The following is a 288,358-nucleotide window of genomic DNA, read 5'->3' as shown; positions in this document are numbered from 1 at the left end:
GTGTAGTTCTGCCAAACAGGTTTTGTAACAATAGATTAATATGCACTCTGTGGGAAGGTGACTAATTTTGGACTTTAGCATGCTATATGTTATGGAATGTAGTCAGAAATCCACTGACGTCTGTTTTACCAAGCAGTCAATGGTCTTATTACGCTGAAAAAAATAATAAAACTATTATAACAGACATTACCTTAAGGTGTGACCTATACATCGTTAATATTGATCTTCTAAGACGTCTGTTCTACAAGTTGGATCAAGGACACCAGTTTCTGAAATAGGAGATATCCTACATTTGACACATTTTCTATAGGGAAATAATGGATACTTCAATCAAAGAAAGAAAAGGGGGCACACAAAAGTGTTTTGGCAATACTCTGCTCTCATATATAGGATATGCTCTCAACCCACCACATTTGAGTCACAAATCTCAAAATAAATGCAGACCGCATACAAGACCTTCTTAACAAATGGTGCTCTGTAAACAGAGTGGGGTCTGGTGTAAATGTATCGGTAGTATCTGGTTGAATTATCAATACAGCTGAAAAAGTGAAGAAGTATATAAAGTTGTGAGCTTAAAACCCATGCTATCACATAAAATGAATACCTTAAGACGGTTGGACCTGACCTCAACATTTTTGGTTGACCATTAAACTGATTTCAAACTCAGTAAGTTTTTTTTTTTGCATATTTTGTAAATTATATTACAGCTATTTAAGTTTTAGTTTGTTTCATCCAATTTGCATAGCAAGAAATAGTGACATACTTTTAATTTGTGTCTGAGTCACTATCTAATAGCTGCTATAAATAAATGAATCCAGTCCTATTATTATATCCTCGTCGTCATTATAGAAGTATGCTTGTATTCCGTTGTTGATTTTGCCTGTATATTCTAAGCATGAGTAATATAATTCCATATTTTAATATTCAATGAACATATGCCCTATAATACCTTGCTTTGTTTGCATCCTGGGCTTAATACAGGAATGACTACAATTACTTAGAAACAGGTGTAGCAATAGGTGGTGCAAAGGTACAAGGTATCAAGGTAATTTAGTGACACTGGGAGGGGACGGTTTACTCTTCCACAGAGTCCGAGTTACCGAGGCGTACCTTACAGGGAACCTGTCACCAGATTTAGGATGGCAAAACCATGGGTAGAATGAATCAGAGCCTGGCTACGTGCTTGCAGCCAGGTATATTTTTCTCTGAACTGACCTGGCATTTCAAAGAAGATCTACTTCAAAGATCCAGTTAGGGACCATAGCTGAAAATGACTCGTCCAGCCCCAACTCCTTCCGACATCTCTTTGAACCACGTTAGTTGATTGACAAGTCTCTTCCATAGCGAGAGACCAGCCAATCACCTTTGCCACCAGAATAGTCTTGTCTCCGACTATGGCCCCTGGTAAGATCACTATTCTCTCTAAAGTGCTTGATTGTTTCAGAGAAAAATATACCTAGCAGCAGTAATGCAGCCAGGCTCTGATTCATGCTGCCCATGGTTTTGGCAGCCTGAGTCAAGGGACAGGTTCCCTTTAAATTGTCCCATTGACTTCAGAGACTTCAGATGTGTGGCATGCTATAGTGAGGAGGGATTGGATTCAATTTAGGCTTGGTAGAAAATATTGACCAACATGAAGCAGGAGGCTTTATACTCTGTGGCCTGTGATGTGCCTTGGACAGTTGTTTCTGGGACACCTACATGAAAGGTAAATTAATGGAGTCAGTCTTGCTAGAGATAGCAAAACCATAAATCTTATGAATGAATGAGGTGGAGTCTACCTTTAATTTCCTGCCTGTTGTCTACACGGTTCTGAGACCTTGCTTATGGGGTAGAACTGTACAGGTAGTTGGGGTGGTGTTATGTCCACCCTCAAAGGTCCTCATTCTCTTACAAGGTTTGCAAGACCTTCATATCTGTAGAAAGCAAATATACCAGTTATATTATGCTGCGCAAGAGATAGGCAATAAGGTAAGGTTACCAGGTGATGCCAAGTTGAACCTCTAAGCTGGTGGGTGATTGCCTCACTCTCTCTGTGCACCAAACAGTAAAACAAGGAGTTATGTATGGCTCAACTGTTTCCCAGCTGTAATGCTAACATTGGACACCCCATATATATGTTCAGGAAACATGAAACAATTATAGAAATCCATATTTAAAAAAAATACAGTTGTGCCTTACAAGAGTAGTATTGCAATAATACTCATATGCTACAGTAGCTGTAGGTGATCACAAAAGGGGGTCATATGCAAAACCACCTTACTAGAAAGAATCAACAAAGCAAAAGGTAGATATGGTGTATACTGGATTCATATATTTCTTTATAGTATACAAATAAAAACAGGATTTTTCTGAAATAGATTGGTGTTCTTGTCGCAGGCGGGGAAGGACGCCGCTGTGCTGCGCTCACTAACGCTCGGGTCCGGCGCTGCTGCGACGAATGCTCGGTGGCTCGAGCGGTGGGCCGGATCCGGGAACTCGAGCGGCGCTCCTCGCCCGTGAGTGAAAGGGGGTACTTTGGTTTGGGGATTTGGTCCGTGACGCCACCCACGGGTTGTGGTGAGGTTGGGCACCACCGCTGCTGGTGACGGGGATCCCGGGACCGATGGCAGGGAGCAGCTGGGATGTTGTTTTCCCCCTCCGTGGGTAGGGGTTGGTGGTCCCGGGGCCCGGTGATATGACGGGGAGGCAGGGTCGGGAAGGTGCAGGGTCGCTTGGACTGCGCAGCGCGGTGCCGGACGGCACGGTAGTACTCAGTCAGCTACAAATGTACGCAAAGTCTCTGGTAACCAAACGGCTGGATGGACGGGTCCCGCAGCCGGCTGCTGTGGCTTCTCCTGGACGGTTAGTGGTGGCTGCCTTTCCCTGCACCTTTGTGTATGTTCAATTCCGATGGATTCCCACCGGTAGCCCGCTCCCCAGCGTGTATATGTGCCGGAGGAGCCCTTTTGCCCGCAGGCTCTGGCCCTTGGAACTCTAGCTGTGGCGGTAGCTGTATTTCCTTTTGCTGGTCGGACGGTTGCCTTCAATCAGGTCTTGGCTGTTAGGAAACCCCTGGGGTTCCGGTCACTGACGGATTTGACCTCTAATGGCGACTCCAAGCCTGGTCGGGGTCCGTAGGCCCTGCCTGTGTGTGCTGGCTTCACTTCGCTCCCCGGTTCGGTACCGGCGGGCCACCGCCCGTCCCCGGTCCTACGGTTCCGCATTTATCTGCCTCTCCTGCAAACGGCCACCACCGTCTGCCAACCTTGCTCTTGGTGCCCGGGCCACACACCCGGACACGGTCAGTCTGCTCCTCTACTGCTACTTCACTCCTTCACTTCCCTAACTGATCTGCTATCTTTTTCCCGCCTCCAGGACTGTGAACTCCTCAGTGGGTGGGGCCAACCGCCCGGCTCCACCCCTCCTGGTGTGGACATCAGCCCCTGGAGGGAGGCAACAAGGATTTTGTGTCTGGCTGATGTGCCTGTCTCAGGGTGAGGGTGTATGTTGTAGTACCTGTGACGACCTGGCTAGTCCAGGGCGCCACATTCTGCCTCCCCCAAGCCACTCTACCGCTTAGCTAGTGATGTCACACTCAAACCCGGGAATATGAGAGTGGTTACCAGGAATGTCACCGGCTGGGGCTTGCTGGTTCACTACCGCAGTGCACGCAGGTAAATGTTCTTCTTTTTGTGGACTGACCCTAATAGCCTTCTCCCAGCAATGCTTCACTCACTTTAAGGCCTCTTTCACACGTTTGTGTCTCCGGTACGTGTTTGGTCCTTTTCCTCACGTACCGGAGACACGGGCATTAAAATCAATGGGTCTGCGCTCACGTGCGTGTTCTGCCATGGACCGTGTGTACGTGTGGCGCATACGTGTGTACGTGTGCTCCACACGTCAACGTGTCCGTTTTTCTCCGGCATCACGGGTGTCACACGGAACGCAAACTGTCCATACGGAGGTGTTCCGTGTGACACGCGCCGGAGAAAACACACGTGTTTGAGAAAAAAAAAACCTTTCCTCACCTTCTCCAGCCCTCCTGTCTCTGCCGCTGCTGTCACTTGCTACCGACCGCCGCTCATTATGCTCATTGAATATTTACTTCACTGCGGTCGGAAGCTGCAGCAGCGGGGAGTCGGCAGGACCGGAGACCGAAGATCAGCACCACAGACAGCGACGCCAGAGACAGGTGAGCACAAAGTTCCCGTCCTCCATATGTTATCATGGATAACACACGGAAAACACACGTGTGCCATAAACACGGCTCACGCAGGGCAATACGCACCTTTGACACGTCCGTGAAAAACGTGCGTGATTTTCACAAACGTGTGAGAGGCCTAAGCTAGTGCCTCCTTTACCTTCACTCACTGGATACCTGCTACAACAAAAGTCACATTTACTTGCAGTGTTCTTCAGTATAGCAGTTACATCTTCTGCAATCGTAAAGGCACACACCTGATCATAAGAACAGAAATAGAGGTTACTTTTACTGGATGGATTGTTTTCTCCTCCCTTAAGGCTACATCTGGATGACCGCTTGTTGTTCAGACACATCTATTTCAGGGCTCACGCTTGGGATTTTGGTAGGCTGCTGGTATGGAAGGCCCTATCCCCTTCGTTGCGCTAGTGCCTGATTCTGGAGCTAGTCCATAAAAGCTCCGTTCTCTGCAGGTTAATTGCCGGGTTGCCTGAAGTTTCTCCCTGACCTAGGGTCCGTATACCCCGCCGTGCCTTTGGTCCCAGACTGGTGATAGGACCAGGCTGCTGACCATCCTCTTTGACAGGTCCAGGCACCTAGCCTCAATCCCCTGCGACGGGGATCTGACTCCTCTAGGTCCAGACCAAAGTCTGCAACCTAGATAGCTTCTCCTGGGAGCCACTATTCCTAGCCTCCTCTGAGCTCCTCTCAGCTCAAGGCTACTACTATTCTGCTCTTACACCTTCCACCTCCCTGCCTGACCCCTAGGTGGGCGACCCTATTCTGCTCAAGCCGCCAACCTTTGTGCCTGGTGGGTGTGGTGCAGGGTGTATCTAGGCATTGATTTGCTGTTGAAGGCAGCACTGTAAGATGGGGATCTAGAACCATGAGGGATTTGAATACCGCACTAAAGAGAAAGAGCATACAGTACCCTGTGATGACCTGAATAGTCCAGGGGCGTCACATTCCCTCTTGGTTTAACGTAGCTCGTACTCGAGCTACAGAACATCCAGAGGTTTATTTTGTAACTAGGAAGAAAGCAAAAAGAAAGAACATTTTTATAAACAATTTCACATCCCTCACAGGGGAGGCATTATCACTGAAATGTTGCGTTAACTCTTAGAGTTCATCTTTATTAAATAACGATGGAACACTATCGGTTTCATTGATAGCGGAGGCTCAACCTGCTCTGTTGCAGCCTCTTCCTGTGACAGTCCACTCCCAACGTCCCTGTTCCCGTTAACCCACCACCCAAACAACCTGAACCCCACTGGTTCCTAATTTGTATAATTTGGTTTAAAAAGGACGACTCTGGTAGGCACAGGAGGTGCAACTTATTTACAATGAGCACAAGTCCATGCTGGCCGCAACCAGTGCCGCAGCCATGGTCCATTTTTTCTATTAAAGAAATAAAAAGGAAGACGGAGTCTATGCACCAGGTGCAAACATCATATCAACTTTCTTAATCAGGTAAAGTACTCTGTTGATTAAAACCCGTAATCATCATTTTGAATATAAACACCACTTATCATTGCTCAAGAAAATTAACAAACTATGGAATATAATAAAGGAAAACACAGATTTCTAACATTTTTAACTTTAGATAGCCTGGCACCACTACCATTACTCTAGATACCCGGGTTCCGCTACCACGACTCCTTGTGGTCACGTACCATGGAGGCTGGCATTGATTTCATCAATCATCACATGCTTTGTTACATCTAGGGCATACCGGCCCCGCTCTCCACAATGCCGGTTATAAGAGACCATATCTCCCGGCTCCAGATTCCCCCTGGGGAGGTGCTGTGCCACATCTCGCCGGGACACAAACACCCCAGCCGAGAGGCCCGCTTCTCGGATAAACCCCCAACCCTTGTCGGGGTCGAAGCACTTCACATGGCCCTGGTACCGCAGCCCTCTGACACGGAAGGTGGCTTTTCTCAAATGCTCCTTCTCTCTTTGGGTATGGGCAGCAATCTCCCGTCGTCGTTGTTCTTGGGTTGTCATCTCCAGGTATAATTCTCGTTGTTGTCGTTTCCAGTAGGGGGCATCAGCGTCCGGCCTCGCCTCCCTTACTGGCATGCGTTGTAGGTATACTTCTGCGGCCCCAGCAGTCGCTGGGATGTCGCGCGGCGGCGGAATTGGTAGCTCTTCAGGTTCCGCTTCCGCCATGATGGGAAAGGTGCTGACTGCTCCGCAGCCGGGGTTGCAGAGTCTGGGCGCTCCGTATCAGGATACGGGCCCGATGATGCAGCTGGGTCTGGTTGGGCCGGTTCTGGGGTAGCCGCTGTCATGGCCTGGTCGGGTGGTTGGGTCAGAAACTCTGCAACTTGCTCTTCACAGACAGGGATTAGAGGTTCCGCTGCCGGCGTTGGAATTGGCAGCTCGGCATCCGTCGAGGATGGGGGTGACAGTGGTGGAGCACTTGCAGCGGGGGGTGGGGGGGCAGACAGGACCCCGGAGCCGTATAGGCCGGTTCAGCCGAGGTTGGGTAGCTGCTTACCCGCTCCTCGCTTGGGACTTCAATCTTGTGGGCTCGCACCATCATTGCCAGGCTTCTCATCTCTTCCCTCCAATGGTCCAGGATAAAGAGGAATTGCGTCCACATCCTCCTGCAAAGCTGTTCAGTGTCCTGCTCGATCCAGGTCGCGCTCCCAGGAGCTGAGTGATCGGGTGACCAGTCCCTTGATGCCACCATCTTGCCTCTGCAGTGCCCAGGAACGTTATCGCAGAGTCCTGGCGTCCCTGCTTCACTTCCGTTGTTACATGCCGTCATGCCCCCTCGGTTTTCGCCAGCCACTCACTGCTGCACTTCCAGGCAAACTCTTAGGACGAAGGGTGGGGCTTCTGTTTCGCTTGCTTTTGGTCTGCAAGATGGCGTTTTGGTGCCAAAGATGTGGAAAATGGCGGAAAACGGAGGGAACGGGACTTTTGACATGCAGCGTTCAGGTTTTAAGGTGCACGTCACCCTGGTAAGTGGGTCCTGTCCGAATCCTGTTTGTGACGCCAAGTTTTTAGAGGGTGTGCTGCCCCAGCAGCGGATCGAACCGCTCGGATCCAGGCGTAGTGTCCATTCATGGCCCGAGGGTCTCCAGACTCGGGAGCTTAGGGGCCACACTCTAAAGTAAAAATGGGATATTTACAGGGGAGTTGTAGTTCGTGACGCCACCCGTGGTGTGCGGTAAATGGGAGTACTGCCGCTGCCGTTGGGAGTACCCGGGGTGATGGAGTGGGGCACCAAGGTGTCGTTGCCCTCCACGGGTAGGGGTAAGCCCCGGGACTCTGGATGATGCTACTGGGTTCTGTGAAGGGGAAATCACTCAGGTACTTACTCAGCCAATAAGTAGACGCTGACAACCAGGTAAACCAAGTCTCTGGGTGCCGCAGCTTCTCAAAGGGGAGCTCGTCTGGGTCTCGTCCCCTGCAGTGCTGCCTGGTGATCCATGACCTGCCTCCTGGCACAAAGTTTAAGTTCACTGTAGTGGCCTGGTGGTCTAGAACTTGCCGGGCCCCTCTCCCCACTGTGGCTAAGTGTGGGAGCCGGCTCTCAGGGCTCACGCTTGGGATTTTGGTGGGCTGCTTGTATGGAAGGCCCTATCTCCTTCGTTATGCTAGTGCCCCGATTCTGGAGCTAGTGGGAACAGTCCATAAAGGCTACGTTCTCTGCAGGTTAATTGCCGGGTTGCCTGAAGCTTCTCCCCGATCTGGGGTCCATGTACCCAGCCGTGCCTTCGGTCCCGGACCGGTGATAGGACCAGGCTGCTGACCGTCCTCTTTGACAGGTCCAGGCACCTAGCCTCAATCCCCTGCGACCGTGGGTCCAACTCCTCTAGGTCCAGACCACCGTCTGCAACCTAGATAGCATCTCCTGGGAGCCACTATTCCCAGCCTCCTCTGAGCTCCTCTCCCCTAGAGGGCTACCACTGTTCTGCTTTAACACCTTCCACCTCCCTGCCTGACCCCTAGGTGGGCGACCCTATTCCGCTCAAGCCACCCACTGGTGTGCCTGGTGGGTGTGGTACAGAGTGTATCTAGGATTTGTTTTGCTGTTGAAGGCAGCACTGTAAGATGGGGACCCAGAACCATGAGGGATTTGAATACCGCACTAAAGAGAAAGAGCGTGCAGTACCCTGTGGCGACCTGAATAGTCCAGGGGCGTCACATTGTCTACACCTATATGAGAAAATTGCTCCACAGGTTCTAAGGGTGTGTTCAGATTGAGTGGAGACTCTCCAAAGTCCTACTCCTAAACTCGAGACTTCCCAAAAATGTGTACTTTGTGCTCAGAGTATGTGAAAATGGTTTCTTTTTCAGGTGGAATACACCTGAAAAAGTGGCGTAAAAGCATTTCAGAAAATGAACATAATGCACAACAATGTTAACACGATATCACTGTGTACATGTTCTGTCTTATGTTATTTCTTTTAACTGATTCAAGGTTTGGAAACCCTGAAGTGGTTAAAAGAAGTGACATGCTCATTGTTAACAGTATAGAGTGAAAGCCATTGGGCAAATAACCGCTGTCATATTCTTGAAGCGACTTTGCCTGTAAAAAGTTGGCAGCTGTGCTGGCATCTAAATGGTGATGTGTGCAAATACCCAGATTTCATTCCAAAAACTCATCAAAAAGACTGTAAAGGGGGCTTTACACGCAGCGATATCGCTAGCGATATCGCTGGTGAAAGCACCCGCCCCTGTTGTTTGTGTGTCACGGGCAAATCGCTGCCCGTGGTGCACAATATCGTCTGGAGCCATCACACAGGACTTACCTGCCTAGCGACGTCGCTGTGGCTGGCGAACCGCCTCCTTTCTAAGGGACCGGTTCGTTTGGCGACACAGCGGCGTCACTAAGCGGCTGCCCAATAGAAGCGGAGGGGCGGAGATGAGCGGGCGTAACATCCCGCCCACCTCCTTCCTTCCTCATTGGGGGCGGACGCAGGTACGAGGTTGTTCCTCGTTCCTGCGGTGTCAAACGTAGCGATGTGTGCTGCCGCAGGAACGACGAACAACCAGCGTCCTGCAACGATTTTATGAAAATGAACGACGTATCAACGATTAGGTGAGTATTTTTGATCGCTAACACTATGCAGCATTTAATGTATGGACCTTGCAGGTGTCACACCACTCTTTGGCCCTCCATACTTTTTCTTTCATGCCCGGTCCCCTGATGAGTTACTTCATTGTGACGAAACGCGTAGGGAGGCATGTGGGGCAGTTGTGCACAAGGACTTAGGTTCAGATGTGGACCGTCCTTGTAAGGACGGGAGTCAAGGGGGCATAGGGCAAGTTACATCGAGCCCGGACTTCAAGCCCCGCTGTGACCCCTCCAATGTGGAAATGCTGTGCAAAATTTAGGAAGATCATCTAAATGGGTGAGACCCTTCCAATTTTGTTACTATCTGTGTGTTTAATAACATAAAAGAGGTATAAGGCAATTTTCTGTGGCCAGTAACTGTGGGATTTGATGCTTTATATATTTATACTGTATGCTAGTAGCAGGACCACTGTCCATCACCCCTGTATTACTGTGCAATATAAGAGTCTTACCATTACCGTAAACACAGTGTATTGTTATCCCCTAATGGTGTTTGTCCATTGATATCCCGGCTCAGTGTAAGAATACGGGCTTTGGCTACCCGCAGGGTGATCCAAATTTGAATGTATTTTAATATATTACACAATTTTAATGAATAAGATTAAAGGTTAAGTTTTAGAATTATTTCTCACTGGTGCTGTCTACCTAAATTGTTTGTGAGTATTGTCCCTGCAGAGTCACCAACTGGTGAATCTATTTGCTTAAAAAACCGGTTCGTTTGGCGACACAGCGGCGTCACTAAGCGGCTGCCCAATAGAAGCGGAGGGGCGGAGATGAGCGGGCGTAACATCCCGCCCACCTCCTTCCTTCCTCATTGGGGGCGGACGCAGGTACGAGGTTGTTCCTCGTTCCTGCGGTGTCAAACGTAGCGATGTGTGCTGCTGCAGGAACGACGAACAACCAGCGTCCTGCAACGATTTTATGAAAATGAACGACGTATCAATGATTAGGTGAGTATTTTTGATCGCTAACACTAGCTCGGAGCTGATTCACACAACAACATCGCTAACGGCGCCGGATGTGCATCACGGAATCCGTGACCTCGGCGATATATCGCTAGATACGTCGTTATGTGTAATGGGGCATTAAGGCTTTGTGCACATGGAGGTTTTTTGACGCAGTAAAAAATTATGTTATTTATCAGAATCCGCATCAGGAAACACTCCTTGGGTTATTTGCACATGGAGTCTTTTTGCACAGTGTTTTCAGAGGAAACTGAGGAGAACCTCCAAATCTTCAAGGTGTTTTACATTTTTGAAGTAGATTTGAAGTTTTGGCAGTTTCTGAACAATTTCTGCTCCACAAATCTCTTTGAAATACTTTGTGTGCACATAACCTTTGGGGAGTTTTGTTGATTTTGGGGGTTTTTTTGGGTGTGGGGGGGAGTCTTTTATTTACAGTTGTGGGTTTGAGGTGTTTTGGAAGACTTTTTCCCTTGAAGTGTTTTTTGCAGCTTTTTGATTGTATAGTATCTAGTTTAGAGCAGATTCTATCAGGAGCCACTTTAAAAAGTCACATGCAGTATCTTTTTTCCCACCAGGCATTTTTCAAAACCTGAAGCAGAAGAAAACACATGAAAGACTGAGTATATTGAACAGCAATGTAATTTTACAATAGAAATGAATAGCAAGTCTTTCAAGTATTTTTTAAGTGATTTTTCAGGTGTTTTTTTAAGCAGATTCGATCCAAACAAAATTCTCAAAAACTATGTTTGCACATACCCTAAGGCCAGTGGCATGCCACTCATATTGGCAGACAGATGGGGCATTTGAGGTTTGTTCCTGTCAGTTGGGTGACCCAGTGTCGAATGGCACAGTTGCTCCCTTCCCCTAATCAGCATCTGGATTTCTATGATATTTGCATCCTCAGAATAATATTGGGGAAAAGAAAACTTCCAGCTCTCTCTCCAAATGTAGCCTGTGCATCTCAATCAGACTCTCAAGTGTGAGTTTGTCACTAAACCACGCTGTGTGGAACTGCAGACCTCACAGTGTGCAGAGTGGAGCAGCACATCATGGGAGTAGGGCTAGGTATAGTATTTTTTTGGCATCCCATCATACTATGTGTGTTTTTGTGTGGAATGGGTATATTGTGGGGGACATAATACTATGTATGGTGGCTGGGAGGGCCATTTTACTATGTGTTGATCATAGTATTGTGTGTGGGGGACATGGTGGTTATGATACTGTATGAAACTGTGAGTAGAATTATGCATTAGGGGATTATATTATATTTCATTTTCCAAATATACTTTTATTACCTGCTTTGCACTTCTAAGGGTGGCTTTACACGCTACGAGATCGCTAGCCAATGCTAGCGATGGCGAGCGTGATAGCACCCGCCCCTATCGTTATGCCGATATTTGAAGATCGCTGCCGTAGCGACCATTATCGCTACGGCAGCGTCACACGTACTTACCTGCTCGGCGACGTCGCTGTTAAGGGGGCGGTTCGCTCGGCGTCACAGCGACGTCACTAAGCGGCCGCCCAATCACAGCGGGGGGGCGGAGCTGAGTGGGACAAACATCCCGCCCACCTTCTTCCTTCCTCATTGCTGGCGTGTGGCAGGTAAGGAGAGGTTCCTCGTTCCTGCGGCGTCACACGTAGCGATTTGTGCTGCCGTAGGGACGAGGAACAACTTCGCCCAAGCGACAGCAGCGATAATTGGGAGAGGACCCCCATGTCAACGAGGAGCGATTTTGGACGTTTTTGCAACAATCCAAAATTGCTCCTAGGAGTCACACACAACGAGATTGCTACAGCAGCCGGATGTGTGTCACAAAATCCGTGACCCCAACGAGATCGCTGTAGCGATCTCGTAGCGTGTAAAGCCCACTTAAGCCTTTGTCTGTATTGCTGTTTTATTACTCTGGTGTATTTCAGTTATTGCTACTTCAGATCTGAAAAACTGAACAGGCCACATCATTTGGTGGGGGCGAGGCTGCCTCTCAGTGAGTAACAGCAGTCTGAGTACACATGCTCAGATCAGACCTCATTCTCCTCTCTGCCTCCATCCTGCCCTTGCTTTTTAGCGCTATCCGTGACAAGCGTTGCGATGTGCTCTTCTGCTTGTTATTAGAAAGCGTATAACAGAGCTTGTCAGCAGAAGGCACGGCAGTTCAAAGCTTCAGTATGATCGTGAAGCTGGGAACACTATTCCAGCTGAGGGTCACTGGCTTCTCTACTTCATTCAATGTGTGTGCTTCTGATGGGGAGTTAGACACTTATAATGATGTCCAATGTTGTTTCCACTTCACTGCTGATCCCCGTAGACGTAGAGAGTTACACAATTCATACACAAGTCTCTTTGTGAAAACACTCAGGAGCAGGTTTATTTTGGTTCACCACGTCTTCATTGTCTCGGACAGACAGGCCCTCTCGTTCTGCCGCCGCTTCCTCCAGGGGTTTTCTACCTTGCTGACACTCGCTCTGGGCTATCATCTTCCAGCAGCCGAGTCCAATACGTGCTTCCTACCCGTAACCTTTTCTAGCGGCTTCCATGTCTCACTCGGGCCCTCGGATGACGTACCAGCTCCCGACCAGTTCAGGGCCCCACTGGCGGTCTCTATACCCCGCCATCCCACCGATGTCAGGACGCTCTACAGCCCGTCTGCAGGGTGAGGGCTTGACACATGGGAGGCCCTCACTTCTGGCCTTGTCACTCCTACCTCCTTGTCTCTGTCTCCCTGGTTAACACTTGGCTATTTACAATCACAGTTCCTGTCCTATCCTAACAAACTCACGAACTACCACTGACACCCCACTCCTGCACACTTGGTCCCTAGTTACACTACACTAAAACATCCTATCTATAACCCTTATCTACAGTACTGCTGGCTCTTTACACTATGTCTCCCGCCTGACACAGCACGAGGGGCCAGCTTCTTACATTATACATTACTTGCAATAAAACATACGAAACTCGGGGTCGCTAGTTGGTGTCGACTGCCACGCCCGTCCAGCTCTGCTACTTCGCTTACACAACAGCACACTTATAAGAACATCTTACACTAAATACAATACACTCATATACATTATATTTACAATACAATCACAATTCTCCCGTAGGAGTGGACGTAGCTCGCCCACCTCCTACAATCGAGGGAGACGAGGATGAAGCCTGCTCTGAGCTCAGTCATGCAATGGGCAGACTGATGAAGCTTTGAAGTGCTGTCCCTTCTGCTGACAAGCCCTGTGATATACTTTCATATAAAACGGAGCACATCGCAGTGCTTGTCAGCTGAAGGGATTCAAAGCATAGGCAGAGTGGAAGCAGAGAAGAGTGAAGTCTAGTCTGAGCATGCGTGTTCAGACTACAGTCACTCACTGAGAGGTAGGCCTGTCCTCTCAGCAATGATGTGCACTGTTTCAGTGCGTCCGATTCCGGTCCCCAGATCGGATGTAGCATTAACTGAATTCCGACACAGTAATGAAACAGCCACACTGACATAGACGTACAGGAGCAAAGCAGGTAATAGAAGTATATTAGGAAAATAATTATTATGAAGAGTTAGGTCATATGAAAAGGGATTAAATTACTAATGGAAAAACGTCTTTAAAAAGTGTTCACCTACTAGTACTTTCTACTGGGATGTCTGAGTAGAAAGGGGGATTTCCTACAAGCTAACTTAAGAGGGTAGGGAGTGGGACCACCTATGTATAGAAAATGCAATTAATAAACTGGGTGACCAGCATCTTAACACAGAATTATAAACCTATTATGGAAACACAGCTTGGAGGAACACCTTACTGGGGTATCACAATCGTAGGAAAGAGTTATTCAATTCAGTAGTAGCACTTTGAATGACACAGGGAGTAGACCCACTTCATTCCTGAATACACTTGAAGTCACTTGAGGAACCAGTTCCACAGTTTTCATCTAATGTCCTTTTCTAAACTGAACAAACAAAATTGTGAAGACTATACACATCATCAAGATACAGTGAGGGTCAGTTGTTATGACAACATTATTAGTTGTATTTTTGATCTATCTTTCGTTTGCCTATAAAAAGCCAAAACAACCATCTCATACAATAATAATACTTGATAAGTAAAGGCCTGTGTTTGCAGTGTACACTTCCATTGCTCTTCACAGCCATCCAAAACATCAAATGAACCTCACACTATGCACATGTGTTTGATTTCTATAGGAAAATAATCAAAAGGAAAAAATCTCAGTAGGAAACAATGGTTGCCCCTACTGCAGAGACCCTCTCTTCATAAGAGGACATGGCCTAACAAAAAAGAGCATGCTTGGCAAAAAGGTGGTGTGGCTTAAAGGGAATCTGCCAGGTGTTTTTGTAGTACAATACTAATGTTATATTTAAATAGAGCTTAATGAGACCTTTCAAGATGAGTAAGTTTTATTGGCCTACCTTATCCTATTATCTTGCTGTAAGCTCCATAGAATTGAGTGTTTCCTCCACACTTAAGTGTGCATATTTGCATATTCACTGTTCCCCTCACCTACCTCCCAGTGCATTGATTATCACTACTGAGATGTGAGAGGGAGTATTGGTGGAAGCAGCATTGAAATTTCAGTTCAGATTTACTATCAGTGATGCCAGCACTGAGAGGTGGAAGGGGGGACCAGTGAATATGCAGTTTGTATTTACATACTAGTTACTATGTCACACTGAATTCTAGCTTACAACAAGATAACAAGATAATGTTGAACAATAAAACTTACTGATCCTGAAAGGTCTGCTTAAGCCCTATTTAAACATAACATTCCTCTTGTACTGGAAAATCACCTAAGGCTAGGGCCTCACTTTGCGTTCATCTACTTGCAGTTCTAAACGCACATTTTGGGCTTAATTGATTTGACCAAAGTTGCCTTTTTCAGAAATTTAGCGCTGAAAACGCATGCATATTTACCGCGTTTTAGATGCGTTTTCAGCGCTTTTCCACCTGCGTTTTGCTAGATGCGTTTTGAACATCATGACACTGCTAAATAAAGTTTAAATAGTCAAACTCAATGGAAAAATTGGAAAAAAAGAAACAAATCTATATTTTTGTGAAAAATATTGAAAATAGATTAATTTAATGAAATTATAGCGGTAATATGATATTTAATGGAAAAATAGCAATAATTTATTAAAATTCTTATTTTTAATTGTCGGACTATGTGTGTGTGTAAAGGGACATATGAAATCATTATTTTGATTTCTAAAAAGCATGCGTTTTTGAAGTCCAAAACGCATGTTTTCTGCACTGGAAAAGCAGGTAAAATGCAGGAATTTGCTGGAAACTTGTTTTTTGCCATTTCTCATAGACTTCAATGTTAGCAAAACGCACCCAAAATGGCAAAAACAATTGACATGTTGCTTCTTTGAACGCATGGTTTTTGCCACAAAATATGCAAATTAAACGCAGCGTTTTAAAACGCAAAGTGAGGTCTAGAAATCCCCATTTTCCATAGACTTTGCTGGGAAATCAAAATGCATGCCTTTTGGCATGAAAAAGGTGCTTCTCAAAACGGACCTAAAATGCACCAAAAACGCAGGTGGAAACACAAAGTGGGGCCCTAGCCTAACAGGTTTGTTAGCAAAAATTGCACCAAGGTAAGTCAACTAACAGGTGTTAAAGTTTTACAAACATTTGGTTGGTGATTGAGTTGCACTTTGTGTGGTAGATGTCCATTTCATGTGCTAATTTTTGCACATAGATATCCACCATGGTTCCTCATGCAAATCCACATGTTTTATATCCTGAGAGTTGCAAACTGATTTTAGATGCACTATTTAGGTTAATGGAGAAATTTCACAAGGAATCAAATCAGAAGTCACAAGAAAAATGAGCATGCTGGGAGCCTTTTTTCCCCCCGGTGTGACAAAATACCAGTGCAGCTTTTTTCTGTAGTGTGTGAATGGCGATACATAATCTCTATATAATTAAATTAAAGGCAAAGTGGCTGTCTATTACCAAACCGACAACATACAAACTGCAGCCATACAAAATGATTACAAATACCTTGCATTGACTTTTGAAAATTTTTATCATTATCATATTGTTATATGGTATTATATATTATTCTATGCAGCTAGGGGTAGCTGAACCATGGGTTTATGCACAACTGAAAGCCTCTGGAGGATCCTACACCTTGAGGTTCGTAGGACTTCCTTGGCTTCAGCAGCTTGAAATACCTTATAGCTGCTTTGTAATGGTATTTTAGCAGCTGCTTTCTTAGGCCTAAAACACACTTCCGCAAAAAAACGTACGTGTCTTACGGTCCGTTTTTCAGGTCCTTGTTCCGTTTTTTAGGGGCGTTTCTCCGTTACGTATGGCATCCGTGTGATGGCGTATGCGAGCCATGTGTGCGTGTGGAATGTCCGTATTGACATAAAATACGTACGTGTGCTGTCCGTGTGCTGTCCGTTTTTAAAAGCCCGCATTCTTACCCAATTAACGATTTTAATCATTCATCATGAGATCCTGGTGTTGTTGTTTGCTTTCAATTGACCTGATAGATTGGAAACAAGTGTTGCAGATTTTGTGATGAAAAACGGACACTGACGATACGTGGTGAACACGGACATACTCCGTGTGCGGTCCATGCAGGCACGGACCCATAGACTAAAGCAGGTCCGTGCCTGCGTGCTGCCGGCCAAAAACGGACATGTCGTCCGTGTAGAAAAGCGCACACACGTACTTACCACACGGACACACGTTCCGTGTGATTTTACGTGTGTGTGCCATCTACCATTGAATAACATGGGTCTCCGTGTCTACGTGTCTCCGGTACGTGCAAATACGTACCGCACACGTACAAAAAAAAAAGATGAGTGTTGCAGGTCTTAGGCTGGGTTCCCAAGATCAGGATTAGCAGCATTTTGGATGCAGCGTATTTCCGCCGCGTCCAAAACACTGCATTGTACAGTAGAAGCACAGTGGATGAGATGTATAGAAATTCCATGCTGACATTGTTTCCTTTTTCCGCAGAGTAAACTGACATGTGTTGCGGCTTCCCAAACTGCAGCAATTTTTGCTTGCGACACGAGTGTTCTCAGCGGGAAGTACACATCGAAAGTCCACAGCGCCCAGAACCCTTATTGTGGGCATGGACGCTGTGTTATCCCGCGGAGAACATTCATGTCTCCACAGGAGAGATGACACTGTGTGTCATCCGGATTGTGGGAATGTACCCTTAATCTGATAAATTTGTATGACAGCAACCTTCCTCGTTATGCCTTTATTTGCACGAGTCTGCCTGTGCTGTGTATCATTCTTAAGTTTTGGTGAAATATCTAATCCTTATTCAAGGCATTGAACTGTTTGATGCTTTTCGTCAGCAGAGAGATCTTTTTTCTTTCTCATATTGCTTAAAACATGTGCCTGCTCAATAATGTTTAAAGTCCTCCTTCAGGAGTTTTTCTTTTATTTCGCTCACCTAGCAAACTAATTATCACAGGTATTTGAAATTGATTTCAGTGATCCAAAGAGGCCTGAGATACAATACAATCCATGACTTTGTTTGAAAAACAAAAAATGTCATCTTTATGGCACTTAAATCCAATTTGCATAATAATTTGGAACACTGTAAATGAAGAAATTTCACATGTATAAAACGCACATGCGTTTTATGGTATGTGCGCACACTGCAGTTTTGTTTCTCCTGTGAAAAATGCACTCTCTGGCAGAAAAACGCACCTTTGGCCAAAAAACATATAAAGAATACACATCCGTTTTTGCTGCGTTTTTGGTGTGTTTTTGCCATGCTTTGGTGCGTTTTTGCCTGCGTTTTTGCCTCTGCATTTTTTTTTAACATTGTCAATAGCAAAACGCAGGGAAAAACACAGAAAAGAAGTGACATGCTGCTTTTTTTTTCTGCAACCAAAACTACAGGCAAAAAAGAAGCAACGTGCGCACAGTCTTTTTGATTTCTCATAGGCTTTGCTGGGGAAGGTCATACATGCAGTTTAGGACAATAAACTGCACCCAAAACTGCACTAAAAAAACAGCAAAAATGCTGCAAAAAAATCAGCGTGCACACATTGCTTTTTTTGCCTGCAGATTTTGTTGCAGAAAAGGAAGAAGCATGTCACTTCTTTTCTGCATTTTTCTCTGTGTTTTGCCATTGGCAATGTTAAAAAAAGGAAGGGGCAAAACGCACTGAAAACACAGCAAAAACACATGCGTTTTTTTCTGCCTTTATCTGCCAGAGGGTGCATTTTTTGCTGGAGAAACAAAACTGCAGTGTGCGCACATACCCTAGTGTGTTCATGCTGCAGGTACACATCAAAATGTATTTAATCCACACATAGGTATATCAATAAAATTTTGTCAACACCAAATATCAGGAAGTATCAAAAACAAAGCAGATTTAGATTTGTTTAATCTCTTCACGCCATGGCCATTTTCCATTTTTGCGCTTCTGTTTTTTCCTCCCGTTCTGCCAAGAGCCATAACTTTTTTTATTTTTCTGTTAATATAACCAGATGATGGCTTGTTTTTGGACTTTTGAAAGAAACCATTCATTTTACCATGTTGTGTACTGGAAAACACCAAAACTTTACAAGTGCATTAAAATTGCAAATAAAGTGCAATTCCACAATTGTTTTTGGGATTTTTCATTTACCATGTTTACTATATGGTAAAACTGACCTGCCAGTATGATTCTCCAATTCAGTACTAGTATGTAGATACCAAATATGTATAGTTCTTTAGTTGGTGAAAAAAAATCTGAAATTTGTAAAAAAAAATGTTGAGTGCTCAAATCAAGCAGGTCAGATGCTTGGATGGGCTCAACTTGAGTACCGAGTATAATAGAAGTTGATTGGAAATTCGAGCATTTTTCTGGAAGATCCTAACAGGAGGAAAGGCAGGAAAATTGCTGGAATGGATGGAGACTGTGCCAAAATAGAATGGGAAGAGCATGGTGAAGACGCCTGGTCACATCTCTGACTCCCAGGTGGCTGGTGGGAACAATATTGTCATTACTCCACTTTTACGATCTGACACTAAAACATACAAAACCGAAAATAAAATGGATTTCACAGGAAAAAATGTTAGGAAACATTCTTTCCTCTATAATGACTTGTATATAAGGCAAAATTTAAAAAGAGAGAGAGAAAAAAAATGCCTTTTCCACCTTTTAATAACCGAGCCATCTCTCACTGTACATGGTGGGCAATAAGTATGGATACACCCTGGGTGGGCCATTAGTATGGATATGTGAAGCCCTAGCAAAACCAGGTAGTCACAAAAGTTGTCCACCCTCCTTGTCACCAACAAAAACCCATACCCAGGTACAACACACATCCATTAAAGCCTAGCCACCCCCTCATGATAATAAGGACAAACCAGTGGGTGGGATCAGGCGGATGAGAACGCCCACCTAGGGGTCTTGAGGTGTCAGAGGCGGGAACAGAACAGTGTAGAGAACACGTCATATCAGTAGAGAGTGTGTAGTGAAGTGGAAGTGAAGTACAGTTGGAGTGTGGAGTTCATGTCTGACAGCAGTGGAATCAGGGGTAGGGGCCCTTGGACTGCCCGGCTAGGTGGCAGACAGTGAACAGGGCCACAGGCGACCGACATCTGGTCGCGGGAAACCTTAAGAGGACCGGGGCAGGGTCGGAGCCCGCCGGTGCCGACAGCGGGAATCCAATCCGGAGGCCGTGCACAGACGGGGTGCCTGGAACCTAGGACGAGGAAGGTTGCATGCCCCTTGTTAATTAACCAGCAGAGGACGAGGTTTGAGGCCTTGTTCTCCCGAAGCCCAGAGAGCGAAACAGAAACCCAACGCGGGGCATAGGGTGTCCGTCAGAACCCACAGAGATCCTAAGGGTCAGATTTCGTGGGCCACATCTCCCAAATACACACAGACCCGGGAGTGGACTTCTCCGTTCCGTGCAAAGTCGTCCAACAGGAGAGACAAACACAGCGTGCAGGAGGAAGGGACACCTGTTCACTACCTTGAGTGTGGGACCCGAATAAACCCTCCAATGGCAACCGGTCACTGGTAACTTGGTTTACCACTGGACTTGTGTGAAATTACTGAACTGTGAGTACACCATCGACCCCCGGTCCAACCCGGCGCGCCACCTCCAGCAGCCATCACTCCCGTGTTCAGACCGCGGACCCCGGGACTACTCCTCCCCTACCCGTGGAGGGGATCCCATCTTGCTGCCCCACTCCATCAGCCACGGGTGCCCCATCATCAGGCAGCAGCGGTGTCACCATCCCTCACCGCAACCCATGGGTGGCGTCACCGACACAACAAATCCCCCTGTAAATATTCCCGTTTACGATGGTTGTGAGGACGGACGGCCGTGCGAGCCCAGGTCTGGTCACCACTCAAGCCGCAGCAGCGAACCCCGGATCCGAGCGGGCCTAGAGAAGTGGCAGCGGCCCCCGTCCGCAACAGATACACCCTGATAAAATATTAGTACATGGGAGGGGCAAAACATTTGAGGCCAGGTGACGCTCATGGCGGCCATCTGCAAAGCCGCCATTTTGAATTCAACTTTACGTTTTATCAATACTTATGGCCCACCCAGAGTATATCCATACTTATGGCCCACCCTGTATTTCTCTATCGCCTATGACTACACTAGATGACATAGTAGAAGGGAAAATTAAACTACACCACCAAATAGTAGCCAGCCCATCTTCCACAACTTTTCCCTCCTTGTCAGATGTGCATCAGGTACTGGGTGATGGAGAGGATCTAATGAAACTGTCCTAGACCTTTTATAGTGTTCCCCTGCCTCTGTTAGACCTGGTGTGTGTCTCCCTCATCTTTACTTCTTGGTTGACCTTTGTCGTCAGTGTTGTCAGATAGAAATTTCTGTACTAATTGTTCAACTAGGGCCTTCTGGTATTGCACCATTTTACTAGCTCTCTCTGCCACAAGATGGAGAGATGGAAACTTCTCCTTGTAGCATGGGTAGAGAAGGGTGAATAACCAGTAATCAGTTTTGCCCAAAATGCATTATGACAAAATGCCTATAACGCAAGGGTCATAGGAAAGACAGTGGGACATAAAGTCAACCATGTGTGTCAGACTCCTAACAGGCAAGACAGCTCTGTCCACACCAACAGGGCAACTCTCCATCTCCTCCTCACCCTCCCTTAGCTACTCCTCCTTTTCAGCCCATCCATGCTGAAGAGATGGGTGAATTTGGTGTAGGTAGTAGCCTCTGTAGTGCAAGTAACTATATTCTGTTCCTCCTCCTTCTCCTCAGCCTCCTTCTCCTCATTATCACCAAATCCACACTGAGAAGATGAGATGAGGCTGGGTTACGTAGTATCACCCTGTGTACTTTCTTACTCCATCTTCACCTGGTCCAAATGCAAAGCTTCCTTTTTTAATTGTGAGCAGCGAGCGTTAGAATAAACACAGAAGAGAGATGGTTATGCTGATTATGGCGTAATCATTGCTCACCATCTTTGATCGTTGATTTCTCAAAGTTTTGGAGAATCTCACAGATGTCAGACATCCATGCCCACTTGTTAGTTCCTATGTCTGGAGGCTATCCAGAATACCGACGAGCATGTTGTAGCTGGTATTCAACTGCTGTCTTTGGCTTCTCCCAAAGCCTTGCCAACATGTGTAATGTGGAGTTCCAGTGCATGGTTATATCGCACACCAGTTAGCTGGCATTTGCAAGAGCTGTTGCAGCAGTGCCAAACTGGTGACAGTTGTAGGTGACACACGGTGTACCTTCACAAATAACTCAGGCAAATCTGCGTAGGTTTTCAGAAACCGTTGAACCAATAAGATGAGCATGTGGGCTTATGGTACGTGTGTTAATTTGCCAAATTTCAGAGCCGCCACCAGATTACGGCCATTATCAAATATGACCATGCCTGGTTGTAGGTTCAGCGGCGAGAGCCAAAGATCTGTCTGGTCTCTTACAGCTTTCTACAACTCTGCAGCAGTGTGCTGTTTGTCACCTAAACAAATTAGTTTCAGCAAAGCCTGTTGTCGCTTCACCGAGTTAGTGCTTCCAACTTACCACTGATATGGACGATGTGCTCCTAGATGACCATTTGGAGACAGAGGCTGCAAGAACTGATGTAGGAGGTAGAGGAAACCCTGATGGAACTAGGGCTTGCAATTGTTGCCGCGTGCTGTATCAGGTCCAACTCTGTCATGACCTCCACAAGATTCACCCAGTATGCCGTCAGAAAAATGTAATGTCCCTAGCCACGAGCATTTGTCCATGTGTTGGTCGTTAAGTGGATCTTCCCAGTAACTTCGTTGGTCACGGCATGGGTGATGTTACAGTTCACATTCTGGTGTAAGGAGGGGATGGCAAACTGGGAACGATAGTGGTGACTGGGGACCGAGTACTGAGGGACAGCCATTACCATGATGTTGCGGAAAGCCTCATTGTCCACAAGCTTAAATGCAACATTTCCAGGGCAAACAGTCTGGAAATATACTTGTTTGATGTTTGGTCCTGTGGGTGGGTAGCTGGGTATTTACATGCCCCGGGGTAGGGACAGCTAAACGCTGGGACAAAGAATCATACGTGGTTGTTGATGGTGCTTGCAAATGTGCAACAACAATTGCGGGGTGTGAGGCATTCACTGGGGATTTTCAAGCACATAGCACTGGCAAAGAGGCAGTGGTGTCACCTGCAGACCCCCGCAGGTTGTGCACCCAGGTGTTTGACCCACCTAGTTGGGTGATTTGATGACATGTGCCTGAGCATGCTGGTGGTATATAAGGTTGGTAGTAGTAAGGCCCCTGCTGATCTTGGTAAGGAATTGATTTGCAAATGGTTTTCTTTTATCTGCTGCACTTTCTTTAAAAAACGCCAGACTGGGAAGTTTCAAATCCTTAGCCTGGGAACTTAAGCCTGCTTTACACGAGTCGACCGATCGTGCGATTTCACGATCGATCTTACCCGCCCCCGTCGTTTGTGCGTCACGGGCAAATCGCTGCCCGTGTCGCACAAAGTCGTGAAACCCCCGTCCCACGTACTTACCTGCTGAGCGACGTCGCTGTGGTGGCGAACATCCTCTTCCTGAAGGGGGAGGGACGTTCGGCGTCACAGCGACGTCACACAGCCGCCGGTCAATAGAAGCGGAGGGGCGGAGATGAGCGGGACGTAAACATTCCGCCCACGTCCTTCCTTCCGCATTGTCGGCGGGTGCCGCGGGACGCAGGTAACCTGAATTCATCATTCCCGGAGTGTCACACGGAGTGATTTGTATTGAATTGATGATGCCCTACAATTTTTTAATTCACTTTTTTTTTTCTATCTTGCTCCGTTTTCGAGATAAAAATGCTACCTCCGTTGTTTTCCACCAGGTGGTGCAATAGGTGGTTTCATTGTGTAGTGCATGGCTACTTTACTATACCTAGACACCACTTCTATGCTTATAGCTGCCGCCATTCTCAAGTTAATGGTGGTGGACAGGATATGGGTGGACACACTGTATAAGACCCAATGATGTGATGCAGCCAGCCAATCACAGTAATGTCAGTAGCCAATGTGGTTTCGGCATTACTGTGTATGGCAGGCAATCCTCGCAGGTTGATTGGCTGTGTACCAGTCACAAAACATGGGGCAGAGACTCGAGCATGGCGCTTGAGCACCCGTGACACTTGATCAAGTAACGAACCCCGATGTTTTATCAAGTATAGAGCAGTGTCGAGCACACTAGATCATCACTACTGGTTAAAAGCCGCGGTAGATAGGAATTGCGCCTGCGGCTGTTAAAGGCACATTATGGCTGATCAGATCTTCATGTGCAAGGAAAGAAGCGAGCCTGCATCAAAGGCAGGGACATAGCATATGACTTAAATATATATCATATATCGTGAAGGGGTTAAAACATGACATACCAACAAGAGACAAAAAAACCCACTGTCTCAAAAATGCAATACAAATGCATGTAAATAAGTACAAGTAACCTAATTTATTGTACCGTATCACTATCTAAATGCATCCTTCTCATATGATCAAAGAGCATACAGTAGTATGAAGCATACCACCTGGCTTGTATGTCAAATTGCAGAAATTCAATGTGAGGAATGGAAGCTCTCCTTGGAAAGTGACATGTAGTCAGTGTTTCCGATACATCCAGAAAAACCAGCCATGATCTTAAGGATTAGCAGGTAATTTCTACTGAAAAATAATTATTGAAAAGAAGTATGTTGTTTGTACATCGCTATGTTAGAAGACGAACAACTTTTCAAAGTCTTTGATGTCAATCAGACAATATAATTTTCTTCAATTTGCACACAGATAAGTACTGTATATAATCGCTTTATCTGAACTGCAATAGTAGAAACATTAGGGGTGCTTCACACACAGCGAGCTCGCTGCCGAGATCGCTGCTGAGTCACGCTTTTTGTGACGCAGCAGTGACCTCATTAGCGATCTCGCTGTGTGTGACACTGAGCAGCGATCTGGCCCATGCTGCGAGATCGCTGCTCGTTACACACAGCCCTGGTTCGTTTTCTTCAAAGGCGCTCTCCCGCTGATAAGCACACATCGCTGTGTGTGACAGCGAGAGAGCGACGAATGAAGCGAGCAGAGAGCAGGAGCCGGCATCTGGCAGCTGCGGTAAGCTGTAACCAAGATAAACATCGGGTAACCAAGGTGGTTACCCGATATTTACCTTAGTTACCAGCCTCCGCCACTCTCACGCTGCCTGTGCTGCCGGCTCCGGCTCTCTGCACATGTAGCTGCTGTACACATCGGGTTAATTAACCCGATGTGTACTGTAGCTAGGAGAGCAAGGAGCCAGCGCTCAGTGTGCGCGGCTCCCTGCTCCCTGCACACACAGCTAAGCGGTGTGCGCTGGTAACTAATGTAAACATCGGGTAACCATACCCGATGTTTACCTTAGTTACCAGTGTCCGCAGCTTCCAGATGCCGGCTCCGTGCAAGCGCAGCGTCGCTTGCACGTCGCTGCTGGCTGGGGGCTGGTCACTGGTCGCTGGTGAGATCTGCCTGTTTGACAGCTCACCAGCGACCATGTAGCGATGCAGCAGCGATCCTGACCAGGTCAGATCACTGGTCGGATCACTGCTGTGTTGCGGGCGGAGGAGGGGACGCCGCGCTCTCCCACTGCTGCTCGGGTCCGGCTGCCGCGGCTGCTGCGGCCTGCTGCTGCTCGGTGGCTCGAGCGATGAGCCGGATCCCGGGGACTCTAGCGGCGCTCCTCGCCCGTGAGTGAAAGGGGGGTTGTTGGGTGTGGGGATGGTTTATTGTCCGTGACGCCACCCACGGTTGTGGTGATTTATTGGCACCACCGCTGCTCTGTATGGGGATCCCGGGAAGGGTGGTATGGAGCAGCCAGTTGTTGTGTTGCCCCTCCATGGGTAGGGGTTGGTGATCCCGGGGCCCAGTGATGAGTTGGGAGATGCAGGGCTTGGTGGGCGCAGGGACGCGGGGGCAGCGCTGTGCCTTGCGGCACTGTGGTCTCACTCAGCCTGAGACGTTGACACAGTTTTTCGGTAAACCACACGGCTGGAAAGACGGTTCCCATGGACGGCTGCACTTGCTCTCCCAGTAGGTAACGGTGATGTCCCTTTGACCTGCACCTAGTGTTTCTGTGTTGGTAGCGATGGGTTCCCACCGGTAACCCGCTCCCCGGCTTGGATATGGGCCGGAGGAGCCCTGCTTTGCCCGCAGACGCTGGCCCCGAGGAACTGGTGCCCTGGCGGTGGTGGTGTTCCTCCTTAATGGTTGGACTTTTTCCTTCAGTCGGGACTTGGTTGTTTGGAGACAGACGTCCCCTTCACTGATGGATTTGGCAAATTATGGCGACTCCTAGCCTTGCCGGGGTCCGAGAGGCCCCTGCCCTGGTGCTGACTGTCCTTCGTATACTGCTCCAGACCGCCGGGCCACTACCCGTCCGCGGTCCTTCCAGCAACCTCCGAGCAGTCCCCCTCCAGACAAATCACCGCTGTTGCTGACCTTGCTGACACTTTCCTGCACTTAGCCGGACCAACTTCAGGGCTTTCTACGCTCACTTTTACTCTTTTCTTCTTTGCTCCACTACCACTTCACTTTCACTTCACTTAGCTCCTCTACCACTTCACTGTTTTCTCCTTCACTTCCCTAACTGTTCTTTCCACTTCTCCCTCCAAACTCTAACTTTGCTCCACACTCAAGCTCTCCCTGAGCTAAACTGCCTGGTTCCTCCCGCCTCCAGGGCTGTGTACTCCTTGGTGGGCGGAGCCAACCGCCTGGACCACCCCCTGGTGTGAACATCAGCCCCTGGAGGAAGGCAACAAGGATTTTAGTAGCTTTGGTGTTCCTAACTGGGATGTAGGGTGTGGTGGTGTGATGACCTGTGACCCCTGGCTTGCCCAGGGCGTCACAGCTGCATCGCTAAAGTGTGAAGGTACCCTTAAGGCCCCGTCACACTAAGCAACATCGCTAGCAACATCGCTGGTAACGAACAACTTTTGTGACGTTGCTAGCGATGTTGCTGTGTGTGACATCCAGCAACAACCTGGCCCCTGCTGTGAGGTCGTTGGTTGTTGCTGAATGTCCTGGGCCATTTTTTAGTTGTTGCTGTCCTGCTGTGAAGCACAGATCGCTGTGTGTGACAGCGAGACAGCAACAACTAAATGTGCAGGCAGCAGGAGCCGGCTTCTGCAGAGGCTGGTAACCAATGTAAACATCGGGTAACCAAGAAGCCCTGTCCTTGGTTACCCGATATTTACCTTTGATACAGCCTCCTCCACTCTCACTGTCAGTGCCGGCTCCTGCTCTGTGCACATTTAGCTGCAGCACACATCGGGTTAATTAACCCGATGTGTGCTGTAACTAGGAGAGCAGGGAGCCAGCGCTAAGCATTGTGCACTGCTCCCTGCTCTGTGCACATTTAGCTGCAGCACACATCGGGTTAATTAACCCGATGTGTGCTGTAACTAGGAGAGCAAGGAGCCAGCGCTAAGCATTGTGCACTGCTCCCTGCTCTGTGCACATTTAGCTGCAGCACACATCGGGTTAATTAACCCGATGTGTGCTGTAACTAGGAGAGCAAGGAGCCAGCGCTAAGCATTGTGCGCTGCTCCCTGCTCTGTGCACATTTAGCTGCAGCACACATCGGGTTAATTAACCCGATGTGTGCTGTAACTAGGAGAGCAAGGAGCCAGCGCTAAGCATTGTGCGCTGCTCCCTGCTCTGTGCACATTTAGCTGCAGCACACATCGGGTTAATTAACCCGATGTGTGCTGTAACTAGGAGAGCAAGGAGACAGCGCTAAGCATTGTGCGCTGCTCCCTGCTCTGTGCACATTTAGCTGCAGCACACATCGGGTTAATTAACCCGATGTGTGCTGTAACTAGGAGAGCAGGGAGCCAGCGCTAAGCATTGTGCGCTGCTCCCTGCTGTGTGCACATTTAGCTGCAGCACACATCGGGTTAATTAACCCGATGTGTGCTGTAACTAGGAGAGCAGGGAGCCAGCGCTCAGTGTGCGCTGCTCCCTGCTCTCTGCACGTGTAGCTCCGTGCGGTGGTAACCAAGGTAAATATCGGGTTGGTTACCCGATATTTACCTTAGTTACCAAGCGCAGCATCTTCCACGTGGCGCTGGGGGCTGGTCACTGGTTGCTGGTGAGCTCACCAGCAACTTGTGTAGCGACGCTCCAGCGATCCCTGCCAGGTCAGGTTGCTGGTGGGATCGCTGGAGCGTCGCAGTGTGACATCTCACCAGCAACCTCCTAGCAACTTACCAGCGATCCCTATCGTTGTTGGGATCGCTGGTAAGTTGCTTAGTGTGACGGTACCTTTAAGGTCCAGTCACACTAAGCAACTTACCAGCGATCCCAACAACGATAGGGATCGCTGGTAAGTTGCTAGGAGGTTGCTGGTGAGCTGTCACACTGCGACGCTCCAGCGATCCCACCAGCAACCTGACCTGGCAGGGATCGCTGGAGCGTGGCTACACGAGTTGCTGGTGAGCTCACCAGCAACCAGTGACAAGCCCCCAGTCTCCTAGTTACAGCACACATCAGGTTAATTAACCCGATGTGTGCTGCAGCTAAATGTGCACAGAGCAGGGAGCAGCGCACAATGCTTAGCGCTGGCTCCTTGCTCTCCTAGTTACAGCACACATCGGGTTAATTACCTGATGTGTGCTGCAGCTAAATGTGCACAGAGCAGGGAGCAGCGCACAATGCTTAGTGCTGGCTCCTTGCTCTCCTAGTTACAGCACACATCGGGTTAATTACCTGATGTGTGCTGCAGCTACATGTGCACAGAGCAGGAGCCGGCACTGACAGTGAGAGCGGAGGAGGCTGGTATCAAAGGTAAATATCGGGTAACCAAGGACAGGGCTTCTTGGTTACATGATGTTTACATTGGTTACCAGCCTCAGCAGAAGCCGGCTCCTGCTGCCTGCACATTAGTTGTTGCTGTCTCGCTGTCACACACAGCGATCTGTGCTTCACAGCAGGACAGCAACAACTAAAAAATGGCCCAGGACATTCAGCAACAACCAACAACCTCACAGCAGGGGCCAGGTTGTTGCTGGATGTCACACACAGCAACATCGCTAGCAACGTCACAAAAGTTGTTCGTTACCAGCGATGTTGCTAGCGATGTTGCTTAGTGTGACGGGGCCTTTAGGCTGTAATGCTGCATTTTAGGTTTAAGATAACATTTACTTTGAGACAAAATGTGTTCAGTTTTGTGATTGCAATCTGAATACTAATGGAGAAAATCAAAGGATATGCTAAGCATGTCTGATAAAAGTCCCTATATACAATGGACGAAGGGTTTCCAACCTTTCTTAAAGGGAACCTGTCATGAGAAATGTCCCCTAAAACCTCACAGATTCCCCCTCTGCAGCTCCTGGGCTGCATTCTATAAAGGTCCCTGTTATGATTGTGGCCACTTTCTGACCTAAAAAAAGTGTTTATAAAGTTGTACCTTTTTTGCTTCTGATTCTGTAAATCCGTCACGGGGGCGGGCTGCCTGATGGCCGTTATTCTGCCCCCTGGTCCTGTATGCCGCCCCCATCGCTGATTACAATACTTCTGGATGCCGCCCCCTGCTCCATCCATCGCCGCGCATGCCCAGTGCCCATCTCTCGGGGATGAGCACTGTGCCTAGCGTCACCGCTGGTGACGTGCACGCAGGGTTAAGATTATGGGCGGTGCTGTGATGTTTATTCCTAAGCAACCGCCCATAATCGCGGGGCCGCGCTTTCACTACACAGAACACAATGTGTGAATGTTTGTTTGTGTTTTTTTTTTACTGTATTCGCCGGTAATCTGATCTCCGCGTCTCCTCCTGATCGGTGTAGTCACTGCTCCGCGCTCCTCCCATCTATTTCCTGCCTCGGGGCAAGATGGGAAGGAGGTGACGTGGGGGTCAGCAGCAGCGCGCTTGCGCAGAACGAAGCAGGCCGAGGGGGAAAGCGCGGCCCCCGCGATTATGGGCGGTTGCTTAGGAATAAACATCACAGCACCGCCCATAATCTTAACCCTGCGTGCACGTCACCAGCGGTGACGCTAGGCACAGTGCTCATCCACGAGAGATGAGCACTGGGCATGCGCGGGGATGGCTTTAGCAGTGGGCGGCGTCCAGAAGTATTGTAATCAGCGATGGGGGCGGCATACAGGACCAGGGGGCAGAATAACGGCCATCAGGCAGCCCGCCCCCGTGACGGATTTACAGAATCAGAAGCAAAAAAGGTACAACTTTATAAACACTTTTTTTAGGTCAGAAAGTGGCCACAATCATAACAGGGACCTTTATAGAATGCAGCCCAGGAGCTGCAGAGGGGGAATCTGTGAGGTTTTAGGGGACATTTCTCATGACAGGTTCCCTTTAACTTGAGTGTCAAAAGATGATCAAAAGATGGTCACAAACCACAGTTGATAAAATCATTGAAGCTGCCCATCTGCATCTTTAAAGCTTATAATTCCCTGAGTGCGTCCTATTAAAGTAAAAATACTTCACATACACCTTTATAAAGGTAAAAATGCCCCAAGTGCACTCTTATAAAGAAATTATGGCGCATGTGCACCTTATAAAGTACTTGTACCCTGAATGTCCCTTTAGTGACACTTATAAGGTAATCATATTCCTTCAGTGCCTCTTAAAATGTAACAATGCTCGAGTGCTCACAGAACATGTACAAATACCCCTGGTACAGTTGAGATTGGCACTTGAGCAGACAGTTGAGAGCCACACCTTGACTCTTGAATTAGTTTAAATTGATCCGATTCTGCCGATATTAGCGTGATCGGCCCCCAATCTAATGTGTATGCAGACCTCAACAACTCTACCCTAACAGATGACGTTAGGGAAGAGAAGGACCTAGCCAGCTGTATTTCTATTCTCTATGGAGATAGGGGATTCAGGTAGGGCCTCTCATAGAGAACACAAGAGCAGTTGGCTGTTTGTGCACCTGTACATGGGGGTGTTGGGAAAGATAACTGTTTGATAAATGATTGGCTATCAGCTATGTAATGTGTATGGAGCTTTAAGATATGTGGAGGTCCCAGAGACATTTTTGGCATATCATATGGCTATGTTATAAAGGTATGACATGAAAATACCTCTTCTCTGGCAAACCAATAGTTTTCTACCCCTAGGTTGTGACACTGTTGTCTATCTACAATGGGGATACACAACCTGCAGCAATTTATTAATTTTAGTCTATGTGAGAGGGGAAACACTCGACTGCTTCCGATTCTGGTATATACTACAATGGAGAGATCTGAATGCATAAACTTCTCCTCTCTGGACTGCAAACCATTGAAAAGGATTCCTGTATCTTCCTGATAAGTGGGAGCACTAAAATGGAGTTGATCGCAGTTCCTCTTTAAAGCCCGCTCATCATTTATCCTGAGGAGTTTATTTAATTCCATTTGGTTCTGAAGGGGATAATGTTTCTTTTCTATCCTGCTGTGATTGGCATGTAGTTGTTAATTCCAGCTGCAGGCACTCCCTTACACTATCTATTCCACTCCTTACTCTCTCCTATGCCGGCCATAGTTCTCTCTATACTGACCTAGGAATTAGTTGTCTCTGGAGAAAGCTGTGGTTACCTTTCCAGTGGGTGCGGTGAAGTCTCTTTCTCAAGAAGAATTGGAGTTCTTTTATTGAATCTGTCTCCCTTGTTTGTCTCCTCTTCCTTATGTTGTCTTTATATTAGTAGTAAGACTAGGGTCTTGTTTGGCCTGCTCACTAATCAGGGCTAGTCCATGGTCAGTGATTGTTCATGGGGAGAAGGACCCATCCAGGGATGTTAGGGAGCTAACCACAGGTGAGTTAGGTGGTAACCCCTCTTCTTATCTTCAGAGCATACCTTTACATATTCCCTGGTGTAGCCCTCATCTTGCTCCATATGCAATAATACTATAGTAAAATTGTGGTCTTCGGGGGTTTGTTTGATCTAACAATGTCACTCTTGGACCCAAAATGTTTGTGCATCCCTGTCCTACAGTATTTAGGGTTTAACGTGGGTATTTTAAAGACACAGATTTTAAGGCTGAAAAAAACCCACAAGTCTAACTAGTTCACAAATATTTCATTTGTTAATGTGATTCACAACTCATACCACATCCTATTTTCCCCATGAGTGAGTTCTCGAACATATGTAAATAAAACTACATCATTCACGAACTTCCTTGCTCAATTAAATCTAGCTATTTAATTTGCTTTGAATAACATAACATATGCAAAGGTGGTGCATTTACATAAGCCAAATAAACCAAAGAATTGAGCGATAGATGATAAGATTCTCTGAAGCATATGCTATAGTATATAGGTCAGAAACTCTTCCTCTGTCACACTGTGTTAACAGGAAGTCATACTAGGAATCTATCCACACCTATGGTATTTATGAATGTTTGCAAAAGTATGTGAACTGAATGTGGTTTTTGCTTTTAACCTTTCCTATTGTACCAGTTTTCATATGCAGGTGTCAGATTTGAGAGCCTGGGGTCCACAGGGAGAATTGATTCTCAGGGCCCAGATTACATGTTCATATTTAGGCCAAACGCATATGTACAATTTCAGCACACAATACAGTGTGCAAAGCCGTACCATACTCTTAAAAGTGAATTCTCCCTTAAACAATGAAAACATGGGAAGACAGAAAATTCATTCTCATTTTTTGATGCATTTCTATGATAAAACTATTTAGATTACCTCAAGGTGCCAAGGCCATCTGAGCAATTAAACAGCCAGGATTATAGATGTCTCTGATCCTAGCTATCAGAATGGGATGTCGGCTGTATAAAACAGCAAGCAGCAGCAAGTGATGGTGCAGATACAGCTGTACTGACTGAACCGTCACTGTAATACAATTTTGCAATAAGGTAATTGTTGCGCCCCTGAGGCTTCAGTCGCTATGGGGTCTGCACCTCGGCTGAGGTGCGGTATTCATCCTGGGTACGGAAGAGGTCATTGCCAGTAACCACCACAATCCACACAATCCACAGTTAGTCGCCCTCCCACTGGGACTGGGCTAGGGTAGGGTGCTGGGATGGCCACCACAAGGTATGCCCACTAGTTCAGCAACCTGGGGGGGTGGAGCTAGACAATTGTGGAGTAAGGCCACACACACACAAACACACACACACACACACACACACACACAGTCAGTGACAGGGAACAAGTGAGGAGTGGATAGAAGACGGTCACTGGGTAGAGAGCTACGCCATAGCTCCCTCAGGACCGAGCGCATAGAACAGGGTGCGGAACCCTAGGCTGGGTGGGTACTGCAAGTCCCACCAGCAGAGTACGCCGGGCAGAAGATTGCAAGTCTTCTGGCCCACATAAAGTGCCCGGGGCACCGCAGCATACTACAGCCAGGAGCCGTGACTAAAAGAGTGGCACCAGCAAAGGTCTCGCGCTGCCTGCCATATGGGACAGGAACGGATCCAATACAAGGACTCGGGTCTCAGCGTAGCTTCAAGCGTCAGGGACTCACACATCGCAGTGCAAATAGGAAGGACTCACAGGGGGAAGCACCGGCCCTGACCTTCGAACTATCCGGGATCGGCCGTAGCCCATGACAGCGAATCTCCTCAGTCCAAAGGCGGTGACATCTCAGTGAGTAAAGAACCTTGACTGCAACCTCTGTGTCGTCCAATCCTTCCCGCACCCTACCTGCGCCTTAGCTGCATGGAAGCAGGGGACTATTACTCCCAACCTCTCTAGGGCCTGAGCTCTGCCTGTGTAGAGCTGCACCAACCGAGCTGCGCTACCATCTGCCCCAGAGGACTCCTCTCACAGTGGCATCTCCTATATTAGCACAAACCACAGGTGGCATCACAAATAGAAACTCTGCTCCCCTGTAAATAACCCCTCCATCTTTATTGATATTGCCGGGGTCACGGAATCGGGCCTGGCCGCTGACATCCCACCTTCTACACCGGCCCGGTGACGAGTAACCCCCCCAGACCCCGTGGGCACGTCATATACATACGTCCCAACTTCTGAAGAACAGAAAAATTGACAAATCATGCACATGGGAGCCGCTCCATGGCAAATTTTGAACATACCTAGCCACAGTCCAAACCAATCTCATTTGGTACTGAGGCACATTCAGAAGATGCCCAGGACTGTTCATCAGTGGCATAACTACAGTCTGATGGGCCCTGATGCAGAGTTGGAGCCTTGGCCCCCCATCCTGGGCCATTTCCTGGTAAACATGTCCCCCATCCTGGTAAATATGTCCAAATCATGGCCCCATCTTGGTGTATGACCCCATCATGGCTATATCTTGGTATATATGGTCCCATCCTGGTATAAATGTAAACTATCATGGCCCGATATAGGTATATATATCCCCATCATGGTATATCTCCCCATCATGAACCCATCCTGGTGTATGACCCCCATCAAGCCTAAATCCTGGTATATATGGTACCATCCTGGTATACAGTGCTGGCCAAAAGTATTGCCACCCCTGCAATTCTGTCAGATAATACTCAGTTTATTCTTGAAAATTATTGCAATCACAAATTCTTTGGTATCAATAACTTCATTTATTTTGCTTGCAATGAAAAAACACAAAAGAGAATGAAACACAAATCAAATCATTGATCATTTCACACAAAACTCCCAAAATGGGCCAGACAAAAGTATTGGCACCCTTAGCCTAATACTTGGTTGCACAACTTTTAGCCAAAATAACTGCGAACAACAGCTTCCGGTAACCATCAATTAGTTTCTTAAAATGCTCTGCTGGAATTTTAGACCATTCTTCTTTGGCAAACTGCTCCAGGTCCCTGAGATTTGAAGGGTGCCTTCTCCAAACTGCCATTTTGAGATCTCTCCACAGGTGTTCTATGGGATTCAGGTCTGGACTCAGTGCTGGCCACTTTTGTAGTCTCCAGTGCTTTCTCTCAAACCATTTTCTAGTGCTTTTTGAAGTGTGTTTTGGGTCATTGTCCTGCTGGAAGACCCATGACCTCTGAGGATGACCCAGCTTTCTCACACTGGGCCCTACATTATGCTTCAAAATTTGTTGGTAGTTTTCAGACTTCATAATGCCATGCACATGGTCAAGCATTCCAGTGCCAGAGGCAGCAAAGCAACCCCAAAACATCAGGGAACCCCCGCCATGTTTGACTGTAGGGACAGTGTTCTTTTCTTTGAATGCCTCTTTTTTTTCCTGTAAACTCTATGTTGATGGCTTTTCCCAAAAAGCTCTACTTTTGTATCTTCTGACCAGAGAACATTCTTCCAAAATGTTTTAGGCTTTCTCAGATAAATTTTGGCAAACTCCAGCCTGGCTTTTTTATGTCTCGGGGTAAGAAGTAGGGTCTTCCTGGGTATCCTACCATACAGTCCCTTTTCAGTCAGACGCCGACGGATAGTACAGGTTGACACTGTTGTACTCTCGGACTGCAGGGCAGCTTGAACTTGTTTGGATGTTAGTCGAAGTTTTATATCCCCCATCTGCACAATCTTGTGTTGAAATCTCTTGTCAATTTTTCTATTCCTTCCACATCTAGGGAGGTTAGCCACAGTGCCATGGGCTTTAAACTTCTTGATGACACTGCGCACTGTAGACACAGGAACTTTCAGGTCTTTGGAGATGGACTTGCAGCCTTGAGATTGCTCATGCTTCCTCACAATTTGGATTCTCAAGTCCTCAGACAGTTCTTTGGTCTTCTTTCTTTTCTCCATGCTTAATGTGGTACACACAAGGACACAGGACAGAGGTTGAGTCAACTTTAATCCATGTCAACTGGCTGCAAGTGTGATTTAGTTATTGCCAACACCTGTTAGGTGCCACAGGTAAGTTACAGGTGCTGTTAATTACACAAATTAGAGAAGCATCACATGATTTTTCAAACAGTGCCAATACTTTTATCCACCCCTTTTTTATGTTTGGTGTGGAATTATATCCAATTTGGCTTTATGACAATTTTTTTTTTCATTGAAGACAAATTAAATGAAGATAATAATACCAAAGAATTTGTGATTGCAATCATTTTCAAGAAGAAACTGAGTATTATCTGACAGAATTGCAGGGGTGCCAATACTTTTGGCCAGCACTGTATGTCCCCATCCTGATGTATAACCCCGATCATGGATATAGCCTGGTATATATGGCCCCACCCTGGTATATATGTCCCCAACATTGCTCATCCTGTTATGTATGACCCCATCATGGCCCATCTTGGTATATATGGCCCCATCATGGCCCCATCCTGATATATAGCCCTTCATCCTGGTACATAGCCCTCCATTGTGGTATATAGCCCACCATCCTGGTATATAGCCACCTATCCTGGTAAATAGCCCCCTCATCTTGGTATATAACCCCCATCATGCTATATAGTCCACTCATTAGAATCAAGAAATCCATCAATCCCATTTTACAAAATCAAGGGAAAAACCCATGTAATATGCAAATGTCCACCATAGCAACATGTAAAAAATGGAGAAAAGGGGTGGACTTAGGAAAATAAAAATGATACATTTTACTGGTAACAAGTTTAAAAGGTAAACATGATTATGACACAATAAAAAGCAAAGGGAAATGGACTGACTATGCAAACATACAAAACAGACAAATATCAAAAATACAGAGTAATGGCAAAATCCTAATAGATTACATACAGTATATATAAGAAAAATAGCCCAATCCTGTTGTATTACAATATATATGTAAAGAAGCAATACAAATAAATGGCAAAATCCTAATGAATCACATATATATGTAGAGGCTAAGTTGTTTGTTTAAGGTTGGCAGCTTAGGAGCCATATAGGGAGAGCAGCAGTCGGCCCCCTGCAGGGCAAAGTAGAAATGCTGGCTAATGCATAAATCTAAAGACAATAAGAACGTTCCGTGATCAAGTTAAATATCATACAAACCGGCTCAAAGGCGTAAACCTGCAGGGGGGACTAGCGGAAGCCACGCAACGTGCGTTTCACGTGTCTTAGTGCTCACTTTATCAAGGGGGATAAACAGACAGTATACACAGACAGACAGTATACGCAGACAGTATAGACAGATAGTATATGTGACGCCCTGGGCAAGCCAGAGGTCACAGGTCATAACACCACCACACCCTACACCCCAGTTCGGAAAACCAAGGCTAACCTAAAATCCTTGTTGCCTTCCTCCAGGGGCTGATGTTCACACCAGGGGGTGGGCCAGGCGGTTGGCTCCGTCCACCGAGGAGTACACAGCCCTGGAGGCGGGAAGAACCAGGCAGATAAGTTTAGGAAGTGAAAGTAGAAGGAAGTTAAGCTAGGGAAGTGAAGGAGTAAACAGGGGAGTAGAGACAGAGAAAAAGGAACAGTTAAGCAAGCCTGAAGTTGGTCCGGGTGTGTGCCCCGGACAGTGACAGCAAGGTCAGCAGACGACGGTGACAGTCTGCAGGGGGACTGCTCGGAGGTTGCTGGAAGAACCGTGGACTGGTGGTGACCCGGCGGTCTGGAGCAGTATACGAAGAACAGTCAGCACCAGGGCAGGGGCCTTTCGGATCCCGCAAGGCTAGGAGTCGCCATAATTTGCCAAATCCGTCAGTGAAGGGGACGTATGTCTCCTAACAACCAAGTCCCGATTGAAGGCAACAGTCCAACCGTAACGGAGAGACACCGCCACCGCCAGGGCACCAGTTTCTCAGGGCCAGCGCCTGCGGGCAAAGCAGGGCTCCTCCGGCCCCTATCCAAGCCGGGGAGCGGGTTACCGGTGGGAACCCATCGCAACCATCATCATCTTAGGTGCAGGAAAAAGGGACCGTCACCTACTGGGGAAAGCAAGTGCAGCCGTCCGTGGGAACCGTCTTTCCAGCCGTGTGTTTTATCAAGAACTGTGTCATCGGTGTGGTGGTGTTATGACCTGTGACCTCTGGCTTGCCCAGGGCGTCACATATACAAAGACAGACAGACAGTATACACAGACAGACAGATTGTATGCACAGACAGATAGTATAGACAGATAGTATACACAAACAGACAGTATACACAGACAGAAAGACAGATAGTATAGACAGACAGTATACACAGGGAGACAGTATTGACAGACAGACAGTATTGACAGACAGTATACACAGACAGACAGAACACAGACAGTCAGACAGACAGTATTAACAGACAGTTAGACAGTATACACAGACATTATAGAAAGACGGACAGTATACACAGACAGACAGCTACATATTTCACACTATACAGGACAAACATATCTTATACATAACACATACAGACAGCACACAATACATGATTCACATTATACTCACCTCCTTCTTGGCCTCCTGGAGTTCAGAGGGTCTTTACAAGCAGCTTCTCTGGCTGCAGCAGTGCAGGCGCCCACCCCCCTCTCTCTGAGATGAATAGGGGAGCATACAGGACACAGAAGAGGGGAGGGCGCCCTGTGCTGGAGCCTGTACACTGCAGGAGCAGCAAATGACAGTGAACTGCTGCTCCCTGTGGCACCCCATCTGCTGTCTGCCGGAAGGGGCCCTGAGCGACTGATGGCCATGGTACTCACCTACCCTTCGCTCCCCCGGCGTCCTCCTGCGACTCTGGGCACTGACCAGCGTGTAAGCGGCACAGCACATAACGTCAGTGGCACATGTGGCCACTTAAGGCAGCATCAGCTATGAACATATTCTTTGCTCCCCATGCCCAGAATTGTGTATGTGGTGAGCAATATTCATGGCATTAACCGGTGGCCGGCACATCACAGTACAGGGAACCAACGGATCTCTGTGCTGCGATGTATTTCAGCTGGATGTGCAGCCTCTGACACACATCTATCTGAATCAGGGGCTGGGGCCTGCAGGCCCCCTGCACCCCCGGGCCTGGTCGCCAATCTCTGCAACTGTGGTAGTTACGCCCCTGAGCACATAACATATTGCTACAGGGACTATCATCATGATAACATCATTCATGGATTGAAAAAAAGACTAAATCACAGAAGAATTTTTTTTGAGCTACTGGTGCTCCTAAAAACTACTGGCTCTTCTCTTGACTAATTTTTGGACGCTGGTTGAAAGGTAACTTATTTTGATTTTATAATGATAATGTAGATGTGATACTGTTAATGATGATACCTTATGTAGAAGTGAGGGTCCAATACATAAGTCTTATTGATTGATTTTGCAGGTTCTGCTGAACCCTGTTTTACAAAGATGGTTTCCGATTTGTACTGCACCTTGTTTGCTTCTTGTTCAACTGCACAATTTGTGGTTTGCAATGTTCTCTATTTCACAACTTGTGGTGAACGCAATACAGAATTAAATAACATAACATCTGTAGACATGATTTGTTGGGTGAAGCACATCCTCTTTTAAATTGTCTAAAGAAGAGCGGTAATTAAACTATATTGCCATAACATGGCCCAAACATTATTGGTCAGATTAGCTGATAGGAGCAATCATAGAATGCACCAGGTAAATTTTAGCCATGAGAAGGTTGTCCTCTCCATCTTATTCTGCCACTTATACACCAGAATCATAAACTTTGGGGCAGATTCACTAATATTGTTCTCCGTTTAGGCTGTGTAAACTTAGACAAGCAGCTTAAAGATGCACCAAAATTGATCACTGGAGCTGTATGATACATTTTATGCATTTTGCTCTTCCATCAAACTTTATACCACCTTTTGGTCATCTTACTTTGCACCAAAAAATTTAACCAAAATGTTTGTGTAAATACAGTCCACATAGTCGCAAGTTAGAGGGGTATTCCCATCTCAAAGATCCTGATCCAGTATCTAGTAGGTGTAATATTAATAATAATAATAATAATAATAATAATAATAATAAATCAACCAAAAGAACACCTCAAAATGTGTGCATGACACTAGGAAAATTCTGATTCAACAACAAAAAATTGTCCCAAAATCAAGACAATAAAAAGCGATTCATGTTAAAATGTATATACTTTATTAATTACACATTTTTGCATGACTTAGGAAAGTCTGACTGTCGGCCCTATCTTACCGTATTGACCCAAACTAGTTATCCACCTTTTACTGCTTCTCAACCAAAATAAGACACAGACTGCGTGACATTGGATGTAAAAGGCCACAGCAGCCTCGTTTATTAATCACCAAAATAATCAATAACATTTTATTCATAAATACAGTAATAACTCCATAAAACATAACCACCAGTAAAGGAGGGGGGTAAGTGAAGAGTCCCGTTGTACATGATTGCAACACCAGCTCCACCATGTGCCCTCAGCCGCTCCACACCGGCTCGAGGACACCCAGCCGAGTGTTGCTCCACCGTGTGCCCTCAGCCGCACCACACCGGCTCGAGGACACCCAGCACATTAATATGCCCTGCTGTGACCCAGCACAGCAGGGTCCCACGTTAACATGTCCCGCTGTGACCGAGCACAGCAGGGACCCACCAACTATACCATTGCACCACCAGGGGTAACCCGCTCCTGCACTGGGTTCCCCCCCGCTCTTTGTGCCAACTTCAAATACCCCCCTCCTTTCCGCCGACTGCTGCGACAAGGTCAATCCTCTTCGTCTCTCCATGTCGATCTCCAGAATTCTTGAAAATGGGCGAGTGGGCGGGACAATTCCGGACGTCTTCCAGGTAGTGAATGACCTCCCACCTCATATCTTGCCCTATATATACTCCCTTACCAATGACAACACGCTGACCAATTACATGGCCCCACAGCCCTTATAACTCCACCTCCCATTTTTCCCGCACACAAATGCCCTACACCTTAACCCCTTGCTAACCCTCCGGCCTAGCATCCCTCCTCAGTCATGTTGCCCTCCCTTGAGCCCCTTCAGGGCAGGCGTCCGGGCTTTTCTTGACTTAGGAAAGTCTGACTGTCGGCCCTATCTTACTGTATTGACCCAAACCAGTTATCCACCTTTTACCGCTTCTCAACCAAAATAAGACACAGACTGCGTGACATTGGATGTAAAAGGCCACAGCAGCCTCGTTTATTATCACCAAAATAATCAATAACATTTTATTCATAAATATAGTAATAACTCCATAAAACATAACCACCAGCAAAGGAGGGGGGTAAGTGAAGAGTCCCGTTGTACATGATTGCAACACCAGCTCCACCATGTGCCCTCAGCCGCACCACACCGGCTCGAGGACATCCAGCCGAGTGTTGCTCCACCATGTGCCCTCAGCCGCACCACACCAGCTCGAGGACACCCAGCACATTAACATGCCCTGCTGTGACCCAGCACAGCAGGGTCCCACGTTAACATGTCCCGCTGTGACCGAGCACAGCAGGGACCCACCAACTATACCATTACACCACCAGGGGTAACCCGCTCCTGCACTGGGTTCCCCCCCGCTCTTTGTGCAATCCACCGACTTCAAATACCCCCCTCCTTTCCGCCACAGTGAGCACGTATGACACCTTGTACGTGCGAGCCCCACCACCAAAACCCGACCCGAGCCGACTCCTTGGCTCGAGTAACCAATGCTTCTGGACCAATGCCCTTCGAGCAAAATGACCCCCAGTAGACCTCACAATACCAACCTGCACCAAACCACCATTACAACAAGGTCAGCCGCACCCAACTGCAACTAGCCGACCACATCGTCCAATCCTATGCGCCGCCTGCGCGACCAGTCCCCAACGAGCCACCTGAGCCGCCGCCCCCATCTCCATGGAATAGGGGGCAAACTCTGGCTCGTTGAGACCGCAACATTGCAGGCGCCTCCGAAAATTACACATCAACTGATAATTAAGCAAAGCCAACCATCACTGGTGTAACAAAAGAACCTCCACTATTTCCCCAACCTCGAACAGATTCCTTAAAACATACCCAGGAACAAACTCACTAGGCGGTCACGCCCCACTGAACAACAACACGAGCACGCACCCAGGCAGGAAGAAATGGCCCAAGGCAGTCAGGCCCGATGTCACGGATCAAGCACCCCGGATGCCCCAGCGACCAAGTCTCCTCCACCCACGCGCAGCACCAAAACTGCTGTTGTTCCCGTGAACCGTGTGTGATAGCTCCAATCCTGAAATTTCCACCTAGCCTAATAGCCAAAACCAATCCGCCCCGAAATCACAGCAACACTGAACCAAAGACAGTCAAGCCGATCGCCGGCCTGAAAAGACCTTAACTATATACCAATGTATCACGATACTCCCGCCACCAGAGGCCTTCCCAACCTAAGTCAGAATACACCCTTCTGACCACCACATATTGCTCAATGCCCAGTAAAAGGGGGCACATGACCACAGTTAATTGTTGGTGTCCCCGGGCACTTTGAACGCGAAATCACAACACTGCTGTTGCCACATTCTTACCAAGACTTACTGTACTCCACGCCCAATCCCCGCTGAACTGCAGACTCGACACTACTCACAAAATGAGAGAACAGTGACTCCCACACGACCCGAAGTCCAGGAAAACTCAGACACCACATTTCTCCGGTTTTCTTTCAAAACAGCACACCAATCAGGTGCCCAGTGGCCACTACATGTCCACCCCTCAGCCTGAAAACGCTGCCAGCAACATAAGACCCTATGAACCTAAAATGTTGCCTACCCTGTTATAACCCCCAGATCAGCCTGAGGCCACTTCCCCAATCTTGGAGGTCCACTACTGGATGGAGGAGGGGCCAACACCGATGCTGCCTTGAACAAACCAATATCAAGCAGTCACCCCGCGACAAAATAACTCCTCCGGCGCCCCAAACGGGGCCCAGCCCCCCATCAATTACCGGATGCCTGTGCCCCGCTCAGCCAACAAACTTGCAGCGCGCAGTGCCTAAAGTCCAGTTCCATGGCCTATCACCCGCCGCCTGTCGGCTGCTCACACGTGACTGCCAACTGTGCCTCTCCCAGGCTGCGCAGTGAACAGTTATGTTCTCACAATCCCGTGCAGGACATACAAATACGTGGGAACAGTTGGCCCTCAAGGCTTTATGGTGCCACAGGGGCCACCATCATGTAAAGCCAAAACGCGTACAACTAGACACCCCGCACACTCTAAATAACAGTCCCAACAAATGGAACCTGCCTTATAATCCGCATTGGTCAGTCAGGCAACGACCATACACCAACAGCAGCAGCCCCCCGGTTCCAATTGTCAACAAAGGGCCGTGTACCCCAAACTGTCTCCCCATTCCTCAACCGCCACGTACCTCGGGCCCCGGCCATCCTGGAGGCCAAAAGAGGATACCCAGCTAACCAAACCTGCCGATATAAACAAGGCCAATATAACCTCTTGGGAAGTAGGACAAGCTGCCCCCCCAAAACCCTCTGTCTGCCGTGACCGCAGAACCACCTCCACTTCATACTAACCTCCTGCAAAGCCCAAGACTCACTGCCAGGAACGAATACCACCCAATACCGCCCTTCGATTGCACTGACTGCAACCATACTAAATGCCGTGGAGGGAACATACCCATCCCCGCGTGCAAACCATTGAAAATACCCTTGTGTAGGTACTACCCCGCAGCCTCTAGTAAGCCCCCCAAGAGCTGCGCATCCAACAGCTTGATTTAGCAAGTGCCACAAGCAACATATGACCCCAGATCGATCAACCAATACCGATCAACCACCTGGACCACTAAAACACCCACTAAAGCACCCGTCTGATATAATGCTGAAATCTAATATTTACCTGTAACCGTACCCAGACATCGGGCCCCCCAGATGATTCAGGGCCGTCGGACTGTCAAAACACACACACCCGGGCCACCAAACACCCTGAACATCAATAAAACCTCTAGCACCCTTCACTGGCCCATGTACTGGAAACTAAGCACGAGACCACTCCAGTTACCGAACTGTTGATCGCCTCCTAATAGTACCACAAACGGCCACCCAAACGACCACAAACAGTCAACCAAAAACCACCCCCACAATGGAGCGACTACAAAGTGGCAAGCCCCACAGGCTGCACATGCGCACCCGACAAATTGTCATGAAACTGTAATCTCCAGCTACGGAAAGAATGGCCCTCAATCTCCAACAAAGGAACTACCGTACCACCTTGAAAACCACTAACAATGTCCCTCTTAAGAAAACCAACCCGGACCCTAAATCCAGGTAAATGGCCTCATCCAAGGCTCAAAAGGAGGTATCCTCTCACTGCAATGAAGGAAGGATACCACAAACCTGCTGTCCAAACCAGCTCGACCTCGTCTGACCTCAACAACCACACCGTACCTGCCAAGCGGACCTAAAACTCCTCAGGAAACACACATTACTCCTGGAGCCCCCTTTATGGAAGCTTCTGCCGTGGACATAGGTATAAAATTCTCACCCTCATGAAACAACAGCAACAATCACGCTTAAGCTGACCCAATGCACCCACAAAACGGATCGTCATGTCACTGAACTACCATCGAAAAACCTTATCCAATCCAAGGAAGCCGTGGAAACCCCCAAAACCACCAAAACAAAACACAAAACTCCGGGTTCACGGCTATCCTCCGCCTCTCCGCCAATGTCCCTCACCTCGCCTCAGGCTCCGCACCGCCGCCAACGTCCACCTGATCGACTCACGATTCACCGTTAACACCACCACCAAGCATACATAGTGCTCTAAAGAGCCTGAGCAACAAGACGCTGACCAAAACAACTCGTGCCCTTTATATATGCACCAGCATGAAAAACTAAACACCCATGAAACGCATATCGCGCAAAACAATAGTACCTGCAATCCTGTCTGGACTCCCTGCCAGCCGCCCAAAATGCCGCTAAATTCTAACGTCCGCCACAGGGCCACCACCCTCCTGTCCAGCCAGACACCGGTCCCATACCACCTTAACCCACCCAAAAGCCATACATAATAACAACCCTACCAGCCCCTATAACCAAAGTATTACATGAGGTGTAAGTGAACCTTTATCTTACTAGGCTGACTCCGAGGTGTCCCACGGAACAGCCGCCATGTGTCCTCCGCGACGAGCACTGCCATCTTCTATGTGAAACGACCCAGGCTGCAGTCCTCCTGGGCCATAGAGTAGTCACCCCAGGCCCACCGGTCAGCCTGGGATGCTACCCGCGATGATCACTGACCCGGAGCCACCACTGGGGGGGGAGGGGGGTTTGCACTCCGGTCGCACCGCCGCACACAGGAATCCGCACATGGCGCCGAGGGCAGGTGAACACAGTGCCAGACCCTGTGACCGCGCCGTGGGTCACGCGGCCGCACCACCTATGTCGTCACGCCAACCCCACGCGCCGCTATTCAACCGAGGCAGGGATGATTCACGTCGCCTGGTCCTGCGCCTGCGCAGGCCGCACTGTCTGGCAGATGTAGCCGCTCAGCTGACCGCACCGCTGGGTCAGGTGACCGTGACGCCGGGGGCGCGTAATTCCAATGCCGGACCCCATAACCGCGCCTCAGGCCACAGGGCCGCACCGCCCACGTTGTTACGCTGACCCCCGCGCCGCACTGGATGAAGGAGAAGGGGCGTAGATGTCACTCACCCCCACCGTAGTGCTGGTCGACTGCTGCAATGCCATCCGTTGCCCAGGCCCTGCATGGATACGCAGGCCGCTCCTCCCGATTACTGCAGGACGGTCACGTGCCCGTGACGCCGGACCATGCGCCCGCACCCCGGGTCACGTGGCCGCGCCGCCCTCACCCCTATCCGATACTGTCCGCCACTACCCGGGATCCCGTTCAGGCCCTGCACTGTTGTGCAGGCCGCATTTCCGGTTTCGGCGCCCGGTCACATGACCGCACTGTAGGGCCATGTGACCGTGACGTCAGGACGCTGGGGCCATGTGACCGCGACGCCGGACCACGTGACCGCGCCCCAGGTCACGCGGTCGCGCCGCCCCCGCGCCACAACACCACAGAATAGGAGGCCGATGACGTCACTCACCGCCCCGCCGCCGCTGCAATCCTCTTGTCTTCCACCGACGTCCTAGGATGCCGCTGCCAGCGCTGGAGGGGTCCTGGGGCCCATCCGGATCCAGCTCCTGCGAGGGCCTTGTCCTCCTCCCCCTCCCGGAGGCACCAGGAGCTCGCCACCTCCATCCGATCGTCCACTGTCCACCACTGCTGCAGCACCCGGAGCCAGCGCTCCACATCTCTCCACCATAGTCGACATCCTTCGGGACAGGGACCTCCTCTTCGGACCGTCCTGGACACCTCGACAATTCCGGACGTCTTCCAGGTAGTGAATGACCTCCCACCTCATATCTTGCCCTATATATACTCCCTTACCACTGACAACACGCTGACCAATTACATGGCCCCACAGCCCTTATAACTCCACCTCCCATTTTTCCCACACAAAAATGTCCTACACCTTAACCCCTTGCTAACCCTCCGGCCTAGCATCCCTCCTCAGTCATGTTGCCCTCCCTTGAGCCCCTTCAGGGCAGGCGTCCGGGCTTTTCTTTTAATAAAATAGAGAAATTTGCTCCTGAGAGGGACCACAGAAATTACCCAGATATGAATGTGTATACTGAAACTGAGGGAAATAAATAATGGAATTGGCAACAAATAATGTGCAAAAAATATCATACAATATATAATATAGGACATAAAATAGTTTTGGAATGCTGATTTATATAAAATAATCAAATACTATACAGAGGATATATATTATAAATATTGCACAAACCCAATCAATCTACCATCCATATATTGCTGACAAATTGCACATGCAATGTATGTAAACATGTAAAGATGTAAACACTCCACTCGTGCTGCTATTAAATAAACTATACAGACACAAAGAACTAGAGGCAACAAAAATAGCTGCCAGGGAAGATATAAAGTGCACAAGAGCTGCCAATTTACATAAGAGTAAAACTCTCCCTTTATACAAATAACCCAAGGTTATATTAATTACCTAAATAGGTGACCATACAAAGCCTGGGTCTGGGTGAACAGGTTCCAGAGGTGGAGGGACCTGTTCACCCAGACTCAGGCTTTGTACGGTTATACAGCATGGTTGCCAGCTGTGAGTGTGGATAGAGCCGCAGCGATCAGAATAAACTAGAGTGAACCCCTGTCATCACAGCTACGGGTCCGCAGTACGGCGGGTGTTGCAGCAATGACGTCATGGCCGGGTTCACTGCGGTTCAGGCCGCTACTGAAGTGAGCCGCGTGATCGGCGGTGCCATCACTCACATGAGTCCTCCAGCTGCGGCTCACAGGTGGAGGACTAGAGCTGTGACAGCCAACACCTGAGTGACAGCACCGCTGATCGTGCTTGCTCACTTCAGTCACTTGGGTGGTTTGCTGTGACAGCTGTACGATGTAGACACGCCCACCGACGGCTTTGATTGGTTGCAGTCAGGCAGCTGTCACTCAGCATGGGGGCTCGTGTGACTGCAACCAATCACAGATGGGGGAGGACTCAATATGTATAAGGCTAATGAGCGGGTCGGGAAGAAGATGAGAGGCGGGGGAGCAGTGTGACAGCCGGTGATCGGTGAGTATGTACTGCTTGGTGAGAACGAGAGAGAGCGCAAGAGAGACAGAGACACCGACACCGACATGGGCACCGACACTGACACGGCACCGACACTCACAGACACGGGCATGGGCACCACACCGACACTTACACGGCACCAACACGGGCACGACACTGACACGACACACGGACCCCGGCATGTCAAAATCACTCCAGCATTGATTTTGTAACTAAGTTGGTGAGCTGCGCTTTTGTTGACAAAATCGCAGGTAAAACGCATGCAAAATGCATGCCAAACGCACCAATTTGATAGCATGCATTTTTCCTTGCGTTTTTGATGCCCTCATTGATTTCAATGGGTGACAAATGTTGACAAAAGCGCAAGTAAGAATGAACATGCTGCATCTTTTTTGTCACAAACTTTTGACAAAAAAAACGCTGACAAATAAACTGCAGTGTGCGCATGACAAATCTGACTTCTCATAGACTTTGCTGGGAAGTCAAATGTCAGAAAGTTCTGACAACAAAACTGCACCAAAAAACGCGGCAAAAACGCAACAAAAAACGCAGCATGCGCATGTAGCCTTAGTGTCACATGAAGGCACTAAAGGGTGCAAGTGTACAATATACAATGTACTGCAATAGCAATTAAACACACTGCCTGCTCTAAACTAACCTCTTCATGCTAGATCAACTCTCCCTTAATTGATTCTAGACGAGAGTGTGCAGAGCATCACGCCCCCAGGTCTCGTATAAGACCCGATGCTGCAAAGCAGATTGCCAATCATAGTAATTCCAGTAGCCAACATGGCTATAGCATTACCATGTATGTCAGGCAATCTCCGCATGTTTAATGGCTGTATAACAGCCATAAAACATGCCAGCACCAGTGATACGAGTAATGAATGTGTTCGAGCACCCCAAAGCTCGAGCAGTGGCGAGCACACTAGCTTATCACTACAGATCATACATCATTATTCTCTAATCAAAGGCCACAAACCAGACCTGTAAATAAATACAGGTCTCAGATCAAACTATCAGAAACATCTGATGACTCCAATCACTTACATTCTTTACATTTCAGAAATACAGAATATAGATTCTTACAGACCAGCAGATGCTCCACAATATTGAAATTGCAGCACCAAGAAGGAAAGGTCATGGAATTATGGAAATCACAGGATTGATAGAAATGTTAATTATAGTCAAATGATGTAAAAATGGAAACAAAATTTTCAAAATATCTTGATTTATTGAGTATGTGAGTATGAGTGCCACATGCAGAAATACACACAACTTGGCATGTTATTGATAAGGTTATTAATAGTTTTCTGAGGCATGTTCTGTCAAACTCAATGCACTTGGGAACTCAAATTATCAAGATCCACTACTGGCTCCCTTTGCAATTGTCGACCAAGAACTTCTTAAATTTGCTTGATGTGAGATGTCGCGGGTGGAGGAGGGGATGCAGCGCTCTCCCTACTGCTCGGGTCCGGCCGCCGCTGCTACTGCAGCCGGCTGCTGCTCGGTGGCTCGATCGATGGGCCGGATCCCGGGGACTCGAGCGGCGCTCCTCGCACGTGAGTGAAAGGGGATTGGTTTTTGGGATTGTTTATTGTCCGTGACGCCACCCACGGTTGTGGTGATTGTGTGGACACCACCGCTGCTCTGTATGGGGATCCCGGGAGCGGTGACAGGGAGCAGCAAAGTTGTTAGTTCTCCCCTCCGTGGGTAGGGGATGGTTGTCCCGGGGCCCAGTGATGAGGTGGGGGATGAGGGATGGCAGGGCCGGTGCAGGGCCTGGTGAGGTGCAGGGTCGCGGGGGCAGCACTGTGCCTCACGGCACGGTGGTACTCACTCAGCCTGAGACGGTGACACAGTTCTCGGTAAAACACACGGCTGGAAAGACGGTTCCCACGGACGGCTGCTGTTGCTTTTCCCCGGTAGTTGATGGTGACGGTCTCTGTCCCTGCACCTAGTGAAATGTTGGTAGCAATGGGTTCCCACCGGTAACCTGCTCCCCAGCTTGGATATGGGCCGGAGGAGCCCCTCTTTGCCCGCAGGCGCTGGCCCTGAGAAACTGGTGCCTTGGCGGTGGCGGTGTTTCTCTCCTACGGTTGGACTGTTGCCTTCAATCGGGACTTAGTTGTTGGGAGACCCAGGAGGCCCCCTTCGCTGACGGATTTGGCAAATTCACGGCGACTCCTAGCCTTGCCGGGATCCGAAAGGCCACTGCCAATGGTGCTGGCTTCTCTTCGTATACCGTTCCGGTACCGCCGGGCCACCACCCGTCCACGGTCCTTTCGGCAACCTCCGATCAGCCTGAACTGCCTGGTTTTCCCGCCTCCAGGACTGTGAACTCCTCGGTGAGCGGAGCCAACCGCCTGGCCCACCCCCTGGTGTGAACATCAGCCCCTGGAGGAAGGCAACAAGGATTTTTGGTGTAGCTTCGGTGTACCTATCCGGGGTGTAGGGTGTGGTGGTGTCATGACCTGTGACCCCTGGCTTGCCCAGGGCGTCACATTCCCCCTTAGCAAAATGCAGACCGTCCGCGGGCTGCCCGTCCAACACCGGTTTTATTTTTCTGGAAAAAAAGGCAAAAACATAAACAAGTATAATAACTTCATCCCACAGCGGGAGGTACTGTACTTAAACGTTACGGTAACATTTAAACGGTTGCTGCTGCCGCTCTCTCCCACCCAAGTAACCTGGCCCTGATGCTGCCTCTAAGAAACAGGCAGCACCCCTTGACCCCAGTCCTGAACCAAGTTACCCGAGCGGGATCTGTCCTTCCCCTCCAGAGGGTAGCCACCGGTTCCGGTGGTGGCTGGGCCCCAGCCTGCTCCACTGCGAGCCCTCCCTCCAACTTGCCTCTCCGGAGGCGGTAACGGTAGCTGCAACAAACATATTCTATTTACATGCCACTTAACGTTTGTGGTTGCCCTGCAAGTTCTCGGGCCTGTTCATAGAGAGTTCCCTATGCAAAACACTGTGGATGGTCCCCACGGGGACAACAATGCCGGCAACGGCCGGTCCCAATCACGGTTCAAATCAGGTGACTTTTTACGGTTTCATTTCTTTTCATTTTTTAAACTTTTCAAACTTTTAAACACACACACACTGGTGGTCCCAACGGGGACTGTGCAGCGGTACTCCGCTGCCATTACTGTGCACTTTCGTCTTCCCCACCCTGCTCCGGGTAGAAGAACACGGGCATCAGCCCCTCCAGTGCATAGCAAGCACGGCGAGGAAGGGCCGCCCCATACCCGTCATTTCCACTCCGGGGGATACATGTGGCCTCCATGCCATGCAGAGCAGTGACTCCTTCATCTTCTTCTGAAACGGGCTCGGTGTCAGGCCCGGAATCACTATCGTCTGCCCCTGAGCCAGGCGGATTGCCGCCAGCTGCCGCAGCTTCCAGGCCTACCACTCTATCGGCCATGGTCGCGAAGGGGTGTACGCCCGACGGGCCAGGCGCAGTGCGGTGCACGGGCAAGAAGAACGGAGGCGGCATGGGGGCCAGGGGTAGACCGGGTCCCTCAGCTGCAACGGCCGGTCCCTCGGGGACACAGGGGCGTGGGTCACTCACCAGCTCCTCCATCATGGCCTCCATTCCATACACTCGTGCAACGGCAGCTACCGCCTCCACCTCCGCGGTCCACTGCTCCATCAACCCACAGATCTGGCTCCGGTAGTGTCGGCAGATCCCTGCCACTCGGGCCCTCAGCCATGCCGCTGTCCCAGGCACCGGTTCGGTAGCCTCCTCATAGCTAGGGGGAGCGGACATTCTTTGCAGGGCTCGGCGGATCGTGGGGTCCCAGCGTCCCTATCTGTATAGCCGCGGCTACATGCGACCAGTCGCCATTTCGTCCCCCTTAGCCTCTTTTCGGCCCCTCCTCTATCGGGGCGGGGTTTTGGCCTTCGCACCTCCACTACTCGAGAAGACGGTCGAGCGGGAACTTTTCGCGCCAACGATGGCGGCTTCTGAAATTTTCTGGCCGGATACCTCCGGCGGTAACAAGGCGCACCTCTACCCAACGGCAGAGCGGTAAGATCCTGTTCGTGACGCCAAGTTGTCGCGGGCAGAGGAGGGGACGCAGTGCTCTCCCTACTGCTCGGGTCCGGCCGCCGCTGCTACTGCGGCCTGCTGCTGCTCGGTGGCTCGAGCGATGGGCCGGATCCCGGGGACTCGAGCAGCGCTCCTCGCCCGTGAGTGAAAGGGGATTGGTTTTTGGGATTGTTTATTGTCCGTGACGCCACCCATGGTTGTGGTGATTGTGTGGACACCACCGCTGCTCTGTATGGGGATCCCGGGAGCGGTGACAGGGAGCAGCAAAGTTGTTAGTTCTCCCCTCCGTGGGTAGGGGATGGTTGTCCCGGGGCCCAGTGATGAGGTGGGGGATGAGGGATGGCAGGGCCGGTGCAGGGCCTGGTGAGGTGCAGGGTCACGAGGGCAGCGCGGTGCCTCACGGCACGGTGGTACTCACTCAGCCTGAGACGGTGACACAGTTCTCAGTAAAACACACGGCTGGAAAGACGGTTCCCACGGACGGCTGCTGTTGCTTTTCCCCGGTAGTTGACGGTGACGGTCTCTGTCCCTGCACCTAGTGAAATGTTGGTAGCGATGGGTTCCCACCGGTAACCCGCTCCCCGGCTTGGATATGGGTCGGAGGAGCCCCTCTTTGCCCGCAGGCGCTGGCCCTGAGAAACTGGTGCCTTGGCGGTGGCGGTGTCTCTCTCCTACGGTTGGACTGTTGCCTTCAATCGGGACTTAGTTGTTGGGAGACCCAGGAGGCCCCCTTCACTGACGGATTTGGCAAATTCACGGCGACTCCTAGCCTTGCCAGGATCCGAAAGGCCCCTGCCAATGGTGCTGGCTTCTCTTCGTATACCGTTCCGCCGGTACCGCCGGGCCACCACCCGTCCACGGTCCTTTCGGCAACCTCCGATCAACCTCTCCTGCAGACGGTCACCGCCGTCTGCTGACCTTGCTGTCTCAGTCCGGGGCACACACCCGGACCAACTTCAGGCTTCTTCAACTGTGACTTTCTCTTCCACTTTTACTCCTCTCACTTGCTCCTCTACCACTTCCTTCTCCAACTCTCACTAAACTCTCCACTCAACTCCAAACTGAACTGCCTGGTTTTCCCACCTCCAGGACTGTGAACTCCTCGGTGGGCGGAGCCAACCGCCTGGCCCACCCCCTGGTGTGAACATCAGCCCCTGGAGGAAGGCAACAAGGATTTTTGGTGTAGCTTCGGTGTACCTATCCGGGGTGTTGTTAGGGCCAGGTGGACGGGCAGACCCAGGAGGTGGATCCACTGGGCCGAACTCCTTGATGATGGTAAAGGGTCCGGCAGCCGGAGCACTACAGGTAGCAGGACAGTCCGTGCACAAGAGTATAATGGAGAAGTCCCTGGGACCACGGAGTCACTGATGGTAGTCCGGGTGACGAAGCTCAGGTTCGGAAGCCGAGATGATGTCAGGCGGAGCGAGATGACGGGTCACCGCAGGGATCAGAGATGGTACGGACTGTCAGGATGGCAGATAGACAGCGTTCGGGGTTCGGGATTCGGCAGGACCGGATGGCAAGGCAGGATCGGCTCTAGAAGAGAGAGAGGTGAGTATCTCACAGAAACACAAGGAGACCTGACTCCTAGCTTGGGAAACACGAAGAACAGGCCCCGCCCACTTGGACACTAAACCCCTTTATACCCTGTACCTGTGTGCTTCATTTCCTGTCAGTGGACGCTGGCCCTTTAAGAAAGGGTCAATGACCGCGCGCGCGCCCTAATGCGCATGCGCGAGTCCCGGGTGCCAGAGGCCAGAGCAGGAAGCGGTGAGGAGGAAGCAGCAGAGCCGTGCTGGGGCTGAGAAACCGACGGGCGCCAGGAGCGGGGACCAGGACGCCTGGGAAGCGCAGGCAATGGGGGCTGGAGACCGGGGAGCGGCGGAGACCGGACAGAAGAACCGGGGAGCGACGCAGGGAAGCCGGGGAGCGTGGCAGGTGAGCCGGGGAGCGTGGCAGGGGACCCGGGGAGCGTGACAGTACCCCTCTCCCCACTCCCCCCTCCCCGCAATCGGGACAGGAAGGCACGGATCAGAGGAGTGCCCACATTTTCCCGGGGCTCCCAGGACCTATCCTCAGGACCATACCCTGCCCAGTCCACCAGGAAGAACTGTCGACCCCGTACGGTTTTCATGGCCACGATATCCCTTACCGCATAGATGTCGTCATCGGCAATAGGATGAGGAGCCGAACAGGCAGCAGCGGAGAAGGGACCAAGGACAACCGGCTTGAGCAGGGAGACGTGGAAGGAGTTGGGTATCCTCATCGTGGCCGGGAGCTGTAGCTTGTAGGAGACCTCATTGATCTTGCTGAGGACTTTAAACGGCCCGATGTAGCGAGGTCCCAGCTTGTAGGATGGTAGCTTTAGTCGGACGTACTTGGAAGCAAGCCATACGAGATCTCCAGGAGAGAAACACGGAGGGTCCAGACGTCTCTTGTCTGCGTGACTCTTCATCCGCAGGGAGGCACGTGCAAGGGACGCCTTAACTGAGTCCCAAATGGTTGTAAAGTCACGGGCTACAGCATCAGCAGCAGGGACATCCGAGGAAGCGGATACAGGCAGTGGGATAGAAGGCTGAAGTCCGTAAACGACATGGAAGGGAGAGCTGGAGGAAGACTCACTGACGTGGTGGTTATGGGAGAATTCAGCCCAAGGAAGAAGCGTGGACCAGTCGTCATGATGGGCGTTGACGTAGTGACGTAAGAAGGAGGTCAAGATCTGATTGACCCGTTCCACTTGGCCGTTCGACTGAGGATGGTAGGCTGAAGAAAAGTTCAGAGTCACTCCCAGATGTTTGCAGAGAGCCCTCCAGAAGCGGGAGGTGAACTGAGTTCCTCTGTCGGACACAATGTGTGATGGAAAGCCATGCAAGCGGAAGATGTGTTGTATATAGGCGTCAGCGAGTTCCTGGGCAGAGGGCAATCCAGCCATAGGGACGAAATGAGCCATTTTAGAGAACCGATCCACCACGACCCATATGACTGTGTGTCCGGAGGATAATGGCAAGTTCGTAATAAAGTCCATCGCAATGTGTTGCCAAGGAACTGAGGGTATAGGCAGTGGCAGAAGACGGCCATATGGCAGGTGTTTGGGTGTCTTGTTCCTGGCACAAGAGGAGCAGGCAGAGACAAAAGAAGCGACGTCCGTGCGAAGGGATGGCCACCAGTAATGACGTACAATCGCACTCCATGTTCTCTTCTGACCATATATGCAATCAAATACATCCAGTATATCATAAACATGTTTCTTACATATGGAAACTCCAAAAGATATGAGAACTCAAAAAAAGCGGAGTCAAAATCCAAAATTTATATTAAAAAAGGTATAAGTTTATTAGATACAAAATTCATACAAATACTGCACAGTAAAAACTGGGGGAATGAGGTACAAGGAACAGCTATACTACCACAGTGAGGGTAATAGGTGAGCATAACAAAATTCAAATGGCATATAGTGCAGCCCACATCTGGTGCAGTTAATAACAGTACAACAGTGCCGCAATCTGGTTTAGCCAATATTTACAACACCCTCTATTACCATCAGTAACTCTAGGGAACCACCTCCCACCATATACTATAGGCCTGTAACAATGTGGTGAGTATTAGTAATATGGTTAAAGAGGCAGAGATCCCAATGGTCACATAAGATTATATCTCAGGTGTAAAGTAGAAGACAGGCATCCAGAGCTCAGCACATATAATGCAGCCAATTACATCAGATGTGTAGCAGAGCTGCACAGCAGCCAAAGTAGAGTGACAGTTTTAAATGAGATTGTAAATGCTCACCCATGGTGTAAAAAGTGGTAGGACTGTCAAGGGGGCCCCGACGCTGCGTTTCGCGTAGGGCTTCCTCGGGGGGCCATGCCATGATTATGTGTGTCGGACTCTTTAAAGCCCTCCGTAACTGTGAAACTACCGCCACATGCGGCACATGCGCAGCGCGAGCGGGCAGCACGGCCGCATCACTTCCGGCCTCAGAGTGACGTCGCGGGTCAGGGAATACCCTGGTGACGTCACAAAGTCCCGCCCACATCACTCGGAGAGACCTTCCAGGATGCGCCTAAGCCGCCGGCTCCCGGCGCGCATGCGCACAAGCAATAACACAGACAGAGGGCAAACAAAGAATCATAGAGCACGTAATCTAGGAGGAGAGATCAAACATAGGGAATGTACCCAAAATGTTACACATATATACAATACATAAGGCAGAGCAACAGTTATTCATAGCAGTGTACACCATAAAGAGTTTGTTGCTCCAGATGATATCAATGGTAGAGAAAGAATGGATCCCATCAGCCTAAATAAGAAATGAATAAAAAACACAAATAAGAATAATTAAAAGAAACACACATTAAAAACTAAGGATCGAAGAAGTGAGCTCAGCATAATTTACAAAAATGGAGCAAAGCTCTGTTGCTCATTAAGACCACCTGGTCTAAGCGTACCTAGAATATGGATCCAACGACATTCCCGTTGTGCCAGGAGGCGCTTCATATCGCCCCCCCTCGCACCTATCTTAACCTGTTCAATGCCCCGGACCCGAAAACCACTAGGATCACAATTATGATGGGCGAAAAAGTGCCTCGGTATAGGCTTGAGGAGGGACGGCTCCTCAGCGGTGCGTGCTGCCACAATATCTCTTACGTGCTCGCGTGTGCGAACACGCAATTCGGTTCGCACACTGGAGGAATTAGCAAGTGAGTCCACCTCTGATACACCAGATATGTTCCCCCGCTCTATTCTCCCCAGATCTACCACATTCCCCTCATTGTCCATTTGTCCCCAGGTTGAGATCTTTACACAGTTGGTGGCCAATGATCTGAAACAGATTAATAATAAAAAGAAAAAAGATAACCTTACTTCAGATCAAAGATTGGCCCTATATGAGTTAAAATCCTGGGATGACGTACTTTTTAAACCTGCGGACAAGGGGGGGAATGTGGTTATTTGGCCTGTGGAGAAATACGAGCGTGAGGTGTTTAGGCAGCTCCGTAACAAGGAGGTTTATACCATTTTGACCCATAATCCTATGGGAAGCTTTTCCTCCATCTTATTGAAGATTTTGGAGCGGGCACTAGATGCGGGTACTATTACTAAAAAAGTTTTTGATGGTCTTATGGTGAAAAATCCCATCATTCCTACATTTTATCTGTTGCCAAAAATTCATAAAGACCCCCTGAATCCACCTGGACGTCCAATTGTTTCTGGCATAGGAGGGCTATGTGATCCAATTTGTAAATTCATCGAACACTATTTGCACCCTCTAGTGGAAACACTGCCCTCCTATGTCAGGGACACTATGGACGTCCTTCAACGTCTGGATGGTATGACCCTGGAGCCAGATATGTTCCTGGTGGTTGCGGATGTCGAAAGCCTCTACACAAGTATTAAACATATTGATGGTTTAGAGGCATCACAATTTTTTCTGACTATGAGTAATCTTGATAGGGATTTGGTTGGTCTGGTGTTGGAGTTGTTGCGGTTCATACTTACACATAATTTTTTTATTTTTAAGGACAGGTATTTTTTACAGCAACAGGGTACAGCAATGGGAGCGGCGTGTGCCCCGTCGTATGCCAACCTCTTCCTGGGTCTCTGGGAGAGGGGCATTTTCGGCGGGGCAGACGTTGCTCCCCAGGTACAAGGATGGTATAGATACATCGATGATGTACTGTTCATCTGGCAGGGTTCACTTTTTGATTTAGATACATTTATGAAAGGATTGAACTGCAACGACTCCAACATCAGACTCACCTATAAGGCTGACAAACGGGAGATTGACTTCCTGGACATAAAAATCTTGGTACAGACTGATGGTACTGTACATACTGACCTGTATAGAAAGGAAACCTCTGTTAATGCCCTCCTGCACGCCTCCTCGGCCCACACACCTTCTACCATCAGGGCAATTCCGACAGGCCAGTTCCTCAGAGCTAGAAGGATTTGCTCTACGGGCACGCTTTTTGAGGAACAGGCCAATGATCTGAGAGACAGGTTCACTGAGAGGGGCTACAGTAGGAGGAGCATTAAGAGAGGTTACCTCAGGGCCAAATCAAGCAAGAGGGATGACCTTTTAACACCCACTCCCAGACAGTCATCTCCGGGTGCCATCCGATTCATTTCCACCTACAACCACCGATGGGAACGGATGCGTGAAATCCTACAGAAACATTGGTCCATTCTGCTCACTGAGCCAACATTGGCTGATGTGTTACCTTCATCTCCCCTGATGACAGCGAGGAGGAGCATGAACTTGAAGGACCATTTGGTCAAAAGCCACTATGTGGCAAAGGTGAATAGTCCCTGGGCTGTGGGTGTGAGAAGGGTCGGCTTTTATCCTTGCGGTGAATGCCGTGCGTGTTCCAATATGGTGAGATCTACAGTATTCTCTTCGGCAGACGGATCGAGAGAATTCAAAATATTGGACTTTATATCATGCAATAGTTCCTATGTGGTGTACTATGCAACATGCACCTGTAATTTAATTTACGTGGGTCTCACCTCTAGGGAATTGCGTGTTCGCACACGCGAGCACGTAAGAGATATTGTGGCAGCACGCACCGCTGAGGAGCCGTCCCTCCTCAAGCCTATACCGAGGCACTTTTTCGCCCATCATAATTGTGATCCTAGTGGTTTTCGGGTCCGGGGCATTGAACAGGTTAAGATAGGTGCGAGGGGGGGCGATATGAAGCGCCTCCTGGCACAACGGGAATGTCGTTGGATCCATATTCTAGGTACGCTTAGACCAGGTGGTCTTAATGAGCAACAGAGCTTTGCTCCATTTTTGTAAATTATGCTGAGCTCACTTCTTCGATCCTTAGTTTTTAATGTGTGTTTCTTTTAATTATTCTTATTTGTGTTTTTTATTCATTTCTTATTTAGGCTGATGGGATCCATTCTTTCTCTACCATTGATATCATCTGGAGCAACAAACTCTTTATGGTGTACACTGCTATGAATAACTGTTGCTCTGCCTTATGTATTGTATATATGTGTAACATTTTGGGTAAATTCCCTATGTTTGATCTCTCCTCCTAGATTACGTGCTCTATGATTCTTTGTTTGCCCTCTGTCTGTGTTATTGCTTGTGCGCATGCGCGCCGGGAGCCGGCGGCTTAGGCGCATCCTGGAAGGTCTCTCCGAGTGATGTGGGCGGGACTTTGTGACGTCACCAGGGTATTCCCTGACCCGCGACGTCACTCTGAGGCCAGAAGTGATGCGGCCGTGCTGCCCGCTCGCGCTGCGCATGCGCCGCATGTGGCGGTAGTTTCACAGTTACGGAGGGCTTTAAAGAGTCTGACACACATAATCATGGCATGGCCCCCCGAGGAAGCCCTACGCGAAACGCAGCGTCGGGGCCCCCTGGACAGTCCTACCACTTTTTACACCATGGGTGAGCATTTACAATCTCATTTAAAACTGTCACTCTACTTTGGCTGCTGTGCAGCTCTGCTACACATCTGATGTAATTGGCTGCATTATATGTGCTGAGCTCTGGATGCCTGTCTTCTACTTTACACCTGAGATATAATCTTATGTGACCATTGGGATCTCTGCCTCTTTAACCATATTACTAATACTCACCACATTGTTACAGGCCTATAGTATATGGTGGGAGGTGGTTCCCTAGAGTTACTGATGGTAATAGAGGGTGTTGTAAATATTGGCTAAACCAGATTGCGGCACTGTTGTACTGTTATTAACTGTTATTAACTGTTATTAGATGTGGGCTGCACTATATGCCATTTGAATTTTGTTATGCTCACCTATTACCCTCACTGTGGTAGTATAGCTGTTCCTTGTACCTCATTCCCCCAGTTTTTACTGTGCAGTATTTGTATGAATTTTGTATCTAATAAACTTATACCTTTTTAATATAAATTTTGGATTATGACTCCGCTTTTTTTGAGTTCTCTCTCTCTTCTGACCAGCATGACCGGCTGTTTTCGAGGCATGGCCCCAGTGTAACACTTTTTGCCTGTCAGTCTCAGAGACATAGGTCTTCCCGGGCGGTATCTGGGCCAGGGTGACAGGGGCCACCGGAATGATTTTACTAGGACAGATGATGGGTTGGGATGTCTCCTCCTCCTGCTCCATGGGCATGAAAGACCTGGACAAGGCATCAGCGCGTACATTCTTGTCCGCGGGTCGGAAATGGAGCTGGAAATCGAATCTGGCAAAGAACAAGGACCACCTGGCTTGCCGTGGGTTCAGTCGCTGAGCAGACCGCAGGTATTCCAGGTTCTTGTGGTCCGTGTAAATAACAACGGGGTACACTGCTCCTTCCAGAAGGTAGCGCCATTCCTCCAGAGCTAGTTTGACTGCCAATAGCTCTCGGTCACTGATGGTGTAGTTGCGTTCAGGCGCTGAGAAGCTCTTGGAGAAGAAACCGCAAGTCACCATCTTCCCGGAGGAGGACTTCTGCATGAGCACTGCTCCGGCTCCCGAGGAGGAGGCATCCACCTCCAAGGTGAACTGTCGGTTTATCTCCGGACGATGGAGTACAGGAGAGGAGGCAAATGCCCGCTTCAGAGAGCCAAACGCGGCGTCGGCCGCAGGTGACCAGTCCTTTGGATTAGCCCCCTTCTTGGTCAAGGCGGAGAGAGGAGCAGTCAGAGCAGAGAAGTGAGGGATGAACTGGCGGTAATAGTTGGCGAATCCCAGAAAGCGTTGGATTGCCTTCAGTCCAGAAGGAGGAGGCCAGTTGAGAATGGAAGAGACCTTCTTTGGATCCATCTGCAGTCCGGTATCGGAGATGATGTAACCCAGGAAGGGGAGTGAAGACTGCTCAAAGACACACTTCTCGTACTTGGCGTACAGACGATTCTCTCTCAGTCTTTGTAGAACCAGCTGCACGTTCTCTCTGTGGGTCTGGAGGTCCGGAGAGAAGACAAGGATATCATCCAGATACACCACCACACAGACGTAGAGAAGGTCCCGGAAAACGTCGTTCACCAATTCTTGAAAGACTGCTGGTGCGTTACACAGGCCGAAGGGCATCACACAGTATTCATAGTGCCCATCGCGAGTATTGAATGCGGTCTTCCATTCGTCCCCAGAGCGGATGCGGACCAGGTTGTAGGCACCCCGAAGATCCAACTTGGTGAACACACGAGCTCCTCTAAGCCGATCAAACAATTCGGGGATGAGCGGCAGGGGGTACTTGTTTTTCACGGTGATTTGGTTCAATCCCCGGTAGTCTATGCATGGGCGTAAGTCGCCTTCTTTCTTCTTAACGAAGAAGAAGCCTGCTCCAGCAGGAGAGGAGGATCTCCGAATGAATCCCTTAGCCAGGCTCTCTGTGATATAAGTAGACATGGCCCTTGTTTCGGCTGGAGACAGTGGATATATCCGTCCTCGAGGTGGTGTAGTTCCCGGGAGCAGGTCGATGGCACAATCGTAAGGACGATGTGGCGGAAGTACCTCTGACTCTTTTTTATCAAAGACGTCCGCGAAGGACCAATAGGCCGAGGGCAGTCCCGGTAGGGACTCTGGAACCGGAGGTCGACGGATGGGTTGTATGGTCTTCAAACAGTTCTCATGGCAAGAAGAGCCCCATCGGGTGATTTCACCCGTGCCCCAGCTGACTGATGGTTCGTGTGTCCGTAACCAGGGAAGTCCCAGCAGGATTTGATGGGACATGTGTGGAAGGACGTAGAGAGCGATATCCTCGGTGTGCAGGGCACCGATACGCAGTTCGACCGGCCTGGTGATCCAGGAGATGGTATCAGAGAGGGGTCTCCCATCCACAGAGGCAATCACGAGGGGTTTGTCGAGTGGAGTAACAGGCACCTGGTACTTGTCCACCGTGGCCTGCTGGATGAAATTGCCTGCAGCCCCAGAATCGAGGTACGCCTCAACCGTGAACCGCGTCTCTCCCGTTGTCACTTGCACAGTCCACGTAACCGGGTCTGAGAGAATCCCAGCACCTAGGGTGGCCTCTCCTACCAACCCTAGGCTTTGGAGTTTCCCGGCCTCTCTGGACAGGCACGTAGAAGGTGTGTGCCCTCTCCGCAGTAAAAGCAGAGGCCCTTGGCGAGCCGCTCTGCTCGGCGTTGTTCAGACTGCCGAACACGATCAATTTGCATGGGCTCGTGGACGGAGACACCAGATGCCGTTGACTGAAGTACGGCGGGCTTCTGTGGAGGAGAGGAATGCCGTACCGGACGTCTCTCACGGGACACTTCTTTGGATCGCTCCTGAAAGCGAATGTCCACTCGAGTCGCTAGGGTAATCAGGGCATCCAGGGTGGACGGTACGTCACGACCAGCCAGCTCATCTTTAATTCGGCTCGAGAGTCCTTCCCAGAAGGCGGCGGTTAGAGCCTCGTTGTTCCACCCGAGTTCCGAAGCCAAGGTGCGAAAACGGATGGCGTATTGACCCACCGTCAGAGTCCCCTGACGTAACCGGAGAAGAGATGAGGCAGACGCGGAGGCGCGTCCGGGCTCGTCAAAGGTGCCACGAAATGCCTGCAGGAACTCCTGGATGTTCTTGGTCATAGGGTCCTCCTTCTCCCACAAGGGGTTCATCCATGCCAGTGCCTCGCCCTCTAGATGAGACATTATGAAGGCGACCTTGGCTTGGTCGGAGGCAAACAAATGCGGCAGCTGCGTGAAATGGAGGGAGCATTGGTTTATGAATCCCCTGCAGGTCTTGGGATCTCCGGCGTACCGGATTGGTGAGGCCAAACGAAGCCTGGAAGCATCCGAGGAGGCTGCCACGGGAGCTGGAGCCGTGGATTGTCTAGTGGAAGCCCGAGATGCTGAAGATGTAACCGACGCTTGTAGCGTGTTCAAGCGGGCGTCCACGGAAGTCATAAAGTTTAGCATGCGGGTCTGGGTCTCACGCTGGCGTTGGAGTTCCTCATGCAAGGCCGCTAGTGCTTCGGCGGGATCCATGGCCTGTTCTTACTGTTAGGGCCAGGTGGACGGGCAGACCCAGGAGGTGGATCCACTGGGCCGAACTCCTTGATGATGGTAAAGGGTCCGGCAGCCGGAGCACTACAGGTAGCAGGACAGTCCGTGCACAAGAGTATAATGGAGAAGTCCCTGGGACCACGGAGTCACTGATGGTAGTCCGGGTGACGAAGCTCAGGTTCGGAAGCCGAGATGATGTCAGGCGGAGTCCGGAACCGTTGGAGCGAGATGACGGGTCACCGCAGGGATCAGAGATGGTACGGACTGTCAGGATGGCAGATAGACAGCGTTCGGGGTTCGGGATTCGGCAGGACCGGATGGCAAGGCAGGATCGGCTCTAGAAGAGAGAGAGGTGAGTATCTCACAGAAACACAAGTAGACCTGACTCCTAGCTTGGGAAACACGAAGAACAGGCCCTGCCCACTTGGACACTAAACCCCTTTATACCCTGTACCTGTGTGCTTCATTTCCTGTCAGTGGACGCTGGCCCTTTAAGAAAGGGTCAATGACCGCGCGCGCCCTAATGCGCATGCGCGAGTCCCGGGTGCCAGAGGCCAGAGCAGGAAGCGGTGAGGAGGAAGCAGCAGAGCCGTGCTGGGGCTGAGAAACCGACGGGCGCCGGGAGCGGGGACCAGGACGCCTGGGAAGCGCAGGCAATGGGGGCTGGAGACCGGGGAGCGGCGGAGACCGGACAGAAGAACCAGGGAGCGACGCAGGGAAGCCGGGGAGCGTGGCAGGTGAGCCGAGGAGCGTGGCAGGGGACCCGGGGAGCGTGACAGGTGTAGGGTGTGGTGGTGTCATTACCTGTGACCCCTGGCTTGCCCAGGGCGTCACATGAGACAAGTCTGGAGAGTCTAGGCAGACAAAGCCTATGTTGCCCTTCCCCAATAAACGTTAAGATCCCAAGTGATCCTATGCGATATATGCGATATATGTACCTTTAGCGTCTCCTGTGATGTATATACAGCGTTTGTTATGTGATGTATATGATTTACCAATCTTATTATCACAAAGAGTTGACTATGCTCCAGACGGAGACAAACCTGAAAAAACCAGTTGCGAGAAGAAACATGATTAGTATCACCGAACATCACAGCCGCACCAAAGAGAAGCCGCTCCGGTCATCATAGTAAGGGTGAGTTAATTAATTGTTTCCCCAAATATAGCAGGGTCATTTAAACATTGATAATTTTGTGCGGCCCCCGAAGGTTGGTAGAAATGTCCAAATGGCCCCTGGCTGGAAAAAGGTTCCCCACCCCTGCTGTAGCTCATTGAGTGCCATGCACTTTATCCAGACCTGAGTCCGGTAGAAAATCTATGGGATCATCTGAATCCCCATGTAGAGGCTCATAACGATGTACTCCAGAGTTTCAATGACGTGAGGGCCACCCTTCAAGAAGAGTCTGATACCATGCCTCAGCAGACAATAACTTGACTTCTGAATAGCATGAGACGTCATTGTCAAGTACACATGACAAGTTATTGAGTACCCACCACTGTTGTTGAGTTTTGTTTCAATAAATTGTTTGAGATGAGGAAATCACCTTTGCATGCTTCTACTTAAATGCCCTACTTTCCTGATAACACATCACTGTGGCATGAACTGTTTACATTTTACATAAATCTTACCTGAAAGCCAAATATCCCTAACTTTTTGTGAGCAACATATATATGTAACGTGTATATATATATATATATATATATATATATATATATATATATATATATATACACAGATACAATGGATAAAAATGATAAATGGCTGTCACTTAAATCAGTTGTTGCCAATGTATTGCCCTACCTTTATATGCATCATAAGGCTACCAGTTGGACCACTGTCTATAACCTAAACCTTACCTTATAAAGGCAACTGAAAAAGTGACTCCACAATAATTGGCATTTAAACACTACTGTAGAATGTGTTTGACGCTGCCTTTACTTATTCTTAAACTAATGTAACAGTATCATTTTCTGTTCCTGTACTTCACAGCCTCACGACATTGTATCTGTTGTATCTTGTTACCAGGAGGATAAATCTTGCTACAATAATGTTTATGGACCATTGATCTGGGAAAATGAATGCTGGCTGGAAATGGTTTATAATGTACTTTTACTATAGATAAATCTTCTGATGGTCAAGTCAGTAATAAGCTTGCCCTTTAGTAATGTTAGTAACACTTTTGTATATATTCAACTAGAAAGTTGGCAATATTTTTTCAAATACGAAAAACCAACTCTTAAAACAAGCCTCCATGTGGTGCACACGGGCAAAACTGTTGCTACCCTTTTGTTAAACAGAAAACCCAAGAGTGGTCACTGAAATAATTTGAAAAGGGTAAGAGTAATTTTCAGTTTACATTAACTGATTACACTGGGGACAGTTCTAAATGGAGCCTATAATGTGAGCTTTTACTCAATGGAAACAAATATGGATCAACCCCAATAAGATCACTCAACTAAAATAACTAAAGAGCAATACACAAATACTCTGGCCCTACAGAAAATATGATACCACGATCAGCAAAGGACAATCTATGTTTATCTAAAATTGGTTAATATTGTCCTAGGACAGCAGATACACCAAGTATACCTCTTCTTTCTGTCTATGGGATAGTAGATCAAAAAATGAGCACTTAATGAGAAAACTGTAGCCTCTGAGAAGACATTGTAGTAGGAGAAAAGAATGTAATTACAGAACATTGGTTGACAAGAATAAGATCACTTTAGCACCACTGCGCATTTAATAAAGCAGATTGTAAAGTTACTAAAAAATGAGTGAAGATGCTTTGACCATATCTGCAGAAAATTTTTTGCGTTGACAATGGAGAAGATAAAAACGGGAATTTTTGATGGTCCTCAAATTTGAGTATTCTGAAAATATCCACACTTCAAAGATTCATTGAACGATGCTGAGGCAGATGCATGGTATCCTTCCACTATGGTTATACAGAATTTTGTTGGGCAATCTAAATTAGTTACATGAAACTAGTAGAGAGAATACTATCTTGTTTCTATCACCTTGGCTGTACAATGAGTATCAAGGTGCATTATTTCCATAGCCACTTGGATTGTTTCCCAGAAAACCTTGGTAAAGTGAAGAGCAATGTAAATGGTTCCTCCAAACTTTAAGAACTGTAGAAGAAATATACCAACAACACTGAGATACCCACATGATGTTAGATTACTGCTTGTATTTTCAAAGTGATTGCCCTGGCACAACTCAGTGCAAGAAAAAGAGCCGCTTTTCCTAAGTATCTTAGTAAATGAACAATGTCTCAATGACAACTTTTTATGGATGTCTAATTCTTATTCTGTGATGTACATTCTTCATAAATAAAATAAATCTACATGTATGAATTTGTTTTAATAACCAGAGAGGCAAAAATAAAAATGTTTAGTAGACAGCAGCCCTAGTTTTTTGATTGGTCGTATGCATATACATATAAAACCATAAGTTTACATACACTATCTAAACAGACACATATGCATGTTTTTCTCAGTATCTGACATGAGATCAGAATATACCTTTCCCATTTTAGGTCAATTAGGAACCAAAATTATTTGTATTTGTCAAATGCCAGAATAATTAGAGAGAGAATGTTTTAAGGCACTTTCAGCAAAGTCAAAAGTTCACATACATTTCATTAGCATTTTTTACCATTGCCCTTAACTGTACATACTGAACATACGGTATATCACATCTCATTAACTAGAGCTGATTTTTCACTGGTATCAATTCTCAGGTAATGTAAACCCTAAAAATATTACCACGACTGCCACCGCAACAGGGCAATTGAGAAGAAAAAGGCAAAGCGCCAGAATTGGCACATTTGATGGATGCACCACTTTTGGGGCAGCTGCGGGCTAATATTTTTAGGCTGGGAAGGGACAAATACCCATAGGGCTTCCCGGCCTGATAATAGCAGCCCCCAGCTCTCTGCTTTACCTTTTCTAGTTATCAAAAATACATGTAATCCTACGTCAATTTTATTTAATTACTTAATTTGTTCCAAGCAGCATCCAGGCATCTTCCCCATGCCGAACGTTTGTTGATTGGCTGGTTGCAGCCTTTTAACAAACTTTATTCAGCTTCCGAACTTCGACCATGGCCACGGACTTCCATGAGAAGTCTGTGTTCAAGTTCGAGCCCCGGGCACTCGGTTTTTGACTGTGTTACTACAATAGGATGACAAAGTTGTAACAAGTTAGTTTATGATATTTCTTTTCTCCTTCCTAATCCACAATCAAATATGAGTGAAATAATAGAAAAGTAGAATAATTTGGGCACCACAGCAGCTCTGCTATGAAATGGAAGTTAGAGATCGGGGGTCGGGGATGCTAAATGTTGAGCTGCAAAGTGTGCAAAAGACACAAACAATTTGCTTACTCAATCGCTACAGAGCTGCAAACCTCCTCTTACTTTAAAGGGGCTGTAAGAAACTTTTACCTTTGATGGCCTATTCTTATGATAGGTCATAAATATTGGATCAGTTGGGGTGGGACATTTGGCCTCCCCTCTGTTCAGCTGTAACGAGAGCTGGGAGTGGCTAGAAATGCTCAGTTGTGGAGCTGTATGGTATATATGACATGATATAGTGTCTGTGGCACACTTGATTCCTATTGATTTCAATAGGGCATGGTTGGGTGAGTTTGGTGTGGAAGAACTTGACTGGCCACACAGAGCCCTGACCTCAATCTCATCAAATAATGTTGAGATGAAATAAAACAAAGATTTTGAACCAGGCTTTTTTTGTCCAACTTCAGTATCTGATCTTCTTAATGCTCTTCTGGATGAATAGTGAAAAATTTCAACAGAAACACTCTAAAATATTGTATAAAAACTTACCAAAAAAAGGTACCTGTTTTATTTGCAAAGGGGGACCAACTCCGTATTAATCACTATAAATTTGGAATGAAATGTCATAAATGTTATTTTAGGTATAATGTATAGGCATCCCTATACCTTTGCTCACATAGTGTACAATCCTATACAATGATTAATGTGTGACATAACCGCCGGGGTACGTTATTGCCTATTTATATTTGTCCATTCGGCACTTTATTTTTGTGTGTAAGTGTGGTTGCACAATAGAAGAGTGAAGCCTGTGCCAATTTTAACAAACAAAAATTCCTAAAATATACAATGTTTATTGGATATACTTTAAAAACACAATACGTGGATGTACAGTTAGGTCCAGAAATATTTGGACAGTGACACAATTTTCGCGAGTTGGGCTCTGCATGCCACCACATTGGATTTGAAATGAAATCTCTACAACAGAATTCAAGTGCAGATTGTAACGTTTAATTTGAAGGTTTGAACAAAAATATCTGATAGAAATTGTAGGAATTGTACACATTTCTTAACAAACACTCCACATTTTAGGAGGTCAAAAGTAATTGGACAAATAAACCAAACCCAAACAAAATATTTTTATTTTCAATATTTTGTTGCGAATCCTTTAGAGGCAATCACTGCCTTAAGTCTGCAACCCATGGACATCACCAAACGCTGGGTTTCCTCCTTCTTAATGCTTTGCCAGGCCTTTACAGCCGCAGCCTTCAGGTCTTGCTTGTTTGTGGGTCTTTCCGTCTTAAGTCTGGATTTGAGCAAGTGAAATGCATGCTCAATTGGGTTAAGATCTGGTGATTGACTTGGCCATTGCAGAATGTTCCACTTTTTTGCACTCATGAACTCTTGGGTAGCTTTGGCTGTATGCTTGGGGTCATTGTCCATCTGTACTATGAAGCGCCGTCCGATCAACTTTGCGGCATTTGGCTGAATCTGGGCTGAAAGTATATCCCGGTACACTTCAGAATTCATCCGGCTACTCTTGTCTGCTGTTATGTCATCAATAAACACAAGTGACCCAGTGCCATTGAAAGCCATGCATGCCCATGCCATCACGTTGCCTCCACCATGTTTTACAGAGGATGTGGTGTGCCTTGGATCATGTGCCGTTCCCTTTCTTCTCCAAACTTTTTTCTTCCCATCATTCTGGTACTGGTTGATCTTTGTCTCATCTGTCCATAGAATACTTTTCCAGAGCTGAGCTGGCTTCATGAAGTGTTTTTCAGCAAATTTAACTCTGGCCTGTCTATTTTTGGAATTGATGAATGGTTTGCATCTAGATGTGAACCCTTTGTATTTACTTTCATGGAGTCTTCTCTTTACTGTTGACTTAGAGACAGATACTCCTACTTCACTGAGAGTGTTCTGGACTTCAGTTGATGTTGTGAACGGGTTCTTCTTCACCAAAGAAAGTATGCGGCGATCATCCACCACTGTTGTCATCCGTGGACGCCCAGGCCTTTTTGAGTTCCCAAGCTCACCAGTCAATTCCTTTTTTCTCAGAATGTACCCGACTGTTGATTTTGCTACTCCAAGCATGTCTGCTATCTCTCTGATGGATTTTTTTTCTTTTTTTTTCAGCCTCAGGATGTTCTGCTTCACCTCAATTGAGAGTTTCTTAGACCGCATGTTGTCTGGTCACAGCAACAGCTTCCAAATGCAAAACCACACACCTGTAATCAACCCCAGACCTTTTAACTACTTCATTGATTACAGGTTAATGAGGGAGACGTCTTCAGAGTTAATTGCAGCCCTTAGAGTCCCTTGTCCAATTACTTTTGGTCCCTTGAAAAAGAGGAGGCTATGCATTACAGAGCTATGATTCCTAAACCCTTTCTCCGATTTGGATGTGAAAACTCTCATATTGCAGCTGGGAGTGTGCACTTTCAGCCCATATTATATATATAATTGTATTTCTGAACATGTTTTTGTAAACAGCTAAAATAGCAAAACTTGTGTCACTGTCCAAATATTTCTGGCTCTGACTGTATGTAAGAAAAACACTACAAATATAGTAACCGGAGGACCAATACAGGTGAGGGTGCCCTATTGTTGCCCCTAAGATCTCACCCTACCTTGCTGCGGAGGTTGGCACCCTGCTAAAACGCAAATGGCGCCCCCCGCTCACCTAAGACCCACCCTTGGAGACCCCAATTAGTCCCTAAACTAAAGTCCTACCAATGACAATGTGATCGACAAATTCCAAGTCTGACCAGAAGGGTTAAATAACCAAGATCAAAAATTAATGACAACCGTATCCACTGACAACATATCATGCTGTGTCCTAATAAATCCAGCATGAAAAAAACAGTTCAAACTGCCAGGGTGGCTGGTGTGCAGTACAGTACCCAGCAAAAATGAAATTGGGATAAAAAAATCAAAAGACAGAGCTAATGGTCAGACTGTATACAAAGAGAAAAGCCATAAAAAAACTTTAACCCTTTTAGATGTGATCATTCAGAAAACGTCCTCAACGCATTTCTTCTGTGTTTCAGGTTGATGCGGAGGCCTGGCTGGGGTATAGATGTCCCTAGATGGTGTAGATACCTATCCTATTCCTATCCACACCATCTAGGGCAGGGGTCCCCAACTCCAGTCCTCAAGGGCCACCAACAGTCCATGTTTTCAGGATTTCCTTAATATTGCACAGGTGTTGGAATTGTCAACTGTGCAATCCAAAGAAATACTGAAAGAAATCCTGAAAACATGGACTTTTGGTGGCCCTTGAGGACTGGAGTTGGGGACCCCTGATCTAGGGACATCTATACCCCAGCCATGCCTCCTGATGTACATGAAACACAGGAGAAACGCTTTCCATTTGCGTTTTATCAGGGCGCCGACCTCCGCAGCAAGGTAGGGTGAGATCTTAGGGGCAACAATAGGGCCTTTTAGGTTCATCATATATGTTTGCTGAACTCACCTGTATCGGTCCTCCGGTTACTATTTTTGGAGTGTTTTCCTTACATACATCCACTTATTGTGTTAAAGTACTGTATATCCAATAAACGTTGTATATTTTAGGATTTTTTATTTGTTAAGATTAGTTTTGGAATCCTTCCTTATCCCATATCATGTTAGCCTGAAGCCTGTGCCAACGCCAAATTACTGCGCACAAGCAAAGAGACCACTGATCTGCATATGTGTACGATTTACTGTCTAGTGCCTTACTTTAGAGCCAAAGTCATCTAGTAAGCAATAGAAAGAGGTGTTATACGTTTTAATAACGAAGGAGGCCAGGGGGTGTGTCCCCCACCCCGCTGCCAGTCACCGTCAGAGATGTAGCAGGACAACACAAAACGCTTTATTTGACTTTAAATCTTCTAGCCAGACATGGCCATACAATCCTGTTCTACTGCCGCTGTTCTGTTGAGTACCTTTTCTGTCTAGCCCTCGCCCTGGGTATTAGCCTTCCAGCAGCCTAGTCTAAATTTCTGCATTCCCATGTTTCTTGGCTTCCCATGTCCTTTCATCACCTCTGATGGTATCAAAGTTGTCCAACACAAGGGGAGTCGTAAGCTTCGGACGATATGGAGGATAACTCCCTGTTCCCTAACGAACCCTAGTGTCGCTGGCGGAGGGGACGCGCTCGCCACGCTCGGGTCCGGGGCTTCTGCTGCTGCTCGGTGGCTCGAGCGGTGGGCCGGACCCGGGGACTCGAGATGAGCTCCTCGTCCACGAGTGAAAAGGGGGGTGGTTTGTTTAGGGAGATAGTTTGTGACGCCACCCATGGGTCGTGGTGATTATTAGCACCACCGCTGCTGATGACGGGGATCCCGGGAAGGATGGTAGGGAGCAGCTAGGATGTTGTCCCCTCTGTGGGTAGGGTTTGGTGGTCCTGGGGCCTGGTGGTGTAACGGGGAGGCTGGATGGCTGGGGAGCAGGGTTGCAGGGACAGTGCACCGCGGTGCCGGATAGCACTGGTGTACTCACTCAGACAGTCAATGACAGAGTCTCTGGTAAACCAAATGGCTGGATGGACGGGTCCTGCAGCCGGCTGCAGTGTTGTGCTCTCCCCGGACGGCTGATGGTGGCTGTCTTTCCCTGCACCTGTTAGAATGTTCTGACTCCTGTGGTTGCCCACCGGTAGTCCGCTCCCCGGCGTATAGGTGCCGTAGGAGCCCTTTTTGCCCGCCGGCGCTGGCCCTTGGATCTCTAGCCTATGGCGGTGGCTGTATATCCTCTCGGTGTGGCCTGTTGCCTTCTGTCGGGTCTTGGTTGTTGGGAAACCCCTGGTGTTCCTGTCACACTCGGATTTGACTATCGTCGATGGCTCCAAGCCTGGTCGGGGTCCGATGGCCCTGCCTGTGTGCTTAGCTTCACTCCGCTCCGCTTCGGTACCAGCGGGCCAACGCCCGACCCCGGTCCTACGGCTCTGCAGAGATTCACTAACTCCTGCAGACGGCCAACCTTGCTGTTTGTGTCTGGGCCCCTACCCAGACACCGACAGTTTCGTGTCCTCTCACTTTCACTGTCTACACGAATCTCTCTGTTTTCCCGCCTCCAGACCTGTGAACTCCTCGGTGGGTGGTGCCAACCGCCTGGCTCCGCTCCACCTGGTGTGGACATCAGACCCTGGAGGGAGGCAACAAGGGTTTTTGTTTGACTGGTGTAACTGTCTAGGGAAGGGGGTATGTATGGTGTTATATCTGACTACCTGGCTAGTCCAGGGCATCACATTCCCCCTTGGTAAAATGCAGACCGTCCATGGGCTGCCCGTCCATCACCGGTTTTATTTTTCTGTAAAATATAAATTAACATATAAAACATTTAACACAAGCATACTTTTCAGTTCTTACCTTACGGGAGGCATGGCACTTTAAACGTTTCAAACATTAATAAACATTTTTATTATTAACGGACAGGTTCATGGTCATCCGCTCCCCCACCCAAGCAACCTAAACCTTGATGCTGCCCCTAAGAAATGGGCAGCACCCCTTTACCCCAGTCCTGGTCCAGCGGGAACGGGTACGGTATCTCGCACCCGGCTGTCACTTCAGGGGATCCCACGTCAATGGGGACCCCTGACCCCTGGAGGATGGCCACCGGTCCTGGTGGTGGCCGGGCCTGAGCCTACTCTGCTGCTGGCCCTTCTTCCAATCTGCCTCTCTGGAGGCGGCACGGAACGGAAAACGGCCCACAAACTATTTACAAGCTCACAAGTTCGTGGGTGGCCTGCAAGTTCTCGGCCATGTTCATGAGTAGTTCCTCATGTGGGTGGTGAAAACACACAGAGTCCCCATGGGGACAACTTGCCGGCAACGGCTGGGATAATCAACTGGTTGATGATCAGGTGATAAACTCAGGTGATTGTGTAAATAGCTGAATAAATGAACACCAATCAACATACTGCACCTCTAGATGGTAGTTTCCCTATACCTAAGCGGGGGCCTACCTAGGTTGGGGCGTGTGGACCTTCGGAGGACAGTGTCGCTAGTAGCGGGCAAGGGGATAGAGGAGACAACCGTTTCCTCTTCCCGTCCGCCAGATATGGTAAGTGGAGACCCAAGGGGAGGGGGTATAGGTGCATCCCTGGGCGCTTGTTCGAGTGGCTCACTGGCGGGCGTCTCCATCTCCATTTCTTCCACGTGTTGTGGGAACATTATCACCGGAACAATCACTGCACCGTTTTGTATAGGCCAGTCTCCTGGAAAATCACCCATCACTGTGTGGATCACTTCCTTCTCCTTTTCCCCGCTCGGCGTGGGAACTGGAATCTCATTTGTCACTTTCAAGGGGTGAGGGTATTTCTTCAGGTGGTACCTGGAAACCGTAGTGGTGGTCCTCCCCTGGTCGCGACTGATCAGATAAGCCTTTTCATTCTCCCATTCAGTGGGCTGTATGACATACCTGGTCTTTTCCCACTGGTCATCAAACTTATGGGTCCTTCTCTTCCATTTCAGCACTACATCCCCCGGCTCAAAGGGGACGGCTGACGCTCGTTTGTTGAAGCGTCGTGCTTGTTTCTCTCGACTCTGACAGAGATTCTTCTCCACATACTCCTGGACCTGTCGGTATTGGATTTGCCGCCGGGTATCCCAGTCGGCAGTTGAAGGAAGGGCCTCTGGAGCCTCCAAGTCCATTTCCAGGTCCACCGGCAGCCGGCCCGGTCGGGCTCTCATCAGATACGCCGGGGTGCATTTGGTAGAACTACAGGGGATGTTATTGTACATGTCTACCAGGTCAGGCAGCCGTTCTGGCCACAGGTTCCGCTCTTCCAACGGTATCACCTTGAGGAGATCCAGGACCAGGTGGTTCATCTTCTCACACATCCCATTAGTCTGGGCATGGTATGGCGTAGTACTGATTTTCTTACAACCGTACAATTGGCAGAACTCTTGAAACACCTCTGCTTCAAAGGCTGAACCCTGGTCTGTAAGCACTCTTTCCGGGTACCCGTGCGGTTGACAGAAGTAGACCTGGAATGCCCTAGCTGCGGTACGGCCGGTCAAATCTTTGACTGGAACAACCACCATGAATCTGGAGAAGTGGTCCACGATGGTCAGGGCATAGGTATATCCATTCTGGCTGGGTGTGAGCTTGACGTGGTCCAAGGCAACCAACTCCAGCGGTTGATGGGTGACGATCGGCTGTAGAGGGGCTCTTTGGCTGACTTCATCCTTCCTTCCCAGCGCACAGGGGCCTTACTCTCGGCACCAGGCCTCCACAGATTCTCGCATCCCACTCCAATAAAACCGCTCTCTCAGCAACATCTCCAGCTTTTTCCAGCCGAAATGCCCGGCACCATCGTGATATGCCCGTAGGACTTTGGGCACACTGGCCTGAGGGACCACCAGCTGACGAACCTTCTCGTGAGTCTTCGGGTTGATCAGCCCTCGATACAGCTTCCCTTCGTGCAGGTACAGCCGGGCTCGTTCCTTCCACAGCCGCTGGGCCTCAGAGGGAGCTGCAGGATCCATTCCGGAGGAGCCCTGCTCAATCATAGTCTTGACCAGCTGGATGGCAGGCGCTTGGTCTTGGGCTTCTTGCCATCCCTGACTGGCTAGTGGGTCCAGGTTTGCCTGTTGTTGTTTGACATATAGTTTTTCGCCCGGTGGCCGATGGAACGCGGGCAACTCAATTTCTTCGAGGTCATCGTCTTCCGACCCCCCATCCGGCAGGTGGGGCATCCGGGATAACGTGTCCGCGTTGTTGTTCTTGCGACCGGCTCTGTATTTGATAGTGAAGTCATAATTAGACAGACTGGCCACCCACCGCTGTTCCAGAGCGCCTAGCTTGGCTGTGTCCAGATGGGTCAACGGATTATTGTCCGTGTAGGCAGTGAATTTTGCCGCTGCGAGGTAATGTCGGAACCTCTCGGTGATTGCCCACACCAGGGCCAGGAACTCAAGCTTGAAGGAGCTGTAGTTTTCGGGGTTCCTTTCCGTGGGCCGGAGTTTTCTGCGGCACAGGCGATCACCTTTTCCCTCCCGTCCTGGACCTGGGACAGGACTGCTCCCAAGCCCACATTGCTGGTGTCGGTGTAGAGGACAAACGGGAGGCTGTAGTCGGGGTACGCCAGGACTTCTTCTCCTGTCAAGGCCGTCTTTAGCTGGTGAAAGGACTCTTCATGCTTCTCCTCCCACACAAACGGGGGCCCAGGGGCCCTGCCACCCTTGGTCTGTCCCACGAGGAGGTCTTGCATAGGTGCAGCCATCTTCGTATACCCCTTGATGAAGCGGCGATAATAGCCCACCAGGCCCAGGAACTGTCTCACCTCTCTCACTGTGGTCGGTCTCGGCCAGCCCTGGATAGCAGTGATCTTTTCGGGATCTGGGGCGACACCTTCTGCGCTCACCACGTGTCCGAGGTACTGTACCCTAGGCTTCAGTAGGTGGCACTTGGAGGGCTTCAGCTTCATCTCATACTTGGCTAGGGACGCGAACACTTCAGCCAGGTGTTCCAAGTGGGTCTTGTACGTCTGGGAGTATACGATCACATCATCTAGATACAGCAGGACAGTTTCAAAATTGAGATGTCCCAGGCAACACTCCATGAGCCGTTGGAAGGTTCCAGGGGCATTGCACAGCCCGAACGGCATGCTGTTGAACTCGCAGAGTCCCATGGGAGTGGCGAATGCAGTCTTCTTACGGTCCTCTGGTGCGACCGCCACCTGCCAGTATCCGCTGGTAAGGTCAAGGGTAGAGAAGAAGTTAGCAGTTCTCAGCGCAGCTAGCGACTCTTCGATACGGGGGAGAGGATAGGCATCTTTATGCGTTATCTGGTTGATCTTCCGGTAATCCACACACATTCTCATGGTGCCATCCTTCTTCTTCACCAGCACCAGTGGGGCTGCCCAGGGACTACAACTATCCCAAATGACCCCTGCCTTCTTCATGTTCCTCAACATGTCTGTGGCGCATTGATAATGTGCTGGCAGGATGGGCCTTTACCTTTCTTTGATGGGTGGATGTATGCCTGTAGGGATATGGTGTTGAACCCCTTTGATCCTCCCGAAATCTAATGGGTGCTTGCTGAAAACCTGTTCATACTCCTGTACTACCCTGTATACCCCCTTTTTGTGATGCGTGGGTGTGGCTTCAGTGCCTGCATGTAGTTCCTGGCACCACTCCTCTAACTGTTCGGGGGGTATGTGGTTACTGGCAGGGGATGCTGAGGTAGGAGGGGCGGCTTCGTGAATGGTGTGAGGGTCTAGGGTAAGCAGCTTGGCAAGGGTAGCGTAACGGGGAAGCCTAACTTCCTCCTCTCCACAATTCAGCACTCTCACAGGCACTCTCCCCTTTTTGACGTCAACCACCCCTCTGGCCGCCATCACTGTGGGCCAGTGTCCGGAAGGCGTGGGTTCCACCATCGCCGGGTAGTCTCGCCCCTGGGGGCCTACTGCTGCCCTGCACCAAATCATCATCCATCTCGCTTCTGGGTGGCACTACCAAGGGGGCCACATCCATCACCCTCACTCCACCAATCTCTCCACCCGTCGAATTCACTTGTTGCCAATATAGGAGGGCCCGGATCTCACGCTGCACAGCCCTCTGTCGCCTTCCTCCTGCTATGGCGGCCAGCTGCTGCAACAGACTAATCCTCACTCATACAATGCTCCAACACATTGGTCCCTAGGATTACTTTTGGGTTATGGTCACTGGGTTCATTCATCACCACAATCATTCCTTGGTGCTTTAGCTCCGCACGTCCCACGGTCAGGGTCCCTTGTTTGTATCCCACTTGGGTTAGAGGGAGTCCATTAGCCGCGACAAGGGTCAGGCTATCATCAGAGGGGGCAAGTTTGACAGTATCCCAATACTGCTGGTACAGTGTATATAGTATAGTGGTTACCTGTGATCCTGTGTCCAATAGGGCCATGAGCGGGATGCCGTCCACTGCCAGAGGGATGATGGGGCGAGCTCCGACGTACCGGTCTCGCCAGTCAGGGGGGCCATTGGTGTCTACTCCTGATGATTGGCCCTTGGCCCCAGGGGTTGCTCGTTTAACGGGCATCGCCTAGAGTAGTAGCCAGGCTTGCTGCACCTGTAACAAATAGGAGGCCCATACCGCGAGTCATTGGTCCTTCTCCGCTGCATCCAGGTGACGTCCTAGGGGCTGTCGGCGAGATGGATCCTCCCTGGGGGCTTGACTCTCGTCGGAAGCTGGAGTGCAGCGAGGATCTTGGCTAGGTCTCCATCCATGCGGAGGACCTGGGCAGCTAGCTCCTCCATCATCCCGACGGGCGCTGCAGGGGCCGGGAGAGCCGGGAGAGGAGGTGCCACCGAGATGGGAGCAGTTTCTGCCGGCCATGGGGCCGCCTCAGGAGTGTCTGGCATTGGGGTTTGCAGGGCCTTGATGGCCCGCTCCTTCAATACTGCGAAGTCCAGATTGGGGTGTTCCAGGGCCCAGAGCCGTAGCTGCTTGCGGTCTTCCGCAGACCCCAGCCCTTGCAAGAATTGTTCCACTAGCATCTTATTGCTGTCCGCATCGTTAATAGTGTCCACCCGCTTCAGCGTACGGAGGGCTGTTTGCAGGCGCAGGGCATAGTCTCTTATATTATCCGCAGGCCGCTGTCGACACTGATAAAACTGCATCCGCAATTCTGCTTCCTTGTGGGTCTCAAAAGCGATTTGGAGTTTCTCAAAAATGGTAGTCACTGAGGCCCGGTCCGCGTCGGTCCAGGTCTCCATCTCCTGCTCAGCCGTGCCGGTTAGCTGCCCTAGCACTACCGCTGCCCGTTGCCTGTCAGTTAAGGGATATAAATCGAGGACCGGGCTAATCTTTTTCCGGGACACCTGCAAAGCATCAGGCTTCCCATCGTACTGCAGCAGCCAGGTAGCACCGGGCACAGAGCAGGGAGAACTGCATTACCTGGGCGACCGCTGGACCCGCGGCCTCCCCCGCTCTTGCGGCCGGAGCACGGGCTACCCCATTTCCATCTGCGGGCGCCGCTGCGGCTGCGACCGCCACTCCTTCAACAGCTCCGTCGGGCGCAGACATCTTTTTCAAGTCCCCCCTTGGTTTTTTCTAGCACTTCCTCTTTGGGGGTGGGGCTTCACTTTCGCACCTTCCCTGCTCGGGGAAGACGCTCGAGCGGGAAATCTTTTCTGCCGGACGCCGCCGGCGGGCACTGCAAGGCGCACTTCTACCGGTAGGTAGATTGGTTCTATCCTGTTCGCAGACGCCAAGTTGTCGCGGGCGGAGGGGATGTGCTCGCCACCCTCGGGTCCGGGGCTTCTGCTGCTTCTCGGTGGCTCGAGCGGTGGGCCGGACCCGAGGACTCGAGCAGCGCTCCTCGTCCACGAGTGAAAAGGGGGTGGTTTGTTTAGGGAGATAGTTCATGACGCCACCCACGGGTCGGGGTGATTATTAGCACCACTGCTGCTGGTGACGGGGATCCCGGGAAGGATGGTAGGGAGCAGCTAGGATGTTGTCCCCTCCGTGGGTAGGGGTTGGTGATCCCGGGGCCCGGTGGTGATACGGGGAGGCTGGTTGGTTGGGGGTGCAGGGTTGCAGGGACAGCGTGGCGCGATGCCGGATGGCACTGGTGTACTCACTCAGACAGTCAATGACAGAGTCTCTGGTAAACCAAACGGCTGGATGGACGGGTCCTGCAGCCGGCTGCAGTGTTGTGCTCTCCCCGGACGGCTGATGGTGGCTGTCTTTCCCTGCACCTGTTAGAATGTTCTGACTCCTGTGGTTGCCCACCGGTAGTCCGCTCCCCGGCGTATAGGTGCCGTAGGAGCCCGTTTTGCCCGCAGGCGCTGGCCCTTGGATCTCTAGCCTATGGCGGTGGCTGTATATCCTCTCGGTGTGGCCTGTTGCCTTCTGTCGGGTCTTGGTTGTTGGGAAACCCCTGGGGTTCCTGTCACACTCGGATTTGACTATTGTCGGCGGCTCCAAGCCAGGTCGGGGTCCGATGGCCCTGCCTGTGTGCTTAGCTTCACTCTGCTCCCCAGTTCTGTACCGGCGGGCCAACGCCCGACCCCGGTCCTACGGCTCTGCAGAGATTCACTAACTCCTGCAGACGGCCACCACCGTCTGCCAACCTTGCTGTTTGTGTCTGGGCCCCTACCCAGACACTGACAGTTTCGTGTGCTCTCACTTTCACTGTCTACACGAATCTCTCTGTTTTCCCACCTCCAGACCTGTGAACTCCTCGGTGGGTGGGGCCAACCGCCTGGCTCCACCCCACCTGGTGTGGACATCAGACCCTGGAGGGAGGCAACAAGGGTTTTTGTTTGACTGGTGTAACTGTCTAGGGAAGGGGGTGTGTATGGTGTTATGTCTGTGACTACCTGGCTAGTCCAGGGCGTCACACTAGCACAGAGCTCATCCTCACACCAGGAATCTCTCTGCAGAAACACCCCCTTCCTGGCCTGTCTAACGAACTCTCTGTCACTCCTTACACCTTAGGCCAGTGTCACACTTGCGAGAGCCTCGTATGTATCTCTTGCGAGTCTCGCGTTGCATCATCTGGCACAGACTCACACCCTCCTCACAGGAGTGGATCGGTTGCATGCATCTCTATGCAGCTGAGATGCTCCTGTAAGGAGAGTGTGAGCCCATGCTGGTTGATGCAACGCAAGACTTGTGCGAGATACACGTGAGGCACTCGCAAGTGTGACGCGGCCTTATTCTAAGTTTCCTCTGTTACCAAACGTATCTAACTCTATGGCTACTAGTACTTGCATATCACTCTTCCTGTTACTAACAAACTCTGTCTATCTTATAATATTTCCTACTTAGCATTCTTATCTTACTCTCTTCACTATCAACACATTGCTAGCATACTAAAATACATTAAAATCAACATTATGCAGTGATATAAAAAAACATACATTTACCTTATTAGGTCTCAATGCTAGGTGGTGGCAGAGTAGATGCTACACACAGTCGGTTATGCTATATTGGGGAACATATTCTCCTGCAGCAGCGCCGCTCAGAACAAATATAACACACTCATCATAAAAGTCAGTAGTACAGTACAATACTCAGTAGGGATGGGGGCAACTCAACCACCTCATACACTTATTTCATTGGTTTTATGCTAATAAAGGTTGCTTTTTACAGTACCAGCAAAACCATTTAGATTCCAGTAATATCATGCACACAGACACACACCTGCTTTCTATCAGACACCCCAATTACTAACCCAGTAAGTGTAAAGAAAGAAAACACACACAAGAAAAAAAAAGTTTATTTGAATAAAGACTTCCTCACCCTCCCTCGTTGACCAATTTATTAATTTAAAAACATCCTCCAAGTTTCAACATAATCTAATGGTGTACTGTCCCTCGATGTCCATCAAATCCTATGGAGCCTCATTCTTAGAACGAGGCTTCATAGGTCACTCACGATCAGCGGCAGGCACATAAGTTTTTGTGAGAAAGTCCGTACCTGCCGCTGATCGCTATTCACCTATGAAGCCTCATTCTGAAAATGAGGCACCATAGGACTAAAATGGACATCATGGGACATTACACCATTGGATTATATCAGAACTTCAAGGATTTTTTAAAATTAATAAATTGGTGACAGAGGGAATGTGGCGGAGTGCTTATTCAAATAAACTTTTTTCCTGTGTCTGTGTTTTTTACTTTTCACTTACTGGGTTAGTAATGGCGATGTCTTATAGACGCCTACCCATTACTAACCCTTGAGCTTGATGCCAGCTGTCAATTCACAGCTGACATGAACCCCAAAAATATTACCCCTATTGTCCCTGCACCAGGCCAATTAGGAAGAGCCTTGTAAAGTGCCATAATTAGTGCATTTAATGGATGCGCCCTTTTACGGGGTGGCTATCGGTATTTTAGACTGGGGAGGGCTCAATAACCATGGGTCTTTCAAGCCTGATAATATCAGCCCACAGCTGTCTGCTTTGCCTTGACTAGTTGTCAAAAATAGGGGGACCCCATATTGTTTTTAAAATTATTTATTTTTTCCCTATCAATATCTGTTTGCAGGTAAAATTATCCTGCTCTTACCCCCATATTGCTTAGTTTTGTATCCCCCCAGCCCTTACTACGATCATATTACAGCCCAAAGGTTTTGGTGCCCATTGACTTACATAGGGTTTGGGGTCAGAGGTCAAGTCCGGGTACCGAACTTAACTTTTAAGTAAAGTTTGGCTGAACCCGGTGAACCCAAACATCTATGGGTCCACTCATCCATAGTCATAATTAATTTCTACAATTCCAAACTGTGTGCTCTTCCAGGCTGCCACTAGAGGCAGTTTTTCCTCTGCTGAATGGAAGAAGAGCATGGGCACTGAGGTTGGTCAAATTCAATGAGTGCAGAATAAGCAAGGTGTAAATCATACAGCGTGTGCTCTTCACCTAGATACCCGTCCACTCAAAGACTGTCTTCTCATGCACCATTTTTGCCATGTTTTTTCTGCAGCCCAAAAGCATAGCCTTTCATTGCTTTCCATGCGTGAAAAAACGCTGATAGAACTGGCATGCTGCAAATTTTAAAAAAACGCTGCAGTTCTTAAATTCAATCAGAAATTGTGTGTGTGCATGAGATTTCTGAAATCTCATATCTTGTATTGGTAGCTTTTAATTAGCATAAAAAAACAGAGGAAAAAAACAATGTTGCAAAAACGTTGCATGTGAACATAGCCTAAAGCGGGCTTTAAACGCTACAACATCGCTAATGCAATGTCGTTGGGGTCACAGAATTTGTGACGCACATCCGGCTGCATTAGCGATGCCGTTGCGTGTGACACCTATGAGCGATTTTGCATCGTCGCAAAAACGTGCAAAATCGCTCATCGGTGATATGGGGGTCCATTCTCAAATATCGTTACTGCAGCAGTAACGAAGTTGTTCCTCGTTCCTGCGGCAGCACACATCGCTCCGTGTGACACCGCAGGAACGAGGAAGCTCTCCTTACCTGCCTCCCGGCCACAATGTGGAAGGAAGAAGGTGGGCGGGATGTTACGTCCCGCTCATCTCCGCCCCTCCGCTTCTATTGGGCGGCGGTTCAGTGACACTGCTGTGACTTCGCTGTGATGCTCAACGAACCGCCCCCTTAGAAAGAAGGCGGCTCGCCAGTCACAGCGACGTCGCTAGGCAGGTAAGTATGTGTGACAGGTCTGGGCGATGTTGTGTGACACGGGCAGCGATTTGCCCGTGTTGCACAACCGATGGGGGCGGGAACGCACGCTAGGTATATCGGTACCGATATCGCAGCGTGTAAAGCGGCCTTAAGGCTGCAGAAGTGGCCTAACCTGTTTAACTCCTAAGTGATGACCAGGATACATTTTACAATTCTGACTAGATTCATTTTATGACGATATAACTCTGGAACGCTTGAATGGATTCCAATAATTCTGAGATTATTTTTCATGACATATTGTACTTCATGAGAGTGGTAAATTTAGGACAATATTTTTTGTGTTTATTTCTGAAAAAAAAAATAGAAATCAGGCAAGACTTTTTGAAACTGTCACATTTTTCAAATTTTAGTTTAAGGACATAAAAATTCAGAGATATATGTCAAATAAAATAATTTATAATTGTGGTCAGAAACCTCTGTTTGGACAAATGGGAGGGCCCGGAACAGAAGGAGCAATATTTGAATTTTGGTACACAAATTTGGCTGAAAGAGATTGCCGGCACCATGTAACATTTACAGGGCCTCTAACGTACCTAAACCACAGAAACCCCCCACAAGTGACCCCATTTTGGAAATTAGACCTCTCAAGGATTTTATCTAGGGGTATTGAGAGTATTTTGAACCCACAGGTACATTACAGGATTTGATAACATTTGTTGTCAAATTTAAATTTTTCAATTTTTAAAAAATAATTAAAAAAATGTAGTTTTAGCACAAACTTTCTCAGTTTTCCAAGAGGAAACACCAAAAAATGGACCCCACAGTTTACCCACTTTCTTATGGGTGCAGCGATACCCCACATGTAGTCAAAACGTTCTCTTTGGACAATCGGGAGGGCTCTCAACAGAAGGAGCAATATTTCAACTTTGGAAAAGCTGAAATAAATTGCGAGCACCATGTTGCATTTGCAGGACCCCTAAGGTACCTACATAGCAGAAACTCCCCACAAATGACCCCAGTTTGGAAACTAGACCCCTCAAGGATTTTATCCAGCAGTATAGTGAACATTTTGAATCCACAGGTACATCAAAGAATTTAATAAAGGAGGCTTTACACGCAACGACATTGCTAACGAGATGTTGTTGGGGTCACGGAATTCGTGACACACATCCGGCCTTGTTAGCGACGTCATTGCGTGTGAAACGCAGTTAACGATCAAAAATACTCACCTAATTGTTGACACGTCGTTCTAATCCCAAATATCGTTGCTGTTGCAGGACGCAGGTTGTTCGTTGTTCCTGCGGCAGCACACATCGCTATCTGTGACACCGCAGGAACGAGGAATAACATCGTACCTACAGCCGCCGGCAATGAGGAAGGAAGGAGGTGGGCGGGTTGCTATGGCCACTCATCTCCACCCCTCCGCTTCTATTGGCCGGCCGCTTAGTGACACCACTGTGACGCCGCACGAACCGCCACCTTAGAAAGGAGGCGGTTCGTTGGCCACAGCGATGTCGCTAGGCAGGTAAGTGTGTGTGACGGGTGTTAGCGATGTTGTGCGCCACGGGCATCGATTTGCCCGTGACACACAACCGACGGGAGCGGGTGCTTTTACCAGCGACATCGCGAGCAATGTCGCTGCGTGTAAAGCAGCCTTAACACTAGGTCGTCATATTGAAAATTTTCTTTTTTTTTTCTTCACAAAAATGTTGCTTTAGCACCAAATTTCACTTTGTTAGGCTGGACTCACACGAACGTATGGAAAAATGGTCCCATTCTCTTCCAGGAAAGTCAGACAAGTGGTATCCGTGTGTACTGTGAGTGCTATGAGAGTGGGTGATTTTTCTCTCACTTCTCATCTGTGTATTGTCAGTGTGCTGTCCATGTGCTGTCAGTGTGCAATCCGTTTTTTTCTCAGAAGTTATTAGTCATTTACAGGACCGTTTACAGTGTTCTGTGCTACAGGAAAGAAATGTATCCATAAAAATGGGCGTCATTAGCATGGTCCGTGTGCCGTCCATGTGGCGTCCGTTTTTTTCTCGCACCCAGTGACCTGTATTGGCGAGTCTTGGACATTTTCAGGATACAATCGCAGCATGTTGTTACTTTTCTCTCATCCAGAATCTGAATGAGAGAAAAGCTGACCAACTGCCTCATTGCCTAACATTGGTCCGAATGCAATGAGAGATTTTCTCGCATTGCACTCGTTGGCTTCATATGCTAGTGTGAGCGAGCCCTTAGAGTTCATTCACATCTGCATATAAAATCTGAGAGTGCAATGTGAGAAAACATCTTCAATATTAACCAATAGGGCAGAGCATATGTGATGCCCCTGGACTATCAGGTCGTCACAGGGTACCCTCTTGGTTCTGGGTCCCTAACTAAATGGTGTTGCCTCCAACAGCAAATCAAATCCTAGATACACCCCACACGGCACCCACCAGACACACCAGTGGACGACTTGAGTGGAATAGAGTCGCCCACCTGGGGGGTCAGGGAGGGGAGGTGATGAGTGTAGTCAGTGTAGAGGACAGAGATGAGTTTGAGAGTTGAAGGAGGGAGGTTGGGGAGTAGCTTCAGGCAACCCGACAATTCACCTGAGGAGAACGGAGCCTTTATGATCTGTTCCCACCCGCTCCAGAATAGGGGCATTAGCGCAACGAGGGGGATAGGACTTTCCAATCCAAAACGGTCCAGAAAATCCCAAGCGTGAGCCCTGAGAGCAAGCTCCCATACTTAGCCATAGTAGGGAGCAGGGCCCGGCTAGTTCCATGCTACTGGGCCACCAAGTTGAAGTCAAACTAAGTGCCAGGAGGCAGGTCACAGATCACCAGGCAGCACCATTCGGGACGGGACCTGGACGAGCTCTCCTCAGCGGCAGCGGTACCCAGAGACTTGGTTTACCCGGTTGTCAGTGTCTGCTTATGAACTGAATGAGTATGAGAGTGACCGCTGCACCCCACGGCACCCGCTCATCGAGTCCCGGGGCACCCCCCTACCCGTGGAGGGTTACAACAACTTGCTGCCCCACTTCTTCACCCCGGGTACTCCCAGCGGCAGCGGCGGTACTCTCCAACTTACCGTACACCACGGGTGGCATCACGAACTACATATCAACTCCCCTGTTAATATCCCCCTTACATTTGAGTGGCTGCACAACCCCCGGGTCCGGAGACCCTCGAGCCACAGCAAAGCCGGATACGAGCAGCTCGGCTGCTTCCACGGGGGCGGCACACCTCAAATTCCTGGAGTAACAAAAAGGATACGAGCAGGACCCACTTACCTGGGTAACGTGGCCCTTGAAAATCCAAACCGTGAGTCAAGAGTCCTGTTTCCTGCCATTTCCGCCATCTCCCGCCATTTTTTGGTGCCAAAACGCCATCTTCTTGACCAAAAGCGTGCAAAGCCAAAGCCCCACCCTTCGTCCTGAGAGTTAGCCCGGAACTGGAAGTTCCCAGAGGGCCACAGCACAGCAGTCAGTGGTGGGTGAAAACCGAGGGGGCGTGACGGCATGTAGCAGCGGAAGAGAAGCAGGGACGCCAGGACTCTGCCATTACGTTCCTGGACACCGCAGCGGCAAGATGTCGGGAAGACGTGAATGCTCCGCCGAGGATGCTGCTCCAGGTACAGCTGCCTGGATCGAGATGCAGAGGGCGGCCGCAGCAGTGCGGGCCCGGGAAAGAGAGGCCATGCGTGCGGGACAGGCAAGCAGAAACGCAGCTTCGGTTGACTCGGCCAATGCGGCCAAGGAGTCCGGTCTGCCCCCGACGAACTCCACCATCGCTCTGCCGCCTCTGCCTCTGGCAATAGCTGACCCCGAGACGCTGCCACCAAAACACCGGTGGCGGGCTCCTCAGTTCCCGCTGAAGAGGACCAAATCGCGCCTCCTGATCAGATCATCCTGGTTACAGTGGAATCGGAACCGGAGATGATGTAGGGAAGCAATTCAGGTTCCAGCACTCCAGAGGCTGCATGGGTACCTCGTTTTGGGGGAAACGGCTATCGGATGTCCCTATCATCGCGTGCAATACATGAGTTAGAGATGATGAAGGTTCTAGCGGAGTCCACATCGGATGAAGAGAATCCAGCTGAGACCATTGATGTAGTGGTGCCCATATGCCGATGCTGTGGCTTACCAGGGCACTTTGCAAGAGTGTGCCCAGGAGGTGCTCGACGTTAAAGGGACTGGAACCAGTAAGTTTAAAAGTTTGGTGTGGACTGTCACCTTTGTTGAACGTTCTCCAGTGTTCCAAATGGAGGAGGCTGTTGGGGGATCGGCTGAAGGGTCCCTGATGGAAGGTGACAGGAAAGTTATGCTACAAATAGACTGCACCCTCCTTGTTGAACCTTTTTCCACCCTTTGTTTCAGGGAAAAGGCCATCAGGGCCTTGGATGGTGCACTGCTGGTAGATGGCACCAGGAGGCCCCGGTGGGGGTCGGCGCAAAATGGCAATGGCTACCAGGTTGCTCACTACTTCTACCAGAGTTGTCCTTGCAACACCCAGGACCTTAACCTGGTCACGGACCCACGGATAGGAATGCAGCAGGTCAGGTTGTTTGGGTGGCGGGTTGATGGGATCCAGGACGTTGGGACTGGACTGTCGCAGGAAGAGGCTGCAACAGAGTAGGTTGAGCCTCCGCTACTAACATAACCGGTAGCGTTCCATAGCTGAAATGATGAACTCTGACTAATAAGTAATGTTTAAAAAATGTGCCTCCCTAATGTGGGATGAAAATCTTGTAAATAAAATGTTACCCTTTTTCTTGCAGTTATGAAAATAAACCTCTGGATGCACTGTAGCTCGGCGACAAGCTACGTTTAACCAAGGGGGAATGTGACGCCCCTGGACTATCAGGTCGTCACAGGGTACTGCACAAGCTTCCCTTCCGTGCAGTATTTCACCTCCCTCTTGGTTCTGGGTCCCTAACTAAATGGTGTTTCCTCCAACAGCAAATCAAATCCTAGATACACCCTACACCATACCCACCAGACACATCTGTGAACGGCTTCAGTGGAATAGAGTCGCCCACCTGGGAGAGGAGGTGAGGAGTGTAGTCAGTGTAGAGGAGAGAGTTGAGTTTGAGAGTTGAAGGAGAGAGGTTGGGAAGTAGCCCTCCGGCTGTGAGGAGCTCAGAGGAAGTCGGGGGTGGTGACTCCTGAATGAACTGTCTAGGTTGTAGACGGTGGTCTGGGCCTAGAGGAGTCGGACCCCTGGTCACAGAGGATTGTGGCGAGGTGCTTGGACCTGTCGAGGAGGACAGCCAGCAGTCTAGCACTATCATCGGTCCAGGACCGAAGGCACGACGGGGTACACGGACCCTAGGTCGGGGAGTAGCTTCAGGCAACCCGACAATTCACCTGAGGAGAACGGAGCCTTTATGATCTGTTCCCACCCGCTCCATAATCGGGGCATTAGCGCAACGAGGGGGATAGGACTTTCCAATCCAAAACGGTCCAGAAAATCCCAAGCTTGAGCCCTGAGAGCAAGCTCCCATACTTAGCCATAGTAGGGAGCGGGACCCGGCTAGTTCCATGCTACTGGGCCACCAAGTTGAAGGCAAACTAAGTGCCAGGAGGCAGGTCACGGATCACCAGGCAGCACCATTGGGGAAAGGACCCGGATGAGCTCTCCTCAGCGGCAGCGGTACCCAGAGACTTGGTTTACTCGGTTGTCAGTGTCTACTTATGAACTGAGTGAGTACGAGAGTGACCGCTGCACCCCACGGCACCCCCTCATTGAGTCCCAGGGCACCCCCCTACCCGTGGAGGGTTACAACAACTTGCTGCCCCACTTCATCAACCCGGGTACTCCCAGCGGCAGCGGCGGTACTCCCCAACTTACCGTACACCACGGGTGGCGTCACGAACTAGATATCAACTCCCCTGTAAATATGCCCCTTACATTTGAGTGGCCGCACGACCCCCGGGTCCGGAGACCCTCGAGCCACAGCGAACCCGGATCCAAGCAGCTCGGCTGCTTCCACGGGGGCGGCACACATATCTGCGAGTATGTCCTGTTCAAAATTTGGCGAGCGGAGCAAATTACAGCATGCTGCGAGTGGCTGTGTACCTCGCCAATACAAGTCAATGGGCATGAGAAAAACGCGGCACACATATATATATATAATTTGAGCCATCCAATAAATCTAGTATATAAAATGCAGTATAAAAATATATATATTATATGATAGAAAAATATATAAACCAACTGGAAATAAATTATAACAATCCTAGTAGAATGTCTATATTACTATAAGGCTATGTGTGCACACTGCATCTTTGTGGTGACCACAAAGATGCACTTTTTGGGCCCATAAAAGATGCCCTAGGCATGCATTTTTTGCTTCGTTTTACTATGTTTTTTTACCACATTTTTACCCAGTGCATTTTTTAAGGCAAATCTATTGAATGGAAGGGCTTAAAAACTGGCAAAAATGCAAAAAGAATTGACATGCTGCATCTTTGTGGTCACCACAAAGATGCAGCGAAAAAAAACTGCAACGTGTGGACAGAAAAATTGAAATCTCGTAGACTTTGCTGGGGAAGGAAATACATGCAGTTTTTGTATGAAAACTGCACTCAAAAAACACTCAAAAACGGGTCAAAAAGTGCAGCATGTGCACAAGGCTTTAAGAAGATATTGCATATATGCCTAGCTAAGTTGTTCAGGTATAAAGTACATACGCCAAGTTAAGTCTAAAATATCTATACCTCTATAAGGGTGGTTTCACACATCCGGCATTTCACAGGATTGCCAACTAGAGTTGAGCGCGGTTCGCGGTTCGAGGTTCTCCAGTTCGCGGCTCGAGTGATTTTGGGGCCTGTTCTAGATCGAACTAGAACTCAAGCTTTTTGCTAAAGCTCGATAGTTCTAGATACGTTCGAGAACGGTTCTAGCAGCAAAAAGACAAGCTAATTCCTAGCTGGCTTTCCGCTGTAATAGTGTAAGTCACTCTGTGACTCACACGATTATGAAATTTCAGCGTATAGTGTGCGTGAACAGCGCATTCAGATCACTGCTGTTTGGATAATGGCGATCGCCATATTTTTTTTTTTTTTCCTTGTCTTCCTTCCCTAAGCGCGCGCGTGTAGTGGGGCATGCCAGCATGTCAGCCAATCCCTGACACACACACAGCTAAGTGGACTTTTAGCCAGAGAAGCAACGGCATGTGTGATAGGATGTCCATATCACATGTCCATGCATTATAAAAACGGACATTTTCCTCCAGCACGCCATTATCTGCCTTCTGCGTCTGGGTGTCAGTCACCGCTGGCATAGCTCCTGTCTCCGATACTGCTGTGTACGCTCTATACACAGCGCTATACAGAATAGGGATAGAAGTTTCTATTAGTCCTTGTAAGGCCTAATACCGGCAGGGTCAGAGCCATAGGTGACAGGTCCGGGAAAACAGATTTTAACAGCTACACAAGATGACAGCGTCTGTGTAGCTAAGGTCAGGGATTTCCTCGCTGCATTTCCCCATTAGGAGGGATAGAAAGGGAGGCTTCATTTCCTCTACCCAGAGACCCACAACCCTGCCACTGTACCCTCCTGCCCTTTGCACACTCAAGCTCATTGTTACTAAGCCATTATACTAGCAAACACTGAATAAACTTAGTGGCATCCTAAAAGTGGCTGTTGGACTTCCATTAGTGTCCCACTGGTGCAAATCTATGTGCAGCACCTCTGCATTGCACACTCAAACTCATTGTTACTAAGCCATTATACTAGCAAACACTGAGTAAACTTAGTGGCATCCTAAAAGTGGCTGTTGGACTTCCATTAGTGTCCCACTGGTGCAAATCTATGTGCAGCACCTCTGCATTGCACACTCAAACTCATTGTTACTAAGCCATTATACTAGCAAACTATGCTGCCAGTTTAAGGGCCGTAGTTGCATTGTCAGGGATAATTATTGTTGTTTATTCTGCTGTTAATAAAGCTAGACCACCGCTGAAATCTACACCACCTCTCAATTTTTACTACCACATTTTAAGTGCACAATCTTGTCGCAATCAAAATGAGTGGCAAAATGACAGATGCTGGTGGAAAGGGGAAGAGGCGTGTTGTAAAAGGAAAAAAAGGGTTTGTCCGTGGGGAAGGTGGCAAAGCTCCATTAACATCTGCTGAAGATAGACCATCTTCCAGCAAAAGTAAGATGCCTACTACTTACCGTGGACAATCCGATGTGCTCCCTTTTTTACGGACACGAACAACTGGAACAAAGGTAAATGATGGCCAAAAAAGGAAAATGCTTGAATGGATCTCAAGTGGTCCAACAAGTGCCCTTTACGACACCTCAACTACCGCATCCAAAAAACACCAGTCCTCTGAGTTGTCAGCCCAATCACACTTGCTTTCTCCCAGCTCTGAAGTCTCCATCCGCCCTGCACAGTATGGTGGAACTGAGATGGCTGAGTCTGCAGAGCTGTTCAGTCACACTATAGCCTGGGAATCAGAAGTCTGCTCCCAAGCTACAGTGAGTACAGACCAGGAAATGGTCTGCAGTGATGCCCAGAACCTTTGAGACTGATTCAGGCCGTGAGGACCAAGTTTCTGAGCATAATGTTGACCCTTTTTCAAAAACTGTAACACCTGTTGTTATAGACAATGAGGAACATACTGATGACGATGAGATGCAGATACCAGATTGGGATGACAACTTAAATATTCGGTCAGGGCAAGAAGAGGCTCGGTCTCAGGGTGAGGGGAGTGCAAACACAACAATTGATGAGGAAGTTCTAGATCCCACCTACTGTCAACCCACAGTCAGGCACTCGAGGAGGTCAACAGAGGCGGTGGAGGAGGATGCAACCGACAACGAAGTTACCTTGTGCCTTCCTGGACAGAGTCGGAGCACTGGTAGCAAGTGTACAACTGCATCCTCAGCCACCACTCTGCCTCTGAGCACTAGTCGGGGTGGATCAGCAGGTCGCATGCCCTCTAAGCCTTGCCTAGTCTGGTCCTTTTTTGACATAGCAAAAGATCGCCCAAATTATGTGATCTGTAAAATTTGTCGTGATTCTGTTAGTAGAGGGCAAAACCTCAGCAGTTTGACAACTTCTTCCATGAATCGTCACATGAATAAATATCATATGTCCCAGTGGGAAGCTCACCGTGCTGCAATGCGGCCTAGCGGAGCGAACCATCCACCGCCTGCAGTGCATCCGCGCGCTCTTCATCTTCTAGGACTGTGGGGACAGCTGTCACACCTGGTTTTCCACGCACAACTTCCACCACTGTAACCGCAACAGGCAGTTTGCTTGGTAGGTCGTCAGTTGGTTTGGAAGGGGAAACAAGTGCGTGTGTACAGCTCTCTCAGACATCAATAGCACCAACGTTGGATGAAGGCAACATCATGTCTACGCCTGCACTTTCCTCACAAACCTGCATTTTTCCAGGGACACCCTACTCAACTCCGTCTACACACAGCAGCCAGATCTCTGTCCCTCAGATGTGGACAAATAAAAGGCCATTTCCTGCGACCCATGACAAAGCTAAGAGGTTGACTTTATCCCTCTGTAAGCTCTTGGCTATCGAAATGCTGCCTTTCCGCCTGGTGGACACACATGATTTTAGAGACCTTATGTCTGTCGCTGTGCCCCAGTACCAGATGCCCAGTCACCACTACTTCTCTAAGAAAGGTGTGCCCACGCTACACCAGCATGTCGCACACAACATCACTGCTTCCTTGAGAAACTCTGTGTGTGAACGGGTGCATTTCACCACCGATACTTGGACCAGTAAGCATGGACAGGGACGTTACATGTCGCTGACTGGGCACTGGGTAACCATGGTGATAGATGGTGAAGGGTCTGCTGCACAAGTCTTGCCGTCCCCACGACTTGTGTGTCAATCCTCTGTCTGTCCAAGTTCCGCCACTGCTTCTGCCTCCTCCACCTTATCTGGGTCCTCCACCTCCGCCCCAAGCCTGCCTGGTCAGGCCACCAGCGTTCTCACTGCGCAGAAGGAATCACGCACCCCTCATTTCTATGCTGGCAGCAGAGTGCAACGGCATCAGGCGGTCTTTAGCTTGACATGTCTTGGAAATAGGAGTCACACAGCGGCTGAGTTGTGGGCAGCTCTGGAGACTGAGTTTAATAAATGGTTGTCTCCACTCAACCTGCAGCCTGGTAAGGCCGTGTGCGACAATGCTTCAAACCTGGGTGCGGCCCTTCGCCTGGGCAAGGTGACACACGTGCCTTGTATGGCTCACGTGTTGAACCTTGTTGTCCAGCAATTTTTAACACACTATCCCGGCCTAGATGGCTTTCTGACCAGGGCACGAAAACTGTCTGCTCATTTCCGCCGTTCAACCGCCGCAGCTGAGCGACTTGCATCACTCCAGAAGTCTTTCGGCCTGCCGGTTCATCGCCTGAAATGCGATGTGGCGACACGCTGGAATTCGACTCTCCACATGTTACAGCGACTGTGGCAGCACCGCCGAGCCCTGTTGCAATACGTCATGACGTATTGCCTGGGCCAACGAGATGCAGAGGTGGTGAAGATCACCCTGATGGAGTGGTCTCAGATCAAGGACCTATGCACCCTTCTGCACAGTTTCGACATGGCGACGAATATGTTTAGCGCTGACAATGCCATTATCAGCATGACAATTCCAGTCATTTACATGCTGGAGCACACGCTAAACACTAGGGGGTGGGACAACAGGAAGGGTAGGAACTACAGGAGGATTCATATGCGCAAGACACAACAACATCACCAAGGTCCAGACGTTCATCATCACCAACGCGGCAGGCATGGGACCATGGGGGACAGGGATAAACAAGGGCGCATGGTAGCAGGCGAAATGTTGAGGAAGGTGCAGGAGAACATGAAGAAATGGAGGACGAACTGTCCATGGACATGGAAGACTCAGCGGATGAGGGAGACCTTGGTCAAATTTCAGTTGAAAGAGGTTGGGGGAGATGTCAGAGGAAGAAAGAACGGTTAGCACCTCTATGCCACAAACACAGCGTGGACTTGGTCCGCATTGCTGCGCAAGACACATGAGTGCCTTCTTGCTGCACTACCTCCAACATGACCCTCGTATTGTCAAAATTAGAAGTGATGATGACTACTGGCTTGCCACACTATTAGATCCCCGGTACAAGTCCAAATTTTGTGACATAATTCCAGCCATAGAAAGGGACGCACGTATGCAGGAGTATCAGCAGAAGCTGTTACTCGATCTTAGCTCGGCTTTTCCACCAAACAACCGTACAGGTGCAGGGAGTGAATCTCCCAGTTGTAACTTGACAAACATGGGACGGTCTCGTCATCTTCAACAGTCTACCCGTACCAGTACGACTGTATCTGGTGCTGGTAACAGCAATTTTATTGAATCTTTTCATAATTTTTTTAGACCCTCCTTTGCAAGGCCACCAGAGACAACAAGTCTGACACATAGTCAACGGCTGGAGAGGATGATACAGGAGTATCTCCAAATGAACATCGATGCCATTACTTTGCAAATGGAGCCTTGCTCATTTTGGGCTTCAAATCTTGAAAAATGGCCAGAGCTCTCCACTTACGCCTTGGAGATTTTGTCGTGTCCAGCTGCCAGCGTTGTCTCTGAACGTGTCTTCAGTGCTCCTGGGTGTGTGCTGACAGATAAGCGCACGCGTCTGTCCAGTGACAATGTGGACAGACTAACGTTCATCAAAATGAACAAGTCATGGATCCACAAGGAATTTACTACCCCTGTGTCATCCTGGGGAGAGTAAATGCTTGTGTATTTTGTGTATTTTGAATGTGCTTGATGCAAATCTAGCTGTGAAGTGTACAACTAGGGCACAAGTGCTGCCAGTGATGGGGTGTCTGTGTGGCCCAATTTTTGGAAAAAAGGGAGACTCCGCTTGGAGTAACCCTTGCTGTGTTTTTAAAAATGATCCAAGATGTACAGCGCTGGGATCAGGAAAGACTTTGCTACCTACCCAGGTGTCATCCTGGGGATGGTTAAGTATGGCGTATTTTTGAATGTGCTTGATGCAAATCTAGCTGTGAAGTGTACAACTGGGGCACAAGTGCTGCCACTGAAGGGGTGGGTGTGTGTGTGGCCCAATTTTTGGAAAAAAGGGAGACTCCGCTTGGAGTCACCTTGCGGTGTTTTACATGATTTTAGAAGGGCATGCCATGCCTATATCTGTGTCTCCTCCTCTTTTTCCTTGTCCAGCTCTTTTGTTTTCGCATGAGTATACAGTGCCTGCAAGTAGTATTCAACCCCCTGCAGATTTAGCAGGTTTACACATTCGGAATTAACTTGGCATTGTGACATTTGGACTATAGATCAGCCTGGAAGTGTGAAATGCACTGCAGCAAAAAAAAATGTTATTTCTTTTTATTTATTTATTTTTTTTTTAAATTGTGAAAAGTTTATTCAGAGGGTCATTTATTATTCAACCCCTCAAACCACCAGAATTCTGTTTGGTTCCCCTAAAGTATTAAGAAGTATTTCAGGCACAAAGAACAATGAGCTTCACATGTTTGGATTAATTATCTCTTTTTCCAGCCTTTTCTGACTAATTAAGACCCTCCCCAAACTTGTGAACAGCACTCATACATGGTCAACATGGGAAATACAAAGGAGCATTCCAAGGCCATCAGAGACAAGATCGTGGAGGGTCACAAGGCTGGCAAGGGGTACAAAACCCTTTCCAAGGAGTTGGACCTACCTGTCTCCACTGTTGGGAGCATCATCCGGAAGTGGAAGGCTTATGGAACTACTGTTAGCCTTCCACGGCCTGGACAGCCTTTGAAAGTTTCCTCCCGTGCCGAGGCCAGGCTTGTCCGAAGAGTCAAGGCTAACCCAAGGACAACAAGGAAGGAGCTCCGGGAAGATCTCATGGCAGTGGGGACATTGGTTTCAGTCAATACCATAAGTAACGTACTCCACCGCAATGGTCTCCGTTCCAGACGAGCCCGTAAGGTACCTTTACTTTCAAAGCGTCATGTCAAGGCTCGTCTACAGTTTGCTCATGATCACTTGGAGGACTCTGAGACAGACTGGTTCAAGGTTCTCTGGTCTGATGAGACCAAGATCGAGATCTTTGGTGCCAACCACACACGTGACGTTTGGAGACTGGATGGTACTGCATACGACCCCAAGAATACCATCCCTACAGTCAAGCATGGTGGTGGCAGCATCATGCTGTGGGGCTGTTTCTCAGCCAAGGGTCCTGGCCATCTGGTCCGCATCCTTGAGAAGATGGATAGCACGGCCTACCTGGAGATTTTGGCCAAGAACCTCCGCTCCTCCATCAAGGATCTTAAGATGGGTCGTCATTTCATCTTCAAACAAGACAACGACCCAAAGCACACAGCCAAGAAAACCAAGGCCTGGTTCAAGAGGGAAAAAATCAAGGTGTTGCAGTGGCCTAGTCAGTCTCCTGACCTTAACCCAATTGAAAACTTGTGGAAGGAGCTCAAGATTAAAGTCCACATGAGACACCCAAAGAACCTAGATAACTTGGAGAAGATCTGCATGGAGGAGTGGGCCAAGATAACTCCAGAGACCTGTGCCGGCCTGATCAGGTCTTATAAAAGACGATTATTAGCTGTTATTGCAAACAAGGGTTATTCCACAAAATATTAAACCTAGGGGTTGAATAATAATTGACCCACACTTTTATGTTGAAAATTTATTAAAATTTAACTGAGCAACATAACTTGTTGGTTTGTAAGATTTATGCATCTGTTAATAAATCCTGCTCTTGTTTGAAGTTTGCAGGCTCTAACTTATTTGCATCTTATCAAACCTGCTAAATCTGCAGGGGGTTGAATACTACTTGTAGGCACTGTATGTCCTTGTCACTTTCCCATGTGTTTGGGTTGTGTTGTGAGTTGTTTGTCACCTTTTGGACACCTTTGAGGGTGTTTTCTAGGTGTTTTTATGTGTTTGTGATTGCCTGCCATTGAAACCTATGCGGTTCGAGTTCGGTTCGTCGAACGTTCGCCGAACCGAACTTGAACGAGACGCCCGTTCGGCGAACCGAACTCGAGCCGAACCGCGACCGGTTCGCTCATCTCCATTGCCGACACACTCCAGTACAGTGCAATACAGTACAATGGCATCGCGGCAAGCTCCGGTCACATGACAGCATGTGACCGGAGCTTGCCGCGATGCCATTGTACTGTTTTGCACTGTAATATAGTGTGCCATATCCGGCAATCGGCGAAATGCCAGATGTGTGAAAGCACCCTAAGATATAGATATATGTACTTTAGTAGTATCAAAAAACAAAAAAGTGAATAAAAAAAGTGCTGAACAACTGTATTGTTCTAGAAAGATAATGCATGTATGCCCATATACAAATAAATGCACAGAGTAATATAGTTTAAGACATATAAAAATACTAGTAATGGGCAGGTTGGATAATATGTATGTAGTAGTACTGCTATAAAGAACAAAATGTGGTAAAATGCATATAGGTCATCTTACTATCCAAGTCAAATCGAGGCACAAATGTACATAAGCATATTATTACCTTGAAACTGAGAATCTGTGTAGTGCCTGGCATCCCTCAACTTCTGTGGATTGTTATAATTTATTTATTTCCAGTTGATTTATATATTTTGTCATATATATTGTGTGCAGATTTAGTAGGCAAATGAGTATTTTGATCACATGATACTTTTTATATATGTTGTCCTACTCCAAGCTGTATAGGCTTGAGAACAAACTACCAATTAAGTAAATCAGGTGATGTGCATCTCTGTAATGAGGAGGGGTGTGGTGTAATGACATCAACACCCTATATAAGGGGTGCATACTTAATAGGCAACTTCCTTTCCTTTGGCAAAATGGGTCAGAAGAGAGATTCGACGGGCTCTGAAAAGTCCAAAATTGTGAGATGTCTTGCAGATGGATGCAGCAGTCTTGAAATTGCCAAACATTTGAAGCGTGATCACCGAACATCAAAGGGTTCATGGCAAATAGCCAACAGGGTCGCAAGAAGCGTGTTGGGCAAAAAAAAAGCGCAAAATAACTGCTCATGAATTGAGGAAAATCAAGTGTGAAGCTGCCAAGATGCCATTTGCCACCAGTTTGGCCTTATTTCAGAGCTGCAACGTTACTGGAGTATCAAAAAGCACAAGGTGTGCCATACTCAGGGACATGGCCAATGTAAGGAAGGCTGAAAAATTACCACCTTTGAACAAGAAACATAAGATAAAACGTCAAGACTGGGCCAAGAAATATCTTAACACTGATTTTTCAAAGGTTTTATGGACTAATGAAAAGAGAGTGACTCTTGATGGGCCAGATGGATGGGCCAGAGGCTGGTTGGTAAAGGGCAGAGAGCTCCACTCCGACTCAGACGCTTGCAAGGTGGAGGTGGGGTACTGGTATGGGCTGAACTTGTGGGACCTTTTCGGGTTGAGGAAGGAGTTAAGCTCAACTCCCAGACCTACTGCCAGTTTCTGGAAGACAACTTCTTCAAGCAGTGGTATAGGAAGAACTTTTTATCATTCAAAAACCATGATTTTTATGCAGGACAATGCTCCATCATAAGTATTCAACTACTCCACAGCGTGGCTGGCCAGTAAAGGTCTAAAAGATGAAAAAATAATGACATGGCCCCCTTGTTCACCTGATCTGAACCCCATAGAGAACCTGTGGTCCATCATAAAATGTAAGATCTACAGGAAGGGAAAACAGTACACCTCTCGGAACAGTGTCAGGGAGGCTGTGGTGGCTGCTGCATGCAATGTTGATCGTAATCAGATCAAGCAACTGACAGAATCTATGGATGGTAAGCTGTTAAGTGTCATCATAAAGAAAGGTTGCTATATTGGTCACTAATTTTTGGGGGTTTTGTTTTTGCATGTCAGAAATGTTTATTTCTACATTTTGTGCAGTTATATTGGTTTACCTGGTGAAAATAAACAAGTGAGATGGGAATATATTTGGTTTTTATTAAGTTGCCTAATAATTCTGCACAGTAATAGTTACCTGCACAAACAGATATGCTCCTAAGATAGTCAAATCTAAAAAAACCCCACTCCAACTGCCAATAATATTTTAATTTTTGATATTTATGAGTCTTTTGGGTTGATTGAGAACATAGTTGTTGATCAATAATAAAAAAAATCCGCTAAAATACACTTGCCTAATAATTCTGCACCAATGTACTGTAACATATATTCTTTATACTGCACTTAATATACTTTATGTATTTATTGTACACAAAAAACTACAAAGAAAAGCTCACCCTGAAGGTATGCCTGAGTAAGTCCTTATTATGCCTTCCTTCAGAACCAAGCAGGATACGACATAGCCAGCTGCACAGAACAATCCAATGTAGAAAAAAAAATCTGCTGGGAATCCGTGGTAGCAACAAAAATTAACTTTTCTTTTCTTAAAAGATTATTTATCACATCGGCAATAACAATATCGACCTCATACGTGGTTACATATGAAAACAACGCGTTTCGGCAACAATGCCTTCTTCTGGTCTTAGAAACCAGAAGAAGGCATCGCTACCGAAACGCGTTTTCTTATTTATTGTATGGGTCAAATTACATATATTACATATATACACACACACAAACATAATATATATATATATATATATATTTATTTATATACACACACTGATTATATATATATATATAAATATGTGTATGTGTATATATATGTAATATATATATATATATATATATATATATATATATATATACTGCTCAAAAAAGTAGAAAGGAAACACTTAAACAACAGAATGATATTGTAGTGTTTCCTTTATATTTTTTGAGCAGTGTGTATATGATTTGACCCATTCAATATATAGATATATATATATATATATATATATATATATATATATATATATATATAGAATGGGTCAAACTAAGAATAGTTACTAAGAATAGTAATTGAGATATATATATATATATATATATATATATATATATATATATATATATATATATATATATAATCTCAATTACTATTCTTCCTCCTGTTGTATTTATGTCTATCACCTATCATTCTATTTCAATTACAAATAGTATTGAAATCTTTGAAATCGGTATGTTTTGCCTTGGGGCTCCATGGTGGTAGATGCATTTGATATTTTATCCTTTTGTTTTCCTCGTATTCCATAAAATGTACAATTTAGCTTTTTTCTAAGATGCCTATCTTATATCACTATCACAATCAACTATAGTTGTTTATATGTTGCTGTATGCTGTAATAATGTATGTATTGTTACATTGCAATAAATAATAGCTCCACACTTTGTAACCCCCTTCAAATTCTGTTCCAATTCTTTAAGTTTATTTTTATTATTTGGGAAGATACTATTTATAAGCACTGTGGAACGGAAGGTGAGGAAAGAGTTAATGAGCTCAGGGAAAGCTATTGGCAGCTGCACAGGCTTCTGAAACTGCTGGGAAATCACTGTACAAACACGTTCTGGGATGTCGAAATGTTCAATGTCTCCTCCTCCCCTGCAGGAAGGGAAGCATTTCTGTCTGCCGGACTCGTAGGCACCGTGCTGGATGGAAGGAGCCTTGGGACGCCCTGGCTGGGACTTCTAGCAGTGCCAGGGCTGGCAGCTGCCCACACAGGGCTCCCCTCACCCACGTATACAGGTACCTTTCTGCTTCTGTCCATAACACCAGTGTGTGAGCTGTGCTGTCTGTCATTGTGAGCAGGCTCAGGGCTGGGGTAATAAAAGTGACTTTTCTAGGCTTTCCTATGGTGTTACTGGCACACCGAGCTTTATTGGATCTGTTAATTATAGGGCACTGGCAGAGTCAGTAAATATATAAGGTTAGAAACCTGGAAAGCGCTAGAACAATATATACAGTGTGCGCACTTATCTCATGTGAGTGTACGCTGGCATATTGTACTGACTGTAGCCCTACACGGTATATGGTGTATCCCATACATGGATAAATAGAAAAAAGATAATCATTTGTAGTGGTAAGTGAGCTCTACCATGCTCAGGTGTTCGTTACCTGTAAGAAGTAGTGATGATTGGGCACTACAGTGATCGGTACTCATAAGGAATAGAGATGAGCAAGCAATACCATGCTCAGGTGCTCGGTACTCGTAACGACTAGTGATAAGTGACCACTACCATGCTCAGGTGCTCGGCACTCATAACGACTAGTGATAAGTGACCACTACCATGCTCAGGTGCTCGCTACCCGTAAGAAGTAATGATGATTGTGCACGACAGTGATCGGTACTCATAAGGAAAAGAGATGCCAATGTATGTGAAGCGCTGTGGAATTAATAGCGCTATATAAATGAATACAATTATTATTATTATTATTATTATGAGCAAGCAATACCATGCTCAGGTGCTTGGTACTCGTAACAACTAGTGATGAGTGAGTACTACAATGATCGGGTGTTCAGTTCTCATAATGACTAGTGATGAGTGAGTACTACAATGCTCGGGTGTTCGGTACTCATAATGACTAGTGATGAGTGGACCACGGGGGAAGACTATTCTCCTTATGGAGACCTGACAAACCAGTCTGGCTGTCAGTGGTAAGGGGACTTATAGCTGCAATGCCCCTCTGGGAAGTATTCAAATAATTCTCAGAGGGGCATTGCAACTAAGTCCCCTTATCACTGACAGCCAGACTGGTTTGTCAGGTCTCCATAAGGAGAATAGTCTTCCCCCATGGTCCACTCATCACTAGTCATTATGAGTACCGAACACCCGAGCAATGTAGTACTCACTCATCTCTAGTCATTGTGAGTGCTGAGCACCTGAACATGGTAGTGCTCACTCCTCATTCGGCAATTCTGAGTATTTCCTGTAGCTCATAGTGAGCAAAAGATGCAGGTAGCAGTACGGCTCAAAGGACAATAGTGAGGGGTATGCACATAGGGCCCAATTCATCATTTGTGGATTTTTTCTGCAAAATTTTTCAAAATATGCACGTGGTTCATAAATCTTGGGCAAAATCAAAAATTCTTTTAGTTTTCTCTTTTGCTTTGCATTTTCTTTACATAAAAAAAAAGTTACATATACTGCTAAAAATGTTGCACAAATTGGGCAATATTTCCAGGCATAAATACATTTTCTGTGGGGTGGAGTTGGGATTGGTGGCTAAATAATTTCAAATTATGTCACTTTACTAATATATACAGTATGTGTTTATGACATCTGAAGTTATATAGCCATTTTTCTATTATATATATTACATTGTACACAAAAACATAATTCAGTTTTAAAACATAATTTATTTTACTATTACTGGATGTCCTACATTCACAATTTTGCTGGTTTTATAGCGTTAGGATACAGTGTGTTCCCACAGTACAAATACAGTGGATTTTGCCCTGCAGAATTGCGTGTGGAATATCTGCTGTATAGCACAGTAGCAGCTTTGTGAATGAGATTTGAAACCCTCTCATGCGCACATTGCGAAGAAAGACCCATATTTATCAAGACTGGCATTTTGCACTTCATGTTTGATGCAAAAAGTGCTGGAGTATGTTGTAAAAAATACATTCAAGTTAAAAAGAATCTGTCAGGAGGTTTTTGCTATCTCATCTGAGAGCAGCATAATGTACGCAAAGAGATCCTGAATCCAATGATGTATCACTTAAGGTGGTGTCACACACAGCGACGATGACAATGACAATCGCTGCTAAGTCGCTATTTTCTGTGACGTAGCAACGAATTCAACAGCGACGTCGCTGTGTGTGACACATAACAACGATCAGACCCCTGCTGCAAAATCTCTGCTCGCTCCCAAATATTCCAGGTCATTTTTTGATCGCTGCTATCCCGCTGCGCCATGATGATAAGCTCAGTATCCTTGTGTTTGACACCGCAGCAGCGACGGTGGCGACGACGCTGAAGGCAGTGACATAGGACTGAAGGCAGGACAAGAGCGTGTTTTTGTGGTGTATTTTGCAACGCCGCTACGACTCCGATTGGTGGTTACAACAGCGTTCCGATTGGGTACCTTGCCGAAGGCGTTACAGTGATTTCATTCTTTAACCCTTTCACGACCGGCCGATTTTTCGCTTTCCGTTTTTTTTTTTCGCCATTCTTTTTCTGAGAGACGTAACTTTTTTATTTTTTAGTCAATATGGTCATGTGAGGGCTCATTTTTTGCGGAACGAGCTGTACTTTTAAATGAAACCATCAGTTTTACCATATTGTGTACTAGAAAATGGCAAAAAAATTCCAAATGCTGAAAAATTGCAAAAAAAGTGCGATAGCACTATGGTTTTTGAGATATTTTATTCACTGTGTTCACTATATGGTAAAACTGATGTGTGGGTGTGATGCCTCAGGTCAGTGCGAGTTCGTAGACACCAAACATGTATAGGTTTACTTTTATATAAGGGGTTAAAAAAAAATCGGAAGTTTGTCCGAAAAAAGTGGCGCACGTTTTACGCCATATTCCGTGACCCGTAGCGTTCTCATTTTTCGGGATCTTAGGCTCAATGACGGCTTATTTTTTGCGTCTCGAGCTGACGTTTTTAACGGTACCATTTTTGCGCAGATGCTACGTTTTGATCGCCTCTTATTGCATTTTGCGCAAAAGTTGTGGCGACAAAAAAACGTCGTTTTGGCGTTTGGAATTTTTTTGCCGCTACGCCGTTTACTGATCAGATTAATTGATTTTATATTTTGATAGATCGGGCGTTTCTGAACGCGGCGATACCAAATGTGTGTATATTTTTTATTTTTTTAACCCTTTAATTTTTAATGGGGCGAATGGGGGGTGATTTGAACTTTTAGGTTTTTTTGTTTTTTTTTAATTTTTTAAAACTTATTTTTTTACTTTTTTTTTTTATTTTACTAGTCCCCCTAGGGGACTATTGCGATCAGCATTCCGATCGCTCTGCAGTATCTGCTGATCACAGCTGGAAGGCTGTAAACAGCAGATACGCTGTCTTTCTCTTTTGCTGTGCCCCGGGCACAGCGAAAGTGAAACCAATTCATGTGTAGTACAGGAGTCATCACATGACCCTGTACTACCATGACAACTATCGGGAGTCACGTGATCGCGTCACGTGACTTCCGGTTTCGGCGGTAAGTAAAACTTTACCGCGATTGCGCTTATAATGGCGCTGTCATGTATTGACAGCGCCATTATAAGGGGTTAATTGGCACGAGCAGATAACGATTCTGCTCGTGCCTAGCAGGCACACATCTCAGCTGTGAAAATCAGCTGAGATGTGTGCCGATCGCGGCATGCTGCCGCCGGAGGACCGCGGGCAGTAAGATTATGTCATTTAGGACGTAATTTTACGGCCCGCGGTCGTTAAGGGGTTAAGTTCCATTCTTTGTTCCACGTAGTAGATTCTCTGTCTGGTGTCGCTAGTGTGTCGTTCTTTGTGGATCTGAATGAAATGAAATAGAATGAAAGCACTACTGCGTCATCCTTTGTTTGGCACGGTCACCCAATCAGGCGACGCTGTAGTGACCACCATTCGTAATAGAGGGGCGTGAAAAAAGGCAACACAAAGGCGCTGTAGCGATCACCAATCGGAACAGAGGGGCGTAAAAAGAGGCAACGCAAAACATGTCTAGGGGTAAACACCACGCCTCTATCAAGGTCTGGGTCGTCGCATAGCGATGCGTGTGACACCGCACAACGACTGTCGAGGTCACTATGATCGCTGCTCCGTCACTGCTTAAAATTACATGTTTGACAGCTAACTAGCGATCATGTAAGGTCGCTGTTACATCACAGGAAATGGTGACGTAACAGCGACGTCGTTGTCATTGTGTGTGAACCCAGCTTTAGATTACTGGTTCTGAGACAATCAGGATTTTTAGATTTAGCAAATCAGCAGAGCTAATAGAGCTGTCCTGCCCACACCAGGCTCTTCAGGCTATGTGCGCACGTTGCGTCCTGTAACTTGCAGAAATTAATGCATCCTCTGGCAGAATTTGTCAAAATTCTGTTTGTCAAAAAACCCGCTGAAAATACGCATGCGTTGTGAGTGCGTTTTTTGTGCATTTTAAGCTCTTTTTCCATAGTTACATTTTGATGCGTTTACAAAATTTTGTCAATGGAAAATAAAGTTTCTTCAATCGAACAACATAAAAAAAAAAACTAATGATGTCATTTCCTGCTTCTTCTCATTCACTATAATGTGAATATTCAGAAAAAGTATATTAAATAATAATATTTATTGATTAATATTAAGTATAGTATGACTCTAATTTTATTTAGGGCTGGCTGTGAGGTCAACAGTACACCTCTTGACCTCACTTACAGGCCAAAACGCATGCTTTTTTTATGTCAAAAAAGCATGCGGATTGCAACCTAAATGTATGTAAAACGCATTATTTTTGTTTTTGGATGCGTTTTCTAAAATCTCATTAACTTCAATAACAAAACGCTATCAAATTGGCAAAAGAGTTTACTTGCTGCTTTTTTAAACACAGAGATTTTGGCAAATTTTTGACATTAAAAACGCTGTGTTTAAAAAAGCATCGTGCGCACAAATTTTATTAAAATCCCATAGATTTTGCCTGTAAATCAAAACGCATACATTTGACAATGAGATGCTGCTGCTTAAAACGCTGCGGAAACGCAAGGGAAAACACAACGTGCGCACGCAGCCTTATAGAGATTAGACATTGACAGTCAGAGGAGGGGTCGGACTGCCATGCATGTGACATTGTACTCTGAGCAATGAGAAGTCCTGCTGCTTAAACAAACAACAGATCAGACCTTGAGAAAACAGGCAGCCCTGAATTCTATGTTTTAAACCTTGCAGCATGCTGTCTACAGATTCTGTCAGCAGGTTTTTGTTATGTAATCACTTTAACCTTTCAGCTTCCCTAGGCGCCCCAAGCCATCACTATAGCTATATTTTGGGGTTTATAGATTTTTGAATCTGCATAAAATCAGTTTTCTATCTGGATTTGTGATATACTAATTAGTGATTAGTCATGTTCCCACTAAGCAGGTTATCATGTCCCTGTGTGTGTGAGTGACACAATTTGCAAGAGGACCATTGCAAATCCTTCCCTCCCTGACAATGCACAGTGAAGGCAGTCTACTAACACCAGCTTCATCAACGCACTGTATATGCCTAGGATGGCAGCGGTCATGGAGAAGGCAGCGGCAATGGCTAGCTGAGTCTGTGTCACTGCAGCCTCCTTGGGAAAGTGTAATGCACCAGTGGAGCTGGGGAGTGTGCACTCGGCTTACAGTGCGTTATCAGGAAGGCAGAAATTTTCAAAGAGCCAGCAGTGGTAAGATTAGATCAGAGAAAACAATTCCCCCACGATTAGTCACCCACTAATTAGCATAATGTGAGCCCAGTTATAAAATTGATTTTGTAAAGTTATATGAATACATATAAGCCACAAAAGGGGCTAGTTAGGAAGTGAATAAAATATTTAAGAAAGACATGCAAGGGGTCTGTGGCAGAGCGCTGGAGGGGATCCTGATACTTCAAATTGTGTTATCATGATTGCCCCATCTACTAGTCAAAGGGTTCATTTACATATATTGATAAAAGGTCTTTATAAACTCCTTTTTATCATGTATTTAGGTGTCAGCCAGTATAAAGTGCTCGTTAGGTATTTAATAATAAATATATAAATGTTATTGGGTGAGAGGGCATGAGGGACCTGTCAGTGTCACTTTAATTAATAAATCTTGAAATAAAAATAAAGCCCACAATTGCATTTGTTAAAAAAAAAATATTCCTGTGCTGAGATAATGTTATAACCGTGTCCATGCTCTATACTTTGTAATGGCCGTGTCTGACCAGACCACATTCACTGGGAAGATGAGGATGCAAAAGAGTTTACATGGACATGTGAGCAGCACCATAGGTTATAATGGGTACATGTGGTATCCATGAAAAAATGGATACCACACGTATAGGAAACGTGAAGGAGGCCATAGGCTGTGAGGAGCCAGCTGTCCATCAGTATGACATTGTCAGTGATGCCACAACGATAGAGCAGAGCGGAAGAGAAGGAGCTGCTCTGTCTATGTGATGTCACCGGAAGAGGTAAAATTGCGGTCAGGAGTCGTCTGTGACTGCTGTAAGCTGGAACAGATGGTCGTGTGTAGGGCAGAAATGGTAGATGGTTAGCAACTACCTGGTAATAAGTTCTTAACCCCATGGTAAAAAAAATCTTCAATCTCCTGGCTAACCCTACTGTTTGTCTTCTGTGATAAGCGGAGGCCATAACCATGGTGAAAACAGGGCCTAAAGGCCCAGTCACACTAAACAACTTACCAGCGATCCCAACAACGATACAACCTGATAGGGATCGCTGGTAAGTTGCTAGGAGGTCGCTGATGAGATGTCACACTAAGCGACGCTCCAGCGATCCCACCAGCAACCTGACCTGGCAGGGATCGCTGGAGCGTCGCTACACGGGTTGTTGGTGAGCTGTCACACAGGCAGATTTCACCAGCAACCAGTGACCAGACCCAGCCAGCAGCGCCGCGTGGAAGCATGCTGCGCTTGGTAACTAAGGTAAATATCGGGTAACCAACCCGATATTTACCTTGGTTACCAGCGCACACCGCTTAGCGCTGGCTCCCTGCACACCTAGCCACAGTACACATCAGGTTAATTACCCGATGTGTACTCTGCTACGTGTGCAGGCAGCAGGAGCCGGCTTCTGCGGACGCTGGTAACCACAGTAAACATCGGGTAACCAAGAAGCCCTTACCTTACGGCTCCCTGTTCCCTGCACTCCTAGCCAGAGGACACATCGGGTTAATTACCCGATGTGTACTCCGGCTACGTGTGCAGAGAGCAGGGAGCCGGCACTGACAGCGTGAGAGCCGCAGACGCTGGTAACGAAGGTAAATATCAGGTAACCAAGGAAAGGGCTTCTTGGTTACCCGATGTTTACATTGGTTACCAGCGTCCGCAGAAGCCGGCTCCTGCTGCCTGCACATTTAGTTGTTGCTCTGTCGCTGTCACACACAGCGATCTGTGCTTCACAGCGGGAGAGCAACAACTAAAAAATGGCCCAGGATATTCAGCAACAACCAAGGACCTCACAGCAGGGGCCGGGTTGTTGCTGGATGTCACACACAGCAACATCGCTAGCAACATCGCTGCTACGTCACAAAAGTTGTTCCTTAGCAGCGATGTTGCTAGCGATGTTGCTTAGTGTGACGTGGCCTTAAGCTGTGGTTGTGCTACATCAGTAGGCTTGGTTAGACACATTCATGGGAATAATAAAGATGCTATTGATACAGGTTAGGATGTTACATACATTTTTCTACATCATTACTGTAAAAATGACAGCATATTTTGGTTCCCAGAAGCCAACTCCCCATCCACCCCTTACCTCCCTTGCAAAAGTATTCATACCACGTGAAGTTTTTCACGTTGCACCCACAAACTTGTATTTTATTAGGATTTTATGTTATATACCAACACTATCAGGTATTTGTTTAGTGTAAAGGAAATTATACATAGTTTTCTAAATATTTTAAAAGTATACATTTGAAATTTGTGACGTGCATTTGTATTCATCCCCATAAATCCATACTTTCTAAGACCACCTTCACTGCAATTACGGCTGCAAGTTTTTGGGAGTATGTCTGTAACGGGGTGCCAGGGGCGCCTCTGGGCTTGTAGTCGTGGCCCCTTCTGTCAGGCTTACCCCTGGCTCCGCCGTCACTATCGGGACGGGAGATGTCTTGGTGGGGCAGAGTGTGGTGGTGCAGATGTCGTCCGACGTATAAACACTCTCCAGGCATGGTTCGATGCAAATAAAAGACATTCTTTATTTCACAACTCTTTCCAAAAACCGGCAGTTACAGATGACTTCACGTTCTTTTCTTAGCTGGGGAAAGCCTGCCCTGACGTCTCCTTCAGTGGGGATGTGCCCGGCTAATCTGCTTCACCTGGCTCCCACTTATGGCTACCCACAGCCCGGACCCACACCGGGACTGCTTCGCACTATGAGGTTCCGCCCGCTCCTTTTCTCTCCGGCTTCCCTGTTCTTCCAGCTCCCTTCTTTCTTTCTTTCTTTCTGCCCACTCAGCTCCACACTCTGCCCCTGGCTGTTTCTTCTCTCCCGTCCTGGACACAACTGCCTTCAGCACACACTTCCTTTCCCCCTAAGCAGCCGGCTCCTCCTCCCTCCTGTACAGTTTCTATGGGGACAGCATTAACCACTTCAGAGAAAACCTGTGCTTCCTTGTAAGGGGTCTGCCCACCCCTTACATACCTCCCCTCTTTAAGCCTAAGCCTCCCGGCAAGGCACAAATCTAAAATCACATTTTAAAACTAAACAAAGTCATTTTAATGAAACTGCGAACATGTTCACCTGAGGGCACCCGCAAGGGCACACCAGTCCAGCGCCCGGAGTTCCTCCTGGAAGCTCCCGGTCTTAGTCGTGCCCGGAGGCCGTCGGCAGGCACTCCCGGTCTTAGTCGAGTTTCTGCCCGGAGGCTTTTGCAGCACTCCCGGTCTTAGACGTTAGCTGGCAGGAACACAACTCGGCAAAAATCTTCTTAACGACGCGGAGGGAGCCCCTGGCTCAGTCCAGCATCAGGCTCTCTTCCGGGCTCAGCAACTTGAACGGTTACAAACAACACACCTTCTTCCGGCTCAAAACAACGCCGGTGTTGAACAAAAACAGGCCCGCCATCTTCTGGTCTTGAAAAGTCACTCCGGATGATATGCACGTTGCCATTCGGCTCGTTGGGCCTGCACGTACTCCGACAGGGACTGTCCGGGCAACCGGAGCAGCCTCCGGAAGGGCTCGTAGTTGGCGGGTTGCTCCAACGTCTCGGGTGGGAGAGTTCAGCTAGCACCGGTCTTTGCTGCGACCGCCGCCGGTATTGGCATTCCTCCCACTCGATTTGCTGTTGCCACTGTGCGGCCTCTTGTGTAGTGGGCCGCTCCGGTCCTCCTGGCACAGCCGGTAGGTTAAGGGTGGGTCCTTCCGCAGCCGCAGTCTGCTTCGGGCGTCCTCTGCCCAGGCTAGTCGCTACTAGTGCGGCTACCGCAGCTTGCTGTCTTCCTGGAGTCTCCATCTTGCTCGGAGTCAGCGTTTCTGGTAATGGCGTCGGGGTCAGTGGAGATGCTGGAGGAAGTGGAGGCGGGCTTACTTTTCCCGCTCTTGGGTATACTCCACCCCCAGTCTCACACATCAGGTCGACCCCTACGCGGCGGTTCTTCTTTTTCTCTGGAACACCGCCCACTTCACATATCTTCCTTCGTGCCCTGGGACCGGCACCTCCCCTCTTTGGGCGGAGTACTCCGAACTTCTTTTTCGGCACCGGCCAGCCCCAGGCTCTTCTTTTGGCGCCAATTCTGTGCGCGCTTTCTGTGTCTTCACAGACAACGGCCATCTTGCCGCCATCTTGTGCCCGGTCCAACGCCTTAGGCACTTCTTCCTCTTCCCACCATGGGATCGGGACTCTTTTCCAATAATCTGGATCCAGTGTCCTCGGCATCACTTGATCTCCTTCTTCTTGGAGCGGGACCCCTTGCATATGATCCGGATCCTGCCGACTACGCCACATGTAACGGGGTGCCAGGGGCGCCTCTGGGCTTGTAGTCGTGGCCCCTTCTGTCAGGCTTACCCCTGGCTCCGCCGTCACTATCGGGACGGGAGATGTCTTGGTGGGGCAGAGTGTGGTGGTGCAGATGTCGTCCGACGTATAAACACTCTCCAGGCATGGTTCGATGCAAATAAAAGACATTCTTTATTTCACAACTCTTTCCAAAAACCGGCAGTTACAGATGACTTCACGTTCTTTTCTTAGCTGAGGAAAGCCTGCCCTGACGTCTCCTCCAGTGGGGATGTGCCCGGCTAATCTGCTTCACCTGGCTCCCACTTATGGCTACCCACAGCCCGGACCCACACCGGGACTGCTTCGCACTATGAGGTTCCGCCCGCTCCTTTTCTCTCCGGCTTCCCTGTTCTTCCAGCTCCCTTCTTTCTTTCTTTCTGCCCACTCAGCTCCACACTCTGCCCCTGGCTGTTTCTTCTCTCCCGTCCTGGACACAACTGCCTTCAGCACACACTTCCTTTCCCCCTAAGCTGCCGGCTCCTCCTCCCTCCTGTACAGTTTCTATGGGGACAGCATTAACCACTTCAGAGAAAACCTGTGCTTCCTTGTAAGGGGTCTGCCCACCCCTTACATGTCTCTACCAGCTTTGCTCATATAGAGACTAACATTTTCCCCCATTCTTCTTTGCACATGTCCTAGCTCATTGAGATTGGGTGGAAAACGTCTGTGAACAGGAATTTTAAAGTCTTGCCACAAATTCTTACTGGGATTTCGGTCAGGACCTTGCCTGGGCCACTCACACACATGAATATGCTTTGATCTAAACCATTCCATTGTAGCTCTGGCAGTATGCTTAGGGTCGTTGTCCTGCTGGAAGGTGAACCTACACCGAAGTCTTAAGTCTTTTGCAGCCTCTAAAAGGTTCCCTCCAGGATTGCCCTGAATTTAGCTCCATCCATCTTCCCATCAATCCTGACCAGCTTAAAGGTCCCTGCTGAAGAAAACCATCCTCACACCTTGTTTGTTGGTGGGGATGGTTTTTCAGGTTGATGTGCGGTGTTAGTTTTTTGCCACACATAGCATTTTGCACAAAGGCCATAAAGTTCAACTTTGGTTTTATCTGACCAGAGGAGCTTCAACATGCTAGCTGTGTCCCCTACATTGGTTTTTGAAAACTGCAAATGGGACTTTATATGGCTTGCTTTCAAAAATTACTTTCTCTGCCACTCTTCCAGAAAGGCCAAATTTGTGGAGTATACAATTAATTTTTGGTTTGGTGACAGATTCTCACACCTCTGCAGCTTCTTCAGAGTGACCATGGATCGCTTGGATGCTTCTCTAATTAGTGCTCTTCTTGCTTGAGATGTCAGTTTAGGTGGACGGCCATGTTTTGGTAGGTTTGGAGTTGTGTCATAGTCCTTCCATTTTTGAATGATGGATTGAAAAGTCCTCTATGAGATGTTCCGAGGTTGAGCTATTTTTTTTTAAACTAACCCTGTTTTATTCTTCTTCACAACTTTATCCTTGACATGTCTGGTGTGTTCCTTGGTTTTAATAATGCTGTTTGATCCCTAATCCAGAAGCAGGAGTAAGAGTCTAAAGACTGGAAAAATCACTCTAATATCTCTCTTTGTGCCCCTTGTAATGACTCCTGCTGCTGGTTTGACTGGTTCAGACTACAAATAGGAGATATCCAACATTTTTTTTTATATTGCCCTGCTATTTTTGGGCACTTTTTTGAAATTTGAAATAATTTTTAATTATTTTTTGTGTCATGTCTTTTATGTCCATTTTCTCTTTTAATTGAGGATAACTAGTAATGGTTATGTTTTATGGAAGGATATATAGTCTCATGCTACTTTTGATTACTAATTTGTAAAGCCTACAGCTTACTACCGTTACCGGTTGGACTAGTGCTGCTTTGATCCCTAATGTTTTCAAACAAACCTCCGAGGCTTTCACAGAAAAGCTGTAGTCTTAGGCTGGTTTCACACTACGTCTTTTTAACATCCGTTGAAAACGTTATTTTAGCGGAAGTACGGATCCAGTGCAAATGCGTTTTCATTTCAATGCATTTGCAATGGACTCGCGTTAACATCCGTTCACCTGCGTTTGCGTGCGTTATAGTGAGGATCCAGTGACTTGCAGTTTTTTAACATGTTTCAAAAACGCTACTTGTAGCGTTTTTGAGCTGCGTCAAAATACTGCAAGTCACCGGATCCTGACTAAACAGCACGCAAACGCAGGTGAACGCTGGCGTGCTGATAGACAGGATCCTGCTTTTGTACTGAGCATGCCCAGAAAGTACTGAGCATGCCCAGAACCAGTCTCGCGTGATCTGTCTCTCTCCTCCTCCCTCCCTCACCCTCTCTCTCTATCTGTCTTTCCCCCTTCCTCCCTCCCTCCCTCTCTCCCATCTGAGAGCTGCGGACACTCGTAACCAAGGTAAATATCGGGTAACCACTTCTCTTAGTTACCCGATGTTTACGTTGGTTACGTGTGCAGGCAGCCCTGCTCCTAGCAGCTGCAGACACTCGTAACCAAGATAAATATCGGGTATCCAAGGCCGATGTTTACCTTGGTTACGAGCGTCTGCAGCTGTCAGAAGCCGGCTCCCAGTCTAGTTCCCCTCACTCCCGATCACATGACTCCAATGCCCGCCCCTAAACATCCAGTGCAGGATCCTGCAAAATAAGACATGCGTTTGCATGCGTTTTTTGCTGTAAAAGCAGGATCCGTACTTCCGCTAAAATAACGTTTTCAACGGATTTTAAAAAGACGTAGTGTGAAACCAGCCTTACTGAGAATAAATTACACACAGGCAGACTCAGTGTACTAATTAGGTAATTTTGGAGGTGGGAGTTAAATCAGCCACTTATAGAAATTAATATATATACTGCTTATGTGTGTCTATATATATATATACACACACACACACATACACACACACACAAGCGGTTCAAAGGAAGCAAAGCGAAGGGATACAGCCATTGTATACTCAATGTAAATAATGTTGTTGTTTAATTAGCTTCAAAGGCAGGTTTATATATACAGGTAAACAGAAAAAGGGTAAGTATTCAGGGTGGTCCTTACATGCACAATAGATATAGCCTATAGTCATGCAGGGCTAGTACAGAACTTGTTATTCGAGGTTTGGGGATGCGTGGACATTGCACATTGTCTTTGCAAATTGTTAATACAGGGAACAAGATGGAAGATATGGAAAACAAAGGCACTTGGTTACTCAGGATTTTATTGAGGGGTGTAAGGCTATGTGCGCACTTTGCTAGGGATTTCTTGTGCGCACTTTGCTGTTCCAAACGCCGCGTTTAATTTGCATAATTTTGGGCAAATACTCAGCGTTCAAAGAAGCAGCATGTCAATTGTTTTTGCCATTTGTGCTGCGTTTTACCTGCTTTTTAGGTGCAGAAAACATGCGTTTATGACATCAAAATAATGGAATGATATGTCCCTTTACACACACACATAGTCCGACAATTAAATTAATGAAAAATATTAATTTATTGTTATTTTAGCCATAAATAGTATAAAACCGCTATAATTATATTAAATATAACTATTTTCGTTATGATTTAAATAATTATATTTGTTTTCATTTTTTTTCTTTTTTCATAGTGTTTGTATGACAAAACTTTATTTAGTAGTGTCTTTTTAATCAAAACGCATCTGACTTTAAGCAATGGAAACGCAGGTAAAAAGCGGCAAAAAACATTTCTGCCAGAGGATGCATTTCGAACTGCAACTACCTCGACGCAAAGTGCGCACATAGCCTTAGGCGGGCTTTGCACGTTGCGACATCGGTAACAATGTGTTACCGATGCTGCAGCAATAGTCCCGCCCCCGTCGCACGTGCGATATCTAGTGAAAGCTGCCATAGCGATTATTATCGCTACGGCAGCTTCACACGCACATACCTGCCGTGCGACGTCCCTCTGGCCGGCGAGCCGCCTCCTTCCTTAGGGGGGCGGGTCGTGCGGCGTCACAGCGACGTCACACGGCAGGCGGCCAATTGAAGCGGAGGGGCGGAGATGGGCAGGATGTAAACATCCCGCCCACCTCCTTCCTTCTCATTGCAGCCGGGAGGCAGGTAAGGTGATGTTCCTCGCTCCTGCGGCTTCACACACAGCGATGTGTGCTGCCGCAGGAACGAGGAACAACATCGTACCTGTCGCACCATCGGCATTATGGAAATGTCGGAGGCTGCAGCGATGATACGATAACGACGCTTTTGCGCTCGTTCATCGTATCAAAAAGGTTTTACACGTTGCGATATCGACTGCGACGCCGGATGTGCGTCACTTTCGATTTGACCCCATAGACATCGCACGTGCAATGTCGCAACGTGCAAAGCCGCCCTTAGACTACTGGGGGCAATATACAAACACACATCACAATTTTAAGATTTATGTTTTTCACATATTTTAGAAAACTCTATATTTCCTTCACACTTTGCAAATTAGTGTCGGTATACAACATAAAATCCCAATAAAAGCCGGTAACAGAGCACACTGTCAATGCTCGTTGTAAGAGGAATACCCAGCTCACACAGGTCAACACCACCTGTCCTTCCGAGGGTTACGCTAGTGACTTCATGCCAGGTATTCCGGATATTTGTCACTTTGTCAAGGTAGGTAATTGTGTTACAATAAAAATAACCGCCATCTTGTTTCACATATAGAAACCGGTCTTAGAATGGAAAAAAGTACGACATTTCACAGCATACTTGCATGAGCTGATGCAGAATATACGTTTTCTTTACAGTGTAGACATTAATTTAGGTACAGGAATGATAGGAAGAGCCCGGACTGCTGACCCGAAGGGGCTTAAGGGAGGGCTACATGACTAGGAGGGATGCCAGGCCATAGGGTTAATAAGGGGTTAATGGAGAAAGTCAGTTTGGGCGCGAAATTTGGGGGTGGTGCTAAGGGGCAGTTAGGATCAGGGGTCAGTGTGATTGGTCAGGGGGTGGTGGCTATAGGGGGTCGTATATAGGGCAGGTCAGAGGGGGGTGGGCCATTCCTACCTGGACGTGACTGGAATCGTTGTGGCTGGATCCCGAAGATGGAGGACTTCATGGCACAGATGAAGAGGATGGCGGAGCAGCGTGGACAGCGTTGGATGGACGAGCAGCTCCTGCGATGGTCCGGCGTCGGCGAGGAAGAGGGGACCCCCCTGCCTCCGAAGCGGCAGCGAAGAACTCGGCCCCCGGAGCGCCTCAGCCCGGAGATGACGCCGAGGAGCCGGCAGCGGAGACGGAGCCCGAGTGGATGTGCGGCGGTGGATCCGGGAGCCGGGACGTCGCGAGGCCCCGGCCGGAAGTCGGGCCGCGGGCGCCAAGGCAACGGGGCGGTGAGCGACACGGCCGGCCTCCCCTCCTCTTCCGGGTCGCGGCGCACGGCAGTGACGCGCGCGTCGCGGCCGCGTGACCCGGCGCGGTCACCTGACCCGGCGCGGTCACCTGACCCGGCGCGGTCACGGGGCCCGCTGCGCTCGCGTGACCCGGCGTCCCCCTGTGCTCCGGCGGCCTCACCTGACCGAGCGCGCTCACCTGACCCGCCGCGGTCACGTGGGGCGGCGCGGTCACGTGGGGCGGCGCGGTCACGTGGGGCGGCGCGATCACGTGGGGCAGCGCGGTCACGTGGGGCGGCGATGTCACCTGACCGGGCGCTGTCACCTGACCGTGCGCGGTCATGTGACCCCGCGTATTCACCCGTCCCGCCGCGTCCTCGCGATCCGGCAGGCTCGCCTGACCCGGTGCGGTCACCTGACCCGCCGCGGTCACGTGGGCCGGCGCGGTCGCGTGGGTCGGCGGGGTCGCGTGGGTCGGCGGGGTCGTATGAGCCAGCGGGGTCATGGGGGCCAGCTGGGTTGCGTGGGCCAGCGGGATCGCGGGGCGCAGATGAGGCCACAGTGGCGGCGGCGGCAAGGTCTAGGAGCAGAGCGGGGCCCATGCAGGAGCATGGGGTCCCAGTGGCGGCGGGGGAGTCCGTACGGAGACGGCCCGGATCAGCGGGGCCCGGCCTGGGATCGCAGCGGAGGGACAACGATGGGACGGCGTCGGGATCAGCTGGAGCACGCGGGGATGCCGGACGGCATGCCCCAGGCGGCGTTTATGTGGCGGAGCCAGCGTCTGGATCGTCGCGGAGGATGGATGGTGCTGCGGGCGGACGGGGCCTAAGGTCGAGTCTGCCGGACGGCGGGCTCCCTGGGCCTGGGTCCAGTGAGGACGAGGAGGCAACCCTGGAGGAGGACGTCGCGGAGGACGGCAACGGGGACCAGATCGTGGAGGTCGGCGAGGCGGCTGGAGTGCGACGCGGAGAACATGTGACGGCTGTTTCGGGATCTTCTCGGAGTCAGCCTGGTAAGACCACGGTTTCTTCTATTTCTCGTGCACCTGGTTTGGCTATGGATGGTGTGTCTGGTGATACGGATGGCGTGCAGGGTGTGAATGTGGTTGGTGGTACGGGTGGTTTACTTGGTGGCCCGAGTGGCGGGCGGGTCGTGAATGTGGTGACGGGTGACGGCAGTGTGGCATCCGAGTTGTTGAGGTTGGTTAGGGGTTTGTTTGCCCCTGTGGGGGGCCCTAGCTTGGTGTGGCAGGGAGCGACGGGGCAGGAGGTTGCGACTCCTGCGGTTGGAGGGGTTGCTAGTGGCAATGCGGTGGGTGAGCCGGTGGTGGCGGCTCCCGCGGCCCCAGCTGCGGCTCCCGCTGCCGCAGCTGCGGCTGCAGTGGACATTGTTCGATTGGATGACAAGGCGAGAGGGGAAGTGTATGTTTGCTTTGATGGCCCGTTGGGGGCGCATCTGAAGCAGGAGACCAGGGAAAAAATATGGAAGGATGAATATGTTGAAATATTCTCATTGCTTCCGTTGGAAAAGTTTAATCTGGATCGGGTTAAACCGGATGAGAGCAAAAAGGACGAGGAAGAACGGCGGCGTTATCGCCTTATTCCCCGCACTTTTCAGAACTGGTTGCAGGCCTTTGTGATACTGGCCGGTGTGGTGGGGGAAAAGGCTCCGGATAACTGTACAGCGCTTTTCTGTTATCTGGATTCTATCTGTGAGGCGTATAGGACCTATGGGGGGACTGCTTGGCTAAGATATGACGAGCAGTTTCGCCAGAGGAAGGCGGTCAGACCCAGTTTACGGTGGGACCACAAAGAAATTAGTCTATGGATGCGGCTGATGGCTGCGCCGAAGTCGGCATCACAGTCCTTTCCAGGGGGCACCGGCGGGGGATCATTTGGCACCTCGTCGGGGCCCAAAAAGGGCGTTTGCTGGCAGTTTAATGAGAAGGAATGCCGGTTTGGGTCTTCCTGCCGATTCAAGCACGAGTGTTCGGGCTGTGGTGGCGCCCACAGTCACCTTAAGTGCTTCCGGAAGGGAAAAGGAAAGGCCGTGGAGTCTTCGTCAAAAAGGGAGGACCCCGGTGAGGGTAGATCGGATGGCGCCGTTTCTAAGTAGATACCCGGACCGGGGATCGGCGGAATTGTTGAGTGACGGTTTTAGTTTTGGTTTCAAGATACCGTCAGTGGTTAAGACGGGAGAGATTCGTTTAAAAAATTTGCAGTCGACGCGCCTACATGGTGAGGTTGTTGCGGATAAGTTACGGAAGGAGGTGGAGCTAGGACGGATGGCGGGGCCTTTTGATGCCCCTCCATTGCCGGACTTGGTTGTGTCCCCGTTGGGGTTGGTCCCAAAAAAGGAACCTAACAAGTTCCGGCTCATCCACCATTTGTCCTATCCTACTGGCCGGTCGGTGAACGATGGTATTGATCCTGAGCTGGTTTCGGTTTCGTATGTCCGTTTTGATAAGGCTGTGGAATGGTTAAGGAAGTTGGGCTGTGGTTCGCTGTTGGCGAAAACGGATATAGAAGCGGCCTTCCGCCTGTTGCCGGTGCACCCGGACAGTTTTCACCTGTTGGGGTGTTGGTGGGAGGACAAGTTTTATGTAGATTGTTGTTTGCCTATGGGCTGTTCAATTTCCTGTTCTTATTTTGAGAAGTTTAGTTGTTTCTTGGAATGGGTAATTAAGGAGGAGGCGGGTCTAGATTCAGTGTTGCATTACTTGGACGACTTCTTGTGCATGGGGCCTGCGGGATCCTCGCAGTGTTCCCTTTTGCTTCGGACAGTGGAGCAGGTTGCTCGCCGGTTTGGCGTTCCGTTGGCGCCGGAGAAGACGGAGGGTCCGGTTACGGTTTTGAAATTCCTGGGTATCGAGCTGGATACGGTTGCCATGGAGTGCCGCTTGCCGGAGGACAAGCTGGTGGATTTGAGGCGTTGTGTTCAAGGGGCCATTGAGGCCAAGAAGATTCGTTTACGGGACTTGCAGTCCCTGTTGGGGAAGTTGAATTTTGCGTGTAGAATATTGCCGATGGGGAGAGTTTTTTCCCGTCGCTTGGCTCAAGCCACCACCGGTGTGTTGCACCCTTTGCATTTTGTGCGTTTGAAGGTGGAGCATAAGGCGGACCTGAGAGTGTGGTCCCGTTTTTTGCAGCTGTACAATGGACGGTCATTGTGGCTTCGTGAGGTGGTGTCAAATGAGGAGTTGGTGCTGTATACGGACGCGGCGGGATCCAGTGGATTTGGCGCATATTTTGGGGGGAGATGGTGTGTCGGCAGGTGGCCTGATTCGTGGCGGGTTTGCGGTCTGACTAGGAATTTGGCCCTGTTGGAACTTTTCCCTATTGTCGTGGCCTTAGAGGTTTGGGGACAGGATTTGAAAGACAGGAAGGTGCGTTTCATGTGTGACAACCTGGGGGTGGTTCAGTGTGTTAACAAGTTGACAGCTGATTCCCCCCCGGTAGTGGACCTCTTGCGTCACTTGGTGCTGAAATGTCTGGAGTTGAACTTGTGGGTCTGCGCTGTACATGTGCCGGGGGTGCTGAATTCTGTGGCTGATGCTTTATCTCGCTTCCAGTGGGACCGCTTTCGAATGCTGGCGCCGGACGCGGAGCAGCAGGAGACCGTATGGCCCGTCTGGTTGTGGGACCTGGTTTGCAGGCGGCCTGGGAATTGATCCGACATTCGGTGGCACCCAGTACGTGGCGCAGCTATAATTCAGCGTGGGACCGTTGGCTCGAGTTGGTTGATGAGGTGGGAGGTCATGTATCTGAAGGTGACAGAGTTTATTTAGTTTTGTTTATGTTGGGCAGGGCTAAGGAAGAAGGCCTTTCGTGGTCGGCCGTGGCGGGCAGGTTAGCGGGCATTTCCTTCTTTTTCAAGTTATTGGGCTGGAAGGACGTTACGAAGGATTTCTGGGTGCGCCAGGTGATGAAGGGTTACCGGAGGGCGGGGGCGCGCCGAGACCTTCGGCGCCCGGTATCTTTTGAGCTGCTGGGCAAGCTGTTGTCGGTGTTGCCTCGGGTGTGCTGTTCGGAGTATGAATGCCAGTTGTTCGGGACCGCTTTTGTTTTGGCCTTCTTTGGGGCGTTTAGAATTAGTGAACTGGTGAGCAGAAACACGAGGAGTCACGGAGGTTTGTTGCTGGAGGACGTGGAATGCGGTATGGATGTGGTGCGGTGTTGCTTGAGACGGTCAAAGACGGACCAGCTGGGTAGAGGTCGGATGGTGGAACTATGGGGTGTACCTGGTTTAGCGGAGTGCCCTGTCAGATGGCTGTCGGCGTTTTTAGAGGTGAGGGGAGCTCGCCCGGGGTCCCTTTTGTCCCACCAGGACGGGTCAGCCTTGTCGAGTTACCAATTTGTCTGCATCTTTCGGAGGTGCCTGCAGTGTTGCGGTCTCAACGAGGCTGAGTTCGCGTCGCACTCCTTTCGGATTGGGGCTGCGACTCAGGCGGCTCGTTGGGGTCTGGGCGCGCAGGCTCTCCGTAAGATTGGACGATGGGACTCGGCCAGGTTTCGATCTTACGTCCGGCCGAACTTGTTGTGAGCTACGGGTGGGGAGGGGGGGGGGGGTCGGGGGCTGTATTGGTTTGGTAATCATTACCCATTTTCTTCCTTGTGCCCCCCCCTCCCCCTCTCCCCTGTTGTGTTGTCACCTTTTGTTTTGTAGGTTTCCCATTGTTGGTGTGGGTGCTCGGCCACTCATACGTGTATTGGGGGGCGTTCCGTGCGGGAATACGACCGGACGGCCGCCAGTTGGGGGTTCCCAGAGAAAAGGCTACTGTGCGATGGATCGGGGTCAGGGGCATGCTGTGGAGTGAGGTGTTGCCTACCTGGCGCCACCATTCGCAGCTGGACAGAGCACCGGACGTGGTAGTACTACACGCGGGTGGGAATGACCTGGGTCTCCGGGCTTCCAGGGACCTGATACAAGACATAAAATGTGACTGCCTGCGGCTCCTGTCTTCCCACCCGGGTCTAGTAATTGTCTGGTCGGATATGGTTGCGCGGCTGACATGGCGGCACGCCAGGTCGGTGGAGGCAGTAAACAGGGCGCGAAGTAAAGTGAATCGGGAGATTGGGCGGTTCATTTCCCGGGTTGGGGGTGTCTCTGTTCGGCACCCGGAGTTGGAAGCGGCGTCCGCCGACTTGTTGCGCCGGGACGGGGTCCATTTAAATTCGGTGGGAAATGATATTTGGGCCTTAGGGCTGATGGAGGGGCTTGAGAAGGCTTTGTTGGTGTGGGAGGACTCGCGCGCACAAGGGGTCATGCGAGCTCGCGGTGGCGGAAAGGAGGGGGGTGTCTGAAGGTGGGGGTTTGCACAGAGGAGAGGACGGAACCCAGTGCCGGAGCGGGTTACCTCTAGCGGTGCAATTGTTTGGTAAACGGGTCCTTGCTGGGTTGAGTCTCAGCGGGATGTAGTGGGGGCAACATCTGGCTTGGGCTCTCGAGTCGGTGTGTTGCGGCTGAGGGTCAGGAGACAGGCTGATGTTGCAAAGAACATTTTGGTTAACCTTCAGGTACCCCCCCCTTCCTTTTCGGGTTCTTCAATGAAGAGTTGTATTGTTACATGGCTGATGTTTATGTTATGAATAAATGGGGCTGCTGTGGCCTTTATATTCCAACGTCACACAGTGTTTGTGTTTATTTTAGATAAGAACCCTAGGGGGTAGGGTGTTGTTGGGGAAGGTCACAGGCCTTCAGTCAGACATTCCGGAGTCAAGGAAGAGCCCGGACTGCTGACCCGAAGGGGCTTAAGGGAGGGCTACATGACTAGGAGGGATGCCAGGCCATAGGGTTAATAAGGGGTTAATGGAGAAAGTCAGTTTGGGCGCGAAATTTGGGGGTGGTGCTAAGGGGCAGTTAGGATCAGGGGTCAGTGTGATTGGTCAGGGGGTGGTGGCTATAGGGGGTCGTATATAGGGCAGGTCAGAGGGGGGTGGGCCATTCCTACCTGGACGTGACTGGAATCGTTCCCGCCCGCCCGCCCTAATTGTGGATTCGACATCGATGAAGAAAAGAAGGAAGATCGTATTTGTCGCAGCGGCGGAAAGGAGGGGGGTGTCTGAAGGTGGGGGTTTGCACAGAGGAGAGGACGGAACCCAGTGCCGGAGCGGGTTACCTCTAGCGGTGCAATTGTTTGGTAAACGGGTCCTTGCTGGGTTGAGTCTCAGCGGGATGTAGTGGGGGCAACATCTGGCTTGGGCTCTCGAGTCGGTGTGTTGCGGCTGAGGGTCAGGAGACAGGCTGATGTTGCAAAGAACATTTTGGTTAACCTTCAGGTACCCCCCCCTTCCTTTTCGGGTTCTTCAATGAAGAGTTGTATTGTTACATGGCTGATGTTTATGTTATGAATAAATGGGGCTGCTGTGGCCTTTATATTCCAACGTCACACAGTGTTTGTGTTTATTTTAGATAAGAACCCTAGGGGGTAGGGTGTTGTTGGGGAAGGTCACAGGCCTTCAGTCAGACATTCCGGAGTCATGCAACAAAGGCATTCCTGCTACTAAATTCAGGGCCATTTTAATGTCTACAGTGTAAATAAACTCGTATTCTGCATTAACTCATCTGAGTGTTCTGTGAAATTCTCTACCTAATAACTTCTGACTATATATCTCGTCCAACAACACCTCATCATATTGACTAGAATGGAAAACAGACAGGTGCCTGTGAGCATGTGCAGTAAAAGTTCTACTGGAGATGTAGGGGTACCAAGCTCAGCCACCCCCTGTAGAAGTGTCTCATTACATGTCCTGATGTATTGTTAATTAAGATTCCCATTGTGTGTGGTGGGGCCACTAGATGGCAGTGTGACCTAAGGTACTGCTCCCCTGGACTCCTGGTTAGGAAGGGGTTAACTTCAGCGAGGGGAGAGGTAGATAAAAAGTCAAGCTACTAAGAAGTGAGTAGAAGAGTCCCTCAATGGAAGCAAGAAGAAAGAGCCCCAAAAGAGTAAATTGTGATGACCCTCAGGTTCCCTCCCGTTTGCGGTCCGAGGCACATGTGTGAGCCCCGCTGGGGCAGAATCCGGACAACGGGATCAGCGGCTGTGTTCAGTAGAAGCGATCTCACAATTTTTTTGCAGAAGACAGACGGTTAGTAAGCCTTATGATAGGGTGACAGCCAACGTGGAAGCAGTCAGTGAGCTCTCCAGGTGTGGCGCCAGGGATAGTGGACCTGGTGATGTCTAAGGAGTCACAGGAGCTAGGTGCAGTCAGCCAGAAGAGTATATCGAGTAATGAAGTCCCACAGGAACCACGCTGGGGTCAAAAACGGCGCCCTTAGGGTGCAGGAGCAGAGAGGAATTTTTGTGAAAGTGAATTGCAGTGATGGCAGAAATCAGTAAAAGTTTGGAATTGGAAAATACAACACCAGTCCAGTTTATTGCCTCAGCGAATGAGTGACTGTGTCCCAAGGGCTTAAAGACCAGCTGTGCTGCGGCCTAGTAGCCCCTGTGAAGACGACTACTGTAGCCCCCGTGAAGACAACTACTGTAGCCCCCACTATCCACACTTATATAGTGACCTGGAGATACCTATACTATGTATGTCAGTGTGATCAGCCTCTTCTTACTTCAGCACACCTGATATTTCCAGTATTAAATGTGAGTGATATGGTGGACATCTGTGTGAGCAGCCTCTTCTTACCTCTGCTCCCCTAGTTTTATATCAAATAGACAGGTTGTACAGCAGTGTGAGCAGTCTCTTCTTTCTTCATCTTCCTTGGTATCGCCAGTATTACATTGGAATATACACTGGGAACATATCTTATTACAAATGAAGGGAGGGGTCAGAGCTCACTACTTTACAAGCAAACCTTCATCTGTACTAACATTCTAAGAACACTTTTCAATCAGTGTAGCAAGGTGGTGTCCGTTTTAATTCTGCAGCAATTACGTCCATAGACAAATTTTGATTTGCTAATTATAAATTTTAAGCAATTTATGTATAGTGACATTTCCTTTTACAATTTTTTTTTTTCTATTCTCAAAAATCCCCTTTTATGTGTCTGTCTTATGGGACGCTTGGCAAGTATGATATAGTGGTAACAATATTATCACCGTTAGATCCATTGCATGAATATATGGAAACTACCGTAATCAGACTGCAGCTTTAATTTTTTCAAGGCATATTTAACAAGGATGCATTTATGTCATTAGTTCCCACAGGCAACTCTTCCACTTGTGTGCCTTAGATTTTCTGGAAGTACTCCATAATTGCTGAGTAAATGGAGACTGCACAGCACATACAAACTAGTTGACCCTTTTATAATATCACATCCTGTGCAGATTAGGCCTCGCTCACTCAAGCGAATGAATCAGACGAGTGCAATGCTAGGAAATCTCGCATCGCAGTCTGACCAATATAATTCAATGAGGCAGAACAGATCTGTGATTTTTTTTTTCTCATTTTGAGCGGCCATGAGCAAAAAATCACAGCATGCTGCGACTGTTAAGGGCGCTGTACACGCTGCGACATCGCTAACGATATATCGTTGGGGTCACGTCGTTAGTGACGCACATCCGGCGCCGTTAGCGACATCGCAGCGTGTGACACCAAGGAGCGACGATCAATGATCGCAAAAACGTCAAAAATCGTTTATCGTTGACACGTCGCTCCTTTTCATAATATAGTTGGTGGTGCATGCCGCTGGTTGTTCGTCGTTCCTGTGGCGTCACACATCGCTATGTGTGACACCGCAGGAACGACGAACATCTCCTTACCTGCGTCCACCGGCAATGAGGAAGGAAGGAGGTGGGCGGTATATTTCGGCCGCTCATCTCCGCCCCTCTTCTGCTATTGGGCGGCCGCTTAGTGAGGACGCAGTGACGTCGCTATGACGCTGAACGCAACTCCCCCTTGAAAGAGGGATTGTTCGGCGGTCACAGCGACGTTGCTGAAAAGGTATGTGCGTGTGACGCTGCCGTAGCGATAATGTTTGCTACGGCAGCGATCACCAAATGTCGCATGAACGACGGGGGCGGGTGCTATCGCGCATGACATCTCTAGCTATCACTAGCGATGTCGTAGCGTGTAAAGCACCCTTTTGTGTATGGGCTCTTCTCCACTTGCGTTAATAAAATCCCTGCGATACTCGGCTGCAAATGTGAGTCGAGTGTCCTGCGTGTGGTCTGCATACAATGTTTTTTTTTTTTTCCTCACATAGCATCCGTATGACATGCGAGCGTCATGCGATTGCTATGTGAGTGTTTATGCAAGCAGCGTCGGACTGGCTACCGGAGGAATCTCCAGTAATACCAGTCCTGGCTGCGGTTACCTGCACTGAACTCCGGAGCGGTCACCTGAGCTCCGGAATGCAGCCCGGTCTGTCTGCAGCTGTGCTGAACTGAACAGCAATCACCGGGGAATCAATCACTCGGCGCTTGCTGTTCAGTCCAGGTTGCACTCCGGAGCTCAGGCGACAGCTCTGCAGTTCAGTGCATGTAACCGCGGCCAGGACTGGTATTACTGGAGATTCCTCCGGTAGCCAGTCTGACACGGTATGCAAGTGTCAAGGATCCGTGTGTCATGCGTATGCCATCTGTATGACATGCGCATGCCACCCGTATTCTGATTTTTTTTCTCGCTCCCATAGGAATGCATGGGGGTGTGAGAGCTGAGACTCGGTGCAAATCGCAGCATGCTGCGATTTCACCGAGAGCACGAGTCATGCCGTTAAAAATTTAGCAAGAGGACACTGCCTCATTGATTAACACTGGTGCGAGTGCGATCCAATTTTTTTTTTTGCGGATCGCACTCACACATGGAAATTGCAAGTGGAGAAGAGCCCTATAAGTGTATATCAGCTGACGCACACCTATATAAGTCTATGGGTGCATGTGAAACATCAGAATCAGATACCGTGAATGACACTTAGTTCACGCTCACAGCAGAGTTTGAGCCAAGAGACGTTAGCATATCGCATCTGATGCTATACGATAGTGTGCCCCAGCCTTTAACCCCTTCATCGTCCGGCAATTTTCCTTTTTTCCTTCTTTTCTTCCAAGAGCCATAACTTTTTTTTTTTCTGTCAATATGGTCATATGAGGGCTTGTTTTTTGGGGGACAAGTTGTACTTTTGACTTACACCATTCATTCTGCCCCATATTGCACTGGAAAATGGGAAAAAAATTCCAGTTTGTGAATTGCAAAAAGTGCAATTACGCAATTGTTTTTGTTTTTTTTATTTATCGTGCTCACTACTTTGAAAACCTGACCTGGCAACATGAGTTCCCAGTTCAGTACAAGTTTGTAGACACCAAACATGTACAGTTTTACTTTTATCTAAGTGGTTAAAAAATTAAGGAGTTTGTAAAAAGACAAAAAAAAAAACAAAACAAAAAAAAATAACAAAAAAACACTTGTTGCCATTTTTCGAGACCCGTAGCATTCTCATTTTTTGGGATCTGGGGCTCAGGGACAGCTAATTTTTTGCATTTTATGCTGACATCTTTAATTATACCATTTTTGGGTAGATGCACTGTTTTGATCGCCTCTTATTGCATTTTAATGCAATGTTGCAGTGATCAAAAAACTTAATTCTGGCCTTTTTATTTTTTTCTCACCACAATGTGTAACAATCAGATTAATTGATTTTATATTTTGATAGACCAGGCATTTCTGAACTCTGTGGTACCAAATATGTGTATTTTTATTATTACATTATTATTATTGTTTTATTTTCAATGGAGCAAAAGGGGCCTGATTTAAACTTTTCCAGGCTTTCTTTTGCATTACCTTTAGAAAAGACTTCCTTCTGGGACAACTGACATGCACAACAATTTCATGCAGTGTGCGGTGTATCGTCTGAAGGAGTAGGGGTGTACTCACTTTTGTTGCCAGCAGTTTAGACAATAATAGCTGTGTGTCCAGTTATTTAGAGGTCACAAAATTTACACTGTTATACAAGCTGTACACTGATTATTTACATTGTATCAAAGTGTCAGATCTTCAGTGTTGTCCCATGAAAAGATATTTACAAAAAATGTAAGGGTGTACTCACTTTTGTGAATACTGTAGATCACAGTAAGTTGAATAAAATGGTACCTCAATATCTGGGTTCCAATATCTTATATCAGAGAAATCCATGTTTTTCTTAGATGTTAACAGCTCATTTACATTTATGGGTAGGACATATAGTGCCTTAAAAAGTATTCATACCCCATGAACTTTTCCACATTTTTTTCAGATTACACCCGAAACTTAAATGTTTTTTTTTCCGGGATTTTATATGGTATGGTAATACAAAGTAGCAAGTATTTGTAAAGTGTAAAGGCAATGGTACATGGTTTTCTAAACAGGTTAAAACTATAAATCTGATAATTGTGATGTGGATTTGTATTCAGCCCCCCGTGAGTCAATACTTCAATAGTGTCTAGGACCACCTTTGGCTACAATTACGTCTGCAAGTTTTTTGTTGTATGTGTATACCAGCTTTGCACATCTAGAGGCTGAAATTCTTTTTTGCAAAATATCTCTAGCTCCATGAAATTGGATGGAGAGCATCTATAAATAGGAATTTTCACATCTTACCACAGATTCTCAATGGGATTTAGGTCTGGATTGTGACTGAGCCATTTAAACACATTAACATGCTTTGATCTAAACCATTCCATTGCAGCTCTGGCATTATGTTTAGGGTTGTTGTCCTGCTGGACCTAAGCCCCAGTTTTAAGCCTTTTGCAGCTGCTAACATTTTTTTGTCAAGGATTGCCCTGTATTTAGCGTCATCCATCTTCCCATCAACTTTGACCAGCTTCCCTGTCCTTGCTGAAGAATAACCTCTGCACAGAATGATACTGCCACCACTATGTTTGACGGTGGGATTGGTGTTTTCAGAGTGACATGCAGTAATAGTTTTCTGCCACACATGGCATTTTGCAATTAACCCAAAATCTCCTACTTTGTTCTCATCTGACGAGAGCACCTTCTTCCACAAGCGGTGTTCCATTTAATGCTTTTTGCAATCTGCAAATGGGACTTCTTATGGCTTGCTTTCAAAAATGGCTTTCTTTTTGCCACTTATCCATAAAAGCCAGATTTTTGGCATATACCACTATTAGTTATCTTACGGACAGATTTTCCCACCTGAGCTGTGGATCTCCACGGCTCCTCCAGAGTATCTAGACCGCTTCTTTCACTACTCATCACCGCCGAGCGTGTCTCCGGCTTGCGCGCTCTGCAGCGGAGGAGTGAATATGGAGGTGCTGCGCTGTGACATTGGGCTGTGATGAGCGGGGGAAACTGCGCCCACAACCCTGTCACTCACGGAGACTGGGGCTGGCTGCAGTGATGACAAGTGAGCAGGAAGTTGATGTGATATCAACGGATACCCGAGGTCATGGAGCCTGTGGGTCAGGCAATGGGTAAGAGCGGTCTGCAATAGCGCCACTCACAGGCACTATAGGCAACACAAGGTATTTGAGAGAAACCTTGTTTATCAACATAATATCGTTGTGGCCAATAATGAATATTGGTGAACCACCCCTTTAAACATGTATTGTGTAATCTGTAGGTTCCTCTCAGCCTCATAGCCAGTCAATGTTACAAAATTGTTGCAATACAGCAGAGCTGTGAGAGCTGCAGCAATTGTGCTTGTAAGAAGACAAAGTTCAGTTCTGACCTGCATGCCCCATGTACATCGCTTAGGAGGGTTCCTCCTACTGACAGATTATTTTCATTTCTTATGGTGTCATATTGTGACCTATGACCCTCTGCAACTGCAACAGTTGTTTTCCAAATGTGTTGGATTTTCAGTCATTGTTTGCAAACTGCACCAGACTCACTGACGTTAGACTTCAATTCAAGCCACATGTGACTGCAACTTGTGTGACTTATCTGAGACTTTGATATTTATTTTTGTCGCAAATCACTGTTTTACAATAATCACGTGACAGCAAATCGCAGACAAGTTGCACAACTAGCCTTTTTGCACAAATTGTCTGAGAATTGTTGTTGAGTGACAGGCTGCCATGTAGCCTTAGCGTTAACCTCTTGGCAAGGAATGACACATACTGTATATTGACATGAGAAGGTGCTATTCACCATATCATGATAGATACTTCGTCATAATGACTTGTGGTTACAACCCATTGTGCTTGCAAAATTTTGTCAGGAATGCACCTGTATCGCTCAGCTAAATTCCCATTTTTTGAACTTAACCCCTTGTATATTTGATATTCATACCAGCGCAATCCCCACAATCAAATCAGTAAGCATGGCAAAAAAAAACCCAATATTTTTTTGTGAACAAAAATAGAGAAACCTAAAAATAACTGCCTGTAATATTGTCTTTTACGCTTTTTTACTAGACTAGATTAGAGACTGATAAAATAACAAACAAACCTCTAGCTCGACTCCTCAGGTTCAGCTTTGCCTTTCCAAATCTGCTTCAGTCCATGTTGATCAACTGCAGCTATAATGTCATGTCTACAGTGATCAGACCCATAACCACTGCAGCCAATCGCTGGGTTGAGCTGCATTGTCATTGTAGACGGCAGTGAGCCCAGCAATTGGCTGCTGCCAATCCACCAGAGATTGGAGCCGAGGAGCAGAAAGGCATCTCTGATCGCTGGACACAGAGAGGGTGAGTAGAAGCTCAGTTTGTTGTTTTATCAGTGGAGCAATGAAAGTTAGAACAAAGGAGTCAGAGTGCAGCTTGGAAACTTGTCATATGTAGTGTTGTGGGATGGGTGTGGAGGGTGGGAGACTCATTGATGGCTGTGATCTTGGCAATCATCCTGCTATAGCCCCCTAAGATTAATTACATAGTAAGTGAATTTACCTCAGAGCAGATATTTTAGAGTGGGGGAGAAAACTGGAATACTTCCAGGAAAGAAACACAGGAATAACATGTGTGGCACCCCAGTGGTCCGGTTGCCACAGTAACATTGCCCTCCTCACAGGGGGTTATGCTATACCTGGAAGCAAGGGGGGATCTCCCATGCTAGGTACATCAGCACTCAACACTTCCTACTCTGGACTAGAAGGGAGAGCTCAAGAACCAGGTTTGAGGGGAGCTTCCCTATGCATTCTTGCCTGGAGGAGGAGTTAGGAACACACACACACATACAGAAAGTGAAGCTAATCAGAACATGTCAGGAGTGGAGAGAAAACAGTCACTGGGAAGGAAGCTGCACAAAAGCTTCCTCAGGACCGAGCGCAGAGAACAGGGCAATGGAGCCCTAGGCTGCGTGGGTACTAATGTCCCACCAGCAGAATCCGGATGGCAGAAGATTGCAAGTCTCCTGGCCCGCAGAGTGCCCGGGGCACAGCAGTATAATAGAGCCAGGAGCTGTGACAAAAGAAAGGCACCAGTAAAGAACTTGCGCTGCCTGCCATACGGGTGAGAACCAGAATCTACCCAAAGATTAGGTGTAGCTTCAAGCCGTAGGGACCCACACATCACAGCGCAAGCAGGAAGGCCTCTGAACCCACATGGCTAGGTGGATCCCCTCGATTACTTCCAGGCTGATCGAACCTCCGTTACCTGCTGGATCAATCTCCCAGGCCTCTACCATCAACTACCAAGTAAAAGGTAAAGGAAACTATGGCCAGTAATTACAGGCATCCTCAGTCCTGCACCCCAACATTAAGTCCCTCCATCAATTGCAAAGACTACTACTCCCAAGGAGCCCTGGGGCCCAGCTCTACCTGTGCAGCGCTATACCAACCAAGCTCCATCACCATCTGCCCCAGCGGTCCGTATCTCGCAGCGTCGGCTATCTCTGGTAGAGTACCACAAGTGGCATCACAAACTATTATCCCTACTCTTATCCCTTTTGCACGACACCGCCAGGGTCATGGGAGCGGGCCTTGCCGCCACGACATCCATCCCATCCCAGAACAGAACCGTGGCCCAGTAACGAGTGCCCCACGGCCCCGGTGCGGGCATGTCACATGCAACCACCATGAAGCTGTATCTTTGGTCAGATGTGAAGCCAGCAACTGCAAGGCTACATCTAAATGTGTAAATATTCAATAATATTACATTTGTGTTAAAGACTTTTTGAAAAGCCATCTAACTCAGTGTGTGTGTTGAACAGCACTATTTCTGAACCTTATATAAACCGTATCCTGCATTTCTCACCTGCACGCTATTTCTGATTTGCAGTTTTCTCTCAGTATTTGGGTGAAGACGACCTGCAATGATGTCTCTCATACATAGTACACAGTGTTCAAACCCCCAAGTCTAGATAGACAGTTTACCAAATAATAAGATGTAGTTATAAGAAACAAAGTCTTATTTTTGGAGTGATGTAGAGGCACTTTGTTTTTTCTATCCTTGAAATGTAGCCCTAGCCCTAAGCCACAGGCTGTATTGAGCATTTTCTGTGCCTACAGCGGGCTTTACACGCTACGATATAGTTAATGAATTATCATCGGGGTCACGTTGTTTGTGACGCACATATGGCTTCATTAACGAGATCGCAGTGTGTGACACTTATAAGCGACCTTAAACGATCGCAAAAGCGGTCAAAATCGTTTGCCGCGGAGAGGTCGTCCTTGAACAAAAAATTGTTCTCTTCTTATTAGTGATGTTGTTCGTCGTTCCTGCGGCACCACACATCGCTGTGTGTGACACCGCAGGAGCGACGAACATCTCCTTACCTGCCTCCACTGGCAATGCGGAAGGAAGGAGGTGGGCGGGATGTTAGGTCCCGCTCATCTCTGGCCCTCCGCTTCAATTGGACGCCTGCCTTGTGACGTCGCTGTGACGCCGAACGAACCGCCCTCTTAGAAAGGAGGCGGTTCGCCGGCCACAAGGACGTTGCAGAGCAGGTATGTGCATGTGACGCTGCCGGCAGCGATCACCACATATCGGCCATACGACGGGGGCGGGTGCTATCGCGCTCCACATCGCCAGCAAATGCCCGCTTACATATGCTGTTCTTTTTTATAGGCACATTGTACTGGAAAATAGAGATAAATAAATGTTATACAGGTGTTGCCACAGAGAATTAATGTATGTGAACTTGTAATACAGATGCTGGTCATTCCCCCATGGAGGCAATGAAAAGGTGACCGCTGTGCTGCGCGAATTGACTTCAGATGAGGATATAGCTGATGTCGGGAAATCTTCCCCAATGCAGAACTGGATCCGGGAATGTTAGGATGTCAATTCCTCGTGTGAGTATGTTGTTTTATGTGTGGATATTCCCCATACAATTGCATTAGATGCGCAAATCCACCGGTAAAAAAAGACATACGCATTTCAGATTGAGAAGCACATTAAAAAAATGCATGTAATTAACACGACTGTTTCATTACAGTTTTATCAAAGCCAAATAATAGGACGTATCAAAAACAAAATAGCTTTAATTTTAAATATAACTTTCCAAAAAGAGATAAAAACTTATGTAAAAAAAAAACCTCAAAAACTCAATGAAAAAAACGTAAGCAACCTGGTTTAGTTAACAAGCGCAGAAAATCTGCAACATAAAAACTCACCAAATTCAGTGGAACCTTGGATTAAGAGTAACTTGGTTTGAGAGCGTTTTGCAAGACAAGCAAAGCTTTTTACAAATTTGTAACTTGGTTTAAGAGCAATAATTTGCAATAAGAGCAGATGTTCACCGTGCACACTTCCGCTTGCATCCTTTCACCACACTCTGATCCGCTCTGGAGGTAACTTTCTGTACATATGCACTGTATATAGCTTGCCATGCCATTGTACAGTACAGTATATACTATACAGCGTGTTTATCAATTAGCATTTGTGGATACAGTAGTGTACTTTCTTTCTGCTAACCAGTACAGCACTTTGCTTATACTGCACCTCCAGCACACCAACAATTTTATTGTAAGGTAAGTTGCAGTTTAATTGGTTTTCTATGCTTTAACCGTACTGTACAGTATTTTGTATTAGTGTACTGTAATAATTTTATATGAATACAGGACATTATGTATTAGGCCATGTGCGCACGTTGCATACTGTCCCTGCAGAAATTTCTGCAGCGATTTGAACAGCACACGTGCGCTTCAAATCGCTTCAGAAATAGTCCGTAATGAAAAAAAAAAAGCTGATTTCATGCGCTCTGAATGCAGCCCCTACCATAGACAGAGTGGGGGCTGCAGGCAGAGAGCACGAAAGAAGTGACATGTCACTTCTTAGAACACGCGCTTCAGGCAGCAGCCGAAGCGCTGGGCTCTAATACGCCACGTGCGCACGGCTCCTGCATAATCTTCATAGATTATGCAGGGGACGCAGGACGCATGCAGTTACGCAACGTGCGCACATAGCCTAACTGTAATAAGTTTGTATAAATGCAGTAAATATTTTCGGGTTTTGGAACGAATTGTCTGTGTTTCAATAATTTCCTATGGGAAAATTCGCTTTGATATAAAAGTAACTTGGTTTAAGAGCTCACTCCCAGAACCAATTATGCTGGTAATCCAAGGTTCCACTGTACTCATTATGGGAACTTACCCTTACTATTCTGAGTGCTGACAATTTTTTTTTAAACTTCCCGTGAAAGAGATGGAAGTAAAAATAATGTAGTCTTTTTTTTGTCTTCCGTGTGGTTTCTAAAGCACAGACTAAGCCTCACAAAGTAAAACAGGAAGGCGAAGATCCTGGATACTATTTTTTTTTGTGTGTAGACATTGCACGATATGTATACACACCAAATAGAAACACTTTTTTTTTTATTGTCCACTATACAAAACAAGGTTCTTATAATTAATCTTCTGACAAAAAGAACAGGAACTCAAACTTTCATTTCCTGGGAGTCCAAATAATGTTCTCTAAAGCTGAATCAATATTTTAAAGAAAAAGTGCTACTACCGTGTGTCATCTATTGTATTTAACTGCTACGTTAAGCTTCATCCACTGTATTCTATTGTATGTTGTACAGGTCCATACAATGTGGGGTTACCTGCTCGGCTTCACAGTTTGCCTTCTGACGTTGACATGTCTGCCCTTTGGTAATGCTGGTAAGTGAAAATATTACACAATATAAGGTTGACATGGATTTTGCCTTCTAACATGCTGAGGTAGAGTGGCTGAGTTCATAGGGGTTAGCAAATATGACTGTCAGATGTAACAACTCATCATGATATATCCTTCTTTTTTTTCTTTTCTCATTACCATTATCTCAACTTAGTAGCTCCAAAATGGCGAGAAGAAAATATAAATCTGCCACACAGATGCAAGCATAGACTTTCCAAATAAATGTTTTCCTTTATAAAAAACTGAGTCATATGAAAATGTTGTACTTTTGAGAAATAATTCATCCATCTATTATAAAAGTCAGATGTTAACAGAGAAAGTAGCAGTCATCTTCTCTAAAAATTCATCTCTCACCCCCAAAAGCTTGCCTAAAATCAAGAAGTGGTGATTTTTTAATTTTTTTTTCTTTTCCTCCCCTTCTTCCAAGAGAATAACTTTTTTTATTTTTCCTTCCACATAGCCATATGAGGTCTTGTTTTTTTTTTCAAGGGACGAGTTGTACTTATGAATGTCACCATTTATTCTACTACAAATTGTACTGGAAACCGGTAAAAACATTCCAAGTGTGTTGACATTGCAAGAAAAAGTGCAATTCCACAATTGTGTTTTTTTTTTTTTTTTATTTACAATGTTCACTATATGGTTAAACTAACATGGCAATATGATTCTCTTGGTCAGTATGATTATGCAGATACCAAAGAAGCATAGTTGTGGGGTTTTTTTTTATTTAACCCTTTCATGGCTGAGGACATACCAATACGTCCTAAATCATGAAGAGGTGATCACCGCCGGCTGCTACGGTGAGCCGGCAGTGATCCCTGCACATGTCTGCTGATTTGAATATCAGACATGTGCGGCTATCACCCTCATGTGGATCTACGATCCACCCGCGCCTGTTAACCCCTTATATCGAGCTGTCAAAATGACCACAGCATGGAAATTGCCTTTCCTTGCCGACATCGGCGGCCCCATGGAGGCCCCTGAGGAGCCAAGGGTTGCCATGGTAGCGACGGGTCATGTGATGACTCCTGTTGCTATCATGACATAGTTCCTGTTACAGCCGACAGAGCAGCGGCTCTAACAGGAACGCAGCATTTTTGCTGATCAGAGCTGGGAAGCTCTGATCAACAGAAATTAATGAACGATCAGACTGCTGATCCTTATAGTCCCCTAGGGGGACTAGTAAAATAAAAAAAAGTGAAAAAAGTTTAAAAAAAATAAAAAAAATCTAAAAGTTCAAATCACCCCCGATTCGCCCCATTGAAAATGAAAGGGTTAAAAAAAACCCAAAAAACACATTTTGTATCGCCGCATTCAGAAATGCCTGATCTATCAAAATATAAGATCAAATAATCTGATCGGCAAATGGCGTAGCGGCAAAAAAATTCCATGCGGCATAATTACGTTTTTTGGATGTCACAAATTTTGTGCAGAATGCAATAACAGGCGATCAAAATATAGCATCTGCGCAAAAATAGTACAATTAAAAAACGTCAGCTCGAGATGCAAAAAATAATCTATAACTGAGGAAAATCGCGCAAAAAGTGAGCCACTTTTCTTGGACAAACCTCAGAAATTTTTTTAAATCCCTAGATAAAAGTAAACCTATTCATGTTTGGTATCTACGAACTCGCACCGACCTGAGGCATCACAATAATACATCAGTGTTACCATATAGTGAAAACGGTGAATAAAATATCCCAAAACAATAGTGCAATCGCACTTTTTTTGCAATTTTTTCGCATTTGGAATTTTTTTGCCATTTTCTAGTACACTGTATGGTACAACTCATAGTTTTGTTTAAAAGTACAACTCGCCCTGCAAAACACAAGACTTGATATGGCAAGATTGACGGAAAAATAAAAAAATACGTCTCTCGGAAGAAGGGGATCAAAAACAAAATCGAAAAACGGAAAATCGCCCAGGGGTGAAGTGGTTAAAGAGGTTTTTCCAGAAATAAAGTTCATTTTAAAGTTCATTTTCATCAATAGATCTTGGAATAATAATAATTTCCACAATTGGATGTGTTTAAAACTAATGTTTCTTTGCTGAGATAATCTGAGATAAGGGAGGAAGTAAAAACATATACAGATATTACAGCACGGGATCGCAGCTGATTCTTTTTGTGAGATAAAGCACTTCCCTGCCTGTTTTTTAAAAATGTTTTACTTCAACGAGAATCATTTGCGATCCCATGCTGGGATATATGTATACTTTTTTACTTCCTCACCGGTCCAAGAAATGTAGTATGATCAGACCATGTTTTTTGTACGGTCAGACACGACCATTACACCGTACACAGAAGGGCCACATATGAGATTATTTCAGCACAGGGACATTTCTTAAACATATCCAATTGTGGAACTTTTTAGTATTCCAAAATCTATTGATTAAATGAACTTTGTTCATGGGAAAACCCTTGAAAATGTTCTGAGAAATGTGTAAGAGAAAAGAAAAAAAGAAAAATTTTTGGTTTTGTTGCCATTTTTCGAGACTCATAACGTTTTTATTTTTCAGGATATGGGGCTGTGTGAGTGCTTATTTTTTTGTTCCCAGTGCTGACGTTTTTACTGATTTCATTTTGGGGTAGATATAAGGTTTTGATAAAATTTTATTGCAATGTTGAGGCCAACAAAACCTGTTTTTTGTTTTTTTTTTCTCATTACGGTGTATACCGACTGGATTAATTTACTTAATATTTTGAAAAGTCATACTTTTATGAATGCAGTGATACGAAATGTTTATTTTTTTTAATGTTATTTTTAGTGAGGCAAAATAGGGTGATTTCAACTTGTTTTTTTTATATTTTTAGAAATATTTCTTTTTCCACTTAACCCCTTAACGACCTTTGACGTACTGGGTACGTCACGGTGACATGGTGCTAAATGACCCATGACGTACCCAGTACGTCATGGCGAAATCGCGGTCCCGGAGCCCCGGGGAGTCAAATTTCTTTGATTAAATGGTAGATTCGGGAAGGAGGGGACCTCTGCCTGACCTCAGGAGGGGTGGTGCCTCCTCCCCAAACCTACAGAGGCTGTGATTGGCTGACAAACGCCGCTCAGCCAATTACAGTCACTGTAATGTTCCAGCCATTGAAAATGGCTGGAACATTTAAATCCAGCCCTGATCAGTGCTGCTGTAGCACTGGCCATTGGCTGGAGCTGGGTGATCGGTGCTTCACCCGCCCCCAGCTCTGATTGGAGAGACCGTTCTTGTGACCGCTCTCTCCAATCAATGTGGATCTGCGGCCTGTGACCGTCCCTGGAAGCCGAGGAGAGCGGTCTCTGCGGGTGCCCATCGGTAAGTTGCCGCCCACCCCTGTCCCCGATCGCCCTGCCAGCCCCGCCGCTGTCCCCGATCGCCCGCCCCTGTCCCCGATCGCCTTGCCAGCCCCGCCGCTATCTCCGATTGCCCCGCTCGCCACCGCCGCTGTCTCCGATCGCCCCACCCGCCACCGCCGCTGTCTCCGATACCCCCGCCCGCCACCGCCAGCCCCGCCGCGGCTCTGATCGCCACCGCCAGCCCCGCCGCTGTCCACGATTGCCCCGCCGTTGCTCCCGATCCACCGCTGTCCCCGCCGCCACGCTCGGCACTGTCCCCGCCGCTGCTACCGATCCACCGCTGTCCCTGCCGCCACTGTCCCTGCCGCCACTGTCCCCGCCGCCACGCTCGACACTGTCCCTGCTGCTGCTCCGGATCCACCGCTGTCCCCGCCGCCACGCTCGCCACTGTCCCCGCCGCTGCTCCGGATCCACCGCTGTCCCCGCCGCCACGCTCGCCACTGTCCCGCCGCTGCTCCGGATCCACCGCTGTCCCCGCCGCCACGCTCGCCACTGTCCCCACCGCTGCTCCGGATCCACCGCTGTCCCCCCCGCCACGCTCGCCACTGTCCCCGCCGCTGCTCCGGATCCACCGCTGTCCCCACCGCCACGCTCGCCACTGTCCCCGCCGCTGCTCCGGATCCACCTCTGTCCCCGCTGCCACGCTTGCCACTGTCCCCGCCGCCGCTCCCGATCCACCGCTGTCCCCGCCGCCATGCTCGCCACTGTCCCCGCCGCTGCTCCCGATCCACCGCTGTCCCCGCCGCCACGCTCGCCACTGTCCCCGCCGCTGCTCCCGATCCACCGCTGTCCCCGCCGCCACTGTCCCCGCCGTCGCTCCCGATCCACCGCTGTCCCCGCCGCTGTCCCCGCCGCCGTCGCACCCACCTTTTTCAGCCGCTGCTGCCCCCGAATCAGCCCCCACTGTTCCCGATCGGCGGCCGCCACCTCCTTCATCAGCTGCCCCTTCTCCATCGCCACTACACCTCCTATCCCATCATGTGCTGCAAGCCACCCTCCCCCCACATGTGGGGGGAGGGTGGCTTGCAGCACATGTGGGGGGCGGGTGGCTTGCAGCACATGTGGGGGGAGGGTGGCTTGCAGTACATGTGGGGGGAGGGTGGCTTGCAGCACATGTGGGGGGAGGGTGGCTTGCAGTACATGTGCTGCAAGCCACCCTCCCCCCACATGTACTGCTGCAAGCCACCCTCCCCCCACATGTGCTGCAAGCCACCCTCCCCCTGGGGCCCCCCCTCTTCCATGTGCCAACTCTCTCTCCCATCAGACTCTGCCCCCCTCCCCGTTCTGCTGCCTGCTCTCTCCCATCCTCTTCATCTACTGCCCCCTCTCACCCTCCTCAATCTGTTGCCTCCTTCATCTGCTGCCTCTTCTGTCTGCTGTGATCCTGCTGCCTAGATCCATCCTGTAAGGTAGGTATCCCCATCTCACCTCCCTCCCCCCCCCATCCTCTGCCGCTCCTCCATCCGCTGCGCCATTTCCTATCATCCATCCGCTGCGCCCTTTCCCATCCTCTGCCGCTCCTCCACCCGCTGCGCCCTTTCCCATTTTCCATCCGCTGCGCCCTTTCTCATCTCCCGCGCCGCCCTCTCGCATCGCATTATCCAGCGCAGTTGCTCGCTTCCAGACTGCAGTGGATGATGCGATGCGAGACTCGTGCATTGCTCTCACGTTTGGCACTGGTCTTAGTGGCAGGCGCTCATTTTTTTTTTTTTACTGATGTCTGTATTTTTTATTTTGCCAAACTAATTTTTTTGTATGGGGGGGGGGGGTCTAGTTTCCAAAATGGGATCACATGTGGGGGAGCTCCATTGTTTAGGCACCTCAGGGGGTCTCCAAATGAAACATGGCGTCTGCCAATAATTCCAATCAATTTTACTGTGAAATGGCGCTCCTTCTTTTCTGAGCCCCGCCGTACGCCCAAACAATTGATTTCCACCACATATGAGGTACCTGTGTACTCAGGAGAAATTGCACAATACATTTTATGGTGCATTTTTTCCTGATACCCTTGTGGAAAAAAAAGCTACCTGTTTGAAAAAACAATTTTGTGGTAAAAAAAAGAATAAAATATTTTCACGGCTGAACATTACAAACGTTTGTGAAGCCTCCAGGGGTTCAAAGTGCTCACTAAACAGCTAGATAAATTCCATGAGGGGTCTAGTTTCCAAAATGGGGTCAATTGTGGGGGAGCTCCATTGTTTAGGCACTTCAGGGGGGTCTCAAAACGCAACATGGCGTCCACTAATAATTCCAACCAATTTTGCTGTGAAATGGCGCTCCTTGCCTTCCGAGTCCTGCCGTGTGCCCAAACATTTGATTTCCACCACATATGGGGTATCTGCGTACTCAGGAGAAAATGCACAATACATTTTTTTCCTGATACCCTTGTGATAAAAAAAGCTACCTGGTTGAAGCAACAGTTTTGTGGTAAAAAAAAAATGTTTCTTTTCACGGCTCAACGTTATAAACTTCTGTGAAGCCCCCAGGGGTTCAAAGTGCACATCAAACATCTAGAAAAAAATATTTGAGGGCTCTAGTTTCCAAAATGGGGTCACTTATGGGGGAGCTCCATTGTTTAGGCACCTCAGGGAGTCTTCAAACCCGACATGGCATCCGCTAATGAGTGCAGCTAATTTTGCACTCAAAAATTCAAATGGCGCTCCTTGCCTTCCGAGTCCTGCCGTGTGCCTAAACATTTGATTTCCACCAGATATGGGGTATCTGCGTACTCAGGAGAAAATGCACAATAGATTTTATGATGCATTTTTCCTGATACCCTTGTGAAAATACTAATTTTTATGGCTAAAGTAACATTTTTGTGTTAAAGTAACATTTTCATTTTTTCGTCTACATTGCTTTGGTTGCTGTGAAGCTCCTAAAGGGTTAATAAACTTCTTGGATGTGGTTTTGAGCAGAGTGAGGGGTACAGATTTTAGAATGGGGTCACTTTTGGGTATTTTCTGTCGCCTAGGTTTCTCAAATCACTCCAAATGTGATGTGGTACCTAAAAAATTTTTTTTTGTAAATTTTGTTGGAAAAATGAGAAATTGCTGATGAACTTTGAACCCTTCTAACTTCCTAACGGAATTTTTTTTTTTTTTTTCAAAAATTGCGCTGGTGTAAAGCAGACAAGTGGGAAATGTTATTTAGTAACTATTTTGTGTGACATATCTTTTAGATTTATGGGCATAAAATTTCAAATTTTGAAAATTGCAAAATGTTCGCCAAATTTCCGAAATTTTCACAAATAAACGCAAAACATATCGGCCTAAATTTACCACTGACATGAAGTACAATATGTCACGAAAAAACAATCTCAGAATCGCCAGGATCCATTGAAGTGTTCCAGAGTTATAACCTGTCAAAGTGACACTGGTCAAAATTGCAAAAAATGGCCGGGTCTTTAAGGTGAAAACAGGCTGGGGGCTGAAGGGGTTAAAGGGAGCCTGTCACTAGATTTGGGCCCTATAAGCTGCAGACACCACCAGTGGGCTCTAATATACGGCATTCTAACATGCTGTATATAAGAGCCCAGGCCACTGTGTAGAACATAAAAAAACACTTTATAATACTCACCTAACGGTCGGTGCGGTGCAAACTGGTCAGAAGGGTGTCTCCATTCTCCGGTACCCGCGCCTCCTCTTTCAGCCATCTTGGTCCTCTTTCTTCTGAAGCCGGGGTGCATGACGCGTCCTACAGCATACACACAGGCCGGTATTGAGGTCCCGCACAGGTGCACTACAATACTTTGCTCTGCCCTACTTAGGGCAGATCAAAGTGCATCTGCGCGGGACTTCAATACCGGCGAGGGTGCATGATGTAGGACGCTTCATGCACCCCGGCTTTAGAAGAAGGAGGACCAAGATGGCCAAAAGAAGAGGCACCGGTACCGGAGAACGGCGACGCCCATCTGACTAGTTTGCACTGCACCGACCGTTACGTGAGTATTATAAAGTGTTTTTTCATGTTCTGCACAGCGGCCTGGGCTCTTCTATACAGCATGTTAGAATGCTGTATATTAGAGCCCACTGGTGGTGGCTGCAGTTTATAGGGCTCAAATCTGGTGACAGGTTCCCTTTAAGGGACTTGAAGCTTCGATTGTCTAATTGCTTGTACTGTACACAGCAGTGCACCTGCAGTGCTATGCATAACTAAAATCACAATTTTCTATGAATATCAGGTTAATACCCTTGGATGAAGCACCGTCACACCCATGGTTGTTAAAAGCACATGATGGCTGATTTAATCAGCCATCATCTGCCAGGAAAGCTGCACGCTTGGCGCCCAAGCCCTCATCAAAGGCAGAGTCCTGACATATGATGTACATCATATGTCATGAAGGGTTTAAAGGGAACCTGTGACGTCATAAATAAATAGTGTTAAAACCTGTTTAACCTCTTGACTGGAAAATTGGTGGCAGATACAATTTGAAGTCACCATTCTCTGCACCATCCCAATCAGTTACTACAGTCACCAGTCACTATACATTTAGCACAGCTATAATCACTTCCTTGCACTTTGATTGACAGCCAGAGACATACTGTTCACACACTTCAGAGCAGGCTGTCAATCAAAGTGCAGGCGCTAGATGTATAGTAACTGGTGACTGTAACTGCTGCCTGTACTGCCCCGATGACTGGAAGCAAGTGTCAGCCGGGAGAATAAACTTTATTTTCTTACTGTGGCCATACTTACATTCAGCCAGCTACACAAGGTTTAAATGTTATTTACATACAGATTAATACTGAGTTAAAGAAAACCCCAAAATTTAAGAACATTGAAATTATCGAGCCAGTCATGACTGCAAATGGAAGAAGTGACTGAGTCTGTGTTGAGGTCTGTGCACTCCTCTGCATAATTCCGGTTTCAGACTTCTGTGTTTAATTAGGTACCAGTCACACGCATGGTTATGGTCACACGTGTGACATCCGTGTTTGCATACGTGTGACACTTACCGGGTAAAACACGTCTCTGCAATGAAAAGATGTTCTATATTTACCTGTATCCAGCGATGCTGTCTTCTGCTCCTAACCCCCGCTCATTATTTTCATTGATTACTCACTGCCCGAGGATTTGGAAGCCGGAGCATTGCAAGGACAGGCTGTGTACAGCACCTCCGAGGACAGCACCACCGAGGACATCGTCGGTGACAGCAGTTTGTGCAGTGACATTCTGGGGGTCATCGAAGTTCCCAATGAACTCTCATGAACCCCTGGAAGTCACCATCGTGACACTTGCTGTAACGCAGTTGTCGCAGGGGTGTCATCAGGAGGTCATCAGAGTTCATTGGGAAATCCGATGACCTCCTGGACGTCCCTGCACATACACTGCTGGCAGGATACTCACCTGTCACTAGCGATGTCCCCAGCGATGCTGTCCTCGGCGGTGCTGTCTCCAGCGCTGTCACCGCGATGCCCCTGCTCCCCGCTGCTCACTGCAGTGAATAATCAATGAAAATAATGAGCGGGGGTCAGGAGCGGGAGGCAGCAGATCCGGAGACAGCATCGCTGGATACAGGCAAATATAGACTATCTTTTTATTTAAAAACCCGTGTTTTCTCCGGTCCGTGTCACACAAATCACATCAGAGTGCGGTTCGTGTGACACACGTGCTGCTGGAGAAAAAACGGGCACGTCTCTGTGTGAAATAGCGGGGTCACACAGTCCGTGTGAAAACATGGCCATGTGAGTACACAATAGGGTAACATGGGTACATGTGACATCCGTGTTAAAAACGGATGTCATACGTACCTAAAATATGGACGTCTGAAACCAGCCTTAGAGATAGGTGCAGGAGACACCTGTCATTAAAGACACTACCTTGTCAATAACATATACAAGGAAAGCACTAATTTATTGACTAATAGTGGTTTTTTTTAAGTATTAATGTTTTAATTATTTTAAATATATTTTTAATAGTATAAAATTTGAAGAAAGATTTAAAAAATTTCATATTTTCAAATTCACATTTGACATGAAAACCTAGTATACTGCTAGGCCACATTATGATTGCAGTAAATGTGAGCGGTATCTGCTTGCATGTGTCTGTCTCCTCTCTTCCTCTTCCTCGCTCCCCGTCTGGAAGTTTTAAAAAGAGTTGGGAGCATGAAGCTTAGAATCACAGAGTAGAGACATTTTGCTGGCGACTGAAATGTGATCTCATAAATATACAAAAAGACTGACCCGCACATCCAACAGGTGTGAACAGGTGTTATCTGAAAACACATTATAACTACAAAACAAATACAGCTGCACTCTAATATGCTAACAATGAATAAGGGAACTCTGGTTTGCATTACTGCTATAGAAATTATTTGAAAATTTGAAAAGAAAGAAATTTAGCATATGTATTGACCAATGCATGTGAGCCTGGTCACCATGGCAAGGTAATCTCTGTATATCGGACACCTAACGTGAAATGCCACTATCTGGGTTAACCTCCATGTCTGGACAGCTAGGATACAGCTATAAATGGGAATGAATTCAACAGCCTGGTTATAGGGTGGAGTGCTCAATCAGAAAGAGATGCACTATAAATATGCTAAAAGACTAACCCGCACATCCAACAGGTGTGAACAGGTACTAGCTGAAAATACGTTATAACTACAAAACATATACAGCTGCGCACTGAAATGCTAACAATGAATAAGGGAACTCTGGTATTGCATTACTACTATTTTTAAAAAAAGAGCGATATTTAGGATATGTATTGGCCAATGCATGTGAGCCCGATTACTACGGCAAGGTAATCTCTGCATACCGGGAACCTAACCTGAAATGACACTATCTGGGTTAAGAACCTCCATGTCTGAACAACTAGATTCCAGCCGAGCTCACATGCATTGTCCAATACATATGCTAAATATCTCTTTTTTCAAATACAGTGGAACCTTCTATTAAGAGTAACTTGGTTTGAGAGCGTTTTGCAAGACAAGCAAAGCTTTTTACACATTTGTAACTTGGTTTAAGAGCAATGATTTGCAATAAGAGCAAATACTCACCGTGCACACTTCCGGTTCTGTCCTTTCACCATGCTCTGACCCGCTCTGGAGGTAACGTTCTGTACATATGTACTGTATACTGTACACAGTATACAATTGTACAACACAGTATATACTATATAGCATGTCTATCGAATTGCATTTGTGGATACTGTATTGTACTTTCTCTCTGCTAACCAGTACAGCACATTGCTTATACTGTAATCTAATTGCATAGGCAGTACTCCTACCCCACATTTGGATTAATTCTGCCCTTATTTTGGGGAGAATAGGTTTGGGGTTTGTTTTTTTGTGCATTGTGCTAGTATAAAGGTTGTGATATTTATACATTTTTTTTCTCGCTATAGTGTACCTCACACACACCAACAATTCTATTGTAATTGAATGTGCAGTTTAATTTGTGTTTTTTACTGTACAGTATTTTGTATTAGTGTACTGTAATTGTATATGAATACAGTACATTATTTTGTATTACTGTAATAAGTTTGTATAAACACAGTAAATATTTGTGGGTTGTGGAACGAATTGTCTGCATTTCAATTGTTTCCTATGGGAAAATTTGCTTTGATATAAGAGTAACTTGGTTTAAGAGCACACTCCCAGAACGAATTATGCTCGTAATACAAGGTTCCACTGTATTCCTATAGCAGTAATGCAACACTAGAGTTCCCTTATTCATTGTTAACATTTCAGTGTGCAGCTGTGTATGTTTTGTTGCAATGTGATACCGAGATGTGGACAGTGTCACAGATGGTGGCTGGCAGGGCCAATTTTTGATTTTAAATGGTTACTTGAGGTGAAAATTGTAGTAGCTCTCCTCCCCTTGGTGCACCATAAACATCCAGTGAATAAACACAATTCCTCCATTGTGTTCTGGGTTTTGTTTACAGTGATATTTGTGTGGTAAAAATGGCCTGGTAAGACAGTTTGGACAGTTTCTCCAAGATAAGAGTTAAATCTACTGAAAAGCAATTTCACTTAATGGTCAGTGGAGGATTTCTGGTCTGGAAGGAGGCGCAGGAAGCGTACGTACAACTTGCATGTTAAAGAGAAGGTTAAAAATAAATGCACGCGTTCTCAGCAACATTTTTTCGAGGCATGTGAAAAAGCAGGACATTACTTAGCCTTGAATACAAATGTTCAGTCTGGGACCTAATTTTAAGGGCTCTAAGGGATGAAGAGAGCACGATAGTTAATCAATCTGACTAGATATTAAAGTTGGGTTTTTTTTCAGTGTTTTAGCAAGACCTTTACAGATCTAAAATACACTTCACTAGGGATCAGCTTCTGTCATATATGGATAAGATTGATCTCCCCAGTCTATCGGAGCCTGATCAAAAATGTGTGAATAGCCCATTTGAACTAGAAGAATTCCGGTTGGCGGTAGGTTGTATGGCCAATACCAAGTCACTGGGCTTGAATGGACTTCCTACAGAGATATACCGGGATAAGAAATTTGAGATATCCTACTGCCTCAATTGTTGCACACTTCCCAGGAGGTTGCTAAGGGGCTGATATTACCCCATGCAATGCAAGAGGCAGGGATTGTTATACCCAAACAAGTTAAGGACCCAATGTTTCCTGACTTTTACAATATATCTCAAAACTTGAGCACACCATCAAGTTTTGGTAAATATTTTATTATATCTTTTCATGGGATAATACTGAAGATATGTCTTCCTCCTCAGCATCTCTTGTTGGTGCGTAGACCTGTGTCATGGATTGGCGCTCCTTGTAGTCATATCGAGATGATTTTATCACTACCTGCATTGAACTTCATGACATTGCTAACCAATTTTCGGTTGAGATTAAAAGCTACATCATTTCTTCTCAAGTCATCTTTGCCAGAATAGTAGACTCTGTTCATTTCACTGGAGATGTCCAGATTGAGACGATCTTAGTTTGCTATTTCCAAGTAAATCGAATCCTGTTCTGTCCATTTCAGCGTTAACAATGTTGAGTTAGCCTTGGTTCATGGTTCGTACAATTCAACTTCCGAGCTTTATGATATATTTGCAACTTTGATCTTCCCTACAATATCAACACCAAGATGTCTTTGTAACTTTGATACTGGCGCTTCATGAGACTTGGTCATATTCAAGTCAATGATTAGCTCTTCCTCAATATCTTGTTGAGTGCCTTCTGATGTAGGGGTGCACCTTCCAGTACTATATCAAATTATTTTAACCCCTTCACGACCCTTGCGGATCTTTCCGTCATGGATCGTGTGAGGTTAATCCCCGCCCCCTGCCGTGGGCAGGTCGCGGCGATCCGTGCACATATCAGCTGTTTTCAACAGCTGACATGTGTGCCTTTTCCCAGTGGAATCGCATTCCACCCGTAACATTTAAACCCTTACATCTCGCTGCCAAAGTCTGGCAGCGAGATGTATATGCGCGCGGCCATTATTTTCACTTACCGCCACCCCCACCGGAAGTCACGTGCGTGATCACGTGACTTTCGGTGGTTGCCATGGTAGCACAGGGTCATTTGATGCCGCCTATAGCTATCATGAGTCACTTTCACTCGGCTCGGAGCCGAATGAATCAGGAAGTGACCATATCTGCTGTTTACAGCTGTGTAGCTGCGATCAGCAGATAGGGAAGAGCGATCGGATTGCTGATCGCTATAGCCCCCTAGGGGGACTAGTAAAATAAAAAAAAAAAGTAAAAAAAAAGTTTTAGAAAATAAAAAAAACAAAAAATCTAAAAGTTCAAATCACCCCCCTTTCATCCCATTGAAAATTAAAGGGTTAAAAAAATAAAAAATATACACATATTTGGTATCACCGCATTCAGAAATGCCCGATCTATCAAAATATAAAATCAATTAATCTGATTTGTAAATGGCGTAGCGGCAAAAAAATTCCAAACGCCAAAATTACGTTTTTTGGTTGCTGCAAGTTTTACGCAAAATGCAATAACAGGCGATCAAAACATAGCATCTGCACAAAAATAGTATCATTAAAAATGTCAGCTCAAGACACAGAAAATAAGCCTATGGGGAGATAAGGTATGCACACCAGTGACTATGGAAGGGGAATACATGGAATAGCAGAAACTGCTGTGTGAATACTGACATGAAAAATTCAATAGCTATTTGTAAGAATGAAATGTGAAAAATGGAACCTGCATTACTGCCATGAATATATGAATAAAGAGAAATTTAGCTACTGAATTGATCAATGCAGAAGAGCCCCAACACTACGCCAAAGTATTTATCTACGTTGGGGTCCCTAGCTTGTGTGTGTCCTCTCATGCAGTTAAAAAACTTACCGTGTATGGGACGCTGAGACCCAGGCTATATATGCGTATAATGTGGATTGGCAATAGGTGTGTATGGGGAGGGTTCACAAACGAAAAACTACTAACATTAAGGAATAACGTTTGGAACACCATTCTATGTCTGAACTGGGTGCAAAAAACCTAAAAAAACATCACTATGGGGAGATAAGGTATGCACACCAGTGACTATGGAAGGGGAATACATGGAATAGCAGAAACTGCTGTGTGAATACTGACATGAAAAATTCAATAGCTATTTGTAAGAATGAAATGTGAAAAATGGAACCTGCATTACTGCCATGAATATATGAATAAAGAGAAATTTAGCTACTGAATTGATCAATGCAGAAGAGCCCCAACACTACGCCAAAGTATTTCTCTACGTTGGGGTCCCTAGCTTGTGTGTGTCCTCTCATGCAGTTAAAAAACTTACCGTGTATGGGACGCTGAGACCCAGGCTATATATGCGTATAATGTGGATTGGCAATAGGTGTGTATGGGGAGGGTTCACAAACGAAAAACTACTAACATTAAGGAATAACGTTTGGAACACCATTCTATGTCTGAACTGGGTGCAAAAAACCTAAAAAAACATCACTATGGGGAGATAAGGTATGCACACCAGTGACTATGGAAGGGGAATACATGGAATAGCAGAAACTGCTGTGTGAATACTGACATGAAAAATTCAATAGCTATTTGTAAGAATGAAATGTGAAAAATGGAACCTGCATTACTGCCATGAATATATGAATAAAGAGAAATTTAGCTACTGAATTGATCAATGCAGAAGAGCCCCAACACTACGCCAAAGTATTTCTCTACGTTGGGGTCCCTAGCTTGTGTGTGTCCTCTCATGCAGTTAAAAAACTTACCGTGTATGGGACGCTGAGACCCAGGCTATATATGCGTATAATGTGGATTGGCAATAGGTGTGTATGGGGAGGGTTCACAAACGAAAAACTACTAACATTAAGGAATAACGTTCGGAACACCATTCTATGTCTGAACTGGGTGCAAAAAACCTAAAAAAACCTGAAGGTTTTTTGCACCCAGTTCAGACATAGAATGGTGTTCCAAACGTTATTCCTTAATGTTAGTAGTTTTTCGTTTGTGAACCCTCCCCATACACACCTATTGCCAATCCACATTATACGCATATATAGCCTGGGTCTCAGCGTCCCATACACGGTAAGTTTTTTAACTGCATGAGAGGACACACACAAGCTAGGGACCCCAACGTAGAGAAATACTTTGGCGTAGTGTTGGGGCTCTTCTGCATTGATCAATTCAGTAGCTAAATTTCTCTTTATTCATATATTCATGGCAGTAATGCAGGTTCCATTTTTCACATTTCATTCTTACAAATAGCTATTGAATTTTTCATGTCAGTATTCACACAGCAGTTTCTGCTATTCCATGTATTCCCCTTCCATAGTCACTGGTGTGCATACCTTATCTCCCCATAGTGATGTTTTTTTAGGTTTTTTGCACCCAGTTCAGACATAGAATGGTGTTCCAAACGTTATTCCTTAATGTTAGTAGTTTTTCGTTTGTGAACCCTCCCCATACACACCTATTGCCAATCCACATTATACGCATATATAGCCTGGGTCTCAGCGTCCCATACACGGTAAGTTTTTTAACTGCATGAGAGGACACACACAAGCTAGGGACCCCAACGTAGAGAAATACTTTGGCGTAGTGTTGGGGCTCTTCTGCATTGATCAATTCAGTAGCTAAATTTCTCTTTATTCATATATTCATGGCAGTAATGCAGGTTCCATTTTTCACATTTCATTCTTACAAATAGCTATTGAATTTTTCATGTCAGTATTCACACAGCAGTTTCTGCTATTCCATGTATTCCCCTTCCATAGTCACTGGTGTGCATACCTTATCTCCCCATAGTGATGTTTTTTTAGGTTTTTTGCACCCAGTTCAGACATAGAATGGTGTTCCAAACGTTATTCCTTAATGTTAGTAGTTTTTCGTTTGTGAACCCTCCCCATACACACCTATTGCCAATCCACATTATACGCATATATAGCCTGGGTCTCAGCGTCCCATACACGGTAAGTTTTTTAACTGCATGAGAGGACACACACAAGCTAGGGACCCCAACGTAGAGAAATACTTTGGCGTAGTGTTGGGGCTCTTCTGCATTGATCAATTCAGTAGCTAAATTTCTCTTTATTCATATATTCATGGCAGTAATGCAGGTTCCATTTTTCACATTTCATTCTTACAAATAGCTATTGAATTTTTCATGTCAGTATTCACACAGCAGTTTCTGCTATTCCATGTATTCCCCTTCCATAGTCACTGGTGTGCATACCTTATCTCCCCATAGTGATGTTTTTTTAGGTTTTTTGCACCCAGTTCAGACATAGAATGGAGTTCCAAACGTTATTCCTTAATGTTAGTAGTTTTTCGTTTGTGAACCCTCCCCATACACACCTATTGCCAATCCACATTATACGCATATATAGCCTGGGTCTCAGCGTCCCATACACGGTAAGTTTTTTAACTGCATGAGAGGACACACACAAGCTAGGGACCCCAACGTAGAGCAATACTTTGGCGTAGTGTTGGGGCTCTTCTGCATTGATCAATTCAGTAGCTAAATTTCTCTTTATTCATATATTCATGGCAGTAATGCAGGTTCCATTTTTCACATTTCATTCTTACAAATAGCTATTGAATTTTTCATGTCAGTATTCACACAGCAGTTTCTGCTATTCCATGTATTCCCCTTCCATAGTCACTGGTGTGCATACCTTATCTCCCCATAGTGATGTTTTTTAGGTTTTTTGCACCCAGTTCAGACATAGAACAGAACATAAGCCATCACTGTGCCATAGATCCCAAAAAATGAGAATGCTACGGGTTTCGTAAAATGGCGCAAAATGTACGCCACTTTTATTGGACAAGCTTGTGAATTTTTTTTAACCCCTTAGATACAAGTAAACCTATACATATTTGGTGTCTACAAACTCACATCGACCTCAGGCATCCCAATGACACATCAGTTTTACCATATAGTGAACAGGGTGAATAAAACATCCCAAAAACTTGTGCGATCACACTTTTTTTGCAGTTTTTCCCCACTTGGAATTTGTTTGCTGTTTTCCAATACATTATAAAGTAAAACTTATGGTTTCATTTAAAACTACAACTCGTCCCGCAAAAACCAAGCCCTCATATGGCAAGATTGACAGAAAATTAAAAAAGTTACGGCTCTCGGAATAAGGGGTGCAAAAAACAAAAACGCAAAAACGGAGAACGCCCGGGAGCTGGAGCGGTTAATTGAACTCTCCGTCAAGTTTTCTTGGCATAATAAGGAAGTAGATTGCCAGGCCTTTCTTCAGTGCGTTAATGTGGGTCCTGTGAAGAAGCCACACTAAAACACATATATAAATATATGCTTCTGCTGTGGTTCCTAAAGAAAACTCTTTCCCATACTGTACTACTGAATAAAAAATGCCCCACCATGTGTAGCAGAATAAAAAATCCCCTCAGTTATGCTCCTCAGTAAAAATATGCTTCACACTATACCCCTAAATAAAAATCCATACAGTGTGCCCCTGAATAACAGTGCCCCTGAATAAAGGATGCATCACCCTGTGCCTTATAATATAAAACTTGCTGCTCATTCTCTGGACAACAGGTTTTTTATTTTTATTTTACTTTTTTGTTTTTTTTATCTAAAGTGTGCCCAAACCACCCCCCTCCCCATTAAGGAATACTCGCCTAACATCGGAATGTAGTTACTCATTTGTTGTGTTATTGCTCCACCTACGTCAAAGAAAAGTTGCAAGTGAACACTTTTTTACAAGCTTTAGGGCCACTACTACATTCAATTATATCCGCTTGTTTAGAACAGGGTGGCTGAAAATCTTTGTCAAAATTGTGCCCATTTACCAATACAGGATTCATAATTATTGGAACACCGCTTTGTTATATCAGTGTAGTATGCGCCTTATGCTACATTTTATTGTCCATTTTAAATTTATATCCTATTATATTTTATAACCTTCACCTTCTCATTTTCTGAAAATGGAGGGCACACATAGAAGCTGAACTTATTCTTCTTGTAATTATGGTAATGTAATACGTCTGTAAATCAGGTACCTTTTTGTATTGGCAAATTTTACAGTTTAGGTAAAAATTGTTAAAAAACACTAAACCCAGAGTTTTCATGTATTTTTAATGCTAACTGTCTGTTGTATTTACTTTGTAGAGTCCTGTATTGATTATGGAGTGGAGTTTGACATTGAATATGCAAGTGTCGGTGAGCCTTTGTATGCTGCCTGCCCACTTTACTACTTATTTGAAGATAATAATTTCAATGTAACCTGGATAAAAAATGACACTCAGACAGAAATCACGTCAAATACACAAGCAAGAGTTCACCAAGATCAAAATTATTTAAAATTTATTCCTGTGGATCTACAGGATAGTGGCTTCTACCAATGTGTATTCAGGTGAGACAATGTTCACAGGTGATAAAGAATGAACGCTTGCCGATCCAAAGGGTGAGACAGTGGAGGTAGAGGCGTAACTATAATAGGTGCAAGGTTTGCAATCATACATGCATCTTGAAGCCTCGGGTTCAACAAGTCCAACAAGTCCCTTTGGAATATATAAAAAGATATTATTACTATTAATAATATATTTAGTAATATATATTACTATACAATACTATTAAAGATTTGCAATAATTAGGGGTCCTATTGGATCCTTTGCATTGGGGCAAATGAGTTTCATGTTTCACCACTGAATGCAAGAAATTTACACTCTGATATATGCAGAAATCGCAATTACATGTTACATGCAAAGTGCTGAAAATAAAAAGTTTAGGTGCTCCAGAAACTCGGATTAGGGGAAACTATGCAGATGGGTAAGGAATTGACTAAAAGATAAGAAACAAAGAATTGTTGTCAATGGTACATTCTCTAATTGGGCTACAGTTAACAGTGGGGTACCAGGATATGTGCTAGAATCGATTCTTTTTAATCTCTTTATTAATGATCTTGTGGATGGGATTGAGAGTAAAATGACAGTATTTGCTAATAACACCAAACTATGTAGGATATTAAAAACTGCCCTTGATAGTACAATATTTCAAAACGATCTGGATAAACTGAGTGGGTGAATACTTGGGAAATTAGATTAAATGTTGATAAATGTAAAGTAATGCACCTAGGACGGAGTAATTGCTGCATATACATTAAGTGGAAATAAACTCGGGACTACAGAACAGGAGAAAGACCTTGGGTATTCTGGTTAAAAGTAAGCTGAGCAGCAGCACTCAATGTCAAGCAGCAGCTGCAGAAGTAAACAAGATTTTAGGGTGTATACAAAGACAGAGATTAGATCCTGTGATCCCAACATATTGTTACTCCTCTATAAATCCCTTGTAAGGCCACATCTAGAATATGGGATTCAGTTTTGTTCTCCACATTTTAAAAAAGAATATTCAGAAATTAGAGTCAGTTCAAAGGCGGGCAACTAGACTACTACAAGTAATGGAAGGCCTCCCATGAGATGAGAAGATGAAAAAGTTGGTCTTGTTTAACAAAAACATCTCAGAAGAAGATTTTGTTTATATGTATAAATTCATGTGTGGTCAATACAAAGGACTGGCACATGACTTATTCCTTCCAAAGACAATACTAAGGACAAGGGGGCACTCACTGTGGGTGGAAAAAAGGTGATTCTGGCAGCTAAGTAGGAAAGGGTTCTTTACAGTTAAAGCAATCACACTGTGGAATGCCTTACCACAAGAGGTAGTAATGGCTGACTCTATAACATCATTTAAAATAGGGCTGGATGATTTAATCAGTACACACAGCATTGTGGGTTATAGCTGATTTTGTGACAAATATGTATAATTGATGGCAGAAGGTTGTACGTCATGGACCTAGGTCTTTTTTTCAAGCTATGCAACTATGGTAAGGCGAATACAGAATATCATGAGTAAGGCAGCCCTCATTCCTCAAGAGGAAGTGTTCAATAACATTAGCAATCTTGCTAGCAACTACACTAGCATTAGCTAACTAAATTTACTTTGTAGAATTTTGTTTAATGCATACTAATTAGATCTTATTTTAAATTAAATGGGGCGTTACCAGTGGGAGACATGAAATGACTAACAGTCTACTCTCCCGATCTTCCTGCAGAGCTCTGTGTGATTACAGCTAAGACAGTACAGCAGAACGGAGCTTTGTCTCATTATAAACACATCTGTAGTGCTAGGTCTCCTATCTAGAGCTGTCAGCTAAGCTGCACTGGCCCTTATCTACATTGGCTCTTTGTAAGATGGAAGTTGAAGAATTGATAATTGTAACTAGGCACAGCTCTGCAGTAAAAGGGGAGTTACAACCTCAGATGTGTTTGTAATTGGGCAACGTTCAGCTCTGTTGTACTGTGTTGAGCATATACAGCTCTGCAATGAGATAATAAAACAGATTGTCGGTGATTACATTTATCACGCTGGGATAATTTAAAACAGATCCCCCTAGATAAACTTCCCCTAGAGCTTATCTCCAGCCATATCTCCAATATATATATATATACTGTATATATTAATATTTATATTGCCAGGTATTTATTTGTATGGCTGCATATAATACTTTGCAGTGGGAAAATGTACAGCATTAATCAACTTACCTCAGTACAGAGTTTATTTTCTGCATACGTTTATCATGATTGCCTAAATGATTTTTTAGAGTGAGTAGAGTTACATATCTGATGTCCTCAAATTTTATATATATTTTTTTTCAAACAGGAACTCAACATTGTGCATGAAGAAGATAAGGAGAGTAGAAGTGTTTAACAATGATGACGATCTCTGCTATAATTATTCAGTGATGTTTCCACAAAATATAATCTTAGCACCGTCACTTACAATTGAATGTCCAAACCTAGACATCTATGTTAACTATCGTGATGTAGAAGTCAAGTGGTTTAAGGTATTGCAATGTTTTCAGATTTTTTTACATATTAAAGTGAACCTGTCACATGATGCCTACTGCCCGAAACATAGGCAGCCTGAATGAGAGCTTAGCTATGTTATAATAAAAGTAAGTACACCCCTCAACTATTTTATTATATTTTCTTCGGCGCTCTATTGGGAGACCCAGACGATTGGGTGTATAGCTACTGCCTCCGGAGGCCACACAAAGCATTACACTAAAAAGTGTAAGGCCCCTCCCCTTCTGGCTATACACCCCCAGTGGGATCACTGGCTCACCAGTTTTCTGCTTTGTGCGAAGGAGGTCAGACATCCACGCATAGCTCCACTGTTTAGTCAGCAGTAGCTGCTGACTATATCGGATGGAAGAAAAGAGGGCCCATATAGGGCCCCCAGCATGCTCCCTTCTCACCCCGCTTGTGGTTTGTAAGGTTGAGGTACCTATTGCTGGTACGGCGGCTGGAGCCCACATGCTGTTTTCCTTCCACATCCCCCTGAGGGGCTCTGAGGAAGTGGGATCTTACCGGCCCCAAAGCCCTGAGGCCGGGCTCCATCCACAGACCCATTGAACCTGCTGGATACGGAGCTGGGTACCGTTCAGGGACATGGCCCTGCACCATTCAGGTACTCTGTGTCCCCGTACACACAGGCACAGCACACTCCAGACTTGCTGGGTGTGCTAGTGCGCCGGGGACAGTAAAGGGTTACAGTCACTGCAGCCTAGCTGAGTGACTTTATGTATGGGGAACTACCGCGCCGGACGCTCCGGGAGCGGCGGCGCGGCTGGGACTTGTAGTGCGCCGGGGACTTAGCGCCGACCGCGCTTTTACGGCGGCGGCGCTTATAAATCCAGTCCCCGGCTTTTGCGGCCTAGCTCCGCTTCGTTCCCGCCCCCACCCTGTCAATCAGGGTAGGGGAGAGACGCTGTACAATCAGCAGCGCCGAGGGCTGGAGCCTTATTTACATGCTCCAGCCCTCTCACTGGACACTGTGGGACGCCGGTTTCCCGCTCTGACTTGGGGGCACGCCCACGGCCCGCCCCTACTCATACGAGCTGGAGAAGACGCCGGCAGCCATTCCTGCAGTCCGAGCTGAGAGATCGGACTCTGGGCGACCAGGCACAGGACTAGGGCGACCACACACCCGCTTATAGGCGGGCGGTAAGCGGCACCTGAAGTGCTGACCCCACTAAATACCGCAGTTGTCCATTTGTATTTTTATGCTTACACTGCATAGGTCGCTATTTTTGGCTATATGCCCTCTTAGATGGCGACACATCAGCAGCAGGAAAGCAGGGGTGCTAAGGCACAGGCTTTCTATGCTGCTTGTATTGCATGTACTGATGTGTTCATGTGTATTTATGCTTGTATGCTATACACTGCACTGTACGGTCGCTAGTCTGGGCTATTTTCGCCTAGAATGACTAGACTACAGCAGCAGAAAAGCAGGGGTGCTGAGGCACAGGTTTTTTCTATGCTGCTTGTATTGCAGGGGTTGCAGTGTTCATTTGTACTTATGCTTGTATGCTATACATTGCACTGTATGGTCGATATTCTGGGCTATATTCCCCTAGATGGCTAGTCTACAGCAGCAGAAAAGCAGGGGTGCCAAGGCACAGGCTTTCTATGCTGCTTGTATTGCATGTGCTGCAGTGTTTATTGTACTTTATGCTTGTATGCTATACATTGCATTGTACGGTCGCCATTCTTGGCTCTATGTCCTAGATGGCTAGTCGGCAGCAGCATATAAGCAACACAGGCTTTCGATGCTGTTTTTACTGCATGTGATACTGTTCCACGGCACTGAACCCCATTGTGTGCAATGCTCCCCTGGAGCACTTGGTCAGCCGGGGTCTCTACTAGACGTGGCCAAAGGAACCACCTGTCAACCCTGTCCAAGGACAGGGATGGAGTTGAATTGGGATAGAGACTTGCAGTCCGGACAGGCCATGGGCAAATCATTGCTCCCTGGCCACCCTCATTGGGTATAAAATCGGTTCCCCGGGGGGGGTCCCAGGAGGCTCTCTGTATGATGACGCAGACGTAGCTCATCAGGACTTTGATCCTGACAACGCTCTCAATCCGGATACACCGGATGGTGACGCCATAAGGAATGATCCTATAGCGTCCATCAATGGAATGTTGGATCTTTCTCCCTCAGCTCCCCCAGCGGAGGAGTCAGCTTCACAGCAGGAGAAGTCCCATTTCAGTAGCTCAAACGTATATTGAGTATTTTTCTGGCCACGCTGACTTCAGAGAAGCAGTCCAGGAACACCACGCTTACCAGATAAGCGTTTTCTCCAAACGTATTAAGGATACACGTTATCCTTTTCCCCCTGACGTGGTCAAGCGCGGGACCCAGGGTCCAAAGGTGGATTCTCCAATCTCCAGGCTTACGGCTAGAGCTATAGTTGCAGTGGAGATGGGACTTCACTTAAAGATGCCAGACAGATAGACTGTGGTTGAAATCTGTCTATGAGGATATCGGCGTGTCGGTTGCTCCGGCATTTACAGCCGTATGGGCACCCTAAGCTTTTCAGCTGTTCTTGCACAGCTGGTCTTGAGCATATGTACATTTGTGCCGCAGGGGCGTCCGTATCCTCGCAATGTCTGCATTGCGACTTACCCTATTAATGCTGTCCTGGAAGGACAGTCGAGGTTTCGGTCCTTCCCAAGCTCGGGCAGGTCCCAATTGTCCTCGTCCAAAAGAGCTGAAAAGCCTCAGAAGGGCTCAGTTTCCGGGGGCTCAATCACGCCCAAGGAAGGCAGCCGGAGGAACCGCTACCAAGGCGGTCTCCTCATGACTCTCAGCTCTCTCATCTCTCCGCATCCGCGGTTGATGGCAGACTCGCTCGCCTTTGGCGACATTTAGCTGCCACAGGTCACAGACCGGTGGGTGAGGGACATTGTGCCCACGTGCACAGGACAGAGTTCTGTTCTCGTCCTTCGACTCGATTCTTCAGAACGTCCCCACCTCCCCACCGAGCCGATGCTCTTCTGCAGGCAGAAGGAGTGGTAATCCCTGTTCCTCTTCAGGAACAAGACACGGTTTTCCTCCAATCTGGTTGTGGTGCCAAAAAAGGATGGCTCTTTCCGTTCCGTTCTGGACCTAAAACTGCTCAACAAGCACGTGGAGGCCAGGCGGTTCCGGATGAAACCCTCCGCTCCGTCATTGCCTCAATGTCTCAAGGATATTTCCTAGCATCAATAGACATCAAAGATGCTTATCTCCACGTGCCGATTGCTACAGAGCACCAATGTTTTCTACGTTTCGTGATGGGAGACGACCATCTTCAGTTCGTAGCTCTGCCATTCGGTCTGGCGACAACCCCACGGGTGTTCACCAAGGTCATGGCGGCAGTGGTAGCAGTCTTGCACTCACAGGGACACTCTGTGATCCCTTACTTGGACGATCTACTTGTCAAGGCACCCTCTCAAGAGGCATGCCAATTCAGCCTGACTGTTGCGCTGGAGACTCTCCAGACGTTCGGGTGGATCATCGACTTCTCAAAGTCAAACCTGTCACCGACCCAATCACTAACGTATCTTGGTATGGAGTTTCATACTCTCTCAGCGATAGTGAAGCTTCCGCTGGACAAGCAGCGGTCACTACAGACTGGGGTGCAGACTCTCCGTCAAGGTCAGTCGCACTCCTTAAGACGCCTCATGCACTTCCTCGGGAAGATGGTGGCGGCAATGGAGGCGGTTCCGTTTGCGCAGTTTCATCTGCGTCCTCTTATTGGGACATTCTCCGCCAATGGGACGGGAAGTCAACATCCCTGAACAGGAAAGTCTCCTTTTCACAGAAGGACTCTCTGCAATGGTGGCTTCTTCCCACCTCATTATCACAGGGAAGATCCTTCCTACCACCGTCTTGGGCGGTAGTCACGACAGACGCGAGTCTGTCAGGGTGGGGAGCAGTTTTTTCTCCACCACAGGGCTCAGGGTACGTGGACTCAGCAGGAGTCCACCCTTCAGATCCATGTTCTGGAAATCAGAGCAGTGTATCTTGCCCTACTAGCCTTCCAGCAGTGGCTGGAAGGAAAGCAGATCCGAATTCAGTCGGACAACTCCACAGCGGTGGCATACATCAATCACCAAGGAGGGACACGCAGTCGGCAAGCCTTCCAGGAAGTCCGGCGGATTCTGACGTGGGTGGAAGCCACGGCCTCCACCGTATCCGCAGTTCACATCCCCGGCGTAGAAAACTGGGAAGCAGACTTCCTCAGCCGCCAGGGCATGGACGCAGGGGAATGGTCCCTTCGCCCGGACGTGTTTCAGGAAATCTGTAGCCGCTGGGGAAGGCCGGACGTCGACCTAATGGCGTCCAGGCACAACAACAAAGTCCCAACCTTCATAGCACGGTCTCGCGATCACAGAACTCTGGCGGCAGACGCCTTAGTGCAAGATTGGTCGCAGTTCCGGCTCCCTTATGTGTTCCCACCTCTGGCACTCTTGCCCAGAGTGCTACGCAAGATCAGATCCGACTGCAGCCGCGTCATACTCGTCGCCCCAGACTGGCCAAGGAGGGCGTGGTATCCGGATCTGTGGCATCTCACGGTCGGCCAACCGTCGGCACTACCAGACCGACCAGACTTACTGTCCCAAGGGCCGTTTTTCCATCGGAATTCTGCGGCCCTGAACCTGACTGTGTGGCCATTGAGTCCTGGATCCTAGGGTCTTCAGGATTATCCCAAGGGGTCGTTGCCACCATGAGACAGGCTAGGAAGCCCACGTCCGCTAAGATCTACCACAGAACGTGGAGGATATTCTTATCCTGGTGCTCTGCTCAGGGAGTGTCTCCCTGGACTTTTGCATTGCCTACCCTTCTTTCTTTCCTGCAATTTGGGTTAGAAAAAGGTTTGTCGCTCGGCTCCCTTAAAGGGCAAGTCTCGGCGCTATCCGTCTTTTTTTCAAAAGCGTCTAGCACGACTTCCTAAGGTGCGCACGTTCCTGCAGGGGGTTTGTCATATTGTACCCCCGTACAAGCGGCCGTTAGATCCATGGGATCTGAACAGGGTACTAGTTGCCCTCCAGAAGCCGCCCTTCGAGCCTCTGAGGGAGGTTTCACTTTCTAGACTATCACAGAAAGTGGCTTTTCTGGTAGCGATCACATCTCTTCGGAGAGTGTCTGAGCTAGCAGCGCTGTCATCCAAGGCTCCTTTCCTGGTCTTCCACCAGGACAAGGTAGTGCTGCGCCCCATTCAGGAGTTTCTCCCGAAGGTGGTATCCTCTTTTCATCTTAATCAGGATATCTCTTTGCCTTCGTTTTGTCCTCATGCAGTTCATCGGTATGAGAAGGATTTACATTTGTTAGATCTGGTGAGAGAACTCAGAATCTACATTTCCCGCACGGCGCCCTTGCGCCGTTCGGATGCACTCTTTGTCCTTGTCGCTGGTAAGCGCAAAGGGTCGCAGGCTTCTAAGGCCACCCTGGCTTGATGGATCAAAGAACCAATTCTTGAAGCCTACCGTTCTGCTGGGCTTCCGGTTCCATCAGGGCTGAAGGCCCATTCTACCAGAGCCGTGGGTGCATCCTGGGCATTACGACACCAGGCTACGGCTCAACAGGTGTGCCAGGCAGCTACCTGGTCGAGTCTGCACACTTTCACCAAACATTATCAGGTGCATACCTATGCTTCGGCGGACGCCAGCCTAGGTAGAAGAGTCCTGCAGGCGGCAGTTGCCTCCCCGTAGGGGAGGGCTGTCTTGCAGCTCTAACATGAGGTATTTCTTTACCCACCCAGGGACAGCTTTTGGACGTCCCAATCGTCTGGGTCTCCCAATAGAGCGCCGAAGAAGAAGGGAATTTTGTTACTTACCGTAAATTCCTTTTCTTCTAGCTCTTATTGGGAGACCCAGCACCCGCCCTGTTGTCCTTCGGGATTTTTGGGTTTTTTTCGGGTACACATGTTGTTCATGTTGAACGGTTTTTCAGTTCTCCGATGTTACTCGGAGTGAATTTGTTTAACCAAGTTATTGGCTTTCCTCCTTCTTGCTTTTGCACTAAAACTGGTGAGCCAGTGATCCCACTGGGGGTGTATAGCCAGAAGGGGAGGGGCCTTACACTTTTTAGTGTAATGCTTTGTGTGGCCTCCGGAGGCAGTAGCTATACACCCAATCGTCTGGGTCTCCCAATAAGAGCTAGAAGAAAAGGAATTTACGGTAAGTAACAAAATTCCCTTCTTTTCAAGGGACAACAATGAACATATGACACTTTTATACAATGTAAAGTAGCCAGTGTACAGCTTGTATAACAGTGTAAATTTGGTGTGTTCTATAAATAATTGGAAACACAGCTATTAATGGCTAAACCTCTGACAACAAAAGTGAGTACACCACTAAGAGAAAATGGCCAAATTGTGCCCTATTAGCCATTTCTCTCCCTGCGTTCATGTGACTCATTAGTTTTACAAGGTCTCAGGTGTGAATGGAGAGCAGGAGTGTTAAATTTGGTGTTATCGCTCACACACTCTCATACTGGTCTTTGGAAGTTCAACGTTGCACCTCTTGGCAAATTATTCTCTGAGGATCTAAAAAAAAGAATTATTGCTCTACATAAAGATGGAATAGGCTATAAGAAGATTGGCAACATCCTGAAACTGAGCTGCAGCGTGGTGGCCAAGACCATACAGTGGTTTAACAAAACAGGTTCCACGCAGTACAGGGCTGGTCAACCAAAGTAGTTGAGTGCACCTGCTCAACATCATATCCAGAGTTTGTCTTTTAAAAATAGACATGAGTTCTTCCAGCATTGCTGCAGAAGTTAAAAGGGTGGGGAGGGTCAGCCTTTGAGTACTCAGACCATATGCTGAACCCTGCATCAAATTGGTCTTCATGGCTATTGTCCCAGAAGGAAACCTTTTCTACTGTTTATGCACAAGAAAGCCCACAAGCAGTTTGCTGAAGACAAGCAGACTAAGGACATGGATTACTGGAACAATATTTTGTGGTCTGATGAGACAAAGAAACTTAATTGGTTCAGATGTGTACAGTCAAGCATGGCGTTGGGATTCTCATGGTTTGGAGCTGCATGAGTGCTGCCAGCTGTGGGAAGCTACAGTTCATTGATGGAACCATAACTATTAATATGTTATGTGACATACTGAAGCAGAACATGATTCTCCTCTCATTGAAAACTGAGTCGAAGTGCAGTAATCCAACATGATAATGACCCCAAACACACCTCCAAGACGACCACTGCCTTGCTAAAGAAATTGAGGATAAAAGTTCTTGATTGGCCAAGCATTTCTCCAGACCTAAATCCTATTGAGCATCTGGGATGCATCTTCAAATGGAAGGTGGATGAGCACAAGGTTTTGACAAGGATTCCAGAAGCAACCTGTGAAGTTCTATTTATGTCCAAGAGAGTTAAGACAGTGCTTGAAAATAATGGTGGCAACACAATATATTGACACGTTGGGCACAATTTGGCCATTTTCACGTAGGGGTGTACTCACTTTTGTTGCCAGAGGTTTAGACATTAATGGCTGTGAGTTGAGTTAGTTAGAGGGCACACCAAATGTACAATGTTATACAATCAGTATATTACTTTACATTGTATCAAATTGCCATATCTTCAATATTGTCCCATGAAAAGAGTTAATAAAATATTTACAAAAATGTGAGCGATGTACTCACTTTTGTGATATACTGTATGTTTTTCAGAGAAAACCTAGTTTGAAAAGCTGACCAGGGGTTATCTTTTTCAGCTGACTAGTTTTAGGCTGATCCCAAGTGGCTTGTCCCCCCCTTGTCGCTCCTCTAGACTTATATCTCTTACTCCCAACTTGGTGCTATCCACAAGGAGAAACTTTACTCTTACACCATCTGTCAAAGGCCTTTCACTCAGCCATCAAATGTTCCTCTTTGCCCCTCATCAGTGTAAAGCAAAACAGTTTCTTTTCTGGCTTCTTATTTTAACTAGTCCTATGTCAATACTTTCAAAGGTTTGATATTGACTGTTAGGATTACAACTCTCAATAGGTGGCACTAGAGTTCCTGTTTTCTCTCTCTTTACATAAGGAGAGACATGTCAATCAAACGATTCATGGTAGGGAGTAAGCCACCAGCGATTTGCCTTGGACTAGTCAGCTGAAGCACATACATAACAAGTGACATATTTTTTTGTCATTTTTAAAAAATTTACAGGGAAGTATATATACAAAAAAGTTAAAAACATATGTCACACAAGTGGGTAGTAAACAGAGAAAAGCCCGGACGCCTGCCCTGAAGGGGCTCAAGGGAGGGCAACATGACGGAGGAGGGATGCTAGGCCTGAGGGTTAGCAAGGGGTTAAAGTGTAGGGCATTTTGTGCGGGAAAAATGGAAGGTGGAGTTAAGTGCTGTGGGGACATGTAATTGGTCAAGGGGTTGTCAGTTGTAAGATAGTGTATATATAGGGCCGAATTATGAGGTGGGAGGTTCATTCACTACCTGGAAGACGTCCGGAATTGTCGTTGTCCCCAGGACGGTCCGGAGAAGAAGTTCCTGTCCCAAAGGAGGTCGTCTATGGCGGAGCGGCGTGGGTAGCACTGGCTCCAGGGGACGCAGCGGCGGTGGACGGTGGATGATCAGGCGGCGGAGGTGGCCGAGCTCCCGGTGCCTCCGGGAGGGGATCGAGGCCCTCGCAGGAGTTAGATCCAGATGGGCCCCGGGACCCCTTCGGCGCTGGCAGCAGCATCGTAGGATGTCGGGGGAAGCGACGGAGATTTCAGCAGTAGCGGGGCGGTGAGTGACGTCACCGGCCTCCTTCTGTGGTGTTGCGGCGCGGGGTCGGCATAGTAATGTGGGCGGCGCGATCACGTGACCCGGGGCGTGGTCACGTGGTCCGGCGTCGTGGTCACATGGCCCCGGCATCCTGACGTCATGGTCACATGGCCCTGCGGTGCAGTCATGTGACCGGGCATTGAACCCGGAAGTGCAGCCTGTGCAGCCGTGCAGGGCCTGTACGGGATCCCAGGTAGCAGCGGACATTACCGGATAGGGGTGAGGACGGCACGGCCATGTGACCTGGTGCGCGGTCGCATGGTCCGGCATCGCGGTTACGTGATCTCCCTGCAGCAACCAGGCGGAGTGGCCAGCATATCCATGCAGGGCCTGGGCAATGGACTGGCATCGCGGCAGTCGTTCAGCACTGTGGTCGGGGGTGAGTGACATCTCCGCCCCTTCTCCTTCCATCCAGTGCGGCGCGGGGGTCAGCGTAACAACGTGGGCGGCGCGGCCCTGTGGCCGGAGGCGCAGGTTATGTGGTCCGGCATCGCAATTACGCGCCCCCCGGCGTCACGGTCACATGAGGTGAGCGGCTACATCTGCCAGACAGTGCGGCCTGCGCAGCCGCAGGGCCTAGGCAACGGTTGGGCAGCAGCGGCGACGTGAATCATCCCTGCCTCGGTTGGATAGCGGCGCGTGGGGTTGGCGTGACGACACAGGTGGTGCGGCCACGTGACCCGTGGCGCGGTCACGCGGTCCGGCACTGCGTTACGTGCCCTCGGCGCTATGTGCGGATTCCTGTTGGCGGCTGTGCGACCGGAGTGCTCACCCCCTCCAGTGGCGGCTCCGGGTCAGTGATCATCGCGGGCAGCGTCCCAGGCTGACCAGCGGGTCTTGAGTGACTACTCTATGACCCAGGAGGATTGCAGCTTGGGTCGTCCACGAAGAAGATGGCAGTGCTCGTCGCGGAGGACACGTGACGGCTGTTCCGTGGGATACCTCGGAGTCAGCCTGGAAAGATAAAGGTTCACTTATACCTCATGTAATGCTTTGGTTATAGGGGTTGGTAGGGGTGTTATTATGGATGGCTTTTGGGTGTGCTAAGGTGGTGGTGTGTCTTGTCAGGGGATCTGGGACCGGCAGCTGGCTGGTCAGGAGGGTAGTGGCCCTGTGGCGGACATTAGAATTTAGCGGCATTTTGGGCAGCTGGCAGGAAGTCCAGACAGGATGGCAGGTACTATTGTTTTTCGCGATATGCGTTTCCTGGGTGTTTCGTTTTTCATACTGTTGCATATGTTTATAAGGAGAACGAGTTGTTTTGGTCAGCGTAATGTTCCTCAGGCTCTTTAGAGGATTATGCATACTTGTGGTAGTGTTAACGGCGCTTCGCGAGTCGCTCATGTGGACGTTGGTGGTGGGGCGGAGCCTGAGGCGGGGTGAGGGACATTGGCGACGCGGCGGAGGATAGCCGTGAGGATGGAGTTCTGGGGTTTGTTTTGGTGGTACTGGGGGGCTGTCGGTGGGGGGTTTCCACTGCTTCCTCGGATTGGATAAGGATTTCGATGGTAATTTAGTGACATGAAGATCTGTTCTGGGGGGTGCATTTGGTCAGCTTCGGCGTGATTGTTGCTGTCGTTTTATGAGGGTGCGAATTTTATGCCTATGTCCATGACAAGAGCTTCCAAAAAGGGGGCTGCAAGAGTCATGGGTGTTTCCTGGGGAGTTTTCGGTCCACTTGGCAGGTACGGCGTGGTTTGTTGAGGTCAGACGAGGTCGAGCTGCTTTGGACAGCAGGTTTTGTGGGCTCCTTCCTGCATTGCAGTGAGAGGTTATCTCCCTTTGGGCCTTGGATTAAGACATTTACTGGATTTGGGGTCCAGGTCAGTTTTCTTGAGAGGTACGTTGGTGGTTTTCAAGGTGGTACGGTAGTTCCTTTGTTGGAGATTGAGGGCCATTCTTTCGTAGCGGGAGATTACATTTTAATGACAATTTGTCGGGTGCGCATATGCAGCCTGCGGGGCTGGGCACTTTGTGGTAGCTCCATTGACTGGGTGGCTTTTGGTTGGCTGTTTGTGGCCGTCGGGGCGGCCGTTTGCAGTACTGTTAGGAAGCGATCGACAGTTCGGTACCGGGAGAGGTCTCGTGCTTAGTTTCTAGTACATGGGCCAGCGAAGGGTGCTAAGAGGTTTTCTTAATGTCCAAGGTGTTTTGTTGGCCCGCGTGTGTTTTGACAGTCCGACGGCCCTTATTCATCTGGGGGCTCGATGTCTGGGTACGGTCACAGGTAAATGTTTGATTTCAGCATTATATCAGATGGGTGTTTTAGTGGTCCAGTTGGTTGATCGGTCTGGGGTCATATGTTGCTTCGGCCATTTGCTAAATCAAGCTGTTGGATGGACAGTTACTTCGGTGGGGGGGTTCTAGAGGCTGCGGGGAGTACCTATACCACGGTATTATCAATGGTTTGCACGCGGGGACGGGTATGTTCTCCTCACGGCATTTAGTATGGTTGCAGTCAGTGCAATCAGAGGGCTGTATTGGGTGGTGTTCGTTCCTGGCAGTTGGTCCTGGGCCCTGCAGGAGGTTGGTACAGGGTGGAGACGGTTTTTGCGGTCACGACGGACAGAGGGTTTTGGGGGGGGGGCAGCTTGTTCTGCTTCCCAAGAGGTTTTATTGACCTTGGTTATCTCGGTAGGTTTGTTTAGTTGGATTTCCTCTTTTGGCCTCCTAGACGACCCGGGCCCGAGGTAGGTGTCGGGTAAGGAATGGGGGGACAGTTTGGGGCAAGCGGCCTTTTGTGTTGACAATTGGGATCGGGTGGCCGCTGCTGTTGGTGTACGGTTTTGCCTGACTGACCATTGTGGTTTTAAGGCAGGTTCCATGTGTTGGGACTGTTATTTAGAGTGTTGGAGTGTCATTTGTCTTGTTGTACGCGGGTTTTGGTCTTACTTGGTGGCAGCCCCTGTGGCACCATAGAGCCTCGAGGGCCAACTGTTTCCACGTATCTGTGAGTCCTGCCTGGGATTGCGTCAACATAACTGTTCACGGTGCAGCCTGGTAGAGGAACAGTTGGCAGTGGTGCATGAGAAGCAGACAGGCGGCGGGTGGTATGCCATGGAACTGGACTTTAGGCGCTGTGCACTGAAAGTTCGTCGGCTGAGTGGTGCGCAGGCACACGGTAATTGACGGGGGGTTGGGCCGCGTTTTGGGGCGTCGGAAGAGTCATTTTGTCGCGTTGGGACTGCTTGATATTGGTATATGCTCAAGATAGCATCGGCCGTGGCCCCTCCTCCATCCAGTAGTGGACCTCTAAGATGGTGACAGTGGCCTCAGGCCGACCTCGGGGTTACAACACGGCAGGCAACATTTCAGGTTAATAGGGTCTTATGTTGCTGGTGGTGTTTTTTCAGCCGAGGGGGACATGTAGTGGGCAATGGGCACCTGATTGGCGTGCAGTTTTGACAGTAGGCTGGGTCATGGCGCCAACACTGTGTGTCTGAGTTCTTTCTAGACTTTGGGATGGGGGGCGTTGCCTCTATTTCAGTCTGAGTGTTTGGTGGACCCATTTCAGCGGATTGCGTGGGTAGTGCATTTTGTTAAGTGTGTCACACAAGCAGTGGTGGTTGATTCTGGGTTGTGCACGGGAGAGGGGCACTGTTAATGGTGCTCGTCTGGCCACTTACTAGGGTGAGTTCAACCCTTGTATGCGCCTCGGGTTATGATGCTGTTGTTCGAGGGGTGTACTCCTACCTGGATGGGGGACTGCCTTTGGCGGGGTGGCTGGAACACATGGATACATTGTTAATGGTGCGGTTTTGGTCTGCAGGCCAGTGGTCAGCTTGATGATCGTAGTTTGGTGTCATTGGGATGTGGTAAAATCTTAGTTTGGGTCTGATGGCTCTGGGTGAGTTTTGAAGATTGGTGCTATTATGCAAGATGACGGGACCACCAGAGGTTTTGGTACTGCACACGGGTGGAGAAGGCGTGGTCGCTGGGGCATCCAGAGGCTTGATCCGTGACATCTGGCCTGAATGCTTTGGGCCTTGTCTTCCTGCCCAGTTGTGGTGCTCGAATGGTGCCCTGATGTGTGTCGTGCGATCGGTTACAGGGGCTCCGGTGTTTGGAGGCATAACTAGATCGTCAGAGCACGTTTGCAGGGAACTGTCACAGGTTAGGGGAGCCGGTGCAGGTCTTTGCTTACAATTAGAATGGTTGACTTTGTTGAATTAACAGTTGGTATAATTTCTGGAGGCGCCTGCAGTGTTGCGGTCCTAATGAGTCGCTTGCCATCCCTTTGGGGGGCGGCGATGCAGGCGGCTCGTTGTGGACTAGTCGCGCAGGCGGTGCATTGGATCGGAAGGTGGAGTCGGCTAGGTACAGCTTTTATGTGCGGTTGGCTGTGTGGTGAAGGTGGTTTTGGTGCAGGTGAGTTGCGAGGCTAATGGGGGTTTGTTTTCGCCTGTTGGGTATCGATGTCAGAGCGTTGGTTACTAAAGCCTTTGAGGTGGCTCTGGTTGGTTTTGGTGGTGGGGCTCGCACGTACAAGGTGTCATACGTGCTCGCTGTGGCGTAAAGGAGGGGGGGTATTTAAAGTCGGTGGATTGCACAAAGAGCGGGGGCGAACCCAGTGCAGGAACGGGTTACCCCTGGTGGTGCAATGGTATGGTTGGTGGGTCCCTGCTGTGCTCGGTCACAGCGGGACATGTTAACGTGGGACCCTACTGTGCTGGGTCACAGCAGGGCATGTTAATGTGCTGGGTGTCCTCGAGCCGGTGTGGTGCGGCTGAGGGCACATGGTGGAGCAACACTCGGCTGGGTGTCCTCGAGCCGGTGTGGAGCGGCTGAGGGCACATGGTGGAGCTGGTGTTGCAATCATATATAACGGGACTCTTCACTTACCCCCCTCCTTTGCTGGTGGTTATGTTTTATGGAGTGATTATTATATTTATGAATAAAATGTTATTGATTATTTTGATGATAATAAACGAGGCTGCTGTGGCCTTTTACATCCAATGTCACGCAGTCTGTGTCTTATTTTGGTTGAGAAGCGGTAAAAGGTGGATAACTGGTTTGGGTCAGTACGGCAAGATAGGGCCGCCAATCAGACGTTCCTAAGTCATGTCTGTAGACAAAAACAGTTGTAGGCCTGGAAAATTGCATATGATGAGCATGCAATGTAGAATAAGCCAAATAGAATTGTATGTGTACAGTAATAGCAGTCAAAATAATGGCAGGTTTATGTATAATATATAAATAGCATAAACCAAATATAAACAAAGTATGACATACACAAAAGCAAAATTGTTAAATGATAGGCAGAATAAGTTATCGATAACAGCCAACATATATATTGCAAGTAACTGAGTAGGAGTTGCCCAAAGCTGTGAAATAAGATGATTAATGGTCAATGAGAGAACATCTAAAGATCAATAGAATGCTTACCCAAAATGGTCCCCTCTTGCCGGAGTGGCTTCAGCCTCCAAGTGCATATCTTCTTGAGCCTCCATCAGAGATTGAGAGGCCAGACAGCGTCTAAAGTGACTTCATCTACTTAATTACAATGAATCTTACCAATAGAGGTGGTTTTGCAAGATTTGCATGTTTTTATGCATTTTGATGGAAACTCCAACAAACACACAAACAGTACTTTTCCACCACATATGGGGTATCCCTGTACTCAGGAGAAATTGTACAACAAATTATATTGTCAGTTTCTCCTGTGAAAATCAAAATTTGGGGTAAAGCAATATTTTTGTTGGCAAAAGTAATATTTTTTTTTTTCTTTATTGCTTTACTTCCTGTGAGACACCTAAAGTGTTAATAAACTTCTTGAATGTGATTTTGAGTACTTTGTGGGGTGCAGTATTTACAATGGTGTCACTAATGAGTTTTCTGTCACAGAAGCGCCTCAAAGTCACTTCAAATGTGATGTGGTCCCTAAAAAAAACTGCTTCTGTAAATTTTGTTGGAAAAATGAGAAATTGCTGATAAACTTTTAAACCTTCTAACTTCCAAACAAAAAAAAATTGTTAAAAATAATACTGATATAAACTAAACATGTGGGAAATGTTATTTACTAACACTTACAGTTGATATAACTCTCTGGTTTAAGGGCGTAAAAAAATGAAAGTTAAAAAATTGCAAAATTTTTTACATTTTTTTTTTGTCACATTTTTTTTCCACAAATAAACACATCATATTGACCAAAATTCACCACTAAACTGAAGTACAATGTATCACGAAAACAAGTCGCAGAATCTCCGGGATCCATTGAAGCGTTCCACATAAGATGGCACTGGTCAGAATTGTAATTGTAAAATTTGGCCTGGTCAAGAAGGTGAAAACAAGCTCTGGTGCCAAAGGGTTAATGATCTTTTGTTTTATGTCTTGCCTTTGGTTACAGGAATGCCAGCCCTTGTATACTGACGGTAAACGCTACTCTGCTTTTGAAAACACCTTGACTATTGGAAATTTGTCGAGCCGTGATAGTGGGAATTACACTTGTGAAGTGCCGTTTACATACAGAGGTGTAACATATAACCTCTCCCGTGCTATGGACTGCCTTATTATAGGTAAATATCACTACAACCTAAACTATTAAGTGAATTTTCCCTTACCAATTTTATTTTTTAGCTTCATTGGCTTGTGTACCATGAAAATAACAAACTAAGCAGTTGCACAACCTCTGGTGTGCTAGCCACGGCTCTGCTGATTTAGAACTGATTTGACCTCAGTACTTGTAAGCCAAAACCAGAAGGTGGTAAAAAATGCAGAAGTGATGCACGTGTTCCTATTATACTTTTATACACTTCATTTATCAAAACAATGTAAAATAAATGGTCTCTCTTGCCACTGTAACCCAACAGATTTCTTCTTTTATTTTTTGAAAAACAGCTATCCTACATTGAAAGGCAAGCATTATTTCAATTTTGAATATTTTATTCTTTAGATCCCCCAAAAGAAATAGAACCTGTCATGCTGTTCCCGACAAATACCATCATAGATGTGGAATTAGGTGAGTTATCCTCTGCTTTTATCCATAGAAGAATATTATTATATGACACATCACCATATGACAGATGTTTTGTTCACGGCCATTAAAGGGTTTTGCCAGAATGTAACATAATTCAAATAGAAGCCCATCTCAATCATGTGTCAGGAGGGGTGGTTGTCATGTTAGGTACGGGGAAAAACCAAGCAAACGGCAAAAGGGAACTGAAGGGAATCCCTGCGTCTAGGTAGAGGAAAGATGGTGACCCCTGACCAAACCTACTGCTGGCCCCCGGGGTCCCTCACCACCCTAAATAGGTTCCACACCTATGCGTTGAGCCGGATATCTGACCCTCGGATGACCCTAGAGCTAGGCCCTAGGTAGGGAACGGGTGGGATGAGCTCTTTGTTAACCCCACGAAACACTAAAGAAGACACAGGGAACACACATGGGGAAAGGGCATGAACAACTTATCTCCAGATCCCTCAGGAAGAAGTGCAGCAAAAAACTACAAGGATCCTACAGATGTGTGCAAGCAGCCTGCTTGCATCGAGAGTTTGTGAAGGAACTGAATAATACCAGCTTGAGTCCAGGGAAAATTAGAGTATTTAAACCCCAAGGGAAATACAGATGATTAGCAACTGAAGGGAAAAGGAGCTCCGCTGGGTCCTAAAGGAAAAAGGATGAAAACCCAGCAGAGGAGATACCTAATACACTGAATACAGACAGCAGGAATAATATAAAGTTCAGGGAGAATTTTGTGCAGTCAAACGCTGTGACCGTCTATTGCTGGACACCACAGGACGGTCTGTTACCTGTGACAGTTGCAGTCAGAAGAAACTACTTTGGAAACCTCCATGTAAACTGACAGGCGGCCTGTATTGAACGCACACATACCTAAATAAGCAGAGTAGAACGGTTGTGACTTAAGAAGAAATAAATCTTCTCCTTAGCTGACTGAAAACATAGGATATTTTTTCTCCAGCTTGAGTGCTTGATGCACAGTCAGCCAAGAAGATTTATTTCTGCTGATGTAACAGTTCTCCTTAGTTTGTAGAGGTAGATGTGCTTAAGATACTGATCTTCTGTCATTGATACACAGGTCACAGGAGCTGTGTTCTTCAGACTCCAGCCCCTCCTGACACTCGACTAAGATGGGCTCCCATATGAATTATGTCATGAAGGCAATTATATTACATTCTTATAGAAACCCTTTAGTGTTCCCACAGGGGGACATTAGCCCCCTTTTAGGTAGCTCTGATTTCATATAGCATCATGTGAAGATTATTATTGTCTTTATCAGTATGAATTCTCTTTGAGTCAATTGTGAGAAAAGTGCTAAAAAAATATTAAATGAAGAAAAATGAAAAGCAGAAGGAAAATAAAATGATGTATAATTTATATACCAGAGATATCTTTTATGGGCCCATGTGTACGTACTATATATTGATTCCTTTACCTACAATAATTAATTTGCCTCTTTTGCGTCACCTCCAAAATTACTAGTTAGTAAAGTCACTTATATGCAGTCTGGGGCTATGCTCGAATATGGCACAGGGGTTACAGAAACCACTAAAAATCCATTACAGACATGTGGATGGGGTAACTTTTGCATCATGCGCATAGATTTCTGAATTGTCCATGACTAGAGATGAGGCAACCCGTGGGACTTTGGGTTCTGCAGTTTCAGCCCGACTTTAAATAAAGTTCTTTTCTGGACCCAAACTTCACCCCATTAGAAATCACTGATTGGATAGTTTGGCTCTCCTCCCATATGCAGCCAGCCATAAACAGAGCACTCCTTTAGAAGGCAGGATGGGATTTTTTTCATATATTATTTTTTTGGTGCATACTACATCTGATGATGCTGTTGTTACCCCCAGTGTGAACTGATCAAACACTGCAAGCCACTCACACTGGGCTGAGCACCGAGCATATCCAAGCACAGCGATGCACGTGCGAGTGGTTGGCATACAATGCTGAATTTGAACACTGATTTTTTTTGTAAAGTCTCTATTTGGTACGAACACCGAACTTTAAAGTTCAGATTCGCTCATCTCTATCCATGACTATACCAAGCTGTTGTATGACCATATTTAATGGATTTTTTCCTTGTTATTGAATGTTCTAACATAACATTTTAACAGGTGCTCCTATTACACTTACCTGTAAAGTGTTATATAATAAAAACCTTTTTCTATACTGGACTTTCAATGAGACTCTTATGGAATTTTATACTGAAGATGGCAGAGTTAAAATGGGAACACCAGAGTAAGTTATTTTTTTTTTTTTCAACATATATTTTATAGAATTACAGTTCCTAAAACTAACAATGTTTTAATTTGCCTCGGAACGCATGATAAAATTAATAAAAAGAAATACAATCTATAAGTAAAAGTTGAAATTAAAAAAGGATGAATTTGGGGAAACTGTGATTGCTGTTGTTTTACAATGCCATCTTACTAAACTATACCTGCGAACACAGAGTAGAGTTGTCCTGCCATGCTGCTAATAGTATTGTAGTAATCATTATTGAGAGACATATTTAGAAGTAACAAAATTCACTTTTTTGGCGAATTATGTTCTGGATTTAGAGTCATTGCACTTTAATTTATTCTTGAATTATATTTACTACAGCCCTACAATAAGATAGTGTATGCTTTGTGGTGAGGACTCCTATTTAAAGAGAATCTGTCACGAAAGCGTAGTCCAATCAGCCGACTCTGCATTATGGAGCAGGAGGAGCTGAGCAGAATGATATAATTTTGTGAGATTTAATTAATCAATTTAAACCTATGTAATTTTGGCCCAGTGGGTAGTCCTCTCAGTGATTTGACATTTATTTCTGTATGTACACTTATATAGAGAAAGCTGATAGGCCCACCCAAAGGACACAGATTAACACGATGGACTTCAAGAAAATGGCTGTGGAGCCCTAATTGCACATGCGCTGCCTCCTCGGCCATTTTCTTGAAGTCAATCTCATCAACCATGGGCAATTCAATGGAGCCTGCAGTCCGCCAGCAGCTCAGTGTCTTCTGCCTCCAACACCCCCCGAGCCCACAGTATCGCTGACCCTCTGTCCACTAACCCTCCTGAGCCACGCCACCACCTCCTCTGAGCCCACAGCATGGCGACCCTGCCTCCTGTGACCTTCCTGAGCCGCTCCCCCACCGCCGCTCCCCCATTGTGAGATATTATAAGACACACTAGGATTGTAAGGCCTCATTCACAGGCTGCACCTTTTGTCGCGTTTTTGCTGCATTTTTTTAGTGCAGTTTTCATACCAAAACTGCATTCATTTCCTTCCCCAGCAGTCTATGTGATTTCAGTTTTTCTGTCTGCACATTACAGCTTTTTTTGGCTGTATCTTTGTAGTGAATACAGAGAGGCAGCATGTCAATTCTTTGTGTTTTTGCCAGTCTTTTTGAGCCCTTCTAGTTAATAGATTTGACTTAAAAAATGTAGCAAAAATGCATGCATGCGGGTGTAGTTTTTTGGGGCCAAAAACCTGAATCTTTATAGTCACCACAAAGGTGCAGCTTGCACACATAGCCTAAGATGGATCCTCATTTTAATATTCAAAACTATTTTTTCCTATTTTCCTTCTCTAAATTTGGGGTGCGTCTTATAATCTGGTGCGTCTTATAAAATGAAAATTACGGTAACATGCGGCTTGCAGATTGGGCTGCGCTTTTATTGCAACATGTTCCCTTTAAGCAAGGGCATCTGCATATTGTGCCTGGTAATTATAATCAAAGGCCTTTTTATTACTTATGTTATGTAGCTTTTCATGCCAAAAACTTTCAATATTTTTTGATATCCTAATAAAATATAATTTCCATAATTTATCATGTGAATCTTGTGTTCATGATGTGCATATAAAAGTGATAAAATACTTTGTTTTACCTTTAGTGAAATACGTATGGAAAATGAGACGCAATATTTGATATCTCTGAACTTTACAAAAGTTATTGAAGAGGACTACAACAGACAATTTTACTGTAATGGTGTATCTTCAAAAATCAACATCTTTTTTTATGTTACGTTCAAAAGGCCAGGTATGTATTCAGCTATTTTCACAAGTGAAAGTCATGTTGAAAGAGGGCACATTCAGCATAACGGACTAGAAGTCACCCGATTTCACAATATGAAAGACATTGTAATATTAACCCTTTACCCCCAGCCTGTTTTCACCTTCTTGACCAGGTCAATTTTTTTCATTTCTGACCAATGACACTTTGAGGTTATAACTCTGGAACGCTTCAATGGATTCCGATGATTCTGAGATTTTTTTTCTCCGTGACATATTGTACTTCATGTTACTGGTAAATTTAGAACGATATTATTTGCGTTTATTTGTGAAATTATCAAAAATTTGGCAATTTGTTTTCTATTTTAATGCTCTTAAACCAGAGAGTTATGTCACACAAAATAGTTAATAATAATCTCCCACATGTCTACTTTCCATCAGTGCAATTTTAATTTTTTAAACATATATTATTTTTTACTAGGAAGGTTAGAAGGGTCAAACTATTTTTTTTTTTTTAGGGACCACATCACATGTGAAGTGACTTTGAGGGTCCTATGTGACAGAAAATACCCAAAAGTGACACCATTCTAAAAACTATACCCCTCAAACTGCTCAAAACCCCCAAGAAGTGTATTAACCCTTTTAGGTGCTTCCCAGAAACTAAAGCATTGTGGAAGAAAATAAATTGTTTTTCATACAAAAATGTTACTTTAGCAGTAACACGAGAAAATGCACCTTACAATTTCTTGTGCAATTTCTCCTGAGTATGCTGATAGCACATATGTTGTGGAGAACTACTGTTTGGGCACATTGCAGGGCTTGGAAAGGAAGGAGCGCCATTTGACTTTTGGAATGCAAAAGTGGCTGTAATAGATAGCAGATGCCATATCGTGTTTGCTGAGCCCCTGATATGCCTAAACTGTAAAAATCCTCCACAAGTGACCCCATTTTGGAAACTAGACCGCTCAAGGAACTTATGTTCATGTGTGGTGGGCACCTTGAACACCCAGGAGCTTCACAAGATTTTTTAACGTTAAAGATAAAAAAAAAAAAATCACATTTTTCCCACAAAAATCTTGCTTTAGCCACAAATTTAGTATTTTCACAAGGGTAACAGGACAAAATGCACCATACAATTTGCTGTGCAATTTCTCCTTAGTATACCCATACCCCATTTGTAGTGGAAAACTACTGTTTGGGCGCATGGCAGGGCTTGTAAGTCAAGGAGCATAATTTTGGCTGAACGCCATGTCCCATTTGAAGATCCCCAAACGATAACAGCACAAGTAAACCCATTCTGGCATCCAAAATGTTCTATTTTGATATATCAGATTTTTACAGATACATTGATACCAACTATATTTATTTTTATATATTTATTGGTGTGGAAAAGCCTTGTGATTAGAATCTTGTTTTTTCAATTTCTTATTTTAGTCTTTTACATGATGTGAATATGTAATCATTGAATAACTTACACTATATACTGCAATTCAACCGTTTGCAGCATATAGTGAAAATAACATAACAGTCACCTATAATCAATGGAGCACCGTAATGGTCGGCAGATAGCCACACAATCTAAATGCCTTTGTAAGATGACATCTCCACAATGAGTATTTGGTGATTTTTTTTTTTTTATTTTGTAGGATTTCTGCAGCATTTCTACACCTAGAGTATTAGCTAAACTTGTGGTTTTTTTACATTGCGTTTTTGTGTGCATTTTTTATACAGATTTTATTTTGCTTTTCATGCTGCAGTTTTTGTCTGTTCTTGGTATATTATGTTTTAGATTAGGGGGTCTCAAGGATGTGGCCCCTGAGGCTTCTTCATGCAGCCCACAGGCACCTTAGACCTTCTGACTACCGTGGACCGATCCAGGGAGCTGCCAATGTCAGCGATTTATTTCAGTTGAATGTGCATCGTTGGGAACCAGGATGAGGAACATTACTACCAGATAGGGATCAGGATGGGTGAAATAACTACAAGATAGGGATCAGGATAGGGGAAGTAACTACAAGATAGGGACCAGGAATGGGGGAAATAACTACAAGATGGGGACCAGGATGGGGAGCATTACTATTAGATAGGGATCAGGATGGTGGAAATAGTTACAAAATGTTGGCCAGAATTACTATATGGTGCTAATTTTAAGACCATATTACTGTATGTGGCCAGTTGGGGGCAAAAAAATGTAAAACTGTTAGACATATAATTGAAAAATATTTTTTCCACTAAAAAAAAAAATCTGTTTTTATATATAAACTAAAGTAAAACAAAAAAAGTGTTATTGCCCCATATGTAACAATATAAAACTTCAATATAACTCTTAAGGACGCTTTACACCCAACAACATCGCTAATGAGATATCATTGGGGGTCACGGAATTTGTGACGCACATCTGGCCTCGTTAGCGACGTCGTTGCGTGTGACACTTATGAGCGACTTCTAACGATCAAAAATACTCACCAAATCGTTGATTGTCGACACGTCGTTCATTTCTCAAATATCGTTGCTCGTTTGGGACGCAGGTTGTTCGTTGTTCCTGAGGCAGCACACATCGCTACGTGTGACACCCCGGGAACGACAAACAATAGCGTTCCTGCATCCTCCGGCAACGAGGTGGGAGTGACGTTCATGTGGCTGGTGTCTGCCCCTCCACTTCTATTGGTTGCCTGCTGAGTGATGTCGCTATGACGCCGCACGAACCGCCCCCTTAGAAAAGAGGTTGTTTGCCGGCCACAGCGACGTCGTTAGGCAGGTAAGTTTGTGTGACGCGTACCTCCAATATTGTTCGCCACGGGCAGCGATTTGCCCGTGACGCACAAACGAAGGGGGTGGGTGCGATCGCTAGCGACATCGCTAGCGATGTCGCAACGTGTAAAGCGGCCTTTAGGAATAATGTCATTTAAAAAGATAAAATGAACACAATAATGTTCCAAAAAATTACCAAAGCGTATATAGAAAAAAATATGGTATCACTAAAAATGTCACTTTGTTCTACAAAGAATACGCCCTCCCCAATTCAAATTTTTCTGTGTGGCCCCTATACCCAGCCCAGTTTGAGACCCCCATTTCAGATAAAGCTGCTTCATTTTTGATAGGTCCTGGTATTTAACTTTTGACAAAACTTTGATAGTGTCATGTGTGGAATAGATGTATTTTTGCATGTATTCCACACATGACACTATCAAAGTTTTGTCAAAAGTTAAATACCAGGACCTGTCAAAAATGAAGCAGCTTTATCTGAAATGGGGGTCTCAAACTGGGCTGGGTATAGGGGCCACACAAAAAAATTTAAATTGGGGAGGGCGCATTCTTTGTAGGACAAAGTGACATTTTTAGTGATACCAGTGATACCGTATTTTCACAGAGGAAACTCGCTAAAATCACAGAAATTTTTTACCTGCAGATATTTTGCATCTAATGCAATCCTATGTGTAAAACATAAAACATGTTGGGGATTACAAACAGACACCAAAGGCAATTTATGCATCATAAAAAAGCACAGTGGGCATGAGATTTTACACATACATGTACATATTTCCGGGTATACCTTCTGGTGATCTTCACATGTCCGTATTTTCACACGGTCCATGTAAATCACATGAAGACTTGCCATTTTTTTCTGGCAGCACTGATGCCAAGGGCCAGTAAAAGTCTATGGGTCAGTAAAAAACACCTACAACATACGCATGGCATCCATGTGCCGTCCGTGTACTGTTCGTGTGCTGTACGTGTTTAACATTTCGAAGTATAGGAGAAGCTTTTAATTTTATTCTTTCTTTATCCATACTGGAAAAATACATGGTGACATACGGATGGCACACTGATGAAAAACACACATGACACCGGTACTGGTTTTTCATGTACATGTTTTATACACATCTGTGAAGAGAGCCTTAGAGATTGCCGGCAGCGTTTAACCTGTTAACAGCAAGAGGGGGCACTCAGCACCACTGATAGTGGAGACAGATAATGACTGAATAACACCACAGCCATCATCTACCTTGAATGGTTCAGCCTCTGAGCTTGTTTCTAAGGGGTACTTCACACACAGCGAGATCACTACTGAGATCGCTGCTGAGTCACGTTTTTTGTGACCTCATTAGCGATCTCGCTGTGTGTGACACTGAGCAGCGATCTGGCCCCTGCTGTGAGATCGCTGCTCGTTACACACAGCCCTGGTTCGTTTTTTTATTGTTGCTCTCCCGCTGATAAGCACACATCGCTGTGTGTGACAGCGAGAGAGCAACAATCCTGAATGTGCAGGGAGCAGGAGCCGGCATCTGACAGCCTGCGGTAAGCTATAACCAAGGTAAACATCGGGTAACCAAGGTGGTTACCCGATATTTACCTTCGTTACCAGCCTCCGCAGCTCTCACGCTGCCAGTGCCGGCTCCTGCTCCCTGCACACGCTAAGTTAAGCGGTGTGAGCTGGTAACTAAGGTAAACATCAGGTAACCATACCCGATGTTTACCTTAGTTACCAGTATCCGCAGCTTCCAGACGCCGGCTCCGTGCAAGCGCAGCGTCGCTTGCACGTCGCTGCTGGCTGGGGGCTGGTCACTGGTCGCTGGTGAGATCTGCCTGTTTGACAGCTCACCAGCGACCATGTAGCGACGCAGCAGCGATCCTGACCAGGTCAGATCGCTGGTGGGATCGCTGCTGCGTCGCTAAAGTGTGACGGTACCCTTACACACGCTCTCAATTTGCCTGGTAAATTGTGTGTGATTAATAGTTACACATGTGTTTAGGGGCCAATTTGAAGGTCCTTGGGCAACAAAAAGTCATTAAATATGATATATTTTTTTTAAACATTTAAGTGCCATTGCTAGTATTATAATATTTTTACAGATATGCTACATTTCTAATTTCCGCCTGTAATTCTTTGTTCTTTGCAGATCCTAATTTCCAAGGATTCTTAATTGCATTTTTTGTGTCGATGTTCTTGGTTATAGTTATAGCTATTATTGCTGTAAGGATCTTTAAAGTCGACATTGTCCTTTGGTATCGAGGTTCCTGGTTTACTAAAACAGATCAAAAAGGTATGTTTTTATCTATCAGTATGGAAGAGTTTGCTTCCTAAAGAGGTCTTTAGTCCCATTTTCCCATTAGGGCATGTGGATGTTATTGCCCTATATGAACAAGAATGGACAAATGCTCTACAAAAGTGTCGAACACCAGGCACAACCAGAATGCCTATGTGTTACATGGCTGGCTGTTCATTTAAAGGGAATCTGTCACCAGGTTTTTGCTACCTAATATGAGACTAACATAATGTAGAAACGAAGACTCTGATTCCAGCGGTGTGTCATTTACTTGGATGCTTGTTGTAAGTTTTATCAGGAGGAGATTATTATTAGAGGACTAGTAAATCTGCTGCCAGGTAGCCAATCATATTAATGAGTTTTGTATAACTCCACCCTCTCAACTGGTTGACAGAAAGATGCCAATCAGTGGAGTGGGTGGGGTTATAGAGAACTCATCACTCACTGGTAGTTCTGCAGTAGATAAATCAGTGATTTTATCAAAAAGACAGCAAACAGTTCAGTAAGTGACACATCGTTGGAATCAGGGTCTCTGTCTCTACATTATGCTCCTTTCAGATGGGGGAGCAAAAACCTGGTGACAGATTCCCTTTAAATGGCCAGCATGTAATGTTACAGGGGAACCAAGTGGACAGATGCAGTTTCCCCCAGCATTTACAGATGATCATCTAGGAGTTTGTTTTAAACTATGGCTATGTTTTACAAAAGAGTGGTCTTACTGAGACCACAATCAGCAAAAGCAATCAGGGATAATGATCACCACAGAAAGAAACAAGTACATTTATATTCATATTGCTATTGAATATCTATGAAATTCAAATTTGAAATAAAAATGTATTCCTTTAAGTTAATTGGGTTCTCCGAAAATATAGTTCAAATGGCCAACATAACATATAGACTATGCAGGTTGAATACAGATGAGACGCTTCCGTATATAGACAGTATATGGGCTCTTTGCAGTCCATAATGTCTGTGACAGAAGGAGGTAGAATTTGGCCCCATATCTATGGGGCTCTTGTGCGGCGGCACAGGTTGCACCAATGCTATGTCCACCCCTGAATCTATTGTAGCGTCTTGTATAGTGAATTGCAGTCCCCATATGTGGGGGTCATTCGCATAATACAGACTCATCAGGATTGCCATGAGTGCAGGTAATGACACTTGTCTAGTATGTACTTTGTCTTGTCCAGATGCGGTGCTCTTCTGAAGATGCATCTTGAGACAACCTCTTTTCTAAGTACCAAGCATCAAGAGGCATGTTGGACCTGGGTGTTACTTGGATGAGGTCCTGTTGCTAATTTACTTTTCTAACTAAAGGCCTCGTTACACGCAGCGACATCGCTAACGAGATATCGCTGGGGTCACGGAATTCTTGATGCACATCCGGCCTCGTTAGCGACGTCGTTACGTGTGACACTTACGAGTGACCGCTAACGATCAAAAATACTCACCAAATCGTTGACACGTCGTTTATTTTCAAAATGTCGTTGCTCGTTCTGGACGCAGGTTGTTCGTCGTTCTGATGCAGCACACATCGCTACGTGTGACACCCCAGGAACGACAAGCAATAGCATACCTGCGTCCTCTAACAATGAGGTGGGAGTGAAGTTCATGCGGCTGCTCTCCTCCCCTCCGCTTCTATTGGTGGCCTGCTGAGTGACGTTGCTGTGACGCCGAACGAACCACCCCCTTAAAAAAGAGGTTGTTCGGCGGCCACAGTGACGTCATTAGGAAGGTAAGTGTGTGTGACGCATACCGGCGATATTGTGCGCCACGGGCAGCGATTTGCCCATGACGCACAAACGACGGGGGTGGGTGCGATCGCTAGCGTCATCGCTAGCGATGTCACAGCGTGTAATGCGGCCTTAAGGAATAAATAAATTGCAATCAGGAGTTTGAAGCTAAATCAATTGTGCATAGAAATGTCTAGTAATTGTGTAGACCGCAGACGACATATATATCTTATTTCCTGCCCAGATGTTTCGGATTTACTATTCTTAGACAAGAAATTGATCATTATCTCAGCTTTTGCAGCCATATTCTTATTTGATCATTATCTCAGCTTTTGCAGCCATATTCTTATTGTAGAACTGTACAGGACTGTTATATCCCAGTCTAACGGTTTAATTCCCATCAATGTTGTCACAGTTGCAGATGGGAAACTGTACGATGCTTACATAATATACCCCAAAACTTCTATGGAAACCAACTCATGTGAAATGGACATATTTGTACTGAAAGTGCTGCCGGAAGTTCTGGAGAAACAGTGTGCTTATCGACTATTTATTATCGGACGGGATGATTTACCAGGACAAGGCAAGTATTTCCATAGCTTATGTGCCTATAATGTTCATGACCCAGATACAACAACAACAAAAAATGTTATACTAAAAACATGGGGCTCCATTTGCTTTTAAATATATGTTCAATGATGTAGTGGTCATTCTAAATTGTGGAATTGTTAAACTGCACAATCCATGAAAACTTTAATGTTAACAACCAGGCTTGTTTTGAGACCTAAAATACCTGGTTTTTTTTCTCTACTTGTTCTCCCCCCCCCAACAATTTAGCTATGTGTTTTTTTGTGTTTTTTTTTTGCAGCTTTTTTAACTCCTACTGGGGGCAAGAGAAAAAACAACAGTTTTGACATAATTTATTTTAATGTTTTTACATTTTCTGTGGTTCAGAATGAAGCATAAATAAATTGTAGAAGAAAGTTTACCCTTAAGATCACCTGTAAGGCTATGTCCGCACTTTCCGTTTCCACCTGCGTTTCAGCTGCTTCTTAGGTCCGTTTTGAACTGCAGCGTTTTCATGCCAAAATGCATGCGTTTTAATTTTCCAGCAAATTCTATGGGAAATGGAGATTTCTAGTCCGCACTTAGCGTTTCCAAACGCAGCGCTTAATTTGCATAATTTTGGGCAAAAACTCTGCGTTCAAAGAAGCAGCATGTCAATTGTTTTTGCCATTTGGGCTGTGTTTTGCTAACATCGAAGTCAATGAGAAGTTGTAAAAAGCAACAAACATCAAAATTCGAGCGTTTTACCTGCTTTTTGGCTGCAGAAAGGATGCGTTTTGGACTCCATAAACGCATGCTTTTCTGACATCAAAATAATGAAATGATATGTCCCTTTACACACACACACACATAGTCCGACAATTAAATTAATGAAAAATATTAATTTATTGCTATTTTAGCCATAAATAGTATTAAACCACTATAATTATATGAAATATAACTATTTTCGTTATGATTTCAATAATTATGTGTTCCTTTTTTTTCCCTTTTTTCATTGTGTTAGACTGTTTAAACTTTATTTAGCAGTGTCTTTATGTTCAAAACGCATCTGTCTAAACGCAATTGAAAAGCATGTAAAAAAGCGCTAAAAAAAAAAGCGATTCTGTGCTCAAAAGCAACTTTGGCAAAAGTACTTTCTGCCAGAGGATGCGTTTAGAACTGCAACTAGGACGACGCAAAGTGCGGACATAGCTTAAAAGGCATCTCATCTAGCCAATCAGTCGTCCTGCTTTGTACTGAAGAATGCAAACAACCTAAAACACGTGACTGAAAATAGACATTCTTGTTTAGCTTCATATCCTAAGTCATGTGGAAAGGCTCACTAATGGGTCAATATGGCCATAAGGGGACTTTACACGCAACGACATCGCTAACGAGATGTCGTTGGGGTCACGGAATTCGTGACGCACATCCGGCGTTATTAGCGACATCGTTGCGTGTGACACGTACGAGCGACCGCTAACGATGCAAAATACTCACCAAATTGTTGATTGTTGACACGTCGTCCATTTCCCAAATATCGTTGCTGCTTTTGGACGCAGGTTGTTTGCCGTTCCTGAGGCAGCACACATCGCTACGTGTGACACCCCGGGAACGACGAACAACACCATACCTGCATCCTCCGGCAACGAGGTGGACATGACTTTCATGTGGCTGCTCTCTGCCCCTCTGCTTCTATTGGTGGCCCGCTGATTGACGTCGCTGTGACGCCGCACGAACCGCCCCCTTAGAAAAGAGGCTGATCAGACTCTTTTCTAAGAGGGCGGTCCATGCAGCGTCACAGCGATGTCGCTAGGAAGGTAAGTAAGTGTGACGGCTCCTAGCGATATTGTGCGCCACAGGCAGCGATTTGCCCGTGACGCACAAACGACGGGGCCGGGTGCGATCGGCAGCGACATCGCTAGCAATGTCGCTGCGTGTAAAGTGGCCTTTAGTATTGCTACTTTAATCCCTTCATGACATTTGTACATGTACAACAAATGTCGTGTCCATGTCTTTAATACAGCCTTGCACACCGAGCCCCCATCTTTTTCAGCAGATGATGACTGATTTAATCAGCCATCATATGCTTTTAATAGCCGCAGGTGGAGTGGAGCTCCATCTCCAGCTGTTAATCTGTTAAATGCCACTATCAATCTCTGACACTGGCATTTAACATATAGGGGCAGGTGGGACACATCATTCCACTCTCCCATCGTTACATTTGGGTATGTGATCAAGGGGCGCCGATTGGTTGCCATGACAGCTTGGGGGTCTGTTGATGACCCCCATGCCTCTCAATATGATACTCCTGTAAAAGCCTGCATTTACCTGGCATTCATGGGAGACTGTGATTTTTGCTATATATAGCAGTGCTACTGCATTGCTGTGTATCACACAAGTGATCAGCATCTGATGATTGCAGCTTCAAATAACCCGATGGGACTATTAAATACAATAAAAAGTTAAAAAGAAATAATAATAATAATTGTTAACAATATGAAAAAATAAACACAAAACTTCAAATCACCCCACTTTTGCCCCCATTAAAAAAAACCACACATTTAAGGCCACTTTACACGCAGCGACATCGCTAGCGATGTCGCTGCCGATCGCACCCGCCCCTGTCGTTTGTGTGTCACGGTCAAATCACTGCCCGTGGCGCCAGGGCCGTATTTACCATTAGGCACCCGTGGTCCCGTGCCTAGGGCGGCAGGATGCAGGAGGCGGCACCTTCTAGCAGTAAAAGGAAAAAAAAAAATTTTTTTTTTTACACATTCATTAAATCCGCTGTATTTTCGGAGGGGGGAGGGGGGAGAGGCGCACCTTTATTTATTTGTATCCACGTCAATTAAGACGCGAATGCAGACAAACTGCGGCAGCCGGGCACAGAGAGCTGATTGACCCTGGAACTGCCGGAGCCTGCACTTCCGGGGTCACAGGCGCGCCAATCAGCTCCTTCCTCTGTGCTGCGTCCAATGCTGTGTGGATTTCACATGCAGAGCTCACAGCAGGACGCCGCGATGGAAGCTGGTGTCAGAAGAGGATACTCACGTGAGCCAGGAAGATGACGGCGGGCCCTGGAGCAGGTAAGTGCTCGCAGAGCTGAAGATTCATAAGGAGCGTGGGGGTGTCTCTAATGCAGACTGGAGATCTGCGTATGGGGTGGGAGGAGAGAGGCTGATACTGGGGGAGACTTGGGGGAAGAGAAGCTGATACTGGGGGAGGCTGGGAGGAGAGAGTCTGATGCTGGGGGAGGCTGGGAGGGAGGAGGCTGATGTTGCGGAAGGCTGGGATGGGGGGAGGCTGACGCTGGGAGGAGGGAGGCTGATGCTGAGGGAGGCTGATGCTGGGGGAGGCTGGGAGGAGAGAGGCTGATGCTGGGGGAGGCTGGGAGGAGAGAGGCTGATGCTGGGGGAGGCTGATGCTGGGGGAGGCTGGGAGGAGGGAGGCTGATGCTGAGGGAGGCTGATGCTGGGGGAGGCTGGGAGGAGAGAGGCTGATGCTGAGGGAGGCTGATGCTGGGGGAGGCTGGGAGGAGAGAGGGGGAGGCTGGGAGGAGAGAGGCTGATGCTGGGGGAGGCTGATGCTGGGAGAGTTTGGGAGGAGAGAGGCTGATGCTGGGGGAGGCTGGAAGGAGAGAGGCTGGTGCTGGGGGAGGCTGGGAGGAGGGAGGCTGATGCTGAGGGAGGCTGATGCTGGGGGAGGCTGGGAGGAGAGAGGCTGATGCTGGGGGAGGCTGGGAGGAAAGAGGCTGATGTTGAGGGAGGCTGATGCTGGGAGAGGCTGATGCTGCGGGAGGCTCGGAGGAGAGAGGCTGATGCTGAGGGAGGCTGATGCTGGGGGAGGCTGGGAGGAGAGAGGCTGATACTGGGGGAGGCTTTTGCTGGGGGAGGCTGGGAGGGGGGAGGCTGATGCTGGGGGAGGCTGATGCTGAGGGAGGCTGATGCTGAGGGAGGCTGATGCTGGGGGAGGCTGATGCTGGGGGAGGCTGGGAGGGGGAGACTGATGCTGGGGGAGGCTGGGAGGAGAGAGGCTGATGCTGGTTGAGGCTGGGAGAAGAGAGGCTGATGCTGGGGAAGGCTGATGCTGGGGGAGGCTGGGAGGAGAGAGGCTGATGCTGGGGAGGCTGATACTGGGAGAGGCTGTGAGGGGGGAGGCTGGGAGGGGGGAGGCTGATGCTGGGGGAGGCTGATGCTGGGGGGGCTGATGCTGGGGGAGGCTGGGAGGAGTGAGGCTGATGCTGGGGGAGGCTGGGAGAAGAGAGGCTGATGCTGGGGGCAGAGAGGCTGATGCTGTGATGCTGAGGGAAGCTGGGGGAGAGAGGCTGATGCTGGGGGAAGCTGGGGGAGAGAGGCTGATGCTGGGGGAAGCTGGGGGAGGGAGGCTAATGCTGGGGGAAGCTGGGGGAGAGAGGCTGAAGCTGGGGGAGGCTGGGGGAAGAGAGGCTGAAGCTGGGGGACGCTGGGGGGAGGGGCTGATGCTGGGGGGGCTGGGGGGAGAGAGGCTGATGCTGGGGGAGAGGCTGCTGGTGAAGGCAGGGGAGAGCGGCTGCTGCTGGGGGAATGGGAGAGAGGGGCCAATCCTAGAGACAGAGGACAAGGGTTGAGGGATAGTGCAATGACAAAATCGATGGGGGGGAGTGTAAGGACTCAGAATGAGAGGGGGGCAGCATTGGGAGCTCATTATGGAGAAGGGGCAGCATGTGTGGGCTCAGTATGGAGTGGAGCAATGTAGGGGAGTCAATATCAAGAGTGGGGTAGTGTGTGTGTGGGGGGGGTGTCTCAGCATAAGCGTTAGTGTGGTGGTCTTAGTATGATGAATGGGGCAGCATGGAGGTGTCATTATGGAAAAGAGGAAGGCAGCATTAGGAGCTCATGGAGAGGGGCAGCATGCATGGGACATTGTGAGGAGGGAACAGCATGCATGGGAAACTGTGAGGAGGGAGCAGCGTGCATGGGACATTGTGAGGAGGGGGCAGCATGCATGGGACATTGTGAGGACGGGGAAGCATGCATGGGACATTGTGAGGAGGGGGGAAGCATGCATGGGACATTGTGAGGAGGGGGCAGCACGCATGGGACATTGTGAGGAGGGGGCAGCACGCATGGGACATTGTGAGGAGGGGGCAGCATGCATTGGAAACTGTGAGGAGGGAGCAGCATGCATGAGACATTGTGAGGAGGGGGCAGCATGCATGGGAAACTGTGAGGAGGGAGCAGCATGCATGGGACATTGTGAGGAGGGGGCAGCATGCATGGGACATTGTGAGGAGGGGGCAGCATGCATGGGACATTGTGAGGAGGGGGCAGCATGCATGGGACATTGTGAGGAGGGGGCAGCATGCATGGGACATTGTGAGGAGGGGGCAGCATGATGTGAGGTCAATGTGCAGATCATATTTCATAATTGAGGAAGGTGTAGTGGGTATAATTTATAAGGGAGGGCAGTGTGTAGTTTATTAGGGGCAGTGTGACAGTCACAGTATATAAGTGGGGACGGTGTGGTGGGAATATTTTATACTCATGCTATGTTTTGATGTGCCCGTGGTGATCCCCATTGGGGGGGGGGTTAGTGCCCTTCGTTTCTCATTGATACTTTTTCAAGTGTTTTACAGAGTAGATCTGCCTTAAACAGATGTCGTGTGCGAAAACTCAGTGTTACGTTGTCACTAAGGGGCGCGACCACTTAAAGTGCCTAGGGCAGCACGAAGGCAAAATACAGCCCTGCGTGGCGCACAATATCGCTAGTACCCGTTACACGTACTTACCTTCCAAGCAACGTCGCTGTGGCTGGCGAACAGCCTCTTTTGTAAGGGGGCAGTTCGTGCGGCATCACAGCGATGTCACACGGCAGGCGTCCAATAGAAGCGGAGGGGCAGAGAGCAGCCGCAGAGTCACTCCCACCTCATTGTCGGAGGACGCAGGTATGGTGTTCGTCGTTCCTGGAGTGTCACACATAGCAATGTGTGCTGCCTCAGGAACGACCAACAACCTGCGTCCTGCACCAGCAACGACATTTGGGAAATGGATGACGTGTCAACAATCAACGATTTGGTGTGTATTTTACATCGTTAGCGGTTGCTCGTATGTGTCACACGCAACGACGCCGCTAACGAATCCGGATGTGCGTCACGAATTCCGTGACCCCAACGACATCTCGTTAGCTATGTCATTGAGTGTAAAGCCCCCTTTAGTATTGATGCGTCCATAAATTTCTGATCTGTCAAAGTAATAATTAAATTAATCCAATTGGTAAATGGTGTAACGAGAAAAAACTGAAACCTCACAATTACTATATGTTTTTTGGGCTTTCACAATATTGCAATAAAATGCAATGAGGTGCTCAGAACATCATATCTACCCCAACATTGCATCAGTAAAAATGTCAGCTGAGGGCACAAAAAATAAGCCATCACACAGCCCCATATCCCAAAAATTGAAAGCATCATGACTCTTGGAAAATGGCAACACAAGCAAAAATTTTTTTTCTTACAAAGTTCCAATTTTTTTTTCAACTTTGAAATAAAAAATAAAATATACTTAATTGTTCTGACCTGGAGAATTTTTTTGCCAGGTCAGGTGTATTGTATATTGAACATGGTAAATAAAAAAAAAAAATGTGTGAAGTTTCACTTTTTTTTTGCAATTTCAATGCATTTGGAATTGTTTTCCACTTTCTAGTGCATCTTATGACAATGTGAATGCTGTTTTTCAAAAGTAAACGTCATCCCACAGAAAACATGCCCTCACACATCTATGTGGATGGCAAAATAAACAAGTTATGTTTCTTGGAATAAGGGGAGGGAAAAATGGAAAATCGAGCGGTTGTGAGAGGGTTAAAGTGGCACTAGAGTATAAGCTTTTCCCCTCTGAAGAGGCTACTTGAAAGTTTCTTATATAACTTTTAATAGCCCATTAAAAGGGTATATATAAACCTAAACTGAAAAAGACCCATCAACAATAAAAGTAGTGTACAAACCGCAATCAAAACAAATATGCCCAGCTGGGCCAAGAGGTATTAGACCAATAATAAAGTCTGACCCTATTGACTCTAGTTATACTCACTCCTGCCCGTCAGCGGGGGTTGGCACCTAAATTCACAATGATGATGCTCCCACTCCACGTTGGCTAACCCTGTCTCACCATCCTTTGTACAAAATTGTGCAAGGGAGGCTCTTAAGGGTGCTTTACACAATGCGACATCGCTTGCGATTGCTAGCGATGTCGAGCTCGATAGCACCCGCCCCCGTCGTTCGTGCGACATTTGGTGATCGCTGCCGTAGCGAACATTATCGCTACGGCAGCATCACACGCACATACCTTGACAGCGACGTCGCTATGGCCGCCGAACAATCCCTCCTTCAAGGGGGAGGAGCGTTCGGCGTCATAGCGACGTCACTGTGGCGTCGCTAAGCGGCCGGCCAATAGAAGCGGAGGGGCAGAGATGAGCGGGACATAACATCCCGCCCACCTCCTTCCTTCCGCATTGCCGGTTGATGCAGGTAAGGAGATGTTCGTCATTCCTGCGGTGTCACACACAGCGATGTGTGATACCACAGGAACGACGAACAACATCGTACCTGTGGCAGCAGCGATATTAAGGAAAGGAGCGACGTGTCAACGATCACCGTTTTTGAATGATTTTGCGATCGTTGATCGTCGCTCCTTGGTGTAACACGCTGCGATATCGCTACCGCGCCGGATGTGCGTCACTAACGACGTGACCCCGACGATATATCGGTAGCAATGTCGCAGCGTGTAAAGCACCCTTTACTCTAGGACTCTAGGGCTGACCTAGGCCTTCGATCATATAAGGAATTAGTAGGAAGTGAGGGGCAGCCGCAGCACCTACTCCCTGTTGATTACTTGCATCTGAAGGCGGGAAGAGAGAAGCCGGTGGTGGTAGGGCACAGGGCTCACGTGAAGTAACAACCTTATGTCAGTCCCGGGAACGTGAGTCCTGGTACCGTTGGAACTGCGCCGGCATGGGAGGGAAGTATAGGCTTTTTATTTTAATGAAGCAAGCATGGGGAATGAGAAGAGGTTGTCCTAGTAGTGGACAACCCATTTATATAGCAAAACTATTTATTTAAATAATATCACAATCAGTGCATCATATTTTCTTAATATTATTATTTCATGTGAGGTTAAAACTCCTTAGTTTCATAATACAGTTTAGCTTCATAGCATTTAACACAAGGCTACAAAATCACTTGCAGGCTCATATACATAATCAAGCGATGGCATGGTTATACCTTCAGCTACCGCTAGATGGCGCTTAGTGCATGCGGAATCACCATTGAGTTCAATGTTAGCTGGAGTGTATTAAATGGGTTGTCTGGTATTAAGCTTCAAGTCTGCAGTCACTGTGTTACTCTATGTGACTGAAAACTTGTGAAAAATCACATTGTATACACTAAGAGTGGTGAGGATTCTCCGATATCTGGAGCAGGCAAACATATAACTTGAAGCAAGCAATATTAATATTTCTGGCCACATTCCGAATAGATGGGTGCTGCCTTGCTCAGTGCAAGTGTATACTGAGTGAGGCTGGAAACAGTCTAGCCTGAATGTGGCCGTGAGTATGCATAGCACATACTTAGGGGCACATGACTGCTGGCACCCGGAGAATCCTCACAGTGTGCAGTGCACACGATGTGAGGAATCACATATATGAAGTCACGTAGAGTAACTGTAGACATGTAGCTTAAAATCGGACCAACCCCTTTAAGTTTGTAATCTCATTGCAGAAGTGTCTGCAAGCAACAAATTCTAAAAAAAATAGAGCTATGACCTCTTTAAAGATATATATATATATATATATATATATATATATATATATATATATATATATATATATATATATATATATATATATATATATATATATATATATATATATACTGAATCAAATTGGAATTATAGAAAAAAATAAAATAAAAAAGCTTTAGTAGGTTGCAAATATTGGTGTAATTCCTAAATGACTAAAACAAAATCAATCTGTTTTACTGTGCTTTCAGCTATTGCAGACCTTGTCGATGAGACCATTTCACAAAGCAGAAGAATAATTATTGTCTTGGGTAACGTGTTCTGTGAAAAGCATGGTGAGGACTTTGAGCAGAAGATAGCCATGTATGACGCTCTCATTCGGAATAAAGTCAAGGTAATTTTGATAGCAACGGAGAAGATAATAGACTACACAAACATGCCCGAATCTATAAAATACGTCAAACAGAAGCAGGGTGTCATGCGATGGAAAGGAGAATTAACGGAAGCCGCTCTTTCACCTAATACAAGGTTCTGGAAAAATATCCGGTATCAGATGCCCCCGGCTCCGCGTCATTCTGAAAAGGAACTGCACTACATTCATTCGGAAGACTGAAAACGGACTGAGTGTTCTAGACTTTTACATTCTTGTACCGGTATCAGACCGTTCTTGTAGTCAAAAACACTAGGAACTAGGCTGCTTATGGAGGAATTCTGGCTCACCACAATGGAAGATGAGTGACGCTGAAGACATCACAGCCACAGATACCTGCTGGGATGTATTTGAGATTGCCAGGTCCCATGGCCCTATCATCTTTTAGTGACTACAGAAATAAAGGTGTAGGATACTTGCAGACATGTATGTGACCTAGCAGGTTTCTCTAAATATAATGGTATCGACACCACTCACTTCCAGATACGAAAGTGAGTCACTCTGGAATAACTGTTTAGACAAAAAGCACCAGCACTCCTTGCTTCTTACCTACAGATATTATGACAGCCTTGACCATTCAATCGAGTTCCACTTTGTCACCAATTTAGATACTACCTCCTTTTATCATCAGACTACACTTTCCCAGGATTTCACATTTCATCTGCTGAACTCCGGTGTATATCGTCGTCAACAAGAAGCTAAAGCCGTTTCATCCGGTGTTAATTCTACTTTATTGAATGTTGTAGGCTTCAAAGTTCATTTGATGGCATAGACGTGTAAAACTGATATACTTCATTGTTTACTGTGTTTGTTTTAGTTCATTTAAATAATGGGGGACAAGACTATTAACTGCATTGCAATACATTTTTGCCTTTTCCTGCCTCATTCACATCTTTAAAGTGAATCTGTTGCCAAATTTTTCCCACTTAATCTGCACCACAATAGAGTCAGAGATCCTGATTCCAGCGATGTATCACTTACTGGGCTGCTTGCTGTAGTTTTGATGAAAGTTTTATCAGCAAGGTATTATAAATGGAGGAAAACAAACAGAAACCAGCTCACGCCAGTAGCATAGTCCTCAGTTTTGAACAAGCAGGATGCACGTATCCCACCACTGCCAGGTGCTGTACCAATTCGAAACAAGAAGACGATCCAGCTTCCAGGTGTGTACAATTTTTTTTTTCCTTTTTAGGTTTAATAAATTCTTTTAAAATGTGAATTGCATATATAAATGCTAGGATTAACAGCCAAGATTTAAGAACGCAACCCAGAATTATAAACGCGTCTGGTTTGTCACTTTTTCTTGTTTTTTAACCCACCACTAAATTCTATCCTAGCATTTATAAGTGCAATTCACATTTTTAAAAAAATGTAATAAACCTAAATTACCGTATATTCATGAGCTCTGCATACTCGCCCCCACCATTGATTGACTGCTTCTTGTATACACTATGCATAGGCAGAAAGCGGTCAATCACTGGTGTGGGCGGGGTTATATTGAGTTCCACATTAAGAGAATTGGTAGACCTGCAGCAGATAAAACAACAAAGCAGCCCAATAAGTTACACATCGCTGGAATCAGGGTCTCTGCCCCTTCATCATGCTGTTTTCAAACTGAGTAGCAAAAATCTGGTCATAGATTCCCTTTTAATGCCTATAATGAGACCTACACATACCTCAGATGGAAATGTATGTTATTGCAGTATAAGAATGACATGCAGTAGGAACAAATTTACTAGATAAATGTGGCAGAATTTGGTCTCAATGTGTACCCCACCAAGTGGCATTCATGCCTTGGGCTATGTGCGCATGTAGCGTTCTGTAGCGATTTGAACAGCACACGTGCGCTTCAAATCGCTGCAGAAAGAGTCCGTAGTGAAAAAAAAAAAAGCTGATTCCATGCGCTCTGAGTGCAGCCCCTCCCATAGACAGAGCGGGTGCTGCAGGCAGAGCGCACGGAAGAAGTGACATGTCACTTCTTAGAACGCGCGCTTCAGGCAGCAGCCAAAGCGCTGCGCTCTAATACACCACATGCGCGCGTCTCCTGCATAATCTCCATAGATTATGCAGGGGACGCAGGACGCATGCAGTTACGCTGCGGTGCAGATCGCAGCGTAACTGCATGCAAATATGCAACGTGCGCACATAGCCTTATACTGCACTTTTTTGTTTCAAACTCTTTTTGCTCCTCACTTGTGGCCTAAAACACAACTTTTTCAAAATATAAGCACAAATTAAACCAAACAATAGGTGGTGTAAAGTTAGACAAAATGTCAATCAGGTTACACTAAAATTACAGTTAAACTACAGTATGAGAGAATGTGCTAAATATATTCTTAGACTGTGCTTACGATGTGTAAATATCAGACAATGCTAATCTGTTCCAGTGTTACTTTGCTATGAAATATGTTTGCAGATCTCCCACTTGTCACTTTTACTTGTAAATAGGATCCTAATCATATGAAAAACAATAACAATAAATACTTTTGGTTTCATAGATATTGGTTGTTGGTGACTTTAACTTAATCTCTGCGAGCCCTTAAGGGGAATCTCTCAATCTGCCCAAGAGCTGTCCCTGTACCCAACTTCCATTGTGTCTGTCCCCCCCGAAGTCTCAAATTCCGTTATTTAATCGAGGACATAATCATATGGAGATCTTAAGCGGGGTTTACACGCTACAATATCGTTAATGAATTATCGTCGGGGTCACGGTGTTTGTGACGCACATCCGGCTTCATTAACTAGATTGCAGTGTGTGACCTTAAACGATCGCAAAAGTGGTCAAAATCGTTTGCCGCGGAGAGGTCGTCCTGAAACAAAAAATCGTTTTCTGCTTATTAGCGATGTTGGTCCTCGTTCCTGCGGCAGCACACATCACTGTGTGTGACACCGCAGGAGCGACGAACACCTCCTTACCTGCCTCCACCGGCAATGCGGAAGGAAGGAGGTAGGCGGGATGTTGCGTCCCGCTCATCTCCGCCCCTCCGCTTCTATTGGATTCCTGCCATGTGACGTCGCTGTGACGCCGCACGAACCGCTCCCTTAGAATTAGAAAGGAGGCGGTTTGCCGGCCAGAGCGACGTCGCAGAGTAGGTATGTGCGTGTGACGCTGCTGTAGCGATAATGTTCGCTATGGCAGCGATCACCACATATCTGCTGTACGACGGGGGCAGGTGCTATCGCGCCCGACATCACCAGGAAATGCTAGCGATGTCGCAGCGTGTAAAGCCCGCTTTACTGTAATGAACGCTGTCTAGGGACCTGTATCTCTGCGATAACCACTAGTATTCTGAATCCTTTCTCAGAGTTTGGTGATGTGTTCTCTGAAAAGTGTTGTCAGGAGCTGCTGCCACACAGACCTGCATCATAAGGTTGAAGCTAGGGGACAAGTATCCCAAGTGCAGACTGTATAATCTGTCCAGTCCTGAGAGACAAGCTCTCAAGGAGTACATAAAGGAGAGTTTGGCTAATGGGCACCTTAGGCCACCTTCATCCCCTGTGGCTGCTGGTTTCTTCTTTGTCAAAAAAAAGGATGGTGGACTGCATCCGTGTTTGGATTTATGTGACCTCAACCAGATTACAGTTGATGACCCAAATCCAATGCCACTCATTCCGGACCTATTTAACTAGATTACCAGTGCTAAATAGTTCTACAGATTCGATCTGGGGGAAGGGGGGGGGGTCTAAATTCTGATTCACGTTCTACAGTGGGATGAATGGAAGACTGTGTTCAACGCGCCAGAGGGTCACTTTGAGAACCTTGTGATGCAATTTGGCCTGACCAATGCGCCTGTAGTTTTTCAACATTTTGTGAATGATGTATTTGCTCATCTTTTAGGGCAATTTGTTATCATTTACTTGCATAACATTTTCATTTTTTCAGGGTTTTTTTCACAGGATTTTGGGTCACATTTGAAACATGTTAAACAGATATTGCAGATTCTCAGAGAGAATAAGTTGTTCGCAAAACTAGAGAAGTGTGTATTCGCCATTTAGGAACTTCCTGTCATGAAGTGACTATGGGAGGTCTGGCATATGGTGTAACATACAACAAACCAAGGGGTACATCGGGGACACTATAACAACGGTGGGCCCTAGCACTAGTGAGGGGGAAGATGGGACACCTCCTGCACTCAGCTGCAGCTGTACCCTGCACTCCTAGCCATTCCCCATAAGGTTTACATCCCTGTCACCGAACAGGATACCTGAGACCCTGGCAGACCCTGTAAGAACCCTGGCTAGCGAGCTGGCAGATAAGGGATGCTAGCCCCACCACTGCACTAATATAACACTATGGAAAGGAAAGACAGACAGGGGATAACAACAAACGACAAACTCCAACTAGTGGCTGCAGTCTGAACCAGGACTGAAATCTAGTCAGCAACTTGCGATAAGGGCTCCTGCAGCTCCTTCCACCTCAAGGCCTAGCTTTCAAATGAACTCAGAATAACCAGCACCCTGTACTGGGAGAAGAGAGAATATATAGAGACTGGGAGTGGTCCCAAACCGGAAGCACCTGAATGAAAATGCTGCTGGCAAGGAGAAACTGACATTAACCCTTACCTCCCCAAAAGAATGGAAACTACATTTAATAAAGAGACTTACATGGCAGTGAAAGACTCAAAAACAGGATCTGTTACTAGTCTCATACTGCAGAGATATGGCCATGATACTTTTTGGGTTACATAATTTCCGCTTCTGGGTTTAGTATGGATCCCTCTAAGTTACAAGCTATGTTAAAATGGCAAATTATTACAGGAAGTTTATTAAAACATTTTTGGACATAGCATGGCCTCTGACTGACATGACATAAGGTACAGACTTTTCTAACTGATCTGAAGGTGCTTTATATGTCGTGGGCGGAGGGGACGAGCTCGCCACGCTCGGGTCCGGGGCTTCTGCTCGGTGGCTCGAGCGGTGGGCCGGACCCAGGGACTCGAGCAGCGCTCCTCACCCGTGAGTGAAAGGGGATGGTTGGTTTGGGGAGAGAGTTCGTGACGCCACCCACGGGACGTGGTGATGATGGCACCACCGCTGCTGGTGACGGGGATCCCGGGAGAGATGGTAGGGAGCAGCGAGGATGTTGTCCCCTCTGTGGGTAGGGGGTTGTTGATCCCGGGACCCGGTGGTGTAACGGGGAGGCTGGATGGCTGGGGTGCAGGGACAGCGCGGCGCGGTGCCGGACGGCACTGGTGTACTCACTCAGACAATCAATGACAAAGTCTCTGGAAAACCAAACGGCCGGATGGACGGGTCCCGCAGCTGGCTGCAGTGTTGTTGTGCTCTCCTCGGACGGCTGATGGTGGCTGTCTTTCCCTGCACCTTTTAGAATGTTCTGACTCCTGTGGTTGCCCACCGGTAGTCTGCTCCCCGGCGTATAGGTGCCGTAGGAGCCAGTTTTGCCCGCAGGCGCTGGCCCTTGAATCTCTAGCCTGTGTCGGTGGCTGTACATCCTCACGGTGTGGACTTTTGCCTTCTGTCGGGTCTTGGTTGTTGGGAAACCCCTGGGGTTCCTGTCAAACACAGATTTGACTATTGTCGGCGGCTCCAAGCCTGGTCGGGGTCCGATGGCCCTGCCTGTGTGCTTAGCTTCACTCCGCTCCCCGGTTCGGTAGCAGTTGCCCACCGCCCAGCCCCAGTCCTACGGCTCTGCAGAGTTCCGCTAACTCCTGCAGACGGCCACCACCGTCTGCCAACCTTGCTGTCAGTGCCTGGGCTCCAACCCAGACACTTGCAGTTTCTGTCCTCTCACTTTCACCTCCTGAACTCATCTACTGCTTTTCCCGCCTCCAGGCCTGTAAACTCCTCGGTGGGTGGGGCCAACCGCCTGGCTCCGCCCCACCTGGTGTGGACATCAGACCCTGGAGGGAGGCAACAAAGGTTTTTGGTTGACTTTTGTAACTGTCTAGAGTGGGGGTGTGTGTATGTTGGTATGTATGTGACTACCTGAGAAAACGGTTAGAAGAAGGCAACCGCACATGAATCAAATGCACACCGATATTATAAAATATATAATTTGCCTTTATTGTATATCAATATTTAAAACCATTTAAAACCAGAGATACAAAAGTGAACATGCAAACAAGAGGTGAGGTCGGTTCACCCTGGGCAACTAATAAAAATAACAGCATTACATAGGAGATGGTAAAGATAAATACATAAATAACCAAAATTTAGATGCTGTAAATGATGCCAAATAGAAATGCTGAAATGTACCCAATGTTTGATCTGGACCCACACAAGCAGCAACAACGTCTCTTAGATGAACGTCTGTAACATATCCCTATAAGATATAAAGTCATAAAGAGGGAAAGGGTTACCTACAAATGCATTGGATATAACGATTATATAGAAGGACAATCACAGGACATAAGAATAAGTTCCTGATCTTAAATATCCTAAGCATGTACATAAACCATGGACGTTTGAGCACATATCCATTAACAATACAGAACCTCCCAGGGGGTTTGTTAATAGTGCATGCTCTAGCTAAAGTCTAATGCACAGGAAAAAAAAAAAAAAAAAAAAAAGGCCGGTTAAACCAATAAGTGCATGTGATCTGATAGTCAGGAGAGACCAGACCAGTAATGGGGAGTCAAACATGAATATAAAGCGGCAATATACCCAGGGTTAGCAGGCCAACGCGTGTCGCCGCCTGAGCGGCTTCCTCAGGGCAAGTGCAGAGGTATACAACAGAGCAGCATATAAGTATGCTTGGTAATTAACAAGAGTACACAAACCTGTGAGAGTCAGAGTGTATTGTTTGAGCAGCACCGTGTTAACACATGCATGGTGGGATACTACGGCGAGGTGGAGCAGACAAAAAGGCATACATAGCAAAGCGTTACAAAAGGAAAACTGCCATCCGATGCTGCTGCGGCGGAGCGCAACCCCGCATCCACTCTGCAGTGGTTAGAGTAGATCTAAAACACACTATATATGCAGTGAGAAGTGTTTTAAGAATCCACACCAGCACAAATCCACATCGGTAAGCCATAGATAAGAAGACATGTGTAAATACAATATGTCAGTTTGGTGTTTATCAAAGGTACAAAACTGGGCATTTTATTGACACACATGCATACCTGTGCATGTATCCGCGCATTTGTACAGGTGCACAGACACATACCTACGTACACACATATCTACACACACGCGCACAATAGTCGCGTGTGTATGATCATGTGTGCACATATACATAAGCCCGGGCTCCATTCATACCTACAGAGAGATGTACCTGAATAATTATATATATACACATATAGGCACAGCCTAGAATAAAGACACCATATTTCATATCATAACCCACATTTGGCGTTTGTATAATGACATTACCCTATAGATCTCATTCCTAAAACCAACATGTAGGGGTTTGGAAATACGGTTATCCCAAGAGGTAGTATGTCCATTTCTATAGGGTATCAGGGCGGATCACAGAGAAAGTCCCAAAACCATTGTAAAAGTGATGATGAAAAAATATTATTCTCGATGTTCCATGCTGATCCGCATTGGGAATGAAGAGTAGACAAGTAGCTCCACCTTGACCTCAGACATATGGATATTTCAGATACAGGCGACGGTCCCAATCAACTGTCATGATGTCGAAATATGTTACAGGAGCCATATAGATACTGCAAGAAAATGGAAGGAATAAAGAAAAAATGTATATATAAAATAGGACCCCGAATCAGCCCAAAAAGCCGGTGAAGAGTAGCTCCTCGTTCAGTCCCATGGGCGTTACTGAGTGTAGATTGTAGATCCAACGGGACTCATTTTGCAGTAACCACTTTGAACAAGAACCCCCTCTGGCATTGCCAAAGAATTTTTGCAAGCCAGTGACCCTCGTGCCACGTGGATTGCCATGATGTTTGGACAAAAAATGCGAGGCCACAGAAGTCAAAGTTTTACCTTTACGGATATCAGAAGCCGCCAGGTTGATTGTAGAAAAGTGCTTCTGGATGCGTTTGCGGAGCTCTTGAGTAGAGTTGAGCGCGGTTCGTGGTTCGTGGTTCTCCAGTTCGCGGCTCGAGTGATTTTGGGGCATGTTCTAGATCGAACTAGAACTCGAGCTTTTTGCAAAAGCTCGGTAGTTCTAGAAACGTTCGAGAACGGTTCTAGCAGCCAAAAAACAGCTAAATCATAGCTTGGTTTCTGCTGTAATAGTGTAAGTCACTCTGTGAATCAAACTATTATCACATTTCAGTGTATAGTGTGCGTGAACAGCGCCTTCAGATCACTGCTGTTTCTATAATGGCGATCGCCATTTTTTTTTTTTTTTTTTCTTGTCTTCCTTCCCTAAGCGCGCGCGTCTTGTGGGGCGGGCCAGCATGTCAGCCAATCCCAGACACACACACAGCTAAGTGGACTTTGAGCCAGAGAAGCAACGGCATGTGTGATAGGATCTGCATGTCACATGTCCCTGCATTATAAAACCGGACATTTTCTTCACGGACGCCATTATCTGCCTTCTGCGTCTTTGGTGTCAGACATCACTGTCGCAGCTCCGTCTTCCTGAGTCCTATAGCCGATACAGCTGTATGCGCTGCATACACAGCGTTAGACAGCTTAGGGAGAGCACTTTATAGCAGTCCTTTTAAGGGCTCCAACCGGCAGGGTCAGAGAGCCATAGGTGACAGGTCCTGCAAACAGCAACAGCGTCTGTGTAGCCCAGGTCAGGGATTTCCTACCTGCATTTCACCATTAGGAGGGAATAGAAAGGCAGTCTTCCATTCCTCTACCCAGAGCACCACAATCCTGCCACTGTACCCTCTTGTCCTCTGCACACTCCAACTGATAACTAAGCCATTATACTAGCAAACACTCAGTGTACCTAGTGGCATCCTATACGTGGCTATTGGACTTTGCTATAGTCCCACTAGTGCAAAGACATTTGCAGAGCGCGTCTGCCTGCGTTGCACACTACAACTCATTCTAACCAAGCCATTATACTAGCAAACACTCAGTGTACCTAGTGGCATCCTATACGTGGCTATTGGACTTTGCTATAGTCCCACTAGTGCAAAGACATTTGCAGAGCGCGTCTGCCTGCGTTGCACACTACAACTCATTCTAACCAAGCCATTATACTAGCAAACACTCAGTGTACCTAGTGGCATCCTATACGTGGCTATTGGACTTTGCTATAGTCCCACTAGTGCAAAGACATTTGCAGAGCGCGTCTGCCTGCGTTGCACACTACAACTCATTCTAACCAAGCCATTATACTAGCAAACACTCAGTGTACCTAGTGGCATCCTATACGTGGCTATTGGACTTTGCTATAGTCCCACTAGTGCAAAGACATTTGCAGAGCGCGTCTGCCTGCGTTGCACACTACAACTCATTCTAACCAAGCCATTATACTAGCAAACACTCAGTGTACCTAGTGGCATCCTATACGTGGCTATTGGACTTTGCTATAGTCCCACTAGTGCAAAGACATTTGCAGAGCGCGTCTGCCTGCGTTGCACACTACAACTCATTCTAACCAAGCCATTATACTAGCAAACACTCAGTGTACCTAGTGGCATCCTATACGTGGCTATTGGACTTTGCTATAGTCCCACTAGTGCAAAGACATTTGCAGAGCGCGTCTGCCTGCGTTGCACACTACAACTCATTCTAACCAAGCCATTATACTAGCAAACACTCAGTGTACCTAGTGGCATCCTATACGTGGCTATTGGACTTTGCTATAGTCCCACTAGTGCAAAGACATTTGCAGAGCGCGTCTGCCTGCGTTGCACACTACAACTCATTCTAACCAAGCCATTATACTAGCAAACACTCAGTGTACCTAGTGGCATCCTATACGTGGCTATTGGACTTTGCTATAGTCCCACTAGTGCAAAGACATTTGCAGAGCGCGTCTGCCTGCGTTGCACACTACAACTCATTCTAACCAAGCCATTATACTAGCAAACACTCAGTGTACCTAGTGGCATCCTATACGTGGCTATTGGACTTTGCTATAGTCCCACTAGTGCAAAGACATTTGCAGAGCGCGTCTGCCTGCGTTGCACACTACAACTCATTCTAACCAAGCCATTATACTAGCAAACACTCAGTGTACCTAGTGGCATCCTATACGTGGCTATTGGACTTTGCTATAGTCCCACTAGTGCAAAGACATTTGCAGAGCGCGTCTGCCTGCGTTGCACACTACAACTCATTCTAACCAAGCCATTATACTAGCAAACACTCAGTGTACCTAGTGGCATCCTATACGTGGCTATTGGACTTTGCTATAGTCCCACTAGTGCAAAGACATTTGCAGAGCGCGTCTGCCTGCGTTGCACACTACAACTCATTCTAACCAAGCCATTATACTAGCAAACACTCAGTGTACCTAGTGGCATCCTATACGTGGCTATTGGACTTTGCTATAGTCCCACTAGTGCAAAGACATTTGCAGAGCGCGTCTGCCTGCGTTGCACACTACAACTCATTCTAACCAAGCCATTATACTAGCAAACACTCAGTGTACCTAGTGGCATCCTATACGTGGCTATTGGACTTTGCTATAGTCCCACTAGTGCAAAGACATTTGCAGAGCGCGTCTGCCTGCGTTGCACACTACAACTCATTCTAACCAAGCCATTATACTAGCAAACACTCAGTGTACCTAGTGGCATCCTATACGTGGCTATTGGACTTTGCTATAGTCCCACTAGTGCAAAGACATTTGCAGAGCGCGTCTGCCTGCGTTGCACACTACAACTCATTCTAACCAAGCCATTATACTAGCAAACACTCAGTGTACCTAGTGGCATCCTATACGTGGCTATTGGACTTTGCTATAGTCCCACTAGTGCAAAGACATTTGCAGAGCGCGTCTGCCTGCGTTGCACACTACAACTCATTCTAACCAAGCCATTATACTAGCAAACACTCAGTGTACCTAGTGGCATCCTATACGTGGCTATTGGACTTTGCTATAGTCCCACTAGTGCAAAGACATTTGCAGAGCGCGTCTGCCTGCGTTGCACACTACAACTCATTCTAACCAAGCCATTATACTAGCAAACACTCAGTGTACCTAGTGGCATCCTATACGTGGCTATTGGACTTTGCTATAGTCCCACTAGTGCAAAGACATTTGCAGAGCGCGTCTGCCTGCGTTGCACACTACAACTCATTCTAACCAAGCCATTATACTAGCAAACACTCAGTGTACCTAGTGGCATCCTATACGTGGCTATTGGACTTTGCTATAGTCCCACTAGTGCAAAGACATTTGCAGAGCGCGTCTGCCTGCGTTGCACACTACAACTCATTCTAACCAAGCCATTATACTAGCAAACACTCAGTGTACCTAGTGGCATCCTATACGTGGCTATTGGACTTTGCTATAGTCCCACTAGTGCAAAGACATTTGCAGAGCGCGTCTGCCTGCGTTGCACACTACAACTCATTCTAACCAAGCCATTATACTAGCAAACACTCAGTGTACCTAGTGGCATCCTATACGTGGCTATTGGACTTTGCTATAGTCCCACTAGTGCAAAGACATTTGCAGAGCGCGTCTGCCTGCGTTGCACACTACAACTCATTCTAACCAAGCCATTATACTAGCAAACACTCAGTGTACCTAGTGGCATCCTATACGTGGCTATTGGACTTTGCTATAGTCCCACTAGTGCAAAGACATTTGCAGAGCGCGTCTGCCTGCGTTGCACACTACAACTCATTCTAACCAAGCCATTATACTAGCAAACACTCAGTGTACCTAGTGGCATCCTATACGTGGCTATTGGACTTTGCTATAGTCCCACTAGTGCAAAGACATTTGCAGAGCGCGTCTGCCTGCGTTGCACACTACAACTCATTCTAACCAAGCCATTATACTAGCAAACACTCAGTGTACCTAGTGGCATCCTATACGTGGCTATTGGACTTTGCTATAGTCCCACTAGTGCAAAGACATTTGCAGAGCGCGTCTGCCTGCGTTGCACACTACAACTCATTCTAACCAAGCCATTATACTAGCAAACACTCAGTGTACCTAGTGGCATCCTATACGTGGCTATTGGACTTTGCTATAGTCCCACTAGTGCAAAGACATTTGCAGAGCGCGTCTGCCTGCGTTGCACACTACAACTCATTCTAACCAAGCCATTATACTAGCAAACACTCAGTGTACCTAGTGGCATCCTATACGTGGCTATTGGACTTTGCTATAGTCCCACTAGTGCAAAGACATTTGCAGAGCGCGTCTGCCTGCGTTGCACACTACAACTCATTCTAACCAAGCCATTATACTAGCAAACACTCAGTGTACCTAGTGGCATCCTATACGTGGCTATTGGACTTTGCTATAGTCCCACTAGTGCAAAGACATTTGCAGAGCGCGTCTGCCTGCGTTGCACACTACAACTCATTCTAACCAAGCCATTATACTAGCAAACACTCAGTGTACCTAGTGGCATCCTATACGTGGCTATTGGACTTTGCTATAGTCCCACTAGTGCAAAGACATTTGCAGAGCGCGTCTGCCTGCGTTGCACACTACAACTCATTCTAACCAAGCCATTATACTAGCAAACACTCAGTGTACCTAGTGGCATCCTATACGTGGCTATTGGACTTTGCTATAGTCCCACTAGTGCAAAGACATTTGCAGAGCGCGTCTGCCTGCGTTGCACACTACAACTCATTCTAACCAAGCCATTATACTAGCAAACACTCAGTGTACCTAGTGGCATCCTATACGTGGCTATTGGACTTTGCTATAGTCCCACTAGTGCAAAGACATTTGCAGAGCGCGTCTGCCTGCGTTGCACACTACAACTCATTCTAACCAAGCCATTATACTAGCAAACACTCAGTGTACCTAGTGGCATCCTATACGTGGCTATTGGACTTTGCTATAGTCCCACTAGTGCAAAGACATTTGCAGAGCGCGTCTGCCTGCGTTGCACACTACAACTCATTCTAACCAAGCCATTATACTAGCAAACACTCAGTGTACCTAGTGGCATCCTATACGTGGCTATTGGACTTTGCTATAGTCCCACTAGTGCAAAGACATTTGCAGCACGTCTGCCTGCGTTGCACACTCCAACTAATTATAACTAAGTTGCATTGTCAGGGATATTTATTCTTTATTATTCTGCTGTTAATAAAGCTAGACCACCACTGCAATCTTCACCACCTCTCAATTTTTACTACCACATTTTCAGTCCACAATCTTGTCGCAATCAACATGAGTGGCAAAATGACAGATGCTGGTGGAAAGGGGAAGAGGCGTGGTGGAAAAGGCAAAAAAGGTTTTGTCCGTGGGGAAGGTGGCAAAGCTCCATTATCATCTGCTGAAGATAGACCATCTACCAGCAAAAGTAAGATGTCTACTACTTACCGTGGACAATCCGATGTGCTCCCTTTGTTACGGACACGAACAACAGGAACAAAGGTAGATGATGGGCAAAAAAGGAAAATGCTTGAATGGATCTCAAGTGGTCCAACAAGTGCCCTCTCTGCCACTTCAAGTACCGCATCCAAAAAACACCAGTCCTCTGAGTTGTCATCCCAATCAAACTTGCTTTCTCCCAGCTCTGAAGTCTCCATCAGCCCTGCACAGTATGGTGGAACTGAGATGGCTGAGTCTGCAGAGCTGTTCAGTCACACTATAGCCTGGGAATCAGAGGTCTGCTCCCAAGCTACAGTGAGTACAGAACAGGAAATGGTCTGCAGTGATGCCCAGAACCTTTGTGACTCAGATTCAGGCCGTGAGGACCAAGTTTCTGAGCATAATGTTGACCCTTTGTCACAAACTGTAACACCTGTGGTTATAGACAATGAGGAACATACTGATGAAGATGAGACGCAGATACCCGATTGGGATGACAACTTAAATATTCCGTCAGGGCAAGAAGAGGCTCGGTCTGAGGGGGAGGGGAGTGCAAACACAACAATTGATGATGACGTTCTAGATCCCACCTACTGTCAACCCCCAGTCAGGCACTCGAGGAGGTCAACAGAGGCGGTGGAGGAGGATGCAACCGACGACGAAGTTACCTTGCGCCTTCCTGGACAGAGTCGGAGCACTGGTAGCACGTCTACAACTGCATCCTCAGCCACCACTCTGCCTATGAGCATTATTCGGGGTGGATCAACAGGTCGCATGGCCTCTAAGCCTTGCCTAGCCTGGTCCTTTTTTCACATCGAAAAAGATCGCCCAACTCATGTGATATGTAACATTTGTCATGATTCTGTTAGTAGAGGTCAAAACCTCAGCAGTTTGACAACTTCTTCCATGAATCGTCACATGACTAAATATCATAAGTCCCGGTGGGAAGCTCACCGTGCTGCAATGCGGCCTAGTGGAGCGAACCATCCACCGCCCGCCCCTTCCACTGCATCCGCGCGCTCTTCATCTTCTAGGACTGTGGGGACAGCTGCCACACCTGTTTTTCCACGCAAAACTTCCACCACTGTAACCGCAACAGGCAGTTTGCTTGTAAGGTCGTCAGTTGGTTTGGAAGGGGAAACAAGTGAGTGTGTACAGCTCTCTCAGACATCGATAGCACCAACGTTGGATGAAGGCAACATCATGTCTCCGCCTGCACTTTCCTCACAAACCTGCATTTTTCAAGGGACACCCTACTCAACACCGTCTACACACAGCAGCCAGATCTCTGTCCCTCAGATGTGGTCAAATAAAAGGCCACTTCCTCCGACCCATGACAAAGCTAAGAGGTTGACTCTATCCCTCTGTAAGCTGTTGGCTACCGAAATGCTGCCTTTCCGCCTAGTGGACACACAGGATTTTAGAGACCTTATGTCTGTCGCTGTGCCCCAGTACCAGATGCCTAGTCGCCACTACTTCTCTAAGAAAGGTGTGCCCGCGCTACACCAGCATGTCGCACACAACATCACCGCTTCCTTGAGAAACTCTGTGTGTGAACGGGTGCATTTCACCACCGATACTTGGACCAGTAAGCATGGACAGGGACGTTACATGTCGCTGACTGGGCACTGGGTAACTATGGTGATAGATGGTGAAGGGTCTGCTGCACAAGTCTTGCCGTCCCCACGACTTGTGTGTCAATCCTCTGTCTGTCCAAGTTCCGCCACTGCTTCTGCATCCTCCACCTCATCTGGGTCCTCCACCTCCGCCCCAAGCCTGCCTGGTCAGGCCACCAGCGTTCTCACTGCGCAGAAGGAATCACGCACCCCTCATTACTATGCTGGCAGCAGAGCGCAACGGCATCAGGCGGTCTTTAGCTTGACATGTCTTGGTAATAAGAGTCACACAGCTGAGGAGTTGTGGTCAGCTTTGCGGTCCGAGTTTAATAAATGGTTGTCTCCACTCAAACTGCAGCCTGGTAAGGCCGTGTGCGACAATGCTGCAAACCTGGGTGCGGCACTTCGCCTGGGCAAGGTGACACACGTACCTTGTATGGCTCACGTGTTGAACCTTGTCGTGCAGCAATTTTTAACACACTATCCCGGCCTAGATGGCCTTCTGAACAGGGCACGAAAACTGTCAGCTCACTTCCGCCGTTCAAGCACCGCAGCAGAGCGACTTGCATCGCTCCAGAAGTCTTTCGGCCTGCCGGTTCATCGCCTGAAATGCGATGTGGCGACACGCTGGAATTCAACTCTCCACATGTTACAGCGACTGTGGCAGCACCGCAGAGCCCTGGTGCAATACGTCATGACGTATAGCCTGGGCCAACGAGATGCAGAGGTGGGGCAGATCACCCTGATGGAGTGGTCTCAGATCAAGGACCTATGCACCCTTCTGCACAGTTTCGACACGGCGACGAATATGTTTAGCTCTGACAATGCCATTATCAGCATGACGATTCCAGTCATTTACATGCTGGAGCACACGCTAAACACTATTCGGAGTCAGGGGGTGGGACAACATGAAGGGGAGGAACTACAGGAGGATTCATATGCGCAAGGGACAACAACATCACGAAGGTCCAGACGTTCATCATCACCAACGCAGCAGGCATGGGACCATGGGGGACAGGGATCGACAAGGGCGCATAGTAGCAGGCGAAATGTTGAGCAAGGTGCAGGAGAACATGAAGAAATGGAGGACGAACTGTCCATGGACATGGAAGACTCAGCGGATGAGGGAGACCTTGGTCAAATTTCAGTTGAAAGAGGTTGGGGTCAGATGTCAGAGGAAGAAAGAACGGGTAGCACCTCTATGCCACAAACACAGCATGGACTTGGTCCGCATGGCTGCGCAAGACACATGAGTGCCTTTTTGTTGCACTACCTCCAACATGACAGTCGTATTGTCAAAATTAGAAGTGATGATGACTACTGGATTGCCACACTATTAGATCCCCGGTACAAGTCCAAATTTTGTGACATAATTCCAGCCATAGAAAGGGACGCACGTATGCAGGAGTATCAGCAGAAGCTACTAGATCTTAGCTCGGCTTTTCCACCAAACAACCGTGCAGGTGCAGGGAGTGAATCTCCCAGTTGTAACTTGACAAACATGGGACGGTCTCGTCATCTTCAACAGTCTACCCGTACCAGTAGGACCTTTTCTGGTGCCGGTAACAGCAATTTTATGGAATCTTTTCATAATTTTTTTAGACCCTATTTTGCAAGGCCACCAGAGACAACAAGTCTGACACATAGTCAACGGCTGGAGAGGATGATACAGGAGTATCTCCAAATGAACATCGATGCCATGACTGTGCAACTGGAGCCTTGCTCCTTTTGGGCTTCAAACCTACAAAAATGGCCAGAGCTCGCAACTTACGCCTTGGAGATTTTGTCGTGTCCAGCTGCCAGCGTTGTCTCTGAACGTGTATTCAGTGCTGCTGGGTGTGTGCTGACAGATAAGCGCACGCGTCTGTCCAGTGACAATGTGGACAGACTGACGTTCATCAAAATGAACAAGTCATGGATCCAGAAGGAATTTACTACCCCTGTGTCATCCTGGGGAGAGTAAATGCTTGTGGATTTGGAATGTGCTTGATGCAAATCAAAACATCCTGTTTGCAACTAGGGCCCAAGTGCTGCCACTGATGGGGTGGGTGTCTGTGTGGCCCAATTTTTGGAAAAAAGGGAGACTCCGCTTGGAGTAACCCTTGCTTGCTGTGTTTTTAAAAGAAGCCAAGATGAACAGAGCTGGGATCAGGAAAGACTTTGCTACCTACCCCGGTGTCATCCTGTGGACGGCTAAGAATAGCGTATTTTTGAATGTGCTTGATGCAAATCAAAACATCCTGTTTGCAACTAGGGCCCAAGTGCTGCCACTGATGGGGTGGGTGTCTGTGTGGCCCAATTTTTGGAAAAAAGGGAGACTCCGCTTGGAGTAACCCTTGCTTACATTGTTTTTAAAAGAAGCCAAGATGAACAAGTCATGGGTCAGCAAAGACTTTGCTACCTACCCCGGTGTCATCCTGGGGACGGCTAAGAATAGCGTATTTTTGAATGTGCTTGATGCAAATCAAAACATCCTGTTTGCAACTAGGGCCCAAGTGCTGCCACTGATGGGGTGGGTGTCTGTGTGGCCCAATTTTTGGAAAAAAGGGAGACTCCGCTTGGAGTAACCCTTGCTTGCTGTGTTTTTAAAAGAAGCCAAGATGAACAGAGCTGGGATCAGGAAAGACTTTGCTACCTACCCCGGTGTCATCCTGGGGACGGCTAAGAATAGCGTATTTTTGAATGTGCTTGATGCAAATCAAAACATCCTGTTTGCAACTAGGGCCCAAGTGCTGCCACTGATGGGGTGGGTGTCTGTGTGGCCCAATTTTTGGAAAAAAGGGAGACTCCGCTTGGAGTAACCCTTGCTTGCTGTGTTTTTAAAAGAAGCCAAGATGAACAGAGCTGGGATCAGGAAAGACTTTGCTACCTACCCCGGTGTCATCCTGGGGACGGCTAAGAATAGCGTATTTTTGAATGTGCTTGATGCAAATCAAAACATCCTGTTTGCAACTAGGGCCCAAGTGCTGCCACTGATGGGGTGGGTGTCTGTGTGGCCCAATTTTTGGAAAAAAGGGAGACTCCGCTTGGAGTAACCCTTGCTTACATTGTTTTTAAAAGAAGCCAAGATGAACAAGTCATGGGTCAGCAAAGACTTTGCTACCTACCCCGGTGTCATCCTGGGGACGGCTAAGAATAGCGTATTTTTGAATGTGCTTGATGCAAATCAAAACATCCTGTTTGCAACTAGGGCCCAAGTGCTGCCACTGATGTGGTGGGTGTCTGTGTGGCCCAATTTTTGGAAAAAAGGGAGACTCCGCTTGGAGTAACCCTTGCTTGCTGTGTTTTTAAAAGAAGCCAAGATGAACAGAGCTGGGATCAGGAAAGACTTTGCTACCTACCCCGGTGTCATCCTGTGGACGGCTAAGAATAGCGTATTTTTGAATGTGCTTGATGCAAATCAAAACATCCTGTTTGCAACTAGGGCCCAAGTGCTGCCACTGATGGGGTGGGTGTCTGTGTGGCCCAATTTTTGGAAAAAAGGGAGACTCCGCTTGGAGTAACCCTTGCTTACATTGTTTTTAAAAGAAGCCAAGATGAACAAGTCATGGGTCAGCAAAGACTTTGCTACCTACCCCGGTGTCATCCTGGGGACGGCTAAGAATAGCGTATTTTTGAATGTGCTTGATGCAAATCAAAACATCCTGTTTGCAACTAGGGCCCAAGTGCTGCCACTGATGGGGTGGGTGTCTGTGTGGCCCAATTTTTGGAAAAAAGGGAGACTCCGCTTGGAGTAACCCTTGCTTGCTGTGTTTTTAAAAGAAGCCAAGATGAACAGAGCTGGGATCAGGAAAGACTTTGCTACCTACCCCGGTGTCATCCTGGGGACGGTTAAGAATAGCGTATTTTTGAATGTGCTTGATGCAAATCTAGCTGTGAAGTGTACAACTGGGGCCCAAGTGCTGCCACTGAAGGGGTGGGTGTGTGTGGGGCCCAATTTTTGGAAAAAAGGGAGACTCCGCTTGGAGTAACCCTTGCTTGCTGTGTTTTTAAAAGAAGCCAAGATGAACAGAGCTGGGATCAGGAAAGACTTTGCTACCTACCCCGGTGTCATCCTGGGGACGGATAAGAATGGCGTATTTTTGAATGTGCTTGATGCAAATCTAGCTGTGAAGTGTACAACTGGGGCACAACTGCTGCCACTGAAGGGGTGGGTGTGTGGGGCCCAATTTTTGGAAAAAAGGGAGACTCCGCTTGGAGTCACCTTGCGGTGTTTTACATGACTTTAGAAGGGCGTGCCATGCCTATATCTGTGTGTCCTCCTCTTTTTCCTTGTCCAGCTGTTTTGTTTTCGCATGAGTACATGTCCTTGTCACTTTCCCATGTGTTTGTGTTGTGTTGTGAGTTGTTTGTCACCTTTTGGACACCTTTGAGGGTGTTTTCTAGGTGTTTTACTGTGTTTGTGATTGCCTGCCATTGTTTCCTATGGGCTCGAGTTCGGTTCGTCGAACGTTCGACGAGCCGAACTCGAGCCAGACCCCCCGTTCGGCGAACCGCCTCGAGCCGAACCGGGACCGGTTCGCTCATCTCTACTCTTGAGTAGTTTGTCCGACGTAGACCTTTTCGCAGGGACAGACAATGCAATAAATTACATTCCTGGATTTGCAGTTTATGTAGGTCCTAAGATGATGGTCGGTCGAATCCTGTGGGTTACGAAATGTGTCACGTGTCGCATGCATATATTCACATATATTGCATTCCCCACATGGGAAAGAGCCCCTTAAAGTAATGCCCCGTTGCAGCTTGGTAGAGGGTCTGGTAAAATGGCTACGAGTCAGTAGATCTCTCAAGTTGGGGGCCCGGCGGGCCGTTAAGAGAGGATATGGAGCCACCACCATAGAGGTCTGTGAGTCAGAGGTGAGGATAGGCCAATGTGTCTGTAAAATATCCCTTACCTTGTGCCAGCTGTTGTTGTAGTTGGTAATAAATCGAATATGTTTTTCCTGAATTTTTGGTTTGGCCTGGATCAAAGACACCTGGGTTTCCTTTTTCGCTCTATGGTGAGCACGTGCGATGATCTTGCGTGGATATCCACGCTCCATGAACCTGTATGTAAGTCCACAAGCTTGTTGGTCAAAGTCCGCCATCTCGCTACAATTGCGTCTCACTCGCAAAAATTGTCCCATAGGAATACCTGTCTTGATGTGCTGGGGGTGGAAGCTTGAAAAATGAAGGAGACTGTTGGTTGCCGTCGTCTTTCGGAATAAGGACGTAGATAAACCTTGATCCTTGATGGAGATGACCAAGTCCAAGAAGGTAACCGCTACAGGCGAAATAGTATGGGAGAGGAAGATATTCAAATTATTTTGATTCAATTCCATGATAAACGCCAAGCATTCTTCCTCTGTACCCTCCCACACAAAGAGAATGTCGTCAATGTAACGGTACCAATGTAGCACCTGTTTTTGAAAAGCCCAAGATTGCGAAACGACAGTGGCCTCCCACCACCCCAAAAAAAGGTTGGCAAAAGATGGTGCGCAGCGTACGCCCATGGCGACTCCGGAGACTTGTTTGTAAAAAGTCCGGTCAAACAAAAAATAATTATGTTTGAGGACAAAGTCCAGGAGGTCAGCCAACAGGGAGTCATGCATACGATCTGAGCCACATTGTTGGTCCAAAAAATACAGGACAGCTCTCATACCCTCATCGTGTCCAATGTTGGTATAAAGGGATTCTACATCACAGGTGACTAAGAGGACACGAGGTCTCAGGGCCACCTGTCTGCACAGTAGTCACTGTATGTGACTACCTGGCTAGTCCAGGGCGTCACACTCCCCCTTGGTAAAACGCAGACCGTCCGCGGGCTGCCCGTCCATCACCAGTTTTATTTTTGTTTCTGCAAAAGATAAATTAACATTTAAACATTCAACATGAGCATATTTAGAAATCTTCCCTTACGGGAGGCACGGTACTTTAACGTTTCAAACGGTAGACATTTTTATTAAAACGGACGGGTTCGTGGTCATCCGCTCTCCCACCCAAATAACCTAAACCTTGGTGCTGCCCCTAAGAAACAGGCAGCACCCCTTTACCCCAGTCTAGGTCCAGGTTACCCGAGCGGGAACGGGTACGGTGTCTCGCACCCGGCTGTCACTTCAGGGGACCCCACGTCCAGGGGGACCCCTGACCCCTGGAGGATGGCCACTGGTCCTGGTGGTGGCCGGGCCCCAGCCTCCTCTGCTGCGGGCCCTTCCTCCAATCTGCCTCTCCGGAGGCGGCACGGAACGGAAAACCGGCCCACAAATTATTTACAAACCCACAAGTTCGTGGGTGGCCTGCAAGTTCTCAGCCTTGTCTCTTAACGGTCAAGCACGCAGCAGGGAACGGGGCAACAGTGGTCCCAACGGGGACGGGGCTCTTCATAGCCAACGGGCTACCACAAACAAAACTGTAGGGTCCCAACGGAGACTTGCTGTAGGGTCCCAACAGAGACTTGCTGTAGGGTCCCAACGGGGACTGTCTGTTGGGTCCCAGGGGCTATCCACAACACCTGACTCCGGTACAGCTTCCTCCTGCAGCTTTCCCACAGTCCATCACCAGACAGCACGAGCCCCCAATGCCACCCTCACTCAGGGGTGACACTGTCCCACAGGACTCCATTTTCAGCTGCCGGCGGTGCGGGTACGACTGCTCCTCCGACCGGACTCTTTAATCTTGAGGGCCAACTGGAACATCAACAGGGGACCGACAGCAAGGTAGCCGGGAACCACTACCACATCAGCATCCTTTTCTCCAAGCAGCAGTCTTATGGCACAGCTGCCGTAGCTGCCGCTCCGGGTCAGTCGGTGTGGGGGATGGGCCCAGCCGGAGTCCCTCCGTGCTGGCTATGACCAGCACCATCAGTAGGGAGGGGCCCTGCTGTGACATGGCCTGCTCTGCCGGTTGGCAGCTACATCCCCGCGGTGCCTCGGCCGAGGCTGGGTGTCTGGGAGCGGTCAGCGTGACTTGCGGTGCTGGCGTCTGATTGAGGATCGCCTCCGTTGCGGCCAGGATGAAAGCCGGGACGGGTGCCAGGGCGGTGACAATGGTAGGGTCCGGGCCTTCTCCCACAGATGCTGCGGGCTCCGCTACCGGTGACAGGGGTAACGGGTCGGTCGGGGCGGTGACCGCGGGCGTGGTCAGTGAGGAAGGTGGCGTAGAGGATGGCAGCAGGCCGGGGCCCATCAGACGCAGCGGCCGTTCCCTCTGGGACATAGGGGCGTGGGTCGCTTACCCGCTCCTCTGAGACCACCTCCACTCCAGATGCCCGCACGGTTGTGACCAGGCCCTTCTCTTTCGACGCCCACTCCGCCATCATGGAGTGGACCTTGGCCTGGAGTTCCTGGCACATCTAGCTGCTGGATCCAGGAACGTGTTCCGGCAGAGTCCTGGCGTCCCTGCACTCTGTAGCGATAATTACATGCGGTCGTTAAGCACCGCCGCTCCTGCGGCAAGTGCTCCTCTGCCGGCTCCGTCAGGCGCAGACATCTTTTTTCCCGTCCCCCCTTGGTTCTTTCTAGCACTTCCTCTTTGGGGGCGGGGCTTCGCTTTTCGCGCCTTCCCTGTTCGGGGAAGACGCTCGAGCGGGAAATCTTCGCGCCAAAGATGGCGGCGCTTCAAATTTTTCGGCCGGACGCCGCCGGCGGGAACTGCAAGGCGCACTTCTACTGGTAGGTAGATCGGTTCTACCCTGTTCGTGACGCCAAGTTGTCGCGGGCGGAGGGGACGCGCTCGCCACGCTCGGGTCCAGGGCTTCTGCTGCTACTGCTCGGTGGCTCGAGCGGTGGGCCGGACCCGGGGACTCGAGCAGCGCTCCTCACCCGTGAGTGAAAGGGGATGGTTGGTTTGGGGAGAGAGTTCGTGACGCCACCCACGGGACATGGTGATGATGGCACCACCGCTGCTGGTGACGGGGATCCCGGAAGAGATGGTAGGGAGCAGCAAGGATGTTGTCCCCTCCGTGGGTAGGGGGTTGGTGATCCCGGGGCCCGGTGGTGTAACGGGGAGGCTGGATGGCTGGGGTGCAGGGTTGCAGGGACAGCGCGGCGCGGTGCCGGACGGCACTGGTGTACTCACTCAGACAATCAATGACAGAGTCTCTGGTAAACCAAACGACCGGATGGATGGGTCCCGCAGCCGGCTGCAGTGTTGTTGTGCTCTCCCCGGATGGCTGATGGTGGCTTTCTTTCCCTGCACCTTTTAGAATGTTCTGACTCCTGTGGTTGCCCACCGGTAGTCTGCTCCCCGGCGTATAGGTGCCGTAGGAGCCCGTTTTGCCCGCAGGCACTGGCCCTTGGATCTCTAGCCTGTGGCGGTGGCTGTATATCCTCACGGTGTGGACTTTTGCCTTCTGTCGGGTCTTGGTTGTTGGGAAACCCCTGGGGTTCCTGTCACACTCGGATTTGACTATTGTCGGTGGCTCCAAGCCTGGTCGGGGTCCGATGGCCCTGCCTGTGTGCTTAGCTTCACTCCCCTCCCCGGTTCGGTAGCAGTGGGCCACCGCCCATCCCCGGTCCTACGGCTCTGCAGAGTTCCGCTAACTCCTGCAGACGGCCACCACCGTCTGCCAACCTTGCTGTCAGTGCCTGGGCTCTGACCCAGACACTTGCAGTTTCTGTCCTCTCACTTTCACCTCCTGAACTCATCTACTGCTTTTCCCGCATCCAGGCCTGTGAACTCCTCGGTGGGTGGGGCCAACCGCCTGGCTCTGCCCCACCTGGTGTGGACATCAGACCCTGGAGGGAGGCAACAAGGGTTTTTGGTTGACTGTTGTAACTGTCTAGGGTGGGGGGGTGTGTATGTTGGTATGTATGTGACTACCTGGCTAATCCAGGGCGTCACATATACGCATTTGACTACCTAAAACAATGCTTTGCATTAACACCTGCATTAATATAGTTGTGTTTCTTCCCTTCACAGTGGAAATCGACGCATTAGAGGTGGGGGTGGGAGCTGTATTGTCTCAAAGTCTATCTGTTGGTAAATAGTGTGCGTCCATGGGCATTTTTCCACAAGAAGTTATATCCGGCTGAGCGTAGTTACGACATTGGTAATAGGTAATTGCTATCAAATTAGCATTTGGCAACACTTGTTGGAGGGAGCTATTCATTCTGTTAGGCCGGTGTCACACTTGCGAGTGCCTCGTGTGTATCTCACGCGAGTCTCGCGTTGCATCACCTGGCACGAACTCACACTCTCCTCACAGGAGCGGGTCAGTTGCATAGAGATGTATGCAACCGACCGCTCCTCTGACGAGAGTGGGAGTCTGTGCCAGGTGATGCAATGCGAGACTCACTCGAGATACTCGCAAGGCACTCGCAAGTGTGACACCGGCCTTACTGTAATTATAATAATAATAATAATAATAATAATAATTTTATTCATTTATATAGCGCTATTAATTCCACAGCGCTTTACATACATAATTATGGACCATTAAAAGCGCCTCCACATCAAGTGGACAAAATATCTTACAGCGAGACAAGCTAGGTAGTCATTATTTTTTAATAATTTATGAAAATGTTAAATCTGTCGTCCAGGGCCTAAACACATGTCAACTGCATTGTCCAGGATTTTCCTGGGGTGTTGGGGGTGGAAATCTTGTGAGGAATATGTGTGCCCATCCTGTAGAAGGTAGTGGTGGTGTCTGCGCTCAGTAGTGAGGTTGAAGCTGAGATTGCGGAGGCCCAGGATGAGGCATCATCTGGGGTCCCAGCTAACAAGGCATTTGTTCCCCTCAATCTTCACCCTAGGGATCTGGGGGGAACGTCATGATTCTTCCCTGGCTGGTAACCCTTGGGTGAGTATATGCTCACCAGTATCGTTCTAATATTTCCACCCGGATACTATAATGTCGGAGTCCGGTTGCACAGCTGTGGACCAACGGGAAAACCTTTTCCCACATTTCTGGCTTCAAACATAAAGATAAAAATTTGAATGTTATGGTGAAGAATCAACAACAAGTGGGACACAATTGTGAAGTTGAACAAAATGTATTGCTTAATTTAAACTTATCTAAAAAATAACTGAAAAGTGGGGCATGCAATAGTTTTCGTCCCCTTTACTTTCAGTGCAGCAAACTCACTCCAGAAGTTCATTGAGGATCTTTGAATGATCCAATGTTGTCCTAAATGACTGATGATGATAAATATAAGCCACCTGTATATATTCTAGTCTCTGTATAAATGCACCTGCTCTGTGATAGTCTCAGTGTTTTGTTTAAGCACAGAGAGCATCATGAAGACCAATGAACACAACAGGCAGGTCCGTGATACTGTTGTGGAGAAGTTAAAAGCCGGACTTGGTTCCAAAAAGATTTCCACAACTTTAAACATCTCAATTCCATTCCATTGTATATTTTGCTTTATGTTTGGGATTATTTTCTTGTTGAAAGACAAATCTCTGTCCCAGTCTCAGGTATTTTGCAGACTCCCAACAGGTTTTCTTCAAGAATGGTCCTGTATTTGGCTCCATCCATCCTCCCATCAATATTAACCATCTTCCCTGTCCCTGCTGAAGAAAAGCAGGTCCAAACCATGATGCTGTCACCACCATGTTTGACAGTGGGGATGGTGTGTTCAGGGTGATGAGCTGTGTTGCTTTTACGCCAAACATATCGTTTGGCATTGTGCCCAAATAGTTCGATTTTGGTTTCATCTGACTAGAGCATCTTCTTCCACATGTTTGGTGTGACTCCCAAGTTTGTTGTGGCAAACTTTAAACAACACTTTTTATGGATATCTTTGAGAAAGGGCTTTCTCCTTGCCACTGTTCCATAAAGACCAGATTTGTGCAGTGTATGACTGATTGCTATCCTATGGACAGACTCTCCCTTCTCAGCTGTTGATCTCTGCAGTTCATCCAGCATGATCATGGGCCTCTTGGCTGCATCTCTGATCAGTCTTCCTCTTGTTTGAGATGGAAGTTTTGAGGGACGGCCGGGTCTTGGTGGATTTGCAGTGGTATGATACTCCTTCCATTTCAATAAGATCGATTGCACAGTGATCCTTGGGATGTTAAAAGATTTGGAAATCTTTTTGTAACCAAATCCAGCTTTAAACTTCTCCACAACAGTATCATGGACCTGCCTGTTGTGTTTCTTGGTCTTCATTATGCTCTCTGTGCTTTAAACAGAACACTGAGACTATCACAGAGCAGGTGCATTTATACGGAGACTTGCTTACACACAGGTGGCTTATATTTATCATCATCAGTCATTTAGGACAACATTGGATCATTCAGAGATCCTCAATGAACTTCTGGAGTGAGTTTGCAGCACTGAAAGTAAAGGAGACGAATAATATTGCACGTCCCACTTTTCAGTTATTTATTTTTTAAAAAGTTTAAAATAAATTTCGTTCAACTTCACAATTGTGTCCCAGTTATTGTTGATTCTTCACCATAACATTCAAATTTTTATCTTTATGTTTGAAGCCTGAAATGTGGGAAAAGGTTGAAAAATTCAAGGGGACCGAATACTTTCGCAAGGTACTGTAGATTCATTGAACAAGGGCGTTTGCCTGAAACATGTTTGAATTTTATTCTGTCCAAGATGGATTTTAAATGGATTAAATAATGGATTTGCATTTTATTTGGAGGATCCGGATTTTCTTTTTTTACACATAACCTTGGGGTGAGTGGTACTGGAAATACGGTAATTTTTCTTGTGGTGGATAGGTTTTCCAAAATGACACCTTTTATTGGCTTACCATCTTTACCCAATGCTAAAATTTTAGATCTGGTATTTATATGTGAAGTCATCAAACTCCATGGAGTCCTGTCTGATATTGTTTCTGATAGAGGTACTCAATTTATTGCCAATTTTTGGAGTGCTTTCTGCTCTCGCCTAGGGATTAAACTGTCTCATTTGTCGGCATTCCATCTACAGTCTAATGGATAAACCGAGCACATGAATCAGAACTTGGAGCAGTATTTGCACTGTTTTGTCTTCGAGAATCAGGAGATGTTTTGGTTTCCTCATTTGTCCATATGTGTGGGTTCAACCACTCCTGTCCCAGTCCTCCTCTGTGGTAGTAGGGGGGTTAAATCAGGTCTGGCCAGGAACAGGGCAAGGAAGGCAGCCTAGCCATTGTCAACATTAGCTATGTCTCTGGGAGTTGGGACAGTTAGGGCCCCTAGGCTGGTGGCCCGTGTAGGAGTCCCGGTCCCCTGTTTTCCCCTCACATCCTATGACAGGTAGCATGGTTATTGGAAACTGCAGACAAATAGGTGAGTTACTTCCCTGACAGGTAGCAACATTACTGGAAACCACAGAAAAGTAACCCAGGAAAGGGAAACCACAGACTGATAGGAGGCGTACTGATGGCTGTGGACTGGAACTGTGAACAGACAACTAAGAGTTACTAATAAGTCTTAAGACAATATGTTGCAGGCGGGGGACAGACCACGGCAGGGGGGCTGCTTGAGATGCTCGTGTGACGCCCTGGCCTATCAGGTCGTCACAGGGTATTGTGCAATCTGCCCTTCTGCATGATATCCACCTCCTCCATAGTTACAGGTCCCTGACCTTTGGTGTTGCTAAGAACAAGCTAATCAAAACCCTAGGAACACTCTGCACCACACCCACCAGACACACCAGTGGACAGCCTGAAGGGAATAGGGTCGCCCACTTGGGAGGTTGGTTAAGGGGAGGTCAGGAGTGTCAGGAGACAGTTAGTTGAGGAGTGACTCTCAAGAGGAGAGGTCACAAGTGAGTTGAGTGGTTACTCTCGAGAGGAGAGGTCAGGAGCTGGGCTCCTTGAGACTACTAGGTGGCAGACGTTAGTCTGGGCCTGGTAGGAGCTGGACCCCAGTCGCAGGGGATCGTGACAAGGGGCACGGACTGTCGAGGAAGACAGCCGATGGCCTTGTGCCATCACCGGGCAGGGGCCAGGGCACGACGGGGTACGTGGACAATAGGCCAGGAAGTAGTTTCATGCGTCCTGGTAATTTACCCGACGAGGACGGAGCCTTCAAGATCCATTCTCCACCTGATCCACAATCTGGGAACTAGCACAATGAGGGGAATAGGACTTTCCCACTACATAGTCCAGAAAATCCCAAGCGTGAACCCTGAGAGCAAGCTCACCCAGTTAGCTGTACTGGTGAGCGGGACCCGTTTAGTTCTATGCTAAAAGGGACCAACTACAGAAAAGAGGTGCCAAGGTCAAGGTCACAAGCTAACAAGCAACACCAACGGGCACGGGATCCAGGTGTGCTCCCTCCCTGCAGAAGTGGCATCAAGAACTTTGGTTTACCATGGTTGTCAGAGTCAGCGTTATTGGACTGAGTGAGTACGTAATTAACCCAAACCGGCCCGACAGCACCTCCTCGACACCATCACCGAGTCCCGGGGCATTCCCCCTACCCGTGGAAGGGTTAAACACCTGGCTGACTACACCATTGCCACTGGGTACTCCCAATCGGAGCGGTGGCACTCGATCTTACCACGCACCATGGGTGGCATCACAAACCTTTCACACCTTTCCCTGTAAATACCCCCCTTTATTCTGGGTGGCCGCGCGACACCAACCCCTCATGTCTAAAGACCCCTCGAGCCACTCCGGATCCAAGCATCAGCGGCAGGCTGCCGACGCGGGGGCGACACACTCGGATCCGTGCAGTTGCTGTGGCTCAAGTGTCAGCCGGACCCGGGCTCCCGCAGCCGTCCATCTCCCACAAGTGAAAAGAAAGGGTTATTTACAGGGGAGAGTTTCAGTGACGCCACCCGTGGGTTGCGGTGATTGTTTGTGACACCGCCGCTGCCTTGGTATGGGGTGCCCAGAGCTGTTGGAGCGGGGCAGAAGGATGGTATCCCCTCCACAGGTAGGGGAGGTGTTGTCCCGGGGCCCAGGTGTAGGTGGAGTGCTGGGACGCAGTCTGCAGGGCTCGACCGGATGATATCGGTGTACTCGCTGTTTTGAATAAAATCACACAGAGTCCAGATAGTAAACCATCTGCCGGAAACCGGTAACCTCCGGAGGGGTGTGCTCGGGTCCCGCACACTGGTGGACAGAACAGGGGCCCTTCCTCCTGCACTTTGGTATTGTTGTCTTGTGTGTTGACTAGTCCGCATGAAACGTTGTAAGTCCACTCCCAGTGACTTTTCCGTGGGAGCTGTAGCCCGCAAGAGCTGACCGTTGGGATTTTTGCAGGCACTTGCGGACGCCCTATCCCCCGCGTTGGGCTTTCGTCTTGCTCTATCAAGGCTGTTAGTGGGACAAGACTTGGAATATTGTCCCCTGCTGGTTGATTGGAAAGGTGCTTGCAGCTGTCCTCGCCCTAGGGTCCAGGTACCCCGACTATGCACGGCCTCCGGACTGGATTCCCGCTGTCGGCACCGGCGGGCTACAACCCTGCCCCGGTCCACTTAAGGTCTCCCGCGACCGGATCTCCGTCGCCTGTGGCCCTGCTCTGCCCTCTGCCACCTAGTCAGCTCAGGTAGTCCGGGAGCTACAACCCCCGACTACCACTTCACTCCTCTCACTTCCACTGTCTCTTCTCAACTCTCCTCTGTTCAACTGTTGTTCCCTCCCCTTGATACCTCAGAACCCATAGGTGGGAGTCACCATCTGCCTGGCCTCGCCCACTGGTGTGTCCCTAATGTCCTGGGGGGGGGTGACTAGGCTTTTGTGGCTGGTGTATGTACCTGTGTGGGGTTGTGTTGGAAGGCCAAGGAGGAGGGAATCCTGCATCTGGAAGATGGATGCTGTCATCTGTGACACCCTGATTTTGTCAGGGCGTCACAAATACGAAGACCCAGGTGTATGTAAGAAGACTTGGTGCTGTCCTTGAAAGTCATGGTAGTCATACAAAATACTAGATGTGGTTATTTTTGATGTGGGGGGTGTATTCATTTTTGCAGCAAGTAATTAGAGTAAAACTGAAAAAAATAATGAAAGATATACACCAGGTCATGGGTTAAAAAAGTTCTTTGAAACTCAGTCTTGTCAAAATTTTGGAAATTGTTCTTGTGTTCAGTGAGCATTTGAGGACATAGGGGCACAAGACGGGGAATTATTAGTGTATGGGGGACCCGAATAAAGAACATATTGTACATTATTAGTTTATGGTGGCAAATGGGGGACATAATTACTGTAGGGTCAAATTAAGGGATATTATTACTGCTGTAAAATACTTTACTTTTGAGGATAGTGTTTTCAATGAGGGTTGTGGAGGAAGGGAGATCCAGATACTCTGCAGGGTGGCACTATGTCACTTTTTGTTTTCACCTGGTGAAGTGTAGAAGACCTGGGAAAAGGTGGAGAATATGCTACAGATCTGTGTGTTTATATTTGCAGAGATGAGTCATTGCAGGAGAAGGGATAAGGCGGGCTTTGCACGTTGCGACATCGCAAGCCGATGCGGCGATGTCGCACGCGATAGTCCCCGCCCCTGTCGCAGGTACGATACCTTGTGATAGCTGGCGTAGCGATAATTATCGCTACGCCAGCTTCACATGCACTCACCTGCTCTGCGACCATCACTCTGGCCGGCGACCCGCCTCCTTCCTAAGGTGGTGGGTCGTGCGGCGTCACAGCGACGTCACACGGCAGGCGGCCAATGGCGGCGGAGGGGCGGAGATGAGCAGGATGTAAACATCCCGCCTACCTCATTCCTTCCGCATAGCCGCTGGCGGCAGGTAAGGAGATGTTCCTCGCTCCTGCGGCTTCACACACAGCGATGTGTGCTGCCGCAGGAACGAGGAACTACATCATACCTGTCGCGGCACCGGCATTATGGAAATGTCAGAGCCTGCACCAATGATACGATAACGACGCTTTTGCGCTCGTTCATCGTATCATCTAGGATTTACACACTACGACATCGCAAGTGACGCCGAATGTGCGTCACTTTCGATTTGACCCCACCAACATCGCAGCTGCAATGTCGTAGTGTGCAAAGCCGCCCTAACAGTCTGCAGCAGATGAAGAGGACAAGTGAAGATGAATGACTTCACCTAGAGATGTCAGTGGTAAGTCAGTGTATTACATGTACACACACACATACACTATATATACGGCTCCTGTGTATAATGGCACTGATGGTAATATTATTGTTATTACGGTAGTATTGTGGTTTTTTTAATCATTAGTATTGTAGTACGCAGTCACTGTATGGTGGTAATATGGGGTTTGGTAATGGTTTGACAGTAATACCCCCTTATATGTAGTATTATTTGGTCAATATGTGGTCTGGACATGGCGTAGTGGTATTAGTCCCTTGTATGTGGTATTATTTTGTTACTATGTTGTAGTAATATGTGGTCTGGTCATGGTGTGGTGGTATATCCTCCTTATATGTGGTATTATTCAGTCAATATGTGGTGGTAATATGTTTTCTGGTAATGGTGGGGGGTATCTCTCACCTGTATGTGGTATTATTTGGATACTATTTGGTGGTAATATGTGATCTAGTCATGGTGGGGCAGTATTTGTCCCTTGTATGTAGACGGGTATTATTTGGTCACTTTGTGGTGCAATATGTGGTCTGGTCACAATGTGGCAGTATATCGCACATGTTTCACCGGTGGCTACTGAGGCCAGAGATTAAGTGCAGCAGACAGTGGATGTGAAAGATGGAAAGGATATCATCATTTCCAAGTTGAGCAGGGTTCCTTTAGAAATGATATTCAAATCTTGTAGGAAATTCACCATACTAAGGGGTACTTTGCACGCTGCGACATCGCTAGCCGATGCTAGCGATGCCGAGCGCGATAGCACCCGCCCCCGTCGCACATGCGATATCTTGTGATAGCTGCCGTTGCGAACATTATCGCTACGGCAGCTTCACACGCACTTACCTGTCCTGCGACGTCGCTCTGGCCGGCGACCCGCCTTCTTCCTAAGGGGGCGGGTCATGCGGCGTCACACGGCAGGCGGCCAATAGAAGCGGAGGGGTGGAGATGAGCGGGACGTAAACATCCTTCCTTCCGCATAGCTGGTGGAGGCAGGTAAGAAGATGTTCCTCGCTCCTGCGGCTTCACACAGCGATGTGTGCTGCCGCAGGATCGAGGAACAACATCGTATCTCCTATTGGTGCGACATTATGAAAATGACCGACGCTACACAGATCACCGATTTACGACGCTTTTTCGATGGCTTATCGGCGCATCTAGGCTTTACATGTTGCAACATCGTTACCGGCGCCGGATGTGCATCACTTTCGATTTGACCCCGACGATATCGCAGTAGCGATGTCGCAATGTGCAAAGTACCCCTAAGAAGTGACTGACAGTGACTGGAACAACGTAGACCTGACACAAGGCAATTTAACTCTAAATAAAAGTATAAGTATGGTAATCGAGTAAATTTTTTTTATTTTTAGTTATCGGTACTTGTATGTTGGGGTTGAGGAAAGTGCAAGAAAATGGGACTGGCTAGGAAAAATGTGTATGGCATTAAATGGGCATGGCTAATATAATGTTTGTGGTTTCCTAAAGGCCCTGTCACACACAGAGATAAATCTGTGGCAGATCTGTGGCAGATCTGTGGCAGATCTGTGGTTGCAGTGAAATTGTGGACAATCAGTGCCAGGTTTGTGGCTGTGTACAAATGGAATGTGGCGCCCCTGACCTGGTCAGGCACCACTGAGTACTGCACCCATGCTGGGGGCAGTACAATACAGGTAATCCAGAAGGCTGACCGAGGTGTGACTACACAGGCGCATAGTAATCAGGTCTCACACATGTACCTTTGGGAGGACTCCTGAGAACTTCCAGGAGGGGGCGTGGCCTCCATGTCCACTCAAGGGGTGTGGTGGAGAGCCTGGTTGATAGATTGCATAGGCAAGAACAGGAGAGGAGTGTGGAGCTCAGGGAGAGCAGACGGAGGGCCCTGGAGCTGCTGCCATCTAACAGCGCACGCACAGTGACTACTGACGGGGGAGATCGGTCACCTGGTAGTGCCTCCCGAAATCCACCCATGGCTAGAGAGAGCAACGGGATGGCAAAGTAAGGGGACTGCCAGGGAGGTACCAGGCCCGCACGGGTAACCGGTCCCAGTGCAGAGATAGATTCACCTTTCTTCTGCCAAACCTGCCTGAGGGGGCACTTCAAACCCCCAAGACAACACCACAGAGTCTGCAGCCACGTAGCAAAGAGAGGGCCCATAGTTCACAAGAGGCAAGCAGCCGGAGTGACCTGGTCCAGGCTACAAGCAAACGGGCCGAAACGAGGGGAGCAGCAACTTCCCTGGGTGACCCCCGTAGGGACTGCAAGTCGGGGTCATCACAAACAATAGAAAGGCTAGAGAAGGTGAGTCAGTAGCCATCCTCACAAGTCAGCCTGAAGGACACCTGGTTCCAGCCTGGTTCATCCCAGCTACGCCCGGGTTACTCACCCTGCCACCTAATGTGAGTAAAATCCCTGAAAGACTGTTTGGACTGTGCCTGAGTCATTCTGCGCCTTGTGGTTCCACACACCTACACAGGGTCCTGGGGCTTGCCTCACTCTCGGGAGGCCACTACAACTGACTTCACCCACCATCAGCTCCAGGCACCCCTTAATCTGCAGTGGCGGTCCCCACTGACCGCAATACCGAGAGTGGCGTCACGACAATCCTAAGAAGACATCTTACCTGTGACCAGACTGTGCCATCCATGTGGAGTCCCTGAAGGTAATGCACCGACACAACAGCACCTGTGGGGCTTCACAGGAACAATATGTCCATGATTTCACTGCAACCACAGATCTGCCAAAGATTTACCTCTGTGTGTGATGGGGCCTTAACACAAACAGGAAACTCTGGGGCCAGATCTTCCGGTGTGAGAAAAGTTTGCGTTTGTGGATGTGTGAAACCAGGCTTAGAATATGCAGTTCAAACATTATGTAGCCTATAGACTCAAAGCACAGTTCCACGGAATGGTTTCACATACCTTGCGCTCCTTAATGGTGATTGCCATCACTGACTTGCCTAAGCAGTCTCTGCAGAAAGTGCCTACTCCAGGCAAGCCAGCGCTGTCAGTCACCAGGGAGGGAAGTGGAGCAAGAAAAACAGTAAGTGGAACAATATCTGATTAAACCTCATTTTCTGCAGAATGCAGACTGTGATAAGAACTCTAAGGGTATGTGCGCACGTTGCTTTTTACCTGCTTTTTACCTGCTTTTTTGCTGCTTTTTCTTCTGCGCTGTTTAATGGCAAAATGGTTGTGTTCTGCTTTTCAAGCAAAGTCTATGGGAATTTGGGTTTCTTGTCCGCACTATGCAGTTCAAACTGCAGCCTTTTTGTTGCAGAACTTTGGTCAAAAACTCAGCTTTGCACTGCAAAACCCAAATGGCAAAAACAATTGACATGTCAATTGTTTTTGCCATTTGGGTTTTGCACTGCAAAGCTGAGTTTTTGACCAAAGTTCTGCAACAAAAAGGCTGCAGTTTGAACTGCATAGTGCGGACAAGAAACCCAAATTCCCATAGACTTTGCTTGAAAAGCAGAACACAACCATTTTGCCATTAAACAGCGCAGAAGAAAAAGCAGCAAAAAAGCAGGTAAAAAGCAACGTGCGCACATACCCTAAGGGTATGTGCGCACGTTGCTTTTTACCTGCTTTTTACCTGCTTTTTTGCTGCTTTTTCTTCTGCGCTGTTTAATGCCAAAATGGATGTGTTCTTCTATTCAAGCAAAGTCTATGGGAATTTGGGTTTCTTGTTCACACTATGTTGTTCAAAATGCTGCCTTTTTGTGGCAGAACTTTGGTCAAAAACTCAGCTTTGCAGTGCAAAACCCAAATGGCAAAAACAATTGACATGTTGCTTCTTTGAAAAGCTGAGTTTTTGACCAAAGTCCTGCCACAAAAAGGCAGCATTTTGAACAACATAGTGTGAACAAGAAACCCAAATTCCCATAGACTTTGCTTGAATAGAAGAACACATCCATTTTGGCATTAAACAGTGCAAAAGAAAAAGCAGCAAAAAAGCAGGTAAAAAGCAGGTAAAAAGCAACGTGCGCACATACCCTAAGGGTGTTGTCAGATGACTGTATAACTTGGATGATGATTGTATCGCAACGCTCGGACTGGCCAGTGGCTCTCATGACCCAAGCTAATACATGCTGTCACACTCAGGTCAGGCAAGCCACTGGCCAGTCTGAGCATTGTGATGCAATTGCCATCTGAGTTATTCGGCTGTCTGACTTCGCCCTACAGTTATGATTTTTATAGAGGCTGAATCCTATACAATTGTATGTGCTTCATTTATATAGTCACAACTGCTATCTCCTATCTCAGTAATGGGAAAGGCCTCTCTGAATACAGATTTTACCTCTGCATTGAGAATATTGATAATGACTGATCAATTCTGGCAGAGAAAGAAGCACATGTGTCTGACAACATATATTACAAAGTTGCTTGTTTTTATGTGTACTATTGAGTTATGAAATAAAAATTATAACAAAAGTAACTTTTTAATCTCAGTTCCCTCAAAATGTTCAACTTTAAAAACCTTAGCTTAGCATTTTTATATCCTTCCTCAAAATCATTTCATGTGACAAAAAAGTCTAGAAATCTTGCACAAGTGATCAAGTATCAAGTGATTTATCTTTTCCCTGACAACTTGAGAGTAACATATTATTGAAGATTCATTCCTGAAACCTTGCATTTGAAGTAAATTTTCTTCCTGGACACATCAGTAAGTTTACTTTATGCAGCCATGTCTTTACCTTGTGCACTTGTAATTGTGGCACTTAAGGCCACGTCTCACTAAGCGACATCACTAGCGACATCGCTGCTGAGTCACGTTTTTTGTGACGCAACAGCGATCTTGCTAGCGATGACGCTGTGTGTGACATCCAGCAACGACCTGGCCCCTGCTGTGAGGTCGCCGGTCGTTGCTGAATGTCCTGGACCATTTTTTGGTCGTTACTCTCCCGCTGTGAAGCACACATCGCTGTGTTTGACAGCGAGAGAGCAACGATCTGAATGTGCAGGGAGCAGGGAGCCGGCTTCTGCGGACGCTGGTAACCAAGGTACACATCGGGTAACCAAGCAAAGCGCTTTGCTTGTTTACCCGATATTTACCTTGGTTACCAGCGTCCGCAGCTTCTAGAAGCCGGCTCCCTGCTCCCTGCACACGTAGCCAAGGTACACATTGGGTAACTATAAGCAAAGCGCTTTGCTTAGCAACCCGATGTGTACTATGGTTACCAAGCACAGCGTCATTACACGGGTCGCTGGTGGCTGGTGGCTGATCTCTGATCGCTGTGGAGATCTGCCTGATTGACAGCTCACCAGCGACCATGTATAGACGCTCCAGCGATCCCTGCCAGGTCACATCGCTGGTGGGATCACTGGAGCGTCGCTAAGTGTGACGGTACCTTTAGAGTATGATGTTTTCCCTTCGGTGACCATGTTTGCATTCTCTCTTTATAAGTCATTGGACATTTCATAGAGGAGCACGTAAAAAGTAAAAAAAAAAAAAGCACCATTATAAGTTATTGCTGAGGATGGGTGGAAGTGGAAGAACATAACTGAAGAACGAACATGTATTCATTTTTCCATAAAAATGAATTCTTCTTTATAACCTATAAACTTGTGAACATTAATATTATAGAATTAATGTTCTTAAATGTTTTAAAATATAATAATCTTATGTTTCTGTATAGAATATTATACAGATGTGATCATAAGTTTACATACCCCGGCAGATTTTTTGCTTTTGTGGCCTTTTTTCAGAGGATATGAATGATAACACAAAATCTTTTTTTCCACTCATGGTTAGTGGTTGGGTGAAGCCATTTATTGTCAAACTCCTGTGTTTTTGCATTTTAAATCATAATGACAACCAAAACCATCCAAATGACCCTGATCAAAAGTTGACATACCCTGGTGATTTTAGCCTGATACCATGCACAGAAGTTGACACAAATGGGTTTGAATGGCTAATAAAGGTAACATCCTCACCTGTGACCTGTTTGCTTGTAAACAGTGTGTGTGCATAAAAGCTGAGTGAGTTTCTGGGATCCAGACAGACTCTTGCATCTTTCATCCAGCCACTGACGTGTCTGGATTGTGAGTCATGTGGAAAGCAAAAGAATTGTCAACGGATCTACGGGAAAAGATAGTTGAACTGTATAAAACAGGAAAGGGATACAAAAAGATATCTAAGGAATTGATAATGCCAGTCAGCAGTGTTCAAACTGTGATTAACAAATGAAAATCAGGGGCTCTGTAAAAACCAAACCGCGATCAGGTAGACCAACAAAAATTTCAGCCATAACCGCCAGAAAAATTGTTCAGGATGCAAAGAAAAACCCACAAATAACATCAGCTGAAATACAGGACTCTCTGAAAACTAGCGGTGTGGTTGTTTCAAGATGTGCAATAAGGAGGCACTTGAAGAAAAATGGGCTGTACTGTTGAGTAGGCAGAAGAAAACCATTACTGCACAAATGCCACAAAGTATCTCACCTATAATATGCCAATCAGCACAGAGACAAGCCTCCAAACTTCTGGAACAAGGTAATTTGGAGTGATGAGACCAAAATCGAACTTTTTGGCCACAACCCTAAACGTTACATTTGGAGAGGTGTCAACAAGGTCTATGATGAAAGAAACACCATTTCTACTATAGAGCACGGAGGTGGATCACTAATCATGTGGGGATGTGTGAGCTACAAAGGCACAGGAAACTTGATCAAAGTTGAAGGAAAGATGAATGCAGCACGTCATCAGCAAATACTGGAGATACATTTACAATCATCAGCCCGGAAGCTGCGCATGGGACGTACTTGGAAGTTCCAACATGACAACGATCTGAAACACAAGGCTAAAGCGGGCTTTACATGCTACGAGATTGCTACAGCGATTTCGTTGGGGGTCACGGATTTTGTGACGCACATCCGGCCGCTGTAACGATCTCGTGTTTGACTCCTAGGAGCGATTTTGGATCATTGCAAAAACGCCCAAAATCGCTCCTCGTTGACATGGGGGTCCTCTCCCAATTATCGCTGCTGTCGTTGGGGCAAAGTTGTTCCTCGTCCATGCGGCAGCACACATCGCTACGTGTGACGCCGCAGGAATGAGGAACCTCTCCTTACCTGCCACACGTCAGCAATGAGGAAGGAAGGAGGTGGGCGGGATGTTCGTCCCGCTCATCTCCGCCCCTCCGCTTTGAATGGGTGGCTGCTTCGTGACGTCGCTGTGACGCCGAGCGAACCGCCCCCTTAGAAAGGAGGTGGTTCGCCGGTCACAGCGACGTCGCCGAGCAGGTAAGTACGTGTGACGCTGCCGTAGCGATAATGTTCGCTATAGTAGCGATCTTCACATATCGGCATAACGATAGGGATGGGTGCTATCACGCTCGCCATCGCTAGCATTGGCTAGCGATGTCGCAGCGTGTAAAGCCACCCTTAGTCGACCTGGCTACAGCAGAACAAAGTGAAGGTTCTGGGGTGGCCATCTCAGTCTCCTGTCCTGAATATCATTGAGCCATTCTGGGGAGAACTCAATCGTGCAGTTCATGCAAGAAAGCCCAGAAATTTACAGGAACTGGAGGCTTTTTGCAAAGAAGAATGGGCAGCTTTACCATCTGAGAAAATAAAGAGCCCTCATTCACAACTACCAGAAAAGACTTCAAGCTGTCATTGATGTTAGAGGGGGCAATACATGATATTAAGAATTGGGGTATGTGAACTTTTGATCAGAGTCATTTGGATGTTTTTGGTAGTCATTATGATTTAAAAAGAAAAAATACAGTAGTTTGACAATAAATGGCTTTATCCAACCACTAACCATGAGTGGGGAAAAAAAAAATTGTGTTATCAGTCACATTCTCTGAAAAAAGGCCAAGAAAGCAAAAAATCTACCGGGGTATGTAAACTTTTGAGTACACCTGTACAGTTATTAAAATATTATTCTTGGTTATATTATAATTTCCTAAGAGGTTAATTAAAATGTGCTTACTAGGGATGAGCAGACCCATGGATGTTCGGGTTTGCTGGGTTCGGCCAACCTTTAGTTAACTTTGGTTCGGTCCTTGAACTTCAGCCGAACTTGACCCTGAACCTCATATAAGTCAATGGGGACCTGAAGTTCTGTGTAGGAAAATGGCAGTAAAGTGGTCATATTAACCCGTTAATAACCACAAGCAGTAATATTATGTCCTAGCGGTCATAGTGTTAATCCCTGCTGGCTGCAGGCAACCAGCGTCGATCCGCACACGTCAGCTGATCCGCGATCTGCCCGTGCCTGTTAACCCCTTAAATGGCGCTGTCAAAATGCACAGGGTCATGTAATGACTCCTGTAGCTCACATAACTCGGGTCCTGTAACAACAAGATGCACACAGCTGCATACTAAAAAGCCAACAATGAATAAGGGAACTCTGGTATTGCATTATTGCTATAGGAATATATGAAGAAAGAGATATTTAGTTTATGTATTGGCCAATGTATGTAAGCTGTGGTAACTGGGCTTACCTTTGGTATCACCGCATTCAGAAATGCCACATCCATCAAAATATAAAATCAATTATTCTGATCGACACACAGTGTAGCAGCAAAAAAATTCCAAACACCAAAATTACATTTTTTGGTCGCCGCAAATTTTGCGCAAAATGAAATAACAGGCGATCAAAAGATAGCTTCTGCACAAAAATGGTACCGTTAAAAACGTCAGCTCTAGACGCAAAAAATAAGCTGTCACTAAGCCATAAATACTGAAAAATGAGAATGCTATGGGTCACGGAAAATGGCACAAAACGTACGCCACTTTTTTTAACCCCCTTAGATAAAAGTAAACCAATACATGTTTGATGTCTATGAACTCACACCGACCTGAGGCATCACACCAACACATCATTTTACCATGTAGTGAACACAGTGAATAAAATATCTCAAAAACTATCGTGCAATTGCACTTTTTTGCAATTTTCCGCGTTTGGAAATTGTGTTGTCGCTTTACACTATATGATAAAACTTATGGTTTCATTAAAAAGTACAACTTGTCCCACAAAAAATAAGCCCTTATATGGCAAGATTGACTGAAAAATAAAAAAGTTACGGCTCTTGGAAGAAGAGGAGAGAAAAACATAAATGGAAAACGCAAAATCGACCCAGGGTGAAGGGGTTACTGGCTTGTAGGCTGCAAAAGGAAGCAAAATGGAGTAAGAACAGAACAATTGCCCTACAAACAAATGTGGATAGGGAAATGTCTTAAAGGGGTTCTGTGACCATAGCAATCATGGTTAAAGTGGAAGTAAATTAATATAATAAATATTTTAAGACTGCCCCCTCAGAGACTGATTTCAGATTTTCCTCACAGGGCAATAATTTTAAAAGTGCCCCCACATGGATTTTAGATTTCCCCCAAAGATCCAAAATTGTAAAAGTACAGCCACAGAGCCTGCATTCACAGTTCCCCCACAAAGCAAAAATTTCAGCTCTATAAGTGTACACTACAGCTACTGCAGTTAAAAGCTCATAGTTGGATTGGAATCAAGCTGGCAGTCCGCCACAAGGCATGCTACCACCAATTCCAGACCCTCTTCCTTGGGGCACCTACCAATGCTGTTGACTGAGTGTCCTGGTGGCCCAAAGAATTTACTTTGACAAAATTATTGTTCAAAGCAGGCAGCCATGCTTGACTACTCCAGCTATGAATAATGGAATAGGACTCTCTTTATATTTTATTTGTCGGAACTGGGGCCATGATTAAGAGGGGACCCGGTGGAAGTCAAAGCAGTGGAACTAGAGGCACTTTCAGCCATCGAAGCTAAAACAGGCTTTACTTGTTCTGGCATCACCATTTATAAAGCGATACTTAGGCCTATGAAGTTAAGCAGAACATCCTGTGGCCTGCGTGCACCAGAGGAGGATGTTCAATTTGGATGCATAGCATGCACAGATCGACCATGTCCTCTCCCTGCATCACCTCTACCACCACCAGCAGCTGCGCCACATCTATGTTCCCTATTTGATGCTCTCATTGTTTACACCCAAAAAAAGTCCATGTCCTGTATACAGAGAAAGTGCCAAGAAGATCATTATATTGCTTGTTTTCAAAGTTCCTCCACAGAACCCAAATTTCCGCTCCAGTAGCGCACACTTGCTGCAGTTAAAAATCTCGTAGTGGGATTTGCGATCGAGCTAGCGGTCCGCTGTGAGGCTTGGAAGAGATCTCCCACAAAACAACAATTTTAAGAGTGCCTCTAAAGAGTACACTGGACCCCTTTAAAAAAACATTGTGGCTGAGTAGGTTGAGGAGGAGATGGAGGTGGATGTCGAGATGAAGGTGAAAGAGGCAGAGGAGAAGGTAGCCAAATTTTTTTTATTTGTGGAGGCTTTATAACATTGGGAATGGTAAAAATAACAATCGATCTGCGGGGGAGTATAACAATGACTGTGTGCGGCTTGTATACTTCTCTAGTCAGCCAAACGTACAGACAAGTCCTGTGGGATCCATGCCTGGTTCATTTTAATGTTATGATCTGGTAACTGTGGATGATCACAAAATTCCCATGAGCAGAAAAACACAAAAAAACACAAGAGTAGTTGGAACCTGAGCTGACCGCAATCCCCTATCTGTCAAACCACAATAGAAGTAGGCGTGGAGCGTTCCTAAACACACCTAGATGCCTCGTCACAGCCGGAGAAACTTACTACACCTCACAGATAGAAATGAGGAAACCTCTCTTGCCTCAGAGCAATCCCCAAAGGAATAGCAAGCCCCCAACATATAGAGCCAACGATGATGTAAGAAAACACAATACACAGATAGGAAATATAGATTAGCAAAGGCGAGGCCCGACTTCCTAGATAGAACAGGACAGGACAGATAACTGACTGCAGTGAGTGCAAAACCCTGCGGAAAAATACCAATCTTCTGATATACAAAAAACCCTGAGACCACTGGGTCTCTTCCCCACTATATCAGGTACTCTTGTAAATAATGGGAGAAACAAAACACCAAAAAACACAAGAAAAACAAAAGTGCAAATAATCAAGTAGAACAGGGAGAATCTCCCTTTTCATACAGTGGGGCTTGCAGAGGGGGAACCCGCATGCTCATCAAAACAGAAAGACAATTCTTGTCCTGCAAGAAAACAGACCTTAAGCAAAACGAAAGAAACAAAAACGCCCTTAGGTGTGGATCAGGCAATAAAGCAAAGAACTTGCAACTTATCTGGAATGGTACAGGCACAGGATAAATGGAGACTGAGGTTAAACATTATCACCGGTCCCAGCCAGCAGACACTGCTCTTCTATATAGCCCAGGCTGATCTGCAATTGGACTTCCCAAACTCCGAATTAACTCCCATACCTGTTGAGTCAGAGTGAGCTTCACCCCCAGTCCTGACCACCAAAGGGAGCTCCAAACCATCACCACCTCGGATGATATTCACAACATTTTAATGAATGTGTTGGTTGCAGATAGGCAGATGCATCTGTCTGCCATCACACTCCCTGCAGTGCTAAACACATGTTCCGACAGTATAGTTGCCGCAGGGCAGGCCAGCAGGTCCAAGACTTAAAGGGCAAGCTCAGGTCACGTGTCCAATGTGGAGCCACAGAAGTTACATGGGGAATGACCATGGATATGTGTGGACACATACTCTTCCATCATGTTATTGAAACTCTGCCTCCTGCTAATACGGATCATATCAGATGGTGGTACTGGATGTTGTAGCATGCTGAGGAAGTTTTTCCACATTTGAGCCAGGCAAACCGTCATTTCCACGATGGTGTCGGTTCCACATTTGCGCTGATGACTTCTTCCTCCTCTACTTTTTACTGAGCCCCCACTGTCAGTTGGGAATGCCATCAGTAGTGTGTCTACAAGAGCACGCTTGTACTCCCACATTTTGCGATCACGCTCCAGTGACAGAAGTAACATTTTCCCTATAGTGGGGATCCACTTGGTACAGGAGCCCACCCTCTGAGCCATGTGTGGACGACTAGCCTGATAATCGTGTGAATGGCCCCTATTCCTCTTCCTCTTCCTCTTGTGCCACCACCTCCTCCATCAGAGCCTGAAGCATTTTTTAAGGAACCATGCAACTGGCATAGTAATGCTTATCATGGAGTCCTCAGCGCTGGCCATGTTCGTGGACTACTCGAAGCAGTGCAACGTGACACGCACATCCTGCATGGAGGCCCACTGGTCAGTCATAAAGTGGTGTTGTTCCATTAAGCAACTCATCCGTGTGAGTGTAAGGGGGTGGTCGAGCTCCTTCCCTCGGAGATGTTGCCTATATTGTTGTTATGTAATCTTGCATGAAAATATGTCTATATAGCAATAAGGTATAGATGGTAGGCAGATGTAGCAGTGTTAATTATGTGAGTTAGTGAAATAGTTGGTAAGGTATTGCTATGTAGGGTTCTGCATAGGTAGCCCTGACTGTAAAAGTAGTTCAAGGGCATTAATACTTGACAGTAGAATTAGATTCTATAGTAGGGGCTAGTGAGAATGTGGCGCCCATGACCTGGTCAGGCACCACTGAGTACTGCACCCATGCTGGGGGCAGTACAATACAGGTAATCCAGAAGGCTGACCGAGGTGTGACTACACAGGCGCATAGTAATCAGGTCTCACACATCTACCTTTGGGAGGACCCCTGGGGAATCCAGGAGGGGGCGTGGCCTCCATGTCCACTCAAGGGGTGTGGTGAAGAGCCTGGCTGCTAGGTGGCGTAGGCAAGAACAGGAGAGGAGGAGTAGTGAGCCAGTTTAGTGTGCAGCTCAGGGAGAGCAGACGTGAGGAGCAGACCCTGGAGCTGTTGCAGTCTAACAGCATCCGTGCAGTGACTACCGACGGGGAAGACCGGTCACCTGATAGTGCCACCCGAAATCCACCCAAGGCTAAAGAGAGCAAAGTGGTGGCAGAGTAAGGGGACTGCCAGGGAGGTACCAGGCCCGCAAGGGTAACAGGTCCCAGTGCAGAGATAGATTCACCTTTCTTCTGTCGAACCTGCCTGAGGGGGCACTTCAGACCCCCAAGACAACACCACAGAGTCCGCAGCCACGTAGCAAAGAGAGGGCCCATAGTTCACAGGAGGCAAGCAGCCGGAGTGACCTGGTCCAGGCTACAAGCAAACGGGCCAAAACGAGGGGAGAAAAGGCAGCAGCAACTTCCCTGGGTGACCCCCGTAGGGACGTCAAGTCGGGGGTCACCACAAAAACACAAAGGGCTAGGCGAGTTGGTAGTCACCCTCATCAGCCAGCCAGAGGGATACCTGGTTCCAGCCTGGTTCATCCCAGCTACGCCCGGGTTGCTCACCCTGCCACCTAATGTGAGTAAAACCCCTGAAAGACATTCTGCTTGTGCGTGTGAGTCATTCTGCGACTTGTGGTGCCACACACATACACAGGGCCCTGGGGCTTGCCTCACTCTCGGGAGGCCACTACAACTGACTGCACCAACCATCAGCCCCAGGCACCCCTTAATCTGCAGTGGCGGTCACCCTGACCGCAATACCGAGAGTGGCGTCACGAAAATCCTAAAAGAAGATTCCCTACCTGTGACCAGACTGTTCCCTCCACGTGGAGTCCCTGAAGGTAATGCACCGACACAACACCTGCGGGGCTTCACAAGAAGATAGAGAATGCTTTCTGATATGTTAGATAGGGAAGGCTAGCTAAATAGTGCTGCTGGGAAAGTTATGTCCTCATGCATGCAGAATGAGATGTTGCCCTGGTAACGGTTAGGGCAGACTGAGGCTTGTGGAGAGTGGCAGTTGGCAGACCGGTCTCTGAGAGAGAGGATTGACATGTAGCTGCTGCATGGGTAGAAAGAATATCCCAGAGGGAGGTGCTGTTATCTACTACAATCGAGTGCCGCCTGATTTGTAGGTGACAGACGCACAACCCTTATTTATGTAAAACTGCCAATGCACGCTACTGAGGGCTACACCCAGCAACGACTACCACGCCCTCAGGTACCCCTTACACGTGCTGCAGCTGAAACTCCACTATCACCTGCTGCTGCTCACACAGTCTCTGCAGTTCATCACATATGAGGGGGTGAACGGGAAGGCAGAAATTATGCTGCAGCGCAGACAAGTAAGCAGCAGCAGGGTGAGAACAGCAAAATCGCGCACAATCGGCCCACACTTTCTGCAGCAGCTCTGACATCTAGGGGGAATTTTTCAGGAATCTCTGCACTAACAAAATGAAGCACATGCGCCAGCCTCTATGTCAGTCTACACACTACACAAAGCAGTTGGGACCTGTGTTTCATCATCATCATCATCATCATCATCATCATCATCATCAGCATCATCATCATCAAAGATGTGCTTCAGTGATCCACTGGCCATGTGCACTAGTCCTCCCATGTACTTATCCTCAAACTGAACAAGTGGTTGGGGCATCAGTGCATAAATCTCTGCCAATTCTGGGGCAGGGCAAGGTGGATGGCCCATGGAACACCAGCCAGCCGAATCATCAAAAAGCAGACGTGACAGCTGCATAACTTGGGGCTCAGATTTCTTTCCTGACTTGCAAGGAAGTGAGGTGGAAGCCAGATGCCCATGGGCTGCAGGTACAAATTCTGCACTTTCTGCAGTTGATTGGGTCAAAGACAAAGTGAAGGAACTTTAGGCACTCTCAGCCAACCATTTTAAAACCGCTTTTATTTCTTCTGGCATTACCACTCTTGCAGCGGTACTCCAAAGACATACAGATAGGGAATTTAGATTGTGAGGCCCAATGGGGACAGTGTTGCCAATGTACAGTGCCTTGTGAAAGTATTCGGCCCCCTTGAATTTTTCAACCTTTTCCCAGATTTCAGGCTTCAAACATAAAGATAAAAAAATGTAAATTTTATGGTGAAGAATCAACAAGTGGGACACAATTGTGAAGGTGAATGATATTTATTGCTTATTTTAAACTTTTATAAAAAATAATAAACTGAAAATTGGGGCGTGCCATATTATTCGTCCCCTTTAAGTTAATACTTTGTAACGCCACCTTTTGCGATTACAGCTGAAAGTCGCTTGGGGTATGTGTCTATCAGTTTTGCACATTGAGAGACTGAAATTCTTGCCCATTCTGTCTTTGCAAATAGCTCGAGCTGAGTGAGGTTGGATGGAGAGCGTTTGTGAACAGCAGTTTTCAGGTCTTTCCACAGATTCTCTATTGGATTCAGGTATTGGACTTTTTCTTTGACATAGTGTTGTTCAGTAACACTATGTAGTAGTATGTGTTATTTCTGACTATAAGCCGCCCCAGTAACATGTATAATGATTATTATGTTTAATAATTTATTGTAATTTTTTTTTTATCAAGGGGGGGCCCATTCAGACTTTTGCTATGGGGCCCCATGATTTCTATGTACGCCCCTGCCCAAAAAGTTCGAGTTTGGTTTCATCTGACCAGAGGACATTCTACCACATGTTTGGTGTGTCTCCCAGGTGGCTTGTGGCAAACTTTAAACAAAACTTTTTATGGATATTTTTGAGAAATGGCTTACTTCTTGCCACTCTTCCATAAAGGCCAGATTTGTGCAGCATAGGACTGATTGTTGTTCTATGGACAGACTCTCCCACCTCAGCTGTAGATCTCTGCAGTTCATGCAGAGTGATCATGGGCCTCTTGGCTGCATCTCTGATCAGTCTTCTCCTTGTTTGAGATGAAAGTTTGGATCGACGGCTGGGTCTTGGTAGATTTGCAGTGGTATGATACTCCTTCCATTGCAATATGATCGCTTGCACATTGCTTGAAAACCACGTCCGTGTAAAACGGGCCATTTTTCTGGTCCGTTTTCCGTTTTTTAGGTCCGTTTTTATGGTATGTGTGGCCTGCGTGTGTATCCCGTATGCTAGCCGTATGTGCGTGTGGAATGTCAGTGTGTGCGTGAGTGAAATAACTGACATGTGTATGTGTTGTCCGTGTGAAATGTACGTGTGTGATGCAAAATGTCGTTACTACATGTCGGAAGACAGAGTAGCGGGATGAGAATGAACTCGGGTGAACTTCACCCGACTTCATTGTCATGCCGCGGCTCTGTCTTTGTGCCGTGTACTGATTAGCGGTCACCTGTGAAGGATTCACCGGTGACCACTAATCCCCCGAGTGACTGAAGTGTCCCCCCCTCTCTCATACTCACCGTTCCCCGATCACCGGCGCTGCACGGCATTCACACTGCTCCGGCGGCTTTTTCTAATTTGAAAAAGCCGGCCGCCCATTAATCAATCTCGTATTCCCTGCTTTACCCGCCCACCGGCGGCTGTGATTGGTTGCAGTGAGACACGCCCACCATGCTGAGTGACAGGTGTCACACTGCACCCAATCACAGCAGCCGGTGGGCGTGTCTATACTGTGCAGTAAAATAAATAAATAAATAATTAAAAAAAATGGCGTGCGGTCCCCCCCAATTTTAATACCAGCCAGATAAAGCCATACGGCTGAAGGCTGGTATTCTCAGGATGGGGAGCTCCACGTTATGGGGGGCCCCCCACCCTAACAATATCAGTCAGCAGCCACCCAGAATTGCCGCATACATTATATGCGACAGTTCTGGGGCTGTACCCGGCTCTTCCCGATTTACCCTGGTGCGTTGGCAAATCGGGGTAATAAGGAGTTATTGGCAGCCCATAGCTGCCAATAAGTCCTAGATTAATCATGTCAGGCGTCTATGAGACACCTTCCATGATTAATCTGTAAGTGACAGTAAAAAAAACACACACACCCGAAAAATCCTTTATTATAAATAAAAATCACAAACACATTCCCTCATTACCAATTTATTAACCCCGACAAACCCTCCATGTCCGGCGTAATCCACGGTCCTACAGCGTCGCGTCCACCTCTGCTGCATGCAGGTGACAGGAGCTGCAGAAGACACAGCCGCTCCGGTCACCTCCACGCAGCTAATGAGATGAGTAGCGCGATCAGCTGCTGTCAGTCAGGTAACTCACGGCCACCGCTGGATCCAGCGGTGGCCGCGAGTAAACTCAGTGACAGCAGCTGTTCACGATACTCACCTCATTAGCTGCGTGGAGGTGACCGGAGCGGCTGTGTCTTCTGCAGCTCCTGTCACCTGCATGCAGCAGAGGTGGACGCGACGCTGTAGGACCGTGGATTACGCCGGACATGGAGGGTTTGTCGGGGTTAATAAATTGGTAATGAGGGAATGTGTTTGTGATTTTTATTTATAATAAAGGATTTTTCGGGTGTGTGTGTTTTTTTTACTGTCACTTACAGATCAATCATGGAAGGTGTCTCATAGACGCCTGACATGATTAATCTAGGACTTATTGGCAGCTATGGGCTGCCAATAACTCCTTATTACCCCGATTTGCCAACGCACCAGGGTAAATCGGGAAGAGCCGGGAAAAGTGCCAGAGCAGTCTCATCTCATTGATGAGGCTATTCTGGGCATCAGAGGGCCAATATTGTTAGGCTGGGGGGCTCCCCAGACCGTGGGGCTCCCCATCCTGATAATACCTGCCTTCTGCTGTGTTACTTTCCCTGGCTGGTTTCAAAATTGTGGGGGGGACACACGTTTTTTTTTTTTTTTAAATAATTAATTAATTTAGCTGTACAGTTTAGTCACGCCCACAGGCATATGTAAACTGATGATGTCATTAGGGGGCGACAAAGCGCGTAGCCGTCTCAGACCTGTACCTATCCTCAATGCATCCTGCCTTGTTTTTTGAAATCTAAATGGATTATTATTGAAGAAACACATGTTGTGAGTATGTTGTTTTCATATTTTGCCGACTTGAACAGAATAATATTGTCCCGTCGTGTTCCACATTTAGCCAAGTAGTGATTTAGTTGGTAATACAATTACCTAGAATATATGTGTAATATTTATAATGTTTACATGATCAGCCTATTATTTATAATATGTTAAATTATTTGTTTAAAAATACAAGCTAGTTAACAATTTAAAAAAAAAAAAAAAAAATGAAATGAACATAGTGATATTTTTCAAAAAACAGTCTTTATTTTACATCATAAAGAATGTGAAATAATATTGGAACATTGGTATGAAGCTACTTAGACTATTTTAATTGCGTAAAGTTATCTTAGAAAAAACATATGTAAAAACAAAATATTTTGTAAACATACATTATTGTTAATGAAAGACATTCAACATATTATGGTTTATTAATATTTTAAACAAAAACAAAAACATGCAAACCAAATTAGATCAGGCTTGTAATATATTATTGAATGTAATCAACATTTTATTACATTTCATAATATTTTCAATATTCATTGTTATTACCTTACAATGAAATTACATTTTATTCAAAAATTAAGAAAAATGAAAAAAAAAACAAAAAACAAAAAAAAACATTAATCATAAAATGCATCGTTACTATTACCCGACTCTTGACTCACACTTATGTGACAATCTGCTTCTGCAGATGTTAGAGTAACACTTGTGGTAGGTATTGTTCTACTGGTACATGGCAATATTGTCACATCAGCACCTGAGGTAGAAGGTAATACCTGTGTGTTTTGAGCATACACAGATTGCCCAATCGGTTGAGTATATATAATATTTGGCTGATTTTGTTGTTGTGGAGTGTATGGGTAAGGATTTTGCATGTGTGGGGTCGTTAATAGTGTTTGTGCACTAGTTTGGGCATGGAACAAAGATGGATTGACATTTAATATTGGATTAATATTTGGTATATTTGGAAAAATGGTCGGATTAATTTGAGCTTGACTAAGTTGCTGTATTTGAGTGGGGAAAGTAGGGTTAACATTAACTGTTGATGGTAATGTACTAGCTGAGGGCATGTTTGTATGTTGGGCAGGCCACATTGATATATGAGAAGGTTGTGGGACATTCAATATGTTTGGAATATCATAGGTTCGAGCAGTAGGATTTGTCAACTGACTAGTGATATTAGTTGAAGTTGGTTGGTTAGACATTGGTATAGATTGTGTTACTGCAACATCACTACTAGTGTCATGGAAATTAGTGCGCCACTGCTCTATTGTTAGTAGAACATTATTTGGAAATGGTCTTTTTTGACAGGCATCTATAAGGGTAATTATAGCAGCCCTAACCCTATCCTGATGTTCTGAATCTATTTTTGATAGACTTGTTGGCAATGATCTACAAAACCGTTCACAATCAGTTTCAGGAATTAAACTATTCATAATATTCATCACTCTTGTGTCTATTAATTCAGGCAAAGTTCTCATATCATCCCCCCTTCTCATTCTTCGACCCCTTAGTGTAATTGGATTAAAGCGTGGGACATTTGTTGCTATAGGAGATTGAGATCGACTTGGAATGGTTGGTTGTGTTGAAGTTTCCTGAGTTTGTACTGTTGATAACACACCTGTGTCACTGGTTTGATGTTCACTTTGATGACTGTCAGGTCTGTCAGTTTCTTGGGTATTGGCTACACATGGTTCAACTTCAGCCTCAGAAGTGGCAGATGCAGATTGTATTGTGGCAGATTGCTCATCTAAATCATCAAGATTGTCATCTGTCCTGTAATTATGTGAAATAATTTAGAAAAAAATTATTTGGCATGGTAAATTTAATGTTAATTTTTTTTTTTTTTTAGAATAAAATTTTTAAAAGCATTATTTAATAAAAATGATGAAAGACAACGTACTGGGTGACCTCCATTATTGGTCTCAAGAAATCCAGATTATTAAAATAAACATAACGCCTTTTTCGGGTTGACAATGAGGATGACGGAATGGGATTAAACTCCCTCCGATATTGATCTCTTGCAGATCTCCATCGTCTGCGAACTGTATCGACTATAGAAATAGATGGAAAAAAAAAAACCCATTTAATTTTTTTTTTTGGTATATTGTTTTTGTAACATTTAATTTATATTTTTAAAGACAATAACATAAAACATATCACTAATGATGTAAAATAAATACATATTTTAACCACGAAAAATAGGATTACACATAGATTTTTAAGATAAAATGTACCAAATTAGTAGAGTCATAAATATAATAATTAAATTAGCTATCGTTACAATTCATCCAAAAAAAAAACCATTACACTTTTTTTTTTTTTGGATAAAAATAACAAACAACACAATTAAATATAGACTTGTAATAATCGGACATTTAGACATAAACATTATTAAATTTGCAAATTGTGTGAAGGATGTTTAAAAGTGAAAATAACAATATGTTCTGTATATTTGAACATGCTACTATTATGGGACATTATAAATTGTATCTATATACATAGAGTATGATTGAAAAATATTTTAATAATTGAGAATTTATAATACCAATTTTTAAATTAAACACATAAAATAATTTTATGAAAAAATATTTACATGAAAATAGATAATATAACCCAAAAAAAAAAACTTACCAAAACGAGCACGTTTAACTGGAGAACATCGCTCCCATCCATTGTTAGGATAAAGTTCTTGGGCAACATCCTCCCATGCCCTCTCCACTATTAGCCGATCCCTGTAGCCTTCAATTCTTGTGTCCCACAGTACAGGATGGCGTTCGACAGCAGTGATTATTCTTTCGGTATCAACTCGGGGAGACATATTTTCTTTAAATTTTTAGACACACTTAAAGCACTGACAAGGAATTAGACATGTGCATTTGAAAATACACACAATGTGCCTAGCCAGCTAGTAATGCAGGACGGCTGCACGATTCTTATACCTTACACCTGCTGGCCGATTTTACATTCACAATTGTTAAATCTGCAGCACGCACACGCACCATTAGAACACGTATCCGTGTTTCATTAATTGTTTGAACCAAATCATTGATTTTAATGGTGTCCGTGGATGCGTTCTCCGTGCACAAAACGGACATGCTGGCGTGAGACACGGGCCACAAAACGCATCACGGAGAAGGACTAACGGACATAACCAAAAACGCAAGTGTAACCGCTGAGATATGGTAACATTGGTGCACTTTTGGCCGTGTCTCCAGTATACACGGAAACGGACCAAACACGCACGTTTTTCACGGATGTGTGTTTCAAGCCTAAAGTTGTGGAAATCTTTTTGTAACCAAATCTGGCTTTAAACTTCTCCCCAACAGTATCATGGACCTGCCTGTTGTGTTCCTTGGTCTTCATGATGCTCTCTGTGATTTAACCCCTTGAGCCCCAAGCCTATTTTGACCCTAAAGACCAGGCCATTTTTTGCAATTTTGACCAGTGTCACTTTATGAGGTTATAACTCTGGAACGCTTCAACGGATCCCGGTGATTCTGAAATTGTTTTTTCGTGACATATTGGGCTTCATGTTAGTGGTAAATTTAGGCCGATATTTTTTGCGTTTCTTTGTGAAAAAAACGAAATTTCGCGAAAATTTTGAAAATTTTGTAATTTTTAAACTTTGAATTTTTATGCTCTAAAACCAACGAGACATATGACACAAAATAATTAATAAATAACATTTCTACTTTACCTCAGAACAATTTTGGGGGAAAAAAAAAAAAAATTAAGGAAGTTATAGGGGTTCAAAGTTTATGAGCAATTTCTCATTTTTACAACAAAATTTACAAAGCCACTTTTTTTAGGGACCACATCACATTTGAAGCGATTTTGAAAGGTCTACATGACACGAAACACCCAAAAGTGACACCATTCCAAAAACGGCACCCCCCAGGCTACTCAAAACCACATTCAAGAAGGTTATTAACCCTTCAGGTGCTTCACAGTAACTAAAGCAATGTGGAAGGAAAAAATGAACATTTTACTTTTTGCAACAAAAATGTTAATTTAGCCTCAAATATTGCATTTCACAAGGGTAGCAGGATTAAATGAACCCACAAAATTTGTTGGGCAATTTCTTCTGAGCATGCAGATACCTCATATGTGGCAAAAAAACACTGTTTGGGCGCACGGCAGGACTCGGAAGGGAAGGAGCGTCATTTGACTTTTTGAACAGAAAATTAGCTGGAATCGCACCATGTTGCGTTTGGAGAGCCCCTGAGGTGCCGAAACAGTGGAGCTCCCCCACATGTGACCTAATTTTGGAAACTAGACCCCTCATGGAATTTATTTAGATGTTTATTGAGCACTTTGATCCTCTGGGGGCTTCACAAAAGTTAATAGAGTTGAGCCGTGAAAATAAAAAAAAATTTTTTTACCACAAAATTGTTACTTTAACCAGGTAGCTTTTTTTTTCACAAGGGTATCAGGAAAAATTGCACCATAAAATGTATGGTGCAATTTCTCCTGAGTACACAGATACCTCATATGTGGTGGAAATCAAATGTTTGGGCGCACAGCAGGGCTCTGAATGCAAGGAGCGTCATTTGACTTTTCAAACGCAAAATTCTCTGGGATAATTAGCGTATTCCATGTTGTGTTTGGAGACCCCCTGAGGTGCCGAAACAGTGGAGCTCCCCCACATGTGACCCCATTTTGGAAACTAGACCCCCATGGCATAGAAAAAAAAACAGGGTGCACACACGAATGTTCTGCAAAATAGGGGGGGGGGGACTAGGTGGGATGGAAAAAAGAAGTCCTGTCCAAAGTCGAGTACGACTGCAGGACGATTGCTGATCAGGTACCTAATTGTTCAAGTTTTTTTTTTGTTTTTTTTTTATTTGGGGTGCACAAAAAAAGCAAAAACTAGAGCAACAATTATGTACCTGATCAGCCAATCACGTAGCTGATCAGCACTTGGCGGCAAGCAGGTGGGGGAGGAGGGGGGGAGAGGGAGTGGGAGATGCGATTGGGGATAGTTAGAAAAGAGCCACGAACAATACTTACAGGATGGATCAGAACAGCGGCAGATGGGGGGCGGCAGATGGGGGGGGCAGCGGCAAAAATGGGAGCATCTGTGATTGTGAGACTGAGGCGGCTGGGATAGGGTGGAGGCGGCTGGGATAGGGTGGGGGCGGATGGGAGAGGGCACAGTGGATGCAGGAGCGGCAGAGGATGGGGTGAAGGGGGATGGGTGGATGGGAGGGAAGGGGAGTTGGAGGTGAAATTGGGGATAGTTACCTTACAGGATGGATCTAGGCAGCAGGATCACAGGAGATGAAGGAGGCAGCAGATCGGGGAGGGTGAGAGGTGGGAGAGGGAGCGCAGCGCAGATCACGGGGGAGATAGGTGAGCAGAGCACAGATCATGGGGGTGAGAGGTGAGGGAGCACAGATCACGGGGGTGAGAGGTGAGGGAGCACAGATCACGGGGGTGAGAGGTGAGGGAGCACAGATCACGGGGGTGAGAGGTGAGGGAGCACAGATCACAGGGGTGAGAGGTGGCGGGAGAGCGGACAGCGATCACGGGGTGACAGGTGAGGGAGCACAGATCACGGGGGTGACAGGTAAGGGAGCACACATCACGGGGGTGACGGGAGGGAGCACACATCACGGGGGTGACAGGGGAGGGAGCACACATCACGGGGTGACAGGGGAGGGAGCACACATCACGGGGGTGACAGGGGAGGGAGCACACATCACGGGGGTGACAGGGGAGGGAGCACACATTACGGGGGTGACAGGGGAGGGAGCACACATCATGGGGATGACAGGGGAGGGGGCGGATAGCCGATCACGGGAATGAGAAGTGGGGGGGAGTGGGCAGCACATCACGGAGGGGAGGGGGCGCCAGCCGATCACGAGGGGGATCAGCGGGCAGCGCATAACGGAGGGGAGGGGGCGCGCAGCACATAACGGAGGAGAGGGGGCGCGCAGCACATAACGGAGGAGAGGGAGTGCACAGCACATAATGGAGGAGAGGGGGCGGGCAGCCGATCACGAGGGGGAGGGGCCGGGCAGCAGATCGGGGAGAGCGGTGACACTGTGGCAGACAGAGGAGGGCAGCGGCAGATCGGGAGGGGTGGGGGTGCGGGCAGCAGATCACAAGGGGTGAGGGTGCGGGCAGCAGATCGGGGAGACAGGTGGCAGATCGCGGAGGGCAGCGGCGGATTGGGAGGTGTGGGGGTGGGGGTGCAGGCAGCAGATCATGAGGGGTGGGGGTGCGGGCAGCAGATCGAGGAGACAGGTGGCAGATCGCGGAGGGCAGCGGCGGCGGATTGGGAGGTGTGGGGGTGAGGGTACGGGCAGCAGACCACGAGGGGTGGGGGTGCGGGCAGCAGATCGGGGAGACAGGTGGCAGATCGTGGAGGGCAGCGGCGGCGGCGGATTGGGAGGTGTGGGGGTGAGGGTGCGGGCAGCAGATCACGAGGGGTGGGGGTGTGGGCAGCAGATCGGGGAGACAGGTGGCAGATCGCGGAGGGCAGCGGCGGATCGAGAGGCTTTTCGCCGGTTTCATACAGTGCAATGGCAGCGCGGCAACTTCCGGGTCCCATGCTCCGGTCACATAACAGCATGGGACCGGAGCTTTTCGCCCTGCCATTGCACTGTATACACTCACTGTGCTGGCGTGCTGCAGGGACGACAAGTGACGGTGACGGGGGCGGTCACCGGCAACAGGTCCATGGTGATTGGAGAGATCGGTCACAAGGCCGATCTCTCCAATCAGAGCTGCTGGAACTGGGGGAGGGTGATCCAGTGAGGTCACCCAGCCCCAGCCAATGGCCAGTGCTACAGCTGCACTGGTCAGGGCTGAATTTCAATGTTTCAGTCATTTTAAATGGCTGGAACATTACAGTGGCTGTGATTGGTTGAGCGGCGTTCGTCAGCCAATCACAGCCTCCGTAGGTCTGGGGAGGAGGCACCACCCCTCCTGAGGTCAGGTACAGGCCCCCTCCTCCCCGAATCTGCGGTTTATGTTAACAGATCGCAGTCACCGGAGGCGATTACGCCATGACGGAACGATCCGTCTTTGGTCTTTAAGGCCCAAGGCACCATGACGGAAAGATCCGTCCATGGTCGGGAAGGGGTTAAACAGAACACTGAGACTATCACAGAGCAGGTGCATTTATATGGAGACTTGATTACACACAGGTGGCTTATATTCAGGGCCGGATTAAGGTTGGTGGGGGCCCCTGGGCAGAAAATCTGGTGGGTGCCCCATAAACGTTAACATTTTTAGCCATAACAGTAGAGCATGAACTGTAGCATTTAGATATAAATCCAATAAACATGTATCTTAAGGCCCCGTCACACTAAGCAACATCGCTAGCAACATCGCTGCTAACGAACAACTTTTGTGACGTTGCTAGCGATGTTGCTGTGTGTGACATCCAGCAACAACCTGGCCCCTGCTGTGAGGTCGTTGGTTGTTGCTGAATGTCCTGGGCCATTTTTTAGTTGTTGCTCTCCCGCTGTGAAGCACAGATCGCTGTGTGTGACAGCGAGACAGCAACAACTAAATGTGCAGGCAGCAGGAGCCGGCTTCTGCGGAGGCTGGTAACCAATGTAAACATCGGGTAACCAAGAAGCCCTGTCCTTGGTTACCCGATATTTACCTTTGATACCAGCCTCCACCGCTCTCACTGTCAGTGCTGGCTCCTGCTCTGTGCACATGTAGCTGCAGCACACATCGGGTTAATTAACCCGATGTGTGCTGTAACTAGGAGAGCAAGGAGCCAGCGCTAAGCATTGTGCGCTGCTCCCTGCTCTCTGCACGTGTAGCTGCAGCACACATCAGGTAATTAACCCGATGTGTGCTGTAACTAGGAGAGCAGGGAGCCAGCGCTAAGTGTGCGCTGCTCCCTTCTCTCTGCACGTGTAGCTGCGTGCGCTGGTAACCAAGGTAAATATCGGGTTGGTTACCCGATATTTACCTTAGTTACCAAGCGCAGCATCTTCCACGCGGCGCTGGGGGCTGGTCACTGGTTGCTGGTGAGCTCACCAGCAACTTGTGTAGCGACGCTCCAGCGATCCCTGCCAGGTCAGGTTGCTGGTGGGATCGCTGGAGCGTCGCAGTGTGACATCTCACCAGCAACCTCCTAGCAACTTACCAGCGATCCCTATCGTTGTTGGGATCGCTGGTAAGTTGCTTAGTGTGACTGGACCTTTACCCTGATCTGCCACATTCAGATTTAAAGGACTACAATACAGATACAGTCCAGGATAACTCACAGCCGTCACTTATACACACAGTACAATACAGATACAGTCCAGGATAACTCACAGCCGTCACTTATACAAAGAAAGTAGAGTAAAGGGGGCTTTACACGCTGCGACATCGCTAATGCGGAGTCGTTGGGGTCACGGAATTCGTGACGCACATTCGGCCGCATTAGCGATGCCGTTTCGTGTGACACCGATAAGCGATTTTGCATCGTTGCAAAAACGTGCAAGATCGCTAATTGGCGACATGGGGGTCCATTCTCTAATATCGTTGCTGCAGTAGTAACGAAGTTGTTCCTCGATCCTGTGGCAGCACACATCGCTCCGTGTGACACCGCAGGAACGAGGAAGCTCCCCTTACCTACCTCCCGGCCGCTATGCAGAAGGAAGGAGGTGGGCGGGATGTTACGTCCCACTCATCTCCACCCCTCTGCTGCTATTGGGCGGCGGTTAAGTGACGCTTCAGTGACGTCGCTGTGACGCCGCATGGACCGCCCCCTTAGAAAGGAGGCGGTTCGCCGGTCACAGCGACGTCGCCGGACAGGTAAGTATGTGTGACGGCTCTGGGCGATGTTGTGCGGCACGGGCAGCGATTTGCCCGTGTCGCGCAACAGATGGGGGCGGGTACGCACGCTAGCGATATCGGGACCGATATCGCAGCGTGTAAAGCGGCCTTTACTCACATATTTTTAATTGATCCCAATGTTAAGGCAGCCAGGGACGGCTCCAGGTTTTTGTGGTCCCCGGTTGAGTCTCAGTGGGCCCCATCTACACACAGACACACACATACACATACAGGCATACGTACATATACATATTTGAAGACAAATTCACAAAAATACATTTAAACAGACAAATATATGCACAGTCATATACACTGACATACATGCAGACACAGACGCATTACAGGTGTTAATATGGAGAAGTCACAAGCAGCCTCACTCACCTCTCCCGCTTGTTTTCAGCTCCTCCAGGACATATGGCTGTGTTGCATGATGGCCATCAATAACAGACATGACTGCACACCATGCACACTGACACAGCACTGATGTATATACATCACAGGAGGGGCTGGGGCCTACAATAAATACATTACAGGAGGGGCAGGGGGCATAGACATTACTGGGGGGGGCATAGACGTTACTGGAGTGGCAAACCGCTCTGGTGGCGTACACATTACTGGGATGGGTGGCTTAGCGCTCTGGGGGACCCATATAGTTCTGGGGTGCCGCATAGACTGCTCTGATTCATATATACACACACACAGCTCTGCTTCACACACACAGCTCTGCTTCACACCACACATCTTTCTTCAGCTCTGCTTCACACACACACACAGCTCTGCTTCACACCACAAATCTTTCTTCAGCTCTGCTTCACACACAGCTCTGCTTCACACCACACATCTTTCTTCAGCTCTGCTTCACACACAGCTCTGCTTCACACCACACATCTTTCTTCAGCTCTGCTTCACACACACACACAGCTCTGCTTCACACCACACATCTTTCTTCAGCTCTGCTTCACACACACACACACACACACACACACAGCTCTGCTTCACACCACACATCTTTCTTCAGCTCTGCTTCTCTCACACACACACAGCTCTGCTTCACACCCCACATCTTTCTTCAGCTCTGCTTCTCTCACACACACACAGCTCTGCTTCACACACAGACACACACACAGCTCTGCTTCACACACAGACACACACACAGCTCTGCTTCACACCACACATTTCTTCAGCTCTGCTTCACACACACACACAGCTCTGCTTCACACACACACAGCTCTCTTTCACACACTCACACACAGCTCTGCTTCACACACAGACACACACACACAGCTCTGCTTCACACCACACATATTTCTTCAGCTCTGCTTCACACACAGCTCTGCTTCACACACACAGCTCTGCTTCACACACAGACACACACACAGCTCTGCTTCACACCACACATATTTCTTCAGCTCTGCTTCACACACACACATAGCTCTGCTTCACACACACACAGCTCTCTTTCACACACACTCTCACACAGCTCTGCTTCACACACAGACACACACACAGCTCTGCTTCACACCACACATTTCTTCAGCTCTGCTTCACACACAGCTCTGCTTCACACACAGACACACACACAGCTCTGCTTCACACCACACATATTTCTTCAGCTCTGCTTCACACACACACAGCTCTCTTTCACACACACACACTCACACACACAGCTCTGCTTGACACACAGACACACACACACACAGCTCTGCTTCACACACAGACACACACACACACACACACACACAGCTCTGCTTCACACCACACATATTTCTTCAGCTCTGCTTCACACACACACAGCTCTCTTTCACACACACTCACACACACAGCTCTGCTTCACACACACAGCTCTGCATCACACCACACAGCTCTGCATCACACCACACATCTTTCTTAAGCTCTGTCCCTACCTGCTCTGATGCCATCCTCCTGCTGCTCCGGTATAGGCCGCCATCCTCCTGCTGCTGTTCCGGTGCCGCGGCCATTCTCCTGCTCCGGTTAGTCTCCTCTCCTGGCCGCGGCGTGGGTCTTCTCCGCGGCCGGCCGCGCGCGTGGGTCCTCTCCTCCGCGGCCGGCCAGGCGGCCGCGCGCGTGGGTCCTCTCCTCCGCAGCCGGCCGCGCGCGTGGGTCCTCTCCTCCGCGGCCGGCCGCGCGCGTGGGTCTTCTCCGCGGCGGCGTCCTGCTGTGACGTCCGCGGCGTCCTGCTGTGACGTCCGCAGCATTGGACGCCGCAGCAGAGCAGGGAGCAGGCACACCTCTGACCCCGGAAGTACAGGCGATGGTACTTCCGAGGTCAATCAGCGTCCTGTGCCCGCAGCTTGTTTTTGCGTCTTAGAGACGCAGATACAAATAAATGTAGGTGCCCCCCCCCCCCCGAAAACACAGCTGATTTAGACTGTCTTAACGGAGGGGGAGCGGATGTGAAGAAAAGAAAAAAAAAATTGCTGACGGGTGGCAAGTATGGCCCTGGTGGTGGGGGCCCCCTTGGAAGCTCTTTTGGTGGGGGCCCCGGGGATGAAGCCCCGCCTGCCCCGCCTATAATCCGGCCCTGCTTATATTTATCATCATCAGTCATTTAGGACAACATTGGATCATTCAGAGATCCTCAATGAACTTCTGGAGTGAGTTTGCTGCACTGAAAGTAAAGGGGATGAATAATATTGCATGACACAATGTTTAGTTTATTATTTCTTATAAAAGTTTAAAATAAGCAATAAATTTTGTTCAATTTTACAATTGTGTCCCACTTGTTGTTGATTCTTCACCATAAAATTTACATTTTTTATCTTTATGTTTGAAGTCTGAAATGTGAGAAAAGGTTGAAAAATTCAAGGGGGTCGAATACTTTTGCAAGGCACTGTATGTAAAGCGCTGTGGAATCAATAGCGCTATATAAGTGATTAAATATTATTATTATTATTATTATTATTATTACTTGGGCCCCTTAAATTACACTCAACATTTTGTTACTTGTGTGCACCAGAGAAAGGCGTTTTATTTGTGCATGTAGCAAGCAGAGATTGACCATGTTCTTTCCCTGCAGCTCCACCAGCAGCAGCTGCACCACAGCCACGTCCCTTATGTGATGCTTTCCTCATTCTTATCACCATGAAAAAGATCCGAGTATTACACGGGCCTGTATACATAGGGAGAGAGTGCCCAGCAGATTATTCCACTGCTTGTATGCAGAGTTCACAGTGCCTATTTTAAGAGGACCCACACAAACCCTTTTTTAAGCGTAATCTCACAGAGCCTGGTGCAGAGTGCCCACACAGAGCATATTTAAAAAGACCCCCACAATCATGTTCTGTAGACATCCATTGGGAAACTGATTTCTGCCGGATCCATTATTTTTTAACATGGGAGTCTATGGACAATGGATTCATTAACGCAGGGGTCTCAAACTCGGCTGGGTGTATGGGCCGCACAGAGGGAAAAAATAATTTGGGGGGCCGCATTCTTTGCAGGACAAAGTGACATTTTTATTGGTACCATATATATTTTTTTACACACCTTTGGATCACTGATTTTCAACTTTTTTAACTTGTTTATTATAAAAAATGTGCACTTTCTTTGGTTAAATCTAAAAAAAAAAAAAAATTGATGTTAAAAAAAAGTCATGCATTATTTTGTTTTTTTTACATTTTATTCCTTTCTTGTAACTAATAGTGTTACAATTATCACTATATAGAAATTTTGTCCAACATTTTTTAGTAATGTTCCCTATCCTATAGTAATGTGCCCACCTTGTCCCTATTCTATAGTAATGTGCCCACCTTGTCCCTATTCTATAGTCATGTGCTAACCTTGTCCCTATTCTATAGTCATGTGCTCACCTTGTCCCCATCCTATAGACATGTGCCCACCTTGTCCCCATCCTATAAACATGTTCCCACCTTGTCCCTATTCTATAGTCATGTGCCCACCTTGTCCCTATTCTATAGTCATGTGCCCACCTTGTCCCTATTCTATAGTCATGTGCTCACCTTGTCCCTATTCTATAGTCATGTGCTAACCTTGTCCCCATCCTATAGACATGTGCCCACCTTGTCCCCATCCTATAGACATGTGCCCACCTTGTCCCCATCCTATAGACATGTGCCCACCTTGTCCCCATCCTATAGACATGTGCCCACCTTGTCCCCATCCTATAGTCATGTGCCCACCTTGTCCCTATTCTATAGTCATGTGCCCACCTTGTCCCTATCCTATAGTCATGTGCCCACCTTGTCCCCATCCTATAGTCATGTGCCCACCTTGTCCCTATCCTATATTAATGTGCCCATCCTAGTCCCTATTCTATAGTCATGTGCCCACCTTGTCCCTATCCTATATTAATGTGCCCATCCTAGTCCCTATTCTATAGTCATGTGCCCACCTTGTCCCCATCCTATAGTCATGTGCCCACCTTGTCCCCATCCTATAGACATGTGCCCACCTTGTCCCTATCCTATAGTCATGTGCCCACCTTGTCCCCATCCTATAGACATGTGCCCACCTTGTCCTTATTCTATAGTCATGTGCCCACCTTGTCCCCATCCTTTAGATATGTGCCCACCTTGTCCCTGTTCTATAGTCATGTGCCCACCTTGTCCCTATTGTATAGTCATGTGCCCACCTTGTCCCTATTCTATAGTCATGTGCCCACCTTGTCCCCATCCTATAGTCATGTGCCCACCTTGTCCCCATCCTATAGTCATGTGCCCACCTTGTCCCTATTGTATAGTCATGTGCCCACCTTGTCCCTATTCTATAGTCATGTGCCCACCTTGTCCCCATCCTATAGTCATGTGCCCACCTTGTCCCCATCCTATAGTCATGTGCCCACCTTGTCCCTATTCTATAGTCATGTGCCCACCTTGTCCCCATCCTTTAGACATGTGCTCACCTTGTCCCTATTCTATAGTCATGTGCCCACCTTGTCCCTATTGTATAGTCATGTGCCCACCTTGTCCCTATTCTATAGTCATGTGCTCACCTTGTCCCTATTCTATAGTCATGTGCTCACCTTGTCCCCATCCTATAGTCATGTGCTCACCTTGTCCCCATCCTATAGTCATGTGCCCACCTTGTCCCTATTCTATAGTCATGTCCCCATCCTGTAGTAATGGGTGGTGGGGGCAGTGGCGGCGGGTGAAAGGTGATAATTTACCGATCGCTCTCGGCTTCCACCCACAGATGCTGGAGTGAAGCTGAGGGGGCGGTCTCTGGCCCCAGATCCACAGTGATTGGACAGATCGGTCACAAGGCCGGTCTCTCCAATCAGAGCTGGGGGCGGGTGAAACAGGTCACCCAGCTCCAGCCAATGATCGGTGCTACAGCTGCACTGATCAGGGCTGGATTTCAATGTTACAGCCATTTTCAATGGCTGAAACATTACAGTGGCTGTGATTGGCTGACAAACGTCGCACAGCCAATCACAGCCTACGTAGGTCCGGGGAGGAGACACCACCCCTCCTGAGGTCCCCTCCTCCCCGAATCTAAGGTATTTGCTATTTGCAATGCAAACAGCGATCGCAGCCACAGGGGCTGCGATTTCACCATGACGTACTGGGTATGTCATGGATCCTTAAGTACCAGGGAGCCATGATGTACCCAGTACGTCATAGGCTATGTGCGCACGTGTGCGCTCTGCACCGCACCGAAAAGGTGCGCTTCAGAGCGCAGCTTAAAAGCTCCGTTCTGAAGCGCATGGTGCCGGTGAGAACGTGCGCTCTGCCTGCAGCTCCAGAGCAGGGGCTGCCGGCAAAGCGCACGGAAGACGTGACATGTCACTTCATAGGTCGCTGAGGGGTTAATGTGCCGTCCTTCACATACACAAAAAATAAAAAACCACCATTCTTCTCACCTGTCCCGCGTTCCCTCGGCTCCTCATCTCTGCTTCTTGCTGTCTGCAGGCCGTGCCCCGGTGACTATCGCGGCCAGAGCAGGGACCGCAGCCCCTAGCAGCGATTTATGTTAGATCAGATGGTTGTTTTGCCGGCGCTGCGCGAGCACAGTCCTTGCCTCTGAGAACGCAGTGCCGGCAAAACACTTATCTAACAAAGTGCAGACAGTGGCTGCGGCCCCTGCACCGGCCGCGATAGTGAACAGGGAAACGGGCCTGGGGGCCGCACGAAGCAGCCACGTGTTTGAGACCCCTGCATTAACGGATTGCTATTTAGCCATCCGCTGTACTTGCATTTGTAACGGATCAGTTGTTTTCTTAATGGATCCATTACAAATGGACGTTAACGGATCTGTTGTCCATAGACTTCACATGTTAACACCTGCTCCAGCCAACATCCGTTTATTTAACAACTTACAAAAAGTTGTGTTTGCACAACTTTTTTGCAAACAAATCTCTAACGAGTTTGTGATAACGGATCACTACAAGACATGTGAACTCAGCCTAACCCCACCGAGCCTGGTGCATTTTTTAGAAGGACCACCACAAACCCTTTTTTAAAAGTAACCCCACAGAGCCTGGTGCAGAGTGGCCACACAGAGCCTTTTCAAGAGGACCCCCACAAATCCTTTTTTAAGAGTAACCCCACAGAGCCACTTGGTGCAGAGTGGTCACATGCCTTTTTTAAGAGGACCTCCAAAAACCCTTTTCTAAGAGGATACACACCCTTTTTAAGTAGACCCCCGCAAACCGTTTTTTAAGAGGACCTCCACAAACCCTTTTTTAAAAGTAACCCCACAGAGCTTGTTGCAGAGTGACCACACATAAGCTTTTTTAAGAGGACCATCACAAACTCCCTTTTAAAAGTAACTCCAGAAAGCTTGGTGCAGAGTGGACACTAAAGGGGGCTTTACACGGTAAGATATCGTTAATGAATTATCGGCGGGGTCACGGTGTTTGTGATGCACATCCGGCTACATTAACGAGATCGCAGTGTGTGACACTTATGAGCAACCTTAAACGATTGCAAAAGTGGTCAAAATCGTTTGCCGCGGAGAGGTTGTCCTGAAACAAAAAATCGTTTTCTGCTTATTAGCGATGTTGTTCCTTGTTCCTGTGGCACCACACATCGCTGTGTGTGACACTGCAGGAGCGATGAACATCTCCTTACCTCCGTCAAACGGCAATGCGGAAGGAAGGAGGTGGGCGGGATGTTATGTCCCGCTCATCTCCGCCCCTCCGCTTCTATTGGATGCCTGCCGTGTGACATCACTGTGACGCCACATGAACCGCCCTCTTAGAAAGGAGGCGGTTCGCCGGCCAGAGCGACGTCGCAGAGCAGGTTGTGCGTGTGACGCTGCCGTAGCGATAATGTTCGTTACGGCAGCGATCACCACATATCGGCCGTACGACGGGGGCGGGTGCTATCGTGCTCGACATCGCCAGCAAATGCTAGCAATGTCGCAGCGTGTAAAGTCCGCTATAGTCTTTTTTAAGTGTAACCCCACAGAGCCTGGTGCAGAGTGGGCACACAGAGCCTTTTTATAAGAGTACCCCCACAAACCCTTTTTTAAGAGTAACCCCACAGAGCCTGGTGCAGAGTGGACACACAGAGCCTTTTTATAAGAGGACCCCACAAACCCTTTTTTAAGAGTAACCCCACAGAGCCTGGTGCAGAGTGGGCACACAGAGCCTTTTCTAAGAGGACCCCACAAACCATTTATTTAAAAAGACCCATCAAAACCCTTTTTTAAGAGGAACTCCACAAACCTTTTTTTAAGAAGACCCCTACAAACACTTCTTTAAGAGTAACCCCACAAACCCCTTTTAAAGAGTAACCCCACAGAGCCTGGTGCAGAGTGGAGACACAGCCTTTTTTAAAGGACCCCCACAGAGCCTTTTTAAGAGGACCGCCACAAATGCTTTTTTTTTTTTAAGAAAACCCTTTTTACGAGTAATCCCACAGAGTCTGATGCAGAGAGGCCACACAAACCCTTTTTAAGAGGACCTCAGAAAGCCCTTTTTAAGAGTATCCCACAGAGCCTGGTGCAGAGTGGCCACACAGAGCTAGTTTTATGAGCATGCAGTCAAAGGAGTAGGAGGAGTAACCTAACACTGACCCTCACGAGCCATGTTCTGTCTCTATGCTAGTCAGAGCAAAATGGCAGTGGCATCCATGATCCAGCATTTATACAGGCCGGGATACAAAGTGCACTAGCAAATCACAGACATGCCAATACTCGGTACTGCTGTAATGGCTGTGGAAGTGCCCACAGCCAAAAACCTTGTTGATTGGGTGTGCTGTAGCTATATTCAGCTTCGAACTACAAACTGGAACACGGACTTCTGGGAAAAGTCTGGGTTCGGATTTGAGCACCGGACACTAGGTGTCTGGTACGAACTCCGAACTGTACAGTTTAGGTTCGCTCATCCCTAGTGCTTACTAATAAATGATGGCCACTGAAACTAAGCTGGTAGTGCCGCTATAAATGATAACCCGAGGGTCCTGGGAGGAATACTAGAAGATTAGTGATGAGCGTGTGTGCTCAGCACTGCTGGATATGTGGCGCCCCTGATTTTCTGGTCACCACAGGGTACTACACCTCAGTTAAGGTGCGGTATCCATCTCAGGTAAGAGGGGGTTAATCACTGGTGTTCCACATTCACCCTCTACATACAGCTTGGGAGCCTTCTCACAGGGGGGGGGTTGGCTCAGGGTAGATAGGGGAGTGCCATCACAATGCATGGGACTTCCCTGGTCTCTAAAGCCAGCCACCTGGGGGGCGGGTTTCACTTGGGGTAGAAGTAGGCGCAACACACTCACATGAAATAGACGAGTCGGGACCATAGTTCTGACAAGACACTTCAGGAACTCTTGAACTTTAATAGGCCCGTGGCTTGGAGCGGGACCTCAGCCCAGGTTTCTAACTGCTGAGGGGGACATCCTAGGAAAAGGACATTTTCTCTCTCTTTCTTCAAACACCGGTGGTGGCCCCTTACTTGCTTGGGATTGACTGGAGCCCACGATGGCAGAGACTAGCACCTGGGTGCAGCTTTAAATCAGTGAGTAAAAAGAACCTGGAACCGCAGTTGCCGACTCAGACTCTGACTAGCGATGCCAACGCCCCATGCTCCGGCGCTCCCAGGGGACTGCCAAACCATTTCTCATCCACCTGGGGCCCGCTCCTCCTGTGGGGAGCGACACCATCCTAGCTGCTATAACATCTGCTCCGGCGAAGAATTCTGCAGCGGCGGCTAATCCCTGGCCGCATACCACAGGTGGCGCCACAACAAACTTTCCCTAATCACCCCGCTTTCCCTTAATTTACTGCACGTCTCAGGGCAACAGAACCAGGCAAGGCCACCTGTGACATCGCCTGACCTGACTCTCAATGGCCTGGCAACGAGTAAGTTAACCACCTGCCCCGTGGAGCGCTGCAGATACTCAATTGGGCATTGGAGTGCTCAGGCACGCTTGTTCCTTGGCCGAGTATCGCGGGTGCTACAGTGCCATGCTCGAGTTCCTGCCCCATATGATTGCCTGCCATACACGGTAATGCCATAGCCATATTGACTACTGGCATTACTGTAATTTGATGGCGACATTGCATCATTGAGTCTTATATAAGACTCAAGGCAGCGATACTCAGCACATTCTCCTCTGAAATCAGTTCAAGGAGAGTTGCTATAGGAAGATGAGCTAAGATTAGAACAGTGCTTTGTACGCTTGCAGCCTTTAGTGTCTGTAATGTATCATTAAAGGGTGTTGTTAGTCTTGTTTAACCTAATAAATAAAGAAAGAAATAATTTAAAAATACGATGTGGGGTCCCCCCTATGTTTGATAAACAGCCAAGGTAAGGCAGACAGCTTAGGGCTGATATCAGGCTGGGAAGGGACATGGTTATTTGGACTTTCCAAGCCTAAAAATATCAGCCTGCAACCACCGCAGAATTGGCTCATCTCATTAGATAAGCCAATATTGGCACTTTGCCCAGCTCTTTCCAGTTGCCCTGGTGCTGTGGCAATCAGGGTAATATTTTTGGAGGTTGATGTCAGCTGTGTAAGTAATCAAGCCCTGGTGTTAGTAATGGAGATGCATCTATCAGACACCCCATTACTAACCCAGTAATAAAAAAAAACCTTCACATACACACACAGGAAAAAATATTTGATTCAAATTAAGACTTCCCCACACTATCCCTCGTTCATCAATTTATTATCAAAAATGTTCCCATGGAGTTCCTCCGTTTTAGTCCATAATTCCCAAATGCAGCTCTGGCGAATGTGAATAGCATTAAAGTACAGCTATTCACAGGAGCCGGGTAGTGAGCCACTGGGTCTCGCTAAGCTCAGCATTGAGAGGTGTCATCACTACCCAGCACCTCCGTATAGTTATACTTTACTGCTATTCACAGTCACGGTCACCGGGGCTACATTCAGGGATCGTAGACTACGACAGTGCTTTGTGCGAACATTTTGATAATAAATTGGAGAATGACAGAAAGTGTGGGGCAGTTTTTCTTCAAATAAACAATTTTTTTCCGTTTGTGTTTTTTTTAATTATTATTATTGGGTTAATAATGGGGCTGTCTGATAGACACCTCTCCATTACTAACATCTGGGCTTTATGCCAGCTAACATTACACAGCTAATATCAACCCGCAAAAATATTACTCTGACTGGCACCACACTAAAGCAATCAGAAAGATCCAGACAAAGCACCAGTATTGGTGCATTTAATGTGATCAGCCAATTCTGGGGAGGCTATGGGCTGCTTTTTTATGCTGGGAAGGGCCAAATAGCCATGGCCATTCCCAGCCTGATAATATCAGCCCCCAACTGTCTGCTTTACTTTCGCTAATTATCAAAAATGTGAGGGACCGCCATGTCAGTTTTTTTTTATTTATTTACTTAAAGGGAACCTGTCAGGTGCAATATGCACCCAGAACCACAAGCAGTTCTGGATGCATATTGCTAATCCCTGCCTAACTATTCCTGTATGGCCGCCCTCTTAGTATGTTAGCACGCCCACAGGGGCCAATCATGATTGGAAGTGTTGGGCATTCAGAAGCGCGGTCACAGCGAACACAGGTACGTGCTGCACCGCTGGTGATACTGCATTGAATAGCATGTTAGTACACCCCTGTGGGCGTGCTAACATGCTAAGAGGTTAGCTAGTCGGGGTTATAACGCCCTTGGGACTAGTCCCTGCGATCATTAGCATAAGATAAAAGATCTTTAGAAATATCTTTTCTAAATATCCCTTTATCTATGCTAGTGTATACAGGGATGATTAGGCAGGGATTAGCAATATGCACCCAGAACTGCTCATGGTTCTGGGTGCATATTACACCTGACAGGATCCCCTTAATTCACAACAGCAAGCATCTTTCCCTTGCTGTTTCCATCAATTTCAGTGATTTTACAGCACCCCTTCCCCCAGCATTCTCTGCAGGCTAATGGCGTTTTTTTTAATAATACAGGCTCCCTTAAAAGTCAGGGGAAGGCTCAGATCCTGATTGCAGCAGACTTTTAAATAAGCGGCATTTTAAGATGCTTTAAATATTGTGACAGCCAGCTCCCAGCACCATACATGCAGAACATATACAGTGTGTCCAGCCATATCCTGTCCACCGCCATTAACTTGAGAATGGCGGCAGCTATAGGAATAGAAGTGGTGTCTAGGTATAGTAAAGTAGCCATGCACTACGCAATGAAAACACCTATAGTGCCACCTGGTGGAAAACAACAGAGTTAGCATTTTTATCTCGAAAACGGAACGAGACAGAGAAAAAAATGAATTAAAAAATTGTAGGGCATCATCAATTCAATATGAATCGACACCTTGCATAAAAAAATTATATGATATGAAACCCAAGACCCTCCCCCCCCAAAACATTGAATGCTGGTCACGCATATGGTGCTCATTTAACTTTGATGCTCAAAGTGGCCACCTGTGACGGGGTATGCGACAGAGCAGTAAGGGACGCCAGGCCAAGGAACAATCCAAAGGGCTTTATTGGAACCACAAAGATAAAGCACCAAACATAAATATAAATCCTTAAAGTCTGCAAGGATTCCACAACAAAACAAAAGATCCAGGGGCACCGCCTGGTATTCCGATGCCAGGGAAAATGCAACAGTCCTCAGATGCGTTCCCTAAATCCAGCAGCATGGCAGCTGATCTCCAGTCTGTAACTGTCCATACACAGGCTCTAGGATCCAGCCTCAGCTATTCACTCCCAGAGGATCAATCTTCTTTCTTCAAGTTCCACACCGACTGACTGAATCTCCCAAGTAAGCAGAGAGTTTACACTAGTTGACTCTAGGCCCACCTCCCCCACACCCAGGGATGGAAGTGCCTGAAGAGGCTATAACCTTGCACTATAGGGGGTGATTACCTACAAACAATAGAAATGTACACAGAAGTAGTTCAAATAAGACAATGAACCAAGCTTGAAATAGGAATCTGTACAGCAAGATACACCTCCCCCATATCCCACCATCACAACCTGTCCCCCCCTTTTAATAAGTGAGTATGCCACGAGGTCTACACAGACCTCTGGCCATCTCACTTAAGTCCATGTTGCTCAGCTGTGAATAGTCTATGGTTCTTCTTGCTGGGACAGTCCATCAGCATTCTGGTGTTGGCTTCCACACTTGTATTGGATGGAAAAGCTGTAGGTAATCCCTTGTAGAGCGATAGGGTTGGAAGGACAAGCTTCCTTTTGTGTCCTCCTTCACTCAAACTCGGCTTCCTGCACCCACAAATCGGCCTTGTATATCTCCCACATCATTGCCTAGGAGAATGTCTGCAGGAAGGCCGCTCATCACACCAATTATGCATTGTTTTGCCCCAAAGCCATAATCCAGGGTCACACTTGCTCTTTGAATATATCTTTGAATAGCTCCAGCCAATTCAATTGCAATTCCTGGTCCCTTTTGAATTGCTACTGGTTGAATTACTCGGGGATCTGCGATGGTGAGAAAAGCCCCAGTGTCACGAAAGCCAACAACTTTTTGGCCATCCAGCACAACCTCCTGTAGATGTTTATGCTGAAGATCATAAGAACGGGTGGCTGTGGCTCGCACCTCTTAGACTCCTGGTAGGGAAGGCAACATATCAGAGTCACTTGGCAAATCATCAGGGCCTGAATCCAGCTCTTCTCCTGCTGAGGGTGTCTGTAGATAATGGATAGGCAAAGGTGGTCTGCAGCTGTTCTGCCTCTGAACACCTGGACAGTGAGCTTGCAGATGACCAGGCTGCCCACATCGATAACATCTGCGCTGCATCTCACTCCTTCCAGTTTGCCTTCTGGAGAAGTAGGTAGGAGACCTTGGTGACTGATATGGATGTGCAGGTGCTGGAGGTGGTTGTCGATTTGGAGGATGACTCCACGAGATAGATGGGCATGTGGCTCACAGATGCCTGGGATGCCCACAGCTATAACATCTTCGCTCTTCTACTTTCTCTCCTCATCGCATTCCAGAAAATGTGGTAGAAACAACTGAAGGCACATACACACGGGTATCCATATGAGGTGGTGATCTAGGAGGTTGAGGAACATTGGGCACTGAAGAACAAGGAACCTCTGGTGTTGGGGAGCTGGTCATTTTTGCTTCCTCTGCTAGCAGCTTCTTCCACTGAGGCTTGATAGTGAGTACCTCATCAGCTAGAGCAGCAGCTTGTTCCACTGTCTCTGGTCTCCTCTCGCGCACCCATTCCCGGATCTCAGTAGGGCACTTGGCATAAAACTGTTCTTTTAGGATGACCTGGAGGAACGTCTCCCAAGTTAAGGCCCCCTCTCCCTCCAGCCAGCGATGGCATACTTGTTTCAGTCTATGGGCATACATTTTGAAAGACACTTCCCCATCACAGGCTAACGTACGGAACTGAGTCCTATAAGTATCTGGGGTCACGGCATAATGTTCCAGAATGGTCTGTTTTATCTCTCCATACTCACAATTCCACTGAGGGTCCATAGCTCTATAGGCGTCGGCAGCTCCACCCTCCAGGAGGCCCACCAGGTGTCTGACTCGCTCTCTCTCTGGGACTTCCATTAATCGGCACTGATGCTCAAAGTCCTGGAAGAAGCCCTCAATGTCACCAGCAGCCTCATTAAACTGCTTGAAGTCTTTGCGGGACACTCTGGGAAGTTCCCTCATGGTGGGTGCTGGGGTTACAGTCTGTCTGGAACCTCTAGCGGCTTCCACAGCGAGCTGCTTATCCAGCAATGCCATCTCCTCCATCCTGCGCTCCTTCTCTTTAGCTCCACGCATGACCTCCATCTTATATTCTATAGTGGTCTCCTCTCCCAGCAAGGCCATCTCCTCCTCGCACCACACAACCCACTGACTTTTTTGGGTATTTACCTCCAGCTCCTGTCTTTCTTCCGTTTGCTGGGAGGATCCTTCCTCAGCGTCATTTTGCGAGCAAACTCCTTCCAACGTCTCAATCAGCTGCTCCTTGGAGAGTCCCTTGTAGCTGACTCCCAGTTCACGGGCCTTTGTTTGTAGGTTCACCGCAGTCCAGTTCTTGTACTCTGAGGTTCTGGTTCCAGCTGTTGATCGGCCATTGTCCTCCATTCCTTCTGCTTTGATCCCACTGCTGCCACCAGTTTGTGACGGGGTATGCGACAGAGCAGTAAGGGACGCCAGGCCAAGGAACAATCCAAAGGGCTTTATTGGAACCACAAAGATAAAGCACGAAACATAAATATAAATCCTTAAAGTCTGCAAGGAGTCCACAACAGAACAAAAGATCCAGGGGCACCGCCTGGTATTTCGATGCCAGGGAAAATGCAACAGTCCTCAGATGCGTTCCCTAAATCCAGCAGCATGGCAGCTGATCTCCAGTCTGTAACTGTCCATACACCGGCTCTAGGATCCAGCCTCAGCTATTCACTCCCAGAGGATCAATCTTCTTTCTTCAAGTTCCACACCGACTGACTGAATCTCCCAGGTAAGCAAAGAGTTTACACTAGTTGGACTCTAGGCCCACCTCCCCCACACCCAGGGATGGAAGTGCCTCAAGAGGCTATAACCTTGCACTATAGGGGGTGATTACCTACAAACAATAGAAATGTACACAGAAGTAGTTCAAATAAGACAATGAACCAAGCTTGAAATAGGAATCTGTACAGCAAGATACACCTCCCCCATATCCCACCATCACACCACCGTCAGCTGCAATGCACATCTGGACTCTGGACAGCATACTGTATCTTGCTGCACGTTGTGCAATATGGTAGGTGACACATTTGCGCAAGCATCTGTGATACGTCGTCATAGGTCCTGCAATGTTGGTGGAGGGGGTCGCATACACCTGGTGTTTGATGTGACTTCACAGAAACAAGTCCAATGGGGTCAGGTCAGGTGAGCATGTAGGTCACTCTACGCAGCCACCATACCCAATGACTTGTAGGAAGGTCTCCATGAGGTATCGCTTCACGTCTGCAGCCTTGTGAGTTTTACACATCCTTATCATAGCATTTCTGTATGCAAGGTGTCGATTCATATTAAATTGATGATGCCCTACATTTTTTTAATTCACTTTTTTTCTCTATCTCGTTCCGTTTTTGAGATAAAAATGCTAACTCCGTTGTTTTCCACCAGGTGGCGCTATAGGTGGTTTCATTGCGTAGCGCATGGCTACTTTACTATACCTAGACACCACTTCTATGCCTATAGCTGCTGTCGTTCTCAAGTTACAGTCATATGAAAAAGTTTGGGCACCCCTATTAATGTTAACCTTTTTTCTTTACAACAATTTGGGTTTTTGCAACAGCTATTTCAGTTTCATATATCTAATAACTGATGGACTCAGTAATATTTTGTCGTGGAAACCTCGCTATACAAAAAAAGCTATAGGAGAAAGACAAATGGTCTCACACGTTTGCCAGTGTTAACTAAAACAAGTTGGTCGATCGATCGGAGAACAAGGACACACACACAGCCAATTGTGTCAGTGTGCTAGGCTTTGTCTGGCTCTCAGATGCCCAAGACACTAGTTTTATTACTATCACAAAGAAAGGGGCATGACTTAATAGATTACCTTAAATGGGTATATAGGTTGAAAATAACAAAATCATAAATCATGGATCCTGCTGCATTCCTAAAAATCTAGTTCTGTCCAGTTTTCTGGACTTTCATTAACAAAGACATTTGAGACAAAAGCATCCTTATAACAAAGAGTACACCCTGTGTTATTGTTTTTATGAATAACACTTATGAAGCTAATATAAAAGTACAAAATTATCAAAGATATATAGATATATAAATTGCTTAAATGATAATCAAACTTAATATAAAATATTAACCATAACAATTTCTAGATAGCAATGACGTTTATTGTACTAACAGAAAATGTGCAATCCGCATTTAAACAAAATTTGACCGGTGCAAAAGTATGGGCACCTCAACATAAAAGTGACATTAATATCTTGTAGATCCTCCTTTTGCAAAAATAACAGCCTCTAGTCACTTCCTGTAGCTTTTAATGAGTTCCTGGATCCTGGATGAAGGTATATTTGAGCATTCCTGTTTACAAAACAATTCCAGTTCAGTTAAGTTTGATGGTCGCCGAGCATGGACAGCACGCTTCAAATCATCCCACAGATGTTCAATGATATTCAGGTCTGGGGACTGGGATGGCCATTCCAGAACATTGTAATTGTTCCTATGCATGATTGCCTGAGTAGATTTGGAGCGGTGTTTTGGATCATTGTCTTGCTGAAATATCCATCCCCTGCGTAACTTCAACTTCGTCACTGATTCTTGCACATTATTGTCAAGAATCTGCTGATACTGAGTTGAATCCATGCGACCCTCAACTTTAACAAAATTTCCGGTGCCAGCATTGGCCACACTAGTAAGAGGGAGAAATGGGGATGCACAGCAACAATGTAAACAAGCGAGTGCAGCCCTATGTGTGAAATTACATACCATGCAAAGAGAAGGGAAAGGCACACATAATATGGGCGCACATCAGAGCCGTTAAGCATTTGAATGTACAATGTATTTTATTGGATCAAAAAAGAGACAAGGACATGATAAAAACCTTTAAAATTACACACATGACACAATATGACCTCAATGATAATAAATTGTAGTGCATAAGGGTAATACCAATAGACAAGCATTATGACTCCATCAGTGAATTCTAAACAATTAAACCGTACAATGCATGCAGATGACCATTATTCATGATTATTCGGGGCCCCACATCCAATACAATAAGATGTTTAACAAATAATGAAGACCTCAGGGTGATGCTGCACAGGATATACCCTGATCCCGGACCGTGCCTATAGCAGTGGTGTGCAGGGTCAGCGCATCAAAATGTCAGCATGGCACTGTATAGCAGATAAAAGTATAAACCACCTCAGCAATAATATGAGATGACACCATACATCAGGGGTAGCTAGACAATAGAGAGGATAAATCCTGTTGACATATAGGCAGATATTAATGACGGTAGCAAAATCCAGCCAGGAATTATATCTGAAGCAATTATTTGCAGAACTGGCCCGTCGTACTGGCCAAATACCAGTGTACGGTAGATAATGCCCAGATCCATTACTAGTGATGTCCGTATACAAGATAAATAGTGAAGGTCCCCCCCACACACAAGGTGCCAGGGCATGGGCACATGGGAGGGGATGACACTGAAATAAGAGTGGACCAAAGAGTACATCCACTGACCACTCAAGCAGTGTAGGGGTCAGAAAGACGTAATTACCAGCCGGGCCCGGTGTGATCAAGGAATTTGCATGCAAGAATAGTATAGACGGAGTAGGAGTGAGCTCAAGGAAGGACCCAACGCGTTGCGCTGACTAGCAGCTTCGTCAGGGGAAGTATGAACAAGAGGACCCAAAACACGTATATATATATGTACACAGCAATTCAATAATCACTTGCCGGTGAGCGTTATAGTGGTGGCAGCTGTCTCGATCCACCCGAAGCCATGGCGTTTACCATATAGGGAGATGTGGGTTCGCATGCTGCAAAGTGGCGCTTGCGTGAGAACAACCGGAAATTTGAAAGGGCACGTGACGACAGCAGTAGCCACGTGCACAAAGCCAGGAAGTCTGGATTATCAACAAATAGTACAGCGCATGCGTGTGCCGTGCATAGAAGGAGGCGTCCCTCACAACAGCACAAGCAGTCACGCATATAGAGCACGGCGTATAGAGATATAAATAACAAAGTTACGCATGCGCAAGTACTTCAGAGGGGAAAGTAATCCTAATTCAAATAGACGAGCAATCACATGAGTAAAGCTGAGTGACAGCCCAAACATATACTATAAAAGAAACCTAAGAATCCGTATCAGGTGTTTTTTTATATAATAATGCTGGTACCCCGAATTATAGACAGCAAATACTGTAAATATAGTAAAACTATAACAACAATGGTGTATAAATAAACAAGCAGTAAATACCTATGGGGCGACAAAGATGCTTATATGGTTAGGCATCAGGTCTGCAGAAAGAGTGGTATGGAATAAAATTCCAGCACCAGTAAGCTCGTACCGCAACCCTATATGATCCAGAGTCCAGGCATGGCGGCCATGATGTACAAATACAGCCAGACCAGATAGCATTTGGTACAGAATATAGGACACAAATCATACAGCCTGCAGAGCTGTTCTGGAGAGAAGAACAGCTCTGCGGGCTGTATGATTTGTGTCCTATATTCTGTACCAAATGCTATCTGGTCTGGCTGTATTTGTACATCATGGCCGCCATGCCTGGACTCTGGATCATATAGGGTTGCGGTACGAGCTTACTGGTGCTGGAATTTTATTCCATACCACTCTTTCTGCAGACCTGATGCCTAACCATATAAGCATCTTTGTCGCCCCATAGGTATTTACTGCTTGTTTATTTATACACCATTGTTGTTATAGTTTTACTATATTTACAGTATTTGCTGTCTATAATTCGGGGTACCAGCATTATTATATAAAAAAACACCTGATACGGATTCTTAGGTTTCTTTTATAGTATATGTTTGGGTTGTCACTCAGTTTTACTCATGTGATTGCTCGTCTATTTGAATTAGGATTACTTTCCCCTCTGAAGTACTTGCGCATGCGTAACTTTGTTCTTTATATCTCTATACGCCGTGCTCTATATGCGTGACTGCTTGTGCTGTTGTGAGGGACGCCTCCTTCTATGCACGGCACACGCATGCGCTGTACTATTTGTTGATAATCCAGACTTCCTGGCTTTGTGCACGTGGCTACTGCTGTCGTCACGTGCCCTTTCAAATTTCCGGTTGTTCTCACGCAAGCGCCACTTTGCAGCATGCAAACCCACATCTCCCTATATGGTAAACGCCATGGCTTCGGGTGGATCGAGACAGCTGCCACCACTATAACGCTCACCGGCAAGTGATTATTGAATTGCTGTGTACATATATATATACGTGTTTTGGGTCCTCTTGTTCATACTTCCCCTGACGAAGCTGCTAGTCAGCGCAACGCGTTGGGTCCTTCCTTGAGCTCACTCCTACTCCGTCTATACTATTCTTGCATGCAAATTCCTTGATCACACCGGGCCCGGCTGGTAATTATGTCTTTCTGACCCCTACACTGCTTGAGTGGTCAGTGGATGTACTCTTTGGTCCACTCTTATTTCAGTGTCATCCCCTCCCATGTGCCCATGCCCTGGCACCTTGTGTGTGGGGGGGACCTTCACTATTTATCTTGTATACGGACATCACTAGTAGTGGATCTGGGCATTATCTACCGTACACTGGTATTTGGCCAGTACGACGGGCCAGTTCTGCATATAATTGCTTCAGATATAATTCCTGGCTGGATTTTGCTACCGTCATTAATATCTGCCTATATGTCAACAGGATTTATCCTCTCTATTGTCTAGCTACCCCTGATGTATGGTGTCATCTCATATTATTGCTGAGGTGGTTTATACTTTTATCTGCAATACAGTGCCATGCTGACATTTTGATGCGCTGACCCTGCACACCACTGCTATAGGCACGGTCCGGGATCAGGGTATATCCTGTGCAGCATCACCCTGAGGTCTTCATTATTTGTTAAACATCTTATTGTATTGGATGTGGGGCCCCGAATAATCATGAATAATGGTCATCTGCATGCATTGTACGGTTTAATTGTTTAGAATTCACTGATGGAGTCATAATTCTTGTCTATTGGTATTACCCTTATGCACTACAATTTATTATCATTGAGGTCATATTGTGTCATGTGTGTAATTTTAAAGGTTTTTATCATGTCCTTGTCTCTTTTTTGATCCAATAAAATACATTGTACATTCAAATGCTTAACGGCTCTGATGTGCGCCCATATTATGTGTGCCTTTCCCTTCTCTTTGCATAGCATTGGCCACACAGCCCCAAAGCATGATGGAACCTCCACCAAATTTTACTGTGGGTAGCAAGTGCTTTTTTTGGAATGCCGTGTTTTTTTGCCTCCATGCATAACACCTTTTTGTATGACCAAACAAATTAATCTTTGTTTCATCAGTCCACAGGACCTTCTTCCAAAATGTAACTGGCTTGTCCAAATGTGCTTTTGCATACCTCAGGCGACTCTGTTTGTGGCGTGCTTGCAGAAACGGCTTCTTTCGCATCACTCTCCCATACAGCTTCTCCTTGTGCAAAGTGTGCTGTATTGTTGACCGATACACATTGACACCATCTGCAGCAATATGATGCTGCAGGTCTTTGGAGGTGGTCTGTGGATTGTCCTTGACTGTTCTCACCATTCTTCTTCTCTGCCTTTCTGATATTTTTCTTGGCCTGCCACTTCTGGGCTTAACAAGAATTGTACCTGTGTTCTTCCATTTCCTTACTATGTTCCTCACAGTGGAAACTGACAGTTTAAATCTCTGAGACAACTTTTTGTATCCTTCCCCGAACAACTATGTTGAATAGTCTTTGTTTTCAGATCATTTGAGAGTTGTTTTGAGGAGCCCATGATGCCACTCTTCATAGGAGATTCAAATAGGAGAACAACTTTCAAGTGGCCACCTTAAATACCTTTTCTCATGATTGGATACACCTGCCTATGAAGTTCAAAGCTCAATGAGGTTACAAAACCAATTTAGTGCTTTAGTAAGTCAGTAAAAAGAAGTTAGGAGTGTTCAAATCAAGAAATTGATAAGGGTGCCCATACTTTTGCACTGGTCAAATTTTGTTTAAATGCGGATTGCACATTTTCTGTTAGTACAATAAACCTCATTTCAATCTAGAAATATTACTGAGTACATCAGTTATTAGATATATGAAACTGAAATAGCTGTTGCAAAAATCCAAATTGTTGTAAAGAAAAAAGGTTAACATTAATAGGGGTGCCCAAACTTTTTCATATGACTGTAATGGCGGTGGACAGGATATGGGTGGACACACTGTATAAGAAAAAATATTACGGTACTTGCAGAGAAGACACTCTGTGGGTGATTCTACCAACTTCTGGATAAATGTTTTATATATGTGAGATAAATAACTGCCCAGGAATGTTTTTGTCTTACAATGTTATATGGATGTCATAGAATTATGAGATGCCAAGCTCAGGAATGAGTTAGGACAACATAAGAACAGCTTGGGTGTGACTATACCTGTAAATGCTATGGACTGTCATTCATTAGAATGCCTAATGTGTAATAATAAAAGTATGTCCAGATATGTCTTTCTCCAGAGATCTTATTGCTTTGGGTTAATTTTTTTAGGCTCCAATAAAGAATGCCAGCATATGAAAACCTAGTAAATGTGCAAGCGGCAAGCCTATACAATATTGTTGGCCAGAACTTGCAATTAAAGCACTTCTTTCATTATTAAATACTGTATGTTTGAAAATGTTGGCTAATTCCATATTATTCTCTTCATTTTCTAGGGCACAGATATGATGAAGACGTGTGCATTCTGTGTTTTGTATGCTTGGATAAGTTTACAATTCATAGATACAGGTAAACATAGTTTGCCACTGATATATTTTTTACTTATATCAAAATAAATACATATCATTTATCTTCTTAAACCACTTCTGCTTTGTTAAAAAGTCAGCGTTTATTAACCCCTTCATCCCTAAGCCGGTTTTCACTATCTTGACTAGGCCAATATTTTCAATTCTGACAGGTATTGCTTTGTGTAGTAATACCTCTAGAACGTTTCAATATATTTCAGTGATCCTGAGATTGTTTTTGTGTGACATATTTATTTCACGTTGGTGGTAAATTTAAGTCAATATTTTTTGCAATTATATGTGAAAATATAAGAATTTTCGCAAAAATGTTGAAAATTTTGTAATTTTCAAAATTTTAATTTTATGCCCTTAACCTAGAACGCATACCTGGGGCCTTGCAAGCCTGCTAGTTTTCTTGCTTTCTATTTTCTGCAAGCTTACTTTAGTTAGAATTTTTAAACTCTGGGTATTCCTCAGGTATATAGTTGTTAGTAATTTCCAGTTGTTCATATATTTTTATGTTATAGGCATTTCGGTAAAACAACTCTTTTTTTGGGACTACCCCATATTCACATACCTGGGGCCTTTTAGGTCTGTACTTGGTTTACATGTGATCCTCAGTCTTTTTGTCTGTACTGATGCTGGGGAAGACTTTGTCTTTATCTTCTCTTACTTTGTCTTTGAACTTTTGATGCCTACCATGATGGAGCAAAGCAACACGAAATGCTTGCCAAGGCAAATTACAGAAGCTATGATCTGTTGTGGTATACATTTTCAAGAACATCCAGAGCCAAGAGAAAAAAAAAAGAAAGCGCTGTTATATTTGTCCAGCAAAGAAGGAAAGGAAATCTGAGCGTTTCTGTACTACTTGTGGACAAAAGAAGGAACATTCTTCCGAAAAAATAATTTGTGAAAATTGTTGGGGTAATCAGTAATGTTGAAAAGGAAAGATTTTGAAAAGAAATATTCCTGCACCATGTTTACTACAACTTTTATATAAAGAACTTTTAGACAAAAAAAATCGTTTTATATATATACAGTAAATATATATATATATATATATATATATACATATATATATATATATAAAACTATTATTTTTATAAATATAAATATATATATATATATATATATATATATATATATATATATATAAAGAATGATATAGAATGCATATATTGGGCGTTTTAAGCCGGTGTAATTACTTTTTTTGGTTTTATGCACATAATTATAATGTTTTGAAATATTCACATCTCAAATAAACTTTGAAAAGTATTTCTATTTGAGTTACTCCATGTTATTTGCACACAGGCCTAATAGGCCCCCGGTATGTGTAAGTGTAGATTTCTATGGTTGCGCGTTCTAGGGTTAAAAAACAAATTCTCTCACACAAAATAGTTAATAATTAAAATTTAACGCATGTATACTTTTCATCAGCACCATTTTTTAAATATTTTTTTTTCCTAGTAAGTTAAATGGAACCTGTCAGGTCCTCTATGCCCACCAACCCAGCAGCATTCATATCTGTATCACAAAAGTCCCTGTATAATGTTATTCACTAAACTCAATGTTTAAAAAACATGCTAATTAGGCCTGTAACTAGTTGATGGGGCGTTAGTTAGCTCTAACAGGTTCCCTTTAAAACAGTTAATCAGTAATTTCTTATTTTTTCCACAAAATTTACAAAACAATTTTTTCTTAGGTACCACATCAAATTTGAAGTGATTTTAAGGGGTCTACGTGACAAAAAATACTCCAATGTGACTAAATTTTAAAAACTGAACCCCTCAAAGTGCTTAAAATCACATTCAAGAAGATTATTAACCCTTCAGGTGCTTCACATGAATTAAAGCAATGTGGAAGGAAAAAAATGAAAATGTTACTTTCTTTCCTAAAAATATAGCTTTAGCCCAATTGTTTTACGTTCACAGTTGTAGAATTGAATTGAATTGAATTGAAGAGATTCATTTAGAGGTTTGATGAACTTTGATCTGTGAAAAAAAAGAAAAATACATTTTTCCTGCAAAAATGTTGCTTCAGCCCCCCATTTTTCAGTTTTACAAGGTTAGCAGAAGAAAATGAACCATACAATTTGTTGTGCAATTTCTGCTGAATCCATTGATACCCCATATGTGATGGAAAATTACTGTTTGGGCACACGGCAGGGCTTGGAATGGAAAGGTTGTCAATTGAATTCTGAAGTGTAATTTTGGCTGGAAAAGATTATGGATGCTATGTCGCATTTCAAGTGCTAAAACAGCAGAAACCCACACAAGATACCCCATTTTGGAAACTGCACCTCATGAGACATTCATCTAGGGGTATAGTGAGCATTTTTAACCCACAAGGGATTCACAGAATTGTATAACATTGGGATGAGTAAATGGAAAATTACCATTTCAAAAGAATAACAGGAGAAAATGATTGGTGCAATTTGTGACGCAATTTCTGCTGAGTACACCCATATCCCTTATGTGCCTGAAAACTACTTTTGCGGCACAGTACAAAGGTTAGAAGAGAAGTGCAATATTGGAGTTCAGATTTTGATGGTATGGTTTGAGGGTGCTATGTCACACTGACAAAGCTCTTGAAGTGCCAGACAAGCAGAACCCCCTATAATTGACCACACTTTTCTAACTACACCACACAACGAATTCATCTAGTGGTGCAGTGAGCATGTTGATACCACGTGTGCTTCACAGAACTTTACACCAATGGGTGGCAAAGAAAAAATAATTACATTTTTACCACTAAAATATTGTTTTACCCCCGAGATTTTAATATTTATAATGTCTAATACGAAAAAATGTATCTCACATTTCCCCTGAATATGCTAATACCCTATATCTAATCAATAAATACTTTTCAGGCAGAGTGGAAAGCTTAGAAGGGAAAAATCACCATAATATAGTGCAGAGTTTGCTGTTATGGTTTGCAAGTGCCATGGCCCACTGGAAGAGCCCCTGAGAGGCCAGAACAGCAGAACCCCCTGTAAGTGATCACATTTTACAAACTACACCTCTCCACCTCTCAGTGAATTCCTCTAGGGGTGCAGTGAACATGTTGTGACGCAGAGCTTCATAACACTTTTAAAAGAATAAATATATATAAATATATATATATATATATATATATATATATATATATATATATATATATATTAATTGGAATCATATCTTTTTCATTTTATTGTTTTTTATTTTGTGATTTTAAAAAAAATATTTTTACATTTTCTATCCCTCTAAACAGCAGTATAATCAATTGCAATGCTTGTGCAGAATGCTACCCTAGCTTTGCAGACCAGTATAAGGCAATTCGCTCAGTGATGAAAATGGATTGGTATTTAAAGGGAATCTGCCAGCAGGTTTTTGCTACCTTATCTGAGAGCAGCATGATATAGGCAAAGAGATCATGAATCCGATGATGTATCACTTAGTTTACTTAATGCAATCATTTCCCTGCCCATACCAGGCTCTCTATAGAGACTTTACATTAAGGGGTACTTTGCACACTACGACATCGCAAGCCGATGCTTGTGATGCCGAGCGCGATAATCCCCGCCCCCGTCGCAGCAGCGATATCTTGTGATTCCTGCCATAGCCAACATTATCACTACGGCAGCTTCACATGCACTCACCTGCCCTGCGCCGTCGCTCTGGCCGGCGAACCGCCTCCTTACTGAGGGGGCGGGTCGTGCGGCGTCACAGCAACGTCCCACGGCAGGCGGCCAATAGAAGCGGAGGGGCAGAGATGAGCGGGATGTAAACATCCCGCCCACCTCCGTCCTTCCGCATAGCCGGCGTGAGCCACGGTGACGCAGGTAAGCTGATGTTCCTCGCTCCTGCGGCTTCTCACACAGTGATGTGTGCTTCCGCAGGGGAACGAGGAAAAACATTGTACCACTGCAGCTACATTATAAAAATGCCGGACACTACATCGATCATACGATTACGACGCTTTTGCACTCGTTAATTGTATCATAAAGGATTTACACACTATGATATCGACTGCGACGCCGGATGTGCATCACTTTCGATTTGACCCCACCGACATCGCACCTGAGATATCGTAGTGTGCAAAGTGCCCCTAACAGTGAGGTGTAAATTATAGCAGGGGTGTCTTGGCTGCCATGCACGTGACATTGTAGTATGTGCAATGAATAATACTGCTGCTTAAACAAACATAGCAAATAAACAACAGATTGGACCTCGACAAGACAGACATCCCTGAATTCTTTGTGTTAACACTTGCAGCATGCTGTCTATAGCTTACATAGCAAAAATCAACTGACTGATTACCTTTAATTGAAAGTGACAAGGAATTGATAGGAGTGGCCTCAAGGAAACTCTTGGTTACATATAAAAGGTGTAACTACCTTAACCCCTTCACCCCCAGGCGATTTTCTGTTTTTCATTTTCTTTTCTTTCCTCCCCTTCTTCCAAGAGCCATAATGTTTTTATTTTTCCTTCAATTTTGCCATATGAGGACTTATTTTTTGCAGGATGAGTTGTACTTTTGATTGTAACCATTAGTTTTACCATATAGTGTACTGGAAAATGGGAACAAATGCTCATCTCTCATGAGAGTCGGCGTTCTGTCGGCTCTCACAGGAAGTGAGTCATGGCAGCATCAGGGATCATCACTTTCGGTATTTTCTGTCACATACATCACTCAAAGTCACTTGAATGAGATGTGGTCTCTGAAAAACGGTTCTGTATATTTTGTTGGAAAAGGAGATATAGCTGATAAACTTTTAACTTTTCTAACTTCCTAAGGGAAAAAAAAAATATTTAAAAAATGGTGCTGATGTAAAGTAAATATGTGTCAAATGTTATTCGTTATCTATTTTGTGTGATATAAATATCTGGTTTAACAGAATAAAAAGTAGAAAATTGTGATATTTTTGCCAAATATTCTATGCTTTCATAAATAATTGCAAATAGTACTGTATAAAGTAAAACTTTCCACTACCATGAAGTACAACCTGTCATGAGAAAAACAGTGTCAGAGTAACAGGGATATGTTGAAGCGTTCCAGAGTTATTAACTCATAAAGTGACGCTGGTCAGGTTTGAAAATGAGCATTGGACATTATAATACAAAGTGGCTTGGTCCTTTAGGGGTTAAATTGGATTCTAATAGTTGGTAAGGAAATGTAAGTCCAGTGGTAACTTTTGATGTGAAAATTGCCCCTTTCGTAAATATCATTACACTACAAACTTGTTACGTAAAGGATCGGAGCTTTTTAGGGTGTCTATATATAACCAGGCCACAGCCAATGAAAAATGTGGGAGAAAACTTTCAAAAACAAAAGGGGGACCCCAATAAAATATAACTTTTAATCTTGTTATTTAAAAAGTCAGAGACCAATTCACAAACAAACATAAATAGGTAAAGTGCCAAACGTATAAAAACACATGCTCGGATTATGATCACACAGACTGGCCCTAAATCAGCCCTAGTCAGCCTCTCCTTACCTAGCAATGGAGGGTATGGCGCCCTAGGATTTTGGAGCACCCATTCACCGACAGGAAAACCTGCATAACCCTAGTAAGCCCTGAACAGCACAAAAACACCACTTAGACATTATGGAGACCCTCCATCACAATCAGATACTTCTGTTGTCTAGCCAGGGTGAACCACGAGGTTTACTGAAGTGGCTACAAATGACTGAATCCTTAACAGATTTGCCCCGTCTGAAAGTTACCGAAGGTTTAGGGGCAATAAACTTTGAAATCTCTGTGTCTGCCCTAAGGATATCCCAATATTTCCGTAGTATCCTTATAACCTTTTCATTTTGGTTGTTAAAAATACCGATAAGCCGCGTAATGGGGTCTGTATCATTCCCTTGTTTGATGGTCAGTAGAGCAGGTCTATTTTCCTTCCTGGCATGCTGGTACGCCTCCTCAACAGTATCCTTACCCTCTGCAGGAGAACCTCTTTTTGAGATTTGAGTCCTGTCTATCATAGTCAGACAGAGAGGAACACTTTCTCCATAATCCCCAAAACTGTCCCTTCAGGATACCATGTTTCAAGGGTGCAGGATGAAAACTCTCCCAGTAGTTCCGGTGCGTGGCCTGGAACGCATTTGCATTCCATATGGACTCTGAGTGATGAACACTTTAGAACTTCCGGGTGACCGCAATATCCGAGGGATGTAATACTCATTATATATCTTTACATTCCCTACGAAGTTAGTGTTATTTAATGTGTGTTCACTGATGAGAGATTTATTTATTTTGGGCGACGGAATTGCGGGGGTATGTGCACTTCCAGTTCCGGGGTTAGGGAGCGATCAGGATATATAAGGTGGATACGTAATGGGGCACTTCAGGTATCCTTTCTGCACCTCTGTTTTGACTTCTTAGGAAGGCTCCTGCATTGGCGGTCTGCTCTTTGCTTGTCCCCTGATGATTCCCTGGTATCTGCAGGATGAAACGCGTCGGGACGTCTTCTTAGGACAACATCTCAGATAAGTCTTTTTGGCTCACCATCTGATTGGGATGGAGGGTCTCCATATTGTCTAAGTAGTGTTTTTGTGCTGTTCAGGGCCTACTAGGGTTATGCAGGGTTTCCCGTCGGTGAATGGGGGTGCCACAATCCTAGAGCATGATACCCTCCATTGCTAGGTAGGGAGAGGCTGACTAGGGCTGATTTAGGGCCAGTCTGTGTGATCATCCTCCCTCCGAGCATGTGTTATTATATGTTCATCACTTTAACTATTTATGTTTGTTTGTGAATTGGTCTCAGACTTTTTAAATAACAAGAATAAAAGTTATATTTTATTGGGGTCCCCCTTTTGTTTTTGAACTTCTTAGGGTGTCCCAATTCATTTCTTGTAAAACCCAGTATTTTGTGTGTTATTTTTTGCCCATGCTGTTCTTTCTATCTTGGTAAGACAATCAGGCCCTTGCATGTAAGATTTAAGGAACATTTTCAAGTCTATCACTTCAGGGATGGTTTCACCAATATTAATGAATAATATTTGCGGCAAGCATGTGAAACTGAGAGGTTACTCGCAGGATACAGCGGGTCACGAACGAGAAACGAGACCAGACTAGGTTTTAACGCAAATGTTTTATAACCTGATAAAGGCAATGGGGGGTGTAAAGCAAATATAAACACAAAGAAATGTACAGGCACCCGGATACTGAACCAGGATCAGCGTGCTTGGCTAAGGACTGACTCCAATAGGATAGGAACCAACAGGAACAGTTTACCTAACCTAGAACTTCTAGAAACACTTCAAGGTGTAAATCACTGGGTGTATGAAGGAGCTATCCCTGGACCAGCACACCAATTAACAATCTTAGCAGAAACTCTAATTCCTTGCCCTTCACCCACACATTTAAGCAACACAGGAAAGTACCCTGGGGCTAACCAATTGCTAGCAGAGATACAACAACAGTACTGCAGCAATGGAGGCTGCATAGTTTATATTAGATCTGGTCTGACACCAAAACCACTATTAAGTCAGTGTGCACACTTTTCCGCAAAAACAAAAAGATATAGGCCAGGCCTGAGCTCAGGACTCACTGTTATCTCCAGGGGGGGTTCCAGGTAAAGGGATATCTGTTCCATGTCCAGCTCTGCAACAGTTCTATATGGCACCGACAATCACCAGGGACATTGCTCCTAGGGCTGAAGTCACAGACTGATAGCAAGGCCTCAGATAAAGATCTCCCCTGGGATCGCTTCTGCAGCCGCCGTCTCTCTCTCTGGTAGCCGTTTATGTCCACTCACAAGCAGCTGACTGGACTCTGATCGTACAGCAGTCAGCGGACTCTCTCTCTCACTCCAGGTCTGCTAGCACGGACCGGAGACCAGCAGCCACCTCTCTCTCCAGTTTCCCTGCTCTGAGTCTCTCCTCTTTCCTTCCCACTTCCTGTCTTTTCTCCTCACAGCATTCTCCTCTAAGCCTGAGCAGACCTCCCTCTGCTGGACTTAAGGAGGCACTGCAGCTGGGGTGTTTGAAATATCAGCACTCTCGCAAGCATGGTTTGGAAAGGGCTAACCTTCTGCCACAGGGAGGAGAGCTACATAGTTTGCTTTTGAGAAAATAATCTAAATGGGTTAGAGGATTGAATGCTCAGGGCCCATTGACTTTCAATGATAGAAACAAACTGTTGGAATTTTTAGAATTATATTCATTGTCCTATATGTTAAGTCATTTTGTTGATCATATGTTTTGGCTAATTGCTCTGATGTGTGTGTATATATAAGGAAGTTGGACCCACATCATCCCATATAGGACCCGTTGAAGCACTACTGTGCATGAAACGGCTGTCGTTCCTGATGCTGCCTGCGTCCCTTGCATCCATGTTTTTATACAGATAAAATAAAGATTTTTATGGAACATTGAGGGCCACCTTTTTTTTCTTACTTCATTGCCTGGCATCATCATCCTTTTGAAGGTTGAGCACCATAAGTTGTTCACAGACAGTTAGTGCCTATTGTACTCACTTCTTAATAGGAAGTGTGGGACTTTTGTGCCAGATCATTTGCATTTTCTTATTTTTGATTAAATGGGTTGTCCACTGCTTGATGGCCTATCCTAAGGGGCACTTTGCACACAACGACATCGCAAGCCGATGCTTGCGATGCCGAGCACGATAGTCCCCGCCCCCGTCACAGCTGCGATATCTTGTGATAGCAGCTGTAGCGAACATTATCGCTACGGCAGCTTCACATGGACTCACCTGCCTTGCGACGTCGATCTGGCCAGCGACCCGCCTCCTTATTAAGGGGGCGGGTCGTGCGGCATCATAGCGACGTCATACGGTAGGCGGCCAATAGAAGCGGAGGGGCGGAGATGAGCGGGACGTAAATATCCCGCCCACCTCTGTCCTTCCGCATAGCCGGCATGAGCTGCAGGACGCAGGTAGGAGATGTTCCTCGCTCCTGCGGCTTCACACACAGCGATGTGTGCTGCCGCAGAAACGAGGAACAACATTGTACCTGTCGCAGTCGCGTAATTATGGAATTCCCAGACACTACATCGATGATACGATTACGACGATTTTGCGCTCGTTAATCGTATCATCTAGGATTTACACACTACGATGTCGAGTGCGACGCCGGAAGTGCGTCACTTTCGACATGATCCCTCCGACATCGCACCTGTGATGTCGTAGTGTGCAAAGTGCCCCTTAGAATAGGTCATCAATGTCTGATTGGCTGGGGTCTGGCACCCAGCACACCCGCTGACCAGCTGTTCTCAGTCCCGGCGGTGGCAGCAGGCAGCTAGCAATGCTCAGTTACGAAGCTTCTCCATGTTCTCATAGTGGCCGTGGCTGGGTACTGCACACCCACCTCCTATTGATCTGAATGGGAGACAGATGTGCAGTTCCTGGCCGCGAGCACTATCAGAAGACGGAGCAGCTCTGGAACTGATCATTTCTAGCTGCCTGTTGCTACCGCCAAGACTGAGAACAGCTGATCGTCGGGGCTGCCTGGTGTCAGACCCCAGCCGATCAGACATTGATGACCTATCCTAAGATGTAAAAGTAAGGGACAACCTCTTTAAATTGCCATGACTACCATCAGGCCCTTGCGATGAAGTTGAGGGGGTCCCGATTGAATGAGAAAAGAGCACTAAAGCTGGCTTTACAGGCTACGATATATCTAACGAGATGTCGGCGGGGTCACGTCGTATGTGACGCACATCCGGCATCGTTAGTGATATCGTAGCGTGTGACAGCTACGTGCGATGGTGAACGAGCAGAAATACTCATCTTCTCGTTCATCGTTGACACGTCGCTCATTTTCAAAAAATCGAGCCTCCGGTTGTTTATTGTTCCCGAGGCAGCACACATCGCTCCGTGTGTCACCCCGGGAACGATGAACACAGCTTACCTGCATCCCGCCGGCAATGCGGAAGGAAGGAGGTTGGCAGGATATTTACGTCACGCTCATCTCCGCCCCTCCGCTTCTATTTGCCGGCCGCTGTGTGATGTCGCTGTGACCCCGAACGTCCCTCCCCCTTCAGGAAGTGGATGTTCGCCGCCCACAGTGAGGTCGTTTGGAAGGTAAGTACGTGTGACGCGGGGTTACAGCATTGTGCGACACGGGCAACAAATTGCCCGTGCCGCACAAACGATAGGGGCGGGTGCGATCGCAAATGCGATTGCACGATTAATTGCAGCGTGGAAAGCAGGCTTAACTCTCTACTAAATGCTGTTATCCATATTGATTGCAGTATTTACAGGATAAAGCAGCCAGGGGGCTGTGTGGGGACCACCCCTAGCTGTGATAGCTTGATCTTGGCTATCACTTAGGCCAAGCTCCCGGCTGCGATTGTGTTGGCACAGCCCCTGTGCCCCACACGATCACAGTGACGTACCTATACGTCATTGGTTGGGAACCCCTATCTAACCATGACCAATAAGCACACCAAATATTGTGAAGGGGTTAAACAGAGGCATGGAGGAAATGTATAACATAGTTTCAGAAGGTTGCAGAAAAAACAATTTTGAACACACTGCATGTACAAACTCATATGTCTCTTTTTTTGTACACATTTACAGACCCACAAAAAAAACCCCACAACTGAACTTGGATGAAGGTCATATGCTGCATTTTTGCTCCAATACGTGTAGGTGATAACTTGTGGATCGGCAGGGGTCCAAATGCTAGGACCCGCAGTGATTGGCAGAAAAGAGCACTTTTATATCTGTTAGAATGGAGTGTCACTGTACTTGCTGAAAGGGTGCTCTATTTATTCCATATGGGACTACTGAGTAGTGTGCTTGTTTTTTTCTGAACATCTAACTTGCCACTCTATTTTGCAGTTGGGATAAAAGTGCCCCGTAGGAGATAAAAAAAATTCCTAGTTCTGCCAATTATTGCAGTAATTAGATCTATCCCTGATCTGTAAATTATTACTAGTGTTGAGCGGACCCGGATCCGCAAAATCCGGATCCGCACGGTTTGAGAGCCCGATCCGAGTCCGACCAGTACCCGTGATTCGGGGTGCACGATCCGGATACTTTTTTTTTTTTTTCTTCTCTCCATCTCTTTCTCTGTCTCTCTCTCTGTCTCTCTCTCTATCTCTCTCTCGTCCCCGGATTCGGCTCCCCATTGAGTTACATGGACGCGGATTCCGGATCGGATCCGGACTTCTGCGGCAACCCGATCCGGATCCGCCGGACCCGGATTATAACCGATCCGCTCAACTCTAATTATTACCTATCTTTTTAACTTGTTTTCACTGACTAGTCTTTTAATTTAGCCAAGAGCAGGACACACTAGAAAAGGAGAAAACGAAAACAGAATGATGAAAATTATATTTCACTTATCTATGTTTGTAAAATTTGTTTGGTTTTCTTGGACACATTGATAATTTAAGCCTCTAACCTGTTCAACATAGGAAGCAGAAGTATGGCTCCTAGAATCACAGAACCCCTTAAAAATATGAATATACAAGTGAAAGCAGGTAAGAATTCCTACAGCCATTTCTTTGAAAGTTTTCTAAAAATGTAGAAAAATGCCTATAGATCCTTTATAGTTACTAGTTAATATAGTGGCCTCAGAAAGTGCAATACCAAGTAAGACAAGTCACATGGTTAGCCAAATAAACTAAGTAGCAGTCATTGTTATGTGGCGCCCCTGAGGCTTAAGTCGCCACAGGGTACTGCACCTCACCACAATTCACCAAAACATACAGTTAGTTACCCTCTCACCGGGACTGGCCCAGGGTAGAGACTTGGGGGGTGGCCATCACTAATGTAGTGGACCCTCTGCTCACTAATTCAGGAACCCTGGGGGAGGAGCTTGACATAGGGGAGCAAGGCAACACACACTCACACAATCAGTTAGTCAGCAACCAGGAAACAAGTGAGACATAAGAGGACACAGTCGCTGAGGGGAGAGCTGCATCATAGCTCCCTTAGAACAGAGCACTAACGGAACAGGGTGTGGAGTTCTAAGCTGGTGGGCACTGCAAGTCCCGCCTTCAGAATCCGACAGGAATAGGATTTCAAGTCTTCTGGCCCACACACAATGCCCAGGGCACAGCAGCATATAGAGCCAGGAGTCGTGACTATAGGGCAGCCCCATCTACCAACTCATGCTGCCTGCTATACGTGAAAGGAAAGAAACCATTCCCAGGACTCGGGTCCCAGTGTAGCTTCAAGCCGCAGGGACTCACACAACATGGCGCAGGGAAGAAGGACTCACTGAAAGAAACACCGGCTCTGACCTCTGAACTATCCGGTATCGGCTGAAGCCCATGACAGTGGAGTCCGGCAGTCCAAAGGTGGTGACATCTCAATGAGTAAAGCACTTTAACTGCAATCCTTGTTTCGTCGCTTCCTTCCAACGCCTTAGCTGCACAGCAGCCGGAGTGGACTACTACTCCCAACTTCCCTGTGGGCCCGAGCTTGGCCTGTGGAGAGCTGTACCAACTTAGCTGCACTACCACCGGCCCTCAGAGGAAACCCCTTGCAGCGACAGCTCCCATACTATAGCTGCATACCACAGGTGAATAACTGCTCCCATCATCCCTATCTCCTTTTTTTATTGACACCGACGGGGTCATGGAACCAGGCCATGTTGCTGTGACATCCCAAACCGACATCGGCCCAGTGATGAGTAACCCACCCCAAGACCCCGTGGGCACGTCAACTTTGGTATCACGACCAGTATTTTGTGACCGTCCTAACAGGTACTGTGTTCCTAATAAACTGTGGATATCGTGTTTACTAGAAACGACAGTCACCATTAGCTGCGTAGTGCGGGAAGAAAGAGGGACATGTCATCGTGGGTGGAACCCCAAGGAGGATGCACGAAAAAGGGATCTGTAGCTAGAACTGTGCACATTGGTCTGGGTTTCCCCGCCAGGGGTGGGGAGCGAGGATTTGTCGACGGACGAAGCAGAGAAGCAGACCAGGTTGTTCCAGCAGTCACAGCTGCAACACCCAAAATGCTGGCCGCGATGCCTTGCACATTGGAGGTGGCATGGTCGCCGCAGTGCTCGGGGGGGGGGTCGCGCCCACTGAGCGTCTGCGGGGGAGAACTGTGTGATCTGTTCCGAGCATACCCACTGGCAGAGATCCTCACCATATCGAATATGGCCTACCCAGGCCCATGGGGGGCCCAGTGCTGGAAAATCCAGCACCTAGAGCACAGTGGTGAGAAAAGGAGTGAGGTGATAACGATCCAACACCTACGGGCAAGTTCACCAGAGTGCTGCCCAGGGATCGCACAGGATCGGGGACTTGCTCCCGACACCATGAGTACCCCCAAGGCATCGCCCTGTGCCCAGGTAACCCAGACAATGGGTATTGGCTGCGGGATACCCGGGCAGGCAAAAGACATATGCGTTTGCAGACGAGACGTTAAGTCATGGGACCAGGGGACCCAAACTGTTCTGCCTATGGCATACCTGAGATCCCGGAGGGCCATAAGGCGGGACACCGTCACTGAATGATGGCTTCACCTGGACCATGTAAATAGTTAAATTATGCTGCATAAGTGTTTGATAAGTGTTGTATTGAAATGGACATCTGGGCCACTGGACTAGGTGAGGCCAGGACTACCTTGTAAATAATTAGCACCTGTTGTGCTCCCTAATTAACACGACCATATGACCCCGAAACCTATTGCGCATGCAGAAGTAATGAAGAGTGGTCTGGAACACTCTGAAGCATGCTCAGAGCCTACGTTGGGGGTTGGAGGCAGGTTCCCCATATTGCAAGAATTGCAATATTTCTTCTAAAATATGCACTTGGTCTGAGTGCTGCAAGGTGCAAAAGTGAAAATTTAGTGTATATTGCCAAAAGTGAATGTCTTATACTACAGGCAGATGTTTTATGCGTTTTATAGTGTCAAAGGTTTTATGTGTCGTAATGTGAAGTATGTGAAAGTTTGTAACATTCAAGGAACCATGCCTCCCATAAAGGGAAGAAATGTTAATGTTCACAGCATCACAAAATTGTGCAGTAATGTTCATTGTATTGTCTTGGTTTATTTTTTCAACCCGCGGACATGCTGGGATTCGCTGTGGGGGAGTGTGGCGCCCCTGAAGCTTCAGTCACCACAGGGTACTGCACCTCACCAGAGGTGCAGTATTCATCCCGGGTAAGGTGGAGGTCATTACCAGAAAACCACCACAATTCACCAAAACATACAGTTAGTTGCCCTCTCACCAAGACTGGGCTAGGGTAGAGACTTGGGGGGTGGCCATCATTAATGTAGTGGACCCTCTGCTCACTAGTTCAGGAACCTGGGGGGAGGAGCTTGAGACAGGGGAGCAAGACGACACACACTTACACAATCAGTTAGTCAGCAACCAGGAAACAAATGAGACATAGGAGGACATGGTCGCTGAGCTGAGGGGAGAGCTGCGCCATAACTCCCTCAGGACCGAGCGCCTATGGAACAGAGTGTAAAGCCCTAGGCTGGTGGGCACAGCAAGTCCCGCCATCAGAATCCGCTGGGCAGAGGATTTCAAGTCTTCTGGCCCACACACAGTGCCCGGGGCACAGCAGCATATAGAGCCAGGAGACCATAGTGCGGTCCCATCTACGGACTCGCGCTGCCTGCTATATGGGAAGGGAAAGAAACCATTCCCAGGACTCGGGTCCCAGCATAGCTTCAAGCTGCAGGGACTCACACAACATGGCGTAGGGAGGAAAGACTCACTGAAAGAAACACCGGTTCTGACCTCCAAACTATCCGGGATCAGCTGTAGCCCATGACAGCGGAGTCCGGCAGTCCAAAGGCGTTGACATCTCAGTGAGTAAAGAACTTTAACTGCAATCCTTGTGTCGTTCCTTTCTTCCAACACCTTAGCTGCGCAGCAGCCAGAGTGGACTACTACTCCCAACCTCTCTGTGGGCCCGAGCTCGGCCTGTGGAGAGCTGTACCAACTTAGCTGCATTACCACCAGTCCTCAGAGGAAACCTCTTGCAGTGGCGGCTCCTATACTATAGCCGCACATCACAGGTGGCGTCAGAAATAACTACTTGACGAGTAACCCTCCCCAAGAATCCGTGGGCACGTCAGTTAAGATCTACAAAAAAAAATAAATCAAATTTGAATACACCTTGTTCCAATCTGTGGCATAAAAGAACAGAATTCAAGAAAAGAGGAACCTTGGTTTATCAATCTTGCAGGTCGAAACACACATAGACAGAAATGTTCAGTATATGATTTTTCATTTTTCTCGCCCAGATGTAGGACTTTGCATTTCTACCTGTTAAAAACAATTCTGTTAGTTGCTGCCTAGTGTTCCAGTTTGTATATCTTGTTGAATCCTCTCTCTCTCTTCTCTACTATTAACTATCCCTCCTAGATTTGTGTCATCTGCAAATTTAATCAGTTTCCCCTTATTTCCTTCATCTAAATTGATAAAGATGTTGATCAACACAGGCCCCAGGACAGAGCCCTGTGGTACCCCACTTGAGACATTCTTCAAATTGGATGTGAAGTCATTTATGATCACTCTTTGGGTCCGATCACTAGGCCAATTATGAATCCATCTTACAGTTTCCTTGTCAATTCTATACTTGGTCATTTTTTCAATAAAGTTGGTATGAGATACTTTGTCAAATGTTTTGCTGAGGTCAAGATATACTATATATGCAGCGTTTTTCTAATCCACCCAACCAGTGATTCTGTCATAGAAGGAAATTAAGTTAGTCTGACATGACTGATTAGTTACAAACCCATGCAGTCTCTGGTTAATCACATCATTCTCATCCAACTACTTGCATACATGTTATTTTATAATTTGTTCAAAGATCTTTTCTGGTATAGAAGTAAAGGCTGCTTTACACGCAGTGACATCGCTACTGATGTCGCTGGTGAAAGCACCCGCACCCGTCGGTTGTGCGTCATGGGCAAATCGCTGCCCGTGGCGCATAACATCGCTAGGACCCATCACACGGACTTACCTGCCTAGCGACGTTGCTGTGGCCGGCGAACCGCCTACTTTCTAAGGGGGCGGTTCATGTGGCGTCACAGCGGCGTCACACGGCAGCCGTCCAATCGAAGCGGAGGGGCGGAGAGCAGCCGAAAGAAAGTTACGCCCACCTCGTTGCCGAAGGACGCAGGTACGGTGTAGTTCTTCGTTCCTGGGGTGTCACACGTAGCGATGTGTGTTGCCTCAGGAACGACGAACAACCTGCGTCCTGCAACAGCAATGATGTTTGGGATTAGAACAACGTGTCAACGATCAACGATTAGGTGAGTAATTTTGATCGTTAGCGGTCGTTCATACGTTTCACACGCAACGACGTAGCTAACGAGGCCAGATGTGCGTCACAAAATCCGTGACCCCAACGACATCTTGTTAGCGATGTCGTTGCGTGTAAAGCCCCCTTTAGACTTACAGACCAATAGTTCCCTGGCTCTACCTTCTTCCTCTTTTTGAAGATGGGACAATATTTGCTCTTCTCCAGTCTTCTGGGACTTCTGCAAGAATTTACTTTGCTATCTCCTTCAGCACCCTGGTCTTGAATTCATAGCCTGGATTCTTCTATTCCTTCAATGGTACAATGAAGATCAGTTGATGTTACATTTATTTTCTGAGAGAAAACAAATGTAAAGTAGGAATTTAAAAATTTGGTTTTCTCAGCTCCTCTGTTTGAACTCTTGCAGGGAACACCTGGTCGTGGTTGGTTTATGGTGAAATGATGTTCTTTCCACTTCTGCATTATGGCCCCAATAGTGCTCACTGGAACCTTTATTAGCTTAGAAATTCTTCTGTAACCAACGCCATCAGTATGTTTTGCAACAATGAGATTGTGAAGAGCTTGAGACTTTGGTCTTTACCCATAATGAGATCTTTCTTGTGTGGCTCATTGGTAATGAGATATCTTTTTATAGGCCATCAGTTGAACCAGCTGATATTATTTTTCACTGTGTCAGGATTGCTTTTTAATTACTGATAGATTTTATCTGGTGTCATGATTTTCCATGGCTTTTTGCACCTCTTTCGTCATGTATTCAGCATTTTTGTGTGATTATTTTCTCCGTCGGATCAGGGCTGAGAAAAAAAATCTCACATGGGAGCAACCCCATAGAGTACCATTGGTCTGAGTGGAATGCGATTTTTTTTTTTTAAATCGCATTCCACTTGCTCTATTTTACTCGCCGTGTGTCCTATTCCAAAGGCTATGTGCCCACGTTGCGTTCTGTCCCTGCAGAAATTTCTGCAGCGATTTGACTAGCACACGTGCGCTTCAAATCGCTGCAGAAACAGTCCGTAATGAAAAGCCGATTTCATGCGCTCTGGATGCTGCCTCTCCCTTAGACAGAGCGGGACCTGCATCGAAAGCACATGAAAGAAGTGACATGTTGCTTTTTAGAACGCAGCACTTTGGCAGCACCAAAAGTGCTGCGTTCTAATACGCCACGTGGGCATGGATTAGGCACAATCTTCATAGATTGTGCTGGGGACGCAGGAGGCATGCAGTTACGCTGCGCTGCAGAACGCAGCGTAACTGCATGAAAATATGCTACGTGGGCACATAGCCTAAAGCGGGCTTTACACGATACGATCTTGCTAGCGAGATCAATTGTACCCGCCCCCGTCGGTTGTGCGACATGGGCATATCGCTGCTCGTGTCGCACAACCTCGCTTACCCCCGTCACACGCACTTACCTGCCCTGCGACGTTGCTCTGGCTTGCGACCAGCCTCCTTTCTAAGGGGGCGGGTCGTGCGGCGTCATAGCGACGTCACACGGCAGGCGGCCAATAGAAGCGGAGGGGCGGAGATGAGTGGAACATAAACATCCCGCCCACCTCCTCCTTCTGCATTGCCGATGGAGGCAGGTAAGGAGATGTTCCTCGCTTCTGCGGTGTCACACATAGCGATGTGTGCCGCCGCAGGAACAAGGAACAACATCGCTAATGAGAGGTAAACGATTTTTTGTTTTAAGACGACCTCTCCGCGGCAAACGATTTTTGCCGCTTTTGCGATCGTTTTAGGTCGCACATAACTGTTACACGCTACGATATTGTTAATAAAGCCGGGTGTGCGTCACAAGTAACGTAACCCCGACGATAATTCATTAACGATATCGTAGCATGTAAAGCCCCCGTTAGGCTTTGCCTTTGCCATTGATAAACCCCCAACTGCCTTGGTAATTATTGCTTTGTCGAGTGCAATTTAGATAATACTGGGATACTCCTTCCACATTATTTGTCTGTAGATGCTTCTGAAAATGTAAAAGTAAATTTACAATTGAGAGTTACCATTATAATTATTATTATTCACAATATTATTATTTATTTGTGTACAGGTTCAAAAATTGATCTACATTGCTCAGCTTCCATTGAATCTAACAGTTCCATTGAAGTTACAGTTATTTATTGGCTAATTAATGGATCTTTCATCCAAAATGACAGTAGTGTTCAAGAAGGTTATCAAAGGTAAGTACTTGATATCTGCTATTGTTGCACTTTAAATATGGCCAGGGATTACCGTAGATGGCTGCTGGCCAAAAAATGTTTTGACCAATTGTTCGATCAACAGCCATCTTAGCTTATTCTCCAATACACAGTAGTGCTGATTTGGCCAAGCAGTCCTGTGTTCTCTATGAGAAAGTCTCCGAGAGAACAGTGAGATCAGCAGTACAAAATTGGACATGCATCATTGACATCTCTCCTGACTGTTAGTTATTTGGCACCCCCATAAACATTTGAGTGTGTTGAACCCTCGATACTGGTAGGTTCCCTTGGCATTAGTCTAATGTGAATGGGGAGTTTAAGCATGATTAGCCACATTGTCTATTATCAGCTTTGTTGATCTCTGGTTGCGCCTTGATAGTAGCTTATGATCTCATTAGAAATCTTACAATAAAATTCAAGCAACATCAATTGCAGCCGAAGGGGTAAAGGGCTCATATGTGTGATATTGACTTGTCAATAAGTGATGTGTTTTCATCTTGGGGTAACTCTAAGGTGGGCTTTACACGTTGCGACATCGCTAGCAATTGCTAGCGATGTCGAGCGCGATAGCACCCGCTCCTGTCGCACATGCGATATGTGGTGATTGCTGCCGTAGCGAACATTATCGCTACGGTAGCGTCACACGCACATACCTGGTCGGCGACGTCGCTATGACTGCCGAACAATCCCTCCTTCAAGGGGGAGGTGCGTTCGGCGTCACAGCGCTGTCACTGCGACGTCACTAATCGGCCGGCCAATAGAAGCGGAGGGGTGGAGATGAATGGGACATAACATCCCGCCCACCTTCTCCCTTCCACATTGCTGTCGGGACGCAGAAAAGGAGATGTTTGTCGCTCCTGCAGGTTTACACACAGCGATGTGTGGAGCTGCAGGAACAACAAACAACATCGTACCTGCAGTCGACCCGACATTATGGAAATGAACGACGTTACACAGATCAGCAATATTGTACGCTTCTGTGCTCATTCATCATCGCACCTAAGATTTACACGTTGTGATGTCGCTACTGGCGCCGGATGTGCGTCACTAAAAACGTGACACCGACGATATATCGGTAGCGATGTCACAACGTGTAAAGCCCCCCTTAAACTTCTTAAGGCTGCGTTCACACATCAGTTTTTTGCCATCAGGCACAATCCGGCAAAAACATGAAAAAACGCATCCGGCGTCTGTTGCCGCTGGATGTGTTTTTTCCCACATAGACTTTTATTAGCGCTGGATTGTGCCGGATGGCCTTGTGTTCCATCTGGCTTTCGACGGATCCGGCAAAATTTGCTTGTCCGGCGGCCGGATAGAACGTTGAAGTGAACGTTTTTTGTCTCCGGCGAAAAAATAGGCCTTGCCGAATCCATTTTGGAATGGAAGCCTATGGGCGCCGGATTCGTCGTCATCCGTCATATGCCAGAAACTGGCGCCGGTTTCCGTTTTTTGTTTCTGGGCATGCCCAGACGGTGTGTAAATAGTCTCTCTCTCTCTCTGTCGGTCGGTCCGTCGGTCTCTCTCTCTGTCAGTCAGTCTCTATGTCCCTCCTTTATACTCACCGATCACGGGTGTGGCACTGCATAGCTGTCACACTGCTCTGGCGGCTTCTCCTCTTTTGAAAATGCCGGCCGCTCATTATCCCATCATGTATTACCTGCTTCCCCCGCCCACCGGCGCCTATGGTTGCTTGCAGTCAGACACGCCCCGACGCTGAGTGATAGCTGTCTTCCTGCAACCAATCACCACCGCCAGTGGGTGGGTTTATATAGT

The 288,358-nt window shown here is 46.9% G+C and overlaps 1 protein-coding gene across 1 annotated transcript; it reads left to right on the top strand.

The window, feature by feature from the left end:
* The first annotated feature begins 98,828 nt into the window (after positions 1-98,828).
* LOC142291721 (interleukin-1 receptor type 1-like) lies at positions 98,829-191,504 on the top strand. The gene is made up of 12 exons (XM_075336462.1): positions 98,829-98,961; positions 130,171-130,313; positions 132,041-132,119; positions 150,007-150,250; positions 152,557-152,740; positions 167,857-168,025; positions 168,403-168,468; positions 170,592-170,715; positions 172,360-172,505; positions 177,379-177,522; positions 179,674-179,841; positions 188,827-191,504. Exons 2-12 carry the CDS (start codon positions 130,251-130,253, stop codon positions 189,186-189,188), a joined length of 1,749 nt encoding a protein of 582 aa, XP_075192577.1. The 5' UTR covers positions 98,829-98,961; positions 130,171-130,250; the 3' UTR covers positions 189,189-191,504.
* The last annotated feature ends 96,854 nt before the right edge of the window (positions 191,505-288,358 follow it).

Source organism: Anomaloglossus baeobatrachus, chromosome 2 (assembly GCF_048569485.1).
Source record: "Anomaloglossus baeobatrachus isolate aAnoBae1 chromosome 2, aAnoBae1.hap1, whole genome shotgun sequence".
In the NCBI taxonomy this organism is placed as follows: Eukaryota; Metazoa; Chordata; class Amphibia; order Anura; family Aromobatidae; genus Anomaloglossus; species Anomaloglossus baeobatrachus.
This window is presented reverse-complemented; position numbering and strand designations above follow the sequence as displayed.

What these genes read in the sequence shown, in the direction of transcription:
- LOC142291721 (XM_075336462.1), top strand. Translation starts at nt 130,251, where the DNA reads ATGTCGGGAAATCTTCCCCAATGCAGAACTGGATCCGGGAATGTTAGG. An exon ending in TCTGCCCTTTGGTAATGCTG is followed by an intron (nt 132,120 to 150,006) that starts GTAAGTGAAAAT and finishes TTTACTTTGTAG; the next exon opens with AGTCCTGTATTGATTATGGA. An exon ending in CATCATAGATGTGGAATTAG is followed by an intron (nt 168,469 to 170,591) that starts GTGAGTTATCCT and finishes ACATTTTAACAG; the next exon opens with GTGCTCCTATTACACTTACC.